Source organism: Vanellus vanellus (assembly GCF_965231255.1).
Source record: "Vanellus vanellus genome assembly, chromosome: 5".
Classification (NCBI taxonomy): Eukaryota; Metazoa; Chordata; class Aves; order Charadriiformes; family Charadriidae; genus Vanellus; species Vanellus vanellus.
In genome coordinates this window covers 60320019-60591866 of record NC_138910.1, presented here as the reverse complement: position 1 = coordinate 60591866, position 271848 = coordinate 60320019, and the positions used below count along the sequence as shown (strand labels likewise).

General features: G+C 38.4%; 8 protein-coding genes across 9 annotated transcripts; 3 read left to right on the top strand and 5 right to left on the bottom strand.

The window, feature by feature from the left end:
* Positions 1-20194: 20194 nt before the first annotated feature.
* On the bottom strand, positions 20195-28006 carry VCAM1 (vascular cell adhesion molecule 1; the record flags this gene model as incomplete). Its single annotated transcript, XM_082484669.1, has 7 exons — positions 20195-20786; positions 23444-23710; positions 24158-24424; positions 25004-25276; positions 25893-26210; positions 26949-27227; positions 27943-28006. 7 exons carry the CDS (start codon positions 28004-28006, stop codon positions 20626-20628), a joined length of 1629 nt encoding a protein of 542 aa, XP_082340795.1. The 3' UTR covers positions 20195-20625.
* A 36394-nt stretch (positions 28007-64400) lies between these two features.
* GPR88 (G protein-coupled receptor 88) lies at positions 64401-65498 on the bottom strand (the record flags this gene model as incomplete). Its single annotated transcript, XM_082484048.1, has 1 exon — positions 64401-65498. One exon carries the CDS (start codon positions 65496-65498, stop codon positions 64401-64403), a length of 1098 nt encoding a protein of 365 aa, XP_082340174.1.
* Positions 65499-77420: 11922 nt separating this feature from the next.
* Positions 77421-131512, bottom strand: CDC14A (cell division cycle 14A; the record flags this gene model as incomplete). Its single annotated transcript, XM_082484106.1, has 16 exons — positions 131240-131512; positions 130550-130640; positions 120189-120264; positions 111695-111766; positions 111449-111541; positions 105695-105774; positions 96433-96499; positions 94187-94249; positions 91042-91129; positions 89020-89250; positions 86472-86610; positions 83581-83737; positions 81112-81227; positions 80490-80537; positions 78715-78843; positions 77421-77772 (listed from the first exon to the last, which is right to left on the bottom strand). Exons 1-16 carry the CDS (start codon positions 131343-131345, stop codon positions 77421-77423), a joined length of 1908 nt encoding a protein of 635 aa, XP_082340232.1. The 5' UTR covers positions 131346-131512.
* Positions 131513-138117: 6605 nt separating this feature from the next.
* On the bottom strand, positions 138118-143700 carry EXTL2 (exostosin like glycosyltransferase 2; the record flags this gene model as incomplete). The annotated part of the gene is given in 7 exon segments (XM_082484047.1): positions 138118-138711; positions 139322-139392; positions 140746-141173; positions 142433-142502; positions 142961-142972; positions 142975-143148; positions 143643-143700. Coding segments are annotated over 7 exon segments (1305 nt in total). The 3' UTR covers positions 138118-138219.
* Positions 143701-144919: 1219 nt separating this feature from the next.
* SLC30A7 (solute carrier family 30 member 7) lies at positions 144920-172834 on the top strand (the record flags this gene model as incomplete). Its single annotated transcript, XM_082484046.1, has 11 exons — positions 144920-144999; positions 145174-145275; positions 150106-150219; positions 151645-151732; positions 153378-153504; positions 154442-154597; positions 156044-156094; positions 158296-158431; positions 169537-169627; positions 169968-170117; positions 172787-172834. 11 exons carry the CDS (start codon positions 144920-144922, stop codon positions 172832-172834), a joined length of 1143 nt encoding a protein of 380 aa, XP_082340172.1.
* Positions 172835-178776: 5942 nt separating this feature from the next.
* Positions 178777-202791, bottom strand: DPH5 (diphthamide biosynthesis 5). 2 transcript variants are annotated; one of them, XM_082484663.1, is made up of 8 exons: positions 202597-202791; positions 201870-202051; positions 198413-198537; positions 195031-195139; positions 183407-183527; positions 181173-181212; positions 179995-180098; positions 178777-179080 (listed from the first exon to the last, which is right to left on the bottom strand). In XM_082484663.1, exons 2-8 carry the CDS (start codon positions 202002-202004, stop codon positions 178857-178859), a joined length of 858 nt encoding a protein of 285 aa, XP_082340789.1. In that variant the 5' UTR covers positions 202005-202051; positions 202597-202791; the 3' UTR covers positions 178777-178856. The 2 variants fall into 2 exon arrangements, with proteins under 2 accessions (XP_082340789.1, XP_082340788.1); XM_082484662.1 differs by lacking the exon at positions 202597-202791 and having other exon boundaries at positions 201870-202312.
* LOC309672987 (putative oxidoreductase ZK1290.5) lies at positions 202328-253752 on the top strand. The gene is given in 8 exon segments (XM_082484661.1): positions 202328-202457; positions 217569-217817; positions 225941-226042; positions 239033-239124; positions 244333-244515; positions 245038-245097; positions 253460-253537; positions 253540-253752. Coding segments are annotated over 8 exon segments (876 nt in total). The 5' UTR covers positions 202328-202372; the 3' UTR covers positions 253567-253752.
* Positions 253753-257504: 3752 nt separating this feature from the next.
* Positions 257505-261493, top strand: S1PR1 (sphingosine-1-phosphate receptor 1). The gene is made up of 2 exons (XM_082484659.1): positions 257505-257533; positions 258725-261493. The coding sequence occupies exon 2, from the start codon at positions 258841-258843 to the stop codon at positions 259978-259980; it is 1140 nt and encodes a 379-aa protein (XP_082340785.1). The 5' UTR covers positions 257505-257533; positions 258725-258840; the 3' UTR covers positions 259981-261493.
* The last annotated feature ends 10355 nt before the right edge of the window (positions 261494-271848 follow it).

Genomic DNA, 271848 nt, shown 5'->3' with positions numbered 1-271848 from the left:
GAAAGAAAAAACAAAACAAAACAACAAAACAGAGAAAAATTCAGCTGAACTAAATATTCCCATTGAAAAATTGAAATGCCATTCCTGTCTTCCAGACAGGCATGCAAAAGTGTATAAATGCTCAGCCAACATACTTAACAAAGATTAACAAAACCCAGGTTACCAGAAAAAGCTTCTTCAACCTCCTCTTAGTAAATGTACAATAAATAGCAGCTCAGCAATACCGACAACTATGACCGCACCTTCCCCCTCTCCATAAGTCTGTTAAAAAGAGCAGCTGGTCATTAATAATTGGCAGTCCTTGGTAGCCTCTGTACAGTCCCATCAAGTGTCCACCCTTCTCTTGTGACATGAGCACCGGGGCCACGTATATACTTGAACAAATTTTAACTGAGGTAATAAAATTCATAAAATTAATTTGGGACTACTAGTATCATTCATATTCTACCAAGTTGCTATTTTCCCTTTTCAACAGGGTTCCAAATCATAAAACTTAAATCCTCTGGGTTTACATTTACTTTCAATTCACTTAGATTTTAAATCTACAAGTCAAAACATGAGCTGCAGATCTTGTTACATCACACTCCTACATTGCACGTGACATATATGCTTAAGCTTAAGCTTTACAGCATAATTAATTCTTAAAATTAATGCAGTGTGTGCAAATTAGTTACTGGTAGTTAGTGGTGTAACATTTCTTTTTTAAAACTTCCTGCCCCGTTTGAATATTAAATAATAATTACAGTTGAAGCTTTTTAACTTTCATTTATATCCATTTACAATCATATCATTTTTAGCAATAAAGTTGGATTAAGTCACTTGTGGGAATGTTTTAAGCTTTTGTTCAGGAAAAGATGAGACATTGCTTGCACCTGCTCTACAAATATGCACTGGGTTTTCTTATGTTAATCAGGCACATTTGAATCTTATATAAAAACTTCAGTGTGGGTGTATAGATACAACTAAGATGCTTACACTTAATGCTGCTCAAACAAGTAGTGGCAATGACTCACAAGTTCTATATACCAAGGAAATGGGATTAATCCTCTCAAACCGCATGTCCCTAGTGTACTTCCATGAGAGAGAACTGTGTTTGGATGAATGTGATGATGAGAGGAAGGCACTGCACTGAGATACACAGGGACTGAAGTCTCAAGACAAATAGTAAGGGCATTATATGAAGCCAGTTACAAAAAGTTCCCCAGGAACTACTGCACTGAACTCCGTTACTCTCAAAAATTGTACCTTTGAGCCCTTTCTACTCTCATGCCCTTAAATTTACTTCAGCTGGTAACTGTTCCTCTTCCGAGCCTATGCATCTCATTCTGGTCACTAAAATATTAGTAAAACATTTACTCTTTTCTGGACCATATTGAGAATGCTGCATCCAGTTTTGGGCCCCTCCATACAAGACAGACACCAATGGTCAGGTTGGTCAGGGGCTGGAGCCCCGTGAGGAGAGGCTGAGGGAAGGGGGCTTGCTCAGCCTGGGGAGGGGATGGATTCGGGCACCTACCAGCAATCTGCCAGTGCCCCCGAGGAGGTTATGGAGGAGACTGAGCCAGGCCCTTCGTGCTGGTGCATAGCGGGAGGGCGAGAGGCAGTGGGGGTAAACTGAAACAAGAGGTGCTCAGGCTGGACAAAGCCCTGACCAGCCTGGCCTGAGCTCATGGCGGACCCTGCATTGAGCAGGAGTTTGGACCAGAGCCCTCTTGCAGCCACTTCCGACCTCAGTTATCCTGTCATCCTGAATGCCCTGGCTGGCAACTAATGGTCATACAGACATAGTGCAGAATAATTCTCTAAAATATTCCACCACAGGTTATTTATAACTGACATTGTTAAAATCAGCCACAAGTTAAATAGAACACTAGACCAAACAAAGGTACATGTAAGGAAAAAAATGCCAAATTAAATTCTTTGCAATGGAAACAATGGAGAAGGTTTTTTTAGAATTAGAGCTACATATTGTTGAATTAAAAACAAGTTAATTCAAACACAGAGATTCAATCTGTTGGTGGTTGGAGAGAATAGGAAGTAATATCAGTATCCAAAAATTAAGTAAGATAGGTCAACTGGAAAGGGCTTCCCTAATATTTGGCTGCAGAAAAGTCTTTACAGACTGAGGTAAAACAAGTGGGAACACAGTCTAGCGTAAACTTAGGCAGAAACAGAATTTTTCCTTTAATCCCAGATTTACTAGTGCATTGAAGACCAAAGTTCAAGGCTTAGGAAACCTACTGATAAGTCTACTTAAAAGCTAAAAGCTGTTATGAAGTACGCACATGGAGAAGCTCACACTACAAGCTGTGTGATTTTGAGTTTTTGTACTACCCAACTGCCTATTAGGTGTTTCACAGTCTCTCCTCTGCCCAGGAGGCTTTCTGACCAATGCTTTCCAAACCCAACACCATAATCCTGTAATGATAGGATATCTGGGAAAACAAGGAACTCTGAATCTTTTTCTTCACATACAAGTATTTTAGGATTAAATTTTAGACAAAATTTCTGCATCACCATGCAAGTTTTCAAAGATCCATAAAAAGAACATTTTTTTTAGCTTAGAAAACATCTAGAATTATTTCTCTCTCTCTCCTTCCAAATATATTTGTCTAGGCACTTAAGATTTCCATTAACAGATGAATGATTCCTGTGTAAAAAGACAATTTGTGAAAGGGTTTAATGATTTTTCCACACGGAAACCTCTCTATAAACAGAGAATTTTACATGCAATGCACTGTTCTAGTTTAAACAACTCCAGATGACCTGAAGTTTATGGAACTCTTGTAATCCAGGAATGTGCTGGTAGATTGTATGTTTTCTCAGCCATTAATGCTTGTAGCATCTGAACAAAGTCAGGCTTGTTTTAATCCCAGACTCCTTTCCTATACTGGTATTACATTCCATTAAAAAAACAAACAAAAAAAAGGAAAGTGGCAAATCAAGCATTTGCTTTTTATCAGAACAGGGTCTTATACAAAAAGACTGTGCGGACTAAGACAAATTCCAGTATACCGTGTTTTAGGAACAGCGGTCAAAACTTTGCTGCTATAGTACAACTGCAAACCTTTGCTTATAATGTGATGAAACCATGACTAAGGGAATTTACATTTGTATAACTGAAGATAGAATTTGGGCTATATGCATAAATGAAAAAGATTATCAGATTATAGCATTTGGCAAAGAGAGGAAGGGAGAGTAAGCTGTGAGTCTAAACAGCATATCCATCACTTTTGTTCTACCATCATTCCCCCAAACTTAGCTACAGACTGCTCTGATTTTTAATCATACTTTGCTGTAATAGCTTGCTAATGAGTACTCCACAGCAAATGAATTATTGTCGCTCACTTATCTTTCAGCTATGCAAATTTACCAATTATATTGCTTTTAACAAAAGTGAGTCCTCTTTTCCCCAGCCCCTCTTCCCAAGATTCCTTAGACTTCTCCTTTGTCCCTGATCAAGGACAGGTTAAAAGTCAGGTCCTCTATCAGTACCATTTTAAGATGGGAGTGTAAAGAAAGATTCTCAATTTATAGCAATTAAATTCACAGAATATCCAAGTAAGTCAAAGTTACTCTGAAGTAGCACTGGAAAGCACTGGCCCCAACTGAACAGGGAATATCAACACGTGCTGACAAATCTTAGATAGCTACAGTGGGCTCGTCATCAGAAATGAGGATAAGCACATGGCCCCCTTATGTTTAAGTGATTTGGTGGTGCTGTATAAATATCTGTTATCAGAACAAGATTGCTAGCATTCTCTTCTATGTGGGAGAGTTCATTTTCATAATCAAATTATCAGATGTAAAACTGTAAAGGAAGACTCTGCAAGTTAAGCTGAACTGTATGAGCTCAAAATAGGACTTAAAAATTAATTACATTCCATAAAGCCCAGCAAATCTTGGACCTTCTATCCATTCAAACCTTTCATCTTTTTATTACTCCCCACATCATAGCTCTGGACTTTAAGCTTCAGCTCCTCAGTTTTACCAGGGATTTTGCTACACACAATTAACTTCTCAGCTGAAACATTCTTAATAGTACCAATAATTTTTTTTTCTCTTTCCATTGCAAAATGTAGAAGTCTCTTGTCTCAAAAGCCTTTGAAAATAACTCTTAATTCGATGTGTTTTCTTTCTCTGTTTTTCACTGCTAAAAAAGGTACAATTAAAAAAAATAAAATCAGTCTAAGCTGCTGCTTTTGCTGGAGGGCTAAGAAAAGGCCAATGCAGCAAATTGATGAAAACATTCAAGTGTGCTGATATCCTTCACCTTATTAATTACAACTGGAACAAAATTCTCAAACTTGATGGACTGCTGGAGCAAAATTTTAAAAGCAACTAACTGATTTAGAAGTTTATATCTTTCAATAGGACAGGGCCTGCTGCCAGGTAAAGTAAGGAATACTTTAATACCTGTATTAAACCACTTATTTCCAGAAGTGGTTGTTTGTATTGCCACTGAAGTTTACAACTGTTGTAGTGTGCTCAGCTCCTCTGAAGCTGAGGATATATTTAAGTTTTCTTTCCTTTTTTTTTTTTTTAAATCAGTTGTAAAACCTGCATAGCCGAAGAGAGATTTGATTAGTAATAATGAAATAGAATATTTAGAATGGGTTAATATAGTCCAAAAAGCCATATACTAAATAAAAATACTTTACATATTAACCCTTTGTACTTGCAGAAAGGAATTAAGGTAACTGAATGAATAATAACCACCATCAGAGAGAAAAGGTTAATGTGATGTTGAAATAATTTTCTTTTAACATATTTTGGTTAGTCAGCACAAATAATTTTGAAACTGTGCTTTTAGATAGATTTGTTTGCTTCCGTCTTAGAAGATGGTGACCTCCAGGACCACAAGATTTATGTACTCTGACTGCAAGCCAGATTCCTGTATCCTGTTTATTATTTAATGTGTGCTCTGTAAAATAAGCACAATTCAAATACTTTGCCACTCAATCAAGAGTCAATTCCAATGCCACATTTAGACAGAATTTAGATATGTGTTTTATCCAATGATTATTTAATGATCCCGAAACAGAACAAATGAAAACCTCCATGTGAATGCCTCAGCCACTCTGGTTATCAGACAGGAAAAGAGGCGAGCCTCTCTCCCACAGAAAATTGGATCACTAGTGATTGCTGCAATTTGGAGGGAAAACTATTTAAATCCTTTCTGGCTAAGGAAGAAGTTAAACCTGGATCTCTTGCTTCCTGGATGATGCTTTAACTTGCACATTGTGAAAAGAAGGAAGCCCTACCACCTCTTGTCCTGTTTTTTAAATGATTCATGCTGTCTTTCTGATGAAAAGGTTGCTGATCTCTTGCACTACGAGATCACAAATGGACGAAAAGATGTCCCTGCAGGACGAACTGGGTTTCGAACATATACATGTACCGCTTAGGTCTCGGCAGCAATCACCAAGAATTTGAATGGTTCCCTGCTCTGCTCCTCTTGGGCAGTGAGCCTGATGGGCAAACCCAGGCTCCCCCTGTCCGGGAATTTGAGTCTCAGAGCCAGCCAACACAATCTAACGATCTTTCCTTAAAGCTGCTTCTCCTACCACGTGACTGCATGAAACTCAAGCTTCCAGTAAGTCATAGGCAGGCTGTTTCCAGGAGCTACTACTCCCCTGGACACGTCAGTAGCATGGGTAAGATAAATAAGGTCAAAATTCAGCAGAAGAAAATAAGGAAATGCCAGCAAAACTTGCACAATTTCCCATATGATTTCATGACATATGACAAATCACTGACACTTAGCAGGCTTAAATTACATAGTCTCAATTTATCAATCTAAGCCATTCTTTTGCCTTCTTTCTCATTCTCTCTCCCCAGTCACTATGCACTTTTTTTGTATCAGTGGCTGTAGCGATGAATCTGTGAAGAAGTGAAAAGCCAATGCCCATTTTCTGCACTGCAGAATACCAGCGTCTCCAGATTGCAGACTCAGTTACAGTGAAACCAAGTACTTATGACAAATAAGATCAAGTTATAAAAAAAAACAACAGTCCTTTTTACTTCCTTTTCTGCTTCTATTTTTATTTTCTATGGTCTGCTTTCAAGTTAATTTCTTTCCTGCTTCATGTGTGTTTCCTCACCTTCCTTCTAAATTTACATTTATTTCCCTTCTCCTCCCTCCTCTCACCTTCACTTCTACTTACAGAAGCATTAAAATATCACAGTATTGTTAAACTACAGAATTAGAAGTACAGTCTGGCCCCAGCTAACCTTGGTCCTTGCAAAACCATTTTACTTCCTGCAAACTGCAACAATTGGAGATGCAGAAAGCATTCAAGGACATCTTTGCAAGCCCCTCCTACGGTTTCACTGGACAGAGGCTCGAGTTCCCGTGAATGTAGCACCGGCCTCTGCCTGCAGAGACAGCTACAGTAAATGGTTCATGATATCTTATGAAATAGAAGAAATACTGGAATATGGGATTCATCTCTTACAGAGTTTGGTTGCGGGTTTTTGCATCAAACAATTTGTTCTTTAAACCACATGAAACTGAAGCAAATTAGGCTCACATATATAATGCTGTAGCTGTGCTTGAGTCTATCTTTAGTTCCTGGAGCCAGCTGCACCCACAGAGCCTAGAGGGGTAGGACTTTCATGTGACTTTCACCTGCCTATCCCCGTGCCTGAGCCACTCCTCTTGGAGACCCCTTGGCTCAACCAGCTTAGACAAAGTGAGACTTAATGTTTAGGCAGCATGGATTACCTGGGAGTTCCAGCTTAAGCAAGCTAAAAAATAAAGTCTAGATGAACATGTAGTCAAACACCACTCTAGCAAAAATGGATCCCCATTGTATACGTGGAGATTTGTGAAGGCTTGCAGTCCTTAGCAAAATAACAGTTATTGGCCCATGGACAACAGACATCTTTGAAAGAAGGATGTTTTTCTTTTAGTCCTCCTTGTTTAGGTGGCAGAGTATTGTTCAGAGTATGACTAAGACTGCATCCAAACTGTTGGGAAGCTGTGGTGGAAATTTCACAAAATTACTTGCATGAGATTCCTGAGGTTTCCCAGCATCATCCAGGAAAAGAACAAGACTGGCTTCTCTCACATAAATGTAAGACTGACATTCAATTAAACCAAGATATACAAAATCCACAAAAAACAGAAACAAAACAGATGAAAGAACACTTGATCAGATTTTAGAAAAGTCTCTTTCCCAGCATTTTACTCCTACACATGCTTTATCTACCCCGCACTCAAACTACCACCATATGAGGAAGAGCACTCTTCTACCCCAGTGTCTTTCTCCTAGTAGTTACAAAGTGATTTACATTAATTAAGCTCCACTATATGCCTGTAAGATAAAACAGTGTAACAAGGCAAGGTACAGGACAGACGGACAAGTGAAACCGATTGCTAAAAGGCATATTAGAAAAGACTCGGTCCAAAAGTAGTTTCAGGATCCCTGGTTCTCGGTTCCTAGTTGCACTGCCTGACTGCTCTTACTATTTTGTAATGACTGTGAAATGTGATAACTGTTTTGAAGATTTCTGCACATCACTGATGGTAATGATATTTTAAATCTCTCTAGTATAGGGCTAAAAAACTATCTTTCTATTTTCGTTTTCTCAAAAGTCCAAGAGTGCCTCATATACCATTCAAATTTAGCACAATTTTCTTCTCTGGAACAAAATCTAGCACCCAGCTTGCGTGCTGTACCACAGCTGTTACAGCAGAGCGTTAACACTCCCAAGCACACTGGACATATTAATGCCTCTTTACAAATAAGAATGCAGCATGAGAACAGGATGAGAGTAATTCAGAAACAACTTTCATTTAGGAGTCTGGTGGCTCTCAGCTTAGGATCAAGTGCAATTTTGTGGCAATTTTTAAGATTTTATGCACAAAATCAAGAGGAAAACCTCTGCAGGGAAACTGCTGAAATCTGGAAAGCTTTTTGAGACCCTAGGTCACTGTGCTTCATGACTCCTGGCACTTTCATGGCCACCCTTCACTGTCTCACAAGCTGCTACCCTGTCTCCTCTCCACAACATTTCTGCAATTACAACCCCACGGCTCTATGGTCACACATCTTGCATGTGGCATAGGCTTGGGTCACAGTCCTGAAAAAGACTTCCCAAAGCCTCAATGAAGTGCACTGAACTTACGTACACGTTTAAAAAGCATTGTGTTCTGTTATTACATGATTTTCTGGTTCGGCCTGTTACTTTCTGTGAGCATCATGGTAATTTTTAAAGACTAAGAAAATGGATCTTAGCCTTTGGGATGACTTATGTCTGATGCAAAAAGATGAGGGATCAACTTATTTAGTTACTTCTTACCTTGTCAATACCATTGCAACTCAACCATTCAGAAAGGAGACAAATTTGTTAACAAAGTTAAATTAAAGGTTCATCAAATTAAATCGCAGCTACTAGTAATATTAAAAATATCTTCTAAGATCAAAAAAAGCCATCATAAATAGCACCACCTTTTACTTAAACAGTTTATGGATTTTTGTAATTAACAGAGTAAAACCTACTCTGGCACAGCTTTACAACTGCACGCAGACAGAGACATTATTTCCCCCTTTAATCTTAGAAGCAAATAGTAGTGGTATTGGCAGTGGTGACAAACACCCACATTTAGGTCAGGAGATTAAATAGCTGTGAGGACTGCTGTCGGTTCACACTATAGTTATACTTGTGTAAAAAGGCACAGCTGGTGGTTGACATGAATTTTGATGTTACACAGATATGTGTCTAAACCAGCTGACACTAGATTATAACAGAAAAATTATTTCCTAAGCAATTTTTTATGAGAAGACAGTAAGAAGACAAAGGGCAGCAACTTGTAGATTTATGTTCTTGACTCATGGATTTTGACATAAAGTTTGGGGGGTTTTGTTCGTTTTGGTTTTGTTGAGCAAGTGGGTGATAATAAAAGTTGACAGGAATAGCATGTGCTTTTAACCAACTTGCTGTTTCAAAACAGTGCTGGGAAGCTGCTGACATACCAAAATGTATCACTTGTATGGCAGAACTGCTGGAAGTAACTCAGAGCGCACACTCACCTACAGCTTTAGATCTGCTCACCAGGTTCCTTAGGGAAAACTCCAGGCTTTCTCCAGGGGTGGTGAACACTGAACCATGCTGATGCAGCTCACAGCCCTGGGCTTGTCCTGTGCACCAGGTGTCCCATCATTCCACCCAGCACAGCTCTTGGTTAATGCCATCGTTGAGGTGGAAGACACTGAGAAGGGTGTCTTAGTATCTTAGGTGTCTTACTATCTTAGTAACATAGGGCAGCACATACGGGAGTTCATGGCTCCACCTGGGATGTGGCTGACATGGACATAAAACAGGTAATCCAGAACAGATGTACAAGTGAGCACTTTCAAACAGGACAGGAGCCGAAGTGGTGTTCTCAGTAACTAATACCAATGAGAAGTGAAAACTTCTCTCTTTTACTCAAAGCTTATTCATTAAAAACAGAATATGCTGACCTTCCCCTACATGAAAAGTTCTTATAACTTGCCATAGTGGGCAAATCTACATTTTAATTGGCTTCTGATGATATCGGTGATTTATGGATGGTTGGCCCTGAATGCCATTTGCAGTAATCTGAAAAGGAAAGGAATATGGCTGCAAAGCACTGCAGGGCTGTGGTAGGAGAGATATAGCCCATCATCTTCCTTTGTAAGGGCTGAATTCTGTATCCTGTGAAATCTCTGACAAGTCTCATTTATTTCTACAGTACAGGTCTTTGCATTTAAAAGAATTTTAAGAGAACCTTAAACTCTTTCTGGGAATAAAGATTTACTTGAATACACTTTTCCATCAAGGATACTCTAAAGGAGATCCCAAATGTGGTTATCAAATACATTTCAAATGCTCAGGGAACTGGAAAATGTTTTTCAGTCAAGTTACTTAGAAAATCCAGGTCAGACTTTATAAATATCAAAGACTTCCAGAGAGAAGCTAACTGCTTTTGACTTCCTACAGGAAATTTTTGCTTTGTGACATGCTGAACAATGCCTGTTTAGACGAAGTTATTAAATCCACTATAAGTTTAGTGTGCATGTTACTAATTAGGCAATTAACAACCACTGTTCTAAGCTCAGTAAAGGTCTCTGCTGAGTGTGCATCTACGGTTAAATAAAGGTCAGCTCTCAGGAGTAACTGGTTTCACACTTTTGATTGATGCAAGTGTGGGAGAGATGGCTCTGTCATAGTGCTGATGATCATCACCACTAGCTTGGTTGCACTAGCCAAATATGAGTAAAACCCTGCAGCAATTTGGATTCAGGACCTTATCCAGTCAAAAATTAACCCAGCAGAAAACAAAAAAGGGGTGGGGGGAGTTGAGAAATTAGTTTTCAGTAAGCAGCAGACACTCCTTTTGGGCTACTATGGGCAATGGGGATTAGAAATTATAAAATATCTTCTTTTAGTATCAGCCAGACTTCATTGGCTGAAGACAGCAATATCCCAAAATATTAGGATTTGCAAAGAATGAGATGCAGAATAGTACAAGAAACGTTATAACTCCTTTAAGGTGACTAAACGATGGAGCTTCATTTGGAATAGAAATTACCAGATTGATCAGTACCTATGAAAGGTGATGTTGCACTAGAAGTTTTGGAGAGAGTGACAGAGATTATTGACATGTGAAAAGCATTTCTAAATACAAACACTTAAGAGAGTGGTATTTTGGTGATTTTTTTTATAGAAAAGATATGAGTAAGACAGAATTGCACACATTATTGATTAGTAGAAAAATGGTAGATGAAAAACTTTCAGTCTTCCTGCATTGTAATTCAACAACAAGGGGACAAAAAGGAGAAGTATTTTAAACCAATCAAAGGAAATACTTTTTACAAAGTATCTAATTAAACTATGCAACTCTTTCCCACAGGAAGCAATTTGGGACAGCATTTTAAAACGAGTCATGAAATTACTGGACATTTAGACTTATGACTAATGCCACTGGTTTGGAAAAGAGAATGTCTCATGCCTGCATACTTACATTTAAGCAATATATATCAGATATCAAAAAAAGCTCAATACTGTAGAAGCAGCTGTTCCTAAATCTTTCTTCAGGGGTGTTTCTTACATCCTCTCGCAAAACTTTAGTTGCTGCTTATTGCCAAAGACCAGTGGACTGAACCATGTGAATATTTTTTATTTGATCTTGTATGGGAATTACATTTCTCCTACAAAACAAGAAGTGGTATCACATAGAAGCTTCTGTCTTGCATAGTTGCAGAAAAATTTAGGCAGGGATGACCACAGGAGATCATCAAGTCCAACATCCCACTCGAAGCAAGGCTAACTATACAGTTAGATTATGTTGATCAGGGTCTTTTCCAGCTGAATTGCAAAAGTCCTCAAGGACAGAGGTTCTACAGCTGATGAGCAACCTGGTTTGAGTGATGAACCGCCCTCACCATGCATTTTTCTCTCACATATAATTAGAATTTCCCTTGTCACATCTTTTGATTGTATCCCCTTGTCTTTTGATTGCACACCTCTGAGAAAATATTGGCTCTGTGTTCCCTCTAACCCCTGCTAAGTGGACGGATATTGAAAGACTACGATCAGTCCAGAAATACACTTTGCCCTTCTAAGATGAACTTTTTATCTGGCAACAGTATTTAGCTGTATCTGCAGATTACAAACTTCAAATTGCAAAACAGATTAAATGAGATGGAAAAGTAGGCCTACATGAGCCACAAAATTTCTCATATTTCGGCTTTTCAACCCGCCATCAGTATAGTTTCAAAAAAGTCTATACTTTCAATTCAATCTAATTGTGACCTCTTTAGAGTTAAGACATCAAATTACCAAGAATTAAATTGATCAAGCATATTATATGAAATTTAAGGTGCTTCTTTGTACAAGTTGTGTATGGACCATAATCTGAAGGTGATCTAAAAGATGTGCTGCACTACATTCCTTTATCTAGTCTTTATCTAGACTGCAAACTTCTGTCTCTTTCCATAAAAAACCAGAAGCCTGAGGATGGCTCTTTTAAGACACTCAAAAACATGCTTTCAAGATGTCTGTGCTTGACAGTTCAACTGCAGGAAAGATACAACTAAAAAGAGGTATTCATCTTTTAAGTACAGGCAGGGATGTTAATCTTGTAGTTCAGAACTGACAGTTTTTCTTTTCAAGTGTCATAGACTTGAGCTCTGATTGATTACACACTCTTCACAGGCTCCAACAAAAGAAGCTCATGTTTCATCTGTGCTTCATGCTGTTGGTCTATTGTTTCACATATTCATTTTGATAAATCATACAAAATGCTACCTTGAAATTAAGTTTTTGTCATTAACAGTGGAAACAATACCTATGTAAACAATCTTTTATAAATTTTTATGAGATTTTAAAAACATCATACCAATTCAGTTAGGTTCCCAATATTTGTCTCTCATTTATTTTATTACTACTCTCTAACCTGCTTTATCATTACTCTTATTTTACAGTTCAGGACATTCAACCACATGTCAGCCATTCTTATTTAACACTCTCTGGTCAAGATTTCTACATACCAAAACCGTTAGACTCTCTTAGAACCTGAATAACCTACCTCAAAGTTTTTCCCAGAGTTGTTGTGAAAAGCATAGTGAAGGCTTTCATTTTGTTTGCAATGAACAAGAGAAGGTGTGGTGGCTAGTCTTGCTCCTGCCAGCACTGAACCTGTCTGTCACAGCCGTCCCCTGCTTCATTGTATACTCCACAAAAGGAGTGGGGTAGCACAGAGCAACAGAAAAAAAAAAAAGTCAAACAATCCCTCTGCAACCATGCCAAGGGGACTCTTCTTCGGTCCTTTCATGAGTCAAAAAAAAAACCTTCCCCCACCTCAAAACTGTCCTCCTTTACCTTGATTTCAGTTCCTCAGAAGGGCCTACATCTCACAAAGGAGCAATATTCTAAATTACTGTACACCTTCTCAACAAGAAATCTTTTTAACTTTGCTAGGTGAAAAGCAATTTTGTGAACTGACATAACATTCTAACCAGTCCAAAAAGTGACGAAGCTAAGGTTTTAAAGACAAGCATTCATTTAACGTGATTGCAACACTCTTCCAATGAAATAACCTCAATTTTTATTTCAGAGATACAGCATGAAAGCACTGTTTTGAAAGTTTTTAACATTCTACTCTGTTTCGAATATAAACTCTTAATAAAAATACTATTACATCAGTAGTATGAGTACACTCCTCAAAAATAAAAAAATCATCTTTTCTTCCAATCCTAATTCTATAGAAAACACTTGGCCTAATTTTTGAAGTAATTATCCAGTCTGTCTACATTAGTTTTAAAAAATAATAATTTGAATGTTAAATATCTAAGTGAGAGTTCCTTAAATGTGAAAGTAGTTGACTACTCACTTGTACTGCGTTAAATACAGTAATTGGCAATACAGATTTTATGCAGAATTACTCCTTAACAGATTTTTGCACATTCAGCCCTCCAGCTCTAATTTGTGGGATCACTGCCAAATCCCTCCTTCCTGCTGCTGACAGCTTGTGGCAATGCTGTGCAGAGTTCTTCACACTACATTCCCTTGTGTCCCAGACATTATCTAGAAATCTAGATAGCTCAGCGTTGACAGATTGCTCAAACTTTCTCCCACTTTCTTCCATTTTGAAAAGAAAACAATCCAAAAGAGTATCAAACAGTAACTTCAAAGGCTCCCAGACATACCACCACAAGATATTGAACTCAGCAAAGCAGTACATCATTCCTTGCAAACAAGGATGTTGTGCATGCTATGAATTTACATAATTTCAACTGACAAAACAAACAGAAAACAAATCAATTTCAAGTTACTAAATGCAGTGACGCAAACTCTGACTCAGGAAACTCCTGAGCTTCAAAACTGTTGGAGGCTGGGAGTGCATTTGGAGAATATATTAAAATACTTGTTGGTCGTACAGCATTTTTAGGTGTTAACTTTTGCCTACTACCGATTAAAAAACTCGATCTGACGTAGTGTGGTCATTCTTACGCTCTACATCATAGTGAACCTCATTTTGCTTTCGCTGGGCCTTTCTACAATTATCTTGTTACCTCCTTACCCGGGTCTGGTTCCAAAATTATGTGTGTGTACTCATAAAAGACTGCAGAAACCATGGGTGTGAGTCAGCATTAATCTCACCCAGTATTTACCTTAACTTCCCTATTCAATCAAGCCCAAGGCTAAACAAGTGCCTTGATCATACCTCATATCTACTCACCTGTCTCTTGTCTCTGCAACACGAGGGCTTTGCTAACAAACAGCTAACCACAACAGCTTTTAGGAGGTGGATTTTCATATCTAAAGAAGTGCAGATATTGGAGGTTTATACAGCCCCATTCTATTGAATTAACAGTGAGCTAGACACGGGAAAGAAAAAGGAATAATCAAACATGCAGACTACTGGTAAAGTGTGCTCTTCAACTGCTTGCTACTACAGATACTTGCTACAAAAAAGGGAACAAGACAAAGAGGAATGAAGTTCTGTCAATAAGTTTATACATATTATAAACAGGATGTTTCAGTAGATTTATGTTTTGAACACAGAATTTTCAGCTTATGAATTTACCGTTAGATGTGGAAATAAATTCTCCTGTATCCTATACGTTTCTTTAGCTGCTTCTACAAATATACCACTTTTTTGGCTGGCACAGAAAGCAAGTAGAGAGCTCTTCTGCCAGGTTCTTGCTTTTTACTTCAACTCAGACTTGGGAAGACTGGTTTATGCCAACATTGTCACAATTTCTCAAAAGAAGTGATATTCTTTAATCAATACAAACAAAATCTTGCTGTCTGCTCCATCCCCGCTCTGTTATCGGCACCAAGGCCATTGTGACTATGAACTAGAACAAAAGATTCAACAACAATGTGGTGTTGGAATTGCATTCTGTTTACAAGAAGGAATTTTTCTTTCCTTTTTCCCAGAGCTTATCTACAAACCCTAAATTATCTCCCTAAAATGTTTATTTCTGTATGCTTTTTAGATAAGAGTGCCTGAATGAATTATTCAACAGTGAAGAATCATGCTATCTTGCCTCACTTTACTCTTATGATGCTTGGATATATATGAAGGGACAAAATGTTCCTGAATTTTAGCTGACCAGAGAATCAATAGAAACAATAGCAGATATGTTTTTGATGTAATTTTAAAAACTGCAGGCAGTCATGTTTTAACTCTATTTTATATGTATTTCTGATATGGAAACAAGCAAACGAATGCACCATTTGTCATAAGATTTTCTTGGTTAATACCATTAGCTGGAGGTCAAGATACAATGCCAATAATTATCCCAACCCCTTTTTCTGAAGATCTCTCTTCAGCTGCATATTAGAAGTAGTGCTAAAGGATATAGTGCTGTTGTTTTTCCATGCAAACCAAGTGCATGGGAATGTAAAAAACTCTTTAATCTACTAGGTTTAACTAGCCAAAGCAAAGAGGCTCTGTGTCTCAACTGGTAGCAGTGTCTCAAAGTTATATCACTGTTAAAAATGACAGTCTCCACCACTGTAAGTCTCTGAGCCTTTAATAAATATGAAAGCACAACATAAAATATAACAGCCTGAAATGGGTGGGAGTGTTCAAGACATGACATCTGTGTTGGGAACATGAATCAATTCAACATCTATGGCACCATTTCTTTCAACTGCTGAGAGCAGATGTCCCATATCTGCCTCTCATTCAAAGGAAAGGTAAAATATTTAAGAGAAAAAATCAACAGCATTAGGTCACAACATCCTGTGTTTTACAGTTAAGCAGTAAAGTAATTCTGTTTTCCTCATATGCTCCTTTCTGGTTCAGTAACACACACAGGTATAGTTTTCATTATTGCAATGAAAAAAACAAAAAAAAAGTAATCCCAGACCCTCTGTCACATCTGTTAATAAAATATGTATTTACCTTTTTTAAAAATAAATCTTCAGTTAGTCCTGGCACAATCTTAGGATTTAAATGTCTAAATTTCTTCACATTGCAAAAAGCTAAAGGTATGCTTGTAAGGGTAAATTTTCAGTCTGTCAAAAAACTGTTCCCCTTAACCTTAAGCATAGCAGAATCACCAAGAGAGGTAGTTTCCCTGGTATAACTGCTTCTCTCTTTTGTTTTTTAAATGTGAAGTGGCCTTCAAACTGAGTACAGAGTAGTGTCAAAACCTGTCAGTTTTTGGTTGGTAAGTCTCCGTAAAATTTAGACTGGTTGGTATGACAAAGTTTTAAATAATGGGAAAAGCTGATACAGGCATTAAAGGCCAGAAAACATAATTAGAGCCAGTCAGCATGGGTTTATGGAATATAGGCATTATCAGACTAATTAGATTTAAGGTATTTGGGCACATGAGGCATTTGACTTCGTATCACATAGCTTTCTGTTTCAAAAAAATGTACTAAGAACAGCTCTGAGGGACTGTATCCTACAAGAGACTGAGAAACTGTATTGAGAATAAGGAATTTACTTATTTTTAATACCCTGCAGTGATTCTCTGACAAAAAAAAAGGGGGGGAAATGTGAAAAAAGGCTGTTTATGGAAGCAGAGCTGCAGGAGTAAAGAAGCAAAATCACCTCTGGCACTGGCAGAAACAGCACTGGAGGATCATATACAGATCTTTTGCCACATGTTAAAGGGTATGTTGAAGTGCTGGAGCAGATTTAGAAAAGACCACACTGATTGTTTACCACTGCAGAAAATGCCTTATAGCGAAAGACAGGCTTACAACAGATCAATCTGTCTAGTTTATCAAAGAAATGAGATGCAATTATCTTGTGGGGAGAAAGGCATGAAAGGTCAGACAAATTGGAGTAGGAAGTAGGCCCTGTATATACAATAGAAAGGGCACAGCTAATTATCAAGGACAATTCTCCATTTGTGAGGAATTCCCAGTCAAAATCAGGTATCTTACAGGAGGACACGTGCTGCTCAGAGAAGTTATCTGGTCCAGCACAGCAGCAAGTTGGTGAAGCTGAACGGCCCACCACAACCAGAGACACCAGGTCACCGTTCAGCCTTAAACACCACGATCAGGCCCTGCCAGACCCTCAAACTGTGGGCAGCCCGTCCCTGCCAACACAGGGCCTCCCCTGTTATCTCCAGCAGAAAATGGCACCTCTGTCACAGCATATATTAACTGTTCCCTTCAGTATGCCTACAAAATAACTTGAAAGCATTCTTGGAGATGTCCAAAAAACACCTCCTTCTGTTTGAGCTTTACATTTTAAGGGAGAGCACATCCTGAACTAGCTGTGAGGAGTGAGATTTTGCAATCACCTTTTAAAATCCAGGCTTGTTTTAGCATTAGCATTGCCCCATTGCATTGCTGGGATAAACCCCTGCTCTGAGGACACAAGGGCAACTGGTGTGCTTGAGCACGGGCCCAGGCAGGGGAAAAATGCAACTCTCCAACCTGCGAAGTGACTTTGTAGAGAAAACCTGAGTGGACCTGTCACAGCCCTTTGCTCTACAGACCACTTTCTTGGTCATAAAGACAGGGTCTGTGGCATGGACTCTTACCTACACCTCCAGGCAGCTCTGACCCTTTCTGAAAGCGCTTGCTGGGCTGGAGCTGCTGCTCATGCCTTTTTGCCGGGGCAGAGGCTCTGTATTTTGCTTGATGAGAAAGAGTGCAAGGAGAAACAATATTTCTTCTGTAATTTTCAATAAAAAGAGAAGTTATTTGACTGTGAACTTTTAACCTTCGTAGGACAAGCTTCTGCCCAAATCATTGTGTCCTGGAAAATACCGAGAATCAGGCAGTAGGGGAGGAGATCCCCTGGCAAGGTCCTTCTTTGTGATTTCACTGAGAGGAAGCTTGCTGCCCACACAAGAGCAGCCTCTCCTAAAATAAGCACTACAAGCTTGATCTATCCACTTAGTGTTTCTAAGTGAAAAACTGGCCCTGTTGAAATTGCAGGCCGACTCCTAATGCTTTAAATGACTTAATACTTAACAGAGACCCTGAGAGGGCAGACAAGGGTAGACATTAAGGTCTACAGCTGTATCACAAATACTGGTGAAACCAACAGGGGAGAGGATACCAGGAACCCGTGGAGGAATTTCCAGGAAAGACTACATAGGCACCAAAGTGCTGTTGCAAGATGACTCCTATTTCTCTCCCACTCATCTTTCCTCTTTTTGTTCCTTCTAAGGGACTATGGGAGAGGGGACAACAGCACAGGAGCTGCTAAGCCCCTTCTCTAAGTAGGTCTGGCCCAAGACCGCTCAGAGAAGGCATAAGAAGGCAAGACATACCTTTCTGCAGAATATTCCCTGGGTATTGCTCAGCATCAATGGTCATTGGATTAGGGATGTTATACAGAACATTTCTGCCTATTCCCTTTACTATTTGTTTATGGACTTCTTGTCCATTATTTTTCCCATTCCCCTTTTGAGCCAGTTGTTACTGTTATCCTCCACAACCTTCTGTGGCAGCTTCCAGTAGCTCACCTTTCACTATGTATAGAAGCACTTTCTATTATTTTCATTAAACCACCCTCTCCTTAGTTTGCATGCCTTGCAGTTCTGGCATTGCATAATTTTGCACACAGCAGTTCTGCATCTGTTGTTTGCTATCAACTGCCTTCACAATTTGGAAAACATCAATCACATCCCCTCCTCCTTCAGAATTCTCTCTCCAAACTGGAAAGTCCCAGGCATTTTCATTTTTCATTTGCCTGTTATCCAGCCCTCCTTCTCTGTATCTTTTCTAACTATCCTTCTTGCAATACACATACCAGAACTATACCCAGCAGACAAAACATGTGTGCACCAAAGTTTTGCACAGTGGAAAAATCATGCTTTCTGGTTTGTTCACAAGACAGCACTGAGACAGGCCTGACATTATTCTGAATAAATCTGCCTGGCACCACCTCCAAGAAATTTGTCATGGGCCTGTCAAAGCTCTCCTCCTCCTCTGCCTTCAATCTTTTCTTCACCCTCCTACTGCATGCTCACATTCCTCCAAGCCAAGTCCACACTGCTCTCCCATTTTTCTGCTACACCCCCACTTTCCAAGCCTCCCTTTCCAACTGTAGATAAGCACAGGATCCTGCATGCACCGATTTACCATGCACAAAACAATGCTGAACACGCTACGAGGAAGATATGGGAGATCTGCACCACTGTCCCATCCTGCAGCTAGCTACCAAGAGACATCTGCATTTGTGCTGCTGTTGGGCAGTTGTTACCATTTGTGTAATCTAAATAAATTCCTTTCACATATCTCTGCTTGACCTTGTGTGTGCAAGTTTAGGGGACCCAAGGCCCACCTTCCCGTGCCTAACACAGTGGCTCAGGGCTGCTGAGACTAGATGCACTTCAACATTGCAGCCACAGTGCCTGCATCTCACACAGCCTTGCCTTCAGTGCTGAACATCTCCAACCAGATGAGTCAAAGCAGCACTGCTAGCCAGGAAAAGGGATTTAAGGGAGAATACCGTCAAACTCCACCTCTCCTTCCCCCTCATCTTTGCCTCTGCACAGAAAGCCCACTATTTTCACAGGCATTTTGGCAACACTGGAGAGAGTGTGCAGTGAAAAAAAGGCACTAACCAGGGTGAAGCATACAGGCACCGGTTGTCTATTAAAAGGAAAGTTGTCAGACAAGTGGTTTAGTTTTCCACAGTGAGCAGCTTGGGAAGGGCATTTTTTTCAGAAAAAAAAAAAAAATCAACCACCATTGCTGAGGCTGCACAGATTTTGCCTCTCCCCCTTGCCTATGCCTTTAGGTCACTGCCTGTCTTGCTTGTGCCTTTACAGCTAGAGCTTCCCATGACACTTGAATCTGCTGTTGCTAAGGATAATAGTGTTCACTGGTTCCTTCCATAGCAAGGTGTACTCTGACATAATCTTAAGCAAGAATCACTAAGGGAATCTTGTCAAAGAAACCTACAGGTAGTTTTATTTTGCAGTAGAAATCTGTAAAGCATATTTACTGGCAGCGTATATTCTAAATTAAGGGTCTGATTTGTCTTATCATGAAATAAGAGGTTTCTGACATTGTTTTGAGAATGATTAAACCCTACAAAAATACCTCAGCTGTCCTAAAACCAACTAGACTATAATCCCAGACACTTTGAATAATTTTAAAAATAAAATGTTTCACGAATCAGCCTCGAGCTCTTAAATTATTTTAAATTAATTAGAAATGCATAGCAGTGATTGTGTAACTTCATTGAAGGTACAGAGTTTATGGCAATATGAATGAAGAGAACATTTTCCAAACATTACCACAAGCAGACAAATTATATTAAAAACATACACTCTGTAGAGTAATACAAAATAAAATATTATTATCTGATCAGCTCAAGTAATGCTGATTTATATCTTTGAATTAACATTTCTCTGTACAGTTGCAGTAAGACTGCAATTTTACTAACTGATATTCAGTTGAACATATTTATAACACAAATTATACACTATGTACAAACCTAGTTCTCCAAGGAACTCTTTGTTCAGCATGCTTCAACACAGAAGTTAGCTTTCCCTTTAATTTAAACACTGAAATACTTCTCAAAAAAAAAATCCATTTGCTATCATGTGGCAGTGTTCTTAAGTCACATTTGTTACCATATATTATAGAAGAGTAGAACCAGTCACAACAATAAATAACATTGCTTTTTATGAACTTAGACTTATATTCACGCAATCACACTTTCAGCCTGAGTGCTTTTACAAGACTGTAGGATCCATTTATCTTTGCTTTTCTTGACACATAGATCAAAATTGCAACTACAGGTACTGCTATTCCTGTTACACAGGAGAATGCAATAATCAGTGGTATCATTTGATCTGGTTTTTCCAATCTTCCTGAAAATGGAGACAAAAGGAGAAAAAAGTTGTGTAAAAACTGATTGAAACAGATACATGTATATTATTGTAAAAGCAGTGTTATTAATGACCTTCATTTGGAACGCTATTTCTGTTTTCATGCACAAAGCACATTTGAATATGTTTCACTCATGCTTTTTTCTTTAGTAACTCCATATTACACCCTTTAATTCCTAGCCACTATCTTGGTCTTGAATTTGCTATGCGAGTTCAAACCCATCTGATATATTCTACAATTAAGTTCCTGAAGAACCATGGAGTTCATGAAGAATACAAGAGTATCACGTATTTTACCCAGGAAACATCTGGGGACATTTCTATATCCTGGAAAAAATGCTTCAGGAGAAGACCATGTTTAAAAAGCCCAATCTTCAGATTTTTTTTGTGAAACAGTATTTTCTTTGGATTAGTTTCACTGTTCATGCATGTGGACAGAAATGTGGCCAGGATCCATCTTTTTCTGGCCCTATCCTTGAAGCTGCTGCACCAACTCAGGTAAAAGAGACAATAATATCTACACTGAAAGGAAAAGAGACAATAATATCTACACTGAAAGGAAAAGAGACAAGGAGGTTAAATACAGATTATTCTCACCAGCTGTTCTATTATTTGGTTTGATTTTGGTTTTGTTTTTAGGTTAACTGCAGTATTTTTGCACAAGGATCAACCATGAACTAGTTGTGCTCATCTTGACAAAAAATTTGTAAGAAAGTGTGAGCAAAATAAGTTTAAGGCAATAGATCTACCTACCTACAACAGCTATCTCAATCACTTTGATGTTGCTTCCAACCTCATTAAAAACATCAAGCAAATATCTGCCTGCATCATTTTTGGTGACATTGTAGAGTATAAAGGTTCCATTCACTGATGGCAGAATAATTTCTTTCTCCTGATGGACTTTTTTCAGGACCATCTGTGATGGTGGGTTACTGTATGTGCTACATGTAATAGTGACATTTTCTCCTTCTTTAACATTTTCTGATGGATATACTAACACAGTAATATTTTGGGGAGGAACTGAAAAGAAAAGAAATGCAAGGTAGGATTTAGCAACAAACAGAAGCAAAAAAACTCATGAGGTATCAGCAGCTTGTACACACAAAGTACTAATCCAGTTAATGGAGTCACTATAATATTCGAGCGCATAGCCTTAGACACTACTCTGTCACTAGCTATCCTTCACACATTGCAGTCAACCGCAGCTGACAGAAAAAAACATTTTATCAATTGATGGATAATGTTGCACATCTTTTACATTATATGAAATCTTTTCTTCATTTGTTATTTTAAATTCACTGTTTATTCATTTGAGTTCATGAAAGGACACAGACCAACAGACCCAGAGGTTAATGTCCTCTTTCAACAGAAGAGAAATAGAAAAGGCAAAGAATGGAGTCCTAGAATAGTATTTTTTTCACCAGGTTCCACAATTATACATCCTGTTTTCGAAGGTGGAAGTGGAACTATGAAAAATTTTGAAGCAGCAATTATTTTGTGCATCTCCCATTTTGGACAGAAGTTTTCATTAGCACTAAGATCCTACCACTTATGATAAGAACCTGTGCAACTCATCTCAGTTTTTTTAAAGACAATTCATTCTTAATGGAATTGAAGTGAAGACATCATTCTGCCTGTCTAAACCAAATACTAATGTAAACTCTGTAGAGTAGTTAATTAACCTGTGACATAAAGTACTATGTGCTGAGACTGCTCTCCCAGTTCACTAATGATATATGTTCATATGTTCCTGCATCCTTTAGCTAAACCCTGTCTATGGTATATTTGCCATCTACTGTTTCAAGGACTGTAATCCCATCACCTATTTTCTTTCACAGATTACCCTGAAGAGATGTAACATCTGCAGGTATGCAAGAGATGGTAACACTTTCTTCTTGTGTCACTGCACTTGAAGGGAAAACTGAAAGTGTATTTTTTGGTGCAGCTACAAAAATAGGAAGAGAGATGGATTAGTGGCAGAAGCGACCCCTAAGCAATACATTGTTGCCACACAATAAACCCAAGCAGCAAGGCTAAAGCAGAGAAGTCCGCCTACCAGTGAAAATGAAAATTTGCTGTCATTGCATGTATGTTGAGGAATTAGCACTTGGCATAGCTTAAATGCAGCTTGCGAGAACAGGATACAGAGTTGTAACTTAAGGGACAGCCAAAGGGCTGTAATACAGTCCCTCCACAGAAAAGTTTCAGTATGTACTTTCTCTTTGAACCTTTTTCATGCAGGTATTACTTGCTGTAGGTGACCCTGCTCTGGTTGGGCTAGATGATCTCCAGACGTCCCTTCCAACCCTGACCATTCTGTGACTCTGTATCTGGATCCTCCACCAAGACTTATTTGGAAAAAAATATAGGCACTGTATAGCTTCTTTGCCTCATGCATACATTTGCCAATTGGAAGGAGTGATGGAAGCTCAGCTGACACAAGAACTTTGCATAAGCTATCTGTATTAAGGCAGATTTCACCCTTCATTGTTTAAAGCTTCCTAAATGACTTAATGACATTCAGGTCACCTTTTAACTCCACTGACATCAAAGACAGAACTCTCCTGTCCTTCACAGAATGAGATCTAGACCTAAAATAAGTAAAACAAGAAACTTGCATTCTGTCTTGTTCTACTAACCTTGAACGAGTAATTGCACAGCTTTTTCTTCTTTGCCAAATTGGTTATAAGCTTCACATTCATAAAGCCCCAGATCTTGTCTTTTTATGCTCTGTATAGTTAAAGTTGCATCTTTAAAAATTTTCTCAGACTCCCCAGTGGCCTTCTTTTTCTTCCAAGAGATCACTGGAGCCGGATTACCAGAACTAGTACATTTCATCGTCACAGTTTCTCCCTCTTTAACAGCAGTAGCAGGGATAACAGAGATCATTGTATTCTTTGGTCCATCTGAAAGGAAGAATCCTGTAGTTAATCATCATTGGATTTTTTAGAGATGGATCCAGTATGTCCCACTGGATGCCAGGTTGTCGGCCTCCCAAAGTTAACTTCTTTTTCATTCTCAGAATAAGTAAAGCACACAGTATCAGAACTTCCATACAAACTCTATATAGCCTAAACGTACCAACCAAATACTTCTAACCAAGAATGTTAAGAAGGTAGATCAGTTTCTCGCTCATTCAGATCCTGACTTAAGACTGTCATTACATTAAAGATTTCCTGTCTTTGTTTTGCTCATCAGTATCGCTCCTTTCTTTGGGGAAGAGCAGAGGACTATGCTGATTTTTTTTGTACTCACAGGGTTTTGTTTAGTTTGATGGTTATATTTATCACTGAAGTAAGCAGAGAATTAACTAATTATTTTTAAATTACTGGGAAAACATGACACATACTTACATTCCACATTAAGTGTCATTTCACTTTTACTTTTCCCAAACTTATTTTCTGCTACACATTCATAGTCTCCTCCATTTAGGAATGTCACAGATGGAAGAAGGAGTATTCTCCCCTCACTGTAAGGCCCCATGTCTGCACTGTCAGATTTTCTCCTTAAAATAATCTTGGGAGGAGGGTTACTCTCAGCAAAACATTGTATGGAAACATTTTCTCCTTCTTGAACTGTTGTAGAAGGCTCAATGGAAAGTTCTGTGATGTTTGGAGCACCTGCATGACAAAAGAAAAGGCTGTTTTACTAATACAAAAGTACTAAAGATGGAGAGGGTTTTAAGAAAGCAGGAATTGCTTGCCCAAGGATCTGTTCATTTTGGTTTTGGTCCCAGGCTCCATCTGAGACTTTTGGCTCTATTGAAACAGCAGTAATAATAACGTCCCAAATAGTTTTACTATTAAATGACTACTAAATTTACTACTAATGACTAAAACTACTAGTTCAAAGAAGGAAACTGCGATGATCCCGTGAAAATGCTACGTATGTTAGCACTTCAAGGAAATAACAGTGTCACCCACGCCACCACTTTCTCAGATTCTTCTATTGCTGTGAGTGTTGCAGTGCAGGAAACATATAGAGGTATGCATGTACAACAGCAGCACAGAAAGAATTAGCTGAAAATTAAGCATGTAAATGAAAAGCACAGCCCAGGAAGAGTAGCAGTAAATTGAAAGCTAAACCCTGAATACATAACAAGGAAGGCCCCATAATTTCCTAATTTTTAGTGTTTCAGCATCCTCTAACCCAACAGGTCGCTGCCTGGACAATAGAAGTTAAATTCAAGCAGACTTTACCTTGTATAACTATGTCCACAGTTGCTTCCTCTGTTTTATTAGTTACAAGATTAATTACTTCACAGATGTACAGTCCTGAATCAGTGAAATGGGCATGGGGAATAGAAAGAACGTTCTTTTCTATCAGATGCTGGATGCTTTCATCAGCCAGATGTTTTCTCCAAACTACTTGTGGTGGTGGATTACTCTCAGTCACACAAGTGAGTTTTAGAGAGTCTCCTTCCATTGGTGAGTTGCCTGGAGATGCAGTAATGATAGTATTTTGTGGACCAACTAGAAGAGAACAAAAAAGAGATAAGGTCAGGAAGTTAACGAAGGAAGACATGCACACCTTTAACACTATCTTCTCTACAGGCACATTTCACACAATACAAAGCAAAAATGAACAATGTCTATTCCAGTAACACAGTGGAACAATTTTCCAGACTTGATAAGACATTTAGCTTGCAGCTTTGAAAGCTAAGATAGAAAAAATATGTATTTTTTTTTTACACTTATATTTGTGTCCCTATTGTTTAAGACGATAAACGTGGAACTTCTAAACATACAATGGCAATTTTAAAAACAATAGTTTATCTGCATGCTGCCATTTTTTTACTGGTCTTTACTTTCTGACTGAGCACCAGTGTCCCAGGGAAGAGAGTGAGAGAGGAGGAGTTACTAAAGCATTGCTTAACTACTGTCAGGAACAACGATGGGTACTTAATGACTCAGTGACTGTTACTGAATACAACGGAATTCAACCAAATACAATAGATTATCTACATAAATAATATAGATAAGAAGTGCAGATTATAAATGATTTATAGTACACACTTTGTAAACCCATCCCATGAAACTTAACATTAAACAGTATTTGGTGTGAAAGCCTTAGAATAAAGATACTTACAGTTTGCATTCAGTTTCTGAGAAGTTACTCTTTCTTTGGGTTCAAAGTCCATATTAGCAATTGGTAACCTGGCCACACAGGTAATCTCTTTCCCAATATCTTCAGCCGTGGGATTAAATGAGTATGTCACGGTTTTGGTCTCTGTATTTGTGCTGTCATCTTCATAAAAATTTTCCTCATGAAGAACACGTTCCTCTTTCTTTAGGATTACTTCCAGGTGATCAGAAGGATACACATCAGGAATTTTACAGATGACAGTGACTGGTTCTCCAGCAACTAAGGATGGGCTGATCTCAATGATAGGATCACTGGGGAAAGCTTAAAAAATAAAATTATTTTTTTTAGTCTAGCAGAGATGAGCTTCAGGGTCAACATAAGAGCAGATCCAGACATCAAATATCTTGAGTGTAGAGACATTCAGAACATGAGACATTATATCAAATTTACTACAGGACATATCTTGATATGAAGACATACAGGTCTTTTAAAAGCAGTTCATACACTAAAAGGAATTATATTTATACAATTGTTGAAATATGATCACAAATGATCTAATAAGATCCAGCAAGGCACCTAGGCAGTGATACAGCTACCTAAATATAGGCATCCAGAGCAATCCATACGCTGGTGATATCTTGATTTCTGTGCTGGTAGGTTTAGACATCTCAATCATTGCCCTGCAAACTGCAAAGGCACCTAAGGTGCTCTGCACTTGCAGATTTCCCCAACACATTCATCTCAACCACATTGGTTGTTGTTTTTTTCCGGCTCTATGAAAGTTTTGGAGAGTCTATGTTTTGGCTTTGAAGTATTACCCAGAGTAAGAATAGATAAGACCAGTATGTACTACCTTCAGTGCAGGAAGCTAAGCAGAAAGGGGGTGAGGAAGAGTCCTGAACAGACAGATAAAGAAATCTTACAAGGAAATATATGTTGAGCTATAGCAGACTCATTATCCTAGCATTATCAGTTAACTACCAACCACAATATCTAAAAACAATTACTGATTTTTTACAAACATGTACTACTTAAAGAGAATATTACATTTTTACTTACAGTAAAGTTCAACTTTGATACTCTTCTCTTTTTTCTCTTTCTCACCACAGAAGACAGTACACAGATAATCGTGAGAATTCACAATGCTAACTGGATTCATAGTCAAGGTAGAGTATGTCCTGTGGTTGTCCACTGTTCCTCCAAGGGGGTTGTCCATTTGGGTTCTCCAGGAGAAACTCGGTGATGCACAGCCAGTAGTATTGCATGTGAGTATGAGTATTTCTCCAATCTGCACAACAATTCTGTTAGCAGGTATAATCTCCATTTCAAAAGCTTCAACTGCAATAGAGAGAACATACGTAAACTCAGCAGCATTCTCAACATTTATTTTCCCATTTCTTCTCATCCTCTACTGTGACACAAGGTCATTACTTTGAAAGTTTACTTTACAGTTGTGTGGAGGTTAAACTAATAAAGTTCATACAGTGGTTTGCATCTCCAAAATACCCCATAAACATTGCTATTTTTGTCAAAGATAATACAGACTCAGATGACTAACAGACAGTTCTCATGTATAAAATGGCATAAATCCAATGCTGTCAGTGAAAATAAATGCATTGGCACAATATAACTTTTTTTTTGTCAGGTGGATCTGGTTCTAAAACTTTGTAACACTTGAGGGGAGGGGTAAGATAGCAAAGACAACTGCTGAATCAATTTCAACAGGACATTTAGTACCAAGCTTGACTGACACTGTCAGGGATGACAGTAAAGATCAGACATGCAGCGATATACTGCAGTTGTCTCCTAGACTGACTTTTAGCAAACTCAGTAAGAAAATGACTGTGTCATTGCAGAGCACAGAAAAGCTCAAAGTAAATGTCAAAAAAAAGCTTCCTGACATTTTGACAGAACTACTTAATTGACAGTTGTATTCACTGGAATGTAAAAGCAACTGGAACAAAGAGAAATAAAGATCAAACAGTAAATTGTAGGTCAGTTTATACTTAACAAAATTAAAAAACAAATAAAGCAAACAAACCCCCCAACTTACCAGTCATTAACCCCCACAAAATTATTAGCACAGCTTGGCTTGTTCTTCCCATCTGTTTTAACATCTGTAATTGCTGTTACTAGGTAAAGAAAGTAAATTCAAAAGCTTTACTTTCTATTTTCTATGAAGCAGCACAGTGAGATCCTGCTGCTCTGCAGCAGTTTATTAGAATAGCTCCAGCGTGCTCTTTATAAAGGCTCTCCTCGAGGTGGAGTGGGAAATCCCTGGACGGGGAAATCCAGAGCAGGGAGGAAGAGATCCATATCGGGCTGTGCCGGTGGGCTCAGCGCCCTCTGCTGCCTTTTGTAATACAGATTATAAAGCCCAGGAAAACAGTAAGTATTAACACTTGTAATACAGTTCCTACTAGACTTAAAGAGATCAAGTCAAGACGTAATCATGCAAACAACTGGTAAAATGAAAGAATGTGGGTAATTCCAAGTAACTGAAAGGCACTATATCTCAGATGGAAAAGTTATTCAAGTTTGCTTTCAGTGCAAATATTTTTGTAGGGCTGAGTCTTAAGAATACTTCTAACAACATTCAAGTCCACAAATAACTTTACCTAAATCAGTATTCCCTTTGAAAACTGTGCTACCAGCTTAAGAGGTGATGTTACGTAGTTCGTAAGTATTATTTTTTGATCCCTAAAATGAAGAAATAAGTCAGATACCAGAAGTCTGGAGATCACACTTGATCAGCTTGAATCAGGCTCATCCTGTTTGGATGAATTGAAGGAACTAATTTTCCCGATTCCACCTTAAAAATTACTCTAAAATGCCCCTCATTCAAGATGCTACTGGTGTGCATTACATTACTGATATGCCTCTCAGTCATCTTAGGTCCTGTTTATGTATAACTGAAGTGTAGCAGTTGATAACACAACCCTGGGATTATTTTCAGTGTTTGGTTTCCAGCGGGTATATGAATCCAGTTTGGAATATTTCTAAGGAACAACTATTACTGGCTAATATAGTGACAATGTTATGAAAAAAGTAAAATAACATTTTCAGTGTTTAATTTTCAGTTGGGAAATGCTATGAATGCAAAGAATGGATAAAGGGGTCCAAATTTCATTTGTTTATTTATTCAACTACTTGAATAGTTCATATTGGTCAATTATGAATCACTAAATAAAAGCAACAAGAAATTCAAACCAAAACACACGTTTTTAAAATGCCTCTGGCAAATTGTTTGGTATGTATTAGTTTGGTCATTTGATGTCTATGAGATGTCATCATCATATAGTATATTTTACAAACAGCACAGACTCAAATATCTAGTAAATGAATAAGAACTTTGAAAAATAAAGGCTGAAGTAACAGTGCTGTAAATGCTAAAGAAATTTAATTGCTGAAAAGCTGGCAGTATATCAACATAATACTTTTTTAGTCGAGCAGATTTTATTGTTAATAACCTAATGCTAGCTCCAAAATACCATGTTCAGGTGAGTAGTATCAGAGGATGTAAGGCTCCCACTGGCCTACAGTCAGCGTGTCTTCTTCAGGTACTATTTTTTTCTGCTTTTTCACTGACTGCAGCTGCCCCTACATTTGCATCCTCAACAAAGGATAGCTGGACAGTACAAGCTGCTACAGAAACACCAAAGAACATTGTAATAAATACCTTTATGACTGTCAGACCTTACACTAGGTAAAACAAGAACCATCAACCACTTTTTTCATACACTTATCATAAACTCATAAATATAAAATGATTGTGGGAAGATAAAATTGTGATCTCAGGCAGAAAGTATGTCTTAAAAATAATAAGAACAACAATATTCAGAAATATGGAAAAACTAAATACAACGCAAGAATTACCCAGAAGACAACAGAACAGGGAAATCTGAAGCACCTAGCAATGCCTAACCAGAAGTCACTAAAGCTGACATTCACTGACACTGCCACAACAGATTTTCCCATAATATATTACTTTTATTATCATCATCATTGTCTTTATTAGAGGAGGAGGAGGAGGAGGAGGAAGAAAAAAAAAAATTCACATAAGTCTCTGGACTTATGGAGTACTGTTGTGGAAGTACTGTTATCAAATCCAGAAACCCAAAATCTATCCAGAGTAGGTAGCAACATCTACAGAATGTGATTTTGCTTTACAGGAAAGGGTTTTGTTGAAGAAAAGTGTACTCTCTTAGTTAAGTTGCAAATAAATACTTTTAAATCATAGGCAGAGAGAAGCAAGAAATGAAACTCCTTTTCTGACTGCTTAAAAATAATTATAGGCTAAGCTGAAGGAGAAAAGGCAAAATTTCCCTATTTCTGGGAAATCGGTTTCTAGACACAAAAAGATATAAACATAGGAGGCCATATCCGCATGCTGGAAAAACTGTAATCAAGTCCTTCATCAGATAACATGAAATAGGAAATAACTCTGATCCAACTCTCAGTAAATTAAACTGGACAGCTGCCATTAACTTTACTGGACTTGGCTCCTTACCAGAGGCTCCTTACTATACTGAGTGATCAGACACATTTAAGTCAGACAGTATGAGCAGGGTTAGCCAACAACTATTATTAAAGGAAGCACAGATCTGCCAAGAAATTTAAAAATTTCTTAAAACTTGCTTTTTATCCAACTTCAAATGTGAGCCTTCTAGGTATTTTTAAAAAGAATATGTACTTTACTCTTGCTCCTACTATCCTCAGCATCAACCTTCAAATAGGAAAATGGGTATCAAGTTTGCTTATTTTCAGAACTGGCTGTTCTATCTGAAAACAGAGATCAGCTGACAAGTTTTAACGGTTGACCTCAAGAGTTCAGATAATCTAGCTTTTTATTCAAATGGCACAGAGGATGATGCTGGGGATAAAAACAGAGGATGCATCTAGATTCACAGTGGGATCAAGTATTGTAGGATCAACTGGAAGAAATTCTGACACATGCAGAGCATAATAAAGACTGGAATGTAACAAGTATTACAAAAATATTACTAAAGGCAAAAGAGATTAAAAGAATTAAGCAGTGCGGTGTAAATACATGTTTTCCAACACATCTAGTAATCAAAAGAGACTTTTCTCAGGCTTTGATGGACAAAGATAAAACAATTGTGTGTCTCAGAAGGGAGTTTGGAAATACTGAACACATCATTTTTGGCCTGGTATCATAAAATACAAACGTCCTTCAGGAAACTGAAACTTACTTCAGACTTTTCTGGAACGTAAGAAAAGAAAACCATTTCAGAACTGCGCTAAGCATTTGCTTTAACTCATACTTCTACAGCCCTGCTAAATACCTATATGATGAACTTCATTTCACTTCCTCTAGACAAAAGAGATCACAAGTTCTTGATACCTTAATGAATTATTTGAACAAAATGCATGTTATGCAACATCTTATTTATCCAACACTTCTAACCCTATTCCTGCATTTTTAATGTACTGAACTGTCTCATGGAGGCTATTAGAGGAAGGCTGAAAGGGTAAACCTCATGCAGAGTTTCGTCTCTTAAAACCCTCACCACTGTTTTTGTGATTTATGGCCAAGGACCTATGGAGAAGTGGGCTAATCCTTCTCTTTTGGCAAAGATTTAAAAAAAAAGGTAGAAGGAAACTCATCTAATTTGACATTCTGTTTTCTGTGTCAGTAATAAAATGCTTCATGGCATTTCCAGCATTTCGGGCTGAGATAGTTGGGGTTGTTCAGCCTGCAGAAGAGAAGGCTCCAGCTAGACCTTAATGCGGCCTTCCAGTATCTGAAGGGGGCCTACAGGGGAGCTGAAGGGGGACTTTTTACTAGGGCATGCAGTAATAGGACAAGGGGGAATAGCTTCAAACTGGAAGAGGGTAGATTTAGATTAGATATTAGGAAGAAATTTTTCACTTTGAGGGTGGTAAAGCACTGGAACAGGTTGCCCAAAGAAATTGTGAAAGCTCCATCCCTGGAGGTGTTTAAGGCCAGGCTGGATGGGGCTTTGAGCAACCTGGTCTAGTGGGAGGTGTTCCTGCCTATGGCGGGGGGTTGGAACTAGATGATCTCCAGAGGTCCCTTCCAACCCTGACCATTCTGTGATTCTGTGATCTTCAAGGTCCCGTCCAACGTAAACCATTCTATGGTTTCATGATTTCATCCCAATATCTGCATCTAGAGTCACCATTTGGGATTTCTGCTAAAAATACCCAGTGCTGGAACAATAACTGCTATACAGGGCCCCAACACAGAAACATATGCAACATGTTTATTAGTAAGCATCTTTGTGTCTCTTGAGCTTCAGAGGGCAGAATCCTTGTGGAAGGCATGGCATGCAGGTGAGAATTCTTCAGCCCCAGGTCACAGAACAGCAAGTTCATACTTAGGTCCCCCTTCAAACTGCAGCCCTCACCCATCTCATGAAAGATCTCCTTGTGATGCACACTGGACATTTGAGTATAAGAAAGTCTCTTACAGAGTTTCTGATGCTTTATGGGAGCAGCTGGGATGAAGAGCTTTCACCCTATGCAAAGAGTGTCTGAATCCTCCAAAGTATGATCATGCTTAAAGAATAAAAGCAAGAGGAATGTGCTGTAACTCAAATGAGAACTATTCTTGGAGGGAAAACATCTGCATCAACAAAGAAGGAATGCCCTTCAGGCATCACATCCAAGATAACACCTTTAATATGGTCATACTTGATCAAGTAACTGAAAATACATGAACCTGGAGGACATGTATGAATACTACTGACTATATGGCTTATACAGCAGATAACGATCTGCCAGCCTCAAAATTTTCAGTTTTCAGTTACCTCAGTAGCCTGGTATCGGGGTTATATATTGCCTTTCCTTCCTCAGTTCCTACTGGCTTTTTGGTTCCTAGAGCTTCCCTGACCCTTTGCTTTACCTAACTCCCTCCACCTTATTTCTTAGCACCTGACAATAATACAACCTCTGTATAGCCCCCAAGAGGGGGAGGAGAGCATCACTGACTCCCTATAATTTTCATCTCCGGATGGGAAGGATGAGATCTACATGCATATCTATTTAAAGGACTGTGTCTGTTTCGGGAATTGTAACTTTGTTCCTAGCTACAAAAAGAACACCAACGCATTACCCTGTAACCCACATCACACCTTACAATTGTACTCCACATCTAACTTGTCATCTATAGAAAAAAGGGAAAAAAGAAACAACTTAAGAAAGTTTTATCATCTGCTGCTTTCCCTTTTCTGGAATTTCTGAAATACTGTATATAAAAATAAATGCATCTATTTCCTTCATTATCTTTCTCAGGCACCAGCTCCCCAGCTATGACACTTCCTGTTTGGTTAGCCTGAAGGCATCCAGAATCCACAAAAGATGCCAGATGAAATAATACAGAACTATGATAACTTGCATGGACTAAAAAATAGCTAATTTATTATTTTCTTTTATTCAGAGGCATTGTCTATTTCACTTCACAGAAGGAACAAGAAGTTGATCTAAAAAATAAATAGCAGCCACTAGAGAAAAAAGTCCCTTCTTTTTATCTTAGTCTCTTGTTGCTGGCAAAAAACAAGCCATGGAAATTCCAAACCTTATTTCTAAAAAAAAGAAAGTATGATTTCAGTTATGTTGGGTCTAAAAGCGAAACTGTTGAATAGCCTTTAAATCCACATGCTCTATGCCAAGTACTGTACTGTAAGTCAGACTTTGTTAGTTTGGGTAGCTGAGCTGCTATTGTCTTTATAGTGACATACGTAATAAAAAGCTTCCCTTTTGAAATATTCTCCAGTGTATATCAAGAGCCAAATTCAAATATGAGCCTTGGAGTATTCAAAATCTCTTTGGGAATTTTGAAGTGAAAGCTCAGATTTACTTTTACTTTGAACCAAATATACTGAGACATGCCAAAGTCTTTTGTTCTCACTGGAATTACAGCTTTTCAGACAAGACTCATTCAAAATGTTCAGAGTGAAAAAATAAAGTGGGATTTGGTTCAAAGTACAGATGCTGGCTAGGACCTGGGATATGGCAACATAAAGTCAACTGAAAACATTTAACAAGGAATATGAACAAGTTACTTCATTCCCCCAACACTCTACAGTAAATTCCGATACCTCTAAATATCATTGTGTACCTCATTAAGGCCAGCATTTCACATGATTAGATGAAGTTAGTGAAGAAAATGGTGGAGAACTTTTTGACCAAGCTTTGTTATTACTCACCAGCAGCTGCTCTCCAAGGCCCTTGTAGATTCTTGACTATGGGGAAATGGAGATCAGTCACTTCCCCGTTTCCCACCTTCTTCCTGCTCTTCAATCATGAGGTGCGTGCATGTCCCTACGGACCCAGAAAGACAAAGGAGAAAAATGAGAGCAAGCCCTGTAACAGACCATTCTAGCTGGAACAAATGCAGAACTTGGATTCTCCTAGACAGGCTACTGATAACTGTGCTGCTACTAATTGATTATCCTTCAATTTGTCTATTACAGACTATATTCTTTATTCTCTTACAATGATTCATATTCTGAACAGCTGTGTTCAGCTGTATAGATGTTATTTTTGCTGCACTGCGTTATACAATGTTATCTTTGGTCCCACAGTGGACAGGCTCACTAACAGGTAGAAATATTACACAGATATCAGAAAGGAATTAAATGACTTAACATTGTATGATTCAAGAACCATAATTTTTAAATCTTTCATATGGGTGAGGATTACAGGGATTGCTCATTTATTTTTTATTTTTTTCTTTTAAAGACACATAAGGAAATCTTTCTTTTATCTAGTTTTTGTCACTTTTACCTCTCTGGAAGTACACTGAAAGTTCTAAAGAAAATGACCCTCCAAACAGACACAAGAAGGAATGAACTGACTTTTACTTTCATTAAGCAAAAATGACAAGTATACAAGAGACAGCATTTTGTCGTAGCAAAACATGCATGTTTGTGTGTATGTGCGTATACTACAAAACCGAGTGACGCTTCAAGCCAGCTTCAAGTCCGTTAAGGATCTGGCACCTTTTCTTTCTCTTGAATGCGCTCTACGCTAAATCAACAACCTGTTTTGTTACTTAGACTATTTCTCTCTTTCATCTTTTCCCCACAGAGTTAAGTACCACCTTAACTACTTGCTTTTTTAACATTTTTATGGAAGGAATATGCTAATGTAGGAGTAGCTAAGTGATAAAAACCATGGGCAGCTGAGTTTTCCTCAACGAGCAAGGGTAAGAAAGATGCAAGTTGCTGGGATTTACTTCTCCTTTCAAGACAATTACTTGGCTAGGCATCAAAGCCCCAATCCTTTTTGTCTGATATAGACAACCGAGCAAGAATGACTTTCATAGTTGTGTCACCCTCTATCATAGACAGTGTTACTCTCTAGTGATAAGAGAGGCAACTGGAGAAAGGAGACGTGTGTTTGAAATTGCTGTCAGGCAGGATAAAAGTCTGTGCTGAATTAGCTTAAGAAATGTCTGACTTTCAACATTCCCATGCTTCTTAGCCAAGGATCCTTCCTGAAATTTCCCAGAATGATATGTCAATACCAATTCATAAGAAAGACATGGTTTAATGACCCTTTTGGCTGGATAAATTTTGTGTCTATTGACTTAACTTCTGACTATAATTAGCTCCACAGCATGAGGAACAGATATTAGCACCTCTCTTCCAACAGCTCAGCTCCACAGAAATGCTCTACCTATACGGTTTTCTGGTTCTCTCCTTGCCGAATGAAATCAGTACTGACTGGGTCAGACGACCATGCAGCTACTGCTAGAGCTTTCACTTGGAAGCTGGGATACCCTAACGGGAAACAAAACAGTTCTGTGCAGCTCACAGTCTCTAAAAGACAAGGAAAACATGTAAATGCTGTATATGCAGTGTTGAACCCTTTTGTGGATCAAGGACCAAATCCAGTTAAGTTCTGGTGGGCTCATGAGTTTGAGATTAGTCTTACCTCTGTAATGGTGACTTGGTATCTGCAAGACCATCAGGATTAAGGCACAGGAATTTCCAGGGACGTGTTCTAGGGTAAATTCATTAAAATGTTGACCAAATTATCTTACACTCAGTTTTCCAGATTATTTGGATGAATAAAATACAATTATTTCATACTGAAAAGAAATACTCTATAGTAATTCTGTATTCTTGATCTAAAATGTTTGATATAAAACTATCAGCCTTTAAATGACTGATTATTACATTTTATTACACTGACTCATCTGCTACAGTTTTGAGATCAAGTTGCTGACTTTGCTTTTCTTGCACTTTCAGGTGTCTTGTGCCATGACTGTATTGAATTTTGTGGCATGACAAGATGTTCGTTCTACCTCTAAGGTCCGCATATGGATCCTGCTGTAGCTTATGGCTTCAGAAAATGTGTTTGTACATAGCAAATATAGTCTATTAACAATTTAGGATCTCAGGCAATTTAAGAAAAAAATGTTTCCCTTTATCCTGCAAATTTGATTTATTATTTTGAATGCTTATTCGAAATTTATTTTTATAGACAATTTATTAATTGGAAAATTAATAAATAAAAATTATTTTAAAAGATGACTAGCAGGTTTTCACATTTAACATAAAGATGACAAATTTTCAGGTGGAGTCTATAGTACAAGAATGAACAAAAATTTATCACAAGATTGAAAAGTAAGCAGTATGTTTAAAAATCCACTTCCAGGGAGAAAGCAATGACTAAATTAATCTGCACTATTTACTAGTGCTTACTAGATATTCATATTACTATTTTAATATAACTGACAACATTGCTTTCTAAGTTATCAAAAGGATTGGCCAGTACAGTTGAAAAAGACCATTAATTTAGACTAAAGCTGCAGATTATTATAAAGATGAATAAATGATGAGTTGACAATTTAGCATAACATTGTAAAGTTATATTCATTTCTGTGAATTGTCTGTAAACTTAACTTGATCTTTTATTTTCTTACTCTTCTGTATAAAATTTAATGTTTCAATGAATGCGTTTCATACTATGGTATTTATCTATTTTTGCCAGGATTTTTATTGTACAATATGCCATTTAAGATTCACTTTATCCTTCCGATCCTTTTTTAGACAATCAAAACTCAGACAACCAAGTTCAGTGCTTTGACTGACAGACACAATTCTCTACTGGACTTGACTGGGAATAGCACTTTTCTGGCACGGAGCTATAAAGCAAACCATTGTGAATAACTGGAAATCCTGGCAGGATCTAATTAGGAGAAATAGGACATAAAAACAAGCAAGAAGTCATCTGTAATTTCTTGGTAATCTCATAATAACCAAGTTATATCAGTTATAACAATTTCGTAGCTACTCTTTGAGGTCACTGAAGGTGAAACACTATGGAAGCCTAACTTGATATGTGATAGAGAACTTCCAGTTTTATCTTGGCTGTAATTGCTTGCTGTCTCTCAAAGGAGAAATGTCTGCATTATTCCGACAGCTCTCTCAAGTACGTGGAATTTCAAGAGCCTGAAGTGAAAGTGAGTATAGCCTGTATTGTCACATCTGGGTTTACAACACACAGAAGTGTTCAGTAACAGTGAGAGCAGCTTTGTGCTTCCCAAATGAATATGAAGTTAGTTCCCAGGAGCTGCAGGCAGCTTTAAAATCTTGTTGTTAAAGAGGAATGAAATCTACCATTCCTGCCAGTGTAATAGTGCTTTCCACAGAGATAAACTTCACAGGATCTTCTCTGAGAAATTTACTACTCAACTGAGAAATTTACTACCCAACATATGCACGAATGCCAGATATTTCCACGAACTTCTTCGTAAAATTTCCAGGATCCACATAATGGAAGGCTATTTGAAAGAGTAGTGAAACAAATTCTTAGTTACACTGTAAGTTCTTCTTACTCTAAGACTTAAAATCTTTCTGGATGAACCCCAGCTTTCTGCTCAGGAGTCACTTACAAAGCACAATAAATAATGCCAACAGATCAAAGAACAAAAAACAGAGATAAAATGGAAAATAGGAAACAAATATTAGGGAAAAAGTTCTTGCGGAAACATTATTCAACAGTCTTAAGTCTTCAGTACCTCACACATTTTAGGAAAAATGTTTTGTCTTCTCAAACAGTTCAAATGGAAGGACAAATGGTGCTACCACGTACAGTTCAGATAAAAGAAAATATTATAGGCAATATTCTTATTCTCTTATCTTCATGTATTATAAGACACATGACGTGTTTTGGGTTGGAGGTTAGACTTTTCATCTTCTTACACCAAAAGGAACCTTTTCATCCATAATTGCTGCTGCTGCTGTTTCTCCCCTAGATTTAGAACTTTACACTTGTGATCTTCTCCATAATATATTAAAAGAAATGCAACTCTACACCAAAACTTTTGACATAAACGTCTACTTTCCCAAGAGGAAGAGGATTTTTCCAGTTAATTCCGTATTCCTCTAGCTCTTCATAAGAATCATGGAAAGTAGGCCAGGTAGCACCTCAGATCTCGCTCCTCCTCCCCCATTTACAATATTTCTGAGTTCAAATCCTGTTTGAATGTGCTCATCAGTGTAGTTTTTATAAGGAGAGAGAGATGGCATTATCCAGACTTTGACACACCACTGAGGTTTTGGTTTATCAAACCTAGATTTTTATCAGAATATATAAACACCTGCAGTGGATCAGTCAGAGTTTTATTGAGGCAGAACCCCATCTCTGACACTGGCCAAAAGCAGGTGAAGACATGAAAGCTTGAGAATGGGGGAAGCCCAAGTGATACAGTTGCTTACACAGGGACTCAGAGAGATGGTTTCTATGCATTTCGTCTGTGTTTTTTGAGAGCATAATTCAATACAAGAAAAATTCTATGAGCAAATGGAAAGAAGTTTGAGAAATGTCTACGAGATTTGGAAATACAAGTCTACTGACATGTTTTCCTAAAGCCTGTAGCCTTTGAAAATCTTATCCTAAACAATGTAGAAAAATAGAAATTAATAGACTAATTAACACGAGTTCATTTTGAACTCAGGAATCACCTGCTCTGTTCTGCTACCCTAAAACAAACTGCTGCTTTATACAGCTCTCCTCTGCACTACTACTGAAAAGCCTCTTCATACAACTGCAAAACAATCTGTCAATCCTGAATCCAGAATGGCACTGAACTTCATCAAATGAGCTCTTTTGAGCATCCCAATTTTGCACTGAGACTCTGTCAAACTTTTGCATTGCAAAACAGCTGTTGCTGTCTGCCATCTGCTGCTAATGTGTTACTCCCAGGCCATCTCACAGTCCTGTTACCAAGTTTTGGCTGCCTCCACTGTGTAGCAGCTTCTCCATCCACTGACTTTGCACTTAACATGCTGTTACAAAGCTGCCTGTTGGCATCCACCTTTAAAGGTAAGTTTTCCCTAAGTTAAGTATGTCACCTTTTCACTTCAGTCTTCATTCTAACTTAATCTAAAAGCCAATGGACTAAAACAAACAGTCTTCCAGAGATATTATTAGACTGCATTGTCCCCTTCAACCGTGTAATGACTTACTAATTGATTTCTTAAAATTGAAAGCATCACATTTACTACCAATAGAAACTGGAATAACTGAACGGCCAAAGAGCTACTTTCCTGCCAAGGACCTGCATAGCTGAAGTCAGGAGGAATAAGATTCCTAAGTACTTTACAGGTGACCTCCTGCTATGATGGGCCACTCACCCCAGGGCTTAAGCACAAAGCATGGCTGCAGGTCAGAAGGCTGTCTTTTCCATAGTACAAAAGTTTGCAAACTCTATCACAAAGAATAAACATCTTTATCTAAAGGGGGCAAGTTGGCTTTGCAACATAACTTGAAAATATAGGTCAAAACTGATTTCAAAATACAAAGAGGTTCCAAAGGAAACATACGAAATAAATCTCTAATGCATATAGCAAAAACCACTTTTTTTTTCTGATGTGTTTCTTTCCATTCTCCTCTTGAGAGAAAACTGGCATTTACCATTTTAGTAGCATCTATTATCACTCTTTAAACATTTCTCAATTTTAGCAGAAAGATCTCCACCTTCTCCAAACACACCATAGACGAAACCTTTCTATGGCTTCAGTCCTTTTCAAAATCCCAATGTCACACGGGGGATAAAGAAAGAAACAGGATATCCAAGTAAAATATACAAAAATAGGAAGAAGTTTGTTTATGAAATGGCAACCAGAGTCCTGACATATACAATATTCTCTTTGTTTTTTCCTTTGCCATAAGTTTTCTGGCCCATCTGTTTTGCTTTTCTGGTTGATTTATTCATCAGCTTTTTCTATCACTATGGCAAAGGCAAATATCCTTTGGAAGGAAGACCATCTTCCCTCCTCCACACTTCCTCCGGGGCAGAGAAGAAAGAACATCGATTTATTGTCCTGCCAAAGCTGGCCACCTGGACAGAGAGACCCATCGTTCTCAGGCCAGAAGTGCAAGACCATAGCATACTCTGGCAAAATCTGCCCAAGGAACAGATCATTTGCCACATGAGCAGCATTTACTGCTGGTCAACTGTCTAATTTATGGCTATAGTCAATAGTGGGAGCTTCAGTGGAAGATGAAGACTGCACATAATAGGCCAAATTAATCATGCAGTGCTTTAAATAATTTCCTGATTTGCACTGAATATTATGTCCCCATACTTGAGGTATGACTTCCATCTTTAGCTTGGCTTACTTTACTGCAAATATTATTTATTCAAAAGTGAAAAAACACAATTTTTTTTTTTAAAGTCACAACTCATGCAGAAATGAACAGTACATACAAAGAGTGGTAAATACTGGAGTGTATAAATTTGTATAAAATTCCAGCATTTTATATATGAAAACAGCAAGAAACTTCCTGAAAGTTTCCCGACTAAAACATATCATATAATCAGACAGTATCATTACCTGAAATCAAAACCTACTTAATTCAAGGAAATGCTAAACATTTGACTGGAAGTGAGAGGAATTCTCGCTTATCAAAGCACACTGCTCGCTGTTCTTCAGATAGGAAAAGTCATCTTCCTCGTTTCGTCCGTGCTGTGATATTTATAACATTGGAATTGCCTGTATTTAGGCTGTGATCTTAATGTTTAACATTAAATCATAATAAGTTATAGAAAGACAGAAGAAAAAAAATGTAAAAAAAAAAAGGAACTTAAGGTTTATGATGGTCTACAAGTTAAAATCATTGCCATTCAAAAACTGATCTTTTATTTTTATTTTTTATACTTTCCATCTAGCTGTAGGACTTAGACCGGTTTTACTGAACTTCACCAGTAACTGTGCGAGTTGACATACGAACACCCACAGATATCCTGCACATACCCTACATTTGGGTGTTTATATCTGCAGTTTAATCCCATCCTGTTACATCCCCTTGAAAGGATATTCTTTCCTGGTTTAAATTCCGGATAATGCAAAACTTTATGGCCTATACTATTATTATAAAAATGTTGTGTGTTATGTGAAACATATGCAGATATATCAATATAATACATTATTAATGTCTAAGTGCCATATATACTAAATAATTACATGCAAAAGAGAAAAAAACACATCTGTTTCTCCATATTCTAAAAGAAATTATAAGTTTTTACTTAGTGATTTATATATATACTGTAGATTACTATTGAAATTGCCTCCTATAGCGTATCTTTTAGTAAAGCTACATAAAATACAAATAATTTGCTTCCTAGTGCCACAAGGAGTGCTATATTTGCATTCTTTTTTTCAGTATTAAGAAATGCCATACCAAAAAGAGAAATTCAACTTATTTCAACACTGAACTTATTAGCCCCATTCTCCCTAAGACAAGGAATTTATAGTTGAAATTATCTCAGATTTATTGAAATTTAAGTTCATTTATAAACATTTTTCTCACTTTGTATGTATGTGTACAAGTGGAGACCATGGATTACTGTTTCTGATGGAAACTGCTATTTGACTCTCTCTAGCAAGCTTCCAGGAAATGTGTGCTGCTATTCAAGCTGGGATGGAAAACACTCACTGTGAATGAACTACACAGGAAAGTTAAAGACCTAACGGTAGTACTTAAGAGACAGAAAATAATACAACGTTCCAGCTCAACTCAAATGTTGAACCAATGTATCTACATGCTGAATTATATCAATCTTCAGAAGTACTGTATTCTCTACAGGGCACATAAAGTCCATATGCAAGCAAATAGGTAACTCAATCTCAACTTTAGTTTTCTTTAAAAAATGGTTGTAAAACATTTTCAGTTACAGAAAATAATAATTCACCCGTATCTTGTTTTGATTTTTACATAATTGTCATGTGTGTTAACCAGCAGGACACAGAAGTCATCTCCCAGACACAGGTACACAATTGCTTTCAATATCCTGACTGATTTTCCTTCCCCCCATCTCCGTACAATACATTGTATTCCTTATCATATTATTATAGATTTTTTGAGTTGACATTCTATTCATATTTTTACAAATGTACATCCAACATTGTCATGTAGTAAAGCATCAGAGCTATTAATATTATTGATAATAATAATAATAAAGATAGTACTTATTTGGAAAAAAAATAGGCAATTGAGAGTCAATTTTTTTTAAATTTCTTTCGCTATAAAAAGGTCATTCTGTGACCAGAGTGATTTGGCCATATAAACATTCATGAGATTTTCTTCATGTGGGCCCTGTAAATCTTGCCACTAGGCAAGGCATTGCAAGGTCTTTATTTGCAATAACTTCAGAAAGCTATTGGCAAGGATTAGCACTAGCCATTGAATTTTGACCCTTTTGGACCAATTCAAAGAGAATGGAGCGTTGCCGCCTTTTGGAAGGACTTCAAAATTATGAATGACTGCCAAGACAAGCAGCCTTTGCTAGGAAAAGTAATGTAAAAACAATGTATTAGGTCACTGGAAGTTTCCCTCTAAATTTTTTTTATATGCAACCTTTTGGGGAATAGAGGGAGGTAGGGTCTTTCATTTGAAACAACAAAGCCCAACTAAATATGATTCAAAATATCTTCTAAAAGGAAAAATATTTTTAGGACAGATGGAAACTAATGACTGTTACATAGCACTGGGCTGCTACAGCCTAGTCTCTTAATTCACAATGTTACTCTAATCAACCCTGCGGTGTGTCCCTAATTGAACAAAAATCTTCCAGGACTAACACAGCTGGAGCAACAGTACCAAAGAATGGCTTTTCCGTCAGTTACTGAGGGCAATATTTGGGGCAGCTCTAAGTGTATGTACTGTGGCTTGTGCCATGCCTCCTGATGAGCTCTAGACGGTGAGCTGTTCCATATGAAATATAAGCAGAAAAAATGGTTTTGGTAAAATATATAGCACATGGTAACAGGTAGGACACGTTTTAACAGAACATAGGGTAACATTTACCTATGTTGCAAGACCATATAGCTACCAGTATATGTCATGTTATGCCACAGCCTGTGGAATGGAGCAGTTTCTAAGAATTTTTTCATTAGAAGAGAGACTCTTACATTTAGTGGCAAGTCAACCTGCTTAAATGCTACTTTTGCAATTAGGTTGCTTTTGCATTACTTTGCTGTTACTGGATACGGACACACATCAAGCTAACATACAGCCAGTTCCCAGACGCAGAATAATTTTAATCTTGGTTTTCAGTACAGCTTTTAGAACCAATCATTTTTTAATTTCTTTCTTAAGTCAGTCTTGCTTTGTACTGGCTGTACAGAGAATCAACTCTGTAATGGGAGCATGACAAAATTCCTCCCTCTGCTATGGCCACATTTTTTCCAAATATTTTCCTAAAGGTAATTTCCAAGATTTGGTTTCATTTTGGTGTCTATTTGAAAGATGGTAAGAGGCAATTAGTTGATAACATCAGTGGAAGCTTAAAAATATTGAGGAACCAAAGAGAAGAAAAATAAAGAACCCCAAATGCCCATGTAGTGGTTACAGAAACATAGGCATTTCACACAATCATGTTAAAGAACAGTAGGTGCTTTCAGAGTCCCCACCCTAAAACAGTTTCCTGTTTTTCAAAACCTCAGCTGCAGATGACAATACTAAAAGATCCACCTTAATGAAGTTCTTCTCATTACAGCCCCTATGCCCTGTTTGTAAATCTTCTCAATACACACACACACAAAAAAGAAAACTGAACCGTTGAACTGAACTTATGTCCCAGTTCTTGATTACTTTGTTCATTCAGCTATAGGGTTAGCTTTAGACTTTAAAAGTGCTCATTAAAACCATAAAGATACATTTACGGAAACATAGCTTCACAGGATAAAAGCAATTAGTCATGGATCAAATACTGTTAATAAAATGGAAGTGCTTTGTACTTCCAAACTTGTTCTAGTGAAGATGACTATTGATCAAAACACTTTCTTAGAAACTCCCACATCAATAGCTATATGTAGAAACAACAAAAAAAATCACAGTCAAATTCTGTATCGACATCATTTGATAAAACAAAATCTGTCTCAGGGTCCCTTTCAAAGCATATCTCCTGTTTTAGTCCATTTTCTGTCTTTGATAAAAAGAGAATGAGTCAGGCTTTTAAGAAAGCTGGAGGGTAGACACTTATCCAAAGTATTTATGAAGTACTGCCCTTCCCAAGACGTGTCTAAGCTCTTAAGATACCTTTTAATGATCTCAGAAATTTGTTCTGGAAAAATATGAATACTGCTTAAGAGAACTGCTCTAGAATCTCTCAATTTGATCAGCGTATTTTTTGGGGTTCTAATATCTCAAGCAACAGTCTTCATGTACAGGCTGCAGCAGCATGAAATCTGATTAGACCTGTGCTGCTTTGCCACTTTACTGTGCTGATCTGATTCTCAGACTTCAGTGACAAGCCAAAAAAAAAAAAAGAAAAAAAACTTGATCTGGGCATACAAAGCCTCACCAGTCCCCACTCATTGTCTTTACAGTACATGAGTTGTTAAAGCAGGCTGACGGCAATAACCGTATTTTTCCTATAATGGCTTTTTGGCTTTGAGATATTGTTTGGCAATTAAGACTATTTTGAAAATGTCTGCACCCCTCACAACACCCACTGAATTGTGTAAATTTTCCATACTATCAACATCCTTAAAAATCACTACAGATTAATTTCCTGGGTAAAATCTCAAAACTCTCAACGTCACTTATGATCTTTTATGAAATTTTTTCATCTATTAAACTTTGAGGCACGATCCTTCCCTACATATATGAATGTCTGTGTACATACATATTTTACAAATACAGTCAGGTTCTTGCTTATTCAACCATTTCAGAGTTTAAAACACATCACCAGTATTTTAGCAACTTCCATATAAAACAGACTGGTCATAACAAAGTCTCCAGTGGATTTCATGGTATATATGCAGGTCTTACAATATAATTTTTAATATCCTGCACCCTAAAATATATAGCTGCTCACATTACTTATTTTAAGATGTTCCTTAAAACACTTACAACTCTGCAAATATTAACTTTTTTTAAAATTTTTTGACCAAAAAGTTCAGTTATTTCCAAATTGAGGTATTACCCCCTCATAACTATTGTGTATGAGCAGACCATACACATACCATCCCTTCAGAGCAAATAAACATGTTTCAATTCTTGCTGGCATGCACCCAGGATAGGTCCTAAATGCACATACCTCATAGCTCAACAGCACAGCTGATCTGGCGGAGCTGTAAATTTAAGGCATTCCCATGGTCTCTGTCAGCATGACACAGTATGATGGAATTTCTGCAATAAGATATTATGTTTAAAAATGCTATTAAGATTGTAAATCCACATGCTATAAAATGCAAAAGAAGAGAATTAAAGATTACTTACATGCTCACACACATTTTTGCCAGGAAACATTCAGTTCCTTTACTGTGGAAGATAGACTGACTCTGGGAACAAACGAGGAGTTGGGAGGACAAGGGAGACTCTTTGTACCAGAACTTTGCCTCATGTAGCCACAATTAAAGGTAGTGAGAACTATCTTTTGCCTAATTAAAGTACTAAGGAATGCTTATTACTCTGAAAACTCAGGTGCTCAAATTAGGCATTCAAAGTTAATGGAGTCGAGGAGCTCCAGAGAAGTGGGTAGAAAAAACCCAATAAATTAATCAGTGGCAGTCATCTTCCATGTTTTGGTAATCTACATCAACTATGTGGGCATAGGTACAATAAAAACACATGTGTTCAGTTCAGTAGATCTACTATCCTTTGAATAAGCTGCAAGGGAAGGGAAAGCTTTTAAATCCTGTTACTAATGGGAATTGCTGTAATATCCTCATGATTATGAGGAAATGCTTTGAGATTACAGACGAAAATGAGAATAACTGAGCAACTGAAAAAAACAGCTTTAGGCTATATCCAGCTTCTAGACAGTTTTTGCATGGGAAGTGACACCCATTTGTTCCATTTCCTACAAACGCATCTACTTCTGCAAGGAAAGAACACCAAGCAAGACCCAGATCCTCACAGCAGTTTCTCTTGCCAGAAGTCCATGTTTTTTTCTGTATTAAGTGCACCTAAATCCCAGAGAACTTGAGGGAAATAAAACCTCCTATCAGAGACTGAGATTTTAGTCCCTGGAGCAGGACACATGCAGAGGCCTTCAGTTACACCAGTAAAACACTTGTTTTTTGGAAACGGGCCTGATAAAGAACTTGCTCTGTGACAGTCTGTCTTATAAAAAACACAATGATAAATCAGATTAGTGAAGCTTTGATGGGGAGGAACTCAGACAACAATCCAGCACTTGTGGGGAACCCAGGCACCAACATTCGGACTATGGAGAGAAAGACCTCAGGCAGAATTCAGAGATCCCTAACATTGGGGGATTTTGTGTGACATAACACTTGTAGTAGGGAGTTACAATGGAAAAAATGAGTGGAATTGAGCTTGTTTAATATCAGATAACTTTATATTACTTGTAACCTTAAAAAGATTTATTTACAACAAATGTACAAAAGTATATGCTCTGGAGGTCTCACAAGCTTCAGAACATTACTACTATCATCTCCATTTTCAAATGCGGGTGGGTCTATGCTGCAAGGCAAACCTTTGCTCACGTTAAAATCTTATGCTTCAACTAGCTATGGTACAAATCATTCCCCGCTAGATGTCCCATGCACGATAGCCTACATTATTCAGTAGCAAAAATAATAGTCTACCTTTTAATGTGTTCACAACATGCACAATTTGCTTCTCTTTCTAAATTTTCTGCATAATAGCATCTTTTCTAAATTTCTTTTGTGCTTAAATGCTCTAACTACATCTAGAAAAAGTAAAATAGCCCACAGTACTACATTTACTAACAACTTGTTGATAGATTGATGTACATTAATAGAGCTCCTTCCTCATAAAAAATACCAATGGCTGATCTCCAATGACTTTGTCATTGTGTGAATAAGTACATAGTTTTTCTTCTTCAGACATACAGACAGCTGCAGGTCACGTTCTCACAGTAATTTCCTCTTTCTTCTTTTCCTTTTGGACAGTCAGAATTCATGCAAACTCCTTTCAAGTATGCTTGTGGCCTTATGCAGAAGGGAATAGGAAGTCATGGCAAAAATATCTAATGAGCATGAATATGCAAAGAAACAGTATTTTATGAAAAGATAGCTACAAAGATAAATTCACCCTTGGGAAGAAAGCTGTCTCTCTGCCAAGCAGTTTTTCAGTTTTGCAGTACTGCAGTGGCAGATGCCCCAAGTTATTTTGGTAAGTTTGAGATTGGGGAAGCTCCACTGCGCAAAGCACTGAACCACTTTAAACACTACGGTTTGAAAAGTACCTGGCAGATCTACTTCTCACAAGCACACAGTTTTCCACGTATACGAAGTTGTTCTCAGACCCAAAGGAACTTTAAATATTTCCTTCTTCACTATCACATGCCTATACTTCCTTCTTGGTTATCACATGCCTTAGCAGCCTCTGGTTCCCTGAAACTGTTCAGCACTTTTGTCCAAACGAACAGCAATAACCTAGAATGATAATGACAATCTGCTGACAAAGGTAACTGGCTCTGTCATTCTATCCTTATGAGTCTGTACAATACCAAACTTTGGCTATTCTCTTGTGTTAGAACAGTTGCAAGTGCTAGCACTTCAGTTCACATCAGGCATATGAAACTTTTGAAACTTTCTTGCAGACGTGTCTCTTTAAGTACCTGGGCTCTCCTCTTTCAGTTTCCTTTCACTTCTCAGTAAGTTAAGAGTTATTTTGAAACTCTTCTTGCTGGTAATTAATTTTTAATCTTATTTTCAGGATTTCAGTTTTACTATCTTTCTCCTTAATTATTAAATCGTCTCCAACTTTATAAACTAGTTTCAGCACATTAATTTTCCCTTTGCATATTTATTTTATTTTCTCAATTCTGCAGAGGGTAACTTCAAAAAGCTGCTGTTCTTTTCTTTAAAGATTCTCTTCCACACTGACAGTTCTCACATTTTCTATCACCATAACTGTTCTTGTGCCCTTTTCCAGTCCTCTCAAGATCACGGGCTAAATGTTCTCATTTCTTTTCCAATATGCTTTACCAAAAGTCAATTTCTAACATTTTGAATTAATGCTAATCTCTTATTCAGTATGCTGAACATCTCTCTTACTCCTTTGTAAACATTTCCACACTTGTAGGTGAAAAGAGTTAGCAAAACCACTCAGCTGACTACTTTTTCACAAGCTTATTAATGATTCAAGCAGCTATTGAATATAGCTAGCAATTGCTCTGATAGCTAGAACTAGCAGAACTGTAAGATATCCTGTAGCCTAACATTTGCAGGCATTTAACCTGTTTAAATTTCTTATAACTTCCAGTACTAGTTGAATTCTCAAACTCCTTGCTTCCAAATCCTTCCCAAATCTAGCCCCCATATTACTTGTTAGTATTGCATAAACATGCTATTGTTCTTTTCCCACCGAGTTCCTGCGCTGCCATTCCAGATAGTTCATTTGTACAAAAATAGTAGAATTAAACTGATTAAGATTTCCTACTATTCTTTCTTTCAGTTGCCTTGCTGGAGATGCCCCACCTACTTAGAAACTTGAAAAAAAAATCTGAAATATTGTAACTGAAAACTTCTACAGAAGAATAAAAAAAGAAAAAAAAGAGAAGAAAAAATGTATAAAAATTCCTCTTGCTTGTGAAACAAAACAAAAGAGGATTTTAAAAAATTCTCTTAATACTCTTCACACTAAGTTCAGTGTAGGCTCTCAGTACATTGTAGACACTCAAAAATTAAAAAAATAATATTTAGATGTTACTCTGCAGGTAAGTATTTTTTTGTTATTAGTTCTCCAAAATACTGAAATACATACATAACATCAGTGAAGGCATTAGTTCCTGTTAACTGTGTAACTGAAGTCTCATATATGCTTAGGAATTTTGCTAAAAGAGTCCTTACTATCATTAAAATAAGTGTAAATGAAGCTGTGAAAATGCTAGACAATACTTCCCTTAGTTGGTAGAGCATTAACTAATGAACTCAGAGGCTCATAGGCTTTCTGTAAAACAACTTTAACAAACTTTTACTATAGCAATCACATCTTAATAGCCCTGAATGCATTTTGTACATATGTACTAAGAGCAGAGAGCTGTTTAATGAGGGTTTGAAAGCTGTGGAAATACCCTTGTAAAAGAGAGGAAATGGAAATCCCCCCACATCCCATTATTACTTCAAAAATTTATTTATATAAAATGAATATCAGAGTCATGGATGAAGTTGAATGTTTAGGAACATGGAAAAATTTTCCTGCGTTGCTGGTATTCTGTAGAGATCCACAGGGGCCCGTGTTGTTCCAAAAGTCTCCTGCTCATAACTATTCTTTCCCAGTAAAACCTCATCTCTGTTACATATTGGTCTGTTCTTTATTTTGTTTGGAATCACTCTTGTATACCATAAGACTAGACTAGAACAGAAAGAAAAGGAAAAGGAATGTACATGGTCAAACTAACACCTTCTTCACCCAAATGCTGCAGACAGCAGAGCAGGTGCATGGAGGCGAGGCTCTTTTCTCTGGCTCGTTCCACTGGTTATGAACGTTCTTGTCTTTTTCTCTTTAGACCTCACCTGCGCTAGAACAAGGTGCTTTTAGACATTCCTGCTCATAATAGAAATACTGTAGGTTAGAGCTGCATTACTGCTCAAAGCTTACAATCGGAGAGAAAACAGAGAAAGAAGAGAAGCAATAAAGAGCGATGCACAATTGAGACACAAGCAGGAATCTCTGTCCTTCCCCCATGCAGCGGGCCCTGGAAGGAAGGCTGCTGCTCCTGGGAAGGTGTCTTCTGGGTGGGAAGCAATTGTGGAAGCTGCAGCCAATTTCAAAGCTGTAAAAGAAAGAGAGGCTTGGGCAGACAGACTGGAGTCACTTGCATATAAGCTATTACCACAGCCAGCACAATTAAGTTTCAACAGGAGATGAAAAGAAAGGCATGCGGCTTTCCACAAGCTGTCTCTTTATCTGCAAACACAGCAGCAGGCTTGGGGTTTGCATCCTAAACTGGGGCAAGCGGAAAAATGGTCTGAAAGACCACTGAAAACCTCAGCTCTGTGTTCTCCAGCCTGCATTCTTCAGCAGGTAGCCTGGAAGACACGTTGCAGCTGAACTATTGCAACTAAGTTAGGGTATCTCTGGAAATACTGGGGCAGGGTTGGGAATTTGTCATGTTATTTGCAGTGGAATACTGCAGCAAATATTCACAGGGGATTGAAATAAACAAACATAATTAATTTGGCACCTTCCAAGAATGTTCAACGAATTAATTTACCAGAAATGGATTTTTAAGAAGAGGAGTGATTTTCAAGTGACTCTTGCAGTATAAATGCATTTATAACAATTATCTGGAATTCTAATCTGCTCTTCAAATCAGTATGCACAGTGCGAAATGCTATGTCAATGGAGAGCCTATTCAACATCCCGTTATAATGTCATATATTTCTAATACATTTCTAGTATTGCTCAGAAACTTTCATTGTAATAAATAATTGATCATTAATTCAGAGCAATTAACAGTTTTAAGATATGTTAACATTTTCATGTGCTGTCTGTGTCTTCTGCTAGAAGACGGACGATGCCCTAGGCCTGTTTCATAGGCCCTGTGTGCACTTCCTGTGAACAGTCACCAGCCAAAATTTAATTATCCCGTTACTTTTAGTATTTTACAAATAGTTGCAATTTTCCCTTAAAATATACTGTTTTGATGAACCATCTTGTGGATAAATTCATCCAAGGACAGTGAAGTAAAATGAGCGGTTTCAGTCTATGGTAAGTAATAAAAAAAAATAGAACAATTATTTTTAAATGTTCTCGCAGATTTAAAGTACATTGAATTTATCAACTCGTGCTTTCTTCAATTCACCTATGACACTAACTCCAAAAAATAGTCATGTTGGATTTCTTGCTGAGTGTGCTCATTTTAGGGCAGTTGCCGCAATCCAAAATTAGTATTTTATTCAGCATCAGCATTTTCTTGAAAACAAATACAAAGTTGATGGTTATTTTTAAGAATTTGCTGCATCACACATTTGGAAAATACAAATAATGCCAGCAAACATGAAGGAGATGTACCTTATAGAGTGTCACAGGAAACAGAAATCTGATAGAACAAGGAGATCTTCCTATCACCAATAAGTAGAAATTGGACCTGCTATTGTTTACTTAAAACATAGGGAAAAGTCTGCTTCCTGTCACTATACATGTATTTTGCTCCATATACAACATGACCCTTGACTTATAACAGACACGAGAGAACTTCTTGGCTTTCATTCAGTTTATCCGTTAAAGACTGGACCTGCAGAAGGTTCAGCCAACATCCACACTACTTTAAAAGGATTTGACACATCATCAGAAAAAAAGAAAATGTGAGTTTCCTTGAATTCTAGGGGGAAAGTACTTGAATGGTAAAAAAAGAAAAGAACAGAAATATTGTTAGGTCAGACAGGACTCTGGACAGTCCTCCTCCTTGTTGCTGAGGTGGCACAAAGCAAAACTCAAAAACTCACAGCTATACAAGTGCTGTATCAGCACTACAGTATTTTGTAGGGCCTTTGAAGGCAGAAACCTGCAGTCAGTTCTCAGAAGTGCAAAGCCCAACGGCAAACTGCACAGTGTGGTCCCCATAAAGGAAAAAAGCTATGTACGATTCCCATTAGGTTAAAGAGAAATTAAAATAATAAAGACTGGTGTTTAATAAAGCAGCAGTAATCCATGGTTAATTAAGGGCAAGGCTCGTGATCTGCCATGTCTTAATGTAAACTGAAGGAATGATACTACTTACTGGGTGATGCTCACTTTTCTGGGTAAACTATGGCAGCTGTGCTTTCAATGCAAACAGGGAGCAGATCAGCAAGTAGGTGGTATTTCTAAAAGGTGTTAACAGGAAATAGAGTTTTTCACATGTTGTTGATAGAAGGAAAAGATTTTGTAATTTGTTATAATTTATACTGAATTTTCCTCCTAAATCCCTCCAGGTAGCCATTTTGGCTATGGAAGGCTTTTATGTTTTCCACCTCTTGTGAAGCATAATTTTTCCCATTTAAACATGATGTCCTCCTTCCTCCTGGCATGCAGATACCAAACACAGGAGCTAAAAAGGACTGCTGAATCATCAAATAAACAATAAAGCAGGAGCTGACAATTCATTGTATCTTGAAATGGGAGGAAGATCTCAACAATAATTGCTATGAAATTAATTTCACTTTTCTTATTTTTAAACAAAGTGCCATGTTAAAAGTAATCGATTTTTCCTCTTTGCTAGCCCAAGGGAAATTTGTTTTGCTACTTCATTGCGTGGTTGTTCTAATAGCCCGATTCTTCAAATTTCCAGTCCTGCTGCCAATTAATATAGACCTGCTTCTCTGCAGATTTTCTGCAAAACTTTAGACCACCTTCTTCCACTATGCCTTCTGTCTACAGATTCCCTCTCTTCTAGCCTATCTTGAAGCATCTTTGATAAACTTCCTAGTTCCTTGCCAGTATTTCACCTTGGCTATGTCCGTTATATCATTTTCACTTCCAAGGAGGTTTCTTGTTCTCCCATTCCTTCCAATCCCATTTTCTCAACTTCATTCCTACTCATGAGCTCTATTTCTTTTGCAGCTGCTAGTCCCTTAGCCCTGCCCTTGTAGGATTGCAGTTCTACAAATTTGCCTCACTGACCTTCTTCATATGCAATTTTGCAATTGCATAAGCATTAAAATTCTGTAATTATATTAAGCTTTGAATTTCATGTGAGAAATTAAAGCATTTAATTTCACCTTTTTTGCAGGTTCCCCAGAAGCTCTTCAAAGCACCTCCCTACCAGCCACTAGCCTTGAAGCTTTTCTAGCATTTCCAGATTAGTTACATGCCCATCCATAACTCTTACTGTCACGTTAATGACATACTGAATGCTGAAGGAATAGTATGGTATTCCATGGTTACCTTCTGCCATGATAAGATATTACAAAATCAGTCATTTATTGCATCTGTTTTGTGACAGATGCATGTTTCTGTAACTTGCCAGTTTGTATAGCAACACATTACCTCTAAACCAACAACTGCTGAACTCCTCTAAAAAAGGGACTCTTCCTTTAGCAAAACACCCTGGTTCACACACAGCATGCCACAATGAAGGCCCCTTCATTGCAAAAGCAAAGAATGCTAACGGAAAAGCCTAGAGGCTGGCTTCACTACAGACACCACCGTGTTTTGCTGCCTGGATTTTATTTACTTTCGAACGCTGAGACCTTTTTTGAACTCATTATTAAATAAGACCTCCCCAGACTTCCAAAACTTAGGGATATTTTTGTCTATTTGTTTTTTGTTTGAATAACTTTGACATTCTTCTAATGAATTCTTAAGCTTAAATTGCCTGCTTGTACTTTAAAAATACTAATTATAGGTGAGGTAAAGGCTTTGGTTGGCCTTATAATTTTAATAAAATCTATATCAATATATTCTTGTCTGACTTTTACTTCTGATAAAAATAAAAATGGATGAGTTACATATATTAGTTAACTAAAACCTAATATAACTGAGTAAAAAAAATTGTTCTAAAAATAGAGATTAGGAAAATTGACATATGAAAGTTGAAATATATATATATAAAGATAACTTAATCAGTGTCATACAATAACTATCCCAGATATTTGCTTGTATAAAATTTATACTTTGGTAGCACAGGTCCCTTTATCTCTATCCTAAAAAATCAGCAAAGAAAAGTTTCATTAGTGGATCAGGGTGGAACTTTTTCCCCTCTAGCTTCCTGGACCCAGTAAGATTAATGTATCGGTTTTCTTTAACTGCACAGATGCGGTGCATTGCTTATCTACTTCCATACATATTATCATATTTGAGCAGAAGTATCTAAGTGTATGTTTAAAAAACACAAATATGTTTAAGTTATGTTGAGGCAATGATGCACCACCTATTTCTTACATTTTTATCTGTGCAGCCAATCTTAAAGCCATTTTACATCTGTAATCTCTTTCATGTCTATATGCTTAAATGTAAGTCTGTTAATGTTAAAAAAACCCCAAAGCTAAATATTTCTATCAGTGGAAAGACTGTTCTCTCCCTAATTCCATTTCAGGAGTTCTGACCCTGGTTTTGCTGATATCTGTTAAACTCCAGAGGCTTTTTAGACCAGATGTCTTGAACAGCTTCATCTTGTCCACCCGCAGCACATGATTTCTTTGGACCATAGTGCCATCTAGCTTCACTTTTCCTGACCTCAGTGATTCTGTGTGGTGAGCACAATTGTGTGATGTAGCAAAAGGAGGCCCAGGGAACTAGAATTGTCAAGCCAGTCTTGACTATTTATCTAGACATACAGCTGAATAAGGGAAGAAATTACTCACCAAGCCGCTCAATAAACTCCTCTTTGATCATCCATTCAAAAATGAGAGACAAAAGTATGTATTTTCCTTTGGAATAGATCTTATTGCTTCCTTCCAAAATGGAAAATCAAGATCCAAACCAATGCTCTAGGCAAGCTACCTGTGCCTTTGTGAAAGCTCTGGCACCATCCCAATACTAATACACGCTTCACAGGACATCAAGGGCAACATGGCTAAATCCTCTCACATCGCTGAAGGCATTTGTCTCTTAACAAAAAATCTCTGGTCTCAAAGGAGGGATATTTGAAAAGACTTGGAAGATACCCTGAGGTGATAAGAAAGCAAAAAAGCTACAGAGATAATTTTCATTTACATGAGGAGGGGAAAGGGGGAGATGTGCCTTCTTCCTTCAACAACAAAGGCTTTTTTATGAGAACAGCAGAGCACATAGGAAATGGTCCACCGTAACTACTTGTAACAGGCTGTGTGAAATAGGAACTCTTTTTTGGTAATGGATTTCCTTGTATACACCTGGAATCTGAGATCCACTCAAAGTTGCCTGGCTTTCATTTCCTTTTGCAATATATGCAGCACCTACCTATATGCAAGTATACGACCAAACTGGTCCCCTTAACAAAGGTGTAATCTCATAACAAATGCTGCTGTAGAAGAGCAGATAAAGTCTCTTCCGCATCTGGGTCTGGCTCACATCCTTGGCAGCTTCTGGTGAGCCAGGACTATACAAGATCCAATCTAGTTTTCTTAACCTTTCTTTCTAATTCACCAATATACTCTTTTCTGCTAGGAGGGATATTTCCGGCTGTGTCTCAGGAGTATAGTTTGCTTCCATCAACTGTCACCATTACACAAAATTCTCACTCCTAATGCCCAGTAGTAAAACAGCTGAATCTTCAAACTCTCACTTCAGACTCAATGGCAAGATAATAATTTTCCATGAGATTCTACTAATCAACCAAACTTCTTAAATGATTAGGGTATAATAAGGCCTTAATCCCTAAATAATTAACAAACTAATTGAGATTCCACTGCCCTTATTCCTTTTCACATAAACCACTTTAAGTCTGTGAAGACAGGAGGATAAACGTGCTACTGAGTAGCAGCCATTGTAAAAGAGTAAGCTGCAGGCAAGACGCCTTCTTGTTCCTAAAGCGCATAGAGACACAGCTATCCTCACTGCTGACAGCAGCCACGAGCATCAGACACCCTTGCTTAACATCTACGGACAACCTTGCGATCGCTGAGTGTTTTAATGGACGTTCTTGACAATAGTTTGTTCACAGACTATCTGAATAACAGTATTTACTTAATAGGTACCTACGCCAACCTAGGAACGTCTGGCACATAAACAGCTTTGTACACTCCTGCTTGAAACCAAATATTGATGTCAAAACATTACCAAAAATATATTGCAACAACTGACCAACTTTGTTCTCAAAATCAGTTACTAAAAAGCAGCATATTAATGTAGTACTGCGTAAATGATGAGAACAGGAAACAAAACAACACTGCAGTATTTCTACAGATATCTCATTTAAAGATAAAAACTTGTATGTGCCATTCTATCCTGATTATGGTGACCACAATTATTTTCAAATTACAGCTAAGAATAACATATTATAAGCTACTTTCTTAGGTTAACATAATATTTATAGTGTTAGATGTTACTAAATGAGGCAATGGTTGCAAGATCCTTAGTTTTACATGTAGGGTTTTATTTTGAATTATTTGCTCCCCGAGTTGCATCCACACATATTCCTCAATATGGTTTCCCTAGAACAATTTTACATTTGGGAAGATAATTGTTTTATACATTTGTATACTTATGAGACAATTTCTTTTTCTTTAGAATTAAATGAAAAATTGTCTCTCAAATCCAAAAGAAAATAGACCAATGGTAGTAAAAAGAACTGAAGAAGATACCAGATAATGACTTAAAATTTGTTCTCAGAGTTCTGCCCTTACATTCTACAGAAATCAGATCATTCTCTGAAAGCATGGATTTTATTTTCTGGGAAGTCACCCTCTACCTGCCACCCACAATCTGCAGTCTTGTAAACATGCCTTTCCCGGGAGTCCTGGCTCTGGTTCCTGCATCAGCCGCTGGGCTTTAGATGTCACCAGCCTCTGCCACAAGAGAGACCATGAGAGGTACAGCCAGAACGCCCAGGGCACCATGCGTTGAACTGCAAAAGCGTATGGGCTCATCATCTACCACACTGACACACGCTGCCGAACAAGCTTTCACATGATTTCTTTGATCTCTGAGTAATAACTGCATTTTTGTATTGTCTTAAATTCCCAAATTCAGCTGAAGGGATGTTTGGCAAGGCATAAGAGGTTCTGACAAGTTTTGTTTATCTGAAATAAAGTAAAGCCACAGTTCAAAAGGCTATGTATTTTTCAATTTTATACACATATATGTATGTATAAGTATATAATTTCCCTTGAATGTTACTAACTCAGAAACAAAATATTTTTCCCCTCAAAAATCTCAAAAGGTATTCATGTTTGGGCTGAGACCAAGCATGGGACACTACCATCTCAAAGATACATTTTTTAGCGTAGTATGACTACATCGCAGAAGGGACTATAATTATAATCTTGACATTACCATAACGACCGTGGTTGCTATCAGGTGACAGGTATAATATAGATAATCAGCAGACAGTACAATAGCAATATTTAATGATGCATGAGATAGAAGAAAATTAATTCATGCCTTTAATTCTGCTCAGAGCCATCATTTTTTATATTTGTGTGTGACTTTCCTAATCCTGTTAGCACGTACATAACAGTAACAATGAACAGGAGAGCCAAGCAAGATACCTACTGCAGAATCCAGAGCTTACATTTACTCATCATATACAATGAATAATTTTTGTGTTCCTATTTATCTCCTTTTTTAACATGATAGATAGTTCTACTGTCTTGTTTTAATACCATACCAAAAAAAGCTGATAGCCACAGTAAGAGCTGTGAAAAGTGCCTTTGCCTTGAAATGAAACAGAAGCAGTAGTGAGGCTGTTCTTTTGTTTTCCCATGTTGCAGTCTACCAGCTGTCCCATTTAATCAGCCTGAGAGAAATAATGCCACATATTGAAAAAAAACTTGATCTAGAGTAAAGGAACATGCTCTATTGAATGAAAGAGTGACAAATATGCTTGCTGGAGGAGCTAACATGGCTGCACATTTCAAATCCTGGAAGATTTTATCACTACATTTATAAACAAGGATTAATTGAAAGAGATTTTTATGCAAAAAGGACACTCCTGCAATTAAGCTATTCCAATAGATAGCAACGTATGAAATGAAACAGAAGACAAAGGAGTAATACTCAAACATAGATAATAAGAAGTACTACTCACATATCTTCACTATTTCTGGTATTACTTCTGTTCAAACCTTGCTGCTCCTGTCTCCACAGCTACAGCACTGCTACAGTCATTTCACTGAGCCTTAGAATGAAAGATGCAAAGTTTATAAAGAATCACAGAAACTGTGTTTTATGAAATGACGTTAGTGTAACGCTTTGCAAAACTCTGGCTATTGTTTGATTCAACTTTGTCTCTCAAGCTCTCTCCTTCATAGTTTTCTCCTGTTGCTAACACTCACTTCATTGCTTTCAGACTGACATTGCACCTCCATCACACCATCACCTTCAGAACAGATCAGGACGGATGCAGCTCTTGCCTGATGCATATCTGCATTTTTAATTCTGCCCTGAGACTGTCACAGGGCAGGTGAAGACTCCACACAGCCTGAAGACATCTATTAAGAAATTTACATCTGAGATGGCAGATTCATGAAGCTATGAATAAAATAACAAGATATCAAAGATACCTCTTCCAGGTAGGGTAGTTCCTGTTGCTTCTCCCCCCAGGACTGCACTTCCACTTTCCTCACTCAGCTGCTCTCTGAACCCTCAGGAAGAGAGGGAACAGAAAGGCCAAGTCCTGCTGCAGTAAAAAAAAAAAAAAATGGCCCAAGCTGCACAGCTGTTTTTCACAAGTATTAATACCTTCTCTAATGGCAATATCAGAGGCAAACACCACCAGCATGTCCATTCAGAAAATAGCAAATGTGACAACCACCTACAGTATACCTCTACAATGGCATTTTTTACCAGCTGCTGTTTCACTTGGTAGGGCTGCTCCTGAACACAGGGTGTCTTTGCTCTTAAGTAAAGTTTTTCAATAATAGCAGCTCTGTCTTTGTATCTTGATCCTTGAACCACAGGAGCTGGTTCTGCCCAGTGAGAATGATAATATTTCTTTCTTCCTTTATGTTTCTTTAATAATTAAGACTAAATATGGATTTCATCTGCCGCCACTTCAAAGCAGCAGGAAAACTTTTGAAACAGAGGATGATCTTAGAGAAGTATAGAAAAGAATGCTGAAAAATTCTGGCAGAGGCACATTTTTGTTATTCATTATTTCAACCTGTGTCCCACAAAGGCATAGTTCAGCATGCTGAAGCCTATGCTGCTACACAGCTCCCTTGTTTAGCTTGAGCTCCCCCTCCAACAGGCAGTTTACTTTTCTTTCAAACAACTCTCAAAACTGGCTCTATACTTGTGATAAGCTTGGTGTGGAGTTGCAGGTTAGATATCGTATAGTTTGCCCTAAACATCAAACAGTTAACCTTCCTGGAGTGGTCATTATGTTTCTTCAGAAACCCAAAGCTTCAGGCCATAAAGCAGCCACAAGTGGTTTTTCTTCAGGATTATTTTGTTTCTAGTTCTTTAATTTTATGAATACCTGCCCAGACTAGGTGTAGGGCAAAGACTGCACAGGAAGTAGTGCCATATTCAACTCATCACCAATAAACAAACAAGGTGACCCACACCCTTAAAAAAGAGCTATTTTCCTTTAAGGTCATGTTTTCCAAACCAGAAGAGATCATTAGATCACCTTGTATGGTAACAGATTGGTTCGAATACTTGCGTAAGGGCATGTATTCTGTAATGAGGTCACTTTTGATGTTAATCATAAAGAACTCTTCAGCTACAAAGTTTTTTTTCTCCAGCCTTCAAACTATTCATGAGTTTTTTTCTATATTACCCCTGTTTTTACTTAGCCTTAATCAAAGGCAAGTATCTGTAAATATAGACACAGCATTTGTACACTACTTTACACGGGAAAAAAACCACCTTCAAAACCTACTCAGTCTTAAGTAGAAATTTAACTATGTGGGATTTGTCTCTCAATTCTTTAGTCTTAATTTACATTTGTCCCCCAAAACTTACACTGTTCAAGGAGTCATGCCCTGATCAGTAGGATCAAGTACTTTTCCCTTAGTGAAGGAAATTACAGAAAATACTGAAGAAAGGGAAAAAGAAAGAAAGAAAATAGACTATTACCCTGGTAAAATGATGACAGTGCATGGGAAGGATTGACATAAAAGAGCAAAAAAAGGTAGCTTTCTTAGAAGTTAAACAGTCACGAGAAAAGCTATTTTCGCTGCCATTTGGGAAAGGGACTTCTGAATTTAAAGAATACTGCAATAATCTAGTTATGTGATTTAAGATGAAATAGAAAGCTAAAGTATATGTTGTCACTTTTTTCTTTAATGAAATGCTACACTTAAACGTCTTCATTTGAAAATAATCTGTATGTGGGTTTTTTTAAAAATAGCATCAATTTGGTAGTTAGAAAAAAAAGGTTCACAGCATGCCTATGGCTGACTGAATCTGGAGGTTAGCTAAGATGCTATCCCTGCTTGTAAGTCCAGCAACGCTGTTGAATGCAGTCTCCACAAGAACGCTGATGCAATTCATAACTTTAGTCTTTTTTGATTCCAGACGTTAAAGAAAATTTGCCAGTGTATGGAATGCTTTGTTAAAAGAAGAAATTGAGAATATAATTGCATGGTTTTCTTTATTAAGAAAAGCATAGAATTCTGTTTCCTCACATATATAAAGAATCAAATAATTTGAGATGGTTTATTTCATCATAGTCCCAGGCCTCTTTTGGCTTTCAGACTTTCCTGTGTTCTTTCTCAGGATCACACTGTTAGTGCCCCTGCCTCGCTACCTTTATCTCCTCTTGCCTTATTTTCCCAACTTCACTTTGCTGCCTGTACTTTTTTACGCACCTTTGTTTAGGGCAATAATTTTCCAGTTTTGGTGGAGGCCCAATTTACTGTAGCTACCTGATTCCACAAAGCAGCTCAAGGGCTTTTTACAACTATCTTAAATTAAGGGCAACTTCAACAGATTTAATGCCAACTATAACTTCATTAACACCTCTGCAAGCAATTTCCACAAATAACCTTATTTCTGTCTTAGGGTGTTATTCTGAGGTATCACAATTTTACCTTCAAAAAGCAGGTCCCACACGCGTTTCTGCATGGGCAAACCACAATCTGAGTGGCAGATCTACTTAGGCCATAATACACCAAATGGCTGTTTTCAAGCCACATCAGTGTAGCTGGCAACAATTCATCCAGCCTATAACTAACTCCTAGCTGCTCTTGTTTCCAGAAGCCCTGAGAAAACAGCAAAGGAATAGGCACCTATTGCACATGAACAATGCGGCTGATCTGCACTACTGTATAATAAATCTAGTGCTTTAAGGAGATCACCCCCCTCATCTAATATATGTGACACCAGCTGACCAGCCATTCTAGGAAAGGCAGCTTTAGGCCATGCTCAGACAACTTGCTTGGCACAACACCAGAGCAAAGGAGAACCTTGCTTGAACTGATGACAGGATTTCCCACCATCTTCATTTATACTTCTTGAAAGATTGTTTGGTTGAGACATTTTAAAGGACAATTGGTAACATATCCCTTGCATCTGTAAATTAGTTGAGCATGACAGAAATTCATATTGAAGAAAAGTCACCATTAAACTAGCAGTGGACACACTTGAATCAGCTGTAAAAGTAAAGCATAGATGCCAAAAACTGAGAGTCAGATCAGTTTTCTCAACCAAGAAGCAGTACCACAGAGCCAGGAGAAGTTGAGCTAAGCCGAGCTTCCATTGCAATTTACCATGAAGTATTTACAAAGAATATGGCTGTAGAACAAGGCATACAGGACTTTTCTGAGCAGTAGCTTCTCAGAGAAACTAATCTTAAGTTGAGACAATTACTCTTTCTTAATTACTTTAAATTAAAATTCTTTTCCACGTAATGCTATTTAGGTCACCTGAGTATATTAAAACAGTCAAGGATTTACAGTCAGATGTAATTACATCAAACTTTCCAAGGGATTTCCAGCTGTTCTCTGGAATTAATGCATAGCATAAGGATAGCTGACTGGAGTTTTGTACATGATAGCATTTTTTATACGTTTGCATTTAAAACATAGTCTATATAAAATACAGGCATTTCAGATTTAACTTGCATGCTATTTTACAAGGGAAGAAGCCCAGAAGTTCCAGTTATCTGATGTTTGGACGTTGAATTCTGAAACAGGTTATTGCTTTAATTTCAGACTAACATGTTCCATAGCCAAAACCAGAGGGGTACATAATCTAATTTTTTATTTTAAGGTTTGTTCTTTTGCTTATGGGCCCAGTACTGAGCTTTATCAAGTGTCTTCAGTTCCCTTAGCCATCGTGAGAAGTGGCGATGTGCATCCCGTCGTGGGCAACAGCCTGAGGATTACTTTATAGTAGAACAGGGTCTTACCCCTGGGTGGCCCTTGGTTTAGCTTTATTTTGGCAGTGATGCAGAATATCTTCCAGAATTGGTATAGGTGTGGTTGGAACAGTTTTCCTTCTCCATTTGCTGCACAAAGCAAATCACAGTCACTGTGATTAGGATGAGAGATTACAACAAGGATATAGTGGCTCTTCCACTCTCCAAGATACGTGCACAGTGTTGATAAAAAGAAGTCTTGCATATCTTGTATGTTTGTTTCCTTGCTAGCCCTCCCTCTCTTTCTGAGGCTGTCACTCGGTGGCACAGTCTCTCACACTGCCTCCAAGATGGAGGAAGAAGTGCTCTGTAAGCCTCAGACTCTACGAAACTTCTCTTACTTTTCCACAGGTCCTTGTAAGTGGCTAAAGTTGTTTTCAAAATGGAGATACATTTTCAGGATGTCCAGATAATTTTTTAAATTTTCCTTTTGAGGCCTTGGTTCCTTGTCTTTGTCAAATCTTGACCTCAAGAAGAATCTTTTCTGTGATGATGGCGATTTTTTTTATTTAGAAAAATAAAATATTGGTATGGGAATTTTAGATACATCATTGTACCACAGATGCCTAACAGGTCTTAGACTTGGGAAAAAATGAAATTCTTCTCTTCCGCAATTTCTGTTGAAACTCAAACCCCATCAGGTAAGGCAAGCAAAGTGTGGAGTGTTATAAATTATGGCCAGAGGGCCTTTTATGTTGTACCCATCATGCTTATCTTTTCCTTGTTATTGTCCCATCATTCAAATATCCTCATGAGAGCTGCCCAGCTCGTATTAATACCTGTCACCCAGTGCAACAAACTCTTGTTGTGAAGAACTTTCCTATGTTCCCACATGTCCACTCTTCTTCTCAAGATAGCACAACTCCGGTGACACTGCTCGTGGATGTCCATGGATTCAGAAAATAACCACTTTCTTCCAGCCTTTTATGCCAAGAGGCAAACAGAACGCTAAGTATTGTCACCACAAGAACAACAGCAACTGTGTTGGAAAAGAGGAAGGAGGTGGTCAAGCAACGGAGAAGGAAACACAGAGATTTTTTAGGTCCATTCCTGGGAGGAATGAGGCTGCAGCACTCACCGCCACACTGTTTCCCTCGCCACCCTCAGTGCGAGAAGCTGTCGCCTTTCCAAATGCCACACAGAATGTGTCACAGCAGAGGCTTTGAAATCGCACTTCAGCAATAATGTATTTAATAGAAACACAATAAACTGGTAACTGAATAGGTGACAGGTTAGATGGACAACACTGCTCTTCATATTGCATTGTATTTTATCAAGTGCATTACCATAGGCAGAGGCCTTTGTCAAAACAGGCCTTATATAAAGAGCTTTCAAAACAAAATATCCGAAGCAGATGACCACAAAGGTGTATGTGTTTTTAACAGTTTCCACAGACGGCATCGTCCAGAAGTTTGCCAGGGGAAAGCTGAAGGAGGGTCTCATGGCGCACAGAGATTTGGTAACGTGGGGGAAAGGAAGCTGTTCCTGGTGGATGTGCATGTGTGTGTGTGTGTGTGTGTGTAACGAGACGCTTGCCAGCTCTTCACAAGCGAACCTCGAACCTCGTGTTCGGAGAGCTCACTTCAAAGAATTACTTCAAATGCCGAAAGAATTACAAAGACTTCATAAAAACAAACTTGCAGTCAGTCTCAAAACGAGCTGCCTAGATGCCTGTCTCATACTGAAATCTTTAAAGCATAACAACAGTTACGTACGTTGCCATATTTACCAGTTATCCCAGATTTCTGGATTTGGCTGGAGTCCTGGCCGGCACCTGGGGGCGGGCAGCTGCCGGCAGCGGGAGCGGAGCTGAGGGGCGCCCGTCCCGCTGCCCCGGAAAAGCAGGGGGAGCCTGGGGCTGCCTGGCGGTGCGGTGAAAGAGAACGGGGAAGAGCTGCGTGGGGGTCAGAAAGAAGCGACAGGAGAATCTCTCAAGGGAGGGCCCGGCCTTGCGAAGGGGCGCGGCGGGCGGGCGGCTCGGCTCCCCTCCCGCCGCCTCCGACGTGAGGTGAGGTGACCGCCGGCGGGAGGGGCGGGGAGCGGCCTGAGGGGAGGTGGTTGTTCCCGCCCACCCGCCCGAGGCGGGACGGGGATGGGGGGGCGCGGGCTGCCTGGGGGCCCTCACCCGCGGCCCCTCAGCGTGGCGAGGGGGTGGCGGCGGCGGCGCTGGAGCTGCCCACCGTCCCTCGGCGCCGCGGCAGCTGCGGGCAGGGCGGGGCGGCGGCGGGGCCAGCGGCGGCGGCGGGGCGCGGGGCGGTGGCGGCGGGGCCTTCGCCGCGGGGCAGGACGGAGCGGGCCGCCCGGCGGAACTCCTCGCTGCGCCACGTGTAGAGCAAGGGGTTGAGGGCCGAGAGGGAGCAGAGCAGCAGCCAGCTGGCGGCTTGCAGCGCCGGCGGCGCCGGGCGCAGGAAGAAGCCCAGGAGGCTGACCCACACCAGGGGCTGGGTGCCCAGCAGGAAGACGCAGCAGAGCAGCAGGACGGAGACGCTGCTGAGGCGGCGCTGGGCGCGGCGGGGCGGCGGCGGGGCGGCGGGGAAGGGCAGCTGGTGGAGGAGGTGGAAGTTGAGGACGCTGACCCGCTTGGCGCTGCCCCGCACCCGCCGCACGATGCCGAGGTAGCAGTGGAGCAGCAGGGCGGTCTGGCCCAGCACGGCCAGGGCGAGGAGCAGGGCGGTGTAGCGAGAGCTGCCGTCCGTCTGCCGCGGGGGCGGCTGCTGGGCAGAGCCCGGCGTCCAGAGCCCGGGCAGCAGCGGGACCAGGAGCAGGGCGAGGGCCCAGGAGAGCCCGATCATGCAGCCCGTGTGTCTCCGCTGGTAGAGGGCCTGGTAGACGCTGGGCAGCTTGGTGATGAGCACGTACCTGTTGAAGGCCACCAGCAGGTGAGAGGCCAGGGAGACGGTGAGGCCGAGGCCGAGGAGCCCCCCTCGGAGCAGCCGGTACTCCGCCGAGCGAAGGGAGGAGGAGTTGGGAGGCAGCAGCCCCAGCACAGCCTCCTGGGGCATCCACAGGGCACACACGCTTAGGTCTGCCGCACAGCCGTTCACAATGAAGGCATTGCTGGTTGTCTGCAGCTTCTTGAAGGAGAAGACTAAGTAGATGACCATCACATTGGATAAAGTCCCTGAGATAGCTAAGACTGCGTAGAGCAGCGACAGGAAGATGCGGGTGCCGGAGGAGTCCTCCCAGAGCAGCAGCAGAGGCGAGCTAGCACTCCAGGAAGAGGCGTTGGGCATCTCGCTGAATGCAGCTCAGTTTTGACTTCTCCCTGTAAATCCCATCCTTGTCTGGGTCAGAAGATCCTGCTGCAGGAGTCTCCCACCAAGCACAAGGGAGGGTGTGCAGCTGAGGGGACACTAAGGCAGGTTTCAGTCATACAAGCTGCAAGGTCCAGAACACGCAGTTTGCAGTAATGATCCAGAGAACAGCAATGTCCAAGGCAGGTAGGTAGCAAGAGATCCCACAGATTGTAGCTAGCAAAGGTGGGTCCATAGGGAGCAGATAGCTGTTATCACAGCAGAGTGCGACGGAGGAGTCTGTAGCTGTGAAAATGCCCAAAGCAGCAGCACCTTGCAATCAGCAGCAGAAACGGCAGCAACTGATACAAAGCTTTGCAGTTTCTCCTGTGCCACAGTACGTACACTGTATATCATTCCAGGAAGATTCAGCCCTTCCACTCTTCATGAATTATTCAGCAGATTTTCAACTTGTTAAATCAAGAAGCAAAAAAAAAAAAAAAAACCCAAACCCTATCATGCTCCAGAAATACTGCAACTACAGTCTGACTCTTCCCTTTGCCTTACCAGTTTCCTGCTTCTAACTCATTTACACAACTTTCATTTGCGGCAAGCTTTCAAACCAGTATCAGTCACTTCTGTCTGAAATATTATCCATTTACTGTAGAAACTCCTCTGCTAGATACTCACTTAAACTGATTTTTTTCTGATCTTATTCTTGTTAAGAGCAAGCTTGCAGAAGCATAGTGCGCTTTAAGTTAATTTTAGACCTGGTGTATAATAACAATATACTTTCCAAATTAAATCTTTCAAACACGATAGATACACAGATCCCTGGTAAGACAACACTTCTTATTTGAGGAAGCTGGTCCTCAATCTACATATTCTACATTTCTTCCTAAAAGTTAGCCTATCTCAGCCTGCAGGAAATCGTGCATCACCAACCTGCCGGAGGTGAATGCTGGAGTCAGTAAGTACACAGATAAAACAGAATCAGTGTAGCATTTGAAATGGTCTCGCACCAAAATTAATTCAGAGCACAAGTTTCCGCAGAGGTGAATGACAGGTTCTTGGGCAGACTAAAAGCTGGTTGAAGAGTAGGGCTTAATGGTCCTTTCCCAAATGGAGAAGAGTAAGTAGTGGGATTCTCCGAGGAACTCTACAGTGCTTTACTCAAACAGGAACAAAATGTTAACTCTCCTTACCCTGGAAAAGATTTAATAAGGAACTGAGTAAAAAAACTTAATCAGCATTCCTCTTCTGGAAAGCTTTTGAGAGGAAATGTTAATTTTGTGGTGAGTTTAGGTGAAAAGCTGCTTTTAAAGGTTAGTTATATACAGGCTATAGAAGTAAGCAATCTTAGCTCATGAGTTATGACCTGAATATTGATCAAAGATATCTTTATAAGGTGTTTTTAGATATTGTTAAGCTCACAATGCTAACAAATTACAATACCAAAATAATATATTAGGATGTAATTATAGTTACAATATAAATTAAGATAATGAAATGAATTTGTGAGGGTTCATGGGTTATTTTGTTGCAACATAGCACATCTTTTATTTGACAGAACAGCTCATGTTTTCAAATGACAGGACTATTGATCCAAATGTGGATTTGTTACAAATATGATTATCTATGTTCTTTTTTAATTAATTAGATTGCTCATGTGCTTAAGGTTAAAGACATACCTGAGTGATTTACTTGATCAGGCCCTTAATTACCATATTTTTTGCCTGCTGCACTTCACAGTGTCGATCTAATCAAGTGTCAAACCTTTTGAGGCCTTTCATTGTTTAGCTGTCAGTAGAGAACAGTTATTATAGAAACTAAAATCCTCCTCTTTCTGCAGTACTGTAATTGAAAAATATTCTCTAAATCTGTAACAAGAAATATCTCCCTCACCAAAAAGCTTCATAAAGCATACCTTAAAGAGATGATTAACAGTTTCATAAGGCATTACCCACAGAATAGGCCCATTAGAGACCTCTAGATTTATTTAATCCATCCTTAGATGTTTATCAAACACCTTTTTAAACATCTCGTGCTACAGCTTGTTCTCCCAAAGCAAGAAGCTATATTTATATATGAAGCAACAGAAATGGTAAAGTCCAAGGATAAATGAACAGAGGATATCAAACATATTTCAGGGTATTTCTTAAAAGCTACAAGACCTCTCTGATCTTGCACTGTCCCCAGATTTGTTGTTATGAAGCTGACTGTTACAGAATACTGGCTATATTTATCATTCATTTTTCAGAACAAAAACCAAGTTGTACATTAGCTAGTGTTTACTGTATTTCATATAATAAATCAACTGAAGTTAAGTCTAGAAAAAGGCTAAGGGAGAGGTTGATGCCTACGTACTAGAAACTTTTTAATTAGCTGTTCTTCCTTTGTATTTACTTTGCACATCCAAATAAACATCCCTTAATTGTCTGAATGTAGTGGCAGAAGCCTTTTATTGTGTTTTTAGATCAGACTCACTAGAATTTGGGCAACTTCTAAAGCATTCACTCTATTCCCGGCTTTGCCATTCCTTTACAGTGGCTGTGTAAGTTACATACTGTCCACATCTTCTGTTGTGGTACAGACTTATCTGACAGGAATATTAAGCACTGTGGATAAATAATCATGCAACACAACAAATTTGCTGAAAATCTGCAGCTGAGTTAAAAAACGTTAGAACCATTTCTGACTCTTTAATTGAAGGAAGGCTAAAAAGCTAAATGAGAGCATGATCTTTTAGGCTCTTACAGACCAAGACCCTGCTGTTACTGAGATTAAGAAACCTGTTGCATATACAAAAAAGCACAAGAAGGTTAGCTGGGGAGATCAGTTATAAGATACCTGTCATACTAGTGCCTTTGTGCAACATCATCTTATTTATAAATACATTACATGTTTTAGAAGAAAGAAGGTGATTTTGAAGAGCTACTCTTCAGTTAGAGATCTAATCTTACTAGTATCCATAAAAAGATCTAAGTAAGAAAAGCCAAGAAACAAGGAAGCTGGCTGATATAGGCATTTTATTATCAATTAGCTGTATGTGTATATATATCTACATTTCAAAATTAAACAATATTTTGTTAAGGAAAACTATTTATAACAACATACATGACAAAATTCTTTATAAGAGGTAGAATTACCTTACCGTTAATCTATAATTCATATACAGTATATTGTATATATATGCACACACATATGCTACTTTGTGTGTGTATATGTTACATATACACAGTTGTGAAAAAAGTACAGTATTGCATGTAAATTTTATTCAGTGATTTATATATAGCTGCTCTCAGTATTGCTTATTAACACTTTCAGTACAACTTCCCATAGCGATTTGTGATCTGATCTTAAAAAATAATGTGGCACTTTATCTTAACTTCAGTTGTAATGCAAATACAGGGCATTCACAGGACTTCAGGAACAAAGACTGACAATTCAACCAAGTTTTATTTTCAAGGTTCCACAGATATCGGAAAAACTCATAGGTAACAAATCTGTTTTGTTTTTGTCTTCTAAATTAGCAGCAAATCAAGTCCTCACAGCTGCTTACATTTTTTTTTGGTTCTGAAAATTTTATGCATGATCTCTAGTACTTCACTGTAATACCACTTCATTCTGAGTTTCATTCCTAACCACACCTGATTAAACTATACGTTAAAGAGCATCTTTACTATTGACAAAAACATTCTGTGATACAGGAGGTTAAAAAACGTTGAAACATTTCTTTAAGACAAATTGAAAGAGGGTGTTAATTGTACAATTCTATCATCAGATAAATTACTTCCTCTTTGTAATGGAAGATGTAAGTTACATTACATCTCAACAAATATTTTCCCTCTATTTTTCGTTCATAGTGTTTCCTTATGAAACATTAGCAGCTGAAAGTGGAAAGCAGACTATGTATCAAGAGCTTTCAGTTGATAGTGTGGTAACTAGTCTCTCACTAGTTAGACTTCCATTAAGTTACCAGAAGACCAATTAGTGAAAAAGTAGTTACATTAGCCTTTTAGCAATAATGATGGACCCATAAAACAAGAAAAACATCTTGTTCATAAAAAAATTTTTGTCTTTGATAAACACGTAAAAATTCTTTAAAATACACACTTTTGTAGCAAAGAAGTGAACAATACTAAATTAAAATATATTCTAATTTTTACATATTTTTATATATTGCTTAACAAAATATTCTCTCAATACATATTTTAACACTGTACACAAGTTAATAAATGTCTTAAAGAAACTCATTAGAAATATATTCAAGCTGTTTCAACATTAAAAATTTAAATCTGTATATAACATGGGGTAAAATAATTTCTATAAATTCAACATCAGTGCATCTGCAGTAGTCATTAACAAGAAATTTCTGCCTGTTAAGAAGTCTCCTCTTGGTGTTAAGGTTTTAATATGTCTTGTATTGAAGATTCCTCCTCTGAACGAGCAGCTTCCTTCTTTAAGTTCTCCTTCACAAAGGACTTCAATTATAAGAGCGCAACAGGTTTCACCAAAGCAGCAAGGCTTTAGTACTGAACATACTCAGATTGAAGGGACTGTGCAGAGAAGAAAAACTGATTAATCACTGGGGAGGTTATACTTGTATATAATACACATTTTGCGCCTAATGATAAGGAATAGAGGAAGAACAGGAAGAAGAAAAATAAACAGAGTTGGAGGGGGATCTGAATCTCTGCATAGGTAAAGATGAAGAAAATAGAAGAAACTCAAAAACTGGATACAGCAGAGTCCATCAACTTTCATGTAGCTACACTTACTTTTCCTAACCAAATTCTAGAGATTATTGAAGATAATGTTACAAGTCCTTTAAAACACCACCTTAAAACAATACCTTAAAAATGCGTTGGAAAAACATGATTGCAGTTACTATAATTGAATTGTTTCCATTTATCCTGAACGAGAATCAAAGTGCTACTATAAAAAATACAGCATACTTTAGATGTTTCCTATGTCATTACTTGAATCAACATATATGGCGTAGCTAATTACTAAGAAAAAAGCTACAGCAGTACAATTATACACATGAATAAATTTATTTGTGATTACTAAAACCAGATGAAAATGAAGCACTGCAAATGGTTCATCTGGATTAGCAAGCAGTCAACATAATTAAGAGGAAAGCATAACCTGGTCTACTCTATTTATTTACATTTCTGGTTCTATGGAAGTCTAAGGTTTTATAATAAAGTAATTAATCAGTTTAGACAGCATCCAAACGTTTTATTACCCCCTACACAGATGTGTTCAGGAAGTCACTCTGATGAATAAAAAGTCTTATCTGAGAGCGCTCTTCACTGTACTAGTATGGATATAAACAAATAGCAAATAAAAAAGCCAAACCATGTTTTAAAACTGCGTCAATTCATCACAATTAAAGAGAACTACCGGAGAACAATATGAATCCCAAGAAAGCTCAGAACCTTGGAATTTTCTCTTCCATTTTCCTAACTAGTCACTATAGAAATGCTCTTTGGCATCCATAGTGAAACCTATTAGTAGAAGTGCCTAATAAATACCTAAGTTTCTAGAGCTCTAAGTAATATCACAAACCCACGTTTTTACTACATCTTAAATCTTAGAGTATATTTACAAAGTTGTCTTTTAAATGCATTTTCACATCTTGAAGATCTGAGACCATCTGGATATTCTTTCCTAGGTTGAAAAAAGTGCTCTCAGCATATAGAGATTTGAATACCACTGACTAAAAAGGGTCTGGTTTTAGTACTGAATGGATTAAACATGAAGGGTATTATTTAATAGAAAATACTTTACCATAAAACTAAACAGATGTAACAAGTATTTTTTCATTATAGGCTCAGAATTGCTATGGAATAAACAATCACAGAAGCTTATTTCTCCTGGCTCCATTCTCTAATAATCATGCCGCATTATTAGCTTTGGTAAGAGCATTTGTCAAGCTATTTATTACATGTGTAAGAGTGAGACAGAAGGAATAGCCCTTCATTAATGAGCACTTGAAACTTCTGCTGTCTCAATGATCCTCAAAGATTCCTCATTTTCAGAAGTGTATTTTAACAATTAGAAAGATGGTTACACTAAACTAGAGCAGAATTTGAAATGGATCCTTCAAAACTGAATTCCTAGTAAAGCTGATTAACAAACATTAAAAAAACGCATGAAATTTTATTATATACTCTCATATGTTGTATGAGTAATAGATAAGCTTGGACAGATGAAAGATGACCAGAAAGCATTGTACACTTTTGTTGATCTTGGGAACAGCTAGCGTTAGTTGGCAAAGAACTACAAACAGCAGCCCTTTACTTAGCAGACAGTAGTAACTGGGAATTATACATCATAATTTAAATAAACAAGCAGACCATAAATTAAAGATTCTGAACTTCAAAGTAAAATTCTTAAAACTGTTAGGAATCAAAGTTACAAAATACAGAAAAAGATAATGGCAACATATAAAAAAGAACAAATACCCACACAGCACACATTGCTGAGAAACAAGATAATATGTTTTGTTAATTTTCACTACAGATGGGTTACCAGGGTTTATTATATTTGCTTTCAAATTGAGAAATATGTTTTTCAGTGTGTTTCCAGCCTCATCATAGCTCTACTTCACATAGTAATGGTTTCTTCCTAATGTTTCAAAGCCTTTTCTTAATACAGGGAAGAATTAAATCTAAGCAGCATTTTTTCCAGATTAAGATTAATTGATGTGACTTCCTATAAAGTTCCTGTGACTAAAACCACGGTGATAGCTGTAACAGCTGAGCTGTTGTAAAGTATACAGACTAATTTTTGAGTCTGCAAAATGAAATTATAGCTAGGGAAGGTTGGGGTTTGGGGGCCTTTTTTGCTTTTGCAGTTAAGTAATTTGTGCTCTTAAATCTCTTCACATTGTCCAAAGAGACTGACTACTATTTCAAAGCCAGGAATTGTGACTTTTTTTTTTTTTAATCTTTTGAGGAGTTTTCTATTTTAAAATTTACATTCCTACCTTCTATTTGCAGTGACTCAAAGTATGGCCTGTGATTCTGGAAGCTTTATTAAAAACAAAAAGCCCCAATCCACCTTTACAAGTGATATGCTGGTGTTTAACAAAATCTTATTTCAAATAGATGTAAAAATAGAAGGAAAAAAAACAAGGAAAATTGACTGCTGAATTGCAATGATGTGAGTATAAAATCAGTTAATTGAGTAGAATTCTCAATGTGTACTCCTACAGTGGTCCCATGCATTGTCAAGCGTGGCATTTTATACCCAAGTATCAGACATTTAAACTAAGAATGAAGAATTAGATAGCTTCACTACACTTAATGATATCTAGTTCATGCTGAAGCAACTGCTTAGATCACTATAATTTTTATTCTTCAATAGGAGTCACGGAAAGTATCCTGCAAGACAAAATAAGCCGCATATCCATCTAGGCACTAGACTTGTATTCACATGCAATCAGCTTCAGGACCAAGTTGGCTATGAGTTAACTTTTCAGAGGAAACAACCCTATAGCATCTAGGGCTATCTGTTAGGACTTGAACATGCACTTTTTCCAGGTAATTGCAAAAAACAATTTTAGTTCTTTGAATTGTGCATAAACTCTGCCAAAACATTGTTGCAACAGGGGGTGTTGCAGCAGGCAAGGACTACCGTGAATACAAGATCCACTAAAATAAATTGGGATATAAAAAATGCATATGCACTTGAAGTGATCCTTTGAGTCCACTGAATTTACTGATCAGCAAGATGCACTAGTGTTTGTCTGTCTTTTTGCAAAGGCTCTCCTATATTCATTCATGGTAAATTATTATTAAGAAAAACTATTCTACAAGTATAAAGATCATGTATATGGATGTTAAAATACTGCTATACTTCTCAATTTTTTGAAATTTTTCCATCTTGCCAGTTTCCATGACAGCTATAGAAGCAAAAAGGTGACTCATCTTAAGACTACCCAATTACATATTCTTCAACAAAAATACATTTTAAAGAGTGATATTTGGCTTTATAACTTCTGTAACAACAACGTAAAGATCTTGTGGTACCTTAAATGTGATTATACTTGATAAGAATATTTCTGAAAATTATAATTGCAAGAGATTATGTTTTATCAAAACATCAAGTCTGTAAAATTTAGAATAAATATTTTATTTACTTTTGGCTAGAATTTGTCTATTCTATGAAAATCAAGCTTTTCTTCTAGTTCAGCAGCATACAACAGCACAAACAAGAAAAAAAGGAAGTGGATGATAAGCTTACATTGATGAAGGACAAAAACCATTAGGGAAAAATACATGACTGACAACAACAGGAAGTCACAGTCATGGTTATTTTTGGTTTGTTTTAAATTGAATGTGGAACAATAGTATTAATAAATGTTTCTACTAAGTCTTCCATTACAAAACAGAAAAAAAAAAGAGCATTGAATAACTTTCTCCTTCATACTGGGGAAAAAGAAAAAAGTACTTGCATTGCATAAAAATGAAGATCCCAATTTCCTCACTAATGAAATTAAATAACATTAACTAGAACTGAAAGTTTACTGTCCTAACCATCTTAAAATGCTCCTGCACCACTCGCATTGATAGTTAATAAACTCAGAAAGAGCGGTAAGGTGATTTTCTAAAATAGAGTACCTATATGATTACAGATGGTCAGCTTGGTATCTAACTCGGGTAAGTGAGATTCTCATAATAAAAAGAAGAGGAATATAATTCATATCATTAAAGTTGTTTGATGAGATAAGTTAAATGAATAAACATAAACCCCAGTATAGGTAATAGACTTCTGTCATTATCTGATGGGCTCCAGTTAGAAAAAAAGTGCAATGCAATACAAACACTTACTGCAACAAGACTAAGATTTGGCTGAGAAGACTTCTAAGTAATTTCAGTATCTAAAGCAGTGATATGGAAATCATTAAATAGAATTCTGTTTTTAACAGATTTCTGCTAGAACTGGTATTAAGGCTTGATGCTACTCCATATTTAGCTCATGAACTTAAGACCACTGATTAACATCACCAAAAGCAAAATAGCTGGATGTTAGTGGTTGAAGTGGTAAGACAAATCAATCTTCCTTGGCTGGTTAACTAGTCCCGTTAAGAGGGGAGGAAAGAAAGGGATGATGCTTTTATAAAGCCAAATGCAGAGTTCCACATACAAAAACAGGGAATGCAGGACATTGCACTAAAATACAAGTCAGTATCTTGGATGGCAAGAACTTTTTTTTTCCTCCCCATGAACTCCCAACACATTACAGTTAAAGAAACTATCACAGGCTTCTAAGAACACAGTTTTTAGTTTGTAAGATGTTATACTTTCATTCAACCTTTTAAGCTGTTTGAGGAAATGTACTGATTGTTTCTGTAATAGTTTGTATTCTCATTTGGTACTCTTGTAACTTTTGACCTATTGTGAACAATGTCAGCTTATTTTCATGACTGAGTCACATTACAGTTATAAAGGCATTTCTTCCCTTCAGGCTGTGCATGTAGATTTACATATTTGTGCACAATATGCAGCTGTAACTAGAATATGGAAAAAAACCTCTAAGAATTGCTGCTGGCAGCATATCATTTACAGAGGGTACAACAGAAAAGAATGGGAATGGGTTGACCTTCTAAAGAATCATTGTTCAAATACCTTCAATATTGTCTCATATTTTATGTAAGAAATAAAAAACAAAATCAGACACTTTACTGCTTAGTTATTCAGATGAGCGATTGCTCTCTACCATTGCTGGTGAATTGACTTTGGTTCCAGTATACTCAACTGGAGCCTCTGTCAGTCCTGCTGAGGACTGAACTTCTGTGTCAGATAAAAGACTGGGAACACCTAAAAAGGCTGACTTTCCAGAACCATCAAAATTCATGAACAAGTGGAAGTCTCATGGATGTGTCTCAAATCAAACATCCTCAGCTTGCTGTGCAGCTTTTCACCTCTCTCCTCATCTCTATGCCTGGAGAAATTGAATCAAATTACTTAAACTAAACCAGTTCTCTTGTTCTAGAACTAGAACTAGAACGGTTTCTATATCCAACTTGTGAAAAATCTCAATTATATATAGTTTACCTCAATCCTATGTAGCAGGTAAAACCAGCCAAATTAAAGAGGTAAAACAACTTCAAAAAACTGAAAGGATGTGGCAATATTCAAGTATTCTCTTGTAAATGAGTTATTGCTGATGTTTAAAGTTTAAACTGAGATTTAAACTCAATGGAGAATGCTCAGCGATCCTAAGGATCACGGAATATTCACATTTATTTACAGAAAAGCTGTGGTGGATAAGCAGCTAAATGTACTTTCAAAGAGTCTGAAAGCATCGTTTATTTTAAAGAGTTGCTTTAGGTCAAGCACATCCCAGTACAGTTACTCTACTCCTTTTCCAGAGGAAGTATCCATTGAATTTATGAGAATACAGAATCAAGTTCCTTCAACTAACTCCATTTTCAAGGTACTTTGGATACTAGTTAGGTTTCAGTCACATATGCAACTTAATTTCACAATGGAACAATGAGAATTTATTTCCTACTGTCATCTGTCCTCAGCAAGGAGGCTGTGCAGGGAAGTGGTGCAATCGCCATCCCTGGAGGTATTTAAAAGATGGGTAGACATGGTGTGTAGGGACATGGTTTAGTGGTGGTTTTGGCAGTGTTAGGTTGATGGTTGAACCTGATGATCTTAAAGGTCCCTTCCAACCTAGACGATTGTATGATTCTGAAGTGCGATTCATACTCCCAAACTATAAACATGTGGCTTCTGAACCACAAGTGGTGCCACATACTAGCTGTTAATGAGAAAGTAGATTCCCCACTTCTTCAGGAAAAAGAGAACACAACCCATGAATGTGATCTTTTTGGCTGACCTCATTACATGCAATGTGTGTATTGGTTGTTTTAAGAAAGGGGACTCACCACACTCAAAACCAGGAGCAGGTATAACACTAAAACTGTCTTTATACCAAAACAATTTATCAGTGGCAAGGAAACAGAAAAGAAAGCTGTGCTATTCTGAAGTTAATTTTATACGAAGGTAATTTTATTCCAACTAAAAAAATTAAAATCTGAAGTGTCAGTACTACTAAACAAAGACTGACAGGTTCAATTAATTGTAGGCAATATATTCTATTAAGAACAATGCAGTAATTTTTGTAATTAGTAGGATATCAAATCTTTGGAAACCAGATATTTTGAATTGTTCTCCTAGTAGTAAATATGTTTATTTTTTCCACTAAAATGGCTGAAGTTATTTCTGATTCCATAACTGAAGTTCTCTAGTCTCTCTTCTCTGCATTTTGTATAGAATCACTTTCAAGTTGCATTAATTTATCCATGCATCCTCTTTATACAGACTATTTCATACAGAAAAAAGGCACAAAATAAGCCCAAGGCAGCAAAGTTTTGAAGAATGAAAACTAAAATGGTGAGATCATCAAAATATCTTGCTCTAAAATACTTTTCACATTGGGCGTTGGAAAAGGACTAGGTTTCAAGTCAAGTGGAGTCATCTGTCAAATGAGCCCTATCTTTAAGAATGTTGTACTTTCCATTTAGTATAATACATACAAAGGTTTCTTTAAATCTGCTACTGCATAAAGATTAAGATACATAATAAACTTATAAACTATGTTATGGATAATTTGAATTAAAAAAAAATCTAAATGGTAATAAGGTCCATAGAGATATCAGAAAAGGTATTAATTTAAGTTTAGGAATAATTTATTTTCACGAACCCTCCATGATCTAGATGCTTAAAAGAGATGGAAAAAAAGCAGCTAAAATGATAATTACTTAAAAAGGTAACAGGCAAAGGTGCTGTTCAGAAACATTAAAAGGAAGTCAGAGAATCGTGCTGAGTTAAGATTTTTTTTTTTTGCGACAGCTTTGCTCGCAGGAGCAAGGAAGATAAGCATCGGTCAGATGCCTTAAAGTGCTGTTGTGACTATGAACTTACAGGAATTGATTGACTCTGGTATCGTGCTGGAAGAGTTGTAAGGCCCATAAAGGAAGGTTGATGCGTACTCATCCGTCACAGCGCTGTGAAAACTGGTTTGGCCGCTCAGGTTGTTGCCACTACTGCTGTTTCTGTTGTATAAGTTGTTGTTCAGTTCACGGTTATTTCTGTCAGGCAGCTGCAAGCTGCCATTCAAATGGTTGGAGATTTGGCTTACTGAAAAACCTGTCCTAGAGGACAATGATGTCATTTTGCTCTCATCATCATCTGAAGCAGCATACAGGTTCCCTAGAGAACTGGCTAGTCTGGAGTTTATGGAAACGCTGAATGGAAAACACATGCGGGGAAAAAAATACACACAAGGTATGTACAGATATAGACAAAAAAATAACAGACAATCCAGAAGACATTAGGTGAACAACACAGGCCATTCTGAAGTAACTTGTGTTTGCACAAAGGTTCATCTTCTAGCTCTCAAATAATGAAAACCAGAATTCTTTGTCAGGAGTTCCCAAACTTTGTTTATTCAAGCACTACCATGGCCAGCTTTCACCTCTGTCAAACCATATGCACATGCAGGAGACTGTGTTAAAAGCTTTAGGCAGTGGCCGATCAACATTGAAGTACTTTGTGTACATGTAACAGCTTAAGAACTCCTCTTCTGTTCCTTGAAATCATTAACATGATACAAGTCTTCAAGTAACCAAGTAATACAATAAAATTTGGGAATAAAAATAGGTTGTCCTGAAATATCTCTTTAAGTTAGTTATTTTCTTCAAGTAAATATTTGGGCCCAAAAGTTATTAAAAATGCATCAATCATTCTAAGTTTAATTTAACATTCATAATTACTTAGTACAATAGTAGTAATAGAATTAAATAGCAATAAATCAAGGGTTCATATAAATCATATTAATTAGCATTCAGTATTCGTCTGAGAGTAACAGTATATAGACTCATGGGAATACTTGCAAAACTTCTATAAACTCAGATGGGTGAAAAAACCCAACCTGAGCAATGTAATACCGTTTCTGACTTGATATTATCACACCAAAACTCTCATACCAGTAGTATAAGTTTAGGGGTTGGTTTCTTTTTTAAATCTGCAGGCAACTAAAGTTTGGCTAGTGGAACAGCAAATCACTTTTAAGTAAATATACGCCTTCTTACATCCAAGAACAGCAAGCACTTCATAGACTGCATATGTGATGAAAACAACTGTAGTATGCAGTAAGTATTGTACCAAAATGAGAAGAAAAGAACCACCTTTTAAGGTTAGAGCCTGAGGATGTGGGAATTCTGCTTATTCTTTCTGCAGATGGTGAATTAACTGCCATCACTTTGGAGGCCTTCAGAGGAGACATGGATCCTTCTGTGCTACCTGAATTATTCAGTCTAAAAGGAGTGGACAGTTTTAGTCAGAAGCAAGACTTTTTATAATTGAAATATACATCTCAAACACATACAGTCTTTCGATACATAGACATATTTTAAAAAGTGGGAATTCTCAAGTCTGAGTACTGAGAACTCAACAGCAAAAACTTAACAGTTTGCCTGTTTTCAAATATTTGTTCAAAAAACTTTTTAAATATCCCACTCCCAACTTGTTTCCCTGCTGTACCTTATTATACAGTTATAGGTTGCTTTTTACCTTGATAATTTGTGAAGGCTAAGGGTCCATTTTGTATCAAATTTATTGTAAATTTTATTATAAATATTAAATATTGTAAATTTGAGAAAAAATAATTCTTGTGCTTGTAAAGCAAGTACGAGTAGAAAACCCCAGCACTGTGGCTTTCATGCTGACATCATCATTTCCAAATGACAGCAAGCATATTCTTGCAAAGTTGCAAAAAACACGTAGCTCTTTCTAGGGTGGGACTCTTAATGACCAAATTCTTCATATTTTGATAATGAGCTGTAAGTACAGTACACTGGACTACTCAAAAATGTTAGCATTATAGCTGTCCATATTAGTTTATTAAAAACTAATAAATGAATAGCCTCACAGTAGTATGAAATTCTCTCCATCCTTAGACCAGAGGATATTACCATGATCAGCTCTTACAGGATGAAAGACCTTGGATACAAGCTACAAGCATAGAAGAAATGACATTGAGCAGAAATAGCTTTAATTCCACACCACGCAAGGGTAAACAGACATCTCCGAGGTTAGACATCTGGAGAAATCCATCTCAAAAATCCAGGTTGTCACAAAACTGAAGATAATATGTTCTTTTCAATTTTAATGCTTTATAATGACAGATATTTTGTCTTATGTGTTGTATTTTAGATGCAATGGGGTAAAAGATGCAATTGTTTACAAAACCAAGAGACTCAATTCTACCATTCCTATAAGTCTTAAAATTAAGTCCATTTTCACACTATATTTTTATTTTCTTTTGAGGGGGCACTATTAGTACTGATTTGAGATTAGTACCGGTCATAAATGAAATAAACATTTAGAAAGTGAGAAGAAACTATTGGATTTATTGGCTCCACAGAAAGTTCTAAACAAAGCATGTGGTAAAGTATACAGTGAGGACCCTGTATTAAAATATGAAAAGGTACTAAAACTCAGTATTTATCTGGTACATCTTCTTAAAAAATAAGTACTGATTGTATCCACTGTGCAATAACTCTAGTTCATCTACTAAAATACACAGGACAAAAATTGTGATACGCAGACAATATGTAGTCAATTTAGGCTTTTGAGACAAGTATTTAATTTTACAGAGATAAAGTGATTATATGTTAACTAGTCATCCTTCATTGCATAACAGCATAGGCATTAGAAAAAGTGACTGAAGAAATTACTTGTATGTGCTGATTATTTATTAAGAAGAATTCAAGATATCCCTGAAATAGAGCCGTACCCCTGTGTCCATTAGATTCATTTTTCCTCCTGTTTGCAGGTGTTTAGAAAAGTTTCTCAGAAGTCTGAAAATGCTAATCAGTTGATGTGATAGGCATAAGTCAAAACACTGACAATTTAAGACCTGAGTGGTGTACATTTAGAACTATAATTTTAAAGTTAATACCTGAAAGGTTGCGATATTGACCTGGTGTGCAGTTTCATGTCTTGCAGCCTAAAGAAACCAAAGGAGCAATCTTTATCAAAGGATAAAAAGCCTTTCCCCTCCCCCAGAGCATACTTGCATGTCTCATACTGGCTTTAAAGTACAAGACTAACAAGAGTTAAGAATTATCAACAATCATTATTTTAATTTACACTTAAAAAACAGAGGGCTACTTCAGGTTTATTTTCAAGCTCCACATTTTTACTGGTTCTGAAAAATTAGAAATTTATAAGGAGTACAGAAAAGTAATTATAGAAAGATAATTAAGTTCATTGAAGAATATTTTGTTTGAGACATAAGTTTTAAAGTGCTAGATAGATATAAATTTGAAGGTTTTGAATTTTTTTTTACTTTGTCTTTTACCACTACATAATCAGTAGGCATCCTGAACAGGGAGACAAAGGAAGAAAAAATAAAAGAAGAAATTAATAAAGCAAATCTGATACATACCTAGAGAAATTTCCACCACAGAAGGTGGTACAACTAGTACCACTGCCTTAAACAAGGTCATGTACTTGCCATAAAGATTTGATAGCGTAGGCTGAATTTAAAATTGCAAATTACCTCAGAATTAATTAATTACCTTAGAGCTCCAGTTGTAGCAGAACATATCCGTCTCCGACTTTTTAAGGCATTAAGCTTATCTCCCTGTGTCATGCCATTCTGAGTTTCCACACCTGCTTTGTCTTCAAAATCATTCTGGGAAACACAAAGTATGCAAGCAAGGAAATATATAAAATCCTTAGGAGTAGTGTAGTTTCAAAGTATTGAACATCTCATTCACAAGGCTTACCATTTAAAAGGCTAATCTACAGTCTTCTGCATACATGGGGCAGTACTCGGTTGGTCTTTGCATAGTTCTAGTAAATTAAATGTGTCACTATACAAACCACATAAATTCAGAGGTTTTTTTTTGCAGAGTCTGGCCTCAAAGTCAGTTCAGGACGCTTGAGTCTAACACCAGTATTTATTTACTTCAAAGAAGTCTGGTTTTATAGAACTTAAACTCCAACTCCTTCCTCCATAAGTTATTGTCAATGCAGAAGGGACGCAGTAACACACAATTTTGTGATATCCATGAGATGAGGAAAAAATTGAGATAGAGTTGTGTGAGGAGCTACAAATCAACTTCCCTAAATTACTGATTTTTTTTTTTTTTAAAAAAGTTCTCATGACATCTAGAAAAATAGTTTTGGAAAAAAATTCCCTATGAGAACTTAATAAAGAATTTGAACATAAAGATGAACAGTTTTCAAAATTTTATCCTTCTTCTAGCTTTAGAAAATATTATAAACTCTAAGAAATATTAGAAGTGTATGCCAACACTGTTTACATGCCTATTTATAATTTCTGACTGGTCTCAAAATATATTTTTCTAAAACCAAAGTATTAAGTAGAGACAGTATCTTAAATAGCAGTGATATATGAAAGTTATACAAAGCAAGTTATATAATTGCGATTGTTTTTTAAATTGCCAAATGAAAAAACTTATACCAATTATGCTTCGTTTTGACCTCAGATCAAGTATCTGTATTACTGCAGTTCCTACTGTGCCTAAGTGACCTCACTACTCTGCATAAAACAGTACAATAATTTCTGCCATTAACCAAGATGAAGATTAACAGAAGTAGCAATATAATAGAAATTAATCTAATGTTGTGATGGTCCAAGTACTGCATTAATTATAGGAAAATATAAATATTTCGGCTAAATTTCACTGAAGATTATATGGTAGGCTATTGTTACCTATTCATTCAGCCTCAGTGCTGATAAATTTTGTTTCACCGTCTTTACCTGCCCAACAGTTATTGCACGTAGCTGTTGTTCTCTGATTGTTAGACCTTATGCATTTTTGGGACAGGGAACGTTACTTTGTTTTGAGCTTCTAGAGGGCCTAGTATAACGAGGTCTTGAAATATATCCAAGAGATAGAGAGATAAGTGTTTTGAAAACTGACTGTTAAACAGCTTTATTTTGACATCTGTAAAAAAACTGAAATACACATATTACAGAGAGGGTTACAGTAGAAAAAAACAGCACTGTGAAGTTATATCATGAACCTGTACATAAACTGCTACACAGTGTACAGGTAGTTAAGTCACCTGCAAGTAAGTTGCCTTGAATACTGGAAGCACTAAAGATTTAGTAGTAGCTCAGATTCAAAAATGTTACTTTTACACATATGGCTACGTGCCAGCTGTTTTCATTAGGCATACAAGATTATCTAGATTACTAACTGGAAAATATAACACTGTAAAGATTTTTAACTTTATATATTCCAAGCTACAAATTGAACTTCAAAAAAGGAAATAGTACCTTTACAAAAAGGCATTCAAGATGCTTTTCCAGATTATGATAGAACACATGATAGATGATTAGTTTAATTTATACTAATAACTATCTGAAGGTGTCCACTACATCCCTGGTCTTTTATATCAAGCAAAGGATTCTATCAGCAACATAAAAGCTCTTTGGTTATTACAGAGCTAAGACAGGATTAATCAAATGCATAGTTCCTACAAACTGTTTCTCACAAATACAGTAGGAAACTACAGGTTGAGATTTTTAGTAGCCCTGAAGCAGATGTATGTTCACTTTAGTTCACACTTCATGCCTATGCTTCCGATAAACAAGTTTAAGCTTCTTACCGTAGATGTATGCATTGTATCAGTAATCCTGAACACTGTGATAAAGGGATGGACATCTATACAATCATACATTGTTAGCTAGAAACTTGGATTAAATAGATTTCCAGGAGGAAAACTGATTTTTTTTTCCCTCTGTTCTCCAATAAACAACTGAAAACCCTGAAAGAATGACTTGAAGTAATGGAAACATTTTGAAGTTTGCAAAATGACTTATAACAATTTTAAATATAACCTAAGCTTTTTTTTTTTAAGTGATTTGTTCCGATTATGACCTATAAAGAAAAGTTTAGCTGTGAAAGAGCAATTTATTACCAATACAAGACTAAAAAAAAAATTATGTATAGCTAGTTATTGAAAGGTTAGCTCCACCTCTGTGTGTGTGAAATTGTTCCTATGAATCTTACCTCCCTGTATTGATCCAAGTCTTGTACTTTATTCAAGCTGTCACTGATTGAAATGTCATTCAAGCCACAAAGAACTCTGTTAATGTTTCCATCAACTACTCGTCGTTTCTGCTTTGATTGGATGAGATCTCCCTCCAGCCATAACATTGCTTGCTTCCTTTAGGATACAAAAACAAATCAGTTCATATCAACAAATTTGCATACACATAAAAAACAATATGAAAACATGCTACTCTTACAGATTACCAACATTTGAATCTTCTGTAAATCTTCATCTGGAAAAAAAATATTTGAATATCTATCACCAAAAAAAACCAAAGACAAACAAAATCATCAGTTTCAATGCTTAAAAACAACAACAAAAAAAACCCAGAATCACCAAACAAGTCTGTAGTCAAAGAAATATTACAGGTACTAAAACTTCACTTAAAAAATCCTACTGGGAAAAGAGATTAACTAAACAGGAATTCGCAATGGTATTTTGAAGGCTTTTAAAACTTAAAAATCAATATAAAATCATGCTTTTATATATGTAATGTGTAGAATGAATAATGATATAGCACTTTCCAACTTATTAGCATGCGTTTTGTGTATACAGACATTATGCAGTAAAAATACAGCTGACCTGCACAGCACAAGTGGTCATAGTCATGTGAAGTTGAACAGGACTCTAGTATCAATTTTCAGAAAGTGAAAGATTAGAGCCTTCAGACAGGTGGTAAAACAAAACCCAACAATTTAATTGCTACAATGTGCATGGGCAAAGCAGGCTTTTGTTGATGAGACTGCATTATTCCTCGATAAGGAAGTTTGCTGGTTAGGTACCTGTCATGCTAGTTCCATCCAAGAACTGAGACCCTATTACATATTACTGTAACAAAATGAAATTGCTATACTGAACAGAGAAAAATAGAATCAGTAGTTAAATCAGAATATACTTACACTGGAAATTTTTCTTTGTTTGAAAGCAAAATATTATGGCAAAGCTTAAGAGCCAAGTAGTCTGAACCAACTTCCTAAACTTGCTCAATGATAAATGGGAAAGCTAAGCACTTCCAGAAAAATTTCACTACGTCCCAAGAAAACATCGAGAAGGAGGGAATGCCACTTATTCCACCTAACAGAAGTAGCCTAGAAAACATCTTGAATTTAAATTGCTTTGAAATTCTTCAAGATTAATTGCACTCACAGTAACAAACTGATTTATACATTCTTGGGTGGGAGGGTCTCTACAAAAAAATCTTTTCAAACCTCCCTTATTAAACCTCAAATAATCTGAGAGATGAAACTCTGACATCTCTGAAAGCTCAGAGATCAAAGCTGCAAGATTTTACCTTTTTGTCAGATGCAACTTTGCAGCCCTGAGGGCAAGATATTTTATATTAGAATGATGCAACTGATGTTAGCTACTTCTTTTTCAATCCCATTTTGACACTACTGGTGACACTGCTTGAATTTTTTCCGATTGTCAAAAAAGGTATTAATGCCATTAGGACAACAGAAAATTCTTATTGAAAAATACTACAGCTCTTTGCTATGAATAATGTAGGTATGAATGAAAAAAATCTGAAGGATCTTTGGCTATCTGTAAAATCAAACCACGTATTTATACACCACTGCAGAAAAGACATAGGCCCTGTTTTTCCTATCTTTCAAGTAAACAAAGTAAATGTTCTCTCTTAATTTCAGTCTATAGTTTTTAAAAGTGCATCTATTCACTACATCATTTTTAAAAGTGCATCATCCCAGCATCAGCATGGTGCGGAGAAGATTAATCTGCCTTCAGTGAGCACTTGTGGTTTGTTATTCACAGTATTTTAATAATGGTGGGCACCTCTCAAATAAAGGACTGTCCATTCAGTTGTACTGGAAAATAAATAGAAATCCTCAGTCATGCTTACTTTTGCTTATTAATTACAGTAATACTCCTTTCTCCTTGATATCCTATGGATTTTAAGAGGCAAGGTCAGTGCATGTTTTAGTCTATTTACACAGTATCTAGCAGAGCTGTTGCATTCTCATTTTTCCAGAGAGACAAATTTGTGGTGAAATTTCTCAAACACATTCTATTTTTCCTTAAAAGTAAAAATACCTCCAATTAAATATCATCATGATAGCAAATCAAAAATATCAGCAAAACCACTATAACAGTAAATGCACAATGCAGATACCACTATGAAATTAAACTTAATGTCCACATCACTGAAGCCAGTGCAATTTTGTCATTCATTTCCAGGCAGGATCAAACCATGAACCACCCATTCAAATTACCTGCATGTGAAATGTTCTCAACCCAAAGTATATAGTCAGTTTTGAGAAGGAGCTGTATTAAAACCATACATTTGTTTTGTTAACGACTATTAGCTCCAAATCAGAAATGCTTCATACATTATGCTAGGAATCTGACAGAGATCATAAGCTGCCCACCACATATTTATTTAATCTTTTCTTACAAGAAAGAAAGAAACGTATCAATTATACTATTGTAAGATTCATTTTAAGTGTTGCCATAGGCTATATATAAAAGTATATAAAGTCTATCCTTTCTACGTTAATATTTTAATAAATCCTTATTGTTGATTTAATCTTTTGTCCACATCCGGACTTTACACTTCTAACACGTTTGTCTAACTCCTAAATCCCCGAGAACACAAACATGCAGACTCTTGAGACCCTCTGCCCCTTAAGGTGACAAAATGCATAGCACTCCAAGGAAGACAATTGCTAGCGAGTAAATTTGCTTTCAATCCCAGGTTAACTAACCTTAAATATATTGCAACAGGCAGTAATAGACAACATCAGTAGACAGAAAACAGATCCTATAAATAGCGCAAGATGGATAAGGATGTAGACAAGCAGTTGATTCTTGGTAGCAAAGAAGGTATACATACTCTTCCAAGAAGTGTTGCTGGGGCCCTATAATTGAGCCTGGTCGACATATTCTTATCCAAGCAATGGCTTCAGCATGAGTGAACTTGTAGTGTTTCATTATGTAACAGGCAATTAGTGTTCCTGTTCTCCCCAGGCCAGCTACAAAACCAAAAATATCAACAATTACACAGGAAGTCACAAGCATTTAATAATTATCAAATTAAAGTATGGGATACGAGAAGACTTTTTTGCAATGTTATCCAACACCTTAATATCTGAAAAAAGAACTTCTGATTCAGTATCCCATTTATCATATAATTGGATTTCAATGCTGTATATATAAGAATATATCACACTTATCAAAAGTTAACAGCATTTAAGAACGCATGCAACAGTGATCAGTACAATTCTACTTCAAACTTCTTTAAATAGAAAAAGGCTAGTATTTAAAAAAAGCCATGACCAAGCTGGATACAAACTTCATATTCATGAAACCAGTAAAAAACAAACTCAAAGTACCTTTGAGAGGCCAACACACATACTTACAAATCAAGGTTCAAATGCATGCAAATATATGTGCACATCACAGACAGCAGCATGTGTCTTCTCAGACAATGGCTTTTTCTTTTTGAATCAGTTTTGTTGTGAAACCAACCTATAAAACTATTCACTGCTGACTGTATAAATAGCAATGAATGTTGACCAGCATATAATTATATATATCAATAGCTTTAACCCATTGCTCCCCAAATCACAAACTAATCCTGGTTTTAATGGGAGAACAGAAAGACAGAAAAAATAGCTTTTATTATCAGACAAATCTCTAACTATAGAGAAAGAATTAATCTCTTTCTAGCCCTGTGTTTTATCTACTAGTAAAGTGTCTCCCCATTTAAACCTTATTTTCATGCAAATACAATATTTGCAATTTACAGTCTCATGGTGGCCAGCTATTGTTTATGCACCAACAACTATTTAAATGGAAACTCCCTAAGCAGCCAGACAACCTTGCTGACAATTCTATACACAACTACAAGCTCTTAACATTTAAGCAATAACAAAATCTTGCTGTGACTTTTTGGAAAGTTAAGATGATTCAGATAAAAGGATGAAGGTAAAAGTTCACAAACAGTGAGATTCCATAACTGTGTACTGGAAGACTAGCTCTGAAGAATCATTTAAAGAGGGGAAGTACTGTTAGAGAGAGTTTTGGGCTCAGATTTTTGGTCTTTTTACTGGTTGTTTTTCTTTGTTTGTTTGGTGTTTTTTGTTGTTGTTGTTGTTTTTTTTGTTTTGGTTTGGTTTTTTTTTGTTGTTGTTGTTTTTTTTTTTTTTTTAATGCAAAAGGAATGCAACATGCAAATAGATAACCAAGAGCTGTGCTATACTAAACATACATCCGAGTAAGAAAACGGTCTCTGAAAATTGCAGGTAACATCATCAACTGCATATATCACTAAGACTTCAGTGCTTTTCTCTAAGTTCCTGCTAATGTACAAATTTTCCATAGCAACCCTTTGCATTAAACCATTCTATAACTTCTAGGACAAGCAATTTCTAGTGTGGAAGCTGTGCTTGGAATACGTCTGCAATAGGAGTACAAGAAAACTACAGATAATACATTAACTTTGAGTTAACTGCTGATTTAACTTTTTATAGGCTTATTTAAAAGGGTGTAAAAAAAAACCTAAGAAGAATGAGATTACTGGTTTCCTTATTAAATGGTCAGGTGAAAGACCAAAAATGCTTCAGTTTAGCAAGTGCCTGAGTCACTAGAAAAGTAGATTGTGTTCCTTTAGCAACTGAGCCTAGAGAACAATCTACTCCTGTTAATCAATAATTTATACTCTCATTTAGTCAATTAGCAGATGTCCAGCTTATTAATGCCAGTATTTCTGGGGTTTAGCTACAGTAACAACTTGTTAGCAAACAAACTTACTTATCTGTGATATGCACGTTTATTGTTCATGGAAAAATTATGAATGAATAGCACTATTCTTGTTTCTGATCAGCAAGACATCCATCTCCACAATGTCCTTACACAACTCTAAACATAAATTAAGCCGTACCCTTCAAAGCCTTTGTTAATCATTCTTGACTAAGCATGTTTTGTGTATTTTCAGGCTGATTTGCTGAAATAGGCTGGTTTGAAATGCTGGCATCACATTAACTTGAAATGTGGAAGTCATGCTCCACAGAAGAATGTAGAACAGTCCACAAAGAAAACCTTTCAGTCTTTTGCATTTCCTAGCAAATTATCATAATGCTGTGAAAGCATACTGCAAAAGAGAAATCTTCATCAACTACAACTCACGCCTTCAAGTGATATTAAGAAAAAACAGAACAACGAACAACAGATTGTCAGTTACTGTAAATAGTAGTGTAGGATGAAAGAACTTAATATGCACATGAAAATAACAAATATTTGTCATATATTTAGTCAAGTATCATAAAGCAATATTACTTTCACAACCAGAAAGTGTTATTTTTTAAATGCTTTATTTCTGGAATAAGCTCTATGGATTTATACCTGTTTTGAACTTCAATCTGATAAATAAGCGCACATACCTTTACAATGTACAGCAATAGCACCATCAGCATTTTCACAGATGTTCAGGAACCTCTGAACAATACTGTCACTCGGTGTGCTTCCATCTATGAAGAACAGGTCATAATGCTCAAAACCAGCATCAGTAAAGCGTTTTGCCTCATAAATTTTTTTGTTTAGTCTTATGATTGATGTGACATTATGTTTCTTGAAATAGGGAAAGTAGGCTTCAGGCGCATGAAGAGGATAACCTATGAAAAAATAAAGCAACAACAATTTAATGTCTGAGATGAAGTCCGAAGTCCTACTCAAAATTGCCCCCAAAACCATTTCTGAATGATAACATGCTAATACTAAAAGTGCTTTAATATTTTATTCAGAATAAACATGTTAGGTGATATAAAAGAATTGTCCACAAAATGCTCACAAAGACCACTATAATTAAAAAAAGGATGAGAAAAAAAAATTAAGCACAGTATATATGAAACACTGTACTGTCTCCTGTTTAGCCTATTCCTCTCTACAAGTAGGGTTTTATACATAAAGCTTGGCACATATATGAATTCAGCATTTCAGAACACCTGTTTATAGTAAAGCTGCAGATCAAAGAATAAGAACATGCTTGAAGAGGAAACACTGTGTATATGACAAAAACAGATTGGTGATCTATACTATGGACAAGAGGAACAGTCAAAGGATAAACCGCAGTACCAGAAATATTCTTGCTCCACTGTGAAGTAAAAAAGCTTTAGTGCCTTGATTCAGTTGAGAGACAAAAGGATCCTCTAGATAAAGATCAGGGGGCAGGGAGGGAGGTCAAAGACGAACCACACCACAACCGTTTAGGACACTTTCACCAAATAGATGTTCCCTGTTGATGAGAAGGTGAGGGAGTGTGTGCGTGTGCACGCATGTCTATAGGATGTATGTATGTAAAATGTAGTTATTCTTTTCATTCACAATTAAGTCTTATAAACAAAACACAGGAACAACATAGCTACCACAAAAATCAGGTCTGTCATTAACCAAATTGACTGGTTTATCTTCAGATTTTTTATTCCTGTTCAAATAACATCCAAAAGCTTCCTCACAACACATGGGTCATTTCCACGAGTCATATATGCACAACATAAAGAGAAAAAAGTAGCTTTGTAATGTATACTTATACTCAACTGGGTGAGGCTTATGTGTAGCCTCAGAACTGGATTTTAAGCATTAGCATTAATTTAGTAATTTTCAGTTATATACATGTTAAAAATAAAACACAGGTTTTCTAAAATCCACGGAACAATTTAAGTAATTTTTTAAAAAATCTGCAAGAAGGGACTGCAACAGTGATTGGGGAAGAAACCCAAACCAACCTAAATATTTCCTCCCTGACTTTTGTTTAAATCTTCAGTGAACACTATGCAATTAGCAGCATTCCAGTCATGAGAGAAACATGAGAAGTCAAAAAAAAAAACAAAAACCAAACTAAAACCCATGCTCCCATAAAAAAGTGACATGGCATATAGAATAAGGTGAAATTCAGCAAAAATCTGATTGTAGTTTTTAAATGACTGATTTTCCTTTTAGCTGGACCAAAGCTCTACTTTCCCTCCCTCAGTCAAGTTTCCCTTTTTTCATTCCATTAGAATCACACAGGTTCTTCCCATTATCCCAAGAATCTTCAGTAGTAAAGGCAAGCTTCTTTTTAAAGTCTTTCCTGGCCTTTGTTACAAAACTCTTAATACAGTCTCCTTTGCTTTACACAACTCACCTTTAATTCTGCATACTTATTGTATCAGGTTCAGACCTGAATTTCTCAGGCACTTTGTCACTGAAAGTTACTGACTGTTAGAAGAATTAGAATTCTTCTAGCAAAGAATTCCAAACCCTTTGGAACTAAGTTCTATGATCGTATATAAAATGTTCACTGTATGATTACTCCTGAAGATGATAAATAATCTATAAATTTCTATTTTCCTCTGCTCATTTGCCATGACTATTTAACATGCTGGAAAAAATAAGATCATAAAATAGCATTAAAATATACACCATACCATTTTCAAGTTTGCTTTTTGGGTGTGGTCCACTAAATGCCAAAAATTTTCCTGGAACAATCCAGTTGAAATCACCATTTTCCACTCGCTATAATAATTTCAGAAGAGAAAGAGAAAAGCATTTTATATCTGTACATACAAGGTTAAAAAAATTACTCAAGGTTTTATTTTACTTTTTACTATGTTCTTGCTGCATTAAAATGAAACACTTCAAATGAAATTAGCTAGCTTACCTATATGGGACAAACTAAATAACCATAAGGTGCTTCTCAAAAATCTCTTAATAAAATGAAACACAAAAAGTTTTGCCCAAGTTTTCCAATAAAACCAGAAAGATCCTATATCTCAAATATTTCTCCCTTAGAGGGTTCTGTGCTTTAAAGATACCTAGTTACAAAAACACTGACAAACACCAAAATTCTTGTATGTTTTAATCAAAGAATATGGAAAAACGCTTCCCTGTAAGGCACTGGCTAAAAAAACTAATTTACATAGAACAAATTAAAAACCTATTAGCCTTCAAAAACAATTATCCTTTCCCTGTAGAAACTGAAATTTACATATTGGCATAAACTCTGATGAGCCAGTAATCACAGAAGCAAAGCATAAATCAGATAAAAAGACTAAATTAAAAAACCCTCAAACTTCCAAACTGTGACGTTTTGCATTTCTTGCTCACTTTTAAATGAAAACTTCAAAATGGCTCTGCAAATTTTGTCAGTGCCAAAACTGGAAGCTTCTTTGGAAATACATAGCTAAAGTTCAAAACCGCCTTTTATTTTTTAATTGAAGAGTGCTCATTCTTCATTTGGCAATGCAGTTATTCTCATAATGACTTTTAAGGACATGGCACTCGGTTCAACTGCATTATTAAGCTTGTGCTTTTAGCTCTCAGCAAATCAAAACATCCTAATGAGTGAAAGATTCTGATAATAGACATTACTGTAATCAATTCACCAACTGTTTGCTTAGCTAAGCCCATTAGCCTTGCTCCAAATGTCCTCACACAGTGAAAACTCCTGTAAGTTAACAAGGTTGCATAAGGATTAGTGAAACCATCTTACTGCCAAGTCAGGACCCCTGGCCCCCCCGAATTTCTACCACAGATTGCAATCTCAACATTGTAGCACCTCTACCCCCTTTAAGAAAGAAGGTCTGTTCAATAAAAGTGTTTACTGTTTTTTTTTTTTACCAGTTTTATTTGTGAATGAAGTAGTTCTTTGCAGTTACATGGGTTATTGTGAATAATTTAAATTTTAACCAATTTGGACTACAGATACGTATGCTACATGCAAACAACATTACTATTTAAAAAAAGAGAACTTGAGTATTTTACAATCTACTAGTCCAACAAAAGGGGAATTAGCTGCCTTGATAATGTAGTCAGATGAAAGAACTATAAACATGAAATAGAATTTCCTTTAGCCTGCTCCCTTTAAGTCTTATGCAACTTCTCTCCACATAACTACACATTTGAAGACTTAACAAAGCAAAAACTTGGAACATATCAAGTTTTAGAAATATAGCACAGGACAGGTCTAAACATACAAAGCTGACCACAATGCGTAAAATAATAGAAGACGTACCACAAAATGGACAAAAAAATTAAAGATGATTCCAAGTTCTTGCTTCTTAAACTCAGACAGTGAGCAGCATACTTTAAACATCATTCACACATACATACTTTTCACAAACTAAAATAATGTTAAGCATTAAACAAGATAATGGAATAGCTTCAGACAATTATTTTAATACTTTTTTCAGGCTGAAAATCTGTCTTTGACATCATTATGGAATCTTCAAGTATACAGAAATCCTCCTAAAAATGCTTTTAACTTTTGTCAATACCTACATGTTACAACATGCCTATTGCAGCCAGCATCTACTGTATAGATTTGTGTTGTAAATTAAGTTTTTCAACTGTTTATTCCTCCCCTGACTTCACCCTCTTTCTTGAACATTTATGAAGCATTTCCTATAGCTGCATGTATTTCAGATATGTACTGTCACCCATATCTTCTTGCTTGTAAAACAGTTGTTTATAAAGTGTTACAAAGATTTAAGAAAAGCAATTATCCCTAAAACTTGTTTGAAATTAGAAATATTCAACTTAAGATAATAAATTTTAAAATGGACATTTTCAGACTAAGCAAATTTATTCTCATTATTCCCACTTTTTCTGAAAATTGCAATAGAGGGGCTGGGGGGAAGAATACTGGCTACAATAAAGTAACACAACTCTAAGAGAGTTTAATATGTATTCAAATGTCTAGTACACCTCTAGTTTAGATATCTTTCTCCTTAACTAATGCAACTGCAGAACTTTAGGAAGTTCCAAAGACAAGGTCCAATACATGATTGCCACTGACTTCAGTAAAAATCCTTTCCCTTCTTTTGAGTGTGGGAAGTCATAGACAAAGATCACGCAACTCTTCTGGACCAGATGGATACACACCTTCTGTGCCTGCGATTTCCTCTGTACACAGCTCAGTTCACAGGTGCAGCACAGGCATATTTTAAAGGGTCTCTCCAGTAATATAGCTTGAGATAACTGTCTACTACTAGCAGATAAAGGTGTGTATGTTACAGAACAAAGTCCTAGAAGCATCTAGAGTCATTCAGAGTATCTATTCTTAAGTTGTAAGAAGGCTGGCAGAACAATGAATGACATCTGTTAGCTTTCATTAGGGAAATATCTTGGATGCACTTTCATTACTGGAAACCCTGTATAATGCATCCTTACTAAAAAAAGCTCAAAACATGCTTAATCTATATGGCTATAAAAATTTATCATGTATTTGGTGCTAATAGCATCTCAAGAAGCTGCTCAACAGATTCTGTGGGTCAGATGAGAGACCTTGGCTCGTATCCTGGGGGAAGGCTGGGAAAGCATGAAAGAGGTCCCAGAAGCCAGAAAGGCTACGAGAAAACAGTAGACTTATGTGATGCACTAAAATTGCAAGGATATTCATTCTGCACGTTTTCCACCTACAGACAGGTTTGTATGTACATACCTTACATATGAACACTGGGTTTTACTTGAATTCAAATGTGTTTCCAGTATGTTTGAAGTCATGCGACACTGTATATTCTAACTTATTTTAGGTAAAGCAAACACATTCAACTCATTATTAAATGTACAAACCTCATAGTGTTCATATTCATCCACATCAAATGTCTTAAAGTCAAAAAATCCATGCTGCAAGGCCTAAAAGGCAACAAGGTGTCAGTTTATTCTGAAATATGATATTTAAACTCATTTTATAACACTGTTTTTGAGAATCAAAACTAAATCACTAAATGTGCTTTTGGCTTATTGAAGCCTCTATGTTAAGACAACATTACATTTTGCACAACACAGACAACAAAAACTCCAACAATGTCACTAAAGCATGTCAGGCTCATTATTTCCCATTCAAAGACATTACGATGGGACATAAGGTTGTTGCATATCACTTAAATCATAAAACTGATTCTCCGCACCCCACTATGTATGTTTTTTTCTGTAAGGCAGATGACAAATTAAAAAGCAATTCCCTTTTTGTCAATTTCTATGTTGAATAAATTTTCATGCAGTTGGACATATCAAAATACAGAACGTTAAGATTTTATTGATTTTCTATACTTAATATGATACTCTGACTTGATCTCCATAATACCCAGGGAAAATGGCATATACACAATACAGTACTATGTATAACCTGTATTTTATGATTTAATACACATTCTACTGATAGAATGAAGTTCACTAGACTACATTAGACAGTATTTATTACAGGAATGAAAGAAGTCAAGTTTTGTATTTGATTACTGTACTATTATTAAATATGCCAATTTTGTACTAAAGACTTGTGTATAACACTATATTAAAAACAAATCTATGAAGAAAGAATTCGTAGGTCAAATTTGTTCCAGGAATAGGTGGAAGACAGTTCTGCAGCATGTCTTTATACTGAATCTACTGCATTCTGAGAAGTATAGATATTATACAACATTCTGGGATTAAGGTGTGATAAAAAAATAAACCATAGATCTAGGATTTAAAAAACAATAATCGTCAGTCTGCCATTACTTGCTACATATAGAGCACCTTTTTTAAGACAAAACAAAAATAGCTTTGTTGTAGACAACAGAGGCTCAATGATTTGGTCTGTGATGAAACCTAAGATACCGAGACGTTTGTCTGAACAGCTGATTTTGAAAAATTTATTTTATTTAAGCATGACTGGCTGGCTGCGCTCCAGAATTTGTAGGGCCCCCGATTTAAATATATATGATATATGAGCACACAAACATCAAATTTACCCAGTTAGTCTAAGATTTTATTTCAGATTAAGGCGTATGGTTTTTACTCAAAGTATTTTTACCTCTGTAGGTCAACTGGACAAAAATTCAGTAATAAGTTTTATGGGAACAAAGGAGGAAAAACTGATACTCAAAGTCCTTTTTGACATGTTTGTTGCAGATAAATTACAGTGACTGCACCGACTGCTTCACAGAGCTTCAGGATCTGTAGAATGCCACACAAATTAGAGTCTTGGTGTTAACTGACAGCTCCTTTCCCACCCCCACAGAACTAAAAATATTAAGCTTGCTCTCTCTTTTTTCAATTTTTAAAAAACATTTGTTTTGCCATACTTTTAAGAATTACAAATAATCTACAAAGTGTCTGTGCAGAACTGTTCATATAGCTTGCTCCGTTCATCAAGATCACCAGGAAATGTTGAACAAAATTTAATCTTTGCTTATATAGTATGAAGTATATCCTATAACACAAGGTTGCCAATTAAGATGCAATGTAACATTTAAAAAAAAAAAAAAAATAGAGCTTAATATTCCCCAAGACTGTTGAAAGTGACACATCAAAACACTAGTAACATACATTAGTTTTCATTCTTTTTAAAAAATTCTGAACAGACTAGTGTCAAACACTGAATCAAGTGTTTTGGCGGAAAGTTGCAGCCAAGTACACGCAAAAAAACCTGCTCAGATTAAATCACAGTATACCAAGGTGTCTATCTCACTTGACTTTATCAACCTTGTTACTCCCTTTTACCAATGGTTATAAATGATCTATTAGCAGATCTAGTGCACGGCCTTGCACTGTTGAGTTAAGAACTGCCCCCAGTGAGACCTGGTGCGTCTGCACATTCAGATTCATAAGGTGACGTTCAGCAAGATGTCAAAGGCCAGGCCAGCCAGGTAGAAGTGTAACCATCTTCCATTGTCACTACTCAAACGCAGTCCTCAGTACCTCAGACTTCATGACAGCATACTACTCATTCACACATTTTGCTTTGAAACCAGATTTTCTAATGTATTTTAACAGTATTTGCCTTCATGTTTTAAAAGACAATTTAAATCTGTTTCGCTAAGGAAAAGTGTTATTACCTTATTTATTCCCTGTAAACAGTCCAAGATCGTAAGATTGTACGTGCAGTTCCCAAATGAAGCATCCCTATAGATTTAATGCAAATGAATTTAATATACATGGAATTACCTCAAGAACCTAGGGAAAGGCAGCACACAACAGAGTATATTCTAGTAATTGAATCCCCTGTGAGAAATCTGAATTAAAGTTCAAAGAAGACATCTTTTTAGAAGCTTGCTCATGCTAAAGCACTCCCCTACCAAAGATGTAGCTCAGTGTAAGTGCAGTCAGATACTGCAAATAATTTTATAAAGGGCATGTAGATAGATGATGTAAAATATGCACTTAAAATAATTTATGCTGTCCTGAAACAGGAAGCTTTGCATCCTCTCTCAATGGTGTAAGTATAGTAGCAAATAAAGCAAAACTTGCTTTAACCATTATTCAAGTCTTAATTGAGTTACACTCTTTAACAAGGAAAGGCAAATAGACTACTAGTGTGGATTTCATTTACAGGCTCTCATTCTGATGCCTTGTTACAGATGTGATTAAAAAATATCCACATATAATTAAATTTAAAATTATTTGACCTCAGTTCTGCCACTCTGAAAAAAACAATTTTTCTTTAAAAGATGACAGGATACCCCAAGGCAAAACACGTTCAAGTAGTAAGAGACACCAACGTAAAAATAAATAACACCACCAAAAAAATAACACCAACAAATGTATTTTGGAAAAAAGAAAAAGTACTTTGAAAAGTCTGCTTCAGACCAGTTTGCATTTTAACAAAATTCTGCCTGGGCAAATTATCACCTAATTACTCATTAAAGAAATCTTTTATAGTTTTGCTCTAAGCTACCTTATCCAGAATGCTAAGAACTGCAATTTGTCAGAATAGCAAAATTTTAGGTTTCAGCCAGATACATCTTTAATCTAGAATTGATTCAAAGTTTCAATCTTTCAATGAAAACTTTCCTTTTTTGATAGTCTACTTGCCATAAGTAGATGGAAATGTGTTATATTGATACGCTCCTTCAATCCCAAGTACTTTAAGAGTATAATATCCTCACCTGTTCTTTAAGAGCAGAATAAGTATGGCAGTTTTGAGCAACGAGTGTTCATAGAAAATGTTTTTAAGGAAACTAAAAGCTATAATTTTGGTAGTGTCGTATTACAGGAAGGCTACTCTAGAAAAGCTTTCAAGTTATTAGATTATTAAAAAATACTTAGGCACAATGTTTTAGAATGGGAATTTTAAAGTGTGAATAAATCTTCAACATCAAAATCCAACAAAATCCATAAAGTATTTTTTATTACATTAGATAAGTAGAACATACCAAACCTGTAAAAGATAAACTTTACAGACAATCCATTTTTGACAGGGGGGAAAGGTTGGATAACAGGCGCTTTTAGCACAAAAGCATTTTAGCAAACAAAAAGGTCTTCTGAGCAAAAAATCTGAAGGCCCCAATGGGAATACATAGCAGAAAATCTTTAAAAGCTGTAACAGTTTTCCGAATGGGCTGATGGAAACAACAAAACCTAGAACAACGCAAACCACAAAATTAAATATTTAGGGAAATATGAATGGAAAATATGATTGTACCAGACATGTTCTATATTACGTGTTATTTTGCTATAACAAGAATATAATTTTTATTTTATCTATATGGATATAACTACTTCTTCAACTGATAAGGCATCTTATAATGCAGCACATAAAAACAATGCTGGGGAAACAAGCCACATAATCTCTAATCCATTAGTAAGCAGTGCTATGAGAGTGAAAGAAGAAGGGAGAGGAGAGAGGGAGGGAGGACATTGAACTTGACCTAGATGTACAAGATAAGCCTATCACAATTCCAAGTGTACAGTATTCTTAGCTACAGTTCCCATGGACAGCTATTACCAGTGGAATGAACATGGACGCTGGCAGCTAACATCTATTGCCTATATCATCTGTGCCTCAAATGTCTCATTTCTGTTGCTGTGCACCTAACCATTAAAGTAGGTGTACTCTGACTGGAGAAAACAGTTCTGCTGAGACTTGCCATCCACACACAGTGAAATAATAGAAAGACTGAAAACCAGGAAAATTCCAAATAGGCAAAGTTCTGGAATGAACAAATTAAAAGCTGTTTAAACCTAATCCCAAATTCCAAGAAACTCAAAGAATAGCAATATTCTGATTTTTTTGGGGGTTTTTTTTGGGTTTTTTTTGGTTTCTTTTAAGAAACACAACACACTGCAGTAACACCTGCACACACCCTCATCTATCTTTTGTGGCAGAATATGATAATGTAATGAAACAATAACAAACACTAGATATGAATGACAGTACAGCATGGTAGTGAAATAACACCTGGAAGCAACGGTTTAGTATTACCTCATGCTTCAAGGGAAAGCATGATGTTTGATGAACCATGGCAAATACTGAGTGTATTATATCAGACCTTGCCATAATCTCTCTCCTCCTCTCCCTTTGACCCTCAAGTATCTTCTGGTAAGAAAACAAGCAAATTATAAAAGTTCCTTCAATTGTAATTTGGAAAACAAGAAAGTGGAACAATATCTATGCAATTTTTTCCTTTAAGCTACAGCCATTTTTATTTTAGCACTCCCAATTCTTTTCAGGGTAAATCCAGGTATATATACGTATTTCCTTTTCTAGTTTCCAGATGTACAACCACCTGATTAGAATCAATTCCCGATGCAAACCTATTTCTGCAACTTCACTGTTTCATGGTCCAGAATTTTAAGCTATGGCATCCACAGGTACTAAATTTTAGGTGTAAGAACAAAGAAATTAATCTGGCAGAAGTTTTATATATAATCCATGAGGACTCTGTATGCTGGAACCATTGATATAGCAGAGAGATATCTGAAGTACAAGTAAGACAAGTGCTTGTGGAATCAGGATTAGGAGATGAAACCCAAGTTACTAGTTTCAGAACACACAGCAAGCAACAAAATGCAGTTTACAGAGCTCTTGATATTTAAAACAATATAAAAAACTAGTTTATTCATGAAGCAAAGTCACTGTGTACTTATGAAGTGACATTTTTTATATTCGATCTTATCAAATAGATGATTTCATATTATTCCAGAAGTGTTAGTATTCCTTCAGAGTTTAGTCAAAGAGCATTTTGCAGAAGTATTAGAGAGGACAGATGCTTAATGCCAGTCTTACTGCCAACTACATGTCTAGAAAGACCTTGAAATACTCAAAAGGCAAAGAGTAACAGTTCATCGTGACCCGGTTTCCTGAATGTTTTAAATAAATTACTAAAGTATCTTTTTGTTTAGAGAGAGATGTCTAAGTTATTTTAGGTCACTAATTATTTTGATTCTTTCTTTGTTAAAAGCAAAACCAAACCAAATATCCCTTCCAGTCACCTAGAGGACTGCCTCCAGGCTGAGTCTGAGTTATCAAGTTCTTTTTCTAGCCTGGAGAAATCAGTCAGAAGTCATGTCAAATCATTAGGCAGCTTTGTAAGTTTTTGTTTGTTTTTTTTTTAAATTATCTTATCTTCTGAATCCTCCTGAATAAATGCATTTTCTGGAGAAAACTAAATATTTAAAAACTAATGCAGATCGGCTAGTTTAATTTCACAATTCTTTGTGTCAAGCCATCTTCCTTCCTACTGATGTATAAATTTCCAGACCATGGATAAAAATATTGGATACTGTCAGAAGTAGTACTAACACGTGCAAAAATCCTGTTAGAAATGCAGCTATTCTCATACCACATTGACTTGAGAAGTCAATTTTATAGCACTTGATTCACCAGCATGCATTTTCTTTATACCAATGACAGATATATTTCAAAGTTTTAGAGCAATAATTAATAATATTCATTTTAGCTTGCATAAAATGCAATCAATTATGAATGGGCCGCACTTTGTACCACAGTAAAGCCAAATACAAACACTAACATTTATGAGGAAAGGCACTGTAAAGAAAAAGATACCTTTACTAACCTTGATTAATTTTACAGTAAATTAAAATTAATTCCAGACATTCTTCCTATTTAAACTTATTCTTCTTTGTCCACTCTACACAGTCAGCATCCTATCCTACAGAAAACTAATGCATGTGCTTACGTTTAAGACAGCAGTAATTTTTAATTTACTGGGACTACTTACAGAATCACAGAATTTTCAGAGTTGGAAGGGACCTCTAGAGATCATCTAGTCCAACTCCCCTGCTAAAGCAGGATTGCCTAGAGCACATTACTCAGGACTGCATCCAGGCGGGTCTTGAAAATCTCCAGAGAAGGGGACTCCACAACCTCCCTGGGCAGCCTGTTCCAGTGCTCTGTCACCCTCACCGTAAAGAAGTTTTTCCGTGTATTTGAACGGAACTTCCTATGTTCTAACTTGTGCCCATTACCCCTCGTCCTGTCACTTGGAACCAGTGAAAAGAGCCTGGCTTCATCCTCCTTCAACCCACCCTTTAGATACTTGTACACCAAGTTACGAGCATACAAAAACATTTATATGTTTTTACTGGTGGAAACCAAGCTATTTGGATTTCAAGTGTTATACCTTTTTGTTCAACTCGGAAGTCTGTGTTTAAAAAAAGCACAGCAGAGAAAGGAAGATCCCATTTCATATCAGAATAATCGAACAGACTACATACAGACATCTCCTGCACAGTTTTACAGTGTGGGTGCTCTGATTTCTGCTGCTGATCACATTTCACTACAGTATTCTCCCAGTCTTTTATGGTGAAATGCATAACCACCCTGACTTTCAAACACTGTTTTACCAACTATTATCTGATAGTACTCCATTTGCTTTCAAAATAAGAAAAATGTGAATATTTCTATGAGATACAAATGTAGTATGAATCTGAGCCAGCATTACAGAGCTGCAGATCCCACATCTGATTTCACAGTTATTGTAGCTGACCTCAATACTGCATAACGGTTTCCCTTTCACCAAACCTCTAAACACTGTCAATAGCAAAACAGTTTGTTTCCCAAGCACTTGCCAATAACCAAAACCCAAAAGCTACAAACTACAATCTAGCTCTGAAATTCATGTTATATCTAGAGACTGAGCACAGTAATACTAATTATTTTTTTCTCTTTAATATAAAGTCAATAGAGAGTAGTTTGAGGTAAAATCTAAATCAGTTTCACAATAGGAAAATGGTATTTATGATGATTTAAAATGGAGTTAACACCATTTTGTTAAACAGAAGTGAGAAGATACAGTACAAGATCTTCAAGAGACTAGAGCATCACCAAGCAACAGTGAATCAGCCAAAAATAACGTGAAAGTGTCTCAAAGACAGTAGTGCCCTATAGTCCTGCTTTGTCTTTAGTTTTTCTATTATAAAAACAAAACAAAAAATTTTCCACATATCTTGTACGACAGTTATTTTGGTTTCCTTCCACCCCTGAACAATATTTGCTGAAGCTGTCTTTAAATGAAATACCAGCTGAAGATGTAAGCCGATTAAGGTTTTTTTGAGGTCACTGAGCTAGCTGAAAGTAGATCAGTTTCCCAGTGTTCACTTCATGTAAACATACCTCAGTACTCTATAAAGAATCTGACAATCCTGCAGCTTCTCCCTATTGAAAGCTATTTTTTTTCTAAATAGAAGACACTTCAGATACCAAATTAACAAACCTGTTAAACAGTCTAGCTGTAACACTTAACTGATTGTTGCTCACTAATAAACTCTTGCACTTCAAACTATTCAAATGGAGACGACTTAAACTACAGAAGTTACATAATATCTATGTTTCAGGCTCAAAGAATAAATGCAAGTCAATAAGCACTGAATACCAATGATTATTACCTCAGATTATTTCCTTCCTAGACCTTAGAATAGGAGGGAAGAGGTATGACATTTAGGTTGTGTTTTTCATTGTAGGTAAGAGTAATTTCAGTCCTTTTCAAGAGACTAAGGATGTGGAAGGAGTGCAAACTTTCTCATAGCACCAACCTGCTTCTTCACAGTATAGCTTGATGCTAAGCAGATACACTACCTAAGGCAGTGCTACTGCTTTTGGCACAGGTTCATTTGCCTGAGCCTCTGCATCATGCTATATTTTGTATCAGAGACGTCTCCAATGTCTTAGAATGGGCAGGGGGAGAAAATCACAAAGGCCTTGCAAAACCAGGGAAAGAGGAATAAATTATTTATTCCCCATTCCCAGCTAATCTAGATTGTCCCACTGCAGGCCCTCATCAGATATACTTGCCCTTCTCTCAGCCTCAGTAATTCTTAAGCTCCTTAAGTATCTATTCCAGCCTCTTCCTATTAATTCAACTCCCAAATACCCCCTCTCTATCAGACTACCCATTTTTTACATAGCCTCCTATCTTGTCAGGATCCTTCAGTTTATTTCCTCACTCCTCTTTGTCTCACCTCCCACACAGCTAGATTACACAGCTGTCTTTCCCAGCAGGACAAACTATACAGCAGGTAACAGAATCTGCTTAGGCTCTAACCCAGTGCAAGACCTGACACAGTCCAAAGCAGCTGCAAATGAAACTTAAGTGAAGTGCTCTCCAGCCCTACGCCATATAAAAAAAAACACTCAAGAAATCAAGATGTTAAATTCTTCTAGCAAAATCTTGTAACGCTATACTCCTTCAAGAAACAGCAAGGCTTTCCTCAAGAAGATTGCCTCCCTCCCATCCTCTAAAATAGCCAAGGCTTTGCGTTAAAAAACAAACAAACAAACAAACAAAAAAAAACACGCAACAAAACCAACCAACCAAGAACCCACCAAAACTCAACCACACCACAGAAAACCCACCACAAAAGCCCACAAGCTCCCAAAAATGCTTTAGTTTTAGCCAATCATTTATCCCCAACAATCCAGCACTTGAAACACACAAAGACTGCAGAGTAGTTACGTTTCAAAAGACTGCCTACTCTATACATTTGTTGCCCTCTTCTCTCGAAGCTGACAAACAGAATGAAGTAATTATACTTTTGTAATCATTGTGACAACCCAAACTGCAAAAACTGTGCAGTCCCTTTGCTGGACATTGCCTCCTTCAATATTTTCAGTTAGCATTCTCTCCCTCAGGAAACATGAAATGCTCTTTGTATATAATATAAAGCCATCTTCAGAAAATCTTGCTGTTTCTTGTATTTTTTGACCCCTCCTTTGCTGATCCCAGAGTAGATAACTATTTTATTTTGGAATAGAATTTTATGAATTCAGACTCAAAAGGATTTGCTTTGAATAATTATTTAACTTAAAAGGAAATTGTTTCATGTCATTAAATTTGTTACTGTGGTTCTTATCAGCCTCACAAGAAATCATAGAGCCAATTACTTTCACTACACCCTACCAGTCAAGCAAAAATAGTATTTTCTATTATTATTACTATCATCATTATTATAAGGAACTAATTGGAAGGCAAAAGTCTGTAGCCTTTAGTTTGAGCAAGTAGGGTCGTATGAGACTGTTCTGCAAACACACTATTCTTCCCAAGTTTTCTGTCTTACAACTTTGGATCTGACAACTAAGGTCCTTCACTTTGTCAGAACCTCTTTTCTACACACCTTAATCTTTACTTTGGCTGGGGAGAAAGGAACATAAAGACATAGCAATTTACTATAATTCCAAACTATTTTTTTTTAATTGGTGAACAAGATACAGCTATTCTCAGGTAACACACATCCTCCACTAAGAGAGTTTTGCTTTTTAAGCAAGTTTTGGATAAACTAAGCTTAAGATTCTGAAAAACTTAAGTCACTTCAGAATTAAAAGCTCCTATATGTAAGAAATATTCCTGCCAAAGTTGAACCACTGAGAATTTGATATGAAAGGGAGAATTTTATTTTTTTTTTTAGACTCCACTAAAATGCTGCATAGTAATCCCCAGAAGGAAGTGAAATATTGCAGGGAAATATTTCACTTGTTGCTTGCCCAAAGTGATAAGGAGACAGAAGAATGCACTGACACTCTTTCTGTGCTCAGAATAATAGAGTTTGCTTCAAAGATCTTCCTGTAGCAATTTTTCAATAGCTGAACCTTCTGTAAACAGAAAGAACCAACGTAATTATTCCAAACTGGGAGAAGATCAGGAACCAAAGAATTTAAAAGGTGCAGAAAACTATACATTATTCTTTAACTTAGATCATCACACCTGTATCTTATGCGGAATTTGGAGATGTTAAACAACACTGACATGTTTACAATAACTGATTTTTTAATGCATTGTGCCAATTATCTTTTATAATTAGCTGAAAAAAATATGGGTATCAACAGCTCAGTAAACTATTGGGCTTTGGTGAGCTATTGATGATCAGGTGAATGTATAAACTCTCCACCCATAAAAGCTATCACTACTTTGATACCATTTTTAAAATATGTTTGATGGTTTAAGATCTCAAAGTCAAACTGGTCTTCACATACAAATCTACCATCCCAACAGTTCATACTGTGTCTGGCTCCTGTATAAACTGTGAGGAGAGAGACAATCTGATCTTCCTTTGCTGAGTGGCTGTAGAATCAGATGAATTTGATACAGTCAAGGTAGGTAGGTCTACATTTACAAATGCATGGGCTGATAGTGAACACTACTTGTAAAACACTGACTCCTCTAAAAAAGAGGACATTGATCTTCTTGAAGTTGCCTTTGATTGCCAGTGTTTCCATGAGAATAGTGTAAGGTATTTACATTCACAAAGTCCAAGTGCATTTCATGGTCCACGGAAAAAAAATCTGGAAGTGTCTTTATTAGATAGGCATGATAGCTAAAACTCCTCAGATTCAAGTTTCAATATGGCCTTAATACAGAGAATAAAGACAGATTAATAGAAATTATCTATGAGTCATTGAAAACAGAAAGGCAAAGCAATCTAGTAACTGGAACATTAGTACTTGTTCTGTAAAATAGAGAAAATATAACAGCATAAACCCCCTTTCGTTTCAGAGCTGGTTAGGTACCAGGTAATTTAAAAGATCTGAACGACTTCCAAATAGTAAAGCATAATACATCTGAAAGAAAAGTTTTAATTGCTACATCACAAACATGCTAAGAGCTATTTTCTAACCTTGACAGTTTGCAAGACTGGGAGTGCTACTTAAAACTTAAATCAATTGAAATGGCTTTATTATTCCAACACAGAGCAAGTAATTCCACCAGATGTAAAAAATACTTTTTCTGGAGATCCATGTTGTATCCGTTTTGATACAACATCTATATCAGACATGAAACCCTTTTCTGGGAAAGCAATCTGAAAAATTTATATTTAGCAAATTCCAAAACACAAAAGTTAGGTCCATTTCTCATGTTCACATACCTAAATGGAAGATATGGTGGATTAGATCCAGACATAAGCGTTCTGTAAGCTTCTTCTGGTGTTTTCTTCAAGTATATTACCTACAAGGGATGTGGAAGAAGAAAAAAAAAAAAAAAAAAAGCCCTGAGCCTGAGAAGTCATTAACCACATGTACACTTCCCCCATACCACTAAACTCTTAAAAAATGCATACAGTACTCCTTTATGACTGAATCCTGTGACATTTATAGGTCAGAAAAGACATACCTACACAAAGTAAGAGATTCAGAAACCAACAGAAACAGATTTCTGTGTCATTCCCCCCTTTAAAAAAAAAAAAAATCACATATTGCTGCAACTGAGAGACTTTGACAGACTCAACATTGTACTAAAATGAAAAATTGGCACCTATGCTAAGAGTTCTCTGTCCAGCTTCAAATGAGTCAAAATACTATCACAGCAGCTGACAAAGGAAACATTTCTCCACCACAGCTCAACAGAAGATTTTCCAAGACAAATATTTTTTGATTCCTAACTGTCAGTATCAAACTACTAATTAACAAAAATATCCAATTCAACAAGCTGAACTTGTTACTATGAGACCAACATATAGTTAATGTAACACACTAAACCAAGGCTCTTTCTGTTATCGCTGAACACTTATCAGCTCGGCTTACTTGCTTAAGAAATTAAAATACAAACACATCTTGTTGCATTTCAATTCCTATTTGTACAGTAAAACTGGCCCTAAAAAAAAAATTAACTCTGAATACATATTAAGCAAGTGCATTATTTAAAAAAAAAATTTAAATCCAGTTTGCAGTGGCATATTCCACATGCACAAACATGTTCTGTAAACAAAGCCACACAACTTCCCTCCAACTCACCTTACAACCAACACCTACATGGCTACTTTTTAGCTCTACGCACATTTAGCTGTTGGATATAAGTATTCTAATAATTATTTTCTTACGAAGACATAGGCTAGATCCTCATCTAAAAACTTTATTCAACTTTTGACCTTGAACACATTAGAATATAGTCGTGGCCACTCCCAGAATATTTGCCATTTGCTTTATATCTGGAGTCATATCTCGAGTAAGATTCTTAGTATTCTGTAAGATGTCAACATGATAGGTAGATTTTCTTGCATTTCTTCCTCAAACATGGGCAAGCCAGGCACAAAGGACAAGATAAGGATAAAACAACAAAACCAAAAGAAGACTCAAGTAAAACAGTTTGAAAAACTCTTTGCCATGATGCAACAAAAAGGGAGATCATCTCTGTTTTTCAATTACCACCAATTTTACTGCTTTGAACAACTGGTCTAATTTTTAGACCAAAACCCTTTACACAAACTGATTTGCCTTCAAAAGATAAATCCCCTGACACATAGCTGTATTTCGGTCTCAGCCTCCAATGTTGCTGCTCCACTCATCATGGTCACACTGATAGCATGGATCAGTATAATCAGTACCCAAGAAGAGGAACAAACCCCACTTATCTTCAAATGTTAAATCTCTATACTGTGGCAATGTCAATATTGCTTTTTCATTTAGCAAGTGCCCAAGTTACATGTTTCTCAAAATTAATGTCCCTCTATTTGCCCGAACGTCCATATTCCCCCCTCCTTAACCTCTGAAAGCAAATGTTTCCTGACACTTTCCACTACCAAAACAGACCACAATTTTTATATGAAACCCATTCCATTTATTCTGTGTTATCAGAACAATTGTTTCTAACTGAATTATTTCTAACTCTTTTTTGTTGGGACAAAACCAGTAATTACTAATACTGAAATGGATTCAGAGATTTATTTAATGGATATATGTATTTACTTAATTTTAAAAGTGGAGGGGCCCATTTCTTTTTATTTTTAACCTGAAACAGTCTGTCTACAGCAATGATTGCTAACTAATGGCACCAACTTCATGCTTTCAACCCCTGTAGCATGGCAATGCTATTCTGTTTTCACAGTCATTTGTAAAAGATTCTTTTAGTCTGTGAAAGTCTCTTTTATAGTCCCCCCTCATAGCAAATTTAAGAGCAATGCATCCTGTGCAATAGATTTTGGTGGGGGGTGTATTTCAGAGAAAAATACTGATTTTATTCAGGTCAATTAATGTCAATTATCACATAAATTAGCTTACAGTTAAAGCCTAAATTCCTACTTATAGTCAAAAGGCCCTTAGAGGGTAGTTCAAAGGACTTTAGGGAAAGGTGAGTTTCCATCTTACACAGCAAGGAGTCACAAATCTGAAGTAGGGGCAAATTTGAAAAATATGAATGTTTTCCCAATGCTGCAGTTTTTATTTCACAGAAGTTATGGTACTTCAAAGCTATGTCTGCTCAAAGACATGTATACATGATATTTTGAACCAAACACTGTGCCTGTCCACAAAGCTCATAAAAGCTCACAATAAAGAGACCAGGATGAAAATAAGAAAAAGATATTAACACGAAAGAAAGGAGGAGAGGGAAAGAAGCACTCACCAGTGAGTGAAAACAAAAGTATCACAGATGTCAAGAATAACACAATAACTGAAGGAAGAAGGATAATGAAATAGAGAAGGAAACACTACTGTAGTGTGTTTAGTACTTAAAAAGTAGTTGTTATCCATTAAGAAAAACCCAGGAGACTGTTTTCTGACTCATCTTTATAAATGAAAACTCAGCAACTGAAACTTAGCTTCATTTTTTAATCCAGTATGATGAGTCTTCAGAGTGCTTTCATTCTACAATATACACCAAAAAAAAAAACCCAAACCAAAACCCACCACAAACAGCCTTTAGCGAATAGTTTCTATAAATTCAACCTGTATCTAAGAAATAGTGTAAGAGCCTCAAAAAAAAAAAGTCACTTTCCAGATAGTAACTCTTCTATTACAAGAGTTGTTATACAAGGGACAAGGTTCTCCCTTTCCCCACTGTCACTATTCTAACTCATAACATGTGGTACTGCTACCTGTAAAACACAGTCAACAGATGTTGAAAATTTTCAACTATTTTTTTCTCTGACATTTCCATTCTTATGTTCTTAACTTCCTGTGGTTGAAAGATAAAGCTCTCCACAGTTGGGATGCTATGCAGGCACAAGACATGTAGCAATACTGGCCCCATACACACTGCCAAGAAAATTCATATCATATGTCCTAAAAAGCTAACAGAACAAAAAGGGAATTAGTATTTTGCAAGTCCACTTTAACACGTGTCCACAATATTTCAAATACAGTTTGGATTCATCTTGTTCCCACCCGCACATGCCATTTTTGAATTAGAAGTATGTGGAAGCGATCCACTCTAGAGCTGCTAAGTCCTCAGAAGAATTGCGTGAAGCCAATCTAAGGAAATCTGAAGAAAGCCGTAGCTTGAAACAGCAAAGAAGCTGTACAGGCTGCAGTAACTGAAAAGACTTTCTACTTGCTGACCCTCCAAGGGAGGGATCATGGATTTGCAGTAGTGTGATATGCTTAGATTACAAGAGAATAAACTCTTCAAACTTCAGGTAGGGCTGAGAAGTCTAATCTGCATTTTTAAATTAGGGAAAAACACTCCTGCAAGCAAATGACTGAACATGCTGTAGTAGTTTGCTATTACTCAGTCATTTGCTGTAATAATTACAAACTTAAGAACTCAACAGCTTTTCTCCCTTATTGGCATTACAGAAGTCTAATAAAAGCGATTACTACCAAAATAAACACTTAAAGTAATTGTGAGAAAGAAATATGACCAGCCCATCTGCTATCTACAAGGAAAAGGAAAGAGAGCTCACTGGATCTCTTTTCTGAGTTTGTCACAGTATGAAAGCATTATGTTTCAGCAGGACTGCTCATAAGTCAGATTTTGGTCCACTAATCAATTTTTGATCTTTGAAGAACTGCAAGAGATAACTACTACTTGTCTGCTATAAGGGTAAAATTAAAGCTCTCGGTTTACCAGCAGGAGCAAGTGTCATACATATATGTTCTCTCTTCCCCCTGCCCCTTGAAGTACAAATCAGTCACTGGTACAGACACATATTCATCCCGCTCTTCTCCCCCAGTGAATTCAAACCTTACTAGATAACAGAGTACACAACCAGGTAGGGGTTCCTTGGTTTCCAACCAGAAAAGAAACATAACAAATAGTGTAAGAATATGGAAAGAGGCACCCAGCCCCCAATTCATCCAGGTGTTATCAGACAGGACAAAACACACTCTCCTTCACAATTTCTCCAAGAATGAATTCTTCGGTGACAAGTGGGAGTTCATGTAATCACTTCAGTATATTTCAGTTAAACCTACTCCCTTCTAACCCCTCTTTGCCCCTAGAAACTACTAGGGACAAATTGAGTCAAACCAGGCTACTTTAGTTTTGGTATGCATGAAAGTACTTGTAATACTATTTAAAAAAAATTTTTAAAGGCTTTTTTTTTTTTAATTAACTGTTGTGGAAGACTACATAAAAAACCCTAACAACTAAAATAAGTCTGCAAACAGATGAAGGGAAAAGCAAAGCAATACTAGCTTTAAAATATTCTTTGTGGCATCTGGTAAGACTTTGCAAAACCTAGTAGCACCCCGTTTCTGACATCAGCGTAACAGTCTGTGTTGTAGTCTTGGCCATTTAGAACAAACCCTAAATTTCTCTGTAAGATCATAGTCTGTGTGCTCTTCTTTTCTTGAGAGACTTTAAATATTTTTTTTCTTCTTAATCTGAATTTTATGACAGAAGTAATCTTTGCAGAATTCCTAAGAGCATGGACAATAATTTAGCAACTGGACATGACTAACCCAAATGTATTGAAAGTCCATTGTAAAACCAAAATTTAGAAAACATCTTCCTGAGATGCAATTTACAAACAGGCAAACTATTGCCAATAAAGTTCTAAGACTTAACTTTCACCTAAACTTATGACTCTTATTGAAATATTTTAATAGCTATATAGGGTATTTCATTTCAACTTCTCTAAGAAGCTGTTTAATGGAACAATCCAAATTGCATAATCACCACTGGAAACCCACTCCTAGAACCTGATCCACTGTTTTCCACGTTTCATTTTACACTTAATATTTTAACACCAGGACAAATAAAACAAGCCTTCTCAATTAACTTTCACACATTGATAATGTGAAAGATTTTTAAAATTTGAACTTATCCCCAATTTTTTTCCATGTTTAAATTTACATAGATCTTCTTTCTCAAGAGCATTTACACACTATCCCCATACTTGCAGTAAAACATTTTGTTTAATTACAAGAATCTGCAACCTAAATTCTTTCAACATTATCATCTGCATTTACTGAGCTTTGCTTTTGGCATAACCTCAGACCTGAAAGAAATATACCAGCTTTCACACAGTATAAAGCCTGACTTTGTAACTGAGACTTCCAGAACTCAGCTGACCATGTGGATGTCAGCTGGGGACCAGCAGCTTCTTAGCTTCAATACTTTATCAGTGTCTTTATTGCAAAGACTGAGTTTTCTACAAGCGTGCTCCAATTCTGGACAGTAGAGCCGGAAGGTGAAATTGAAGTTTGAGCTACACTGCTAAGACAGACACATGAGTGGCTGTGCAAGTGTCAGCTTGGGACTGTCAAAACTTAGGTGACATCATAACAAATTAGGCTTGTGTAATTAAGACAGCTCTGTGTATTGCATATTATCTGTAATATTAAAAGAATTAAATGAAAATCTGCCTACGTCCCTAAAGGGCCATCCCTTGAGATGCTATTTTACACACAGCAAATATCTCTTAAGGAAGGTTAGAAGTGTCCATACGATTAATAATACTTACAGCATATGCACCTATTAAAAATGCCGCATTTGCTCGTTTCCGCTGGTCAAAACTGGTGTAGTACACTATCTTCTTTCTTGATAGACTGAAATACTGTTAAAAAAAACCCAACAGACAGCATATTTACTGAGTGAATAATACACTTTAAAAAGTCACTTTTCCAAAACTGAAAAGTCAGAAAAAATTCTTAGAGATTCTTAAAATGAAAGGAGAAAAAATTACTGATACCATGAACAATCTTCTTACGTTATAGATAAGAGCACAGGGAAACAGCTGCTGTATCAGGGCAGATCTCTTACTTTGCTGTGTGAAAATATCCTATAAAATGCAGTTGAACCAGTATGTTCAACATAAGTTACTGGAAATTTTTTTCCAAGTTTAAATATTTGAACAATAGCTTATGAACACTGGTGAAAGACATTGAAATTTTCACACTCAAACACCCTCCTATGTGTTAAATCTCTTTAGCACATAATTCTGTGGAGAAGATGAGAAAAACTGAAGCAATCAATCTTACAGGCATTTTGTAAGTTAAACACCACTCTTCCATCTATACTACCTAAAAATGGGGTGACAGACATCTTTAAAAAGCTTCAACAGCAAAAATTTAATAAAAAAAAAAAAAAGATTGCAGAAGTGAAAAGCCTGAAAAAAGGCTAGGCAGAAAAAAAACTACAAACATTTGCAATTCTTCTTTCTTTAGGAAGAAAAGAAGCCTCTGTCAGAATCCTGCAGACAAAACTCCCATTGAAAACAAGACCAACAAGCACCAGAAAAGAATAACGACAAACTGCAGCAAAACTATTTAAAGCCAGAGAGAGATAAAATTGTAACTTAAAATTGGCAAGTTGGACAGTTTATTGCATTATATTTTTTTAGCTTCATAAATTGCTACACTATATTCTGCAAAGCTATCGCTCATGTTTTTCCCCAACAGATTTCTACAGCACTGCTACAGTTTTGAGGAATTCATGAACAGACATACTGGATTCTGCTTCTAAATTTGAAGTGCATTTCTATTTTTAAAAATTGCAGATTTTATAAACTGCCTTTATACCAGTACTGCTGTTATCCAATTTCAGATTTTTAACTCCAATTTGACAATTTTAATTTACTTTACTACTTTTGTCACTGATGACACTTGGAAGTGTGAGAAAAGGTAACTGCTGCAGAATTGTGTTTAATTTATTTAAGTAGTGCCAACTGTATTTCACTTCCACAAATCTGTGAACATTGACTCTCATCTTAAAACTTGTTGCAAGTTTTAGCTTTAACCACAGAATCAAATTTTGCAAAAAAATCCACATAGCCCATAAACTCAGGAGAAAACAAATGTGTGCATCACAGCGTGCATCTTACTCCCACCCCCCTCAGAAATAGCACCTTATAATAGCAATTCTAACTGTACATTCTGGCCTGGTCTTATTACCCACAACTTCCATAGGCAGAAGGAGTGAGAGTTAATGCAACTTAGTATATCTAAACAGAACTGTAATAACTGAGATAGCTGGTTGATGTTGATTGGAAGTGACTGTATCTTGAGACCAACAGCATTATCTCCCTCAGTGCATATGCAAACATACAAAGCACAAGTAGTTATTTAATTAGTGAAGCATTCAATTATTATTAAAATTTGACAAAATTCATCCCAGTATTTCAAGATGCCTCCTTTCTTCCCCCTCCTCAATTTTTTAATTTTAGTGTTCTCTAACTGCAGTTCCACCCATGATGTGTAGGTGGGATACGATTACAGTAGTTATGCAACAGTGACAGAACTTCAATTATAACTTGTTGACTACTACTTATTTTAAAGCAAAGTTCTTTGCAACAGTTTACAGTTCACCTGAAATACTATTTTAAACTGCAAAAAGCACATTCTGCTAGCTAGCCAGAAGTTCTAAGTAGTAAGACCATATTTCTTGTTTTGTTTTACAGAATGGATTTTTTTAATCATACAGGTGTATGATTAAATCATTCCAATTTTGAGATGCTTTTGTACCTAAGTAGCCAAAAACTGACAGCTCACCTTAAAAGTTCCCAGAACATTTAAATGAAAGCAATTTATCAATTTCATTGCTTCATTTTCAAAACATAAGGGTTTAATCCTTATAAGCCATATTGCTATATGAAATATTTAAAACTTTAGTCAGGATTCAAAAAAATTTAACACAAAATTGAAAACAGACATTAATTAATGGCTTACAGCATAGCAGCCAAAGGAAAACTGTGTCAAGATTCTACTTTTCAGAAGCCTATAAAATAAACCACTGTTTTTATTTGCATGTGAGTTACAGAAAGTCAAGTTTTACAGAGTTTGCTGCAGTGTCAATGCAATGCCTCTGTTAACACTAACACACAAATTCTCAACTCAATGCACTTTCAATATTAATACTAAGCTCTATGATCTACATAAAAAGAAATACTGATTTTCTGACCACATTTAATAAGCTAAGTTTCCTCCTTTGCCTAGGTTCAATGATAATAAGTGTTAAAGGCGGTTCTTTAAGGTGGCTGTTTTTACAGCTCCACCTGAATGTATTAGGGCTTTAGTTCCCTTAGATACTGCACAACGCAGAAGAACAAAAGATGTTTCAACAAGGAATTTTTCAATACAGCTTGGCTACACAATACCTATATTTAGAGATAATATAGTAACATAGTTGCAAATAATTTTTTTTTCTAAAACAAAACACAGCACTATGAAGTACTAAAAGTATGCTTTTAACAGTTTTACACACTGTTAGAAGACAAAATGTAACAACATGACAGAACAGTATCTGTCAAGATATATCCCAGAGGAATACACTCAAGGACAATCTTTTGAACTAAAAGCAGAGGTTACATGAAAAGTGTGGCAGGTTTTGTTTAAGGTGATAACACTAATGCATTGAGTGTATGAGAGGGTTCCAGAATACATTATTTTCACTGTGAGATTACTTTTTTTTTTCCTTTTAATAATAATTAGTTCTTGTTTCTTAAAGACCTCAAGAGAGACTTACTTGCACAGAAACTTATGACAGGCTTTGAAGGTGCCATTGTGGACAATTACTAGATTGATATCTGTTTAGAATCACCAGATTATTTGACAGCATTTTGTTTAATAGATATGGTTTAATATGCTTGCACTGTTCAAGCAAGAAATTACTGCAATGTGTTTAATAAGCCTGGACACTATTTTTTATATATACACACATGTATATGTATGCAATATATACATATAAATAGTAGAGAATAGTAGAGAATACAAGGCTGGCAAACTGTTCATAGAAAATGATGTATTAAAACATGTACACGCAACCTGCCTCAAAAACTAAGCTGTCCTAAAGGAGATGCTTGCAATTACTATAGTTCCATGTGTATGTTCAGCAGTTTATTTATATTAAAACAAAAACAAAACCAACCCCTCTGTGATTCAGCAGCTACAGTCAGCATACAAGAAATGTTAACCCCATAGTTCTTAAGCCTGGCAGAACCTTCCCTCTCTTGCCTTTGATCTTCCATACTTGCATCATTTATCTTAGCAACACTCCCTCTCTGATTACCCCTGCCTCTGAATTTATTGAGATTGCATAAGTCTGTACAGGCATAAAACGCAGCAGCTTTTTTAGGCAGTTTTTATGAAATCAGATTTATTTAAACAGAAGAAAAAATATTTCTTTCATAAATGAATCACAGTTGCTTAGTCAAGCAATTTTTCCTCAAACAGAATTCAAAGAACAAGTAAGAAGATAGCATTGACAGGCATTTCTTTCTGTTGACTTGGCTAGTCAAGCTCATCTCCATAGCAATCAGCAATCAAAACATTACAAACATAACAAGGTCAGAAAGGTTTTCCTGTAAAGCATATCCAGGACTTTAGTTCCAACTTTCTCAGCAAATGGATATCTGAATAAATTCTTCAGCTCTTCAGAACAGAGCTATTTACTGTTTTTAAAATCAGTCAGCATAAAGTTACAATAGTTTACTTTAAAACGTTGCTCTGCCACTAGCACATTTCAAACTGGTACCCTTCTCCTTCCTCATCTGTACCCCAAGAACGGAGAAGGGAAAGCAGAAAACTGTCTCCATGTCCAATTCCTCTCCCAAAACACAAATAGATACAGCTGAAAGACTTGGAGAAGTTTGCAGGGTTTGTTTGGTTTAATGGATCTTATACTCTCATTTCTCCTGTTCCTATTCATAGAAGTTTTAAACTTAATAAAAGTCTAAGTCTTAAAATCCTTTTGAGACACCATATCCACACAAAAGCTACCATGTCAAGGACAACAAAAAAAGTTTCTATAAATATATTTGCAATAAAAAGAGGACCAAGGATAATATCTGTCCTCTAGTAGATGGGGCTGGTAACGTAGTAACCAAGGATGAGGAAAAGGCTGAGGTACTTAATGCCACCTTTGCCTCAGTCTTCAGCAGTAGGACCAGTTGTTCCTTGAGTTCCCTGACCCCTGAGCTAGAATACAGGAATGGGGAGCAGAATGAAGCCCCTGTAATCCAAAGGGAAATGGTGAGGGACCTGCTTCAGCACCTGGAGGTGCACAAATCTATGGGGCCGGATGGGATCCATCCAAGGGTACTGAAGGAGCTGGCGGAAGTGCTCACCAGGCCACTGTGCATCATTTATGAACAGTCCTGGATAACCGGGGAGGTCCCAGCTGACTGGAGGTTGGCAAATGTGACACCCATCCATAAGAAGGGCCGGAAGGAGGATCCAGGGAACTACAGGCCAGTCAGTCTGACATCGGTGCCTGGGAAGGTCATGGAGCAGATCATCCTCAGTGCCATCACACGGCACATGCAAGAGAACAGGGTGATCAGGCCCAGTCAGCATGGGTTTGTGAAAGGCAGGTCATGCCTGTCAAACCTGATCTCCTTCTATGACAAGGTGACCCACTTGGTGGACAAGGGAAAAGCTGTGGATGTTATCTACCTGGATTTTTGCAAGGCTTTTGACACCGTTTCCCATAGCATTCTCCTGGAGAAACTGGCTGCTCATGGCCTGGACAGGTACACTCTTCGCTGGGTAAAAAACTGGCTGGATGGCCGTGCCCAGAGAGCGGTGGTAAATGGAGTTAAATCCAGTTGGTGTCTGGTCACAAGTGGTGTCCCCCAGGGATCGGTGCTGGGGCCGGTTCTCTTTAATATCTTTATCAATGATCTGGATGAGGGGATCGAATGCACCCTCAGTAAGTTCGCAGACCACACTAAACTAGGCGGGCGTGTTGATCTGCTTGAGGGTAGAATGGGTCTGCAGAGGGATCTGGACAGATGGGCTGAGGCCAATGGTATGAGGTTCAACAAGGCCAAGTGTCAGGTCCTGCACTTGGGTCACAACAACCCCATGCAGCGCTACAGACTGGGGGCGGAGCGGCTCAAAAGCTGCCTGGCAGAAAAGGACCTGGGGGTGTTGGTGGACAGCCGGCTGAGCATGAGCCAGCAGTGTGCCCAGGCAGCCAAGAAGGCCAACACCATCCTGGCCTGCATCAGGAATAGTGTGGTGAGCCGGACGAGGGAAGTAATCATCCCCCTGTACTCGGCACTGGTGAGGCCTCACCTCGAGTACTGTGTTCAGTTTTGGGCCCCTCACGACAAGAAGGACATTGAGGTGTTGGAGCATGTCCAGAGAAGGGCTACAAAGCTGGTGAAGGGTCTGGAGGACAAACCTTATGAGGAACGACTGAGGGATCTGGGGTTGTTTAGCCTGGAGAAGAGGAGGCTGAGGGGAGACCTTATCACCCTCTACAACTACCTGAAAGGAGGTTTTAGAGAGATGGGAGCTGACCTCTTCTCCCTGGTGACAAGTGATAGGACAAGAAGAAACGGGTTCAAGTTATGTCAGGGCAGGTTTAGATTGGATATTAGGAAGCATTTTTTCACTGAAAGGGTTATTAAACATTGGAATAAGCTGCCCAGAGAGGTGGTGGATTCACCATCCCTGGAGGTGTTTAAGAAAAGGGTAGATGAGGTGCTTAGGGACATGGTTTAGAAGTGGTGGTGTTTTTATCAGGGTAGGTTAATGGTTGGACTTGATGATCTTAAAGGTCCCTTCCAACCTCACTAATTCTATGATTCTATGTTTTGTGAATTTTTTTTTTTTTTAAATGTGCCACACTTTTAAAGACTTTTTTCTTAAGAAAAGCACATGAAGTGCATACTCAACCAGGTATATAAGAAATCATGGCAGGAGTCACCTAGTCTTAAGCACTGTGATTGCCTCAGGATCCCAAAAGTGTTGCAGTATGGCAACAGCAACCATCCCACAGCAGTGGCTGGATTTCCAGAGAATGATAATCTGCAGTGCCTTTTACTTCCTACAATCAGCCCATTCCTGCTGTTGGTCACGGGACACAGTTACCCTTAATGCAAGGGTATGCAAGCAGCAGGTTGCCCAACAGGACTCTTTCTCCCTGTCATTAGTCCAATCAGCACTTCCCATCTCTGAAACACTGATCACAGTCTGCCTACAGTGTCCCCCTGATGCCACCTGAGAATTACCAAACTTTTGCTGGCTCATTGCCTTGCTGGGTAAGTCACAGGTCACGAACTTTGGTCTTATACACACTAGTTCAGGCCTTGTGGGGACACTTGTGAAAGACAGACATAAGAAGGTAAAGGGTAGAAGGGTAGAAACTGTAAACCCATAATTCTCAACTAGTGAAGCTTAGCAATAGTCTTTTGTAGCTAGGCCTACAGTACACATCAGATGCATGCCTCAGCCCTGGAATTTGGTCTTGCAAGCTTACTTACCCACTGCAGATAGTATCTAAATTAGAACAGAGTTGAATGTTTATTTTAACTATTAGAAGAGCAAAGCTTACATTAGCAGGTATTGGCCTACTTCAGGGGTAACACCACTCAGCCAGACTGGAATCTATCCATGTGCAAGTTTCTATACCACTCAGATGGTACTCCAAGCTTCAGCTGTTTGATTCCAGGTATTACTTTCAAGTGGTTGCACTATCAGGTTACCCTTCTCTATTATGCACGAGTAGTTTAAGTTAACCTACTTGAAGTTAGCCTTGGGTAAGGTAGCAGCAACAAAATGCACCTCCTCCCAGCTGAGACTATAGCTGAGCTGCATAAGGTTTCTCTGTCCTGTTCCTGACCACCTGTGCTCTTCACCTAGTACTGCAAGTGTCTGCTTTTTTTCAAAAAAATATAAATAAGAGTTACATTAAAATGATGACATGGTTTGCTAAATCAACCCTTCAAGTGTCAGAGTTACTAATTCAGTTTCAATTTAGCTCCCTTGTGTATTTTTTCCATTATAATATATGATCTTTACGATTACAAGCCATTTATGATGAGCAACTTGCCTCATTCAATGCAATGACGGTCTTATAACAAGAATAAAGACTGTAGAGACATTCCTGTTTACTACTGATTAATACTGATAGTAAATATCTCAGGACTCATGGGATTTTGCCAGTTTTGTTCATACTTCCTGGGTGAAACTCTTCACACCTAGGGTCCAGTTTGAAGGTGTTCTAGTTCAATTATAGAAGTATGAAGGTAGACTTCAACAGTGTTACACAAGACTGTATTCAGATCCCAGAATGATCAGTCTCAATTTGAATCTAGAAAAAACAGAACTAATGTCTCTCGTTCTCATAGGCACAGTGAAAGTTAGAATAGTAGGTTTATTATTGGTTCTTCTCTGGAGTAACCACTTCACAGAGCAAGCATTCTCTACTATCTTTAATAGCTCAGATATAAGGTCACAAACAGCAGAATTAAGGTGAAAAAAATAGATTTCTAGTGAGTGAGCATCATTGGTCATGTGTTTGAATGAGACATCAGCACTGGAAAATGGGGTGATAAGATAATGTATTTATAAGCTCTATTCAGTGTTAACACAGAAATGGTAAATCCAGTGTTTTGCCAATATGAATATAGGCATTCAAAATTAGAAATACTAGCGTTTATTTTTTTTATTTATAACTAACTTTCTGTAGTAAGCAGCAGTGTATTGTTATCATCAGAACTACCTGTTGCATTTACAGATTCTAGACAACTTTATAAAGAAAGGACCAACACTTTGCAATCGAAAGAAAAAAGCTACTGAAGTACCCAAAGAAGATACCAAAATTTTCTATCTCCAGTTAAAAGCAACTGAAAATTGCCTTGAATCAACAACCATTATATGGAAGCAAGAAAACAAGAAAGCTTCTACAAATTAATTGATAGGGAGTGACACTTCTACAAGTAAGACAGGAAAATGAACCATCTTTACATGTGTAAAAACACATTTTCATAACACCTATTATAAGTAACATTTTATTAACTGAATGAGATTTAGAAGTTTTAAGTTTCCCACTGAGTGAGATTTAGTTTAAATAGTGTGATTTTGGGGGCTGTGTTTTGTTCTTGTTCATGGATGTGGCTTTTTTGTTTGTTTTTTTAAAATATGTTTTTTCAGTTATTCATACTAGCATACACGCTTTGTTAGCTTCAAACCCATGAAATACCTAGAATTATTTTTGTTACTATTGTCTTGAAACTGTAAGGTTATGAAAAAAAGGTGAACACATCCTTCAGTGCCTCACCTGCTAAGCAACAAAGAGCATATTCATTTTTACCACTCCTCAGAGGGAGAAGAATTAAGAACAAAGAATAACCTTAAAGGTTAGTAGTAACCACCTAGATGATGAGCACCTAACAACTACTTTCGAACTGGACGATACATTTTAGTTGAATTTCAAAACACAAAAATATAGGTACATTGTTTTTAAACAAAGCTTACCTTTAATTTCTTATTTAGTTTACAGCAGTATCTGTATAACATTGCCAAATTTAAAGGTCCAAAATCTCCATAGAAACTGGGAGAAAAAGAACAAAAAGTGTTATTTACACAAGAGTTAAGTAAATTTCAACACGCATGCTGTTGATAGTTCAAGCTACAAATCAGTAATTTGTGGGGGATACCAAGTAGCCAGCATATACGGTGCAACAGATAAGCCCTTTATTAAGGACAACAGTAACAATTAATTTGAAAGCACCTGTAGCTTTAGTTTAAGATGCTCCAGTAACTACCTTTTCCATTATGTACACACACTAACTACAGAATTCTTTTTCTTCATCCCATGATATCCAGTCTGGTTTTAGCCAAAACTACAGAGTTAAGAACTTTAAGACATGATCTACTACCCTTTAAGCCATGATCATGTCATCCTAGATAGAGGTTCTACAATTGTGTAAAATTAGAATATCATTAGATACTATGAAGAATGAGCTAGATAAAATTTACTACCCATGAGAAATTCTATATAATCATGTACGGTCTTGATCTGTCTGAAATTCTGAAATTTAAGCTTATTTCTTTTTAGCCTGTCCTCCACTATTCCAGAGAGTACATATTACATACAGACTTTACATATAATTACGTTCCCCTTTGTCCCCCACAATCCTGTCTCTAGGCTGTGCTTCCAATTTATTATTTATTTCATGTCTTCTGATGGTTCTTGCTTCTCACTTCTAGATTCTTCTTAAACATTCATATTACCTTTGAAGCAGCAATCACTGTCCTTAGGATAAGAGCTAGTAGCAGTAGTCTGTACAGGAAAGTTATCGCACAATAAAGGCAAGTTCCTGCTAAGGATTCACAGTACTCTTCCTAGCTAACCCTTCATATAAACACCTTTATAAGCAATAGCAGCCTTTACACAAGCAACATATAGTGACACCTTTTAGAGCTCTCCTCCTCCCCACCCATTGAGCAAAATTGATCAAAATATAAGTTGCAAGCTTTCTCTAATATTTTTCGGTTTTGTGTATAGAAGTCTTTATCCTGACAGTCTATGAAAACTTGTTGATGCACATGTTACAAATTACAGCGAGATGGACTATAACTTAAACTGTTTTAATCTGCTCTGCCTTAAGTCTTTTGACAAAAGAAACAGGACACTTCTTGCCTACTGACAAACAAAACAATCCATCAGTATCTGAATCCATGTTATTTGGGGCATGACAAAAGAAAAAGGTAACTATGGTCTATGACTTCTTGGCTTTAAAGTAGCGAAAACTTACTGAAATCACGTGATAGATTAGGCGGTAGTACCTTTCAAGCTTTCTTCCCTGTGGCAGAGGGTTTATTTTTCAGGAAAATTAATTGTGTTCCAGTTAAATATAAGAAGAAAAACTTTTACTTTGAGAGCAGTCAAACATTAGAAAGAGGCTGCTCAGTGAGACTGTGGAGTCACAACCCAATTGTACAAGGCCAAGCAACCTGCTCTTGTTGACCTTGCTTTAAGACCAAGGGTTGGATTAGATTATCTATGGAGGTGCCTTACAGCTTCAGCCATTCTGCCATTCTAAGTGGACACAACAACAAAGGAGGACTGCCCTATCTTTTTGGTGCTTGTTAATATTCTCCTCCCCACATTCTCTCTAACAAAAAAAGCCAAGCCCAGGGCAAAAAGAGAATTATATTAGTCTGATCACCATCTAGGACAGTGACTGCCACACCAATGCTATTTCAGTATCATCTACTTTGCAGTATCAGATGACAACATAAGTGTTTGCTAAGATACAGTTCAACCCTTCAGTAAAAGATATTATGACATAATGCTTAATTAAAGAAGCTTATTAGCTGGGTAAAAGACTAAGCGTTCCAACCCTTCGGACTTTATTTGTAGGTTGTACAACAGTTAACTAACTCAAAATTACAGAGGCAGTAAAGCAGGGTTTAACTTTAGAATTCCTCATCTTTTCTTAGTTAAGTCTGCCAGATATGGTCAACAGTTATTTTTAAAACACAAACACTCCATACAATTTAAGAGATGAAATGAAAAAATTTATTTCAAGAAGGACAAGTATGAGTTACAACAAATAGGAAATTATAACTGGAGCTCTAACAAAAGAGTAAATATAACTTCTAGAAAAGCTATATAGAGGCTTACTAACATCTCTTCCCATTCTGCTGCGCTAACATTTCTGAATCAAAAAAACAACCCTATCTCATTCCATGAACTTTAGGGTATTCTTCCACTTAAATATGATGGAAGAGTAGAATTTACAATTTTAAGATTATTTTTTGAAAAATACTTTTTGAAGTATTGTGAAAGCGTGTGGAATATGATAGTTACCAGAATCCTTTTTTTAAACCAGTGTGAGCAAAGTAGCTTTGATCAGCTCAAAGATATAACTGAATACACAGTTTATTTAAAGCACAGTAGTAGTACAGCCATGCTTTAGGATAAAAGTTTTTATTACTATTCATTTGCTAGAAGTACATCGGTATGAAGTCATATATCCAATTCAACTTTTCCACATGATTAAACTCAAACAGAAGTGTAGGAAAAGCACACAAAAATGAATTTACAAGTCAACTTAGCCACAACAGACAAGTTACTCACTATTTTGGTGGGGATAAGGATAAAATACATTTATTGAGTGTATCAATGAAGTAATTATATTTCTACAAAACAAAGCTATCCAGATTCTCTCAGCTGCCAAGTTAAAGATGTGACAATCTTAGACCAACTACTTGTCCATCACTTGTTACCATTAAGTATGCTGTGCTTCTCAACATGGGCAGGGGAGGGAGTATCAGTGCTTAAGGCTCTGGTACTACCACTGTTTGTTTATGACGCAGAAACAAAGTATTTCTCAGAATCCAAACATAATCATAAAAGAAAAGCACTCTCAGTCACCGCTGCACCAGCATTATTACCCATATACCAAACACTGGCAATTCCCATGTGATTTACACAACATTGGCAATATAAACCAGCCATTGGCTTTGTTGATAAGACATTGTGGTAGATATGTGAGGGAGGAAGGTTGTTAAATGTATAATTTTAACTTTCTCCATTTAATAACTCTAAATTGGAATAAGCTTGAACATCCTTTTTTTTTTTTTTTAAATGGGGCTAACAAGCACTTTACAAGCCTCCAAATCAAAGAGTTCTCTGAAAGACAATACAAGGCTCTGTATTGAAGTCAACGAGCCCTGATCTACAAACCCCTTCTTGAATTTATATCCTTAGAACTAAATACAGTTTCTGACATGTTTAAACAGAAGGGTTTAAATTACGTACCCTCATTACTTTTAGTATAACAGGCCATTCTTGTACTTGAATTGTAGACACTAGATCCTAACTCACCCAGAGGATTTTCTTCTTAAGAACAGAATTTTGACACAGAGTTAAATATACGTGGAAGATGGGAAATGGAGGCTAAGGGAAATGGGGAAGTGACACATCAAGTCATCATCTGAATAACGAATTTTATCTGGCAAAAAGTTGAAGATTAAAAACATAAAAGAAATCAAATCTTATTATAGGATAGTCACTGATAACAGTGTGCCCAGTATCATTTAAATTCCATCTCTTTTACAGGTAATAGACTTTCTTTGTATCTAGAGGTTTTAATACGCATTTATACACAATAAGAAATACGGATGCCTCTGAAGCTTAAGCCAGTTAAGAGAGACAGTCATTTATAATGGAGGTGGGAACCAGATATGAGGAACAGAAGGCAAGTATGGTATTAATCTACATTTAATTGTATTTTGTTTAAATCAAGTACTTAGATGATAACTTAAATTATTCTTCCCCCTCATCCCATGGAAACTTGCTATCCTCATGCTTCTCAAACTAAGAAGCAACAAACCCCCAGAATATACTAGATGAATATTTAAATACTCTACCTCAAAAATACTACCGTAATGCTGCCTGGAAGCAGTAGTATAGGTTTCTTGTATCTATATTCTCCTTAGAATAGACTCCTAGAACCACTCCTTCCTATCAGTTCTTATAACATCCAAGGTATTCGCTGTATTGCATCATAGGAATGGTCATCCACCTAGAAAGTCCAGCCTGTAAAGAGCTCATTGGTCTACTTTGTCATGCAAGCAGTTACCGTACATTCTTCCAGGGAATTTAATGGTGAAAGAAATGTAGTCCACAACTCTTTAAGGACAGCAGCTCCAGCTGTTTCTGACTGCAGTTCCAAGGGATGCCACGTGAAGGTGCCATGAGTCAGCTCAAGCCTTGGGTACCTCTTCTGAATGCTGAAGTCATTTTTTACTAAGCATTTGAGTACCACTGACCCTAGTACAGCAGAAGAATGATAAACAGCTTTCGTATCTTCAGCTATCAAATGGAGTCTGTTTGTGTTCAATGAAGGAATACTGTATCCTGACAGACTTGGAAATGAATTGATAACCTTCATATTAACATCACAATCAACCTATTTATGGACAAGGTATTGAGTTACTTTTCGAAGATAAATTGCACTACTTATACATTACCCAAGAAGCCTGATACCTTCCCCCCCACAGATGAATACACCAGAGTGGTAGTTTTATACTGCCATTCCTTTACAGTTTTGTGATACAGCAACAGAGGTATGGATAAAAGGACAAAAGATTCCTATCTGAAAAACTATTTCAGGATTCTTTTTTTGTGACAGACCTGTGTAAGTTCAGCATTATTGCTACACTGAACATGAGGGTACGCATGCATTCTTATCAGGCTGTAGGCATTTCCAATAGGTTAAATATGGTCCAAAGCCTAATTACCACATTGGGAAAAAAAATAGGACAGATCCACCAAGTCAGTTCTAACAATGCAATAACACTCAGAGGGATGACATTACTTGCATGGCAGCTTACTCAATTATTCATTTTTTAATTTGAAAACAGAGTTTAACAGTTAGAATCATTTTCTGGAGTATGTACACCAGAATTGGGGTACAACTACTCCTTCAGATAGGAAGCTTGCCTTCTTGGAGATGAGCAACCATATAAACTCATTTGTCTGCCAAAACAGAAGCAACCCAAGCTTGCAATTACTCAAACTGAAGGATTAACTACAAGAACTGTAGGAACTAGCAGAAACACAGCTTCCTAACTGCAAAACTACACGAATTTTCCAACATTTCACAAAGATCCAGCTTACTATTAAAATTAAGCAATGACACTGAATTAGAATAAGAAAAACATTCTCCAGTTGCTTTTCTCTCTCCCCCTTTCCTAGACTGGACTACTGGAACATTCAGGTCACAGCACTGTAAGACCCTTGCTGCACGTGCTCTGAATCTAGCCATTAAGCAGTGTAAGAACCAGCTACTGCAGAAGTGGCCAACTGGCTACTACAGCTAAATGCTTCATAAGCTGAACACATCTTACATGCAACAAGATTTCTGGGTGAAAGCCAAGAGGATCAGTCCATGCATTCATTACAACCTAACTGCTGGTCAGGAAATCTTACCTATTCAGTCTTCTTTCTCCAACTCCTGTTTCCTAGAACATGTTCCTTCTTCCTATTTCTCAAGTGCATGAACAAAGGTGGGATGCTCAATGGCACACTCTCTCTCTACTCTAGCCCCACCAATTCCAGTAACACATGAATTGCTAGAAGCTTTCTTACCTGGGCTGAGACAAAATCCCTAACGCTTAATACTACTTAGGGACTGCGCACTTCTAAATAGACAAAGGATGATAGAGCAAATACAATGCTAGAAATTATGCATCACCCCACTCCTCGCATCTGAAGGTAGGAATAATGCAGAGGCTCTGGATTATGCAAAACACCAGGTACTCACTCCCTTTCCCCTTCAGTGTTCTAAATTCTCCTCAAAATGAGGTCCAACAAGAGCTCATAGATCCAAACTATAGATGATTACATAGCTATTCCAGATATATTCATTTTTAATACAATGCTCCTTGATGTCAAGAGCAAAGTATTAGTGCAGAGGTTCTCCCATAAAGAGTTTCCCTAGAGAAGAATCTTCAGGTCATGTTAAAAACCTACTCTCTGGGGGGAGGACAGTCATCTTAACAGAGGCCAATTTTCTCATAAGGGGTTTCCTATATCAAGCTATAATATATATATATATATATAACTGGAGCCTAAAAAACAGATCTGTCTTATCCTGTTACCCTTTTCCTGCCAACAGAAGAAATCCTCAATACTTTTGGCAATTGCTTTTATCTTTTCCATATGGAGCAAAGACATATGATAAAGCAATGTGTGGGTATAAAATTTATTAAACTATTGGACTGGAAAGAACACCACAGGTGTTAAGGGATAACACTTTACAAGTTTCAAATATAAATATCATGTCAGTAGTTTGTGCCCAAAGGAGAAGCCAACACTCCTAGTTCTTAAGATCTTTTGATTTTCATATTTGCAGTGAATTTAAAATCTCAAGATGGAACACAAAATAAAGCTGGAGTACTATTCTTAATACTCACGTATAAGAATTAGACACACAAAAGCTTGTATTAGTTCGTATATGAAGTTTTTCTGCTCTGTATTTACACTCACATTGATAGAAGTTAGGAACCCATTTCCCAACTTCTAAGGTTTTTTTTGTTGACTTCAGCTTATTAAGTTATCTTGGTCATCTGATAGTGAAGTTCAAGCCTTCAAAAGCTACCGATGTGAACAAGGAACGCCCTGTTCTCTGTGTGAAGCAACAGCTCTGTTTGTTGTAACAAGGCTAAGTTAAGTTTCCTTTTTCCTTTCAAATGATAGAAGCCACAGAATGATGGAGAAGTTCAGGTTTCCTATGCAAGTACTGTTACTGGGTAGCCACAGAAAAGGAAGCATTTAAGCCAAACTAAAAATAAACTAGTTAACCCTTACTCTTCTCACAGGAAAGAGAAACTGCTTCTTTGTATATACACATGCAGTGAAGGAAACAAGTCAAAGTCCTAACAGTACTCATTTAATATCACTGTAGCTAAGCATTTGAGTCTTATGCTACTGCTGCCTGAACTCAAAGTGGCCACTAACATTATGACTCCTGTGAAATGAGCAAGCAGCATACTATGGTTTGAAAGAAAGTTTTGACATAAAACATAGCATGTACAGAGACTATCATATTAATTACTTTTACAGCTGCTCACAAGATGTCAGAGACTAGATCTGCAAAGCTGTTTATACAAGAGATCCAAAGTCAGAACAAATGCCTGAAAAAGATCATTATGATTTATGAAAGCTGCCATTATAATTTATCAGTAAGATTCCCGTTTCTCATTATTTAAATTTTAATGTTGTTTGAGAAAACTACTCAACAATAAAAAGGACATTAAAAGTTGCTTTGATAAAAATACGTGAACGCCAAGTTAACCAGTCAAGTGTACTATTCTCAACCCAGATCTGTTTACTGAAAGGTGAAACATGAAAGACGCTATTCTTAGAGAATAAAAAGCTTCTTACTAGCGCCTAACTCATTAATTGAGGTCTTGCCAAGGCAAGGCTTGTCTATTTGCCAAATGACAGTCGTCATCAAGATGGATTAATTCTCATTAAGTCCATTTTCCTGAAGTAATAGTTACCTGCACTACATTAGCCTGAAAGACTGAATTCCTTCATAAGCAGTAGTGCAGACTTTCTCAGGAATAACCTCAGAGTTTCAGAAAGAAACTGACAAATCTCTTACAGAAACAGAACAATCAAAAAAGAGAATTCAGAATGGGATAAATTCATTCAGGTTTCTTGTTCCCTAAACTGAGAAATTTACATACCATTTCTCTAGTATAATAGGTTCAAGGTTAAATTGCAGCACATTTAAATAAAATAATGACAGTTCTAGTAGCAAGTTCCTAGTCAGCTAGGACTTGAGATGTTCTTAAAAGCATTTAAGCCTATCTTTAATATTTTTAAAAGTGTGAATTATTAAATAAGCGAAGACAGTGTTATGAATTCATTAGAAGAGTTGACAACTTCAAGTGAAAACTGAAGACTAAAGTACTCAAGATTATATAACCACACTTTGTGTACAATTTAGTGATAAATCACGTGATAAACTACAAGAACAAGTCAGCATTTATCAGACCAAAACTTCAAAAACCATTAGATCTAGCACTACAGTTGTTTTGTTTAATAAATGGGGTATACTATTAATAGACATTATTACTTCCTTATGTCTCAAGAGTGGAGGAAAAAAAGGGGAGCAAGGCAGTGAGATTTTAAGTACTATGTGATCCAGTAACATGCTCTCTGTAATCAAACCACCCCAGACCTATATATTCATGAGGCTTTCAGATCATATATTGCTTCAGTGAAAGCAGACTGACACCTCAGTGAAGTCAGCTAAATAGATTTCTGTAACACTTGATACTTAAGAATTATCACTGAAGTTAATAGAATAACAGCCCAAAGAAAAGCAGTTTACTTTCATGCACAATGAAGTATCACTAGAATGATGCATCTAAGCCAAATTAAGTCAATAAACAGTCATATTAACAAGATTACTTACGTACCTCACAGGTGCCAAGGATTTTGTGAGAGTAGACATTCTCTCCTATCCTCCTTGTAACAATCTGAACAACTCTTATTTGATTAAAAACAGAAGTGGCCATGAAATTCTCATCAGCAATAATAGCACAGGCAGGCCATTTCAAAGGAAGGCTCTGGAAACCGCTGTTCTGAGCTATAGCGCTTGCAAACTAACTTCCAAACATTTACTTTGCTATCATGTAACAGCTAATAATAACCAAACACTTTCTCAGTAAGAAGGCTGCATTTTTGATAAAATGAGCAGAAGATCTGGTGTATTAAAGTTACACCCCACTAGTACTTACAGACAACCCCTGATGTCAGGCCCCTCACTTTGCTATGCAGTCTGTGAAACAAACTGATGTCAAGCTTGCTGATGAGCATAATGAAAGCAAGTAAAGCTGTAAAATCAGTATTTCCCCAAGAACCAGGAGACTTGCATTCTATTCCTCATTTTAACTCTAGCTTTTCAATTGCAGAAAGATATTAAAAAAATATTAAAAAAATAGTAACTCTACTGACACCTGCTTTTACTTCCCTGAGACAATATAAACTTCCTCAGAGAATCAGGCACGGGTTTACTACCAAATATCGCATGTAGTGATGGGTGCTGTAATACAAGTATCAGGGAAGAGTTTAGCACTCTCATGTAAAAGAGTTAGGTTATTACACACAAATCATTCACACCACCTGGTAAACTGTCACTTAATTTCTACCTCATATGATGTTTTAGCAATTTAATTTGAGAGCACAAAAGGAAGAGTACTATTACTGTATCAAATATAGGATGATACCTTTAAAGACCAAACAGATTAGGAACCATAAATTCAGAAAGTAAATCATGAGTTACATGTGCAAAGTCTTTAGATATGCCCTAGAAGATAAAGGAAACTTTGCTTCCTTTCATTATCTTGTAATTATATCTGGTATCAAGTTACATCCTGGTATGTGGTTAACAGGTAATTGGGCTAAGGAGTATACTTACCGAATTTCCTTTATCCATGTTAAAGAAAATTACTTCCCCCCCCCCCCCCAATATCTCAGTACTTTTTTTTTTTAAATATGATACTGTCCTCACACAAAATACCCCAGTTACAGCCCTTGGTTAGTACAACCATTTGTAACTAACAGACTACAGAACTGCTCCCCCTTCCCATTCCCAAGATCAAATCCCACATAAGATTCCTTCAGCCTTCCTAGAAGCACAGAATGATTTAGGTTGGAAGGGACCTTGAAGATCATCAAGTTCCAACCTCCCTGCCATAGGCAGGGACACCTCTCACTAGACCAGGCTGCCCAAGGCCACGTCCAGCCTGGCCTTGAACACCTCTAGGGATGGGGCCTCAACAACCTCTCTGGGCAACCTGTTCCAGTGCCTTACCACCCTCAAAATCAAAAACTTTTTCCTAATGTTTAATCTGAACCTGCCCTCTTCCAGTTTAAAACCATTCCCCCTCATCCTACCGCTACACGCCCCAGTAAAAAGTCCTTCCCCAGCTCTCCTGTAGGCCCCCTTTAAGTACTGGAAGGCCGCAATAAGATCTGCCTAGAGCCTTCTCTTTTCCAGACTGAACAGCCCCAACTCTTTCAGCCTGAGATCTTCTCCACCTTATAAAGTTCAGATATCCTTCCCCTAGCTCAACCACAATTTAAGACATTTAACTGGTCTTGTAGCTGTTTTTGTGTTTTCTGAAATAGCTATCTTGTTAAACTAGTTTCAGCTAATGTGTAAATATCTTCAGGCTAATTTTATACTCGTGCTTTGTGCAAGCAGCTAAACGGGCCAGAAATATTGTAGATAGTATTAAAGCACGTTGGGAAGAATCTCAGGTGACCACTTTGAGTATGCAAAACAGCCGATCACAATACTTACTTTTCATAGACCAATTCCTCATCAGTACAGAAGTAGTGGGTATTTACGGTACTTTTCGGTTTATTTCGTAAAGTAGCAAAGTACAACCGATCTGAAAGACAGATTAGGACAACAGCGTAGGACCGACTAAGCAGATCGCCACTTGGCCCCCCAGGGCGCGCGCCTGCCACCTCGCCGGCGGGCACGGCACCCCCGGGCCCCGTCCTGCCCCGCTGCGGCCCGGCAGCGGAAGAGGCACCACTCATCCTTTTTCTCCTGCGTGGGAGGTGGCGGGAGCGCGAGTCCCCGCGCGGCCGGCGGGGCCTGCCCACGAGGAACCCCCCGGACACCCCTCGGGGTGGTGGGAAGGACGGACCTGAGGAGGAACGGGGGGGGGGGGGGCGGGGGGGGGGGCGATTTCTGACCCAGACCGCAGCAGCACACAGCAACAGGTGCCAGCGCCGCTTCTCACCGGAAAAGCGAGGAGGAAGGAACCGCTTAGGCGTGTCCCGCAGCAGCCGAGGGGCAGGCGGCTCGCGAAAACCGCAAGGCAAGGGGGGGGCCCCAAGCCGAGCCAGGCACGCAGCGAAGCCCACAGAGCCGGGGGAGGGGGGCGGGAAAAAAGCCAGCAGGTTTCCTTTTCGAGGGAGGCTCTGGCGAACGGGACCCCCGCGGCCACGGAACGGGGAGGGCTCCCCGGCCCGCTCTCACCTTTCACGAACTCCGAGGCTCCCCCCAGTACTTCGGAGGCGGCTGCCGCCGGCTCCATCTTAAACAGGGCGCGGAGGAGGGAGGCGCGGGGCGGTTCCGAACTCATGGTGTCCCCGCGCAGCCCCGGCGGGGCCGGAGCGCGCTGGCTGCGAAGCGACCCGTGGTCCGGAGGAGCCACCCGCCAGTGGCCAGGCTGCTGGGAGCGCCGCTGCCACGGCCCGCATAGGAACAGGAGCGGAGACGAGAACTACCTCCGGGACACGGCCGACGGGCGGGCAGGCAAGCGCCCGCAGGGACTTCAGCTCCGCTCCACCCCGCCCCCAGCCAGGAGACGCCCCCGGATAAAGAGGCAGCGGACGGTTACCAGGCGACCAGCGGCGCTCTAGCAACCGCTTTACCGAGCCTTTGTTTCGCCCGGCCCGGGGCCGAGGCGTGCGAGTGACCGCCCTCCCCACCCCCCTGCCTCCCCGCCTCACGGCAGCCCCGCCCTCCGCCTCACAGCGCCTAACCACCGGGCAGGCAGCCCGCCAGCGCCCCTGGGCCGCCAAGCAGCCGCTTTGCACCCGGCGCAGCTCCGCCCTCCGCCTCCGCCTCAGCCTGCCTCTCACGCTCACCTCCCGATAGAGAACAGCCTGGGCAGTGCCTCAGCGCCCCGCGGCGGTTTTTCCTCTTCCCCCCCCGCCGAAGGCAAAAAGCCCCACAGAGACAGAAGGGGGGTCTTGAGGTACAGCTGGCCGGGCCCGAGGCAGCGGGAAGCAGACCTGAGCCGCAGCTAGTACCTCAGCAGCGCAGGTCCGGCTGAGGATGGAGGCGAGCGAGCCGCGCAGGCCAGGCCGAAGACCGCCTGAGGGGAGAAGGGAACGGCTGCGCCGGCAGAGTTCTCGCTCTTCTACCTGGGACACTTATTCGCGCGGGTCCCGGCCCGGCCGGGTCTGCACCACCGTTTCGCCTGATCGACAAACCGACCCACCAATCAAAAGCCGCCTTCCCACGCCTCCAGCCAATGAGCGAGCGGTGCCTGGTGAAGCGAGGGGTGCTGTTGCCGGTGCACCCCGCGAGCGGGGCTCTCCTCAGCTGAGCCACGGCTGCGGTGATTCCCGCACGACGGCCGCTCGCCGGGGTTTCTGTCACCTGCCGGGCCCTCCCTGCTTCCCTCAGACGAGGAGTTGCATCTGCCGGGCAGCGTTGTCCGCTGGCTGGAACTGAGGGGGAAGCAAAGATCTCGGGGAAACCGCTTGAGAACAGAAGGACGACGCGCACCCCCGTGGCATGAAGGATAACTCACTGGTTCGAGCTATGGGCTCCCGCTCTCACTGAGAAGTCGTCCAGCGATGAAGAGTTTCACGTATGCTTCTAAGGCTGTCGTAAAACTGCACAAAATTACTTGGAACTTAGCGTTTTAAAATAGTGAAAGATTGACTTTCCGGTGGTTCATTTGCAAAAGCTGAATTAGCTTGTTGTCTGCAATTAACTTACAGCCAAAGAAACAGCAGCATTAAAAGGGTTAGAAATGTCTGTCTTCTATCACCCTCCCCTTTAGAAAGAATTAGTAAGTCCCAAACAGAGCAGACAGTCCATTTTATTTTTACAACTAAACAAGCAAAAGGTTGCAAAGGAGAGGTACCTTACCAAAACAAAAAACCCACCCTTGAAACATTTTAAAAAGACATTGTAATCCAAAGCAATATACAGCCCTGAGGTCCACATTGTTAGGAAAACATGGTGACAATACTGTAAATAATCTACTCTAACTACCAGTTCATACAATTAATTCTAGTGTGTCTGCAGGTGAGGCTAAACATGAGTCTGAAACACTTTTGACTTCTCAATTTTTAGTCTCGTGTCATAAGCACTCGATAACCTTAAAAAACCTTACAAATATGCTGAAGTACTACAGAAAACACTTCTTTTGTGCAATTGATTTGTAGTTGCTTAAACTTGGTATTGGTTATAATAATTTGTACCTGTGTTTGTACATTCCTCTTTTTTCCTCTTTTTCATAGCTCCAGAACTAATATTATTAAACATGACTCTCTTTGGGCCTGGTCCTGTGAACATGAGTAAGAAACCTCATTCTCAGTAGTAAGTACTATTCCATATAAGATGCTTGCAAGACTGAGACCATAGTCTTTTGTAACAGCAAATTAAATAAAGGTTGTTGGAGGGTACTTGCTTTTCATGGAAATCAACGTTTATCAATATTTTGCTATATTGTTCTATGACTTTCACTTGTATTTAACCCTTAATTAAATCAAGTATTTCATTCACAGGGTGATTAGGCCCAGTACAGGGTGATCAGGCCCAGTCAGCATGGGTTTGTGAAAGGCAGGTCATGCCTGTCAAACCTGATCTCCTTCTATGACAAGGTGACCCACTTGGTGGACAAGGGAAAAGCTGTGGATGTTATCTACCTGGATTTTTGCAAGGCTTTTGACACAGTTTCCCATAGCATTCTCCTGGAGAAACTGGCTGCTCATGGCCTGGACAGGTATACTCTTCGCTGGGTAAAAAACTGGCTGGATGGCCGTACCCAGAGAGTGGTGGTAAATGGAGTTAAATCCAGTTGGTGTCCAGTCATGAGTGGTGTCCCCCAGGGATCGGTGCTGGGGCCCGTTGTCTTTAATATCTTTATCAATGATCTGGATGAGGGGATCGAATGCACCCTCGGTAAGTTCGCAGACCACACTAAACTAGGGGGGCGTGTTGATCTGCTTGAGGGTAGAATGGGTCTGCAGAGGGATCTGGACAGGCTGGACAGATGGGCTGAGGCCAATGGTATGAGGTTCAACAAGGCCAAGTGTCAGGTCCTGCACTTGGGTCACAACAACCCCATGCAGCGCTACAGACTGGGGGCGGAGCGGCTCGAAAGCTGCCTGGCAGAAAAGGACCTGGGGGTGTTGGTGGACAGCCGGCTGAGCATGAGCCAGCAGTGTGCCCAGGCAGCCAAGAAGGCCAACACCATCCTGGCCTGCATCAGGAATAGTGTGGTGAGCCAGACTAGGGAAGTAATCATCCCCCTGTACTCGGCACTGGTGAGGCCTCACCTCGAGTACTGTGTTCAGTTTTGGGCCCCTCACGACAAGAAGGACATTGAGGTGTTGGAGCATGTCCAGAGAAGGGCTACAAAGCTGGTGAAGGGTCTGGAGGACAAACCTTATGAGGAACGACTGAGGGATCTGGGGTTGTTTAGCCTGGAGAAGAGGAGGCTGAGGGGAGACCTTATCACCCTCTACAACTACCTGAAAGGAGGTTTTAGAGATGGGAGCTGACCTCTTCTCCCTGGTCACAAGTGATAGGACAAGAGGAAACAGGTTCAAGTTATGTCAGGGCAGGTTTAGATTGGATATTAGGAAGCATTTTTTCACTGAAAGGGTTATTAAACATTGGAATAGGCTGCCCAGAGAGGTGGTGGATTCACCATCCCTGGAGGTGTTTAAGAAAAGGGTAGATGAGGTGCTTAGGGACATGGTTTAGAAGTGGTGGTGTTTTTATCAGGGTAGGTTAATGGTTGGACTTGATGATCTTAAAGGTCCCTTCCAACCTTACTGATTCTGTGATTCTTTATTTACAAGCAGTTCTCTAAGGGGTAACATACTCTGTGTAAGGAAAGAGGCAATATATTTTCTCCAGAACCATAGTTTTTTTTAACATCCTTTTTTACTCAAACTTTCACTACAGTTCAATGTAATATACATTACTAAGTCTGTGCTTCACACTACTTGAGGGTAGTTTGTATGAGCACACTCAAATTAGCTTTAACTAAGGCATCTTGGGCAACAAAAGCAAAGGTGGAGCAGTGTAACAGGCTAGCTATCCCGTATCTAGAATCCCTAGATACGTAGTTTGCGTTAAAGCCTATTATTTGTAAATCCATCTAGCTAGGCTGGTGAATCTAGGAGGCAAACATGACTAGAAACTGAAGACCCACTGTCAAGTGTTGCTTGTATACCTTTTGCAATTACAAATATGCAAATACTTTCAATAATCTTTCTCTTGTAAAAATATGTACAAAATGACCTCCATGTTTTTTCAGCTCCAGTATTGTCTCCCATAGCTTTTATTATGATTATCTAATGAATTTTACAAGGTAAAATGCCAGCTTTAAGAATGTTTACACCTCATAGAATTCTATTATAATCAATTCCAATTAATATTTTTAACATTTGATATCAAATATCAAGACTACAGTGACATCTTGTGGCATTTTTTTAACCATAGGTAAAGATGCAATTTTCTTGTAGTCCTGTTACATCATTTTAAGACTATATCCTGATTTTCTCAACAGGGATTTTTTTAATATATCTTTTAGATACCATTTTTAAAATCCTGTGTTGCATAAACATTAATTTCTATAGGACATTCAGAGGTGGTGATGAATCTGTTTAGACTCTAAAATACTTCCAAATGACATCTAGATAATCTTAGAAATCATCACATGCATATTGTTTTGTTAGTGAAATATATTACTGAGAATTTATATTGCTAAAGAATCTTAAGTCACTTATATAAGCATCAAGGGATAAAAAGTTACCAGCCTTTAAAAAAAATAAACAACTGAAACCCTTTTGGTTCCTAAGCACAGTGAGTTATGGCTAGAGCTGAAGTCTTACCTTTGGATTTTCTTTGCTATCTAAGCCAAACTACTTAAGGCTGTGTTTTTTGATGGCTTTTTTTCCTCATGAGTGGGCCTTACCTAATTTAAGTGAATGTATGTGCCAATGAGTACACGTTTTTTAAAAAATGAAATCTTGGTGCTGCTCATCTGTATGCAAACTGTGAGCTTACTTTAGACATCCAACACTGAAGAACTTGGTCAATAATCTGAAAATAAATACACCACAAATCTGTTTTGTGTATTTTATTTTACAATAGTACAAATTAAATTTACCAGTATAATAAAAGCTTGTTCTATTAATTCTTTCACTGATACAGAACAAAAAAAAAAACCCCAAACCCAACCCAAAACAACTCGTCCCCCAACAAAGAAGCCAATGCTGAGATTTGGCTGAGTTGACAGTACATTTCACATTTTATAAGTAAGAAGGTAAACAACATCTGTGAGTCCTCACAATTCTAGTTGGTACTGCACAGAACAGAAATTACAGACAACCGGTAAGTAAATGAAATGCAATAAACTACCACTAGGAAAGCTGCATTTCTGGAAAGATCATAGACCTGTTTGTATACCGATCATCACTACAGCACAATAATTAAAAACTACTTTTCACTATTACAACAAAATTAAGCAGACTTGACATTGCCATTTTAAGATTTTGCCCTTTAAATCTTGCAAAAGTACTAGGAAGACTTCACTGAACACAAATCAAATCCTTTAACACTGATAGAACAAGGGAAAAGAATCTTCCATTCCCCCAGAGACTCACACCCAGAATCAGCCCTGCTGTAAGGAACTTGTCACGTTTTTCAACCACTTTTTGTTCAGCTAACTTACTACAAAAAAATGATAAAATCATACACCATTTGTGCAGACACTATTTGTGTACTAGATATTAGCTGTTATTGATTGCCCGTAGATACCTTTGAACCGATACTAAGAACCAATTAAAAGCTGATGCAGACGAAACAAGATCTACTTTGGATGCCAGATTTGGTTGCTCTCTGTGATCCAGGAAAATCACTGTCTTTTGTTCTTTCCTCTGTACCACAAAAATGTTCTGTAACTGCAATGGAAGAGGTTTGTCCCATCTATGTTAACATCTTTCCAGAACTACAGAGTACCAATCTAACAAAAGCTGTTAATAATAACTCTGTTTCTTGCTATAAACAAAGCCAGGAAATTCAGAGACTGATAGTAGTCCAGCCCTGTCAAATATCACTGTACCTTAAAGTACTTTTTTTTTTTTTTTAAATAATGCTTTACCCATTCGTTGCACATTTTAACTCTGTTGTCATAGCCACCAAAAATAGACATGAAAAGAAACAAAAAGTAAAGTAAATACAGATTTGAAAGTGTAGTTAAAAACCAAGTAAGCCTGTAATATTACAAAATTTACACTCTGTAATAAATGCAGAACAGCTTGCTCTTATTAGGAATTGCAAAGAAGACATTTTTAAAAATTGAGGACTTTCTTGGGCACATTTTTTAACAAGGTACATGCAGAATATCAAAATAAAACTAAGTACTAAGAGTATTAATAAGTATTATCCCATCCATTTCTTCTGGCTGCTTATGTAAGTTTTGTATTTCATGTATTCGTGTTTCTTACATTTCTAACTGCTAGGTTTTACTTTTCAGCTGCTTGCAGTGTTTCAGCAACTCTAGGCAAATTCACAATAGGAAAAAAAGCCTCATCAGAGATTATTTTCCTCTATCTCAGCAGTAGCAGATATTGTAGACAATGATTTTAGGACTATCTGAGATTAAGGTGAGGTACTCTTTTCTGGCTTGCTTTCATAGCAGCTTCATGAACATCTCAGAATACAGAATAGCTTATATACAAACTTCAAAGGGGCTTTGTACAGGAGTGTAGAAGACTGGACAACAGTTTACTGGAGCCCTTCTGTAGTTTCACTGGGAACTAGGTAGGAGGAGGTGAGGAGAGGAGCGGGAAGGCAAGAAAGCATCTCAACATGGAACTATCAAAAAATGCATAGACCTCATTTGACTAGATCCATATATTAAAAAAAAAAAATCAAAACATAAGTACTGAAGAGTAGGAGTGCATTTTTGCCTGCATGTTCCTGAAGAACTGGCCTAATTAACTGTAATAGCTTTTCACGTTTTAAGGAATGAAGATGATTTCATCAAATCTAAACATTAGTATATATTCTTTACTCAAAACTTACCTTGAAAATTTAGTAAGAAAGGGGAAAAAAAAAACAACATGAAAAGCCAAATGGAAAAAAATTCAGAGGCTACAAATAAGGATGGCCAAGATGCAGTAATTACACCTTCTCTCCTTGAACTCAGTACAATTCACTGAGTATTATTTAATATTTAACTGCTTAAATGCATTGGCTTACATTTTATTTTTGTGATTGGCATAATTAGGAAAACCAAACTGAGAAATCATGATATTAGAATATTTTAAAGGCATGCCATCATAAATATTAACTAGTTTATTTACACAGTAAGATCTCTGTAACAAATGCTCTGCTCGGTGCCACATTCCAGAATAGCCACTGTTAGTGTCTTTTTCTAAATTTCTTATATCAACAGGCTTCACAAACACTCCAGAAGGCTTTCCAGTATGCTTGGCTACCAGAAAATTCATAGCAATATCATCACAATTTTGAGTTTCATCTATTAAGGCATAAACTGCTTCTGGCTGTCTTTGAAAGTCTTCCAAATACCCACTATGAAAAAATGCCGCACCAATAAGAACCATAGAATAGTGATCTCCATTTCCAAAGCCAGGGTTCTGCAATTCGAAGCTGCCATAACTGTATACACCTGAAGGAGTAGAAATGTGCTTTCTAGGAACAAATCCCACTATATGCTCTGGAAATTGCTGAAAGAAAAAAGAAATTTAAAAAATGAAAATGAAGCCCACACTGTGAAATGTGCATTATGTATTTTCATAAGAGATCATAAGAGATTTATGCCCTTTTTTTTTTTTTTTTAAAAATGAGAGGAGCACAAGATTATTGCCAGGAAAGAATGAAATTGTTGGCATGTGGTCCTTTGATCTGCATAAATGCTGCAATTAAGTACAGTTTTGCAAAACTGACACAGTATGCCTCATTCCACATCATGTAATCCCAAGAAACATCTATCCACAATTTGCAGCTGCATATTTGGCACTCAAAGTAAGTTTACAATTTCTCTTAGAGAGAAAAAAACCACATGCTTCCGTTTTGCAGCCTACTATCAATTTAAATAAATTCAGCAGTCAGCAACTTCAGAATTCTTGTACAAGAAGTGTTAAAAATTTGAAAGTTACAGATTACAGGTATAGCTACCAGTGAAGAATATTTTTGCAATTTCTTCAGTCCTTCTAAAATTGAACTTTATAGCTAGAAAATCAATGGTAAGATATTATGATAAAGTATTACTCTAATTAAAACCATTAATCTCAATTGTAACTCGCAAATACTGCTGGCCAAGGTGGAAAACATTACCTGCCAAACAGAAAAGGCAAAAGCAAGGTCATGAGCACTGACCAGTGTATCATCATCCATCATTAAAACAGCTGAAGGGAGAAAAAAAAAAAAGAAAAACTTTTAACTTATCAAAAGATTAAATACATAAGCACAGTATGCAGCACAGTATTTGACAAGTTAACTGTCAAACTTCTATAACCATTATGCTAAAGTACAGAACTGAATTATAACTCCTTGAAAGCAGACCGAGAAAACTTATTTAGATTTCAATGCTAAAGCAAGGTTGCAGCTTTGTGGTAACTTGAAGCAAACCTAACTTTTAGATTATTTGCCAGGCTGTAACAAAACTCAGCAACTTTTCATCATCTATAGTGCAGCTGGACAAATAGGCGTTAGAAAACTTGGGAGTGTTTGGCAAAGCAACTTAAAATTCTAGTAATCTTGTGTAAAAATCCAACTAAAATAAAGAGGTAAAATTTTATACTAAGAATACTGTATGAATCTCATACACTAAAAAATTGTATCTATCTCCTCACTACTTGCAAGTTCTACATAAACAAGCTTAATAAATTGCACAGGTAACATTCAATATGATTAACTACAGAAAAAGAGGAAAAGGGAAGATATTCCTAGATCAGAACTCCAGGTGCATTAAAGCTTTTTAAGTTTATAGTCAGAATAAATCCTATTACAGTAAATAAAACACTTGGGAAGTTGAAGTTTCTAGTGTCTTCCTAGAAGTCATGGGTTTTGAGTAGCAAGGCATGTTAGGAAGGGGGCAGTAAATAAAATTACCTTTACTAATCATGAGTAAGGTCAGGTCTGTAATGGAACATATGGGGTTTTTTTCCACTTGAAACAAACAGGGCTTATTGTTGTGCTTCTCCTGGAAAGATCTTAGGAAGAATATTTAGATGAACAGCTGAAAGACTGGGGAAAATACTCTTAAAAAGGATGCATAATTTGAGATAGAAAGCCAGACAGCTAGGGAAGAAAGTTTCTCTGAAGAGCAGAACAAGCTTGAGAACTTAGTCTTAAAATGAATGGATTAAATCAAGTCTTTACCAGATGATTGAAGTCCAAATTAATGCAGAGACTCAACAAATACATGCACTATGAATTTCAGTTTACGCTATAAAGGCAAGAGAGGCTGAACTACCTATGTCTGCCTGATAAAGGAAATGGAGAACAGACACAGTTGCAGAAGCCCATGAAATGCATTTGACATCCCCCTGTTTTTCCTTACTCTTCACTAACAGCCTGTAGCCTGCTGCTGGTGTGCATCTGATAACATAGGTTTCTTCTGTTTTGTTCATGTTCTATTAAGTGGACCGACAGATCCATGAATTTATGACATAGTCTAACTCAAATGCATCTCTTTTAGCATTCAGATTTTACGTGTGAAAATAATATTCGTAGTAGCGATAAGAACTGCCAATTACCTTTTGTTTCCAGCTCAGGGAAATTCTGGAGTCTGTTCCTCATGCGATTTACAGTTTGAACTTTAAAGACAACAGGGACAGGATGAGGGCCCAAGGAATTCCACATTTCCTCTGGTATCTTCTCACCAATGTTGTTCCACACAACAATTACTTTATGTAGGTGGGGGATGGCTTGATAATGATTTAAAAGCTTTAGCAGTAAGTCAGTTCTATTATATGTCTGCATAATAAGAGTAAATGAATCCAAGGCAGACTGACTCTGGGTTTTTGGTTCCCTTCTCAAATTGGGCATTTTCTCATCTTTGATATTGGGAAGCAAAGCTGTTAAAGCACCTGCCACAAGAAGTAAGACAATGATCACCACAGAAGTGAAGCGTAGTAGGCGGATCCCCGTAACTCTTCCTGGAAGCTTACAGAAGTGAAAATACCTTTAAAACAAGTAACAGGAAAGGAAAAGTCATTAATCCCATGTATAGTTTTCTCCCTTACTTGAGCAAAATTCCCACATATTAAGTAGACTTTTCATTAAGTAAATAAATAAGAGGATTTTAGGATGACGGCCAATTACTTTCAACTATCAAGACAGATACTTCTGGCACTCAGTTTCTATGTTTACTTGCTTTTCACTTCTTTGGTTAACTTTGAATTTAATTGTTCTGAGAAAATTAGTCTAGAGTAATTCTTCAACTCTAGATTGTTCATCATCTCTTATTTTCTCAGTACTGCATTTCTGATTGAACACCAAAGCCATCCACCTGAAATCAGAAAACAAATCTGTAGAGATTCAGTATTTTCAGCATTGCAGGAGTTCAGCCTTAGCTAGGAAACAAAAGGGAGAGAAGGTGCGTCCTCAAGACCTCCAGCAGAAAGCAGGAAGTTAAAAGCTCTTTCTTTTTCCATTGCTCGGGCACCATACACAGAAGGAACAATTTTTGTCACCAATTTGCTGGACTTTTTATCAATAATTTGTGTATCTGCTCAACAATGGTTATTATGTGGAAAATATAATTCTGATTGTACTAACTGTGGCTATTAACACAGGTAGAGCAAAAGAAACATGCCAAATGGAATAATGTAGGAATGCAACAACATCAGTAACAGCTGGTCTGCTAAATCTAGAACTCAGCGGAAACTGAAAACGTCAGATGCTAGGTGCTATGTATCAGCTAAAGGGGGGGAGCAGCCTTAGCATAAGGCAGGGGATTCTGGATCCTCCTGATTTTGGAACTAAAGAGGAGCTATTAAAAAGTGGCTCCTACAAAGGTAGCCCTGACACTCATGCTGCTTAGGTAGTACTCCCCGTTCTCCAGACATTTATAAACCTTAATCTCAGCAGGATCTGGCAGCCACTGCATTCCATAGTTTGCACCTCAGATGTGTCATCCACACCTGTTCTTCCTCCTTTTTTCCTACTCAGATGATTAGTATGAATTAAATACATGATGAATATTCTAAGCTAACTGCTAAACAGTTACTCATCTATACATATTACTCATGTTACTCCATTAGTAATTTCTAGGCTTTCAGCAGCAAATTCTGATCAAATTAAGTGAGACGGGACAGCCCCATCAATAACAATTTTTGAGAGAGTATCCATGTGTTTTTTCGCATAAGTTTTGATTTTTTTTCCACCATGCTTGAAAGTATGAATGTAAACTATTTTAGTCTAAAAAACCTCTCAACTTACCTCATTGTTGCCAAGTAGGATTGGTTTTCTCCCCTTGTTTTTACAGGACAGTTGTTTGTGATCTTTGAATCTGTTGGGAATTAAAGGGACTCTGTAACTGAAGATCAGCAGTTATCCCACATGCTACCCAGCATTCTTTTACAAGTAAACGTTCCTCTCGGTTGCTACTTGATGTACATGTTCTTGGCAATTATGCAATCCCTTTTCCTATTGCTCCGTTGAATAATGGTCTCTGCCTTTCAACAAACACTCCAGAAAGGAGTTATTACACCAGTTGGTTTGAAAGAAAACCACAGCGTATGTCTCTGCTTGTAAAATTGTTGCTTTGTACCAACGCAATGTCTATGTGTCCCACCCTTAGGGGCAACTACAGAGCTACAAGTAGGTCTCCAGAACATCATAGTCTGTTTCTTTGTTCACCAGGCACCACTAAAATATGTATTTGTCTACTACAGTCAGGTAAGTAGTCCCAATAAAAATTATTTTTTCTAGCTCATCCCCATCACACTCTCCTTGCACCAAGCTTACCAGATGTGTTAAAGGTTTAAGACATAGCATTTTGTTCTTCCCATCCGGTTTGGCAGCTTGGCAGAAGGGAAAGCAAACATTAGTGTAAGCACAAAACAGAAGGATGCACAAGATGAGGGGCTGCAGCCTAAAAAACCTGCATCTGTTAAGGCTCCTACATTGTTGGAGGGATTTTTGTTCTTTTAAAACTAGTTGAACAAAGAAAAGGAATTTTGATTTAGGAATAGTACTATAAAAGGTTAGAGAGCAAGAACTTGTAGTTAATAATTGAACCTATGTGAAATTTTGTAAGAGTAATTTAGGTGATGTAAACTTACTTCTCAGAAGTAGAGTTGCCAATTTGTGTGGATACCAATCTAAACACGTCCACACATAGAGGCCTTCCCAAATCTGAGTTCCAATTTTACCACTAATTTATTTTGTGAGGCTGGAGAGCTCATTGAAACTATTTCCAGAAGTTAATCTCTTGTTTTGGTTGCTTCATTTTATAGGTGTAAACAATCATGCCCGACTTCTAAAGCTGACTGGCAGCAGTGGCTACTCAGCGTTTCTTAGGACCACCAAATCTTGGTCATGAGCTTTTAAAAAGGTGAACCTTAGATTCTCTTTACCCAATTGCAACCTATCACAATACCTACCAATATTACTGTAACGATTAATTAGTTAAAATTTAAGAGCATACCCAAGGTGAAAGTGTAAATATTTAGTGTGGTAATGAGACCTCCTGGCTTGCCATACATTCTTGTGTTTACTCAATTACATACAATAGGCTGCAATGATAAGTAAGGATTATATTATTATATATTCTCTAATTAAAATAAACGCCTGTATAAAGTTTTTAGAATTAGCATCATGGCACTTTCCAGTAAGAAAGTGCCAATCAGTATTGCCAGTTAAGAAATCTCAATGCACGATTGACCTCTTTAAAAATTTCTTACGGTATCCCCTGTAGAGAACACCTCTTCAAAAGAAAACTGACGAAAATAAAACCCCTATATCAAAGTACAGTATTTTAAAACCTCATTCCAAGAAAAAGACTTCTCGAACGGGTTCCCCTCTCTTCGTGGGCAGTACCTCATCGTAGCATCCCACCACGGCTACAGCAGCAGAAGCGAACAGCTTCCCCCCCAACCCCCGGGCAGGGCACTCCGCCCGGCGGCCCCTCACGCACGGTTCCGCTCACCTTCCGGGGAGCGCCGCTACCGCCGCCTGCTTCCCCCGCAGCGGGGCTGTGCTTCCCGGGCGTACCCGGCGGCAAGGCAGCGGAGCGGAGAGGAGGTGCCGGCCCGGTTCTGTTCGGCTCGCTCGCGCAGGCCGCTCCGGTGACTCAGGGACGGCCCGAGCGGGACCGCCGCAGCGCTACGACGGCGGCGCCGCCGTACCCCGCTTCCTGCGGGGCGTCCCTCCGCTTCCTCCCGGCAGGCCCCGGTTTGTAGTTCGGGGTCCTACCGCGGGCGGGGAGCTCCCCCTCCCCGCCCGGCTCCGGCTGTCACCCCGCTTCCCACAGTGCGGCGGTACGTCGCAGCTCGGCTCCGGCGGCGCGGGGGCGAGGCCGCCGCCCCAGCCCTGTACCGAGGACTGCCGCAGCAGCTGCTCCGGGAGCACCGGGCATCGTGAGTGGGACGCGAGCGGCTGGCACGGGGCGGACGGGAATTCACGTTCTAGGGCCGAGTTGGGTTTTTCAGCCGGCGGCGCACGCCCCGCTGCGTGTGACCGACAGCAACCGGCACCAGCAGCACCCGCCACCGGCAGCCCCGGCCCCGCCCCCCTGCGCGAGAACGGCTCCGCGGCGACACGCCCCCACCGCCCCGTGCGCGGTGGCGGCGCGCAGGCGCGCAGTGGCCAGCCGGAAGTGTGACTGGCGTGTGTGGCCGGCTGCGGGGGCAGCGCTGCCGCCTCGCTCCGCCCCGCCCCGCCCCGCCCGCCTGCCCGGCACGCCGCGGCCCCGGTGCCGGGAAGATGTTGCCCCTCTCCATTAAGGACGATGAATACAAGCCGCCCAAGCTCAACCTGCTCAGGAAGGTGTCGGGCTGGTTCAGGTGAGCGGCCCAGGGCGGGACGGGACGGGCGCAGTGGGGGCCGAGGCCGTGGCCGACCCCCAGCGGAGGGGCTGGGGAAAGGGCTGGGCTGCCCGGCGAGCGGGTCCGGCCTTCCGCCGCTGCCTGCCACTGGGTGTCGGAGGCGGGTTGACCCACTGTGTGCTCCGTGCGCAGGTCCATCCTGGCGGACAAGACCTCCCGCAACCTCTTCTTCTTCCTCTGCCTCAATCTTTCCTTCGCCTTCGTGGAGCTGCTCTACGGCATCTGGAGTAACAGGTACCGGGCGGGTGGGGGGGCTGCGGCGCGAAGCGGGGCGGCCGGCGGGGCGGGAGCGGCCCCCAGCGCGCAGGAAGCGGCGCCTCCCGCCGCCGCCAGTGCCACGTCTCCCTCTCGGCGGGGCCGGGGCCGTGCGGCCGGGCCTGGCCTCCCGGGCCGCCGTCCCGAGAGGCCGGTCGGCCAAGAGCGTCGGGGGCTGCTGGAGAGCTTCCATCCCCCGCCCGCCTCGGGAGCGAGCGGGCTCCGCCATCCCCTCAGCCAGGTCCCAACGGCCCCGGGGGCGGGGGGGCGCTCCGGCTTGGGGGCGCGACTCGGCGCGTTATGGAGGAACGCTGTTCCGAAGGGGCGCCTTGCCGGCCGGCACTGCTCGGCGCTTTGCCGAGGAGGAAGCCTGGCCGTGGGGTGAGTTACAGGACCTCAAGGGTCGTAACTGTGCCCTGCCTGCCGCTTGCCACGGAGGTCCTTTGTCGGGGAACGTGGCTTCGTTTGTATGTTGGTAGCGGGGTGGCAGAACACCAGCACTGCACCAAACATCCTTGTCGCTGGGTGAGAAATGGGAGTTAACGCGTCCTGGTATAGATAGCTACACGGTACTTTGTGTAGCACATAAATTCACAAGAGGCAGAACAAACAGGAGGGGCTTCAACTAAATTTCTACCGAAAAATCTACATGAAATATAAAGAGAAATGCAAAATTACTTTAGTACTGATGTCTCACGAACAGGTAGAGAACAGACAACGGTAGTACTGCCTCTGTCATGCTTCGTTCTTGGTGGAGTTGTTTTGTGGTGATATTTCAGTCTCTAAGTCAGTACTTCAGAATGAAGTGGACAGGCATGGAAATGGCATTTAACCTCAATGGTGTGTCCTTCCATATGGACCTTGAAGTTGTCTTTATCAAAAACTGTAGTATGGACACAGATTACTGGGACTCTTAATCAAGAGTCTTGAGTGAAAGCAGCAATGTGGATTTGGAAACAGTTGCATCCTACCGTTTATCATTTTTTTCTGAATCTCTCAAACTGTACTGTAAAATCCTTAACCTTGATTGCATTAATTGCTGCTGGAGCACTAAGAAGAACACAGTGCCATCTTGGGCACAGGCTATCTTGGCAATGTTCAGACCATCTTGAATATGCTTGGTTTTGACTTTGACATTGATTCACTTTGCAATTGTGTGAGGATTATTGTATGCATAGCCTATTTATTCAAGTATGGGTATTTTAATAGCTCAGGAGACACAAATATTTTTCTCAATGGTTCAGGTATGAAGAGCTTTATGTTCATGTGAGTTTGTTCTGATATCTGTCTTTTAAGCATAATAGGTTTTTTATTTACCAGAAAAAGTCCTGTATATAAGATAATTAAACTGACAAACTGAAGTGACACTTGGCAGAAAGTTGTCACTGAAGAATTGGGCTTACTAGAATTGAGAAGACTCTTACTTATTTCTGTTCATTATAGAGATTAAGTATTGGGATTTGCTGGATAGTTATTAGTTGGACCTCCTGTTTATATTTCGAGTCACTAATTTCAGGTATCTTTATATTAAGCCTAGATTTTTAGGTGAGAACAAAACGGTATCTTAGCGAGTATCTCTTTAGTAGAGAGGAGTAGCAGAGAATGTAATGAGAAATGCCTCCAGTCAAAGCATACGGTTCACGCCTTGGAAGAACAAATATGTAACAAGCAAACAAGGAGCTCTATAGGGAAAATTATTTCATGAGTTTGAAAAACACAGCTCCTTTGCTCTCCATGTGAGAGATGCAGAAACAGGATGTTTGTAAAGGGAATTTTCTGTATCATCTAGGAGCACTTTATTCCACTGTGTCCTATCCTTCGGTACGGCCAGTGCTTGATGCTGCTGCAAGTGTTAGAAGCATGATCTTGAATTCTGTTCTCTGTAGTGTCCTTGATGATGTTAGTGAGCGTAAGACAGCAAGGCTAACAGGCTGTCATGATTATTTGATGATTCTTCCTTTGGCTTCCACAGACTGAGGAATTTATTTTTAATTGTGATTCTGAAAACTACACTGTTACCCGTTTCAATTTAAGTAGATTGCTGTGAGTTCTTTGGCTAGGATATTTGTATTCAAAATCAAATATGTGATTTCAGCCCCCAAAAGTTTTGTTGGCAAGTTCTAAAGGACTTCAATTTGATTTTTTTTTTTTATTCTTTCTTCTTACATTTTCCTTAGTTTTTGTTTGCCAAGTAAGTTGTTTGCTGAGTTCACATAGCTGTAGTATCTGGCTTTTTGTTCTTCAGTTTCCAAGAACTGAGTTGTGTACATAATTGTTCTTAGACAACCAAAGGATTGGGAAAATGGAACTTATGGGACACTTGTAATAACAAATGCTCATCAGTACCTCTGCATCAAATGTGTTTTCAAATATGAAGCAATTTTTGTGTTTGGATGCACATACTTCCTTGCAGACTTACAGAACCTGTTTACGATTAATAATTTAGTAAAGTTTGGCAGCTGTTGTGTGTGATGTTAAATCCAATTTACATACAGCGTACAAACTGATACGAGTTCTACTGACTAACTCGTGAACTAAGTTAAGTTGCTTTGAACTTTGTAGGGTAAAACAGCATGCTAAGCTTTCCCTGTGTTTCTCAATCAACATTGTAGTTGTGCATTGGTCATTGAAATAAACCATTTAAGAAGTGGTCTTTCAGCCTCTTCTTCCTTCAGCTTGTAGATCAAAGGGGAGCGTGGGTCTTCTAGTCAGTGCCTTACAGCTGATAAGGCAAAGATTGAGGACTGATAAAGTTTACAGGCAGTGGGTCATCATTGATCTAATACCACTCGATCATTTTTGAACTGGAATTAGCTTGGATCCATTCAGTTGAAAGCACAGATGGAGCAAGTATTTGTTTGCTTTTATTTCTGTGTGGACATATTCCAGTCAAACTAGAAGAATAATGGTGATCACCAGCAAAAAGAGCAAATAATTGCTATCTTTACACTTAGCAAAATGAAGAAGCAGCCATCCATAGCAACTTAGCACTCTTGTCCACACTTTTATTTTTTAAAATCGTTGCTAGAGTTCTGTGCTCTCAGGAGTACTATTGATGCTTCCTTTGATTTACTGTAGCTTCACCACAGTATATTAACCTCAGATGTGTGTGATCCTAGTAGAGATCAGGATGCTGGAAGCCCTGCTTTTTGTTGTGAAATAATATAGTTACTTATCCCGCTCTCATCATAGTCTGTTATAGTGAGAAGAACTAGATGCATCTTGGATAAATTTCATACCTGTTTATGATTCAGGCTAAAACACTGGCTGAAGGTTTGTGATTGGAAATTTGGAGACTGAGCAGCAATAAATTAAAAAGAACGCAGGTCTGGTGCTTTGGCATTGCCATCAGGGACTGGCTTCTCCATGCAGGTAAAATGTAAAACCAGATGTAAACATAAAAGATGGCTATTTAGTAAAGGTATGTAGTTGTCAAAAGTACTTAACAAGTATATTGTTTGCTGTCCTGCTTTTATTTCAGCCAAAAGAGAATGTGACCTTAGACTTCCCTGTATACTGAAACTCCATTTTTCAGCCTGCCCTACTCCTAGAAAATGTCAAGTTGCTGCAGTGTGAATGAATGTCAAAGGCAAATTCTCATCTGATGATGTGTTATTTCTGAAATAAGATGCTTGAGAGGAAAACTGCTATGCTGAACTAGACTTTACAGTCTTTGAATGTTTGCCATAATTAAAATTATAACTGGAAGACTTCAGTCTTTATAGCCCTAAAATATTTTGTCACAGGCATATGTTTGTCAAAATTTTATGAAACTTTATTTTGATTGATTCTTTGGGTTGGTTTTTGTTTTTGTTTAATGTCTGCAGCAAAAAAAAAAAAAAAAATCACAGAATTACAGAATGGTCAGGGTTGGAAGGGATCTTCAGAGATCATCTAGTCCAATCCCCCTGCCAAAGCAGGTTCACCTAGAGCAGGTTGGACAGGATTGTGTCCAGGCGGGTTTTGAGTATGTCCAGAGAAAGACTGCACAACCTCTCTGGGCAGCCTGTTCCAGTGCTCTGTCACCCTCACAGCAAACAAGGTTTTTTCCTCATGTTGAGATGGAATTTCCTGTGTTCCAGTTTGTGCCCGTTGCCTCTTGTCCTGTTGCTGGGCACCACTGAAAAGACTAGTTTTCCCTGTGTGTGAAAACTTTTCCCAAGTACCAGGTTTGAAAATGGATTTGAGAATATTGCTTTTGTAAGCACTTAGTGCCATCACTATAGTGGTATTGGTAGTCTTCAGCAGAACTGTTACAGAGTTACTGCACTAATTAACATGTATATACACTGCATATAATAGATACTCAAAAGCATTATCTTTAAACCCAATTTTCTTTTTTAACTAGATGTGAAATACTACTTTTACAAACTTAAGTGGGGTCAGTATTTAAACGCTTTTCTAGCTGAATTTGCTCATATAGTCAAACTATAAATCGAGATAGAGGAACAAATACCTGCCACTAGAATTATGTTGGCAAAAGATGTGGCTGTGGGTGTACCTACTCCAGGGGCTTTGGTTTGTGTCAGTGGAAACCACACCCCAGTACCACCAAAATCATATGCGAGGAGGATTTTTTGCCAGGCAGTCTTCCAAAGTGCCTTCCCTAAGCTGACAAAAGCAGGTTTGCCATCATATTTGTATTGGTGATTTACTGTGGGTTTCTTCTCTGTGCTAGCAAAGCTCTGCCTGAAGCTTAAAAACACAGTGTATCCTGCTCACGTGTAAAAGTTTAAATGTGGTTTTTTTCATACTCAACAGGTAGCATACAGAACATAACACTTTTTCTTTTTCCCTGTTCTTTTCCAGTTTAGGTCTAATATCAGATTCTTTTCATATGTTTTTTGACTGTACTGCTCTATTGGCTGGATTAGCAGCTTCAGTTATTTCAAAATGGAGGTCAAACGATGCCTTCTCATATGGGTAAGAAACTTCAGTATTAATGTGTTTTAGTAAATGTCTGGGTGGTAATTTTTCACTGTATGAACAAAACCTTTTTTTGCAGAACATGGAAAAGCTATGTTGAAAGTGTGGGATTTTAAGGTGAGTTATGTAAGCCTTTAAGTTAATACCCCCTAGAAATAGTAAAATAGGCATTGCTTTTGGGGAGCGTGTTTATCACTTCTAAGATCTCTGTGATCGTACTAGTGGAAACAAGTTACACAACAGAAGGTTGCCTTGCGTTGTCGTGTGTTTGTGGCATCAGTGAAGTAAGAGCAGCTGCTCTTTGTCCTCACAGTGCAGTGAGGTACGTTATGGGGAATCTCAGACTGCTGGTGCCCCATATTGCCTTTGGAACTTTTACAAGTGAAAGGAGCTAAGTCTCAGTGATGCTGCACCTGAGATTGAGTCATGCTCATCAGAACCAGCAGGATTCAACAGCTGTGGAGACCATTAACACAGATCCTCAAGGCTGAGGTGTGCCCTTCGTGGATATAGCTGCTGCAGCTGGTTCCGTTTCAGGGGCACATAGTTTCACTTCACATTGCAGTTGTGCCCTATAAAACAATGTTGGTGATACAATATTATTAATTGGGAATACTGATTAATTAACAGCAAATGAGCTGTAACATGGGTTGCTGCATTCCCCATAGCATTACTGACCTGAATGTCAGCGTTTAGCTTCAGCTGTCTTGCCTAAGCATGGATCACGTAGTTTGAAACTTAAAGCACGCTTTAATTAAGGTGGAAACTCCAGTGTGCCTAGAAATCAATTTGGGAAGAATTGGTTGTGCCGTGAACTAATTGCAATGAAAGCAGGTTCTGTATTAATTACTGCTCTGCATTTAAACAGCTGGTGTTCCCTTTATTAGAGAACAGACACAATTTATTAAGTCTGATGTTTGCTACATTGGAATTAAATGTTATTCTAACCTGGCGGCTTTTATTTGAAAACTTTAGTAGCTGAAATAATTAGTTTCGACTTAAAACTTTTACTAAAAATTCCCCTAATAGAGGAGGAGTAAATTCATGCATGGCTGTTTGATATTAAACAGAACTTTACATCAGCAGACTTTGATTACATCTCACATGCTTATTTTACTTTGTGGCTTCCAAATATACGTTTATGCCATAACTTTCTGTAGAGATGATCTTAAATGGTTGACATATTGGAAGTTTTCTTTCATCTAGATCAGGTAATGTCCGATCTAGAGTGGGAAATTGTCAAAATACAACATAGTGCATTTCATATACTCATCTGTAGTTTATACACTGCATCTTTGATTTGGCAAATCCCTGTAGAATACAAGTGTTTGGGAACTAGGTGATTGTACTCCACTCCACTTTTAATTTTCCACATTTAAATGTAGGTGGTAATATCTGCTATTGCTTTTTTGTTTCTTGTAGGTACGTTCGAGCAGAAGTACTTGCTGGTTTTGTAAATGGTTTATTCCTCATCTTTACAGCATTCTTCATTTTTTCTGAAGGTGTTGAGGTAAGTTATGAAGTCAACTATCAATTGTCACATTTCTATCTGTAGAGCATATTTAATGGGGATAAAATTATTGAAATTGATTGTGTTCATAACTGGCTAAAAATCTGTGATTCGAACAGAGAATAGGGCCATCTGAAATTGCTGTTTTGTGACATGGAAAACCAGCTTTTTCAGTGTATCTGTACTAGCTTCTTAAATAGTTTATTTTGATTGTGTGTAAACATTCTGAGATTTACTCTGTCCTTTTCTCAGCCAGTTAAGTATGTCATAGAAAGATCTTTATTTCTCATTGTTAAAGGACAAATAAGGCCATGAAGGAAAGGCCAAAACTAGTCACTTAGGGGACAGAAGTTAGTCATAAGAAATTGAAATACATTCTGTGAAGAAGTTGGACTAACTCATTAAAGAAAGAGCATTATCTTCCAAATCTTGAAGTCTGATATAAATGGCAAGTAGTAATAGCTTTAACATTTACAAGGTCACTTTGCTCGAATTTTTTTTTTTTTTTACACGAGGGTTCAGGTGATAATTTCAAGGTTAAAATTTAGATATTGAAGATGACTGCACTGAAGTGAGGTAGGATTAAGAGTGAAATTGACAACTAATACTGATTGGCTTGCATTAATAGTTTTACTTTATAATGACAGATGCACTATGAATTTGTTTAGACTTCTAGTTCAGAATACATTCTAGCATTGTTTTTTTTTAATTAATAGAGAACTGAGAGGAGCTTTCAGGAACATACCCTCTACGTAGATAAGTCTGTAAATACTTCAAAATCAGTACAAACTGGGCTGAAATTGCCTAAAAGCTTGGGAAAACTTCACTCCAAATCTAGAAACAGCAACAAAACTTAGGAGAAAAATTAAAAACTACTACTGGAAGGGTCGAGGGTAATGTTGAAACATCATTCTTTTCCTGCTGGTCTTAGCTCCCATGCTGACTATTCCCTTTGCCTTGTGATGGTGACTACTTTTGTCTCTGTCACTTCAAAATTTTACATCTGCTGAAAGTTTCATTGTCCTGCTCTTGCCTGTACCTTTCATCCCTGTGGACAGATGGTGAATGTTTCTCTCCACCATCAATAGTAATTTACACTCTTCAACATTTAGCTTCAGATTAGGCCTATAAAGTCTCATTGAAAAAAAACTTGCAAAGAAAGTAGGGTTAAAAAAATCAATCTAGATTTTAGAAGTTTTAAAAAATGCCACAATTTGTTCTCAGTCTTCATTTCATTCCCCTCATCCCCTCGCCCTTCTAAGGTGAAAGGAAGAAATGGTATTCTAGGCTCTTGGAAGTTGTTTGGATGACCTGGGCAATCCACATACTACAACAAACCAGAATGTTTTTGTATGGTGTTAAGCCACACATCCCACAGCATAATGAAATCTTATGATAAAATTTAGCTAGACTACCAGAATATTCTACTATACTTTCACAGCTTTAATAATAAAACTTCAGACAGTAAAAATTAGTCTGTGTACCATCCCAAAAACTGAAAGTCCTGAGTAATTTCTGTATATGCGTTTTTGTATGAGAATGCTCCTGTACCTAAGCGTTTTTTTCAGTGCCTTTTAATAATGTAAAGAGATTGTAAAACTCTACATTTGCTTCTCGGTTTGTTTTGTTTGGTTTTTTTTTTTAGAGAGCACTTGAGCCTCCCGATGTGCATCATGAGAGACTTCTTCCTGTTTCTATACTAGGATTCATTGTAAATCTTATAGGAATATTTGTTTTTCAACATGGAGGTCATGGGCATTCGCATGGCTCTGGTAGGATGTCTAATTTTCAGTACAGTTTCCTTTCTTGGCACCCTGTGTTCCAGGATCTTATAATCCTCCAGTGAGAACCCCAGTATTAAATTTTTAATGTCTCTTTAGTGGCAGTCCTAGACACATGTATATGTGATGTGTTGCAATATTGACTTTTACGTTTTATCGCTAGCCCTAGTATGTCACTACTGTACTTCTCATGTTAATATCCATTAACTGGAAGACCTAGAACTGCAGAATCTGCCTTCTGGACCACGCACTCTTCTGCGCCTTATTGGAAGAGATTTATAGAATGTCTCCAGCAAAATTAAGCTGGAGTTAGGTGAGGTCTTGGCTGGAAAATCTACAAAACAGTGTCTGAACCAAATTTTAAGTATGAGATGATTCAGCTTTAGGTGCTTCTCAACTTGGTGTCTTTTGAATTTTAATGCAGAATTTATTTGCCTAAATATATTTAGTAAACATTTGGGGGTTTGTTTTTCTTTCTGCAAAGCTAATCGTTATCTCTTTCAGCTTAACATATAAACCGATATAGACTGGTGGAAGACAATAGTCTTTGGTCGTTAAGCAGCAATTTAAGCTTGAATTTTTAATGTGTGAACAATAGCCTATTTCTGGTTTCTTTAAAACAGCTCTTTTTAATGTGCTTGTATCTAATTACGTGTACATTTTTCAAATTGTCCTAAAAGTGTAGCACAACTTATCTTAGAAGTGGGAGTGTATAAAAGCACTTGACTTCTCAAATCAGGTATATATTTCATGTGGCTGCACAGCATAGATTTAGAGGACAAACACCTTGTGTTAATTTTCTTAACTTATTTAAAGCCATATCTTAAGGTGACTTAAAAGATGAATAGTTTTCGAGCCACTTAAAAACAAATGTAAGCATACTTTTATTCAGTACTTAAATTTATACTCTGGTAATATTTGTTTATAGGGCATGAACACAGCCATTCTCTATTTAATGGTGGTCTCAGCCACGGACACAGTCATGGAGGTCATGGTCACAGCCATGAACATAAACATGGCCACGGACACACTCATGATCATGGCCATAGCCATGGACACTCTCATGGTCAAGATTATTGTCATGGTAAGTACTTAATTACTGTCATAGAACATCTTGACTCAGTTTAAATTGAGTATCAATGATTTACTGAAAAAAAAAAAAAATGTTGCAAGCGTACATGGCACTTCCATGTTGCAAGCGTACATGGCACTTCCATGTTGCAAGCGTACATGGAAGTGGTTTCACTAAATGTGTGGTATGCTATGCCACCACCATATTTTATGGCTCATTTTTTCAGTGTTCACAGTAATGTTATGTGTTGGCAAAAGATAAAATGGATGTATGCTATAGCAATATAATAAAATTAGTTATCAAGTGCTCTGTTTCAATTTTTTATTAAAATCAATAGACAAAGTTGAGCTGCTTTTCTTACAGGTCAAGATATTAGGAGAGGTGAGCAAACAATTTTACTTCTTGTGTAGTTGTAATCTGTTTTAAAACTGGTTATGAAAAAGGTTTAAAATCTTCTCTATAAAGGCAAACAGTCTGTGGAGAGACATCCATGCAAAATGTGATCAGTAGCCTTTGCTACGGGAGAAGAGACAGTCTGGTTACTATCTATTTGAAACAATGCGAATTACTGTAATACAGGGTTGTCAATCCTTTCTGTCTAAGCCACAAACTAGAATTTGATGTGACTGAAAATGCACACATTCAGAGCAGGGAATAGTGTGACAGCTTGCAGACAGGAGGTGACAAAAAGTATAAACATATTTACTTGTCCCTTCCTTGCTGTTTTTGGTAGAAAATTGGTGCTTGTTTTCCAGGCCTTCTCCTGGAGTTGGGTTGGAAAGCAGGAGCTCCCCCCTCCTGCCTCTTCCTTGCTCTCCCCATGCCCTCTACCCCAGTGGAACAGCTAATATAGCTATCTGTTTTGTGCAATTTGGTATTCAAATCAACTTTTGTGTAAATTATTATAGCTCTTCACTAGAAGTCATTCGAGATCCTTTAACGAGCTTTTCTTAAAATATCTTTCTGATGCGTTCCATGGAGCCATTAATCTGCTTGGATGAGAGGATTTTTTTGCTTAATTCTACCTTCTCCAAGTCTTATCCTTGTTGTTTTACATTAGGTATTAATGCTTGCTGACGTGAAATATTTCTGGTTAGCAAATTTGACCTTACTCGTATTGCTTGTGTGTATGGCTTGTATTCTTGAGAGGGCCTTTTTTTGCTAAATACTAGAAAGTTCTTATTTCTCAGTTTGTTTTCATTAAAAAAACAAATGTTGATATTTTAATTTTTATATATATATACATGAAATCTAATGTGTAAAGTGGTATTTTCTTTTAAAAAATGTGTTTTAAGACTTTTAAGTTAATTGCTGCGTTAAAAAACAATAGCTAGACTAAAAGCTAGTCACTGTGAGCTGCTTGTCTGTTCAAGAAATTTCAGAAAGGAAGACCATATCAGCATATACCACTAGAGAGAGCCTTTGTGTAGGTTAATATGCCAATAATTGTCTTCACAGATGACCATTCTCTTGAAGGGATGGCTGGATCCAGCAAACAGATTTTACAAGGTATGATGATAATAAGTATAGCGGTTTATTAGTTTTATCATGGTCTGCCTGCCTGTGACTGTTTGTCGCCCATCTGTTTTAGAGGGTGCCTCTGGGTAAATGCCATGTTTTTTTTAGAGGAGCTATTTTATGAAGTCCTCTTCTGTCTGTAAACAGAGCAGTGTCATATCCTGTGCATAGCTAAGGGTTGAGGCGTTCACTAAAATCTAAATGTAATGCAGTGTCAACACAATTTGAAAGGGAGATCCCAAAAGCTTGGGTTCAGCTTCTGTTACTGATGCTGAAAAATAAAATAATAGAAATCTAGGGGAGTGGTTAAAAGCAGAAACCTAAGGAGCCTAATTGCAATGTATGCTCTGGAAAAAGAAGAGGAGTATTATTAAGAGAGAATGTATTTGAAAAAAATGCAGATTGATAGAATTGTTAAAGGGTACCTTAACTTAAAACTTGCATTTCATCAAGCTATTACAGTTGGTTTAGACAAGATGGTAATTCAGTCTAAATTGCTTGAATTGGAGTCCATGATCTCCTGAGCATTACTGTAAATAAATTACTGATAATTTAGATGTCAGTTTTGAGCTTTGATTAAATTTTTTTTTTAAGTGTTCAAAAGTTAGGGTGAGAAAGTTATATAATGTAAGAGGTAGTAATTATTTGGCATACCCAAATGTACATGCTGTTTTTTCCTATTGGATGATTTTCTGGCTTGTTTGTAGTCCTTGAAAAGGAATGTTTTCAACCTCTTTGAGAATTTATAATATATCGTATTATGTATATGTATACTCAGTACTTCAGTAGAAGATATTTGAAAGTCAGTCTTTTCATGCAATGCACATTGTAAATGAAGCATATTAAACTCAATTTTATATAATTTTACTTTAATTTTTCAATACTGTGGTGGGGTGGCTCTGCCAGCAACTAGACACCTAGCAGCTGCTCGCTTACTCCTGAAGTGGGATATTAGAAGAGTAAAAGCAAGAACTACTCTTGGATTGAGATAAAGACAGTTTAGTAAGTGAAGGGAAAAAAAAAAAACAACAAAAACCAAACCAACAAACCAGGTGATGCAGAGACAATCACTTAACATCTCCCACCAACAGATCAATGCCCAGGAAGTCTCTGAGCAACAGCTATTTTGGAAAGACAACGCCCCAGAGTTTTAGTGCTGATCGTGATGTTACATGGTATGGAATATCCCTCTGGTCAGTTTGGGTTAGCTGTCCTGGCTATGTACCCTCTCAGCATCTTACCTGCCCCAGCCTATTTGCTGCAGGGGCAGAGTGAGGAACAGAAGGCCTTGCTGCTGTGCAGGCGCTGTTTGGCAATAGCTAAAACATCAGTGTGTTATCAACACAATTTTAGTCACAAATCTAAAAGACAGTGCCATCCTGACCGCTATGAAGAAAATGAAATCCATCCCAGCCAGACCCAGTACAAATGTAGGCTTGAAAAATATCACTAAAGAGCTGATTTACAGTTGTGTGTTGTTTTTGTGAGAAGGGATTATGTGAGAATTGTATTCAAAAAGGATTAAATTCGATTAAAAAGATCAAATTCTGGAGAATTGTATTCAAAAAGCTGTTTCTGAATGACTGTTCCCATCATTGCCAGCAGAGTGCTCCAAAGGCTAAATTTTAGCTAGCTGCTAAGTGCTTGTTTCTTTGTCTTTTAAGGTAGTGCATTATTCCTCAAAATAAGAGTGAAGTTGTTCATGCCTGCAGTATTGTTTAATTCTCAAAATTTTCTTATATTTCTTTGCCAAATAACTTCTACAATGTATTGTCAATGAAACATTAGCATCTTTCAAAGCTTTACAGAGCTTTGTTTCCATCTTCTACAATACTTATCATTATCTGTAGGCATCAGGGAACATGAGTTTCTTCACTGTAATATGGGTGGGTATCGAATGAAAAAAAAATTAGCTACATCTCTTAATTGTTGCTTAAGTTGACAGCCATGCTGTGAAATCCCCCTTACTGCTGAGTGCAGAAAGTAATGTAAATTCTTCAAATGCTCTATATTCTACAAATATGTTGAAATCTTGTGATGGCTTTCCATGCGTTTGACCAAAAATTGACCACAAATTTAACAAGCATAAATCACGTTATCTAGTTCTTGCAACTCTTCTCCGTAAACTCTTTGACATCCTCCATTAGCTTCAAGAATACCAAGTTGTAATGATATCAATTAATCTCTTACAGGTGTATTTCTACACATTGTTGCAGACACACTTGGAAGTATCGGTGTAATCATATCTGCTATATTGATGCAGAACTATGGTCTAATGATAGCAGATCCTATTTGTTCAATGTTGATAGCACTACTTATAGGTGTAAGGTAAGCATTTCTATCACTGCTATTTGGTAGTATTTTTGATGCTAGTTACAGCACAAATTACAGCTCAGAAGAAAAGGTTTGTCTGTTACGCTAATAACTTGCGAGGTTTGCTTTTCTTCCAAGAGTGACATGTTACCTTTGTGCTGTACAGCTGTTTCGGTGTGCTCTTACATGAGCTATCTTTCTTTTCCTTTTCTACAGCTACAGCTTTTGCTCTTGAATATGCAAATTTTACCCCTGTTTGCATAATACTACAAAAATGTCTTTCAGGTTCAAACTGTAGAAAGCTTCCTCTCTGTTTTTAGTACATGCTTATATAAACCAATGTACTCCAGTAAATGGAGCAGAATGGCTTCAGGGCAGCAGAGTTGAGCCTGCTGGCACAGGATGTGCCCTTGTCCTTGACAAATCAAGGCTGGCATTTTTTTTTTTTATTTTTTTTCTTATTCCTTGGCAAGAACTGTCTTTTCCTTTGTATTTGTATCCTGAGACATCCTTATTCCTTTTAAGATCTGATGGAAATGCTTCAAGTAATTCTGGTCTTTCCCGGTTGTTGCTTACCAAGATCACTGTAAATGTGAAACTATTTGGATTAGACTGGAGAAGCAAACGTTTCATTCAGCGCTGCTGTTATTGAGGCTTTGCTGGCAGCAGTTTCAATGGTGGCACAGGGCAGAGTGCCACAGTTCCAGTTACAACCTAGTATCTGAACACCTTTGTCTCTTCAGCAGTGGTGAACATCATCTGATTAACAGCAGCTACTTATGTTTATACCATATATGGCACATTTCTACCGTATGCATGGCAGCATTCACAGAATTATTGATGTGAATCTCCCTGTTTATCAAAGTAGGGCGACATGCTTCAGGCACTAAATACCCACAGAAATCTGTGTGCTAGAGATCGCTACTGAATTACCACTTTATATTAAAGTTAATATTTTGACTTAAACCTCCTGTAATTTTGTAAAGGGCAAATTATTACAAAGTAATTCTATTACTGAAATCTCAAAAAATGGGAAAGAAAATGTGCACCAAGGGGGAAGAAATTATTGCTGAGGTGATAGCTGAGTAAAACACAGGTTTCCATTACAGTTTGTATTTTAAGGGTCTAGCTTTGTATACAGCAAAGCACATGTGGCATGCCGATCAGAAAATACCACGTGAATGAGAACTTTTTTTTTCTTGCATTTGTACAGAGGTTGGAAGAAGACTACCTTCCATAATAGAGGTTTCATAATAAAGCTGTTTATAGGTCTTCTAGCACAGTTAGGAGGAACGTCTGAGGTCCGTGTTCTATGCTGAAGAAGTTCACTGAGTGATGTGTCTTTCGACCTGATACCAGACCTCAGCCTGTAATACTATTTTGTTGGTCCACAACACTGTAAATGGTCTCTAGAATCATTATGCTGAGTGCAGTCAGCTGCATCATAGTCAGTAGAAGCAAGCCTGCATTTCTTGGAGACTGACACATTCTGGCACAGCAGAGGAGCAAACGCTAATTGCAGGGTTGGGTTGGTTTTTTTTTTAATTTTTTTTTAAGCAGTCCAGCAGACTTAACTACTGATGGCTTTGCTTGAAATGCACTTAAATGAAGTCATAAACAAGGTGACTGGCAGTTTCAAATGGATGTTCTTTGAGAGCTTGAGTCCCCTTTTGTGTTGTTTGACTTTAGTAATCTTCATTTACACTTCTGGGCATAATAGCATTGTTTATTCTGCCTTATTCTTTACTATGGTGTGTGTGTGACGTGCTCTTCTAGAATTAATGCAAAAGATTTTTCAGATTTTCCCATAAGGTGATTTTTTGTAATAGTAATATGGTGACCCAAATGCTGGTTGGTAAGATATATAACAGTTTTGTCCGTAATCTCTTCAAGTCACCTAAATCTAACCTAGAGAAAAGATGATTCTGAAATTTTGTGAAATTTAAAATTTGAGGAGAAACACTTTTTTGTTTACAAAAAGACTTTAAACTGATAGTGGCACGAGCTGTGTCTAATTGTTTTAAATTGACTGTTTGCTGATGGGGTGTGTGTGGGTTTGAGGTGGGGAGGAGGATGATGTTCAATATCTAGTATAAGAATTCCTGGTGGCTTCTGTGGACCTACTTGCAACCTTGATAAATAATTTGCGGGGGGATTTGGCTTTAGATTAAATAATTGTCTCCTGTTTCAGAGTAACGTTTGTCAATTTTATTTGTGCGTAGCAGCCCACTCGTGTCCCTTTCACTAGTTAAACCAACTTTGATGAGTTGGAGTGGGATAAGAGTATGTGTGTGCCCCACCAAGTGGATGGACCCATGCATGTGTGTTTAAAAATCAGGATCTCTTCTTTGTGACTGTAGTAAAGCAAGCATAGTTTTGAGCTGGAGATGCAAAAGCCAGTCTGGTAAAGTTGTCCAAAAGTTTTAATGCTGTCTGGGGACTTTCCAGTAGTTGGGACTGTAAAGCTTTGCTTCTTCCAAATAGGGTTGTGTAAAAGCCTCAGGGTGCTGCCTCTTCTTACTTTAGTTGATTAGTTTAAATCTAAATAGTGATTTATTTTATTGCTGATCTTCCAAAGCTCTTTTGCACGACTCCACAAGTTAAGTATATGAAATCGTCCATTTCCATTTTAATTAGCTGCTTAGACCTCTGGTTCTACATTAAATGTATTAGTTATTAACTGATGAACTACAGCAGGCAATACTCTACTTACTGCTGTTAATGTTAACCAACAGCTTTTAGCGAAAGCTAAACCTTGGGCCTGGATTGTCTTCGATGTCTTTGAGTACACTGAAGCTTTAAAATAGAGCAGCTGAAATGTCACAATCTGCATGGCAATGATTTTGCTCTTGGCTGTCAACTTTTTATTTGGGAAGGAGACTTCTTTCCTCGGAGGATGTCTTTTTGCGTGTGTGTATCTTTGATATCTTGTTGTGCTGGCCTTCTGTCACTTGTTCTCAAATGCTAAATTACTGTATTGGATTAAGACTTGCCTATAGTACAGGTGCTTTCCTATCATCAGGAAAGTTTCTTAGCAAACAGTTGTGAATATTGCAGATGGCTACATGAGTGTAAATCTAAAGTCATGGTGGGAGAGTGGTCCAGACTTGTATCGTTTCTGTTAATTCTGACAGTTTTTAGGTAACGAGGATACATTAATCTGAATGTTACAGTCTCGAAACCCCGCTGGTTGTATATGAAAATAAAGTATACATTGAGCAAATTATTTTCATAAAGTTGGAAATTCCTAATAAAATACAAACTGGTAAATGAACTTTTACTCATATTTGTTGGTGGCTTTCTCCTCTAAGGGGAAGATCCTCAGACCAGTCTAGATTACAGTATCACTTTGGATGTGTGTTTAGTCTAAGTAGTAGGTAGGCTCTCCAGTTGGAATGAGCTTGCATAGAGATGAATTAGGACAGAATTGTAGATGTAAATTCGAAACAGAAGTCTTCTATAGGTTAAACAGCATTCTTGTAAACAGTATGATAAGGTACCTTGAAAGAAGTCTTTGGATTCCTCGCTTTAAAAAGTAGTTTTCTTAATCAGCTGAACAATCTAGGATGCTATCACTATTGGGATTTGGGAAAGATTATATTCTTGCAGTATAATGGGTATTATTGAAAGTATGTATTCAGAAACGTCTGAATTATTTTCAACAAAAAGGTTTATTTTCTGACGCTGACCTCTATTTAAAAGAGGGATTCTTGTGGGAGTAGGTGGAGGAGGAGCAAAGATAATGGTGTGACAGTAGTTAGATATGTGGGTTTGAGACCAGTGAGAATTCGTTCTGTCTTTTTAACAAATTACATTGGCATGGTTTTTGGCCTGATGAGAGATTGTCATAGGAAGATCCAAGTAATTCATTCACTGTATAACCAACTCACAGCTTTTATATCCTGTAAAGATACTATGATGCAAGTATACAAAGTAATCTAGAAAGTAATTAGATTAAAATGGAAAAATAACAGATGTTGAATTTGGATAGTATTTATGAAATTATATGGTATTTTCTCTTACTTCCTTGAAATAAGCAAATGAGTATAGTGGAGTAACAGAGTTACCACCAAGAACATTCAGGCTCTCAACTCTAGCTGCTTCATTAACCAGTTACGTGTTGAAATTTTCTTGAAATTGAAAACAGTTATCTTGCTGAATTTTTGTTTCAAATTTTACAAAAATAAATACTTTCAATTTTGTAATTTTCCTGGAACTGATGATTAAACATAGTTTAATTTAAAAATACATAGTGCACTTACATTTTTAGTGTATTTTAAAGTGAATAATTAGCTGTTGCAATTTACTTATGCCATTGTAGTAAGCTGTGGGTTTTCTTGAAAGTCTGATGGTACTGTGTTCATGCAGGTCATTAGATTTTCAATGCAAAATGCATACATTTTATGAACATGTATAGAACATTTTGTGTAGTCCAAATGTATCAGGCAAAGACGTAAGCTGTACTTTTTCAGTTTAAGGAAATTAAACCAAACTCTATCATGTTTTTGATTCTTCATGTACAACTAATGTTTGAGATAAAAAGTTGAATGAGGTGATGGTGATAAGATGTCTTTAGAGGTTCATGAGACTCTTTGAGTTGCATTTTAATAGCTTGCTTTTTGGCAAGGAAATTTTCAAGAAAATATTACAGGAGAAAATAAAGACAAACTAAAATTAAGAAATTAGTGTGTAATCAGTGAATTTAGTGTTTCACACTTGGTATATTTTTAGTTGTTTGAGGGTTTAATGAAGGGGGTTTTTTGCCTTTTTTTTTTTCCTGAATAAAATGTGCATATACCACTTAACCTGGTACTGATTTGACTTCAATCATGTGGTCTGATTTTGACTTACAGAGTGTGCAGGGCATGCAGGGCATGGGTACAGGGTAGGTTTGATCCAGGGCTTTTTTTTTTTTTTTTTTTTTTTTTTTTAATCTGTATTCTTTCAGGGATATTTATGTATACAAAGAGGGAATAAAGGCAGAACATAAATCCTTATTCTCTTCTGTGGAACTATGTCTAATAAGCCAGCAGAATATCAAAGCAGTTGCATGCGAGTGCAGAGGGGGATTGTTGCTTTTAATACAAGATTGCTTTTGTCTAGGTGAAATAACTGTTCATTTTATGTTGAGCGTTTGCTTGCTACAGTGTTGGGCAGCTCTCTTATTTACTTGAGTCTTGCCTGCTCCTATTAGTGGGTCTTCTCCTCTGTTCAGTTTTCTGACATCGTGGCAACATTTGCCAAAAGAAATCACAAAAATATCTGTATAAGATGACCGAATAACTTATTGTTGCAATATAAAGCTGTGCAGCCTCTAATTTGTAACCTACTTTGCCTTGTGCAGACGCACGAAGGGTTGAGCAACGCCTCTTCAGAGAAGTCAAGCAGTGCTTCTAATTGAAATGGTTGAGCCTTCCTGTAGACAACATCTCTAATTAGTGCAAATTGTCAACTACTGACACGGCTGCTCTGTGTTGCTCCTGTGATCCTTCACTAAGGCTGCTCTAAGGTGACATATTCTCTGCATAACTCCTCGTGAGTTAGCGCAGAACATTTCTGGCTGCACAGTGAAAATGCGGTGTGAGATTCTTCTGAGGTTGTTTTCACTGAGAAACAAATACACTTCTGAGCTTAGTGGAAGCAGAAATTGGGTAGCTTTTACTAAGAGTATAGAAAGGTAAGATCGGCCATTTCCCTTTAGCAGACTATGACTGTCTACATACATCCCAGTAAAAGCCCATCTTCAATAGGTATTAACAATATTTCTATATAATCCTACTACATCTCATGCTTTAAAATTTATCTTTTTGGAGGAAGAAAAATAGCCCATATATTACTGTTCTGATATACAGAAGCAAGGGCATGAAGTCAGATACTTTCCACTTCGCAAATTTCATTATGCTTTTACCTGCTGTAGAAAGTTGTGTTTTCTCCATTTATGTGTTTATCTGTTGAGCCTTGATTGAGCCTTGATTGAGCCTTGACGAGCAGAGAGCTTGGTAGCTCTATTTGTGGTTTCTCTATTGGAGGGCTGTATCCTGTAATCTTTCAAAATCTCTGCATCATAAAACTATCGCCAATTCTGAAGTGTGAAGCTGGGGGGGGGGGGTGGTTATAGGTCTTGAGTGCTCCTGGATGCTACTGGTAATATCTCATGCAAGTGTCCATTTAATTATACAGCATAAATAGGACACACTTAAAATAGATGAGAGTTTTACTAGCATTTTAAGTCTCTTTTAAAAAAAAAAAAGGTTGGCTGTTCCATAGTTGTTCAAGTTGACAGTCTTCAAGTATTTTTGCAAGGTGTTTTCCTTGTAATTTAATGTGCCTGAATCAATAAACAATTTCTCAAGTCTCTAAACTGCTTTTAATATTTAAAACTAAATAGTCATTTAGTTTTCAGCCTTACGATTGTAAGCTTTATTCTGAAATGTTGAAGCAATTTTAGTATTTCGATCAGCTATGTGAAATTAGTCATCAAGCAAAAGCCACAACTCCAGTAAAAAGCAAGAAGTTTGTCCGAAACCACTATTGGAGCCACATGTTTCTAGAAAGGCACCATAGACTAAATATGATACTAGAGTGGATAGAGCATGCAGACCACATATTAAGTGGTCAAAGAAATGAGGCAATTTATTTCAGTCATGTAGTGAAGTTGTTTCCATGGGTTACATCATTTTTACATACAGTCTAGAGCTGCTTCAACTTGATACAAGAAAGAGAAACATGAAAGTGATTTGGGGGAGGACATGCCTGTAACATTTGGGGTATATGCCTGTAATGTTTGGGGCATAACAGTATAAAAAACTACTTTTTTAAATGAAGTGCTGCACTCATTAAGGTACAGAAGGAATGTTCTATAGCAAAACTCGCCAAACTAGCATGCTTGGTGGTGGTGGTGTTTTGAGCCGGCGCTGCTAAATGCAATGCGCTACCTGTATTTTCAGGGTAATGATACCTGCCAGCCTTGCTTGAGAATCTAAGTACTACATTGTTATTATGAGAACAGACAATTTCAAATTGGAAAAGTAAATGTTAAACCTGTGATCCTTGTCTTGAGCAAAGCCTGCAGGCTGATTAAAATTCCCATTGCCTAATAGAAAAATTTTATTCAAGTTAAATTTCTGAAACAGTCTGACAGTCTTGGCACTGCAAATGTGGGCTGGAAAAAAAAAATAATTGAAATCTGGCCGTAGATTTTCAGCTATGGTACTTGAAGAACCATAGCTGGTCTTGAGTCTTAGCAGTATTTGTTTACCTTCCACAAACTCTATCACAAGTATCCTCTGTTTTCTGTACTGCTGAGGGCACTAAATGTGTTTCCTGCTGTGCTGTCACTGCAGTGACTGTGTAAAGGGTTCTTTACCCCAGAGCTGTTTTCAGCCTTGCTATCCAAGATCATGACAATGCCGGAGTCTTGCTAGCTACGCCTACAAAAACAGTGGCATAAACAGGATGGGACTGGGATGGGTATGAGTGTTATCTGAATGTGATGCAAGTTGATTAAGAATGATGCTTTCACTCTTCATTGTTAATCAAGCCATGAGTAGTAGTGGCAGGCTGGATTTATTAGATTCATGTCAATGGCTTTTATCTGTTTGAACACCTTTTGCTTCCCCTGTAACAGTGTATGTGAAAGTGTAACGTGCTGCTAACTCATCTTTGCGCACATTAACCACTTTTGCTGTTATGGCTTTTGTAGAGGGTATGTTCATGTCCTGCGTCTTGCTGTGGGTTAGTGCCTCTTTCAGATTCCATTGTCTTGTAAAAGAGTGTGATATTTTACATTCAAGGCTTGGTAATCAAAGACAATTGGAAAATTGTCTCTGCTTTTGCAGCAAAGCTTACAGACAGCTGATGCATGAAAAAATTCTCCACTTGGTGAGGGGGAAGTACCAGTGCAATAGTTGCTGCAGAGACAACCACGTGCATTTTGCACTAATGACTAATCCAGAGAAAGGAAAGCTTGGTCAAATTCTCTAACCACATTTTCAGCCTGCTTGGTATTGTCATCTTTCCTAGTGTTTTCTTCAGTCACATGAGATGGAACTAATATTTCTAGTGCCTCCTGGTGATTAAGTAATACTGTTTTTTGGTGTTTGAGAAAAGAGCTTACTATGTGGAGTTTTGGTTTTTAATTAAAGGTTTTGTACTTCAGTAGTATGCATGAAACAATGGAAAATCTGAGACATCAGAAAACTGGATTCTATAGTTTGTCATGTTAGTTTGGCATACAATAGAAGACTACCTTGTAAGATAGCGTCCCTTTGGACGCAGAGATGTGTGTATGGGCTTCTGTGCTCTGACGGCACTTGTGAGGGCATATCACATCACTGCAGCTGTCCTTTGGCCTTTTCAGCTTTGCAAAAGATAAATTTGTAGGTGAATGCTGTGTGTTAAGTTGGAGAAGGGAGGTGTGACCTGGGATACACCAACTTTCACCTACAGTATCAAGCCACATCCTGATTTACTTTTATTCTTTGGACTTTTAAGATGTTGCTGTTTCAGTTAAACACCATGGCTTTAGCTTTTTTGTGAAGTCTCGATAAAAGTGTAACTTCTGCAGCACAATTGCCAAAAACTTGCACAGGAGGCTTCTTTCTTTAAGCTTTAGTGTAGAGCCATTAAAAAACATGAATAGGTGAAATCTTGCCAGCAGGGAGACTATCTTTTAAGCTGTACCACCTATACACCCATACTAGGAGTGGAGTGTCTTTCCTCGTTCACCTTTCTGTATATTAGTTGATTTTGTGCTAATGGTTCCAATATGTGCTGCTTAAAACTGCATTGTATTGCCTGGCACGGAGAGACAGTCTTTGGTGCTTGTACACACCCTGCTGATTGCTTAGGCTTAACCTTGGAAGATCAGTTTCTTAGGCAACAAGGTTTTCAGAATAAAGCAGTTGTTGATTTTTAAATGCATCTTCAGCTGAAGAGCTCTCTAACGAGGTTTTAACTTCCTCTTTTCGATGTGCATCCTGTTCCAGAATGAATCAACCAGTTTCACTGACCAAATCCTTTTTTTGGAATGGGTTAACATCCCCAGCCTGCTAGCCTGAAATTTCCTGTAGGCTGTCTCTGCAAATCTCCTACTTGCCAATTCATTTCCATTCCATCAGATAATGTACATCAGTTTTATCAAATAATGTAAATAAGTTGTGCAAATCAGAGATTTTTTGGTTAGATTTCTTTCCTGGATATTTTTTCACTCTTAGTAGTATGTTCCAATAAAAAGGCCAGCTCCTACATTCTCCATTCCTTTAGTTCTTTCCCTGGGAAAAAATATGCAGCCTGTGTGTGTCTGTGTTTTGAAGCCTTTGGATGCATATGTTAGAGGGGCCTTGTTAAATTGACGGGGATGGAGTCACTGTTCAGAAATCTTGTATTCAGTTTACATCCTGAACTTGTGTGTTGGTCTTTCAAGGTTTTTATGAAGAAGCAAACTTGCATTTTAAATAGTGAGTTAAACTGAAATCAATTCAGCAATGGAGTATTTTGGCAGCTCCAGCTCCCTTTGATGTAATGCTTGTGACATGGATATTATTTAGTGAGATGGGTCCACTGATAAGAGAACCTTTTTCTGTAAACTTCTGTAATCCACTGTCTGTAGAATGTGACACTCTAATTAAGCTTCCTTTAGACAGATTGACAGTTATTGCATTGCGAAATGTTTAATTGTCTTGGTGACAGGTCCACTTCAGGCGACTCCTGCCTGCTCCTAATTGCTTCTTCCTATTTCTGAACTGATTCCTCGGTAGCAGTGCAACTGTGTGAGGCCACGTGATGAAGTGCATCAGGCAGTGACTTCGGCTGGAATAACCAGTGTGCGGGCAAGGAGACTTAATTTTAGGATGGTTGTTTTTCCAGAGGTTCACTAGACAAGAGTCATGCACCCTCTAATGGCTGAGGATTAGCCAAGGAGTGAGCTGAGCGGTCGATCAGCCAGCACTCCTTCCATGTACAAATGGAACCATCTCTTTAAAAATGGAAAGGAATGGTTAAGTCATGCTGTTCACCATCTGCGAATATACAGCTGGTCTATGCAGTGCGTTCCACATCGCTTCATGAGATTTTAAATAAAGCTTCTGCGGTTTCCTTTTAACAGGCAGCCCAATTAATCTCTTAGAAATGTTTTCTGGTTGCGTTTAATCCCATCACTCCATGTACTCCAGCTGTGATGCCAGTGCTGAACACTGAACTTCAGCTTACAATTTCTGATTTATATGCTCTTGAAATTATATTGCTATTTGAGTTTCAGTATTGGGCTATAGATATTTGTCATCCTTTTGAAAATTTTAGGATGCTCTACTAAGGCAGACATGATGCACTACTCCTAAATAAAAAATTGCCATACTGAATGCTTAATAAGACTATAAATTTTTAGTGGAGGTTCAGGGTATGGGCTTACCGGTCTCCTGGTTTTATTTAAAAAAAAAAAAAAAGGGAAAGTAATAATAATAAAAAATATTAAATATCATCTTAGTTGGCTGATTAAACAAGATCATTTGGTCAAGAGGGAACCTGTAATTGCTTCTACATGTTTAATCCTTGAGCTTGAATGAGACCCTACACTTAGTTCACTTCAAGAATATGCTAAATGGTCTGGTTTGGACAAAGTAACTTTGTTGTAGCTGGACTGGTCCATGCTAATTTTGTTTTATGATCTCCCCATTATTATCTTAGTTCATAAGAAAAATATGCCTTAAGCCAGACACAAAAGCAAAAGCCATTTCAGTTGCATGTTTTTATGGTTGGTTGTGAGTGAATGCCATTGAAGTAGGTTTGGTTTTGAGCTATACTTACCAGCTGCTTTGTCGCGTAACTTTAAAGACACTAAGAGATTTCATCTCAAATCCCATGATTAAACTATTAATTTTGTGACTGTCCACCAGTTGTCTCTGTGGAAAACCTGGGGGAGAAGTAATCTTGCCCTTAGTAAGACCACATAGCAAGTTTGTCAATCCTTTTATTCTCTGCACCAGCTTTTCATGGCAGCTTTCTCAGCTTCTGGTGAAACAACTAAAGAAAAATTCTTCAAGAGCGTTAAGGAATGTTATGTTGTTCTTTGTTCTGCATCTTTTGAAAATGTAGTAGTGGCTAACTTCCTTTTTTCTTTCCAGTATTGTTCCACTTTTAAAAGAATCCATTGGAATTTTGATGCAGCGAACACCTCCTTCCCTGGAAAATGCCCTGCCTCAGTGCTACCAGAGGGTGAGCTCTTAGACCATTTTTGCCTCGGGTCAAGCTGTTGACTGAATGAGCCTCAGCTGTGTGTGTGAGGGTATTTTGTGATGTTTTTCCAGTAACGCCTATGGCAGGTTCCTTAAACTGTGCAAATGCAGCAAGATACAAAATTATGACAGATACGTACAAGCTGTATGTTTTCACCGTCCTTACAATTACGGAGATAGTAATAAGAAATTTAAGTGAAATATCACAAATTGCACAGTGGACTAGAAATAAAAGAATGCATCGGCTTTTATAATATTTTCTGTGGAAAAAAAACATAGTACAGCTAAACATTTTCTGGAAAATTTGCTTGTATTTTTAGGTGCAGCAGTTGCAAGGAGTTTACAGTTTACATGATCCACACTTCTGGACCCTCTGTACTGATGTTTACATAGGGACTTTGAAATTATTAGTAGCTCCTGATGCTGATGGAAGGTGGATTCTAAGCCAGACTCACAATATTTTTACTCAGGTATGTCTCATCAGTGGAAATCACATCTCAGGGTGTAAACTGCCTGTCACGTGGTGGGACATTGTAATTCTTATCAAGAAAAATTAAATATTTCTGGTTTTGGTATCAGCATGTTTTGAAAAGCTTCTCTGCTCCAGCTGTGTAGAACAATTTCAAAATATTCAGTAGTGTAGATGGAATTGCTGTACCTCTCTGCATTAGTTTTTGATGCCACTTAATGGAAATAACAGCTGTGGTTGTCTGAGGTGGATCAAATTAAGCTGAAACCCATATATTGACCTATGAGGAACCAAGAAAATAGATGAGGCTTCCCTCAAGATAGGGCTTCCGACCACAGGCTGGACCTACTTAAGTTTTTCACTGTGCTGATGCTGTATTTGTTATTCATTTCTGTACCTCTAAGAATCCATGCTCTTTGCATATTTCGTTGTCTTTTAGTAACGTGGGTGCTGTGGTGATCACTAGTTAAAACCTAACCATCAGTTGTCATGCTGTGTTCCCATTTATTTCCCTACAGGTTATTCTTTTTTTATATAGCTAGTGATGTATTTGATAGCACTTGGAGCTGGTATGAAATGCTGGAATTCTTGTGAGAAAACTGCGAGAACAGAAACTTTATCAGAAGTTGGTAGTTCTTGCCTTAAGATTAAAATCTTACAAATTTCAGAATGATTTTTCCCTTGCTTCCTTATACTTTCAACCATTAAACATGAAATTCAGTTTGGCTGCCTATTCCAGTGTAGCTACTGGATATGAATGCTTGACAAGTAGAACCTAGAGCCTATCAAGATAAAACAGAAAATTCTTGTCCAGCAAGAGAACTTTGTGAAGAATAAAGTTGGAAAATTTCTCTTTCTCTTATGCTATCCAGAGCCAAACATCCTGGTTTTATTCTTGATGCTGGATGACTGCATTTGAAAGAAACTATTACATTTTTTCCATAATGTCCTTTCTCTGCTTTTGAGCAACAGAGTTCTGTAGCTGAACAGGAGACAAATGTTCTGGTTTATAACCAGCGTTTTAGGTAACAAAGTATTGTCAGCTAAAGAGTAATACTTTGGAGATATGTAAATTTCTGACTTCTCGAAGTCAGTTGGGCAGTGAAGAAAGGGGGCTTCTCATCAGATATATTTAATACTGTAAATAAAAAACACTTCTGCCAACAGTTTAATTAGCACTTGCATAAATGTTCTTTTCAAAGCTTTCTACCGTGGGGAAAGTCCTTGTGCACTCCTGTGCACGTTCTTTCCCTTGCTCTAAATGTTCTCTTGGGCTACTGTATTGGCAGCTTCTGTATGGGATGGCTTAGTGAATCGTTTATGCATCTGATAAGCGCCCCTTTTATTAACTGCTTTGTAACATTTATTAAAAATTCCAGACTGGATTTTTTTGTTTGTTTTTTTTTATGCATCTTGCACACTCAGTTTCTGGTCTCTGAGGAGGAACACCAGTGAAGCCAACCCTACAACGTGCTGCCTGAGTACATGACTTCTTTTGAACTCCTTGAAGTTTAAGGAATTTTAAAGTAGTCAGTCATGGGGAACCCAATCAAAACAAACTCACCTACTTGTTTTTATGTTAGAGACTTGGGGAAGGAGGATTTGTTCATAAAATTTGGTCCTTTTTGAGATGTTCCATCGCAGACAGCTCTAGATTACTGAGTAGGTAGAAATAAGTCTGCATGGCTTATTCTACAGATTGTGTAGTCTGAAACTTAAGGGATGCTTTTTGGGAAGGACTATGCAGAACATTCTGTTACATTAAAACCAATTTTACACCTCAAGTCTCCAAAGGATTGCATTTCCCGAGTGAGTCGTTAGCTCTTCAGCTGTTTTGTAGCTGTGCATGAGCCACGTGTCTAGGAAGGGAATTGAGAGAACAAGACCTGTCATTTTTTTTTTACCTAAGCTATGGTAATCAGTGGAGGAACGCTTGGAGCAAGTAGAGATTTTTCTTCTCAGTAATATAACCAGTGACCATCACACCATTGCTGCTGGCCTGCCACCGAGGTTAAAATTAATGACTACATGATTTTTTTTTTAATGCTGGTTTATACTGAATGATAACAAAACTAAGCAAGTCCACCTAAGCCTAGTTTAACAGGATTTCTGAGGAGAGAAATGCTTTCGTACAATCCACATATCTTTGTCAAAAGTTATTTTAGTGTGTCAGGATGACGTGTAAATTCACTGTAGCCATTGTTGTTTCTTGCTAAAAATCTTAGTGTAGAACTGGTTCGAAAAACAAATCCCATGTTACGCTCTTGTGCTTAGCTCCATTTTAAACTGACAGCTCTTCAAACAGCTTGCTTTTGAGGAAGTTAAACTTATACAAAAGAAAGTAAGGATCGCTTTTGTAGCTTCACGTGTGACAGTTATTTAGGCTGAATCAGAAAAGGTAATGTAGGAAAGCTTATGTTAATATATCATTATGTATATACACATGACTGTGTGAAGAACTGTGTATTCATACAGTGCTCTCAAAGTTTGTAGGTTTCCAAATTGCCAGTATCGTAGTGAATGATGTGCTAAATATGGAAGATGATTACAGAAAAATAAGATACGGAGTTTTTTTGCTCAGTAACTTAGCGATGTGTGGACTAATGTTCAGGACAGTTAAATTGCTTTGGCTTTACAGGTTTTTATTAACTCTCCTTCTCTTTTCCATAGGCAGGAGTAAGACAGCTTTACATACAGATTGATGTCGCAGCCATGTAGTGAATTTCTGAAATTGTGCTGTTGGACCAAAGTTTTCTGTACTGTAATGGTATAACAACATACTTCTCAAGACAGAGCCTGCCTCCACCACCGCTCTGGAATTGACTGAATAGATTTCTGCCCTTGGGCTATGGATGGAGTTCACTTCTAAGGAGTAAATATTGAATGAATGTTATGGACTTTGGGTCTTGTCTCTTTGTGGCCCCTAAACTTGTAGATTTTTGAGGGTTTTTTACTTACTAAGATTGTGGTACTGGAAACCCTGTCGTGTCTTCAGTAAAGCTGCTGAAACCACTGCTCATTCCCATAAAACCAGTGTTATCAACAATTGGAAACTTGTTTTGTAGATAATGTCACAATGGCTGACATGCTTCAATATAATTGTATGTTTCTACAGTTGTTTGTACTTTGCAAACTTGATGAACCAAACCATATTGGGTTTTCAAAGTGCCTTTTATATCAGGAGAGGTATTTGCCAGCATAAATATGGAGCATCAAAGGGTTTTATTACTTTTACAAATATCTTGTATGCAGTCTGATTATTTACTAGTGATGTATGGGGGGGCTGGGGGGTTGTGTTACTTGCATAACTGTAGATGTTAGACTTCCCTTGTACTCGCATCTTACCAAAGGGACAGAAAAATTATAAATGTAAAAGGCAATGGTGTTGTGAAGAGACTTCCTTCCAAAACAAGCTGGATATTTTGTTGCACATATCTTGTGGAAGTTATTTTAGTCGAAATATTAGATTTAACTCGAATTCTTTCTCTCTTCATACTGTTGCTAGTAATGAGACATTACATGATGCTACTCATGTTCACAGTCACTGAAACCACAGGCAGCTGAGGGAAGATGCTGGTGATGGAAGCAATGCTTGAAGTGTTTTATCTTCCCAGTTATGTGGCGGGAATAATTAAAACCCTAAATTATTTGTGAAAGCTTAAATCACCTTGATTTTAATAGGTTGTAATAATTTTTATTAAAATGATTGGTGAGATAACTTTTGCCGTTCCAAGCACTGAAAATAGTTGTTTGTGGTGGTTATACCTGAAATGGAAATAAGGACCATGGTTCATGCTCTTTAAAATTATGCTTTTTCCAGGTTGACAAGTCTGACATTTTTGACTGTCTTACTGTAGCCTTGTGTGTTTTCCTGGGGAAAAAAAATATATTCTCAGTGCAGTAAGTTTTGTTTTCCAGAAACATCAGTCTGTTGTATTTTTCTAGCATTTATAATCATTTTACACTTTCAGACCTGAGTGTTGTTTTCAAAGACGATCTGCTATACTTGGTATTACAGATGATAATTCCACTATGCTTGCAGTAGTTACCTTAGTAATGGAAGATTTTATAAGAGGACATTTTACAAACAGAACATTGTGGAATAAAAAACAAGACAGGCATTTTTCTGATAAATCATAGCTGTTACCAACTGGTATGGATTTTAAGTATTCTTCTGGTACCTGTTATGTGGTAATACTGAAATCAAGACCCTCTGAAGCTGACAATGTCTGTGTAGTAAGTGCTAAGCACTATGAAACTACCGAAGATTTATTTGCAGAAATGGTTTGTTTGCCACTGATGCTGCTGAATTCATGATAGAGATGAACAGTTTCTTGCATTCGTTCTGTTGTCCTATGTAGCATCTGTATTGTGATCCCTTTTCATGTGAAAATACAACGGTTGCCAAATTGATAGGTGGCTCCTGAATTTTCCAGATGAGATATTGAAGCATGAATGTTGATTTTGTACAAAGCTTTGGGTTGTACTCTTGTGCTTGGAACGGAAAACTGAGTGTAAAGAAAAATAGCAGTAAAAAGCCACATACATATTGCTGTTAAGCTTTACAGTCCGCTCCAGTCTTCACATCCTTTTTTATCCCTGTCGCTGGTTTCTGATCTTGTTCGGTTGTTTTGGGGATGCAGGTGCAGAGTGCCCTTTCAGCTGGCTGCACTGGTCCACAGCTCTCCCTTCTGGCCTCCTGCCTGTCACCCCGTCAGGCTCCCTCCCCGTCTCACCGTGCGGGTGCTCTGCCAGGCCCGGAGTTCCTTGCTGGAGAATGGGATGTGAAAGTTACACGGCACATGGTAGGGTGCAAGAATCAGTTGAGCAGATTTCAGTATTGCAGTTTAAGATACTGTTTGCATATATGTTCACAGAAAAGGTAATTAAAATAAGGTGGTGATTATAGGGTGGAGATCCCTCCTACTGTTTTGTAGTATGTTGCATATAGATTTCTTCTTGTTGGTTGACAGCATGATTTCTTGATTATCTCTTTTTTTTTTTTTTTTTTTTTATATAGTTAATATTACTACTAGTTGAGGCTAGAGAAGAGCAACTGATACCACTTTAAAGGCAAGCACCAGCCAACTTCATTGCAATTGTGTCATGATCCAAGAGCAGGCTTTGGTTTATATCATTTTTGTACCAGCATGTTTCAGGACTTGAGTATTCCTGGACTTGCTGAAGTACTGTAGTGCTGCCCAAGTTGCTGGGCTTGGCCGCTATTTTAGTTTTCTTAATGAAAAGACAACTGCTACAATTTGTTTCTGCCCGAGAATCTGCCCGAGTGGCAATTGGGTTGGTTTGTTGTTGGTGTGTTTATTGGTTGTTTTGTTTGGTTTTTTTTTTTTTTTTTTTTTTTTTTTTTTAAGATGTACATCTACCAACTTTTTAAATACGGGAAATAGAATGAAAAAGCCTAGAAGCTGGCTATAGTTACACAATATTGATTTTAATAATTTTTGACATCTTTATGTTGCTTATGAGTATTCAGCTGACTGCTGGAAACATATACAAGTCTGAGTTCCCTGAGATAGCAATTTCTTCATTAATTATAAGGACAACTTAATGTTTTTACAGTAAGAAATAAATAATTTGTTTGTTAAATATAATTGAGGATAGTGTAGGGAAGTCAGATTCAAAGTAGACTTTAAGCCTTTTTAGGCTTTCTGAAAGAGGATAAGCATCATAATTCTACAAAAGACAGTAGATGATGTGTCTAGTAGGTAATGAAATCACATCTAATATGTCAGTAAATGTCACGCCATCTGATTTATTTTTTTCACCTACTAAGGGGATATTTGCTCAGGTTTTAGAGGTGTACAAATCATGCAATTGGAAGTGCAGCTTTTCTTATCCTGAGAGTCAAAGCTCCATTATTTTGTGTTTTGCTAATTACCTAACACTTAGCTTATTATATAATAGTTTGCTTTTAATACTTCATTGGAGATGCATCACATGATTTAAACAAAGATTTGTGTGAATGACTGACATCCAGAGCTGGATGAATGTCTGCAGACCATCTGCTAAAACTCAGCTTCCTGGTATCCAGTACTGAATTTTGAACCAAGTTTTCAAAGTATGATTTTTCTTATGTTTTCACATAGCTGAAGCTTACTGTGGGGTTGCTGGTCTGTCTTTGTGGGTTGGTTTTTGGTTTTGTTTTTTTTTCTGTGACTGAAAACAGTAACTTACAACCCTGTTGTCCCAAAGACCAAGCCTGAAAACTGCATGATTTTTACAAGACCTACAGCAAAATCAGAAGATAAAACAAGTGTTACAGAACATCTGTATTAAAATGCCCCAAATGTTTGTCATGGTGAATAACAGTGGAAGAAAACTACTCTTAAGAGTATGCACAGTAAAGACTGGTCCTTCATAGGCTAATCCTGCAAGTCTATACATACGGATAGACTTGTTCCTTACATCAGTAGGGCCCCTACAGAGAGCTAGATTAGTTGTGTGATTTGCTAAACTAAGGCAAAAAGTGTTGGTCCAAATAAATGACTCTGCTTTTTATGTAATACTGCTTAGTAAAGCAAAAATTCAATTGCATCATTACGAAGAGCTGCTGACACTATTTTTACATAAAAATTGAAACTGCTGCTAGTAATAAAGTGGATCTTGACTTTTATTGTTTGGGTTTTTTTCTGAAGAAGCAAAGGCGGGTTTAAAGGTGAAAGAAAGGAAGGGTATCTCCTTTTAATGGTTGTAAGTGAACCTGTATGGAGAACATAAACAAGATACAAGAGGGGGAGAGAAGCTGCTGCTGAACTGCAGTTTTCCACCCTTTGCACCCACTGTGCAATCAAATTAGGAAGTTCATGGCTTTTCTCTCACAGTGCAGATTGCAGTTGCAGAAACCTTCATGCATCTATAAAACGCAAATCCTAATCAATACTCATGTAGCAAGATCTTTAAATACCAGTTCAGACCAACAGCTTTCAACAGCTTTAGTGACTAATTAAGCTCTGTCCTGTTCTCCCTAGCAGCCATCAGACTGCCACTGCTGTGATTCTTCATTATCCCACCCCTTTTAAGCGTGTTTGGGAATAAGTATAGAGGGATTTTCTTTTTTTTTTTGTTTATAATCCATTTCTCTGATCCCTAATACTGACTCAGTGGTTAATTCCTCCTTTACACTTCTGTGAAAATCCCTATGTGCAACTTGCCGGGATTCCCTTTTGGATTTCTCCCCCGTTCAGGCTTTGTTGCAATGACCATCCCTCTTGGGACTTCATTGGCCAGAGACTGCTATAATGTGAAAAGATGCCAGTTACGCTTCTGCTGTGCCTGGCATGTGAGGACTACATGTTTCCCTGTGTGCAAATACTGGTTAATCTACTTGTCTGTTTCAGTGAGCCACAAAAGGTTCCTGCCTATGTGGTAATTTGGCGGAAATAATGTGTAAAAGGAGTTGTGTATTTCACTTCCTATGTGCATTGAAGTCTTTCATGTGTATACTGGGATCTGGTACAAGAGTTAAATGAATCGCTACAGTATTTTGGCTGAAGTGTGAAATATTGTGAATGAAGAAATTGCAAAAATCATTCCTGGTAGCATACAGCATATTGCTTGCATTCAGCATATTGCTTGCCTTTACCTTTAAATTACAGGAATTACTCTTAGCAGTGAGCTTAAGTTGAATAGTACACTATAGCAAAATACCTGTAAAGAAATCTTAATGATAACACCTGGCAGCTCACTAAAATTCTGAAGACGATGTATGATTTTGTTCTGGAATGCTATTGTTAGTAGCTTAGCCATGACTTGTCCCAAGTGCAATATTAGAAATTTTTAATGTAATCTTTTCTACTTGAATATAGTCTATATAAAATGTTAAGTGTCCTATATTGCTGAAAAGATATGGGATCAAATTTCTTTCCAATAAATCTTCAGTTAAAAAAAAAAATGCATACAGGTCTGCTTTTTGTCATACATACTGTGAAGACTACTTGAAATAGCAACCACCATCATCCATTGGCTGATTCTAAATAGAATTTTTGCAGTCTGTGTTCAGAGCATTGGCTTGAAGTTAATTGTGGTTGCTGCAGTTTGAGTCCAGCACTTCATATGTTAATGCAAGTATTTATGAAGAAATCCAATTCTATTTTAAGTTTCAGCCTCCTGTAATAAGAAGTTCTGCGCAGCTTCTCCCTTTGTTTCACCAACTGTCCAAAGGGTGAGTTGTTGTTTTTCTTGGTTTCGACATGAAGAACCTTCTCACTTGTCTGTATTCACTCTCCTAAGTGTAAAGATGGATACAGACCTAACAGGTTTTGCTCACTAATGGTTCCTGTTGGTGAGAGAACCACTAAGTTTCTGGAAAGTTGAAAAGTAAAATTTAACATCTAAAATGCACTGATAATAATGTATGCAGTAGGCTTGGTTTATGTATTACGGCAAAAGTGATGCCAGACAGGTATCTGGTACACTACTTCAGTTCTCTACTTGCCCTTATTATTCTATTCATCAACCTAAGACTGATGTAGATGTCAATGCACTGGATCAGACAAAGGGTTTTGAGGGTTTCTGGAGGTGTCTACATGTTAGAAGCTGATAGCAGCAGGTGCAGCTTGCAGTTTGTAGCCTCAGATAAAGGCAGGTCCATGTCCCTACAGTGTTGTTTTTTGAAGCGATAAATAATCTAACTGCACTTAGACAAGCTCTAAATAGTCACAGGAATAACTTCATGTTGTCATGAAATTAAAGATGGAATAAAAAAAAGCCTCATTTTTATTTAAGTGGTCCTTTGAAATGCATTATTTTCAAAACTGGAACTATCTACAGAAAAAAGCTTAAGCATTTCTAATTCCAGAGGATGCATAATGCCTGTAACAATCAAGGAATGTAGCGGACCGCCTAATTCCACTGTGGACATCTCATGTAGTGTGCCTGAAGCGATCTTCTGATCTGGAGCGCCCACACGTGCAAGGCCAACACAAATTGTATTTTCAGTAATTTCTGTAAGAAAGAAGATTAAACGCTTAATTTATTGACTAATAGTCCTATCATAAAGGAAAATACTCAAAATGCTTAAACCTTAACGCTGCTTTCTTAAACCTCCCATTAGTAAATCATTGGAGTGGCCTAGAAAGAAGCTTGTTCTTCAAAGAAAATAAAGCTGTATCTTGGGGATGTTCATAAGCAAGAATAGGAAGGCAGCAGAAGTAGAATACGAAATTAATTCAGGAATTGTGTTCACTTGGAGGAAACTGCTGCTTCTGATTCATTCTATATACAGGATAAAATGAAAGGAAATTTTAACAGTATTTAAGGAATAAACTTTTAAAAGGAGGAATATAGCTAGATTAACTTCTATTAGAATTTTTCTGTGACACAACTGAGTCATCTTTATAGCTGCTGTGATTTCACCCTTGGTCTCGATAAACGTCTTTTACAGTTTGCTCTTGACTAGTGTTAAGAATTCAATGTCAAAATCGCAGTTCTGCATCACTGGGTTAACCTAGATTCATGCTGGTATTCATGTAGAGCAGAGTGCAACCAATGTAAATAAAATGTAGCAGAGCTTTTTGAAGCTCAACTGATCTAAAATGCTCAGAATCCTTCTGCCTCCTGCAACTTAAAAGGATCAAAGAGTACACAGCTAAAGATGGAAAGAAATAATACAGGGTTACCAAACTGAGGCTTTGACTAAACCTCCAGGAGCCACTAGTGCTCGTTCATCTGTGCTCGCTGCACTACACTACGTTCAAGCTCTGCCAAATCCATCTCGTGACTAGGATTTAAGGCAACCCAATTCCACTGCAGAGCAAGAGAATGCTAAGATTAAGAGGAAGGGAGTAGCATTCAGAAGCTCGTCAATCAGTGCGACTTGAGAGGGGTAGAAGTGGATAGAAACTTTGTGGTAATAGTACCTGGTTCTTTTCCTTGGAGCCTCCGGTTTTGAATAATGGCAAGAAGCTGTTCTGCAGCTTGATTCACACTCATGTAGCGGGGTGGCTCATAAATCTTTCTTCCTCTGCAGGGAAAGAAAAGTAGAGAAATTAAACATAAACCCATTTCATTGTCCCTTGCATTCTTACAGTTTATTTCAAGAAACCTCTAGACCAGCAAATGGAACTTAAACAGGCCTGAGAGCCTGGGCCATTTAGACAAGAGTAGAATTTTTATGGAAGACAGAAGTCTCTTGTGCTCTCACCCCACCTGTGAAACAGCAGGGCCTCCAGCTGGCAGATCATTTGAGTGCTAAAAGCAAATTCAGCTGCTGGAAGCAATAAGCAGGTTTTGCAGCTACTCCTGAAAGATGCATTAGACTTAAATTCAAGGGCAAACTACTGTTTTTCTGTCAAATACCCTGTAGACAGATGATTACAGACTAGAAATACATTCTTAAATGAAATGCTGCTTTCTTTGCCAACTGTGGATTTGGTCAAACAGATTTTATTTTGAAACTCCAGAATAAACAAACCTCAATGATACTGTAAGACTTCACAAATGTTAATTTAGACCAGAGTTACAGCAGTGTATACAGTAACCATTTATATTTGCCACTGTCAAAACATACAGATTGCAAAGAGATGACTAAGATGTGGCAAGAGCTTTTTTGAATACAGTTAAACGTACTTTAAAGAATTTTCTATACATTGCTTATTTAGCTGTTTAAAAAGGGTGGTATGTATTCCGTACTTCACACTGGGTTTAGCCAGTGTAAGGAAGAATGAATTCAGAACACTGTTTCAGCTATTAATCTATTTCAGGATGGGACAGAACAGCAGTAAAAGAACACTTCATTTGCCAAGCAGAAAGCTTACCCCATTCTGACTGAATGCTTCTCACAGAAACAGTTCAAAGAAAGATTATGCTCTGCTGCAACTTCATTCAGTTACTGTAAATAAAGCCAGGTCCTATCGTAATGAACAAAAAAGTTCCACTCCTTGTAAGAAACAAAAGACCGTGGCCACTGAGAAGTACAAGAGAAGGCAGCAGGTAAGTTCAGTATTAGACTATGGGCAAAGAACCTTTGTTCCTTGTACAAAAAAATCCTTTGTAAATAGGCTGTGTGTTTCTGTATATTTTCAAAATGGTGACTCACTTCATTAGATTCTCCAGAGACTGCTCCTTCACTTTAATATCTGTAGAACAAAACAGATATTAAAACGCAGATTTTCTACAGACTTCCCAATTAGTTTTCTACGTAGGTAAAGCTTAACTTAATTAGCGGATTCTATAAACTTTATAACAATATTTCTATTTATAACTCCAGGCAAAAGGAATATGGATTACATTCTGCTGTTTCATATGTTAATCAATCACAAAGCATTGTGATTCTATGCATGTGACTTTACCCAAAGACAGGGCCAATTTCACAGATTTCGGAGCAACCTAGATGAATAAAAATACTGCTAAGTATACAAATAGCAGGCGTATTTACCACAGAATACCTAAATGCCGGCATGTTTAAGCACACGGGGTATTGGGACTACTCTTCAATGACGAGTACATCGTGGTCACAAAAGGTAAAACAGTAGGACTGATCGACAGTGATTACATCATTGCCGTGCAGGAACCTGACTTTCGTTAGCACTTCCTTCCTGTCCCAATCAAAATTTAGAACAATCTTCTGTTATGGGAAAAAAAAAAAAAACAAAAACAAACAAAAAAAAAAACAAAAACAAAACAAAACAAAAAAAAAACCGATTTGGGGAAAAAAAAAGAGAAGGGGTCAGGTAAGACTCTGCACATCTGCAATTTTATGAAACTCCACTTGGCCACAATCTCTCCAAGAGGCAATCAAATGTTATCTGCATTCAGATGCCCCCAAAATATTTCCATAGTGAAAGCTGGATACATTTTTAAATTTGATTTTAAAAAAAAGTATTGCTTAAGTTATATGATCAACTTCTATACCAAAGTGACTGTAAAGAAAGAGGTTTAAAATTCAAAGCTGCAAGATTATTTGTGCACAGTTAACCAAATTGCTTATATGTCTGTGAAGTCGCTTTGAATTCAGAAGTTTATTAGCATTAACCTTTTTATGTCTAATTTGCTTATCTGGTAATCTCGTCTAGCTGGATAAACAATCAATGCAAAGACCAGAATGACCAAGTAGTGTTAAGGGAACAATTAACTTGGAAATTGGTAGTTTTCAGCTGTGAGCTACAATTAGATGCAGGTCCCACAACTGTCTCTGAAACATAAGCTTTATAATTCAATTTTACAGTTCCAAAATTTTTACTCTCTCACTACTTTATAAAAAAAATAAAAAAGGGAGATCGTAGAAATTATACAAAATATCTAAAGAATACTTTGTTTTAACATACTATAGTTATAATAATGCTTGTTTAAAACACTTGTGAAGTCATCCTTCTTTAAAACAAATTACCAAAATTCTGATTTTTAGCCAATTTTGAAAACAAACAACTTTCAAGGTATTGGAAAGTTTGATGTGCAGTGATGCTTACACATTTAAATTGTTTCCTGCTCAGGATTCCTCCAGTTACCACAGACTTTGTTTTTACTTAAAATATTAATTTATTTAGCACTTACCTATGCCAGCTGTGTCTAAAAGATAATACAGAAAGCTACATAACTATATATATAAATATGCAAGTGTCTTATAGTTCATATGCAGGCAGTTCCATAATCTTTAAGGATTTACCAAAACTAGTAGAGTTACTCAGAAAATGGCTTTAAACTGAGTATTTTTGGGTAGTAAAGATCAGACGACACCATGGGAGAGCCTGGGGACAGCGCTCAGGTAGGAGCAGTATCCCGTTTCAGCTCCGTGATCAGCAAGGATTTTTTACAGCACTGAAGTGTCTCATGTGACAATCACCTTTTGCCAAAACATCCTTAGATAAAATAATTTAGAAAAGGGAAATCACCTTACAAAACAGAAACGTGGTTAAATGCACGATTTAGCTCCCCAGAAAGTCAAATATATTTAGCTCTAACCTAATTAAGTCAATAAAAGATAGCTGCTAGTCACTGCAATCTGAGTTGGATTCTAAGCTTGATCTAGCTTAAAATCACACTGATCTTTAGAGCAAATCCGGTCTTCCTGCTCCTATTTGACTTCTACAAAGGCATCGTTTCTTACGGATTTTCTGAAGAGGAATTAAGAAATTCCTGGCTGCTGTAGCATGAACAATGGCTGAACTGACTCTAAGTACACATACAGTAACATTCAAATTTTGGGGTTATTTTCACACATATACATTAGCTAAGAACATTTATTTAATTGTAGACTTCATCTCATGCCTATCACTATTATCTCTGGACGCTGCAGAAGATGGTAGCTAAGGAACTGGGATAGCTGCTGCTTACCAAGTAAGCACAGTGTGTGCATTCCATTCTGCCTGTTCTTCTCAATCTTGTCAAAAAAGCTCTCTGGCTTCCACGTATCAGTCCAGAAAACTACAGAAACTGTCTCTCCAAAATTGTACAGCTGTAAAACAAAGAAAATGCAATAACACACATATATAAGAAAATAAGTGCAGCATACAAAAAAATGCTATGACAGTTGACAACACTGAAAAGTCCTGAGCCTAGTTAATAAAGAAGTTTCATACCACAGGGAAAATACTCTCCTATAAGATGTGTAAATTTGCTCTTTCATAAATCACAACTAAACATTGCATTAAAAATAATGCTTCCTTTTAAAAAAGCTCCCCTGTGCTTCTCTGTATGTCTTGACTAGTTTTAGTGCATTCCTTTGCACACCCTTTCTTTTTAACAAAATTTGTGATTAGTGAACTGTTTTTTTCTTCTTCATAATAGAGATGTGCTTCTGTTCTTTTACTCTCCACCGTAAAGCATGTTAAAGAACATCTAATGAACTACCTGTAAAGTTATCCATCTCTGCATTCCCAGAATCACAGAATGGTTGGAGTTGGAAGGGACCTCTGGACATCATCTAGTCCAACCCCCCTGCTAAAGCAGGTTCACCTAGAGCAGGTTGGACAGGAATGCATCCAGGCAGGTTTTGGGTATCTCCAGAGAAGGAGACTCCACAACCTTCCTGGGCAGCCTGTTCCAGTGCTCTGTCACCCTCAAAGTAAACAAGTTTTTCCTCATGGTCAGATGGAATTTCCCATGTCTCAGTTTTGTGCCCGTTGCCCCTTGTCCTGCCACTGGACACCATTGAAAAGAGTCTGGCCCCATCCTCTTGACACCCGCCCTTTAGGTATCTATAAACATTGATGGCTATATGGACTAACCTCCCCACTTCCTCTCTAAAACTGGGAGGAAAAGCTTCTTTTCCAAGCCCACTTCAGGAGGCACTGCGTGTGCTGTTAGCACAGAAGAGGACCCTATGTACAAGCAGCTCTGTGCCATCTGGGGATTCTCCTACATGTACTTTATTTTACTGCGGCATTAGGTTGAGGTTTTAATTCCTTTATGCTGGCAGAGCAGAATTTGAATCAAAGCAGAAACAAGTTTTCAAGGGACCAAAACCTCAAATTTTAATCATTCATGCTGATAGGAAAAACATTTATTTAAAGATACCTGGAATATTACTGAAAACATTTCCTCTTTTAAATATTTCACTCTAGCACAAGGACAAGAACACACAGCGTACATTTCACAACCTAAAGGTTCTTCCAGTAAACTAAATATAGGTTCAACCAAAGGAATTGCTCCTGATGTAACTTGTTAACTATTTCAAGGCTGTGTTCTAGAAAAGGAAAAAACCACAAGCTATGTTTTGCCTATTTTTCATACAGCTAGCTAGAACTTTTTCCATTTTGTACCAAATCTGAAGAAAAACCATTAGAACAAGGCGTTTCTCTTACTCCCCTTCACTGTTAGAGCACTTGGGAGCAAGTTAACCTTTAATCTCATTGGTAGTATACCTTCAGTCATCAACAACTGCTGAAATGTCCGGTCCCAACCTAACTAACTTGTTTACTGTCTGCCACCTGAAAGCCACTGCAGTCATTTCCCAAGGAGCAGCAGCCCTCCTTCAGTGGCCTCAATTAACCTCTCAATTTTTATCCCAGTCCCTTTGGCATTTTGATAACCTGAAGGGGAGAAACTTTCACCTCAGCCTTTTAGCAAAGAAAAGGATATGCAGAAATGGGTAAAATGTTACTATCCGATAAGTATTTTGTTGGAAATCAGATCTTTTAAACCACTCTGTCACACATTAAAAACAAGTTGGGCATTCAACTTTATACCCCACAGCACTTCTTATTGTTATTTTTCTCTTTTCCATTGATCATTACAAAGACTCTCCATCATCTTTGCCAACGAGAAGTTGAGCAAGTTATCCTTTTTGTGCAAGCACTGCCAGTCAGATTCACTGAATCTGTCCTTTGTTTACCAGGTTTTGCATGAAAACTGAAGTCTGAATGTCAAAAAAGGAACAAAACATTTTTGCCACAAATGGCCTGTCTATTCAGTAGAAATAACTTCAGAATATCTTCACCAAGTACTGATATAACAAAATTGTACTTATAGTCTCAAAAAAATACACTTGTTTCCTCAGCACCTGGACAGCACATAAGTAGCTTCTACACCAACAAGAATGGAATGGGGCATATTTTATTAGCCACCTAGAAATGCCTTTGCAACTTATACTCCTCTATTAACTAAACTCCTAAAGAATAGATTCCCTAGCATTAATGCATACATATTTTAACTTTAAATTAAAAAGGGAAAAATACTACTTCGGAAACTTTCTAGTACACCAACAATCTATGAATGCTGTGGAACTGAAGCAATAAATGGATACGCCTACTGTACTTGACTTCTTGTGACCAATTACCTTACAAGCACTTCTACAGGCACAAACAACTATTTCTTTCTCATCTAGCATTTGATCTCTGCAGAAGTGTGACATTTATGCAAACACAGGCACCGCTTTACCACCAGAGCAAGCCTGCATTAAAGAAGCAACACATAACAGTATCAGAACTTACATTTTTAACTCTCTCCCCGTACTTCATGCAGATTCAATTTGTTCCTAATACATTTTCCTGTGCTGTGTTCCAATTCCTACATCTTGAAATCTAGCATGAAGTATCAGACTTTCAAGAAAAGCCTTGCTGCAGAGAGAGTGCTGAATACGAAAAATTCTACTACTATCCTAAGGATTCAGCAGATACAGAGGACAGCAGGTCCACTAAAGCCAAAGCCCACTGAAATTAAAATAAGATTCTTTCCACCAACCATAAAAGACTGAATAGGGGCCCAAAATTCCAGAAATCATGCTTGTCGTTGGAATAAAATTGTGACACGTTTGTTAACCTAGGTGTACTACAACACAGCTGAGGATTAATGTCATGCTTTGAGATTGTTAAGAAGTTTAATAAGTTAGTGAAGAGCTCTGTATATCGTCAGTGAAACGATCATGCTGTACAGTTGCTGGCACAGCTTTAAAGAGAGGCAACAGTAAATGAAGTTTCCCAGCGGTCTGCTGTGTGCTGCACTCTGTGTTAAGCAGCTGGGGTTTAGGAGTGGGCAAGATCTGTTCTGTACAAGCTAAAACATCTCAAGCATCACACTTGCATTAATCATCAGATTTGGTGGAGTGCCTACATTCTGCTCAGGCACAAAAGTGCCAGAATTTCAAAGGGGGTCAAGTGAAATGGTTGGACAGACATTTCATGCTCTCAGCTTGGAAACTAACCTCCTTTCCTTCTCCCTAATGCTCAAAAACTTCACAGAAAAATTTCAAAAGGTCATTTTGAAAGACCTCAGTCTTTGGAAATACCCCCCCGCCCAAGTAGTAATTGGCTTAAGCAAAGCTTTGTGCACTTAAATTTTGCAATGCAGTAGCTGAAGTCAGGAAAGGAAGCCAGAACTCTCTACTCCAAGGCAATGCTCTGTCTGCTAGAGCTTTCTGCCTCTCACAAAATACTGCAGAAAGCTGTTCTTCCACTCACGCTTTCGTCACCCCAGAACAAGCTATAACTTCCTATTTTATTTACACACATAATATGAAAGAGTGGCTGACAACTTTTGGTACGGAGGTGCCTGTTTTCAGTTAGTATTTTTAACCCTTCTGTTAATGCTATTTCTTCTTTTACTTGTTGTTTATATAAGCAGAATTGATTGCTAGTTGAGAGACCAGAATAAACTATGAGAGAAAAAGTGCTGTGCCGTGATTTCAGCTTGGAAAGCCTGCACGCAAGTGAAATTTCAATGAAAATACCGAGCAACTCTGTTAACGGCGAGCCTCAAGCTGTCTGGATCAACAGTTCTCGCTTAAAATACTGGTGTGGCTAATCACCACAAAAACATGGAGCATAAAAAGAAGGAACAAGTTGAGACTAAAGAGGGAAATTAAAAAAGGAAGATTCCCCCATCCCCTGTAAAAATTACTAAAGCAAGCAGGAGAGAAGATGCAAGATAATATTGAAGGTCAGTAGGGCAACAGCTGCAGAGAAACCAAGAAGTAAACATTTCAAAATGAGACATTTATTTTTACAGCATCTTTCCCAGAATTATTGCTGTATCAGCTGCAATGGTGACAAAGCAATTCTTCACTGATGAGCCTACCTCCTCTCCTAAAATTTCAAACGGCTTCAGAACTGGATATATGTCAGGGGAAGAAGGTAAAAAGGAATCTTACCATTACATTTTTCAGACCTGGCACCTGTATACACATGCAAATGCCTGTAAACCCTGTAGGACTAAAACACTGCTCAGCTATGTTCTGTGTTGAGCACAGGTTACACTGCAGATAGTTCTCACGGGACAGATGTGTTCTGCAAATGAAGATGCTGCACCACCTGATCACATTCAATGACAGACACCAAGAGACTTTTTCTCCTAAAGCTATTCCTCAATGGAATTTTAAGACCATAGAGCACCTTGCATTATCCCGGGTTGCTTCTTGATAAATCCCAACAAACGTACACGGAAAAGCTAAGACATGTTTTTTTTATCCTTGTCATAAGAGTTTTGACATGGTGCTATGCAACACTCATCCTCAAAAAAAGGAATGTAACAAGTCAGATTTTTCCCACATCCTCCATAACGCGCTAACAACCTTTCAGACCATATACATCAGATTAAGGGGCTCCTGCTGTTCTTTACACTATATATTGTTGCCAGAGAACAGCTTAGGAAGTAGGACAATCATCAAAAAAGAGGTAGCAAGAATCAGTCAAGCTTCATTCTTGCTTGTAATTGGTCATATGAAACAACAACAAGCCCAGCTCTAGCCCTTCACACTATCTTATTTAGTACCACAGACCTTTACCAACTTTGAACGCCTCTCATAAGACCCTTCACATGAAATTGAAAGCTTTTACTATTCATATACCCAGATCTATGACTCCTTTTTTTACTGCAAACCAACAGATTGGCTCAGCTGTCCCAAAAACTTTCAGTCCCCTTAGTACGCGCCAGAGAGAAAGGAACTGTGAAGAAAGGGATATTTGGCTGAGGGAAGCCCACTCCGCATGATTGCAGTCTTCAGGAGGCAGCTGAGACAAATCACATAAAAGCAGCTGAAGGGAAGAACACATTTTTCTCTTGACTGCTTCCTGTATCAGCACTTAGGAAATAGACATTCCACAAGCAGAATAAAATTCAGCTACCAAAAGACTGGTGAATGAGACAGGTGCCCTAGTGGTGGAGGACGCAGAGAAGGCAGAGTTACTGAATGCCTTCTTTTCTTCGGTCTTCACTGCTAAAGCTGTCCCTCAAGAATCCCACCCTCTGAAGGCAAAGGGGGAGGTCTGGAGAGTGGAAGATTTTCCCTCAGTTGAGGAGGACCGGGTCAGAGACCACTTGGCCAAGCTGGACATTCACAAGTCCATGGGCCCTGATGGCATGCATCCGCGAGTGCTGAGAGAGCTGGCGGATGTTATTGCTAGACCACTCTCCATCGTCTTTGAACGGTCATGGAGAACAGGAGAGGTGCCTGAGGACTGGAGGAAGGCCGACATCACTCCAATCTTCAAAAAAGGCAAGAAGGAGGACCCAGGGAACTACAGACCGGTTAGTCTCACCTCTGTCCCTGGGAAGGTATTGGAGCGACTCATTCTGGATGTCATCTCCAAACACGTTGAGGAACAGGAAGTTATTGGAAGTGGTCAACATGGATTTACCAAGGGTAAATCGTGCTTGACCAATCTGATAGCTTTCTATGATGTTATAACTGGTTGGCTGGATGAGGGGAAAGTCGTGGATGTCATCTACCTTGACTTTAGCAAGGCTTTTGACACTGTCTCCCATGACATCCTCATTAGGAAGCTGAGGAAGTATGGGCTAGATGAGGTGACAGTGAGGTGGATTGAGAGTTGGCTGCGGGACAGGACTCAGAGGGTTGTGATCAGCGGCACAGAGTCTAGTTGGAGGCCTGTAACCAGTGGTGTCCCCCAGGGGTCAATACTTGGTCCTATTTTGTTTAATATATTCATTAATGACCTGGATGAGGGGACAGAGTGTATCCTCAGCAAGTTTGCTGATGATACCAAACTGGGTGGGGTGGCTGACACCCCAGAGGGCTGTGCTGCCATCCAGAGTGACCTGGACAGGCTGGAGAGCTGGGCAGAGAAGAACCTAATGAGGTTCAACAAAACCAAGTGCAAGGTCCTGCACCTGGGGAAGAAGAATGCTAGGCACCAGTACAGGTTAGGGGCTGACCTGCTGGGAGATAGCTTGGAGGAGAAGGATCTGGGGGTTGTGGTAGACAGTAAATTATCCATGGCCCAGCAATGTGCCCTTGTCGCCAAAAAGGCCAATGGAATCCTGGGCTGCATAGGGAAGAGTGTGGCCAGTAGGTCGAGGGAGGTCATTCTCCCCCTCTACTCGGCACTGGTGAGGCCACAACTGGAATACTGTGTCCAGTTTTGGGCTCCCCAGTTCAAGAGGGACAGGGAACTGCTGGAGCGAGTCCAGCGAAGGGCAACTAAGATGATTAAGGGCTTGGAGCACCTCCCTTATGACGAAAGGCTGAGAGAGCTGGGACTCTTTAGCCTGGAGAAGAGAAGGCTGAGGGGAGACCTTATTATGGCATACAAGTATCTAAAGGGTGGGTTGAAGGAGGATGGAGCCAGGCTCTTTTCATTGGTTCCAAGTAACAGGACGAGGGGCAATGGGCACAAGTTAGAACACAGGAAGTTCCGTTCAAACACACGGAAACAGTTCTTTACGGTGAGGGTGACAGAGCACTGGAACAGGCTGCCCAGGGAGGTTGTGGAGTCCCCTTCTCTGGAGATTTTCAAGACCCGCCTGGATGCAGTCCTGAGTAATGTGCTCTAGGCAATCCTGCTTTAGCAGGAGAGTTGGACTAGATGATCTCTAGAGGTCCCTTCCAACTCTGATAATTCTGTGATTCTGTGATTCTGTGATTCTGTGACTCAGAAACTCCAAGCAAACTTGAACAGGACAGGATTTTCCCTCCAAGGTAATGTCACCTTATCTTTAATAATCTCCTAAGACTCTTTCCAGTACTATCCAACAATGATTCCTTCCCGCCCTGGTCACTTGGGTTACTAATCTGAAATGAAGATATCTAAATGGAGAAAAAAATCTACCCTGATTAAATGGATGTTTCTGGGTCATATTTGCTGGTGACAAATGGCACTAAGTTGAATAGCAATTGTGAGTATTAAAGTAGTGTGACTAGCACTGATTGAACCTTTCATTGGTTTGAGAAACAAATGCCAACTTCTAAAAGGCTCAGAAGCTGGTAGTAAGTGAGAAAACCAACCAGTGATGGAAAACAGTTTGTTCTAACTGTCAGTGAATAAAAAACATTTTGCATAGAGCCCCTCCTACTAGACCAAAGAGTATTTTTGAAGATTAGGACACCGAGAGAGGGTAGAACTCAGAGGTTCTGCTCCTGCAGCTACTACAGGTTTTCTATTTGACTATGAGCACAATGAGTAATGATAGCATCCTTCAGCTTCCTTATCTGTAAGTAGTATTTTTCTGCTTGACATTGAAAATGTACTGACCTCTTCAGTAAAGACTCAAAAATAACATAGTAAGCAGTGCTTTTGCATTTAAGTGATCAGCTAGTAGTGAAAAGGCAAAACTATCTTATAACTAATTGTCTTACAAGAATTAACTGAACTGCAAACAAAAAAAAATCAATGAGAGTCACTGAAAGAAACAAGGGCACATGCAGATGTTTGTTCTGAAGCTATTCAGGTGGAAAGTGGGTACGTCTCAAAGGAAAGGCAGGTCTTTGCCATGACTTGTTTTTTTTTCCTAGCTACCCTACCAAAATATAAATGCTTTCAAAACTAGCAACACCACTCTCCCAGAAAGGAGCAGCTCATTTGGGTCTTCTGTCTCATCCCGTGGCTCGTCTCCAACTTTGCACTTTAGTTCTCAATCTTCTTTTTTTACAGTAATGCCATTACCTCAAGCCATTTCAAGTTGCATCACTCCTTCACATGCATCACTGGTCAGTATGATGCAGAGTCTTCTTCATGTGTTTGACCATCCATACTGCTATCTCAAAGACACACTACCAGAACTGGGTCAGAGAGAATTCTGTCCTGGCAGCACTGCTATGGCCAGTGACATTCCCAAACTAACCCTGATGTCATGAAGACTAGGAAGGAAGGAAAAAGGTGTAAATTAGAGATCCAGAGTTTTCTGCCTCTTTATTTTAGGGCTAAAAGCCTTAGCAATCAGCCCTATTCTGAAAAACTGAGTGCAGGTATGGATAAAGCCATGGAAGTCAGGCTAGGCTCTCCCTTTGTTCTCAGCTTGCAATGCTGAGTCCTAGTTGGATAGAGCCAAGGCAAAGTCTTGCTCGCAGGGTAGCTGAGCAGTGGTAGAACCAGAGGTAAGCCTGTTAGCTAAAATGCAAAGCTTTCCAAAGGTACAGAACTACGGTGAAGCTGCTGATGAGGAAAGCTGAACTGCCTCACTAGTTACCACTTACTAGAAGTGCTGTCTGAGAATTTTGGCCTTCCCCTGGGGACTTCTGTCCCCCCTCCCTGACTTCCCTTACAGTGTGCAGAGATACCAAACTGCATGAATTTCTTCACTGGTGGTTGTTCCCCACTACAAGAGTCAGAATGATCAACATACCTACATGTCAGATTCCAGACAAAAGAGGTGAACCTGCAGAGAAAGTGCCAAGAGGCACTCACACACCGGCACTGTTCCTTCTCCCCTACTGCTGTATTCATTTGTTTCTGGGGGAAACGAGGTTCTTCAGCTTTGAGAAAAAAAAATTCTGACACGGTGAAGCACAGAAAGAACAGCATAAAAGAGGGAGCCACAGCAAGTCAGGGCGCCTTATGCCCAGTCACACTAGTGCTTTGCTAAGTTATACCATCCCCTGCTTTCAATAGCTATAGCTCATTGTATCAATCTGTGGGAGTTTCCTAGTTCAAAAAGCTTAATTCTCAAAACTAAAATACACCCTGTTCTTTATACAAATGCAATCCTCATCTGTGCAGTCTTCAACACAGCAGCGCTGATCCTGTTAAATGGGCAAGATAGTAAATAAAATAAAAAAAACAGTATTTGAAAATAGCTATTCACCCTTCTTTACAATTTGGCAAGAAATATATCTATGAATTGAAGGTGACAAAGCATCACTAACGCTCTACTGACTTCAGTAACTCACTAGTGCACAGGAAAACTGCACAACTACCAGAATGCTGTTGGCTGCACAGGAACATTGCTGTGATGACAAAAGACATGTTCTTTTGTGAACAGACTGGGCTGTAGCTACATTTTGCTGAGGGCCTAATCAGCAGTTACAGCTCACTACGCACATGGCTTTCAGAACAGCGTATAAAGGTGTTTCCTGTTTTTCTCTTGTAAGAAAGAAAGAGGTTTTGTATCACAATCAGATTAAAACAAGAAAAAAAGCCAAGCCTTTTCTGTGGTGAAGCAAAAGAGGAATCCCTGCTATACTTGACAGCAACTTTTCAATTTGAAACACAGTAACTCCAAAATAAAATTGATGGCAGGAGACAGCCATGAACATAAAGACTGTTGAAAGAAATTATAAACTTCCACCACAACTCTAATTAAATCACAGGCCGCTTTTTTGTAAGACGCCCCTCAGTTGCTGTTTATGCCTGTAAGGAGCAATGAAGAGTTAAACACCCAGCTGGTTATACCCTGTCCGGTAATACAATATGATCACTATTTCCTAAAATGCTTTATACAACAACAGGAATGTTGACTTATGAGAAGGCAGCCCCTCCCAAGCCAGAATGGAAAAGGGGAGCAATGCCAGAGTGAATAACATCACATTTCCTTCATGGTCTGTTACCTTCAGTATAGGATAAGGGAACAGTAAACTAATCTCCAAAACTCTGTATATTTGAAAAACATTACAGACTGCTTACAACGTATTCCCAGTTAGTATTCTGCTCTTTTTTTCAATTACCTTAGAAGCTTTTTACTTCTCCTTCCTATGCCTGGCTGGAGTTGTGGGGGAAGCAAACTTTCAGAAACCTTAGTCATCTGTTCTCTTTAGGAATATGAGCCTTGCACCTTCCTTCCTAATGAATGTAAAAGACCAGTAAAAAGATAGTGGGTAGTAGAAAGTACTTGTCAACAGCTTGACAGCAGAAGCAAACTTTGCACCACCGTGAAGCCAAAAGGGGAAAGGGTGAGCCCCAGCCTCAACTCTTGTGTTACCCGCCCAGTAAGTGCAGTCATGCGACAGCTGCCATCTGTCTGCTGTACATGTAGATTTTAGACACCAAGGAGCCTATTTCCTTCCTAAAAGATAGTTTTGCCCAAGTCTTAACAGCAATAGGCAGGTATCACTAAGAACGTGCTCACGGGAAGAATTATAAAGAATGTGGATCCTATGCTGCATTCCCTTTAGCATTAGCGCTCATATCTCAGAACAGATGTCAACGCAGTGCTGCTGAACTGCCAGATCAGACAGGGCGTTCACGTTTCTCAACCATTCAGATGTGATCAAAGCCAGAGATAATACCCAACTTATTGCAACGGATTTTCTGCTGCTGGCAACACTGAAATAAGGCTATTGGAGTTTGTCACTGTAAATTTGAAGGCGCCACTTGTTTTTTGAAATTAAAAAATGGTGTTCTTTTATGTTAAGCTAGGAAGGAATGTTTCCTCCTTCAGTGATGATAACTTATTGTTCAAAGTCTCAATTCTTGTTGTTAGTACACTTACATTCCTATGCTTGCTTTCAGTTTTGGTAAAGTGGGAGCTTGATTTAGGGGTTCCCATACACAGGGAACCGTTTTGAACCTTGACAGGGCAGGTTCTATGTTAAAGTAACGAATAACAACAAGAGGGGAGGGGGAAGCTTCAACTAATTTATATGTGATTAGTTATGATACATACACTGCCGTAACAGTTTTCATGCAAGAAAAGTAATAATGGACCTATACATGTGTAAAAGGAAGTAGTGAAGTATTTTCTTGCGGGACACTAGACCTTTTCTACTTTAGCCATTCAAGAAGCACAGAAACTGTCATTTGTTCTTCTTGTCCTTGGCTAAGCAAATCTCTCCTCTATCAGCAGAGGGGCAGAAAGTGAAGATAGGTCAACCTCGGAGAGAAAGAGTGCATCATATACAAGATTTTGGAATGGTTATGATCTCAGTTGGGCTTATAGGCAGGCTTGTGCATCTATTCCTTTTATGACAAAACCAACATATTTATCAACAGGATAACAACGTAATTTAAGAATAAACTTATCAGGTGACCATCAGTAGTAGAAGGAAGCCAACATGAGCAAAGCTTTATCTGTAAAATAACTTAAATATCAAAGTCTTGGGGGGCAGAGGGAAGTTAAAGAGCACAGAAGAATAGAAATGTTACTATTTCTTTACACATGCGCTCATCAAAAGGGACTTTTGCTGACATGTAACATGCTGAAAAGGAAGTGTTAACAAATTTTGACAACAGAACTGTACAGTTGCTACAGATCTTCAAACTTCAGATTGCAACATGCACTGCTACAGCAGTAGAAGAGCTCACCAATTCTAATTTAGCAGTTGTGCAATAGCATATATACAAAAACATTACCTGTAAACCACAGCAGCCCACTGCATTCATTATTGAAGCATTATGAATGACCTTGTATGGAATCCCCAATTTTACTGCACGTAGTACTAAATCACTGTGCGTTGTGGCCCTGTGTTAAGAAGAGAAAGGAAATAAAGATTGAAAAGACAAAGTGACCAAGTGTTACCAGCATTATAGTTTGTTTTGAAAGTAACATGAAACCCTTCACAACTAGGGCAATGCAGAGGTGCCAAAAGGGAAACAATAACTTGACTAATTGTTATGGGAAAGTAAAAAACTCCAATAAGGCTTCCAGATGTCATCTTCCCTAGCTGAGAATACAGGCATCCTCACTCAGTATGTCATGGTTCTTTGCAGTTTTCTGGCATCATTTAAACTGTAACACCAACACCATTGTTACTTTATAAAGTAGCTTTGGCAAGTACTTGAAAAGGAAAGTTCCATTTATCCTTTGTCTTCTGCAGGTGTCTGTTGAACTGTAAAGGTCAACTCTGTCTGGCATAGGCTTCAACAAAACTCCAGTATTGCCTTACTCGCTGCACGGCCAGGCTTTCTCCCATCTGCACCAGCGCATGCTAGGAAAGCAGCACACTCAAACAAGAACTTCAAACAGACTGAGTCCTTAGACTAAATCAACTTTTATAATATTTAAGCCAAATTACTCAAACTAACAATGCCTAAATTTGAGTGATCAAGTTGATTCTGAAATAATTAAGAAAATTCTAGTTAAGCTTAGGACTGAGCTAAATTTGGCTCCAGGTCCAATGGTCAGTAAACACCTTGTGGTGACTGGTGCAAGTATTACCAGGCTTGTAGTTAATGCAATTGGGATTAGAGTCCCAATGGTAAATATATATAAATCCAGAAAATCTTTGAACCGCAACAATGTTTACATATGTATCTTGCTTGCATGCATGCTTACATACCTGCTAGACACACTTCATTTTCTATGTGAAATATGAAAACACACCTACCCCTTGCCTAAATTTATCAAACCTGAACAGTGGCCTTAGCCATCTCCTCCCCAAGACATACCACACATTTCCGTATGGCCATTCCAAAGAAGGAAGCAAAGAAAAAAATAGCATGTGCTGATCAGAATAATTAAATAGGAAGACTGCTTTCACCCTGGCCTGGTTCAGTTACCCTGACAGAATTCCCCTGATTTTCAGTCTGATAATTTGGACACTGCACATCTGACAAATCAGCAGATCAGGTGCTTCAGACTGGAACGCAAATGTGGCAGCAGCTGGTCAGGCTGTAAGGATCAATCATTTAAAATAGAAATCAATTTCTCTGGAGAAAAAACAATAGAGGAATCTGAATTTGGGAAATCAGAGATCCTGATACAAACAGGCACCCAGACCTAGAAGAATGCAGTCAAGTGATTTAAAACACCACTTTGGTTAGGAACCAAACCATGCTCCTGACTTCCATAAGCAAAAGTGTTTAAGAATACCTGCTCTACAAGAAGAGGGGACAAGTTTTACACCCTTGCATTACTCCCTTCACATACATAGGACAAGGAGCACTGGAGGATTTTGTGGTTATGCTAATACTGACTAAGGCATCAGCTGGCTTTATTCACTGAAATTTGCTCCAGCCAGTATGTTCTCCCAGTCGATCTGTCCATAATGACTGTAGCTAAAAGCAGAAGTGCCCTCATGAGCACTCAGTTAATATCAACAAAGGCTTCATGAAGTCAGCCCTCTGCACCCAGAGCTATGCTAGTATTCTGTCACTGATACAGATTTTAAGCTTTATGGGTAGTATTAATATGAATGTTAGCACCAGGCTAGATGAAGGTGGGTCTTCCAGTATACTACTAAAATGATCAGGTTCCTGCTAGCACATCCATAGTTGTTACCACGTATGCATATAAAAACTTGCAGTGAACAACAGTGAGAAGAATGACATGGGCACAGCTTGTTTTATCACTTTAACCATTAGCCACCAACACCCGAGATTTCTTAAGACTGCCAAGTACTCTTCTGACCTGCAAATATACTTGAAACTCTACGATCAGCTGCAGTGATATGGCTTCTATCCTCCTCCCATATGGCTTCTCTTAGGACAGAAACATTCAGTACTCTTTCCTAGAAAGCTCATGAACCCCTAAATCCTTAGGGATCTATGTGGGCATAGGAGCAGTTCTAGCTGCAATATTAAGAGCTAAGAACAAAAAAATTTAGAGAAAAGCAACTCATTCAAAAAAAGGGTAGTTTTCAGCAATGATGTAGTATGTTAATCAGAATTGAAGTATTTTGACACTGAAACTAATGATAACTCAGGCAGATCAAGATACTGCTTACAAGTAGGAATTACATTTCAATACATGTAGGGTTTTTTTTTTCATCTTGCATACATATTTATATCAGTCACTGGATCAGAGCACAAGGGTACGGGTAACATGGCTCTACACTCTACATGAATCCTAATTTTAATGTTAATATGCATTGAAGGTACAATTAATATTTCTGAAATACAGCATCATCTGCCCATGAGTACTAGTTTAATATAATATTCTCTTGCCAATTTCCTTCAACCTGTATTTACATAAATTATCTGCTTTTGACAGATGTGCACACTGCTCCCCTTTTTCATAAACTCTATTTTTTCACTCACAAATAGGGTGCTCAGTGATTCGATTTTTCTTGTGCCCCTTAACACTGGTATAAATCTCGAATCACCAGCTGGAGACTAAAGGCTCTTCTGTATGGCTTGACATTACAGATTGATGATGCCTGATTGAAAAGACAGAAGGAGATCCTTCTGGTGATAGAAAAAGACTATACTTTTAAGCAGGAATAAAAAGTGGAAACAAAAGGCTTAATAAACCAAAATGAGAAGACATTTATAATGGCCTAAGCGATTTTAAAAACTATCATATATCAAAGCAAAAAGCACTGTAAACCAACAATCAGTATTCATTGTAAAACAACTGAGCATAAAAGCTGCTTTTTATAAGTACAAATAGCAACTAAAAGAATACTCTCTCAAAACATAGCATGTCATAACTATGTGATATCCTAGAATTTCTTCTGTTAGCAGATAAAACCTGGAAAAAAATATTTTCTGTAAAAGCTAGCATGGAGAATGAAACCATAAGTGACTGCTGAAGGAAAGATTTATACATCCTGGAGGGCCCACATTCCTATCTATAAGGGATATCTGGGCAAGGAAACTCCAAAGCAAGATAAAGTGTAGACAATTGCATGTATATTTTTAATGCAATAAAAAATATACAAAGACATAAAAAGTTGTTCTGGTCTGAAAATCAGCTTCTTCATAAAGAATTACAGTTACGGAGTATGGCTCCTTCCTATTGAAAAAAAGAGAGCGATGAAGCTAGAGCAATAATTAAAATGTGGTTTTGTCTTACCCAAAGGGATCACCAACTACAAGAAATGCGACATCACAAACATCAGCTTCTTTTAAAATGCTATCTGCTTCTTGTTCCACCATTTCTCGGTCAGCCAAAATCAATTCTCTTCCATAAAACTCTTCCTAAAAATTGAAATTAATAAGAAACACCAAAATTAAGACACTAGGGAGTGTTTTCATAGCTCTCTGGGTGCTCACTCACTGGAAAAGGCCAACGTTATTATTCTCCCCAGCAGCCTGACCCATGTCTTAGAGAACTCTGCCTCTCCTTGCAAGAACACCTGAGCTTCCCATGAAGCAGCTCCTGAGTTGACAAAAATTAGTCATGCACATTACTCTGACATTGACTTGGGGTTTTTATGCCTTTTGTGTAGGTTGAAGAGCTGCCCCAAAAGTAGCTCAATCACACCTGCATACTAAAGGTACCTGGGTGGACTCTAGGTGTAGTTAATTTAACCAGTCATCCTACTATAAGGCATCCCCTCTCACAAGTCTGAGCCTAACTGCTTATGTTAGTTATAATACTGACATCAAACCAGATAATACGACACTAGCTATACCACAACCTAGTTTTTAAGGTGTTTTTTTCCTTAGTACGTTGTAACTAACCACATCTAAGGAATGATTTCATATTAAATCTTCAATTCTCTGTAAGAAATACTTTACCGTGCATACAGGTAAACGTGTATTTGATTGTCCTTTGCTTTTCTTCAGCAGCTCAGTAATCATTGTGTCTCTTTATATGTTTTAAATGCCTTTATTTCCAGAATCAACCTCACATGTAATAAAACTTCAGTTTGTTCTAAAATCATGTTATCTGACCATCCTGAACATATCTGTCTCCGCAAGTCATGTTTCACCACCCATTTCATGTGCTCTTCATATGATTAGACAAGGATTTTTTCCCAGGGTGTAGACCAAAAAAAGGTGGTTCTGTTCCAAATAGTATTCAGAAAAGTTGGGTGGTATTACAAATATTAACAAATTGATGAAACTATTATGTCAGTTATGGTCCAGAAAGACTTTTCTCTGACTTCTCCTGTGACTTCAGTGATAGCTTCATCTTTGCCCACAAAGAATAGTGAATTGACAAGAGAACCATCACACTTGTACAGAAGCAAGTAGTTCTTCCATAAAAAAACCCATCCAGTAGCTAGAGTACTAGATGGGACTCACTGGGAGGTCACTGGGTCGAAACAGTTCTGTCACCAAATTGAGGCCCAATTTAGATCGTCAACATCAAATAGCTTTTAATATACATTTTAGGCCAACAAGACAAACTAAGTAATGTCATTTGAATTTTGAGATCTGATTTTAAAAGCATCAGCACAGGAGGATTTCTAGAAAATCCCTGCAGGAAAGAATCTGGTTTTAATCTCTTGAGAGCTTTCCCACAACTTTTCATGTTGCTTAGGAGAGACTGACCTTCAGATTAGTAAATAAACCATTCGGCATTGTCACTTGTATGTAAACTGGGTTACATTATCGACACTTGGTGATTAATTGCTATATTTGCTCTTATGTAGTTTCAGTGAAGACAGCATCTTTTACTTTGTTTTTAATAATCATTTTTCCTAATTACCTCATCTTTGGGATTTCAAGGTTTCCAAGAGACTTAAAACAATAAAAAACAACCCAAACAAGCCCCCAGAAATAACCACACCAAAAATATTCAGCATTTTTCTATTATTCAATGTTTTATTTTCAGCTGGCGAGGAATCCACATTTTTTTATAGCAAATGCAGATTTTGCAAAGTAAAAATATCCAAGTAATCATTTCTATTTTGCAATTTTCCAACTGTCCAATAATAACAAAAAGAAACCATTTTGTTTTGAATGAATTAATTTCAAATTAGATTGCTTCAGCGCATGGAAAAAAAAAAAACAGAAAAACATGGAGTAGATCTTCATTTCAAAATACAGCAGATATACCAGAAATGGCCCCAAATATTCTAGGCTAGCTTGTATCTGGAAACCACATGATACTGACTACAAGCTAGAAGCCTCATGTGCTGTATGTACCTACAGATATGCATATAAGTACATTATGACTATACAGCATACAAGACCCAGATAGCTGGTCTGTATAGTACTACACAGCTTACTTGGAGGCAAGATCCCTGTTCTTTGGGTAGGTAAGCCCTTTTTTTTTGGTAATATTTCGAGATTAAATTTTTTCTATGATGTGTGAACCCATCAGAGTTATAATTTGTACATTTTTACTACTGTCTTCTTCCACAAGGTATGTTTACTAACAAAAGTTTATCTCCATGTTGTTCAACAACCCATCTCTAACTGAACAGTGTATTTTCTGAAAGTCTCAATACGGTGAGACAGCCTGGCCCAAAAGTAAACATGGAAACCCAAGACACTCGAATTATTATTCCCAGCAGGCACCATAACACCTTAGGCTGATACAGAGGTTCAAGGCTTCCAAATCATGTATTTTTCTGGTATGTCTTTCATTTATTTATTTTTAAATCAGATTATGCATTTTTCTGACCAAGTTCTTCAACTTTTCAGGATTGCCATGTTGCTAGAATTTCCGATTAAACCAATACTACAATGCAAACATTACTTGTAGGAAGTAAAATTCATTTTTGTTCCAGTCTTCTCACAAGGTAGTTGTCCTGGTTTGAGTGACACAGGACTAATTTCTCTTCTAATACTTGGGAAGACTACACTTTTAGAAGACACTAGTGTCTGAATTTGTGAAAATATTTACTTTATAGCCAGCTATGGTGTGTGGGTTTCAAGTCTGAGTGTTTTCGAGTTAGCCAGGTGCAGGGATGAGGAGGACTGAGACCTGGGCCCTTGACCCAAGCAGGCCAACAGGATTATTCCATACCATGATCACATTCACTATAAATTAGAAAGTTTGCTGCGAAGTTCTCTCTATCCCTTGATGGCTGCAATCCTAAGAACTTTTTGCCCTGGTGTCGGACCCCTGAGGCTTTCTCTTCCTCCCAAAGCCATAGCACTCACAGTGTCCAACATTTACTGTCCACTGCTGGGAGTGCACAGCTTCCTACTGATATAGTTGGCTGAGTATAATCTCTGTATATTTTGTATTGGTATTGGGATCAATATTGGTTCTTTGGTGCTATTAATGTTAATAATCTAGTCTTATTCTATTAAATCTGTTTATGTTTCTACCCCTGGGTTTCCTAGTTTTTTCCCCAGTTCCCCTTCCTGGGTGGGGAGGGGTCATCAGATGATAGAATGATTGTCTAAACGACAATAAATTGCTGTGGGTTTCTCAAACCGTAACAGTAGCAAAACAATTTCTCCTATAAAATACAGCATGTGAAGGTCACGTATGCACACACGCATTTTCCAAGAACGCGCACTGCCAGTTTGTCCTGCGGGTGCTACTGGCCTACAGACCGAGCACTCTCCTCAGGCTTTGCAGGAGAGGCCCTGGGGCTCTGTGCCACAGCAGCGCCCAAACCTACCAGCGCTTCCTTCCCCACCGTGAGGATGGACGTGTAGGCCTCCAGGTACACCCTGCGGCACCGCCTCACCGCCTCCAGCCCCTTCACCGTGATGTCCTCGGCATCTCCCAAGCCCAGCCCGACCAGATACAGCATGCTTGAGGAGGTAGGCCCAGTGCCGCCGCCGCCGCCGCCACCCCCACCTATCACGGGAGGGAAACAGGGATCAGCCGGGGCGCCTCACGCCCCACCACGCCACCGGCCGCCGAGACCTCGCCCCACGTCTCCCCGCTCCTGTCACCCGTCTCCTCACGCCAGAGCGCTCCCTCCCTTCCTCCCCACATAGCGCCGAGCGCGCCCATCAGCCGCCGCCGCCGCCAACGACCCATCTCCCACCTGCCTCGCGCCGTCGCCACGCCCGCTCCGCGCTTTGCGGCGCCTGGCGGCCGCGGGGGCTGCCGGGAGTTGTAGTCGTCCCGTCCCCGCGGCGACGGGGAGGGCACGCGGGCCCGCAGCCGTTAAGCATGGCCGCGGCGGAGGGGGGTGGGGCGCGCGGTTGCCCCGTGCTGCCGCTCGCCAACGGCCGGAGCATCCCGGTGCTGGGGCTCGGTAAGTGCCGCGCCTGGCGGCGGGGCCCGGGCTGAAGCTGGTGCCGCAGACGCTTGCTTCCGAGAGGCGTCGTGAGGCGGCGGGGCTCACCGCCAGGCCGGGCTGGCTCCTGGCGTTTTGGCTCTACCGTTGCCCGCACCGGGGCTCGCCGCGGGGGTGGTGGGGCTTGATCCTCCTCCTGAGGTGGCCTGTGCTGAGCCGAGCGGTCGTGGCGCTCCTCCGAAGGTTTATTTATTGAATCTTCTGGGCCCTGTTAAGTGAGACCTTCTGGGGCTCCTGCTGTTGCCCTGCGGCGGGGCAGGCTGTAGAACAGGCGCTTTTCTCTCCGGGACTACGAATCTCTCCTCACACTTCCCCCACGGTGGTATTCGGTGATTGGGTGTGTTCGCTTTTTATGAGGCTTGGGAGTAGGCTTTTCTTTAAAGCAGACTTCCAAGCCTGAATTAAGCCTACTGGGAGTTTTGGGTTGTTTTTTTTTTTGTTTTGTTGTTGTTTTTTTTTTTTTTTTTTTTTTTGTCAGCTGCACCTGTTGCAGTCGAAAGCCTGTGTAAGGAATCTGAGCTTGTTGTTAAGAACCAGAAGGCCCGTGTGAACTTTGTGCCTTGCGGTTGCAGGAACATGTGGCCCATGTGTATGTTGAAAGAATCCAAATGCTCTTAAACCCTGGTAATGCATCAGAATCTGGTGTGTGATTTTTATTTGGTGGGTTTTTTTAAATTTTTTTTCGTGTTGAAAACCAAGGTTTAGTGGCATATTGAAGCTTCGCGAACACATGGTTTTGGCTGTTGCTCACACAAGTGCGTATGACATTTTTAACAGGTTTTTAGGAGAAAAAAAGTCTGCCTGAAAATAGGAAAACACAAAGGGGAAATTAACTTTTCGGTATAATTTCCATCTACTTTTATTATCAATTATGCAGTGAGAAGTTCTGCAGTAGAATTGTTAAACTCTAAAGAATTTGTTTTCTAAAATGTGAACACAGGGAAAAATGGTAAGTCCTTATGAGATCATATTAGTTGTCTAAGTTGATGCTAGTGATAGTTCAGGAAAGCTACTGCATTTGGTCCTAACAAAACAAGACTACAGGCCAAGCAGAATATACTTCTGCAATGAGAACTTGAGCCATGAAATTTGAAAGAAGGATTTTATTTCCCCCCCCCAAGGCAAGCAAAACACTTATTTTCCCTCTGCTGTTTGAGAAAAGGGAAAAGGATTTTCTTTTTTACTGAACTCCTAGATGGTATAAACCCAAGCTTGGCTTGCAGCGGAATACTCCTTTTAGTTGTACATAGGAATATCAGGTTTATACTATTCTGAATTCCAAATCTATTTAATTGGTGGATTTGCTAATGGTTCAAAAGAACCAAAGTATTAAATGATTAAAGGCCGTTTTCCAAGTCGGCACAGGACCGTGGGAGCAGAGGAGGGCTAAGACCAGTAATTTTGTGGTGTCAGAGCGCTGCCCTTGCTGTATGGGTAACAGAAGAAGAGACTCTTAATTCTCCCAAAACAGGAGGTGTAGCAAAGAGTGCCTGGAAGGTGTGCCACAAAGAGGCAAATGTACCATACGCATACCAATGACCATTGCATGCTTGACCAGATTTTTCTGTTTGTGGTTTTTTTTTTTTTTTTGTTAAGTAGTTGTCTTTTTACATTGTTGACATTAATTAGTTGTTATTTCTTGTAAAAGTAAGCCATTAATTTATCTCTTGATTAAAGCCTCAGATTCTTTTGGCACAGTATTTGAGCTTCTCTTTGTATGTCTTCTTAACAGTTTGTCCAGAAGCCTTTTGCTCATAACATATTATAAAATATGAATACCTTTCCCAATCAGTCTTTCATGATGCAATTTTATCATGGGTCAATTTGATATCCCAGATCTTCCATTATTTTACATAAACATACAAATCAAAGGCACTCATGTTCTTTGTCTGTGACACTGGAGTTGATCAGTCACACAAGTATCAAGCTAAGCTATAAAATGAAATGACCCTTGTGCTCTTTTCATCTTTATCCTATGAATGTGTACTGACTTCAGAGCAATTATTTAGGATTTTTGTTAGTATAAAGGAGGGCAAAATTGGAGCTGTGGATTTTAGAGCGTATTAAGCCACTTAAGTCAACAGGAGTTGGCCTTTGATTTTAATCGCGCTGTTTTTTTTCATCCAGAAATACTAAGTGAATAGGTAGAGCTTGTAATGGTTGTTTCAGAGGACCCAGTTACTTGAGCTGCACATATGAGTAAAAAGTCTTAGCAACTCAATGTCATCAGCCAAAAGATGACAAAAATGACAAAACTGCTTTTATTGTGTATTTACGTGCATACACATGTTCATAAACATATGGCATGTGTATGCCTAATGGATGAAATTGTTATTTTAGTGTCTATTAACCTTAAGATTACTTGATGCTATCCCTTGCTATCCCTTACGCAGTCCCTATATAATGAGCAAAAAGGCCTATGTTGTTCAAAATATTTGGGAGGGAAGGGGGGAGTGTCTGTTTTAACCTGTAACGCTTTTTGCGAATTTAGTTCGCTTGGAGATATTTTATAAAAATAAAATAAATGTAAGTAGTGTTTTTTAGAGAATGGACTCAGTTGTCTTATGTCCATTGTCTCTGTATATGCTGAACTGTATTTCAGCCTATCTGCAGAACCACCTTTTTTTTTATTGGAGATTTCAATAAATTTCTTAGGTGATTGGAAGAATAAGCTGACTAGAAAGCAGACAGGCAGAAAGACTCCTTTGTACTCTCTACCAAGTAGCATGCCGCTTGCTCTCCTTTTGTTATATTAGTAAGTGCTGAGTAGTTGATTGTTAAGCCTGAACTCAAACCTCAGTTCATAGTAACATATAAGATTAAGATAATTAAGTTTGAATTTTTCTGGCCCAATAACTTACTTGACTTCACTTACCTATTCTTGTCTTACTAGAGTAACACTTGGCATATTGCTTATACATTCTGCAGCTTTTTGAGGATCTTGTAAAAGATAAGAACTAATAATTTTAAGAAATCCTTGATATATGCTGCAAAACACTGCCGATTTAAGAAAAAAAGGGGGAGGGGGGAAAGCTCAAGACTTGCCACACTTGCATTTGTGGTCAAGCTACAAATGCCATGATATGCAGCCTAACACAATGGGATCTTTATCTATGGTAGGTGTTGCCACTTAACTACTCTTTTACAAATTAGTGGGTTATTTTTGTTACAGCCTTACTGCATTAACTAATGTTTGCAGTGAAAAAAATTTACTCAGCCATAAAGTTAGAGGAGAACTTTGTTTTGTCAGCTCTAGAGGAGAACTTTCTTTAATGAGGATGCATTTTCTGCAGGATTTAAGGTTTGGTTGTTTCTTTGTCTTTTCTTATCCCTCTAAACATGCAGACATAATTGTTATCTATGGAAAGTCATCTTTTAGAGGACAGATGTGTATGTTGCCTCTGTTGCTAGATAACCTTTCTAAAAGCTTCAGAGAGATAAATATACTGTGTTAAGATGGTTGCGACTATCCAGTCATGTCAACTGGAAGGCAGCTCACATAGATATGCAAGGTATTTCCAAGTGGTGAAACCCCTTTCATAGTAGCTGAAAGCTGGAGTAAGAGACGTGTAACATGTTTCTCGGCCAGAATGTGTTACTGGAGAGAGAGTGCAATAGCAGCCTAGGATAGCATTCTGTCAAAAATATCAGCTCTTTCTGTTCAAGCTTCAGTCGTCAAAAGGTGTTGTGGTGGTGTTTTTTGAACTGAGTTTTCTTTTTTTAATGAGTTTCCATGTCACAGCTGGTTTGGCTTCCAAAGTTGTATAGAAGACGCTCAATAAGTTGATCGAGGTTTGTTGCAAAAGGGGAGGTGGGAAGGGAGGAGACTAAGTGGTCTTTCATTAGGTTACCATTCTCTTTCTGATGCTTTGCCTGCTCATAAATGAAGTGTTCTTGGTGAGGAGGATCCATTTCCTTTAAAATCTCTAGTGAGAAAGATGAATTTGTAGAACAGACAACTATGTAGTATGCAAAATTTATGATCAGTCTGAAAGTTTACTTGGAATAACTTGCCAAATTGTGTACATCCAAAATTCTATATTTACTTACATGTGTATTCATACTGTGTTGTATCTGTCTTGTGTCCAGCAGAAAGAGGTCTACTAGCAATAGTAAAACACGCTAACTCTCCCGAGACACCTACCAATTATTATAAGGCATCCCACCTTTGTGTTAGAAATAAGCCATATAGCTAAGGTTTTAATTAAGAAATAAAAATAATCTACATCTTTTTTATTGTATGGTTATAAAAACCATTGATAACTTTGTTTCTTATGGTTTGATTCTAACAATTGTGTTAGCCAATATTGATATGCAGAGGGTGAGGCATATTTACGTTCAATGATAATGTTCATTTCCAAGGCTGCTTTCAACTAGAGTAAGCTTAACTCTAAAATGAATTGGTGTTTTGGCCCTAATACTTGATACAAATGAAAAGATAAGCCCCAGAGAGTACATTACCTCATGACAGCTTTAGATTGCTTTAGAAAATGAATACATTCACTATCTTGCTAGCAAGATAGCTATAATTTCTTTCCTTTTTTTTTTTTTTTTCTTTTTTTTTTTTCTTTTTGAGTCTGAGGGGTAAAAATGTTACCATTTAAAGCATTTGATGAAGTCTCTTAGTGGTAAGAAGTATTTGATTAGTTCAGGAACTTTACTAATATGCTCCTCTGAGTGCTTTATTCTATTAAAAAAAAAAAAAGAAAATGTCCCTGTTACAAAAGGTCCCCAAAATGCCAGTTGTAGTCATCTCTTAAGGCTTGTTCTGGCTCTCTTTAGTGAAACTATCTTCATCTGTTTGATATGGCAGTTATATTCCCGTTGGAAGAGGGGGTTTTGTGGTGTGTTTGGGTGTTTGTTTTTTGGTTTTTTGTGGGGGTGGGTGGGACAGTAATAGTGAAAATCAGGGGGTTTAGTCAAATAGCATGTGATTTCCTGACAAGATGTGCTATGTAATCCTTAGAGTAGCTAGAATTAATAACAACTTGATGAGATAAAAAGTTCTCTAATGATCCTCTCCTATTAACGTATAAAATTAATTGCATGCTTGTTTGGGAAGGGACTTCAGGACAGGCAATTACTAAACAAAATAATCAAGTCTTTATACTCATTGTGCCTTACCCATGTCACACACACAGTGAGTATTTTATTATTAGTAATGGTGTTCTTTATGGGAGATCATTCCTGGACAGTGCCATTATGTTAGGCACTCTGACTGGGAAAGCAGACAGGTACTGCTCTGAGCAGCTTCTAGTCAAATAGCCAAAGCCTGGGAGGAATAAAAATCAATCTCAATAAACAATATGATGTTGGTTAACTTACAGCACTACTAACTTGCTTAAATTGCTTTTTTACTGCATTTGTCAGTATGTTGCACTACTGACATGGTAAAATAATACACAGATACATAGTATCCCTCCATAATCAAGGGAAACCATTAAAATTGCTCCTGTTCTCATTTCAGGGTGTTCCCTAGATAAGACTGCTGATATTCAGTTGTAGCTTTATCTAAGTAAATAAATCGTAAAAGTAAGTTTTTATTGACTTCACTGATTGCATTAAGACATTGCATCATTTGCATTGCAACCATGCAAGACTTCATTTATTGTTCCCAGTTCTTTTCATAAGAAGTGGGATTTTTCTGGACAAAAGCATAGAATCAGATTACTCCACTTTCATCACGTCAGGTTGTGTTACCTTTTTTTTCGTCAAAGTGCTACATATAACTTGTATCTCAATGCTGAGTGTAAGTATTTCAACATTTCCTTCCATTATGTATTACTAGTCCTACTTTTAATTATTCTTCCTGGAGTTGCTCATATTCATTCTTAAACTTAGTTGTGGTCAAAAAAGACCCAGTCCTGCTGGGATTGGTATCAAATGAGATTTTGCTTTTCAATTCAATGGCAGCAGAATCAAGCCTTCACTTTTTGTCATTCCTCCCGTTACTGCCTTTTTTTTTTTTATTCATGGGTCTTGTTTCTTCATGGTTTCAGTTTTTAAGGAAATTTATGGAACAACGGTCCTGATACCAAGACCTATGGCACTCCCGCCTATTAATCTTATCCTGTAATAAGAATTGGCTGTTTATTTCTTCCCTTTGTTTTATGTCTCAACCATTTTTTTTTATTCTGCTGGGACTTTGCTTCTCACCCATGGTTACCGAGTTGCCTTAATAGCCTCTTGTGATGAACAAAATGCCACATCTATAAATCTTTCTGTCTCAATTCACCCACAGTTTCAGTAGATCTGACCTTGAGAAGTTGTACTTGAGCTTTGAGGGCTTCCAGATATTTAACTTCTCTCATGTACAAAATGTGGCTATATCCCAGGCGGTGGTATTTGGAGACAGTGGAACAAAGCAGTAACCTCTCCTAACCTGGCTAAACCTGCTGAGCTCCTACCTTCCTTGCTTGTTTCCAACTTTGCTTACTTCTAATCTGTTTTATTCTTTAGAAAAGACTGAATGCTGTACAAATGTTGTTTTAAAGGGTACTAGTAAATACATCTGCGCCAAAATGCTGGGCCAATTTTTGCTTATATCAGTGTACATAGTGCAGAAATCATTTTTTTTTCTGGGGGAAATTGGTGCTTTGCTGTGCTTTTTGTACACCTACAAATCTAAGAGGTCAGCTTTTTATATTTTTGCTGGGGATTTTACCATATTTATATTTTGACATACGAACTGTGATTTAATAGCAGAAAGATAGCTTCCTTTCTCATGCTGGATTCTTTTTGCTAATCACACCGCTGCTGATGCGATACAGATGAATTTTAAATGTCCATCACTAAGTCTAAGTAACAGAAAACAAATTTAAGTTTCTATCACTGTTTAATAAGTAAAGCCTTTATCAATATAAGCAAAAGTACTTTATGTGTATGCTTTTAAATTTGGTGCTGCCATTAATATTTTTAAAAGTTACAAGCTTAATTACTCACTCGATGAACATATTATTTGTAACCAGTTTGACATGAACAGAGAAGCAAGTTCCAGGGTATTTAACTTTTGTCTTTCACCATGTAGAATTTGTCTTTCACTTTCTGTAATGTAGAAAAATTATACCAAACTTTGTGGGGGAAAAAAGAAAGCTGACTTTTATCTTTTAACTTTCATGTAGCAGATTTTAGTCATCATACCTTTTTTCTTTGCCAGACCTCCCTAGCGTAGTTTTGGCAGCATTGAATGGTGATGTCACATGCTGCTGTAACCTAAATTGCAGTAGTTCCTTATGCCTCCAAATGGGGAGGAGGGTACTGATTCCTAAACTTTCTTCAGTTCTTCTAATGTTTATGCCAAATACCTCCAGCACAGAGACTGATACAAAATCCTCTTTATGAGGGGAGAAGGGAGAGAAAGGGGAAAGCCATCTTTGTGGCTTTACATCAGTTTCATAACCGTAAGCTTTGTTCCCCAGGCTTAACGCCTGAATGGAGGTGCTTTGCATTCTAATACATACTATTCTAAGGTTGAATGTGCGATGTGAGAGGAGGGGCTACAAGAAATGTTTTTTGTCTTGGAAACTTTGAGAAAATACATTTTTAATTCTTAGATGATGTGGGTAAAAATGTGTATTTGATCAGAAATGTTCTTTATTGTTCAGTTTTAGTTTGCACTACAGCTAGCTGGGTTGCTACTGTCCTTCCACTGCCAACTAATTGTGTTCATTTGTTGGGACACTGCAAGTCTCAGACTTTGCACTGGCACGTGATATTGCAGGAGTAGGATCTTGTCATGATTCACAATTGCGCTTATATTGCGAGTTGTCTGGTAGGTATAAAGGCACTGTTATGATGTCAAAAATTAGCCATCAGCTTGAACGTGGTCTTGAATTGGGATCTTGCAATGATGAGTTATTGTACATACATTTTCATCTTGTAAGCTACAAGTCACTATAAATTGCAGTTCTCTATAACTTTTTCTATAATCTTTATGATATTCTGAGTGGTTTTGAGTTATTGGTCTCATGGTCAACTACAATTTTAAAATTGCTGTCCCTCTACTTAATTATATGTTGATTATGCTTAATTGTAAATTATTTACATAACTTATTTTTAAGTCAAACTTTCACAGCAGGAGTGATTATGATAATGTCCTACTTAAGAACAGAGTAGAGGCTTAATTGTTGGTTTTTTTTTTTCTTTTGGTTCTTTTTTGTGGTATTTGTTTGGAAGAGGAAAAAATTGCCACAGGTCTGTCTCATTTATTGTTAAGTATTTCCAAAATGTCTAATGTTGTTAATTATTGTAATCTTTATCTGATAGAGTAGTTCAAGGAGATATATTAAAGGGGAGGAAAATAACATTACTATTTTTATTCAGTTTATTTATTTGCTGTACATAGTACATATCCTTATTAGTTATGAATGTAAAAGCTCTAGCAAGGTATGATACATACTGGAAGTAATTTCAATTGAGCTAACAAAGGGAATAGAATGAAAATCATTTAAAACTGGTTCACACCAGCAATTCTTCGTGCACTATTAACTGCTAAGATCTAGTCACAAAACATTATTCTAAGGAGAAAAGGTTTAGTGAACCCTAGAAATTGGATTTGATTTATGCCAGAAAATCTGCCTTTTCACTGCTTGAGATTTCTATGGAAGGAAGCCACAGTCTTTTACCAAATGGTTTCTAAGGTAACATCTTATAGCAGAGCATCTGAAACCAATTTGGTTGTTAATGAGAAATAGTTCTCACGGCGGTGGGAAAGTGTGGAGTGAAAGAAAAGGCTTCAAGATTTGGCAGTCTGTCTGTAAAAGACATTTAAATAAATGTGTGCTGCTGCTCCGCTTATGAAATTTCTACATGGATTGCTATTCAGTATTGCCTTTCAAATGTATAGGTCACTTTCCAGAGTTGTCCTTCCCTATAAATTTAATTTAGAAGTTCTGCATGATAAAAATATTTGTGTACAGCAGCTGAATCATTTAAATAGCTAGTGCTTTCCAGTGGAAAGCTCTTTACTCCTGCAGGAAAAAATATTTGCATTTTCTGGGTGATAGTGTATTTTTGCTGCCAGAAATACACTAGTGAATTGGTGCCATATCGGAGCCATGGCATCCCACTGATGATAGATGCTACTTGCAGATTTTCTGGGGTGGTTGTGATACACATTCTGAGAAGTTGCTTTGATACCTCCTTTTCTAAAGTTCTGTCTAGATAAATGGTAGGTCAGTGATCAGAGATGTATAGTTATTTTACAGTAGATGATCCGAATATCCTTTACAGTCAGAGCCTCTTTGGGGTGGAGAGAATAGAGTGCTTCTGTCAACAATGGCTCATTGCCATCTCTTCCTTCCTCTCAGGAAGAGAGAAAACTAGCAATTCTGGCTTCCCTTTCTCTGGATACATAATAAACATGTAATGGCTCTCTCCTAGTCTTTTGCATTGTGGCAAGGCTGGATTTCTGCATTCTGTTCCCTGGTGCCTATGTAGAGCTGCCCGAGTAGAATTGCGGAGTTTAAAATCACGCTTGCCTGCTCTTCTTCTTCATGTTATTGAATTCTATGAGTTTATTCTACCTGAGTCACACAGGAGGAACAGTCCCAGACTGACCCCTGTTGCACTGAGCAATGGATCATATTTAGCAAAAAAAAAGAAAAAGAAACATTACCAAAGTAAAACATATATTTTAAAAAAGTAATATCCATAGTCCAGATAGCTTTTACAGAGGCAAGAGAAACGTCATACTGTAATCTCTAGATCTTACGTAGGTCAGGTCTGTTGACAATGTTTCATTTGCATAGTGATATTATTTAAGAACATGAAAATACCACATCCATACTGTGTAGCTGTAATGCCATAAAATGTGTGTAAATGCAACTAAGACCTCTATCAGGAATTCTCTGGTGAATCTTCTTATGTATGTTGTTACAGTATGGAAGTACCTGCCTTACTGTGGTGCTGGCAGGGTGTTCCACACTGTCCTTTGATGTCCTTAAATGACTGAGTTTTAGACAAACCTGTGTGCTGCTTTAGTTCTGACCAAAGCATTGGTTTTTGTAATAGAAGTCTGCTCAGTGACTTTCAGTTATCATTGACATTGTCTTCCCAGTTCTTCTAGAAACCCATCATCTCTATAGGCTCCATTCCTGCAAGGACAGCTGCTCCATTTTATATATATTTTTTTTTTTAATATATATATATATTTTAGATGCCACTCTTGGACTCTGAGAAAAATGTCCCAGTTATTTTGTAAAAGTCATTGTGATTAAATTTGGATCTTGTAACTGGAAATACTCTGTAGTTGCCTTATGAAGCTATTATACTCTACAATTTTCATAACGAGTTTGACTGATTTCACCTGCTGCAGAGGAAAGTCCTACACTCTGCAAAAGAAGAGGGGATGCTATGAATGCTTTGTGATGCTAAATATGATTTTCAGAGTAACTGACCCTGTTAAGTAAAAACTATGCCAAAGCGTAGTAGTAAGAACACTTTGGTTTTAGTGCTGTGGTTATAGAAAGTTGGTGTGACATTATCTGGTTGTCTGAGAGCAGCTCTAGAGATGGTGTTGGGGGACATAATGGAAAGAAAGCTCCAGGAGACAAGTTCGTGGAGGTGTCTCTGATCATTTGGTTGTTGTCTTGAACACCACTGATTTGTGTTTTTTCTTTTCCTTTTAATAAAAACAGTGAATATATCAAATTATTTAGCAGCTACTGAAGGGGGAACTTTTCTTGCCCTATCCCTTGACTGAAATTTAGTGTTTTTTCCCCTTTGGGGACTTATTCATGTTCACTAATAGTTCTAAAACTATACACTTTTTGGCCATTTAACAATCGACATCAGCTTGTCAGAGGATCGTATGAATGCGTTAAGTAGGTGAAGGAGGAGGAGGTAAGACAGTAAGCAAGGACAGCAAGTAAGGATTGTCTATCTGTGAGCCATTCCACAGAAGAGGCATGTGGCTTTGTGAATGAATTAGCAATAAACCTTGGAATGTGTTATATAGTCATTGGCTGTATGTATAGGCAACAGTTTATCATCAAATTTGCTCATAAGGTAACTAGTGAAATCAAACTGTTTTTTGACACCAAAACTTAAATATATTCATAATGTGTAATATGTGGCCGTAAGGTTGATGTAAAGTTGAAATAACAGAAATAAAATGAGTAGAACAATGTATTTCAAGCCTATTATGATATACAATAATATGTATACACAATGAGTATGTAAACGTTGATAAAAGGATGTTTGAGCTTTTGCTTTTGAGAATTCTTTTCTCAAGTGATTACTTAGAGATAAAAAAATCACCAAAGGAATGGACATTTTTGTAGTTGTTTTGTTTGCCAACTGTTTTTAATTTAGTACTGAGTGCTGATGTCAGAAGATCATTAATCTCTGTTATGATCTCTAAATACCCTGGCTGCAGTTTCACTAACAGGAACTCTTCTAACGTAGGTGATTCCATTGATTTCAAGTAGTCAGTTATACATGTCGCGGAACATTTTTATATAGTCAGATAAATAATACTTTTGCATTGCACAAAGTACATGAAGACACACTCTTCCACAAAAGGAGGGGGGAAGCAGGGAGAGAAAGTAGGTCCTAATTCTCTTGAAAAGCTGTTGGTGCTTTGGATCTCTATCTGTAGTTCTACAGCTTCCGTGAAGGAGAGCAGAAAGTTTAATGAGGCTGAGAGTCAGCTGAGATGGTGCATAAAACTGGGGGGTGGTGGTGGGGGTGGTGTAGTGTTTTGGTTTGTTAGTTGTTTTACATTTTGGTGTTGGTGGGGGTTGATGTTGTTGATTTTTGTCTTTTGCAGGGTCAGGAGGGGGTGGTGTTGCTGGTTGGGGTTCTTTTGGTTTTGTGTCGCGTCCCCCTCCTCTCCCCATAGCAAGTGGATTGTGAACAGGATCCTGTCTTCCTGGTAATCTTTGGAACTTTTTGTGGATTGCCAGGGCTTGTTTCTCAACCTAGTTTTGATAGCAGTGTTCTTCAGGATATCAAGAAAGTGATGAGTAATCATGACAAAAAGAACAACATAATTAATTAAGCCTAGTTTTCAATGGATTTGTGTCCTTTGACCTATCTGTGTTTGCACTGCAATATCCTGGTGCTTCCCAACCTCCAATTTTCACAAAGTCTGTAGGAATGTAATTATCTCGGACATCTTAAGATCTGTCAAATTTGGGTTAGTTCAGTTAGTGAGAACAGCGCTATTGCCCTAGAAAAACAAGTTAAAATACTAGCTAAAAAATAGGGAGCTTCTCCAGACTTATATATCTTTTACCTCATTTATTATAAGGAATTCCTATTTTTTATCAGATAATTCGAGAATAAAAATATATTAATTCACTGGGTGCTAGTTCATATTAGTTTTAAATGTGAGATCGGATTTTGACTTTACACATGTACAGTGTGAATCACATCTCTGTGAAAAAAATGGTAATCCCAAACATGTAAGAATGTTAATGGGTTCAAATAATGCGAAATCTGGATTTAAAATGTAAAAAAAAATAGAAATTTAAGTCACTCCACCTTCTTTTGCATCTGCTGCATCTATGAATTGTAACATTTAATCACATGAGTAAACAGAAGAAAACTCAAATTTCTAAAGTCTAGAAGCTGTTATGTTAGTAGCATAATTAAATTAAAAACCTTTTGTTCATGATTAAGTTGGCTTGCAAAGTGGTAATATTTAATAATTGTTAACCTTTCTTTTTAATTATTATTTAGTGCATCAGGACTGTTGTAGTTCATTTTTAGGCATAGAAATTGAGATCATTCCTTCCAGACTGATCTTGTTCTCTTTATTTCCTGTGAAACAAGCGTGCATGCCATCACTGAGTGGGGAACAATAACAAAATTATTCTGAGTTTTCCTTCTTTCCCCCTCTGTCCCTTTAACTTAAAAGGGTTAAATTTTTTTTTTAAAAAAAAGTTGTTTGTCCTAACTGTTCTTACTGAAATCCATTCTGCATGAAAAGAGTCTGAGTCCATTTGCAAGACCTCTAAATGAACTCCATTCATTCAGTGCTTAGAAATGTCCATTCAGCCAGAAACAGACACAATAGTTACAACCTCATTTATTTGGCACCAATACCAGCTTATTAAAAGTGAAGGGATTGTTATGAAAAAGTATAGTAATTTTTCTGTGCTAGTTATATAACTCTTTAATAAAATTCCTTTAGGATCTGATTAATGTAATAATTGCATATATGTTCTTTGCCCGTAGTTGCAATGTAGTAGCATTGCATGCATCTAAAGTTCTTAAACATTCATGAAGATTTTGAAATAGCTATTTTGAAAATGTAAGTTGATCTAGCTTGACTTAGTTTGATGTAAAACAAATTATAGGGTCATCTATTTCTACATGACTCAGAAATTAAGCCAGTTATTAATCATAATTGGTGGCTATGGAGAAGTTTTGTCTTTTAAAACATTTAAACTTTGTTTACATTTGGAAGGTAAAATACTTATGATACACATTTCAAAAATGTAGGAATATAGTATTATGATTTCATCACTCTAAAATCCATGAAGATAAATCAAGAATTTAATACTCCACATCTTGTAGGCCATAAACGTAAAGTGTCCCATTGTGATCAGCAGAATGTTATGATCCTTGGGTGTACGTGTGGGATATCAGACAGTACTATATTTTATTTTAAATTACTTGTTGAGCAAGATTACAGAGGTATCATTGGCTTTCCTTCTAAGATTAGGGATGAACAAAAATGATAAGCATTTAGGAGAACCTGGTTTGCCTTACACGTAAGTAGGACTTTTGTAAGTTCTCGTTCTTGCATGAGTTGTTACAACATGTGTGAGAAAGTCATGCAGACTCCTGTGGGCGTTCTCTCTGCAGTTCAGGTATGGGAGGTCCTAAGAATGAGTGGAAGGTAACTGTGTTTTCATTTGTTTCCTTTTTCTGACAGTCTGGGTAGCTGTATACACTTGTTAATATCATAACATGCAGCTAGCATTTGATGTAGAAATAAATACTACTTCTGGAGGGAAAGAGAAAGTTAACAGCAGATATAAATTTCACTTTATATAATTCTCCTTTGACCTGGAGTCCTTCATTTATTTAGATTGAGCAGTGGCTGAAGACCCAGTTGCTGTCATGACTGCACAGGGCCCTTCTGAAGTTAGTGACCCAACCATTTGCACACCAACTATTGTTTATAGTGCTAGGGCCTTTAAGTACTAATCATCATCTTAGAAGGTGGCTTTGGTAGCTGGCTGGAACTGACTGAGCATTTCCTCCAACAAACTGTAGAAAATACTGTTTGTGGGAAGTGTTTGAGTGACGGTGAATGGGTGAGGGGCTCATGGCAGGAAAAACAACTAACAGGAAAGGGTAAGTAGAAACATCATCCTCCTTGCTCTCAACCAGTTCTTTATCTGACAGTCCTCCTGCTGGTTGCTTTTCCTGCTGAGTCTCCTCCTCCTTCCGTCCCGTTGACATGCAAAATACACATCCAGTGAATACCTACACAATAGGAGTTACAGTACTTTGTTACTGAAACTCCCTGTATGCCCTTTCTGTAACTCTTGTGTAGGATTTCATTGTTTTGGTTACTGCTGAACTTGACATTATGTGAATTGCACCTGCAGTATGGCCTGGTCTGGGGTTGTACAATGTAATAATAACTTGAAGCTACCATGAGTTCAAGAGAGTGAAGGTTTCAGAATGTGATTACTGTAAAGTAAACTGCTTTTTAAGTTATATTTTATTTATTATTGTTAATATTTTAATCTGTAAATGTTGTGCTCCTATATGAAAGTCAAGTGCCATATACTAATTTTCCATAAGGTATATATTTTCTCTTTGATGGTCTTCAGCCTGACTTCTGAAACTGCTTCTTTACAGTTAAACGCTGTTGATATTTGATTTTGGTGGAGCTATCTCTGATCAGCATCAACATTCTAGCACTTTATGTATTTTCACAGCCTAGAGAGCTGTCTGTTCCCATTTCTTTATTATTAGGAAATTAAAATTGAATAAGAAGGTTCTGTGACAATATACAAAAAAAGGAAAGCAAAATTTAAAAAGAATGATAAAATATGTCCTCCATAATTTACTGCTGACAATTCACTTGTGATTTCATTTGTTTAGGTACTTCCCATCAAGGTGGCTATTCCCATGATGCTGTTGTCCATGCGTTACAAAAATGTGGCATTCGTCATATTGACACAGCAAAAAGATATGGCTGTGAATCCCTTCTCCAAAAAGCCATCAAAGAGAGTGGTGTGAAGCGAGAGGACCTCTGGATAACTACCAAACTGTGGCATAGTGATTATGGCTATGAAAACACAAAAAAAGCCTGCTTGGAGTCATGTGAAAGACTTGGTGTTGAATATCTTGGTATGAATCTTTACTTATAGCTCATTTATTATGCCTTCCATGTGAGTATTTGCAAAGGTGAATGAATTCCTGAAAAAAATGAAGCAGTACAGATAGATCACAGAAACCAAATTCTGCCTTTATTTACACATTTGCAGATTTCTTGTTCTGTTTGTTCTCTGGGAAGTTCACATGCATATAATTGGGAGCACACTTTTTCCTGGTTGTAAATGTTTTAAAACCGATCAAGGTATGTTTTGTAAAGGTACATTTAATTGTTAAATTGATTTGAGCAACTGCTACGTGAGTTTTATATATTTTGCTAAAACCACCTGAAATCTATGAAACAAGGATTCATAAACTTTACAATAATGTACTGGTAACAGGGTGACAAAAATGCCGGATTTCTTCTGTGATCTGTTAAATCGCAAGGAATGGGTGTCCTTTCTAAAACTTATTTTGTAGGTCTGTTAACTTTTTAAAATTCTGAATAACTGCCTTTGGTTTGGTCTGTCTGATGCAATATACTTTGGCAAAAATGTTAGAAATATCTACCAGACTTTAAAAGACTAAATCTAACTAACACTGAATTAGACCTATGCACTTTTACACCTACCCTAATTGTAAACTTCTCGTAGTCAAAGACATGATATTGTTACTCCCTTATTAGACAGGCAAAGAGCTGCAATAGTGACATTAATTAATTCTTTGCAGCAGATCATAGGAGAGGAGATACCTGATAAAAATAAACATGATGTTTTTTAAAATGCTGCTGCTTCTTCTTCCCTAGCTGGAGCAATGAAAAGAAAGTGGAGGTAGAGGAAGATGAATTTAGAGTAATAATCTAAATCTAAATTAGAGTAATAATCTAAAATAATGACACTGGTGAGACAGTGTTTATGCTGATAATCAAGGAATAATTGACCGAACCATTAGACATTATCTGTCAGTATCCAGAAAACCTTCATTTTGTTTCTATTTACTCACCCTGTCCCCCTGTTACCAATAAATAAACTTTAATGACGAAGTGAACAGCCTTTGTGAAGTACAGATTTCTCAGAATTATTGGCATATAATATTAATTGCAGCTGTGTGCTCCAAGTACTGGCTTTTTTGCTCGGGTACTTGGCAAGATGAAGGGGAAAAAAAACCCTGTATCTGTTAAAGACTAAGATATTTGTATGCACATCTTTGGCTCCGTTTTTTCTGGAAACGTATCTCTTAACTTCCTGCACAGGTAGAGAATAATGTAAAATGAATTAAAATCTACTTTTGATTGTCCTGTGCGAATACAGGTCACTGCAAGGAGACACTCATAAACAACATTTCAAGGCCTGACTTTCTGCTCTGCATTAAGAAATAATGTTTCCTCCTCTCTGCTTTCTACTTGTTATTTTTTGTGTTTGCTTTCTTTTTTCTTCTGCTTGCTGTGGCACTGGTGCTGAATGTCGATGAGAGGAAAACTTGACTCACTTCCAGGAAACCATGTTCGGTGATTCCTTTTAGTACAAATTTGCTTATTTTCTCAGTTAGTAGACTAATTAAAGTAGGTGCTCACACAAATACTCAGTTTACATATTGCTGCTAAACAGAAAGACAAGAAAAAAGGAAAAAAATATCTGAGAGCAAGAAATGCTCAAATACTGTCATTGTGTGAATGAATCTTTGGACTGGCGTAAACAGCACTTCAGTTCATCAGATGTGTTTAGCTCTGAGACTTCTTTTGCTCATATTACTAAGACAAATTAAGGAGTATTGCAACTGCCTGTGCAATTTCCCTCTGTACCAGGTTTTTTTTTTTTTTCCTTTTTTTGGTTTTGCTTTGCTTTGTTTTATACCCTCACCTGTCTTCCCTCCTTCCTCACCTTTCTTCCGCTGATGTGGAGATGTCTGAAAAATTCATAAAGCTCTTCCTGAAGAGCTTAGTCTGACGTAGTGACCTAAATCAATGCTGGCTTCAGCTTGCTTTAACTTAACAATTTGTAAACTGGGATGGCTTAGGAAGTAAGTCACATGCAATTCACTGATCTGTCAATGAGGATGGCGACCTCTGCAAGAAGGATGGGATGGCAAATGGAGTAATGGGTTTGGCTGCTTGAGTTTAATCTCAACTGTTGGGTCAACTCCACAGATCATTTTTGTTAAACACAGTGTGATCTGCACTCATGTGAAAGAGATAAGGCCGAGTTCTATTCTTAGTGCTATATATGGTGGTGAAGTAGACCCTTGGAAGAGGCACAATACGTTGTGTGTTTCATGGGGTTCATAGAAAGCATCGTGCTTTAGCTAGTCCTATATCTCCTATCTGAAAGCACCCAGCCAGAAAGTGCTATTGGAAGGCTTTTTAAGCAAAAAGTGGCAATATCTTGAAACATGTACTTTTCAAGTATTTCAAGAATGCTTAAGAGCTTTTTGTTGGAAGTTTTGAGGGTTATCACAAGTCGAACAAAAGGAACTGGAATGCAGATTAGTTTGAAATACAGTTATAAGCTTGTAGAACTAAGCTTAGATATCATAGCTCTGTTTTATTCATACCTGCATTTTATGTCCCTTTTCTGCTGGCCAGTGTATACCATACAGAGGACGTGAAATCCATGACAAGAAAAGGTCTGGTAATAACAGGGCAATTTGTGTCTAAGCTTATTTAGGGAAGTAAATTATTTAGTTACAACCACGTGTTAAAGCTGGCAGTTTTTCTGTGAAAAAGGAATGTGAAATAAAGGTACATGAAATGTACCTCAATCAGAATTTCCTGATTTCATTATACATTAACCAAATTTGTGGTGGTTCACAGCATTTCTGTGAATATACATGGTTCATATAGAAAACTGAAAGTTCCTAAATAATACATCTATGAAGTTAGACCTTTATGTTGGAGGGAAAGTTGGTCATTCAGAAGACTGCAAAAAGAAAAAGCTGTAGGAGCCCTGGCAGCTAAACGTGCAGCTAAGCTCTTTGTTCTAAGCAGGGTCATGTTAATTTTCTTGAGGATCCTTATGGGCTACGCAGTCCATCTGTGCAGACTGAATTAGAGACTTAGGAAATAATCTAACAGGAATTGATAAGTCTGTGCATTAGCAGTATATAGAATGCCAGCTGTTGAAACAGATGATCTGCTGAAAGCAGTTTCAGCTTTTTAAGACAAAAAGTGTTGCGCATAAAATACTGTTATGAAACCTTTTTGATAAACACTTTTTGGGCAAATGGTATTAGGAGAGCAGTGTTCCAGGATTTTTATTTGAATCAGTAGATTATATATCCCTGAGAAGCTGGAAATTTGTATTATTTGTGGGCAGTGGTTGTAACAGATATTCTGCTCCTTGCATTTTCTAAATGTGGTCCTCAACTAGTAGTCACAGTAAACCAATATGAAATGGCAACAAATCTTACAGGTTTGGCAGTAGCAATACATTCCTTGGGATTTGGATCAAACCTCCAAAGTAACTTCTTGAATGTGATTTGTGGGTTACTGAATTCATAAACAATTTTATTTTCCTTTTGACTGTTCTGGTATGTCACGTTGAGGGAAATGTAACCTATCACAAGTTCCCAGTTGGAGTTGGACAAATGTTCTAGCAGCATATTCAGTGTAATAGATAAATCGCATGAATGGTGATAATACACCCAGTTCAGATTGTGTATGAATTCAGAACACTTTGGAGGTTACTTCACATTGATCCTTGTTCCAATAGAATAAAAAACAATAACAAAAAAAGGCTGGGCAGTGGCAATTCAGAAAAGCAGGGATAATACAATCATTGCATTAAGATAACTGTGCTAAACATGAAAAAAATATATACTTTTCTTTTAGGTTTATTATGAGCCAGGGCTTGTTCTTCAAAACTAGGTTTGTTATAGTGAGTTTTGACCTTTTTTTTTAATATTGTATTAGGAATTTGAATAGAATTGCAAACTTTTATTTCCATGATAACATGCTGTTGGCTTTTAAACGTGTAAAATGTCCCTGTACTTTTGAGTTAAGAGGAGCTGTGTTGATTGTAGGTGCTGCAACCACTAAGAAGTAATAAGCCACTCTATTTTAAATGTCTGTGTGAAAGCAGTTCACATGTTAATTTTAGTTTTCCGGCAGCACTGTTTTGAATATTTGAATGAACTTCAGGCCCTCACTTACCAGTGTGCCACTACAGCTTGATTGTCTATAAAGGATGCTGTGAAAAGCTGGTAAATACAAAATTTGATTATAAATGTTTGGGGTTTCTTTCTTCTTTCTCAAGTGCATCCTGATACTGTGAGTCATTGGTTGCTCTTTAGTTTGAGTTAAGACTCTTTTAAAAAAATATATAGTTGGAAGACATCTCAAATCTATCCCACACTACAAGGCATAACCACGTTGTTCTCAACAGGTAAAAATGTAGTCTGTTCTTAAAAACCTCCAGTGATAAAGTTACATATTTATTAATTAATGGAACCTTAAGCTATTTTTATAAATAATTTAAAACTAACTTCTTGCCTCCAAAATGAAAATGAGTGTTTGTGTTCGTGTAATTCCCCAGGAGGGGAAATATTTTAAGCAAAAGAAAGTGGGTGGGTGTAGGTGTGAGCGTGTGTACAAATGAAGATGAAATCGTAGACCTTGGTTTGTGAGGTGCTTACTGATTTTATTATGGAAAGTTTTCTAACAGATGCGGTAGGAGTAAGCAGATCCTAATTTAAAATGAACTATACTTAGTTTTTATTTAAATAGAGTGGCAGTTCTATAGTTCATTGCAACGTACATTGTATTCCTTTCCCTTCTAGCTGTGCTGAGGTCGTTTGTGCATGACTGGCAGAGAGCATTCTACTCTTTATCTCTGAGATAAGGTACCTCTTTGCCCCACATCTTTCCCCGAACACTTCTTGCAGTCAGGAGCACTGCACTTTGTGATCCAATAGATGCTTTCTAGCTCCAAATGTGTATATTTATAACTGTGAAATAATTTTTATTTCAACAAAAAGTCTAAGTTAAAATAAACATAGTAGGATGATATGGACATCACCTACCTGATAACATCACCTTTCTAAAATAAAGGACCAACAGCTAAGCATGTTTGCGCTGAAGAGGTCTCGGACACTAATACAGGGAAGGGTGATGTACTGCATTTTTTAAATATCCAAGGCCAAAGATCTTTCAGTTATCAAATCTGTATAAAGTCATTCATCTGATAGTGTTTCAGTTTCTTGGGCTGAATACAAAGCATCTTTGTATGTGGAAATCCGTGGTGTAGATATTTCTGTGAACACTTGCAAACTGTGGTGCCTAACTGAGTATTCAGGCTTTTGGAAAAGTAGCTTTTGGTGAAATTCTGCTGAAGTTAATGATTATTTTTAATTGGTGCTATATGATGTGTTTCTGCATAGTTAAGCAGTTCTTATTGGTCTGATTTGGTGAACATAACAAGCAGCAATTAAAGATATTTAATTATTCCATTTTTACATAAGGTAAACTTATACCAATGGCACATATAATTATGGATCAAAATGAACACTTGATACTAGCAATTCCTAATGCTAATCCTTGGGATTGCATCTTCTAATATAAGTCAGTGGAAATTTTAAAGGGGACTTTGTTGGCAACAGAATTGGAATAGTCCTGAGTTTTGAACATAACCTTTCCAAATGCTTTAATCAATATCCCAATATTAGTTTTCACTTCAGTGTCACAGAAATTGGTATTTCTTCCAGTATCATATATTGGTATTTATTCTTAATAAATGCAAATTCTTTCTTCAGAGCAATTAGAGAAGTAGCTGCTTGTCAAAGATTGGTGATGAACAAGACTGCATGTGTGTTTTTACTCTTTTCTACTTTGGGAGTAGATTTTACATATATAAGGGTGAAGAATGAGCAACTTCCTCTTTAAATGTGACATAAATTCAGATGCTACAGATCATTATATATGAGTGGTACTTGCTTGTCTGAGCAATTGTGTTTGTCTAGTAAGTTATTGATATCAGAAAGTGCAAATTTAGAATCATAGAATGGTTTAGGTTGGAAGGAACCTTGAAGATCATCTAGTTCCAACCCCCCGGCTATGGGCAGGGACACCTCCCACTAGACCAGGTTGCTCAAAGCCCCATTCAGCCTGGCCTTGAACACTTCCAGGGGTGAGGCCTCCACAAATTCCCTGGGCAACCCATTCCAGTGTCTCGCCACCCTTATAGTGAAAAATGTCTTCCTGATATCTAATCTAAATCTCCCCTCTTCCAGTTTGAAGCCATTCCTCCTTGTCCTATCACTACATGTCCTTGTAAAAAGTCCCTCTCCAGCTTTCTTTTAGGCCCGTTTCAGATACTGGAAGGCTGCTGTAAGGTCTCCCTGGAGCCTTCTCTTCTCCAGGCTGAACAACCCCAACTCTCTCAGCCTGTCTTCATAGGAGAGGTGCTCTAACCCTCTGATCATCTTTGTGGCCCTTCTTTGGACCTGCTTCAACAAGTCCATGTCCTTCTGCTGAGGACTCCAAAGCTGGACACAATACTCCAGGTGGGGTCTCACGAGAGTAGAGTAGAATTGCCTCCCTTGACCTGCTGCTCATGCTTCTTTTGATGCAGCCCAGGATATGGTTGGCCTTTTGGGTTGTGAGCGCACATTGCCAGCTCATGTTGAGCTTCTCATCCACCAACACCCCTGTTTAGCTCATGATTTTTGTGATACTCCCCAAATATTTTTTTTTTCTTGCTACATCTAAATGTATCTTACTGTACAAAATTCTGTACTGTTCTAATTAGATTCTTAGTGTAAGTAAAATACTGTCTTTAACAGTGTTGCAATGATGTACCCAAATGGGAAGTGGTGTATTATAGTAAACTTGATATTACTTTTTCCTCGTAAATTGAGGTTGCATTTGTATTAAAGAGGTGGAAAGCTGATACACCAGCCCAGTGGTATAGTAATCATTAGTGCAGTCCTTAAATGTGAATAAAAAAAAAAATCATGGCAGAGGATCTGTATTTTCAAAAAGATGTCCTGGAAATGAATGGGGTGATGCATTCAAAGAACAAAAAACTCTGCTTATTGCAAACGAGCCTATTTTTTTTTATTTCTTAACTTTATATTTGAACTGCCAAAAAAGGAATATTATAAAGCACAAAGATGCACATCTCAGTCATGCATTTATTTCCTTTTTCCTGTTTTGTGTCAGACTAATGTATGTAGCAAAGACCAACACCTCTTTGACTGCAATACCTGCAGTTACCTGTTTCATCTGCAGTTAGAATTTAAATAGAAATGTAATTGTTTTCAAAGTATCTCCAAAGTTTCTCCTTCAGAATGTCTAGCAGTGTCTACAAACTTATAAAGGATTTCAGATCCTATAATTTTTTAAATTTAAGGAATCGGATTTGGAACTCTGAGTCCAATGCATGTAGGTTTGTCATTTTTAATTTATGTTGGAAATGCTTCTTTTTTTTCAGTAGAAGCTTAGTCTTTTCTTGCATGGATACAACACACAAAAAAAATGCTTTCCTGAGACAGCCAGTGTCAGTAGCTGCTTGGATAATTTCATCAGCAGTAAATCGTAGTTGTGTTTGAAATTGTGCTAACATTTCATAAATGTAGTAAAGCATAATTTTGTTCCCTTAACATAATATTTTAAAAATGCTTTAAAAAAATCACAAATGCTGCCACAAGATTATAGCAAAAAAACCCTGCATGAAAGAATGTGCTGTAATTTTCAACAGAAATATGTAAATGTAAGTATTATTTAGAAATGAAAAAATAGACCCACTGCCGAAGTTGTATAAAATATCTATAGAACTGCTAAATATATTTATCTTCCATAAACTTGGAAGACTTGTAGCACTTCAGCAATAGTTGAGTCTTAATTCCAGTGACCAAAATCCTTGTGATTTAAATGGGGCTTGTTATGTGTTGAAAGTGTTTAAGTGCATATGTGACCATGAAATTCTGATTACAGTGACCTAAACCTGTGGCACATCTGCAACTTATGCTACCTTTAGTTGTTAATGAAATGGTGTAGATTTCGTTTATTAAAACTAAATGGATGTATACAGTAATGATCACAGAGTAGTGATAATGTGTTAGGGGCCATTATGGAGGGAAAATGCCGTTTCACATATTTGAGATATATCTATATTTTTTTTTTTTTGGACACTTCAATGAGTAGTCTGGTTCTCTTTCTTTTTTAGATCTTTATTTGATACACTGGCCTGATGCACATGTTCCGGGTAAAAGCAATCGAGAGGTCCGAGCTGAAACCTGGGGAGCACTGGAAGAGCTCTATGAGAAAGGTGATATAATAATGAAAACCTGTCTTGGCAGAAGGAATCACAGTGCATTTGGGGATTTGGGGAATTCATAGTGAGAGATGTTCAGAAACTTAATTGGAACTGGATGCTCATATTTCAGTGGGATTTGGGTGAGTTACACAAATCTCTTTGGAAATTGCAGCATTAGCATTTTGGTAAGTTAAATAAGAGAGCTTTGTGTTGCTTGTAAATAAAACATTGCCAAATTCTGCCCATGAGATTAATTATGGTGTGCATACTTGCTTGAGGAAATCTACAGATTACATTGAAATCTATATACCACTATAGAGCATCTTTGTAGTAGCTACCTCTGTTTTAAGTATAGATCATGTTCAGTTTTACTTCCTTTAGACTATTTTTAGTGTATTTTTTTATGATTTTTAGGCTATTTTTTTATGCCATTTTTCAATTTATCATGTATTGGGGTACTTTATAGATCCGTTTGTGTCAACAAAACAAAATGGCTAGATGAGGAACAGATACTCAACTGCAGATTCTTTGATACTAACTCTTGGGGAAATGAAAAAAATATTAAAGAAGGGAGCTCTTGTCTCAAGTTCTGATAACTGTCAGTTTGCTTTTTGGTGCACTGCAAACTTAAATTTACATTCATAGCAATAGGAAGAGGAGATTGCCCCAATCAAAATTTATCATGTAAATTTAAGAGAAGAATTTTGCTCCTGAAGTATACAGTATTATTAGAAATAGTGTCATAATAGAAGATCCTGTCATGCAGTTCTTGATCAATGTGGACCACCCTGTTTACAGTTTCACAGAAGTTCCACGGACAGGGAGAAGACTTCTTGGATTAAGTAGTCTATCTGCAAACCCAGTTATTTAAATAGCGATTGGAGCAGGAGAGTTGTAAAAAGGCAATTACGGGCTGTGTGCCACTATTAGTTTTATCAGAGCAATAAATAAATCTGTTCTCTTACACAACCCTTCAGTTACTTTTGGTCTGCCACTGGAAACACAGAAGTTAATTATCTTTGATACATCTTTTGTTCTTGCTTTTTATATTAAGCATAAGAGAAATTGCAAAAAGTGTTTTCTGCCATGTAAGGGTTTACAACATTCAGTTTTTAAAGAAACACTACACCGACCTAGTATTTCAAAGCATTAATGACTTTTAAGTCCAAAGATGGATTATTTGACAAGGTACTTCATCTTTTCAATGAGAAGGTTTTTTTCCGCTGAGTATTTAAGTTACTGATTGTCATTGGAACGTAGATATTCCATCCTTATTTGCTGCAAACAGGTTGTATTTTCACCTTCTATTATTATTCCTATCCTGTTAGCTTTATTATGCTTTTGCATGTGTGTTTGTGATCTTTCCTGTCTTAAAAAACTCTTTCTCTATGTATCTTCTTAATGGGAAAGACTCTGAGCTATTCAGTGGTTTTCCAGTAAGACACTGGAAATACCATCGCTGGTCTCATAGGCAGAGGAAAAATTAGTTTTATTTTTTGTTCTTATGTGTGCTACCTCGTTAAAGACCTTCTGTGTTATAATTATTTTTCTTGCAATTGCATTTCTTCAACAGTTTTGTCACATGCGTGTTGCTACCCTCAGTCGTCTTCTGAATTTAAGCATTCTGTAGACTCGTGATTCATTTAACTGTGTTTTCCAGCTCTGGTTGTCTAAATTACCCTAGTTAGATCATCTACAGGGGAAGGAAAATTTATTAGTCTGGTTGAATCGAGTGTCTTCGAACACTAACCCCCACATTTTTGCTTTAAGGGATACAGACTCTGGATGTCCTGACCGTAACCATGTGTTACTGAAATGATACGCAAATCTTAACCAGTCTGGTGATGGAAATGCAATGATTACTGAGGAAAATGTTAAATAATTTGTTTGCATGGTTAACCACTAGACTTTCCACTGAAGATTAAACACTTGCTGCATATCCTTGTGTGACTTGATATGTGGTATGTGAGCAACGTGTTAGCCTTGGTATGAATTTAGTATAGGATTTGGTCAAAATCCTTACTTTAGGAAGAAAAATCATCTTAATTTATTGAGGGAAAAATTGTAAGTTCTATACTGTACAGGTGGGTTCTTTGTCTTCTCTGAACTTGACATTGGTTCAGGTAGTTATTGGTTCCTGTTTGCATACATGTTACTTTTTTTTCCAGGAAATGTTTATTCTTGAAAAAAAATAATAGTAGAAACTAACAGCTTCACTTTTAAGGATTGACCATTTCAATGAATAAAATGCTTCTGCAGTCAATTCGTGAAGGAAATATTGAAATTATTCAACTTGCTAGTGGGTTTAGCAACTGTGTCAACACTAAAGAGTTTCAGAAAGTGCAATAACAATAAAGGCTGCTCTCTGAAAAAAAATTGGTTTCTGTTATGGGACTGGTAGCACATATCTCTCTGTAAGAGATTTTTGAGATGGTTAAAATATCTCAATATTGACCTAAGTCTTTGGTCTGGCTGAAGTTAATAAGATTTTCTTTAGTCACTTCTCTTTGAAAACAAAAACAGATCATTTGAGTGCAGATATTTGAAAATCTCCTTCTTTCAACCTCAATTTAAATCCAGGTTAATATTTATGCTGCAAAATTCCCATTCCTGTGGCGAGCAACATTTTAAAATAATGTAAATTATTAATAGTCTTTATTACTGTTATTATTGATTGCCCTAGGAGGAGGGTAAATAAACTGTCAGTACCCAAGACTGTAAAAGTCTTTATTTAATGCAGGTTTTTTTAAGATTGTGTTAAGTTTTAGATTGGTCACAAGTTGAAAAGAAAAATCCCAACTGCATCTACATTCGTAGCTTTGAGAGAGTTTATCTTTGTAGGCATGACAGAAAGAATAAATTCAACCAGGTTCATCTGAGAGCCAGCACATAGCAGCTGAGACACACGGTTTGCAGTAGCACAACTTGCAGGGCTTCTGGTCTGGGGTATCTTCTTACCCAGCTAACTGAGGCACAGCCCCACAGATTGTGGGGCTGTGCCCCTGTGCAGGTCAGCATGCACCAATTTATAAGACTCTGTCCCCAGAAAATAAAAACTCTGTGAGGCAGGTTAAAAAAAAATCTGAATTATTTGTCAATTTTTAAAATAAATATTTTAGGGAGCAGAAAACTTGCATAAAAAAGTTAAACAAATTTCCTCAGATTATATTGAGTCCAATTTTAGTAAACTCCTAAGTACCTCTGGCTGTAGAAGAAATACCAGGTTTATTGTTATTTGAATGCAGCATGTGCCAATGGAATTGGTGTGTAAACTGTTAGCTGTGCATTCATTGAGATGTGTGGGCATCTTTAAGTTTACTGTTTCTTAATCCTTGACTGCTTAGTAGTGCTTCCTATAGATACTCTTAATGAGGGTTTGGAGTTGAGCTGTAACATCAGAATATTCTCATAAATAGAAAATAATAGATTCAGCTAACGAGAGAGATCCTTTGCTATCACTGAAAAATCCCCACTGTGGCTTACCACTATACTGTTTTTGTATTTCATCAAAAGCAATTTGAGGTTAACATTTTTTCAGAAGAATTTCTTGTCCTGATACGATTTGAACTGGAAACATGAACAATTTAAAATGAGAGTCTGAGTAGTATTTGTTAAAGATCTGGTTACCCTTTCCAGTTGATTACTTAGCATACTGAAGTTTTGGGCTGCACTCTTTGAATCCAATGTGCTTTATATCTTTGGAAACTAAACAGAATCTGGTTACTGCCCCAAGGCTGGGTCTCAGGAACACACTTAAAAGAAGGTTTCATATTTTAGCACTCTCACCTTTGTGCTTGAATCTACTGTTCAACTGCCTAATGCAACTGAGGAGCTATCTCAAGATCACCCTTCAGGTTAAAAACAATTTCCCAGAATCCTGGGCATTTTTCTTGAGACTTTTCATTAGGGAGACCATGACAGATATGAGAGCATACCCAAAAATACTCGTAGGGATTCCGAAGCCACTGTTGTCCTTTACTGTAACAGTATGATGTAATACATTTATTATCTATGTTAAAATCACACACCCTGAAAGTTTTACCCACTTCAGGTGTTCTAATCCCTCTGGGTTGTGTCTGGAACATGGCCCTGTGTCTTTCTGGTTTGCCCTTGAGCTACAAAGTCTTTGGCTAAAGGCTTTTATTTTAAAGACTTCATCTTTTATTTTCACCTGGCGAAATCCTGCTATCTTCTCTTCCCTACGAACAAGGCAAGGGTATACTTTTAGTTTGCCTTTTTAGTATTCCTGTTGTATAGCCAGAGCCCAGTCATTAAATTTGCTCATTTCCCTTAGTATGTTTCCAGGGAAAAATGTTACATAGTCCTGGTCAACAAAGGTAGGTACAGATTTACAGTATACAAACCTACAGCAATTCTGTCATTCCATAACATGAACTAAAACTTATAAATTGTATGTACATTTTCCCAAATCATACGGAAATTACACTAGAACACTTATTCCTCATATTAATGAATTACAGCACTGCTTCATTCCTGAGACATTCTCATGCTGGTTAAAAAGGGATTCGGTGCAGATTTCTATTTTGTCTTAGTCTGTTGTCTCCCATAGGTTTTCAGACCCTGGGATTTGCATGCAGTTAGGCCCAGCCTTGCTTCCAGAGGGAATTGTGCCATCTCTTCTGGTAGCTTGGGGATCAGAATTCTGCTCTTGGTCTTGGTAGTCTGCCCAAGCGGTTGGAAGATTTTTCTAATGGAAAAGCTCCTGAGGAAAAGCAGCAATTTCCACTAATCAGTCATTGCAGCTTCTTTATGTTGAGAATTAGAAAGAAATGAATGGGGGAGGATAATTATTATTTTCTTTACTGTTTTTAGAATTGTACTGTGTACCTGACACTATAAGGTAAAGGCACTACCTGCACTAAAAACTCCCATTTAAAAATACTGGGTGACTTCTGATAGACCAAGCTGATATCTCTTTATTCATAGCAGGAAAGATTTTATTAAACTGATTTCTACTAGCTGAGGGCAACCTTACAGTTTCAAGAATTATTTTTTTAAATGCTATTATGCCTGAGAATGTAGCATTTCTTGGGGTTTTTGTTTTGTTTTGTTTTTTATTTTATTTTCTGTGACTTGTTAATCTGTACCAGTTTGATTGGGGTTCTTTCACAGGAGCTGGGTGACTCCATTGCTGTGTGTGTATCCATCTTAAGGTTGCAGTCGGAGTAGAGGTCTCTATCTGTACTGCAGTGCTGAGAGGCAGAGAGTTCTAGATGTGTGTCTTTGTTCAACAGCCTGCATACATGTTTTCCTTTAAAGAGTTATGTGATGAACAGTGCTCAGGGAAAAGGAGGCGGGGGGAAATCTTAATTTTGGTCAGTGAGACATTTGTGTATAATAACTGGTTCTTTCTGTTGTAACAGCTGAAATCAGCTAGGATTCTTGTAATATCAAGGCTATGGTTTGAATTTTTGTGGTCTCATACATTGTCATTTTGTGGAATTATCCTCTCCAATATCTCAGGCCAGAGGCCAGACGGCCTGCAGAACTCATTCCAAGATACATACATTGAGTCAAATATTCCCTTGACAGCTGCAACATTCTTGTATAGGCATTTGTCTGCTGGCAGATGAAAGCAGTGTGGCAAGCTGCTTTGACATCATGAATAGTCATTATATAGGTTCACTGGTAATTGGTCTGTTCCTAGCAAAATGACCCTTTCCATATGCAGTGTCTTTAATGACCTTGATTTTGGCATTGTGGCTAGACCGTCATCTCAGCAAGCTTTTCATGCACACATGCACATGATTACTTGTCCCTCCATCTAAAAATGCTGGGAAGAATGAGGGCCTCCAGCCAGCTTTTGCCTGAAGTTGGCAAGACTAGTAATGTGGTGGTTGTTCTGGGTTCAGATTCCACTGCGACTCCGTGTCATTTTATGAAGAGTAAAATTTTTTGCTTATCTTTTTAGTGTAAGCAGTACAGCTTATGCTTACATGAAATACTCATACTTGCATCAGAAATCCCTTAATGTGTTAACATACGATTTTGTTAAACATAGAGAAATGCTCTTCAAAATAAATACAATTATTCCATTAATGTTAGTGTAATAGTCTTCATGTATGATTTGAAGACAGTCCCACAAAGTAACAGAAATTGTTTAGTCCAGTAATTGAAACAGTGTCACTGTATTCTCAGAAAAAAGTTATGTTTTTCCTAATTCCAAGGGAGAGAAGAAATCAACCTCAACAATATTCTTGTCCTTTTCATCTTTGGGCGTAGACCAGTTCAATCATCATCTTTTCTTCTTCCATTTTCTGTCAGTGCTTAAAAGTATGAGTGAGGGTTTAGTAAACCAAATACAGTTTTTGTGTAGGCGGCACAAATTTCTAGTACATCCTTTCCTAGATGACATATTCTGCTTTTATTCTACTGAAAAATTACTTTAAATCTTTGCTTATATTGTCAAATGGTGAACAGCTAACAATTCACAAACATTTGTGTTACAGCTACACAAAATGTTTGTCTCAAGAGTGTTTATGTTGGTAGAAGTCATACCTGAATGTGTGTATGTAAGTTGCACTAAAATTTTAGTAAGCAAAAGCAAGTAACTAATTTTCCTAGCAACACATCTTTTTCACACTTTATAGTATTCTCTCTGTACGGCTGAAGACATCTCATGGGCTTGTTATTATCAGAAACACAGTTCAGAGATGTGTCTTCATGGGTTGAAGGTGGTTGCAGTTGGTGAGGATGTTGGTTGCACCACACCCTGTTGATCAGATAAGACAGCAATTAAAGAATTATGAAAAAAAGACTCCTTATTTATGTTAAAGATCATAAAGAAGTCTTCATAATGTGCAATATCTTATTTAAGAATAAGAAATTGTCATAGAATAAGTCATTTTTGTGCAGATGTAAAAGTGGGAACAAATCTAAACTTGCATGAATGTCTATTCTCATTTGTTATGTTTTCTTTTTTCTTGGGTGTTTTTTTTTTTTTTTCAATTTTAAGGACTTCATGGGTAATTCTAAGTGTAAAAATAAGCCCTCATACTTCTTTATTCCATGATTTATTGCAGTGTATGGTTTGTGATTTTTCTACTAGCAGGTGAATCCTTTTTGTCAAAAGTTTAGGTAAATCTTTTTTGTTTAGCTTAAAGCAAATGTACACATTTGTGTGGCCACACAGAAGTACCTAGAGGTCCCTGTGTGAACACAAGACTCCTTGAGAAGGCAGCAATTCTGAAATACATTTCAAAGGAAAGTCCTTGTCCAAAATAACTTTTTGGCTCAATAAATAATGTACATGATTTGGGGAAAAGGCATCATTTATCTGTTTTGTATGTGTTAAATTGAAGCCCTAGATTCTTAGCTATTGTCAATCAGTATTGCTTTATTGACATCAGTCAGGTTGCTGTTACTCATACCAGTTGGGAGTCATTTTCCATATGGGGTACATATTCTAATAGCCTTTAAGCACTCAGCTGAGTTGCTAATAATTTTGATCACATTTCACAAGATAATGTGTGGTGGCAATATTGACTTAAGGTGAAGTGGGATTGATTCTGTACCAAGTTGCTTTTGCAGTTTTGATTGCCCAACTGTTTGTGAGTAGCTGCAGACTGTTCTAGATATAAAAATGTATTTTCAGCCTTTTTTTAAACCTAAGGTCTGTTCACAGTATGATTCTACATACTTAAAACTGGTGTAAGAGAAGGGAAAATCTGTAAGAGTACAAGGGAATTGATTCAGTTTTGAAAACAACCAGACAAACAGCCTTTTTGGTGGATTTCTTTTAATTAGATTTGGTTTGTTATGTCAAGTCAAGTAAAAAAAGTCAACATAATTAAGATAGTGTTGCACTGAAGTAGTGCACAATGAGCAGCCAGGGTCAGAGACAGAATACATTAAGCTAGTATTGCTGCATTATGCTATTTAGTTAGCCATTTAACAGTTGTGTAAGCTGAATGTTTATAATAAGTTTTCAGTCACAGAAGTTGTCAATTTGACTTCTGCTTGTGTCCCCCTCTCCTGTTGTCCTCACAGTTTATCAGAATTCACAGGTGATCTGTAGCAGGAGTAATGATCATGGAATTGTAGTAGCAGGAAAGTCATTTTAAGGCAGATCAGCACCTATACTGTGGTGCTGCATAAGATAAAAAGAAATCCTTTGGGGGAGGAAGCATGACTTTTGTGTTTTCATTTTTGCCCCATTCTTCCTTAGACAGGACACTTAGCCTTTTAGTGTCTATGTTTTTTAGTCCCTGCAATGGGAGCAAGTGTTATTTCACAGATTTAGAACTTAATTCCTTATTGGTTCTGTCTAAGAGACATCTGCTTTGTTTATCAAGGCTTTGGCTTGCAATCTGCATGTGGGGGCACACTTAGCCTACAGCTTTGATTTAGCAAGCTGTGCTGAAATCAAATCTTGTATAGTTTCTGTGAGCAATACCATTTACCCACACAGAAGTGCATATCAGAGAGACCTTTTCAACCTGTGTAACCTCCTTTAATAAAGATACAGTTACTGCAGTTGACCTCTTGTGAAAAGTGGATGCATTTGTATTTTTATTCTGTGGCCTGAATAGAAGATATAACAGAATGGGCACTGTTCACTGGACGTGGGAATTCTCCCTTGCTGTGACTCATGTAGAGCAGCAGGGAGGGGGAGGAAAATGGGCTCCACAAACCCAGTATGCAGTTTTGTTATTTAAGAAACCTTTTTGATCTGAACTTTGTACATTTAATATTCCAGGGGGTATTTAGAAGTTTGATAAAAGTCCATAGTAGTGCAAGAGAAAGATAAGGCTCACTATTGTACTAGAACAATGTTGTGGTGCCAAGACAGTATATTTATGCTTTTTTGTTGCAAGACTAACCATGCCCATCAAACTTTGTTTAATTTGGTCTTATAATAAGTAAAGGAAAAAATACCCAATCATTCTCTAGGTTTCCATAAAAAAATCCTTTAAGCTTAATACGCAACTACATTGCAAACCAGTCCATTAGCATGATGCATTGCTTCACAGCAGCTGGGAGTAATAGAGTGTGGTGAAATTACCAATGTGGTGGAGGCCAAGATTTTTTTGTGTAGAATAGAAAAGGTACTAATTTTTTTTTCCCCATTATAATCAACCATTATTTTGCCAATATGTTTCCTGATGTGTCTTGCAGAGTTTCATGGTAGTTTTTCAAAGCTGGATGAAATTTTCTATTCCACCATTGTGGTCAGTCAATTTTAAGCATGCCTAAAAGAAGCATCGTTGCCAAGTTTTCCTTCAAGCCTGTGAAGTCAGAGTTGCAAGGAGTAGGACAAAGTCTCAGTAGGCTTTGGGAGCTAATGGGAAATTGCAAACTGTTTGTTTATTGCACCCAGCACTTTCTCAAAACCTACTTCATAGGGGCCAAACCACTCATTTCCTCAAGCAGATAGGGAGGATGCTTTCTCTGCGAGTCAAAGCTCTGTGACTTTGTAAATAAGGTAGTGTAAATGTATATTTTAAAAAGTGTACTTTTGAGAGGGATTGCAGCTAGCACATTGCAAACTTTTATCTCGGAAGACTTCAACTTCAGGACCAGTTAAACTGGTTAAGTTAAAAAGAAGTATAGACTTTAAAACTACTTTAAAACAACAGCAAAGACATGAATTGTGCCTGAATTGTCTGAAATGAGATTTTTAAGCACACTAATAAGTGTTAAATTGAAAATAGATGCTTCCCAACTGTCCTTTTCAAGAGCATTGTGGTGGGTTTGAGATACTGTGGAACAAACTCTGGGGAACCTACCTCTGTCGGAGCTCCGTGAGAGAGGAAATACAAGCAAATGTGCCACCCCCACCCACCCCCAGTTGTTTCAAGGCAGTAAGTCAGGACCCTTTAATGCAAATTTCTCAATATTTTTTTTTAATTTTTTATTTCTACCGCTGATGCAATCATTTAAGGGATCTTGTTTGATACACGTAGTCACAAATGTTGGTCCATTGGATAAGGCCCAGGAGCTAACCAGACCTTCATTTTCATGTCCATCATCTTCTAATTCTTCATTCTTAGGAAATAATCCAGCAGGTGTAAATGTGAAAAAAAAATTCTGTGTAATCTCCTACTTTAAGGCAGTCTTTCCCAGGTTTGGACAACATGGGGCAACTGTGTTACTCTTCCATCAAGCAGATGGAAGCAAATGCTCTGGAGTAGAATCCATTGATTGTTCGTTGAAATTTAGATGCTCTATTTTTCAGGAAATTCCAGTGTTTTGAATTCATGGTCCCATCATGCCTTAAAATAAGTTGTTGGGGTTTTTTTAATACAGTCAGGCTGTGCAATTTTTTTCATATTTATTGTATTTTCTATTGTAATTTAATACAAAAGTCAAAACACTTCAACTATCGTGTATGAGACTAACTAAACCCAAAGCAATGAAGTTGAAATGAAGGGTTCTAACTTTACCAAAATTAAATATGTGGATTTAATGAAAATTAAATGTTTTAATTGTATTCCCTTAAAAAAAAAAAGTGTTAAGGAAATGCTGATTCCACAAAAACATTGAAATTCTAGTTATTGTTCCTCTGTTGTCTGGGAAAATGTTTACTTTCCTGGCAATTTTGAATTTCGCTTTCTCTGTGCAACGTCACTCTAAACACAGGTATGCCATAATACTGATTTTATTAGGAGCAACTCAGATGACTTTTAAGACAAAACATAACTAACCTGAAATTTCTTGATGGGAAATCTGACAAAAAACTTACCAGTGAATGCGATGGGACTATGGAACAGACTTCAAAGTCTCCTATGAGAAGTATGCTAGAAGCAAAACATCTTAAAAGTATACTGTAGGGGAAAAAATGGAAGCTTTCTGTGGAAGTGGACAAGTTTAATAAGCCCTTTCATCTTTCATGTCTATGATTGAGTTTTGTTTTATTTCAGCCTGAAATAAAAGCTTTATTCTTCAAGAGCAATAACAGCATGTTTTTTGTAACTCCTCAGCTTTCAACAATAGAGCATAATATTTGGTTCACCATTGTATGAAAACTGCAAGTGTTTTTCTGATGACTTTGGCATAATGATTTATTAGTGTTGACACTCCAGGGTTGTTTGTCAGTGGAACTCAAAAGCTCAGGTTTTGCTCCTTCTGGCAGATTACATACAAATTATGCAAATCGCTATACTGCAGGTTATAACCTAATTATGTTATACATCTTGAACAATGATAATTTCTGTAAGGGAAAGCTGTGTAGCATTTTAGTTTCTAATGTATTTTTTTCACCTTTTTGTATTTTACAAAACAAACCACATTAAAAAGTGATAGTATGTGTGCAGGTTTTGCTGCTGTGCATCTTATCTGCTTGTGCTGCTAAATTATGTGAAAGCAACATAGCAGTCAAATTGTCTATATTTATATGGTTAGTGGCTTTTCTAATGCAAAACTGATTTTTTTTTTCTAGGGCTTTAACAATCTATTTATAATAATTAGCAATAAACTGTAACTTCACTTACAGAATTTCATAAAGACTGGAAAAAAATAATTTCTTTGTTTTGTCCAGGTAAATCTAACCTGCAAATTCAAGGTAATTTGTAATCTTATAGCTCGTATTTTTAAATGCCAGTTTATAGTCTACTTAGGAGTTTGGTGGGTTTTTTTATACATAAAACATGCATTTTAGGAATAAGTACTTGGTTAGTACATTTTTCTCCAACATTTTTGTTTAGCTTTTGCTTCAAGTGAAATTTTCTTTTTAATGTATTCACATCTCTTGGTTGCATTAATAAGTGCTTTTTATGTGTCCATATTCCAGATTCAAATCAAGGCAGCTCCGCTTAGTTCCCTGCTGACCTCAAGAAGGTGGCAATTTTAACAGTGGAATGAGGGCAATTTCAGTCCAGAAATCATTTCTTTGACATCAAATGTCTCAAATTGCCCAATGACTTATTTTTTTCTGAAAAAATAACAGTATAATTTTTGGCTTAATTACTTTGGGTTTTGCTGTAGATATTTGTATGCATGTATTATAGGTAAGAACATGCATATACATTATATTAGCCAACACATATACTGGATTGATGGCAGTGATTGGACTTGCGCATTCACACACCTTGAGACAGACTTTCCATCTGCAGAGTTAGGGATTGAAATGCAGATCAAGTCAATCGAGACAAAGCTCACATAGTGGAGAAATGAGTCTGATTCATAGTCCACAGAATCTGCGGCCCAAGGAGACCAGTACTAGCCTGACCACAGTTGGTTTCCCTGTTTACTGTGTTTAGCACAGAATAAGGACCAAACTATCAAAGATGAGTCCAGGTTGAGGTGTGGTGGCAGGTCAGTATTGGGAGTTGTGCTGTATCGTATCTGAGGTTTGAAGGAAGACATCTGGTTTCAGGACTGTCAGCACATAATATATACACATGCATGCACACTTAAGGCTTATTTAAAAAAATAACCCTCGTATCACTTATGTGCTATTTAACTTTATTTGCAAGTGAACAGGAGCTGAGAAATCTAGCTACATTTTTAAGCTTCGTTCTTGTTAGATACTGATGACTTAATTAAAGTTTTTATACTGAGTTTTACGTAACATCTCATAATGATCTAAGAGAAATATAAGCAGTGTTACATAGTTCATTTGAGCTGCTTGTCCTTGCGTTGTATTGCTCACACCTTATTAGTCTTCTGCAAATGTTCCACTTTTCTTTAGTTTTGGCAAGCTGCTCAGAACACCATTTCCTTCTTTTCATTCTGGTGGAGTCCAATTGTTCTTTGCTTATACTACATTAGCCTTTCCCAGAATTTAGCCTGGAGTTTTTATACACTGGGGAGTTTCCAGTGCGTTTAGATTATAAAATGATTTCCTAGTGTAACTGTGATGGAACCATACTTTCAGATAATACTGTCAAACTAGATTCCAGTGCTGTTTTTCTGTGTTTCTTCACAGTATTTTGCTCTACAGAAATGATGCGTAAAATCATTTTGTCTCTTGAAAGTGGTATTTTTCAAGTCATTCTCCCAAATAGTCCCCAAACTTCTTCTTGTTCTGTTTCTCATTAGGTTTGTGTAAATCAGTTGGTGTAAGCAACTTTCTTATCAGCCATCTTGAGCAACTAAAGGAAGACTGTGTGGTTACTCCACATGTTAATCAGGTGAGAGGATAAATATATTTAAAGTATCTGGGTTTGGGGTTTTGCTTTGGTTTTTTGGTTAATAATCTCCTATGCCTGAAAGACTACCACCAAACTAGCCTTAGTCATACAATTTCTTCTCTTTCAATTCTATATACATATTGAAAACCGTTGAGGAAGATGACCAGCGAGGGGAGTGGGGGAAGTCCTTCCCCCTTTCTTTTCCTCAGTTTCTCCCAGGCTACTTGTTTGTGGCTGGTCTTAAGGCACAAACAAACGGTCCATGCGTCAGTTTTTGTTGATAAAACAGTTTAGAAATAAAATTCAAGGAGCACTGAACATCTAGCATCTCCAGACTGAACAAGGTTTTGGAAAGCCTGTGTTCAAATACTATATATAACTCCTCTAAGGAACACTGAAGGCCTCAGGTGATTACATGTACATGCAAGGGTGCTGTTTCCCTTGCTCCCCCCTTATTTCAAATTCATATTTCAAGATCACATTAAATTCAGTGACATTCTCATTTAGGAAGGTGCTGTGAGAGCCTTGGCAAAATTTTTTTGCTGCCCTAGGTGGATAAAAATTGGCCACCTACATACCAGCAGACTTCCACGACACTGACGGTTTTTCCCTTGTTGTAGTTTTCTGCCTGCAGCTGTGCTGAAAGTTCATGGTCCCATCCCTACCACCTCCTGCCAGTGAAAGTGTGTATATGCTAACATAGAGCTGGGAACTGGAATGGATGAAGCGCAGGCGCATGTTTTTCCCCTTTGTACAGGTGGTAGGGATTTCTGGCAGCTGTTTGTGGTTTAATGTCATAAACAACCACAGAAGGGTTGCTCAGAATGAGACTGTCAGAACCTAACACCTCTGATTTTTTGCTGTCCACTAGACTAAAGGTTACTAAAGGACAATTATGAGCAATGTTAAAATAACCTAAAACCGTATAAAACATTTAAGTTGTTATGCAAAATAAGCCTTTGAAATATGTCTTAAAACGAGCAAGTTGATGACTGTTTAAGAATCAGTGAGTTTGCCAAGGTTTAATTGTGTCTCTTTTTCAGAAATATACATCTTCAAAGTCTTACTGGAGTTTGGCATAAGTTGTTACTGTCTGTTAAATGAGAATAGCCTTCCAGTGTCCTACTATCACTGCAAGGAAAAAAAAAAAGTAATCTTGGATTTGTTTTGACATTTCCTCTTACCCACAATGTCAAAATCTTACCAGTCTTACTGTGTCAGTGGTGTTAACGGAGAAAAGTTGTTTCTTGATACTATTTGATGGCATCTCTTTTGCTGTGGCTGAAAAGGGAAACAAAAAGTTGAGACCATAGTGATACTATGGGGGAGTGGGGGAGTGCCCTTGCTGTATTCAGATCATCAGTTCTTTAAGGTAATGCACTGCATTGTTCCAAATTAAAAACAAAAAACCCCAACAATGAAATATCCATGCCACTGCAAACTGCTCCACTTTGAACAGTTTTGTTATAGGATTAATTTAACTTCTTAGAGTTACAGAAATCATATAAACCATAGTTAAGGTTATCCTGAAAAGAGTATTTATTCTGTTTCTTGCTTAGTGTAGGAGAGTTGCTGAGTCTGATGGTGAGATTACCTAAGCATTATCAAAGAACTAACAAATTCCTAAATTTAAATTAGGAATGGAAGTACTCTACTGAATTCCTATTTCACTGTCCAGAACTTATAATGCAAAAGACCTTTGCTAAATTTATGCATAAAATAGTGTACTCTTTCAATGAACTTATTTCTAAATACAAAACATTTGCAAACAATGATTGTATACAAAGTCTAAACATTTAACAAACAAGTGAAAGAAAATCAATTCCCTCTTAGCTGTATTAAATTTGCTTAAAGAATTTAGGGTGGGTGTTCTTACAATTCCAACAGTTCTTATGATGTTAAAATTGAAAGTTATTTTTTCCGTGAAGAGGAGGAAGTAGGAAGGCGGGAGAAAGGAGGTTCTTTATTAGGCTTCTGTAGTCTTTGCAAACCAGGCAGTAAGCAATGCTTCTCTCTGTTTTACAAACCAAGTTGTAAGTACTGCCGCTCTTCTTGGTTCCTGGAAAAGAAATGGTATCATCATGGTTTTTAAAGAAGTAGGAAAGGCCTGGCTTTTCAAGAATATAGTATTATTAAGGTATTTAGTAGTAAGTAAGCACCTTTTAAAATTACTATTTACTATGAAAAATACTGTTAAACACTGTAAAATGATGATAAATATTTTAATTTTAGCATCATGTAGGATGAAACCTACAGCCTAGAAGTTACAGGCTTGTATTCCAGAGTTTGTAATTGACTTGGCAGTAATAAGTTTGTGTTTATGCTCAAGGAAGACTTTGAAGCCTCTTTGAAGGCTCTTATGCCTGTCAGTCATTAGGGAAAAAATTTACATTTTATAAGAATTTAATTAATATATGATTCATTTAATAAAGTGATACACTGAAACCAAATATAAACTGTTCCTCTCTGAATTCAGTGTTCATCAACATTTTTTCTGCTTTTATAGAAGTGCAAATTACTGTGTAATGACCTCAGAGAGATTCAGTAATATTAATATTGAGCTCTATTATGTAAACTTGTACAAGGTAGAAATGTATTTTAGTACAAGGTAGAAATGTATTTTAGTATATTGAGGCATTAGGAAACAACTCCTTTGTACATAAACTCACCTGAACTGTTCCCCTATAGAGAAAACATTTTGAGGCTTATATTTCAGTTTTATAAAGAGAAATGATTGTAAGACTGTGCATTCCCATTGAGAAACTGACTGAAGTCCAAATGCAGGGAAACTTTACCGGGTGACAAGAACCCACAGCCGGGTGGAAAGAGAGAGGCTTTTGCATACCGTCATCCGAGGTATGACTTTCTAGGTCCGTGTGTCAGGATTGTTATTAGGCTCAACTTCTCCCCATTGCGCTGTGACTGTTGTAACAAACCGTGCTTACTTAGAGTTCCCCTGTGACTGACCAAGTAGCAGCTGCAAAGAGTTTTGTAACGTGAACTGTAAAGTGTTCTATTAAACAAATGCCAGATTTTACATGCAAATTGCTCAGGGTAAAGTGCCAGAAAAGATCAAGATCTTCCTCTACCACCGTATGACAGACAGCCCTCGCCTGAGAAAAGTTTGGTGACTAAAATAGCAAGGGTGGGGCAAGCCAGGAAGGAGGTATTATTATTTTGAGGGGAAGCACATGCTGGCCACTCACCCTATGCCTCTTCTCATAGCTCAGGATGCTAGTCCTTTGCATCCAGATGCTGCTAGAACCTTCCAGAAAGTTTTCACAAGAAAAATAATTGCAAAAGTGCTTATGTTATGCATTTGTTTATTTTAGCAATATATTTAAGAAGAAAAAAACTTGCTGCTACCAACACACAACTGCACGTGCCAAGATTCGATTCACAAAATTTGGGAGTCTCTTGATTCAGTAAAAGGCACAAAGTATAATTTTCCTGGGTGGGAAGAAGTTGTTGCTGTGTATTCTGCTTGGGAAGCAGGCAGGTGACATCTCAGCATGCGGTTTTTGCTTTAAATATTTCTGATGTAACCTGAAACTGTGCTGCCTAGAAATCTTATTAGATGAGCGGGTAAACTCTGCTTGCAGTTATATTAGTAATAAATGCTGAATAAGTCACCTGATGCCATAGGGGTGCTGCAGATTTTTCAGCATTTGATCCTAAATACATCATTCTGTATTTAATATTTTCTAGGCTATGTTATTTGTTACACTTAGTGTAAAGAATGTCTACTAAAATTGCTTATTACTGTTGCAATAATCAAGTAATTCACCCCGCTTGCTCTTTCTTTTTTTTCCCCTCATAGTTTTGTGTAAAAACAATGAGAATATTTTCTAGTCGGCTCAGGTGCAAACAAGTGAATAACTGTATGACCTAAACGTCGGTCTTACACATACAAACACGAAATACAAAGGCTACTCAAAGGTCAAGAAACATCAAAGGTTGAAGACATGGATGCGTCTGCTGCTTGAACCTTGTTCCTGAGTCCACCTAGTAATTTAGATCATAGCAGCTTTAGGCTGACTCAGCCCAGCCTTCGAGGGGCACCGTTTTTTTTCTCGGCGCACGTTGAATGACTGCCAGCCTATTGTTCCCGACTATTGTTGTCTGAAAAGACAACATGTTCTAAAGATGAGAAACAGGAAACGTTCATTTGTCCTCTTCGTGGCAGAAGAAATTTTCCAGATTCCATGTGTTGAGGTAATTGTTCAGAAGAGTATTTTTCTTCAAAATGCGCAAGAGTTAGATCACTGGAACAATGGTGACAGCCAGTCACAAAAATACATCACATGATTATGTATCTTATGAAAGAAAACGCTACCTGTTTTCATCAGAATGCAGAGGCAGGCATGCTTCTTACAATGTAAAAACGGATAAATACTTATTTAAATAACATAGTAAGGAATATTACAGGTGTTCTCTTTTGGCTTTTGTTACGTGCCAGAATACGTGGCTCTTCTGAGATCCTTACTTTCCCATAACTTATGTTTCCTTTTGCTTTCAACAACTGTGTCTTCATAGCTTGTTACTTTTCCTCTTTCTTGGCAATTTATGATCTTCCTTCCTACAAAGGGTCTCCTTCACTCTTCATTCCACAGCATGACTTCTTCCCTGCATAAGCTGTTGGTGACCACACACAGCACACAGGATTTTCCATGTACAGACCATGCCAACAGGCTTTGCTTCCGAGGTCAGGCCCTCGCCCTAAGCAAATTGTTCTGGTTGGTCTCTTGCAAACCCAGACCCTGCCCAGCGCCCTCCCCTTGCCTGTGCGACTCAACGACCATTAGTAAAGAAACAGGAAAGGAAATAGACAAGGTAGTCTCAAATCGCCAATAAAAATGACCTGATGCTGACTTCCACTATGCATTTACATATATTTCTCAAACATGGCACAGAACAAGAATGCAAGTCCAGCTGCAGGTAGGGCAGACAACTGCTCCGTGCACCTTACTTCTGGGGGAAGCATAAAACACATAGTAAACTATTGTGCCAATTAATGGCAAAATGCTTGTAGCTTAATATCCTTCACGTCTTCTAAAGCTGATAACTTACATTTGTCTCACAGAACCAGTGATTTCACTCCTGTTGTATTTTTAAAACAAGAGAAAAAATATTTTCATTTGTCAATGATGTATTCTACTAAATGTACTCTCAAGGCTTTTATTAAAAGTTTATTTCTATTTACCTAAGGTTGAATACCACCCTTTCCAAAGACCTCAGGAGCTGGTGGATTATTGTAGGAGCAGAGATATTGTTTTTGAAGGCTACTGTCCTTTAGCCAAAGGTGAAGCACTCACTCATCCTAGTATCATTCAGCTGGCAAAGAAATATGGCAGAACTCCAGCACAGATTTGCATACGCTGGAGTATACAGGTAATGAAGGCTGGGAATAAAAACATGTCTCCTCTCTCAGGAAAAAAATGCAAATAGTTCATGTTTTGTGCATCAAACCAGAATTTATACAGAAAGTATTTTTGCCTTCAATATGTTGATATTGCACGAACTAACTATGCTGTAATGCAAATTTGGAATGTAGTACACAAAGCATGGCAGTACTTTAAATGGGCAAAAAACCTAATTGTAGAGGATGAAAAGAATCACCAATAAAAGAGGTGTTTTCAAACTAAATGTTACAAGCAGTATGCAGTATCATTCCATTTCTATCATTCAATGCAAAGTACTAAGCAGTGACATAGTGTATTAAGTTGACATGAACCACATAATCTGTGTTGGAATTTAATGCAGTTTAGATAACTGCAATTAAAAATAACATATAGAAATGTCAGTGTCCTCTGCAAAATGAGATTAAAACCTCAGTCTTGAACCGTTTTGAAGAGAGATTATTTTCTTTGAAACTATGTAGATATTAATGATGACAAGCATTATGTTTTTCAGAATGGGATTGTCACTATTCCAAAGTCCACTAAAGCAGAAAGGATACAGGAAAACTGCAAGGTAAGATTTGGTTATGCACTCAAGTCTGACTAACATCCGAATTGCTGTTTTTAATACTTTGGTTTGCCTGCCCATTTTCCTATACCAATTTTATATTGGGGCAACTCAGTTAAAATTGGCAAATTATAGTACCGTAAAATTACTGCAATGTAGTAGAAAACGGTAATTCGCAAATATTAGCAATCAACTGGAGAGTTAATGACTGTGTATAAAAAAAATACCCATAGAAAGACCTTTCATAGTTGCTTTTTATTAATAATATTTTTATTTATTACTTGGCTGATCGTAGAACACCCTAATCTGTTTATGGTTAGGTCCTTTTTGTGATAGGCACCTAGGTCAAATGGAAGGAGTTTGTATGCTATGCATAACACTGTATGAAAGCTGTAAAACTCTTTTGGGGATATCCCAGATAGAGACCTAAGGAAATCACAGTCCTGCAAGAGCTGACTCTTTCCCTACCTTCTTCCTTCTACTCAACTTGCAGAGAAGGTCCCAGCATGAAAGGGGTGGAAAAAGATAAGTGGGGAACAAATGAGGATTGGCAGCATGATTCCCCCCCCCCCCTTTTTTTTTTTCCTTTTCATACCAACTATTTTTAATTCATTACTTAATTTTTCTCTCCATTTCTCTAATCTGAAAGTGTGCTTTCTTTGGTGGAGGGGAAGGGAAACTACAACAATCTTATTGTTACTTCCAAAAATATTGTAGGGGTATGAACTGTTTGGCAAATCAGGAGGAAACTTTGCAAGAAGATAGGAAACTTCTGTCTGCTAGTTAAATCACTCTGTGTGGTTTTATATAGCTTCTGCCTTGACTGTTCTGACATGCACGCTGCCTTCTGTGGTATAAGCACAGCTGTTTGTGGTACTGTATTGTGAAACAGATCAGAGAGTTATTTTATTTTATTTCATTTCCCCAATGATATTTTAAATCCAGATTAATTTTGTATTTTACAGAGCTTACTCTACGGCCCCACCAATTCATTTCACACAACTGAGGGAATGCATTGCAGCAAAACTTAAAACACTTAGGGTGGAGAGGAGGAGGGGAGAATTGGCACAGTTATTGGATATTATTTGTGACATCTCCCCCCTTTTTTTTTTTTTTTCTTTCCCCCGTGCCAGTGTGTTGGCCAGAATCTCTACCACCTCTGGTCAAGCTGGTGAAAACACGGACCTCATTAAGCCCTCAGTATATAATCGATACATAGTATTTCTAGTTCTGTGACTGGTTTAGGCTTGACAAACTTGAGTGCTGAGATTTGACTACAAGGATCATTCCAGCAGATGGGGATTGCTGGATAATGCAGGATGGGAGGAGCTCATTTGGCAGCAGTTCAGGCTCCACAGGATCTTTGTGTTGAGTATGGAGGAGCACTGACAAAGACAACAGACCAACTTAAAGGAACCTCAGTTCTGAAGTGATGATGTCTGAATAAGACACCTGCTAAGAAAACACTGACACCGTCATTTGTGTGGCAGGTCTCACCACAGGAGAAGTCGGTGGCTGTAAGAACCTATGCATGAAGACGGGTGGTTGCTTTCAAGTTTGAGTTAGGGCTGAGGCACTACAGCACTGTATGTTTCCCTATTAGCTGATCCATGAATGTTTTGTCGAAGTGCACACAGAAAAGTTAGACATAGCCTTTGGTTTGCTAGCTTTGTGAATGTCCTGATACCTTCTAATAATTCTCTTTGGCTAAAGTTCTGAGGAAAAGAACTGTAACACTCTAAACTGAACACTGGGATACAAGTGAAACACTGAGCTCAGGTTTCCAGAGGGATTGCAGTCACGTTATTCATATACCTCTGGCAGTGATCATACAGAGTGCTGTCGAAAACAGCTTTGATATTACCATTGTCTTGGACCCTTGCCTGAGGCCAGAGTGCTACAAAACCATCTTAACACAGTCCACAAATGAAAATGAGTCACAAAAGGAGCAAAGAACCCAGTGGAGCCTGTCAGCTTAATGGAATATTTGTTTATGACAAAATATAAGATGAACTTTTAGAAGGGAAAATATAGAAAAATTCCGTCTCACATTTAAATGAATCTTGGTCAGTTTAAATAACAGAAACACTCCTGATTCTCTCCATTCGTGATGTTAACTGTATATGCATTCCTGTAGGTGTTTGATTTTACAATAGCAGAAGATGATGTTGAAATTCTGAATGGAATGCATGATGGGAGACATGTTTCCTGGGACCCAAGCCTTATTGTGTGAATGAAGGTTTGAGCTTTTTTCTTTGTCAGTGATCAGTGAGTCACACCATGTAATTTAAATTCAAGGAAGGTTACAATAAGAATACAGTTGTAAGATTAATGTCTGCTATTAATGATAACTGATTTGAAATCCTTAACGTTGATAACAGACTAGATATATTTTTGAGGGTAGCACTTTTGTACAGAGATCTTACATTTCCATCTCAAATCCTGATCCATAGTTCATTGAAGCCCATGCAAAGCCTCCTATTTATGCAATTGACCCTGCATCGGGCCATTTAATCGAGGAGCATAAGGAGATATCCCTTCTTTAAAAATGTAAGAAAAAATGCTGCCTACTAATGTACAATACAGGTGTTAACTATGACATAATTTTTCAAGTACTTTGTTAGAGGGATACAATGTATGAAGAAGAAAAAGCTGGGTAAAAAAAATACGGTAATACCATTATTATTACAGTATTTATACAGTACAATATACTGCAAATTTCCATCAAAATTGTAATCTCACTGTAATAAGCCATAGCTGATCATCACCAAAAAAAGTTTTATGCATATTATTGCATAATGGCATTGACACAGATTGTGCTGTGCATATTATTTACTGGCCTGTAGGTATAACAAAGTAGAAATCTTTCCAGAGAAGTCCATATACAAATAAACTATCTGCATGGCTAAGAGTTGAGCAGCAGGCTCTAAGAGCCAAAGAGGCGTCTTAGTTATTACTGATCTTTTTCTCTTACTGGATATTCTTGTGAGTTTTGTGTAGCTTTTAGTGAGAATTAGTTTTGCTTTCATTTTGGATTTGTATAGGAAATCTTATTAAGAGACTATACTGTCCCTCAGATTTTCTTGTAAAATATGTATGTATATTGAGAGATAGACGTCGATATATCTATATGTAGTTCACAGATCTGTTTTGAGAAGTGTCTGCAGGGTCTTTTACCGGCTGAGTATTCAACTTCTAGTCACATTGGTTTGATATTTTAGGAGTTCCTGTGTCTAGAAAGGTATGGAAAACCTGACTATGATTTATATTGTGTGCGGACTTCCTGAGGCAGTTTTCCCATTGCTGTTCTGCTTTAGTCATATCGTGAAACAAAGCTCCTTAGTTTTTATCAAGAAGTGACTTACAACAATCATATACTCTAGCCTGCATTGTTTGTCCTCAAAGTAGAGCTTCTATACAGCTTGGCTAAAATACAGACAAACAGACCTTTTTGATAACAGCTCTTCAGAATAATTGGTTGTTTTTTCCTGGTAAACATTTCCGCGAGAATTTGTCTAGATTTTTCTCTGGAATCATTAATGTATTATTTATTAATTTAAAATACATGATATTGTACGAAATGCTGTGCTCACTAATAGCTATACAACGTACTGTTCCAAGAAAGATACACAATCTCCACTGTAAGGTTATTTTCTAGAGTTTCAAGTGTGGCCCGCAGCTTGGGATGCTTCAGTATCTGGGAATGCCACCTCAGGTGTCTAAGAACAGCTGTGCACCTGGCTTAACTGTTGTGATGAGGGGTTCAATAGTTCCAAAAAGTTAGTCTTATTTATAAAACTAAGGTATTTTTTAGGCTTTTTCTTTTTTTTTTAGCTTTTGCAGAAAGTGATGGCAATGACTAAGTGAAAATAGGAAAGATTCCCCAGAAATAAACCTTTCTACCAGTGGTCATCAGCTACTCCTGCTTTTGAAAAGTCACTTCATCAAACAATACGAAAAAACCTGTTACTGTGCTGTTGAAGGGACTCCTTGCTCCACAGAGTATCTGAACTCATAAAACAAGGACTAGAAGTGAATCGTGTGCCTAGTATTCACTCAATGTGGCTTTTTGGCAGTGAAGACTTTCTCAGAAACTACAAAAGAGAAGTTGGAGCTTTACCTCTGGTTCTCTCTAAAGAAACAGATGTCACATCAACATACTATTTCCAACACAAATGACGCATACAAAGTGAACCAAATCTTTATATATGCTAGCAAATTCTAACTTTGGTATTACTGGGACAATACCAGTTAGGACCAGCTATGTGGCTAGAAGTCCCAGTTGGTCAGAACAGCTCTGTTTTTTCTGCACTTCTGACTGATCATCTCCCTGTTCTGAGCTAAATAGAACCAAACCAGATTTTCTTGCTAATCCCCCCCATAGATGACTTTAGGCTACAGTGAGGATGGCTTCCTAATTCATTGATAGATTTCATTGTTTCCTCTGTCAAAGAGATTTTTACCATGGTTTTTGTGTCTGCATCTGCTTTTGCTGGGAAATCAAGCCACCATTTTCTCTGATCTAGATCACGGTATTTAAGCAAAACAATGAGTAATGAAAGGAATAATCAGATAGAAGTAGTATTACTAAAAAAGCATTCTTCTTGAGGAGCAGTCGTGGCAAGTTACAGTTTTAATCTGATACTTACTTTCCTAACTTCCTTCGGGCTTAATTATTGTTAGTTCAGGACTCTTTTCTGCGTGGTTTGTTTGGGGTGTTTTGGTAATCTTTCCTAGCAATTCCTCTGCTACCAGGTGGTGGCTTTAGAACTACGAAAGAGTTTAACTACATACAAAGTCAAGTGTAATTTGAGGCAGTAGAAGTGTTTTAAGTGCTAGGACTCAGCTGACCTGTGCTGTCTTTCTCCCAGGTGCGGTGTGCGGTTTTGTGTGTTGTGCCATCACTAATAGCCATTGGTTTCTGTTAAAAGCTGTAATTGCCCCAAGAGACTGGAACCTTGTTATCTCCTGTGCACTTGGGTTATATCACTGGAGCCTCTTCCTTTGAATACGGCATTCACAAGTTTTATACCATGTTAGTTAATTTAGAATCATTGAGCAAATCCTCTTCTACTTTTGATCAGGTTGCAGAGGGAAAGACAGGCTCACTGGATTCCTATTTTATGCTCCTCTCTACAATTAAATTGACATTACAGATGTGGTAGACGGTTTTGTTCTTAAGCAAAGGCTGTTGAAGATATGTCCACATCACCTCATCTAAATGAACATTTCTGAAGCATTGACAACTTTGATCATAGTATAAAGAAATAAGACAACTAATAAGACATTGGAAAATGAACAGTAGTGAGATTTAGGGGTAGCAGTGAGGAGTGATGTTCTGTAATAGAAGCAGAACCTAGAAGACCAAAAGGATATAAAAGTGCTGAACATACAAAATCAGGAAGTTTAACTCCATTGTATATTTCTCCTTTGGTCAGCCTGGAGGTGCTCATTTTTGAGTTTGTTTTTTGGGGTTTTGTGTTGTGTTTTGTTTTGTTTTTTCTTTTTTAAACTCAGAATTCATCCCTCAAGCAAATTCTTGGAATGATATGCATATTCTTCCCCAGGGCTGAAATTCCTCCTCTCGTCTGTATTTCTGTTAAACAAGCTTTCTCTAGGGAGAAAACTTTTTTCACCTTTCTACAATGACTGTTTTTAAGATAACAGCAACGCATCCATTTTATCAGCGTAACCTGTCATCTTGCCAGTAGGAATAGGGAATACACCTGAAAATTGAACACACTTTTTCTTCCATATTATATAGGTCATTTATGGTAGTGACTGATTGGGGCGCTCCTTTCTAGTTGAGATGAACCATTATTTAAAATAAGATACAATTCATGAGTGTAATCTACCCAAGTGCAATCAGCTGCCTTTGCAGGAGCATCATGGCCCTTAATAGAAGGGAACTCTCTTGAAACAAATAAGGAAAGGAAAAAATAAACTGAAAATCAGTGGAAAGGGTGAGGCCATTTTCTGTGCAGCCAAGTAGCTTCCTGTCTGACTCCCAGTGGCTCCCTCTCCCCTTTTTCTTGCCTACTTCTGAATTTCATCTTCTACATTACTGGAGGTGAAGGCACCTAAGAACGTTTAATTGGAAAATAATGGGAATGATTTTGTAAAGTGCATACTTCAGGAGGTTTTTTTTTTAATCAGGCCACAGAAGTGTTTTTGCTGCACCTGTCCCCCAACATAACTTTCAAGACATTATTTTGCTGACTAGCATGTGTAATAAAGAAACTATACCAGTAAGTTCACAAAAGTGCTAAGCCAAGTAGACTGCGTAAGATTAACCCTCTTTTTGCACTGTGGTTAACATTGGCTGATTCTCTTTTTAAAACAGCAGCACTGAACTGTTCTGACAGGAAAGCTGATGTTAACCCCATGTTTTTGAAAATGGGGACAAAGGTGGAGTAGCTCTTGCTGACACTAAATCCAAGCAGTTAACTCCTTGCCACATTGCCACACCCCTTCCAAAGCTTTGAAGCTCATCTCTGACTATAGCACACTGGGTAAAAATAACAGATAAGTCAACCTTCTGGCAATTGTTCATCTTGCTGTCCTGGGAGTCTTTTTCTGTACTTAATTTTTTGGCACTTTTTGCAGCCTCCTTTAAGACGTCTGCACTTCTGAAAGACAATGTATTTGCACTGCTTTGTAGTGAGCTGATATTGTATTTATGATATAAATGATGCAGCCTTACTCTTTGTTTTTATGAATGGCTGCTTATCCATCTGCAGCATCACCTAGGACTAATTACAACTGCCGGGACATTATGGAATGGTAATGACTTCTAAGGGATCAGAGTATGAGAACTATCTTGAAAACTTGCCCCTATCCATTGGGGGGGAGGGGGGGTTGTGGGGTGTGCGGGAAAAGAGCACAAAGCCTGAAATTAATTTAAATCAATGAGGCTGACAGTACTTTCCAGTGGTATAACACGTATCACTCTAAACATTGTAGGCGTGGCCAACATTAGGGGATGTCTTTCTCTAAGCAACTTTGCGCAGGTCTATTGTACCAATCTCAATCACTGTGTCCACAAGGAATATTTATAGTGGCTTTGCTAGCCAGCACCCTTTGAGAACCATTCTGTAGCTGAATTACTAATAGGAAATTCAAGAGAATGTTAGCAGTATTATCATCCTATTAATGATTGCTATGTTTTGGGGGTTTTTTTTGTCCAGCAAAACAGATTTCCAGGACTTTCTAAATTCCAGTATACTGAACTAGTCCTAAGTTCATAACTTGGCTGTGAAATTTGGAGGGGGGGTGGAGTGTACAATTACTTTCACAATTTCCTGGTAACAAGGAAAGCAGAGATTGTTGGGTTGGTTTTTTATGTTTTGTTTTTCTTTTTTGTATACATTCATTTTTTCCTAATAGTTCTTCATCCCATTGAATATCCATAAGTATAATGTTGCCGCGATGAATTTACAGTAAATCACTTGCTTTGGGTGCAGTCTAAAGGTGGTGGAAGATTAATCTGAAGCATAGCTGTCAAGGTCATACATGTACTGTGGTATAAATTCACTTTCCTGATGTTGAATAATATGAATTTAATGCGCTCTTTATAGTAATGAAACAGCAACCAGCTATTTTATATCACATGGTTTGTGAGATTTTTGCATGATTATAATGAATGCCTTATGAACCAGATATAAGTACACTCTGAAAAATTATCATGGGTGGTTCTGGTTTGTTTGGGTTTTTTTAGGAAATAGCTATTTTACTGCCCCCCCCCCCCCCCCCGGTATTACAGATAAGTAAGATCTGTAATCTGCCAAATAATTGCGGATTTTCCATCTAAGACTTCTGTTTCTTCAGAATAGCATGTTAAGAACAGTTATGCCCATTAATGTCTTTAGTTTACCGTAGCAGAAAACATACAGTAGGACTTTAGTTGACTGATCCGTATCACTAGAATAAAAAATTAACCTTCAAAAAGTTTTATAATGCTGCATTATTCAGTTTCATTACTGTAGAACTTATGCTATATTTTAGTACATATGAGAAAAACATATATCATTATTAGATAGATATATTAAAGTATGTTATGGCTTTGGGTGCAATGATATCCAGTAAAACTACTGCATGTCACTTTCTCAGCTACTTCAATTCTTTCCACTTGGACTTAAGCTTTTACTAATGTTATGTTCAGTTTAGTGATCTAAAAATAAAGTACAAATTTTCACAAAAATGAATATAGCAAACTTCTTACAATAGCCTTTTAAAACAAAAAAGACCATTTAATTAATTTTAATTATTGATATAAAAAAAATAAAACAAACCACCTAAATTATAGAATGCTAATACTAAATAAATGTGTGCTTTAGTCACCCCTTTTTTTTTTTTTTCTCCAAAACAGGTTTTTGATTTTAATCTGAAGGAAGAAGATATGGAATTTTTGAATGCTATGAATATCAACAGAAAATTAATTCATCTAACCTATCCACTGTGGAAAGGATAACTTAAAACCAGATTGTTCTATACTGCAGAAGTGATGTAACTGAAACATTAATTCATTTTAAACTGAACAATAAATCTAAATCATTCTCTTAGGTACTCAAAGAGTACATAATAAATACTAATCAAAAATCAGTATCAATGGCTTGTATTTACTGTTATGTTAACAAACTAATAAAATCATTTCATTTACTCTTTTTTTTGTTGCATTCTTACAGATACAGAAATGTGTACTTTCAGTGTTTTCTCTGCTTTCTCGAAACTTTCTGGCATATTCTCCCAATATGGGTTGAGCTATTTCACAATATTATAATTCAGTTTCTTCTGCTTGCATGTACTTCATTTAAGGTGTTATTTTAACCCATTTGAACAAATTACCTTGGGTTTTTGTTTTTTTTTTTTTCCTTACAGATTTTGAAAAGTACTAGTTACTTAAAGGCACAGATAAGTGTATGCTACAATGCATATAAATCTTGAAAAATTATTCAAAATATGGAATATTTGTTCAGGAATTGCAGCAGAAATCTGAATCTGACTTTTTGTGCTGTTTTTTTTTACATTTCTTGTAGTCATGAGAATTTTGGGGGATTCTGCAGGCCGCTCTTGGCACTTTCTTGGTGAGCAAACCTGTTCTGTTGGTAGTCTTTCAAGGATCTCTTGTCTTGACCTGGCATGTCAGGGAGGCATGTTCTGGCTCTGGTTTCCAGCCTAAATTGCATCAGAATGAATAAAGGTACTTTTTGCTTATATAGGTGAAGTTTTTTGAAGGTGCAGAAGAGTAATGTGTTGGAGAAAAGTCCTTTGCTAATCTGTTTTGCAGGGATTTTCTTTTATCTTTTCAAGATGGATAATGTTCAGACACTCCTGTGGTGGAATTGTGAGTTGTCCAGCAGTGCTAGCACTAAGAGAGTATGATCTTACGGTGGTGTCAGAGGCCACCAGTCTATTTGTATACAGGCTTTGGGAGTACCCCAGCTTGCAACTTCTTTTCTGAAAAGATCAAAGCATTTTCCTGCAAGGAAATTGCCCTGTAACTAGCCAGGTTTCTGAAATCCCCACCACACTAAGTTCTTATCGGAAGTTCCACAAGAACGTTGGTTTTCAAAGGCAGTCAGTACTTTTTTTTTTTTTTTTCCCTCTCCCCTGTTGCCATGCCCTAAAACATGAGATTCTGCTCGTTCTTAAAACTCAAGTATCTAAGAGCATATAGATATTGGGGATCCCTGCAAACGAAAAGTGTCTGCCTCTTTATGCTTGTAGACATATTGCAGACACATTCTTTTAACCAGTTTACCCAGATCAAGTGGCTTTTAGGTATCAGTTTGGTGTCCTGATGTGCAAAGCCCTCCCGCTGGCATTCAGCTGAGACCCGTGTTCTGGTTATTTCTGAAATGGTGCGTGAATAACTTTGCGTTGTCCTTTCTCCTTTTTCTGACTGTAGGCAGTTCCAGAATCAAGTTCTCAAAGGAGCTATATATACACTGGACTTCTGTAGCGTATTTCACAGAAGTACAAGCTGCCTTAACACTGGACCTGGCAGTTGGGGAGGTACTGAGAAAAGAGTTCTTATTCTGTTGGTGGGGATGGAGCATAACTCTGGTGTAAATCACCTGACTAAACACCAGTGTACTTTTGGTAGAGTTGGCTGGACCAACCTGAATTTACCTCTGTGTTTCAGCCCTTGTAAGCAGGCTACAACCTGTGCAGCCGAGCCACGTTAACCTATCATCTCTGAGGTTTTAGGCAGCCTTCAGTGCAAATCCAGCTGATCTGGCTTCATTTGCCTGAGAAGAATGAAGCTGTAGTTCAGTTTCCTCTCTGTTGAGATGTCAAGAGGGCTGTAAGTGTGTGTGGTCATCTAATTTTAATGATGCTTTTTGTGATACAAATACTCAGCTGTTTGGAGTGGAACTGAAATTGCCCAGGTATTTTACACTGTCTCTGACAAGTAATTTGTTGGATGTCACATCTCTGAGTTGGAGCCCTCCCAGTTGGTTAACCAATAACCTAAACATGAAAGCCTGTATATCTGACTACTGAAACCCTGAGTCATTCTAGCCTTTAATTAAAGCATGTTCCTTTAATATGTTCCTCTTGCTTAAAATTACGCGAGAATTATTTCCTAGAGGAATATGCCTAATGTGTGCACTTTTATTTAGTATTTTATATAAATTAGCTAAATAAAGGGGGAAAGCTTGAAATATCTAGGGTATGTCAGGCAGTTGCAGGGGATGCATATGTCAACCTCAAGCATGATTTATCTTACATGCCTTTTCTGACAGTTGTAATTTAACGGCTGTATTTTCCTCCAGGCTCTCAGGAGGCTAAACATCTTTTCAAGTTTCTAGCTTTGTGGTGGAAGAGTAAATGTCTGTTTGCCAGTGTAATTTATCTGAGTCATTCTAGGAGAGGCGTGGAGCAATTGAAGCATGACTATTAGCATAAATAAGAGAGGGACTCTCTTCCTGAGGGTAGAGTTACTCTTGCTATCTTTCAGAGGAAAGCTGCTTCCCCATAACAACTGCTACTGCAAATTTACTGGTATGATGCTATGAACTAAAAGACCTAATATATTGAGCTCTGGTATACTATGATATTCTTTTGCATTTCAATTTGAAGTGGAGTTAAAGAGAACAGAGCAAGGAAGAGGAAAATTTCTGCAGTAAGCGCAACAGTAAATTACCAACAGAGTTAGCATTTCATATATACCGAGGTGGATTTTTTTCTTTTAAAAGTTTGGAGAGAAGGAATTACAAAACCTAGACTCACTACTTCTTTCTCAGTCCCTATGTAATAGCACTGTTACCACTGTAAGTAGCTGTCATTGCAAATTTTGTTTTAAGAATTTAATTCAAAACTTTTCTTCAACTTTTCAAACATGTAGGTATCTTACAGCATCCTCTGAACAGTCAAAGGCGTTTTGTGCATGTGGAAACACCAACACGGGGTCGTGTTTGACAGTGGCATCCATGGGCCAGCACTGACCTCTGCCTTCCTGCTGTGCTGGCTGGCACCTGGCACCCGTCCGTGCCCCGTGGGGCTGCAGCGTGCTCGAGGGGTGCCATTGGTGCCTTAGCCTGCGCCACGGGAGGCCGCAGCCCACCCTGCACGATGGCTCCCACAGCCCAGACAAAACTACACCTCTGCACGGCCCCGGCTTGGTAAAGTGGGAAAAGGGAAGACCCTCTTCCAGGTTATTTCCTTAAACATTACTTACACTGCCCCCCATGAGCGAGGACTGAGGTGGCATAAAGGATGTTTCCTTTGGCCTTTTCCCTGCTCTGCCTACTCAGAGGGAGAAGAAAGACGGGGGGGAGATGCTCACCGTCCTGTGTCCGTCCCGTTACCCTCCCCCCACCCACCCCCCTCCAGGCGCAGGGGCCATGCCCGGAGCCGGCCGGGTCCCACCGACATCTCCTTTCCCGGGCAAGCCGCCGCCTTCCCGCGGGGCCAGCGCTGTGCCGGCCGTGGGACGCGGCGGCGTCCAGGGGCAGGGACGGCTGGAGCCCGGCCGGGTCGTCCCCCTCCCCGCCTCCCGGGGCCGGGCCGGGCAAGGTGGATCCCGCGGGGGAGCTCCCCGCCTCACGCCTTCCTGGGCTTTCGGCCTCGGCCCCTCTTTCTTCCCATGGTCTGTGGGATCCAGGAAAGCCCCGGTACAGCAGCGCCCGCGGCTGCTCCCTTCCCGGCGGGCGGAGGGGCGGGGCGGGACGGGGAGGGGAGGGGAAGGGAAGGTGCCCCGGCCGGCGGCCGGGCGCTGCCAGCTCCCGGGCTGGGCTGGGCGTGCAGGTCTCTCACACGAGCCGCCCCGCGGCCGCAAGCAGGGAGGAGTCAGAAGGGAATAATCGGAAACGGGGTGGAGAGCAGCAGCTGCAGAAACATTAAAACCACCGACCCCCCGGTCCGGCCGCTGGAGTTGCTCCCGCGAGCACGCAAGATGCGCAGGGCCGATGTGGGCTCCGCGCCGCGCTTGAGCGAGGTAAGGCTCGGTCGGGGTTCCGCGGCCGCGCGGCGCAGCTCACCGCGGGGCCGCCCCTGCGGAGCCGGGGGCCGCCGCCAAGTACCAGCGGCGCGCTTCGCCTCTCGGCGCGTCCCGTCCCGTCCCGTCCCGGAGCTCCCGAAACAAAAGAGGCGAGGGGGCTGGCCGGGGCCCGCCGCGGTGCCGCGTCCGGCGGAGGGGTGCGGGACGGGAGCGGTGCAGGCTGGAGCCCGGGAGCAGAGCGGGGAACCGTCCCCGCTGGCCTCGCACCTCCCGCTTTGGCCCGCTTAGGCTGTAATTTAACAGCTCTGCCTGTTCTTCTTCCCTTGCGTGATTTCACGTCTTTAATTCTCTTTAAATGCCCACTAGAAAATGCTTATACGTAAAGGGAGTTTCCTCCGTATCTGCATTCCTTTATCATGCCCATTTCAAAAGCTTGCAATGCTAATTGTTCAAATGGAAAGTTTGTGGGTTTTTTTTTGGCCATCTTTGTTTCAGACCCACGGAATGGGCCTGCTATCTAGCTTATTTACATATTTTTCTTGATTTTCTGAACTTTTTGCTGCTCCGGATTTTGTAAAGCGTGTTCTTACTTTTATTTAGCAAGGGCACCCCTTTCCTGTTTACAGCTTTGAGATGATCTCTTGCTTATATATACATCAGTGAATTCACCACCGTTTGAGATGGCATCAGTAAATTGCATAACTGCCCCTTCCAAAACACGTTCAGACTTTATTAATGGAGGAGAATACAGGTCTCCTGTCAAGTAACTTCTGTGCGGGCTTTCATGCATTTGCAGTTAAATCAAGCCCTTTCCCTTTCTAAATCTCTGCTATTGTATTACAAGGTGTGTTTCCTACTGAAGAAAAAGATACAGTAGAACTTATTGCTGGGAAGCTTTGAGATCTTTTGCATTGGAAGAAGTCCAGTAACACAGTCCTTGCAGACTCCAACTTACCTGTTCAGCTCTCTGCATGACAGAACTTTTTTTGTCTGACTAGCTTTACCTATTGAATACACCTAACTATCTTTTAAATATACTTTAACAGCTGAATGAAACCAATTCCTGTGTGATTACATTTGTGAGTCTGATGTACAATTAAACTAGCGGGTTATCTCAAAAGGTTTATCGTTTTCTACGTTGTTTGCCTTCCTTCTTTTAACTCTGGGCTTTGTGCCTCCTGTTTTCAGGGCTGCGGTTTCTGAGGCCGTGCGGCAGTGCCGGGCAGGCTGCGGGGCAGCCACCGGGTTTGTGCTCGGTGTCACCGTCCGGTGGCCGCTGGGGAAGCGGCACCCAGCCGGGCACCATGAGCTCCAGCACCACCACCCCGCTGAAGGTCGTCAGCAACCTCGCCAACACTGATGTCAGCTATGTCATCAAAGAGCATTATAATTACACGGGAAAGCTAAATGAGAATGCGGACAGTGGAATAAAAGTGTCGTCAGTGGTTTTTATCATCATTTGCTGCTTTATAATCTTGGAGAACATTTTTGTCTTGCTTACCATCTGGAAAACCAAGAAGTTTCACAGACCCATGTACTATTTCATTGGGAACTTGGCTCTTTCAGACTTACTGGCTGGTGTGGCTTACACTGCCAACCTCCTGCTATCCGGACACAAAACCTATAGCCTCACCCCCTCCCAGTGGTTTGTAAGAGAAGGCAGCATGTTTGTTGCCTTGTCAGCTTCTGTGTTCAGTTTGTTGGCCATTGCTATCGAGAGATACATCACCATGTTGAAGATGAAACTCCACAATGGCAGCAACAGCTTCCGCTCCTTCTTGCTGATCAGCGCTTGCTGGGTTATCTCAGTGATACTTGGGGGACTCCCGATCATGGGCTGGAACTGCATCAACCTCTTGTCCAATTGTTCCACCGTGCTGCCTCTCTACCACAAGCACTATATTCTCTTTTGCACCACCGTTTTCACTGGCCTTTTGCTATCTATTGTCGTCCTCTATTGCAGGATCTACTCCATGGTGAGGACTAGGAGCCGCAGGCTGACATTTCGGAAAAACATTACCAAAGCTACTAGGAGCTCAGAAAAGTCACTAGCCTTGCTCAAGACTGTGATCATAGTCCTGAGTGCCTTCATTGCCTGCTGGGCTCCCTTGTTCATCCTGCTTTTACTGGATGTGGGGTGTAAGGTGAAGACCTGCCCAATCCTCTATAAAGCAGAGTATTTCTTAGTACTGGCCGTGCTCAATTCAGCCACGAACCCCATCATCTACACCTTGACAAACAAAGAGATGCGGAGGGCTTTCATGAAGATTCTGTGCTGCTGCAAATGTCCCCCAGCAGATTCTGGGACCAAATTCAAGAGGCCGATCATCGGAGGGATGGAGTTCAGCCGGAGTAAGTCCGACAACTCCTCCCACCCGCAGAAGGAGGAAGGCGACCGTCCTGAAACCATCATGTCTTCGGGCAATGTTACCTCATCTTCTTAGGAGTAACCATGGGGGTGTATTTCAGAGCCTTCCTCTGAAATCGGGGAGCTGAGAGGCCTGCAGCTCACGGCGGCAGCGTTGGGCTAAGTGAGCAAGTAGCATTAGTTCTAATGAGGCAAACAGTGCACTTGCGAGGCTGGTGTTCAAGAAATGGGACAGACTGTTCTGGCTTGAAAATCTTTTTCCCTGGAGCATGTTTTGTCTTTGCACTGAGGCAGCTCAGGATTGTCAGGCCCATTCATATCCTGAAATCTCCTTAGTAACTCTGAAAGACTGATGCCTTGGTGAAATGATGCCTGGTGTGTGAGAGAAAGAGAGAGGGGGAGGAGGGAGAATGAATCTCTTTTTTTTTTATTTTTCCTGTGAGAAGAATGTGAAGTTATTTCTCCTTTACTTGCAGCAAACCACTGACACAAAGATCTTTCTGTACTGAGTTTAGTGGTGGCTCTGGTATAGCAGGTCAGAAGCGTTTGTTTAGCACATAACAAGGAAAGAGATCACACAAATATAACTTAGACCGTGCACAACCATAATTTGGTTTTTAGTTTTTAGTTACGTCATAAGGTTTTATTTGCAGAGTCCAAAGCTGTTGGGGCTATATTTAGCAAGATCATAGCTGTGAATTTTTGCTGTCGGTCCATGTTACATTTGAAAACCATGAGCCAGACTCTGCAGTTACTTTCACCTGTACCATTCCGTTGGCTGCGTCAGATTCTATAGAGTAGCTCAGAACAGCATTTGGCCCCATATGTTGGTTGCCTTGTTATTCTATAGCATTAAATAAACTGTATTATCATGACAAATGCAAGGTCATTTCTCTTTAAGATGACTGAAGGTAAATCTAATAGTATAAGATACTATTGACAGCAGCAGGATTTTTGCCGAAGTAAGAAGAGGGAAAAAAAACTGAAGGGGCATTTCAGTGTCAGGTTCATAGTCTTTCCAGAGGTCAGTCGGAAAATCTGAAGATAGTATCTTGAGTTTCAGAAAAATAAAAGGAAAGTTGAAGTGAAATAACTATAGATAAATGCACTTCCATAACAAAATGCAATACACTTTGGCACATTTTATTAATGTCTATAATTTCAGCAAAGATGTCTGTATTTTATCAGTTCATGGAAGAAGTACCTGTCATTAAATTGAATGTATTTGTTTTACAGCATCATTTTTACTCCTCTATTTTTCTAACCTGTGCTAATGGGGTTGAATGTGTACAATGTAAATAAGTTAGTAAGATGCAGGTGTCTTCATGCACCTAGAGTATTACTATAACTAAAGTGGTATATCTGGGCTAGCCAAGAGCTATTGACTGATTTACAGTTATTGGCAATTCCTAGAAGTGGTATTTTTTAAAGAAAATTTATTGCCTTTGTAGTAAAATTTCCAGTGCAATTAAACTGATGCGTTTTTTTCTGGTTTAAAAAAATAGTATTTAAAATGTTTCTGACTGTTATTTTTCAATTTGCACATAGCTTTATTGACTTCTAAACATTAATAAACTGATTTTTTTAAAGATTCTGTTATCTGATTACTAGTAGTTTTGTACAATTGTGGGGGGCTCATGCCAGGCGGGGTTTCTTGTTGACAGAAGTCAGTGAAAGAATTCCTTGATTTCAGCACATGCTGGGATTAAGCCAATTCTGCAGGGACGTAAGATGCATAATGCCACTTACAGGATCATGTAAAGTACAAAATGAACACTAGAATATAATTTTTCATCAGCACGTGCTGTATCGATGAAATGCTATTAAAAGAATCTCTACAGTAACGATTTTTCTCCAACACCTAATGAAGTACAAACAGAAGAAAAAACAGATGCCTGCCAGTTTTGCCATAACTGCCTAGAGTAGAATAAGTGAAATAATTCACTTGTATCACTAATATAATTCGTAAGTTTAATTCTTAGCTTATTGCAAACAGCAAGGAAGTTTATGAAAAATAGAATGGTGGCCTCAGCTATGTAACCGCTGCAGCTCCGTTGGGTCCACCAGCGAAGACCACGGCAGCGTAGCTGAATAGGTACTGCGTTACTTCTTCCAAAGGCTTGACTTCCATTTCCTCTCTTGCGGCCATTCCCTCTTGGTATTACTTTTAAGTTCCATCGAGCTCGTACAGGATGCAGTTGGAGTGTGAAGATAAACCTCACCTTCTTGTACTGTATGTCACCGCCATGCAAGGTTTACTGTGGGAAACGAGAGCTTACTTACCGAGGAAGGCTCTGGGTCATAACCTCACTTCCTGAAGGAAATTCCAAAAATGCCCTGAAGACAAAAGAGTGGAAACGGGCTGGAATTTCTCTCCATCTGTCTGCCTGTACGGAAGGAATGATTTCATGTGTGCTCACTTCCTAGGCTTTTAATTAGTGACCTGAGCAGGGCTGGAAAAAATGTCAAATCTGTATTTGCGCACAAGATAAAGTGTCTCTTGGCTCAGGCCTTCATTTGGGCAGGGATGGTTTATGCTGGGTGCTGACAGTCATGAGGGAAAGCACTGCTTTGTCCCAGGGATAAAGTCACTTCTGTGCAGAGCACCAAATGCATATAAACGATGAAAGTCCAAGTTAAGCCCTCAACACGCTACCAGTGAGTAAATAAAGGCAATGTATGGGGACGAGGCAATGTGTAGTGACGTCTGAATTTGTAGGCATGTTTTTATCCAAAGGATGAGGGCCCTTTTGCTCTTGAAGCCTTACGGCCATTGTCCCACATGGGTCTGAGATCCTGTGACAAGGGATGAGCTATGTCACAGTGTGGCTGTGTCACTGGTCCCTCGTGACTACCACCAGCCTTTCTGTATTCGTAGCTGATAGCCCACAGGTGAGTCACTTCCCTCTGCTTTGCCTTTGTTTCTGTATCCCTCGCTTATCTATCTTGTCTAATTGCGCTGTAGTCCTTTGCGGAAAATGACTGTTTCCCCCATGGAGGTGACTGTGATAGGAGCCCAGTTTTGGAAGGAAACTCAAAGCCCTACGTAATTCACGCAATAAAAGAAATGCAAACATTGGAGTGTGGCACTGGGCCATGGGAAGCATTTCCGATGCTCTTGATCACGATGACTGAAATCTGTTTCCTCCATAGGCAGGCTACATCTACGCATGTAGACAAGATTTAGACAGAGAACAATAACTGTAATAAAATAATAAAAATAATAAAAGTAAGGGTTCCTACTAGGGAAAAAAATAAAAAAAAAAAGAGACTGCTCTTCATTTCCTATGGGGGAATTCTGCAGCTCCTTGGCCACGGACATGCATTACCATACACCAGCAGGTTAGGCCAGATGTGTAGTGCACAGTTTGGGAGTGTGCAATGTAGGAAGTACCCTTCCCAGGCGCCAGACTGCCTTCTGTATGCACCGAAAGGGCGTGCAGCTTTGTCCTGTTGTTGGCCATGTGACAAACGGGCAGAGAAAATGAACTGAGAACTGAAAAGGTGCATTATACCAAACATCTACGTGAAATGAAATAGCCTGAATTATGCGGAGCAACCTTGGCCTTTATGTTCTTGTTCCTAGCTGTTTTTCCAGCGTAAGGAATAGACAGGGATGGAAAATGATTGTAAAATCTGTTTGTTGCTCCTCTGGCAACTCCCTGACCAGGTACGCCCGTGTAAGACCCTGGTACAGCAGGGTGTATGTTGGGCAACGGAGGGGCTGCAGCCAAGTATGCCCTGCACACTGCTCAGCAGGGACAAATCTTGGGCTTGCTGTACAATGCAGGCAGCCACAACCAAAACTAGGGGACATAAAAACGTAAAAATACTCTTATCCATCCTTTTCTCACTCTGCCAATTAAGAAATACAGGGATTGCCCAACTAACATTTCCTAATTTGGCCTGGAAGATCTCAATACTGATTGCATTTTGTATGGGCTGAAGCATTATCAGATGTTGTAAAAAGGGTCAGATTGACAAAGCATCCAAAAATGTGGATATGTAGACCAGAGCTACGTAACCTACTTAGCTCAGAAATGCTGGAAATTCCCCAAGGACAGGCTTTGTCATTTATGGGGTTCTGAAATTCCCCAGGAAAACATCTACTGTATTTCAATAATTCCCCATACTGTTTTTCTTGGAAAATGAAAGAATACAACTACAACTGAACCTTCAAGGATTTAAGAAACAAACAAACAAACAAAATCCATCTAAATTCAGTTCCTATAATCTGCTTTCACAAACTTTTCTAACACCATCTTTGCATTTACAGATGGAAAGAGTTTGCTCATTCACTATCATCTGATTTATTCTGACAACCTTATTTCTTTTTACACAGTCTGCAAGAATTGAATAGGGTCAAGAAATCTCCCTTCAATTATTACTCTATGCACAGGATTTTCTATGATAATCTACAGTAAGCAAATTCACTCTGCATACAGGAGCTAGATATAAGTACATATTGTACAGCTAACTTGTTCCAGTGCAAGTTTTCTGCTGAAATAAGAAGTGCCTAGAGAGATCTGAAACTCAAGCATCCAATAGAAATTATTAACAAAAAAAGTGTTGTTTTTTTTTAAATTTGGAACATAATTAGTGTAGACTTATGTGATCTACTGAAGAGAATTACAACGCTAAGGACCCTTTCCCCGGCAGGAACAGGGTGACACATTCCTTGTGTCCTCCCTGCTCATCCACAAACTCCAAGGGACAAATCAAAGCAGCAGTTGACAAACAAAAGCCCCCCAAGCAACGGTCTGCACAGCCAGATCTCTTACCCTACCGAAAAACCTTATACGGGAGTGAAACGGGAGCCATTTCCTTGCGCTCGGACCCTCTGTGCTACCTTCATGGGACAAAAAGGCAGGAAATCCCATCAGCCACACCCAGAAATGCTCTGGCATGGAAAAGTTCTAATAAAGCAGAGCTGGCAAAGCTCTGTCAGCCCTCTATGAACCTTCCACCAAGCCTGGTTTAGTAGTCGCAAAATGGAAACCTGATACAAAAGCCAATATTTATTTAGAGCTTATGTGAATTATTGCTTGGAGAAGATCCATTTTTAAATACATGGTGCAATAACTATACATCAAAATGTCTCATCGGAAACACATGTGACCAAAGCCACATTAAATATTAACATGTGTATGTAGCATTTCCAGTGTTTATTCAGAATCACTCTTCTTAGCTAAAAGCGGTCTGAAGATATAGACTGCATAATTTTTGATAACTAATGAACATTTAGAAAACACAGGCTAGACGGAAATCACTGCATTAATACTGGGTTAAAATTATCTGTTAGGCTTTGTAAAATCATTGATGAAAGCAGTATCACCACCTGGGAAAAATCTGTGGTTTGAATTATAGCTGGCAGCTGACACTTTCTGGTGCTGACCTGAGCTGACTGCTAAAGGTAGTTTTCCTCTCTTAAGTATAGATGTGCTTGGCATAAGCCAAGACTTCTTGACTTATCAGGACACTAGTATAAATTGCTCTCAGGCAAATTCTTGCCTATATTGAGCACCTACAGTTCTATAATGTGAAGGTGGGGATGTGAATTGCTATAAGCAATAGAAATAGAATTTATATGGTTCCAGAGAAAGTGTGATTTCACAATCTGAAAATTGGATTTGGCCCAAGACTGTGATTGAGAGTGCACGGAAGAAGGGGTTTCAAGGAAAGTTTGGGACTGGGGGGAGGGGTTGAACTACAGTCTTGATATTTTCCACTTGAAATGAAGGGAAGGAATACTCTCTGGTAATACAGGTGCAAAGCTGAAGATTTTCACTTGTGAACTCTATCCTTAGACCTGCAGTTCTTTTCTGAGCAACTCTGGGCAAGGTCTCATGAATTCTCACCTTCCCACAAATATATACATATAATATATACACAAGGATGTTTACAAGTGAATATTTTGAATTTTGTGGTACTACTCAAAGAGCTGGTATCTGTGGCATTTTGAATATGGGGGGTGGTCTGCCAGGTCATTTATTGCCCAGCTACTTGCAATATTTCCTTGTGCCTTGATAGGCTGTATGCTGCTGTATCACAGTTACTGTAAACTGAGAGAAAAAAAAATAATTCTAGTAATATGTGCAACTCTCTCCCCGTGGTTGGAAGAAGGATCGAGATCTTGGCTGAAAAACATGTTCTGAAGAGGTGCTATTATCAAAAAACAACTCGCCAAAGTCTGCATTATTATCTTCCTTGCTTTCACGGAAGACACAACTATGGTCTAACGATTTCTTCTAATCTGGTGACCATTGAGATGCCTGTTGCACAAGGAATACATGTGAGCCGTTTCCCAAACACCAGGCACTTCTAGATGTTTGTTATTTCCATCACAACTCCCACTTCTACTGCTGGTTTAGGCGCAAGATAAGAAATTGCTTGGAGCTGGTGTGTAGTTGCTGTCTCTGATCAGGGTTATTTGATCAATGCACCTTTTGAACAAATCCTTTATGTTGGCACAGAGACATTACTTCAAAGCAGCCTACAACTCAGTTCCAAAATACATTAACAACTTTTTCCTTTTTTTCCTGGTCTTAGAAATTCAATACATTTTGCATTTTATCAGTTCTCTTACTGTTTTTATACGTCATATTGCAAATGTTGCTTGAAGAAATCTTTAAGATTAACTTTCATCTTGGAGGCTGTCCATTTCCCATGCGAAAGTGGTTGTATTTTATTTTTCTAATAAATAACATAGGTATGAGGGAAAGGAGCTTGTCTGCGCAATTGAGGTGATAGTGAAGGAATACCGAACCTTTTAACTTGAAACGGTTCATCCGTGGAAGAGGCTCTAGTCAGGACTCTTCAATGATACAGGCTGAAGTTTTGCTTTTCACTAAACTTGCTGAAAAATGCAGAGGCATTACAGAGGGTTCAGAGGACAACAAAGCAAGGCGCTTTAATAGGATGAGCCAACATAAAAGGCTCAGTGAGCAAAGCCTTTTCCCACCAGAGAGAAGAGAATGGGGAAACACAATACTCAGCCCAGCAGCCACTGCTATGGAAGTGTGCTGGGTGATACAGAAAGAAAACTTTTTTAAAGCTCCAGACAAAACGCAGGCCCTGCCTATAGAAACCAGAGCCCGTCAGAACACGTAAGAGTATTTCAGATCAGGATTTACCCGATTTTTGAGGTTTGAAGACTCAAAGTACCGTAAGATTTCAGATTTTTTTTTTATTATTATTATTTCTTTTAAGAAGCACGACTCTGTATGTGAACACGGGGTCTCTCCCACGGCACCCGAAGCTCCACGCCGCCACCTCCCCCTCACAGCATCATGGCGCACCCCGGGCATTTGCTCGCGCCTGGGGGGCGGGAGGGGAGGGCGCGGGGAGAGCGGGACTCTGGGCGCCCCTCACCACCTTCGGGGAACGGCGGCCTCAGAAAGATTAGAAGTGTCTCCGAGTTGCTTATTCCGAAGCGAAAACCACCCTCTCTTCCTCCCCAGGCCCTTTTCGAGGCCACTGAAACCGCTCCCGCTCCCCTCACCCCCGGCCCCCTTCCTGTCTGCTGTTCCTGCGCTTCCCCCTCCCCGTGTTTCCCGGTCCGACTCTTCCTGCCCCGTGTTTCCCTTCCTCTCCGCTTCCCGCCCGCCGGGACCGGTCTGGGTTTGCTGCCGGAGCCGGGCGGCGGGCAGCGGCTGCCTCTGCAGCCGGGGCGGGTGGCAGCGCGGGTTCCCACACGGGGTGGGCGGCCCCGAGCTCCGCGGGGGAGCAACAGCAACAACAACCAACAAAACCCCCAAACCAACAACAACAAAGAGGCAAAAAACTGAAAACCACTTTTATCTTGGTAACAGTAAATTAATAAGAAGCGTGCGCTGCAACGGGGAGGGAAGTTTAAAGGGTTCTTAGCAGCGCGCAGCGGCAGCGGGGGTGCGCGCCGCGGCCTGTGAGGCAGCCGGTCCACGGGCACCCCCCGCCTCACGGCCCACCGCCTCACGCCCCCCCCCCGGCCCCCCCGCCGGCGTTCACAACTCTTGAAAGGTTAAACCAGCGTCTCGGAAAGCTTGAAATACCTCCCAGCCTCCGTGAATGCTGGGTTAATGGGTGTTAAACCTGAACTTTAAAGGTGAGAATTTAAGCGCAGCGGCTTGTAAAGTGGGCCAGGCCTTCACAGAGTCAGAGTTTTTTGCGGGCAACTACTTAAAACACTTAATAGTTACCGCTGATTATTTCACCAGGAGCACTAAATCACCCACCATGAAGCAGACACAGCCTTTACAGGGCGGTGAGGAAACCGGCAGGCTGTGAGGGGACCGGCGCGTCCTCCGGGGGAGCCGAGGCTGAGTCGCAGCCCCCGGCAGGCCCGACCCACCCCGCTGCTCCTCGGGTGGCACCAAAGCGTGTGTCCCCTCCCGCCCCCGGACACCGCCAGCTCCACCTGGCAGCTTCTCCCGGCCTCCGCCTGAGGCGCAGGGCAGCCAGCGGGGAAACCCGCGCCCCTGAGGTGGTCGGGGGGGGGGGGGGGGGAGGGGGGGGAGCGGGTAGGGCTGAGGCCCAGCGCCGGGAAGCCGAGCGAGGCAGGACCGTGTCCCTTGGGTGTTGTGTCCAAGGGGAAGGAGGGCCTTGGGTCTAGCTTGGTTTCTCCCCTGGCAGTATGGGGGGCTGTGCTGTTTGTGTGGGAACGGTGTATAGACCGACAGTAGCTGTGGTGTGTTTGTGCACTCGTGTGAGTACATGTGGCTGCGAGATACTTCCCCCGATGAAGTGTGGTGAGAGTAGATGATGCCGTGTGAAATTAAAGCCTGAACTAACAAAGTCTTGGTAGCTGGAGTTTAATTACAAAATCCACTAAGCACAAGCGCAAAAGCCGTGGCACAGAACATAGACAAAGTGCTTATTGCAGCCTTGCCTTTATTGTAGTCCTCCAAACTTACCTGAGTATTGTCTGTGATCCACCTGTGGGTTGCCTTTTGGGAACAGGTTATTAAACACACAAGGCATGGAACAGGTTGGTACTGTCCTGCTCAACACCTTGGGAATTATGATACGAATTAATGCTTATTCAGGCAGAGGACCCAGCTTTCTCACACAGGTTATCAAGCAGCCTTCACACCAGCCTCTGTTGATCTTGTGTGGGCTTATGCAGACACTTTGTTGATAAAATAACCAGAGTTTTGATCTTTCTTCCTGAAGCAGTTTCCTGGGGACTTGTTCATTTCATCAAAGCATTTGTTTGCAGGGATAGAAAGGACTGCCAACAAAGAAATTTGCTCAAGTACATTGGAGAAGGCATAAGTATTCTTAGAGGTCATGCTTGTCGTCCTGTTTGACTGGGTCTCTGTATGAAATGGTTAGGATGGCTCCGAACCACACTTGTCTTCAGAGCAGAGTGGAACAAATGGCAAAGCGTTTGTAGCTGGTTTTAAAGGCATTTTGATATGTGTCACTTGCAGCCTTAGCATTGTGTGTGGCCTCTACTCTCTTTCTGCTACGGGAAATCAACCTAATAAAACTTCTCCTTCCCTTCTAAATGAATGTCATTGTTATAATACAATGAGTCAGAAAAGAAACAATATTAACCACAAAATAATGGCAGTCTAACCACCAGCATGAGTTCTCCCCCCGTCCATCAATCAACTGCAATGCCATAACTGAGTTTCCTCATTGTGATCATAATCTGGCAATAATTTAATGAAACTGAAAGTGGAGAAGTTCCCACAAATCAGAAGTAGGATTTTCACTGGTAAAATTGCATGCATGAGACCTCCTGTTCAGAGCCAAGGAACTGAAAAAAGCTTGTCACTTATGAGCATTGCCTGATTACATCAAGCAGGTCCATGTCTGCCTGGGTTTTGGAGGTAGTACAATGATGGCTTTAACACGTTCAGAGTTTTGATGAAATAATGAGGGAAGCCTATGACATTTTATGTCTGATACATACTTTGCATTGAATTTAAAAAGCTTGCAAAACCTGCAGATTCATGTAATCCTTACAATTTGTTGTGCTGTAGTAGTGGAAAGGATGTCAAAATACAAACTCCTTAAATGAAGGCAGAAGCAGACATGTCTTAGGTTTCCGCTTGGTTCTGTCCCAAGGTAGTTGGCTGCTGAGCTGGTTTTGGTCTGTGACTGTGACCCTCTTTGGCACATGGCATGCTGGCCTGCAAATACTCTATTTAAATTGACAGCCCTTAAAGGCTGGTAATATTCTGCTGTTAGCCCTGTTGTTAGACTTGGAATTTTAGATGAAGGTGGAGGTAGCGGAGGGCTCAGACAAACCCTACAATTTAAATAAAGTTTTGGTGTAGCAGAGATGGGCACAAATGTAATTCATAAGGGGTTCATGAACATATTTCCCATGTTGTCTGAATGAGATTCAGGGCTTCAGTCACACTCATACAGGTTGTATGTTACTGCTGTGTCCCATTACACCGAAATGTCTGGCCTGTTTGACTAGTTGTGGTTGAGGTACAGCAGTTTCTGTCGCTGATGATACATGAGAGTAGAATGTAAACACTGTCAGTCGTTTGCCTTTGACTCCTAGTTCTGAATGGCTGTGTGTGCGTTTGCATTTGAGTTAAATGAGCGTGACCTGGAGAGTGATTTTGGAAAAAGGCTTGGACTTGGATCTGCCTTGATCCTAGCAATCTTTAAAACGCTGCCACAGTATCCTGTGAATTTATTACAGTTTGCGAAGGTGAAGTTTGTAAGAATAAGTGAGATGAAAATCAAAAGGAGACCAGAAGAACAGGCTGCCCTTCTTGTTTCCATTTGTAGCTACATGTTTCTGGAGGTTTGTGTTTGATTTTAATTTACCTTTCTCATGGAAGGTATGTCAAGTGCAGACACATCTCCTCTGTGCTTTGCCCTGGTCATCCGAGCCTGAAAGCTGTATAGCTAAGTAACCACAAGCAGCCTAAGCTAATGTACCATATTTTGTGTGGCTTACTAGTTTCAGCAGTGCTAACATGGCTAGCTGGTGTCTGGACTTGATCAGTCTTGCATCCTGCCAGCCCTAGATACTCTAATTTATCTGCCCCCAGGCATGCAGATGTACCCAGAACTGTTTTGATTGCAGAGACATTACTACAGTTCCGTTTGTGGTTGCTGTCTGTATTTCAAAAGAGAGCTTTTATATGTAAAGTGCTGGGGAAGCTGAAATTACACTGTTTACTTGTCTTCTCTGGAAAAGAACAAAAATTCATGCTTTTTGTCTTGCTTTTCTTAAAAGTTTTGTTGTTTCGGTTTGTTTTTTTAAGCAGGTTAGGCAAATTCCCCATTACTCCTTGTTCAGTGGTTTGTCCCAGGATCCTGCTGGTTGGTTTCTGAAAGTCACATTTGCTTAGTCGTTGTTATTATACAACAGTTAATTAGCAATGGGACTATAGATGGAAAGCATCATAAAGCAGAAAGGAGCCTGCAAGAGTTGTACAGGGATGATACTCATTTAATGCAGATCCTATGCTCAGATCAGATTTGTCCCTGGCAAAAGGTGGTTTCCTGGCAAAATTCTATCAAAGTTGTTAAAAGTTCAGCCCCCTTATACCAGACCTGCATCTGACTCTCTCAGTGGTCACAGCCTAATATATTGAGGCTAGCTCTGGGCCAGACCTTGAACTCCTGATGTCAATGAAAGATTTACCATCAGTTTGCATGGGAGTGGTGATGGAACTGTGGTGAAAAATGAATGATTGTTGCACTTCTTAATTTTTCCTGTGCTGCCCCTTGCACGGTGGCTCAGTTGTTGCTCCCAGCATGAAAGGGAAATCCTGCAAAGTTGATCACGCCTGTAAGTTTCAGAATGACAATACGAGATGTTTAGAAAAACCAAACTTCAGCCCCACCCCGCCAGGTACGGTTGAGTGTTTATTTGAGCAAACCCAGAAAGTCTGCATCAGCAGAAAATAAACTGTTTTGTTCACTCATTCTTGAGAGTCCAGACTAGTGCAATACAAGTGAATGGTGGCTGTGTGAGTGTTTATTTCTC

Excerpts from the sequence above, each read along its gene's own strand:
- DPH5 (XM_082484663.1), bottom strand. The coding sequence starts at position 202,004 with ATGCTGTATCTGGTCGGGCTGGGCTTGGGAGATGCCGAGGACATCACG. Across the intron at positions 198,538-201,869 it reads CGGTGGGGAAGGAAGCGCTG|GAAGAGTTTTATGGAAGAGA; the intron begins GTAGGTTTGGGC and ends TTCAATTTTTAG. Across the intron at positions 179,081-179,994 it reads GCTCCAAGGAAAAGAACCAG|AAATTACTGAAAATACAATT; the intron begins GTACTATTACCA and ends TCTTTCTTACAG.
- S1PR1 (XM_082484659.1), top strand. The coding sequence starts at position 258,841 with ATGAGCTCCAGCACCACCACCCCGCTGAAGGTCGTCAGCAACCTCGCC.